Source organism: Ammodytes marinus (genome assembly GCF_949987685.1).
Source record: "Ammodytes marinus genome assembly, chromosome: 18".
NCBI lineage: Eukaryota > Metazoa > Chordata > Actinopteri > Uranoscopiformes > Ammodytidae > Ammodytes > Ammodytes marinus.
This window is the reverse complement of record NC_137222.1, coordinates 5,885,106-6,173,463: the sequence shown is the minus strand read 5'-3', so window position 1 is coordinate 6,173,463 and position 288,358 is coordinate 5,885,106. Positions and strand designations below refer to the sequence as shown.

The window sequence follows — 288,358 nt, the reverse complement described above, 5'->3', positions numbered from 1 at the left end:
AATGCAGCTGTTGTTGAGTAACAGTGACAGGGGGAGACCACTAGACAGTATTTAGATGTTTATCACCAGAGCTGCCTCATCAATCAGTGATGACCTTTAGGAAGATGTTTGTTCATATGTCAGTTCATATGTAGATGCCCTCTGTACAGAATATGAATTTGTTGGTGCTCACCAAGCAGTTTTGCGTGTGTGTGTGTGTGTGTGTGTGTGTGTGTGTGTGTGTGTGTGTGTGTGTGTGTGTGTGTGTGTGTGTGTGTGTGTGTGTGTGTGTGTGTGTGTGTGTGTGTGTGTGTGTGTGTGTGTGTGTGTGTGTGTGTGTGTGTGTGTGTGTGTGTGTTCGCAGGGTCTGTGGGTCACTGTCAAAATGCCCAATTTCCCAAGGAAATGTCACCCAAATTAAACCATCAGGCTATTGCAAAAGGCAAGAGTGTGTTATTGTGAAAGGAGCAGTCAAGACCAAACCCAGCCACCTGCAGATGCCACAGTTTCTTGTGAGAATTTAAATGAGAAACTTGCTTTTAAAACCACTCGCAAACAACATTTCGGCAAAATACAAAACGCAGATTTTTTTTTTTATATAGCCTATATAAAGCCTTTTCACCTGATCTCCACTATAACAATCTTACCGCTGTACTTCTACATTAAATGATGGTGCTGCCTCCTAACATTGTTTTTGCAAAATGGTTGGAGTAATAGCTGTTTCCCCAAGGGCTCAGAAACAAAGGTTCGAAAATGTATGCTTTAAGAAGCTCTGATGTGCTGCAGAGCGGTGGGATAAGGAAGCTACATCTGTAATGAGTATGGCATGCTACCTAGGTTTTTTTTCTTGGCTGTGTATATGGATATAATGGTAATGCAGAGTATGAGGGGCCTCTTTTCATAACACGATCATAGCAAAGAACATCCTCTAAGGCATAATGACTCATACAGTACAGCACATGCTAGCTGTCGATCTGTTTCTTCCCTTTTTTATTTGATGAAGACAGAAAACGGTAAGAATAAAGTTTTTTTTTTTTTTTTTACGTGATGCAGGACAAGACAGGTGAAAGACATAACATTAGGTGAGGTACATGACAATCTAAGTGTTCACATTTAAGACAGAACGGACGAGACAAAAACAAGCAGGAGGTCATTGCATATTTTTACATTGTTGTTGACAGGCTGTGTGTGTGTGTGTGTGTGTGTGTGTGTGTGTGTGTGTGTGTGTGTGTGTGTGTGTGTGTGTGTGTGTGTGTGTGTGTGTGTGTGTGTGTGTGTGTGTGTGTGTGTGTGTGTGTGTGTATATACATACATATAAACAACAAAATAATATTTTTTTATTTTTTTTATTTCTCTTTGTTTATTTTTATTTCTCTCTCTCCCAATTATCTAATTACCGTATGACAACATTCAAAAGTCTAAAATACCATAATGGAAACTAATACTATTTAAACAACCGAAAAAGGCATTCTTATCATTACATTCTTATTATGATGATTATTCATTTCTTAGTACTGATTTATCTTTTATTTTTAATTTTTTATTTATTATTTTGTTGTAAGAATAAAGTTAACGAGGGAAAGCAAAGCCGGTCACTGAGAAACTCTATGGTTATCCTTTTATAAATATAGCTACGGATAACAAGATACAGGGTGTTTTATTATGGACGCATGACGTGTATAAGATCACATATGTTGGCAGTAATGAAAGCTTGCGCTATATGGAGCTGCCCATTGTATCAGCAGCACAGAGTCAATACATGCCATAGTGTGATGGCATTTAAGCTTACAGTCACTTGTCAGCTGTTGGAGTCAGGAGATTCAAATGTCGGGAACAGCTTTGCATCCTGAGCAGAAATAACTACAGCTGAGTGTTACAGGCTCCGACAACGTCATGTCAATTAAAGTAAACGTCATTCGAAACAAATCCCTCCATTATAGCTAAACTATGAAACTTTTGTAGAATTGAATAAAACGTCTTTCTCTTATAAGATGTTCAAATAAAAATGTCATATCATAATAGCAATACCATGAACAATTACTCTATACAACCTACTCAGGTGTTTTGCCTTTACAGTTTACTTGGTCTGGTATGACCAATAGCCGATGGTGGCTGATGTTAGCAAATTAAAGGTAGATGCTTTGCAACTAACATTAGTCAGTACATATACTGACCTTTACATACAGTAGCATGTTACAAATAGGTGTAAACCTGATACCTTTCAAGTGTAATATCTTATTTTTGCCACAGTGGCCACTGGCAGCTCAGGTTTCATGGTCTGACTAAACGTTTAGTGGAAAACAACTTGCAAATCACCAAGAAACAAATGGAAATTGTGACTTTAAGCTACGGAGACATGAGCATTTCACATATGCTTTTTTGAGAGGTTGGGAGGTGGGGGGCTGAGTGTGTGTTGGAGGGAGGGGGGTGTATTTTCACTTAATTAGAGTCTATGCCATTAATGTCCTTCAGTGTCTATTTGGGGAACTAATAGGACGAGGAGAGGAGAAAAAGAGACTTTAGTACAGGTTGGTGTGGAATGGTTGTCAGATGAAAATTGGTCAGTATTTCTCCACTGCCATAATTTACACCCAAGAGACTGGCTCAATACAGAGGTAGCAGGGCTCACGGCACATGGGACATAAAAGAAAAAGAGCTGTCGTTACTAGGCTCTAAGACATGTCAAAAGAGACATGCACACACACACACAGACACACAGACACACACACACACACACACACACAGACACACACACACACACACACACACACACACACACACACACACACACCACACACCCAGCTTAACTAGATAGAAGGAACATATTCGACTACATAGAAAAAAAATACATATGATCAAAGAAGCACATGTCGACATATGTGAGTTCATGTGTCCGTACAGGCTCACCCCAGTGCAACACGCATACTAAAATATGCATCCACATAAGCCCCCTCTCTCAGATAGAGTTATCCTTTGGGCAATGTGGTCTACCTGTTTCCCCTGCAAAAAGGGAGATCCCGAATGCCATTTAAATACCCACTCGCGGCTTCGGGTAATGTGTTCTATTATTACTATTTTATTTGTTAAAAGGAAGGGACTAAAAATGACCTGGGCTGCATCAATAATGAATGAAGGTAGATATATCAGAGTGCAATGCGGGGCTGCATTATCAAATGGTGCTTTTATCAGACGCAGATGCAATCACTCTTGCGACTATTCAATTCAGCGAAGAACTGAAATGTAAATGTTTGAGATTGGAATGTACGATTGTGCGCATGTTGTATTACTCATTTAGTGGCTCGGAGTGCCTTTGGAGCATTTCAGAGTGTACACTATGGGCTTTTCAGTATCTCCATCTGACTCACGGGCTCTTCAATATTTCATCTTTGTTTGTTTATTGGTTTGGAAAAAAAATATCCATTTGTGTCTTATCTGTAAATGTTTTGTATGGCAGCAAAACTGTAAACTTTGGACCTATCTTACTTTTGTCCCAAACATGTTTTTGTTAGGATTCTGTGTACCAGACTGAAAGTTCAGTCAGATTTGTAATATCTTTTTTTAAACTTTTTTTGTTGATTTTCTTTCCTTTAAAAAGAACCAGACATCTATTTGTGCCCTCGTTGTCTGGCATTAAAAAAAGGGAAAGTTTATTACTGCGGGGCTGTGAGAACGCATTAGCCATCTACCCGTAGCATTATCACAGGGTTGTGTCAGTCACGTCCGCTGGGATATTAGAGCCATTAGCCGCGGCCGGGCACAGGTTATGTGAGTAAAGGTCACACAGCTGCGTGAGGTCTGCATCACGACCATTCAGTGCTTTTATATGTTTTCTCTGTTACACGCGCTGGAAGAAGAATAGGAATCCCACTAACATCGAAGCTGTAGGACCTACAGTATATCAGACTCTCTCTATATACACAGTATCTCTAAAAGCTTAAGCTGTCTGATTCGCTACATATACTGTACATGCAAAAGAAACGTGCAACTGTTAAAGGTCGGTCCGCACCTGTCCATACTGTGTGTGTGCTGAAGAAAAACTCTGCTGTTTTTACACAGCCTAGGCCCTATGGGTATGTAAACAAAGGACCCCACCGTAGTGAGCAACATTCCCATTTACAGAACCTAGGCTGTGTATACATCAGATTTAAATTTTTCCGCACACTCAAAGTAGGAAGTGGATCGTGGGGAGATATTCACTGAATTTGACAAAAAGTGATTTTGACAAAAAAAACATTCTCCAGATTTGCTGACTCTACCTTTAAGAAATCAGATTCTGTCATCTGCTTTAACAATTTACTTCTTTTTTTTTAAAGTATTGGTTTATAATTAACATCTATTTATTTGTTCCGCCATAGAAGCAGCATAGCTCTAGATATGGTAATGCCAGAAAGTTTGCCCTCCCCTTTGGTCCTAGCTGGACTATCTCTGCCACCATTGCATTGATTACCATTAAAGTGTGTACAGATATCCACTGTGCTCAGAGGATGAATCCTAATAAACGTGGTGACCCTGAAATTTCATCTAGCGCCATCATTGTGTCAAAATGACTTCAAATTACTTTGTGGTAAGTGCAAATGTTGGCTTGCTAACATAAAACTAAGAAGGTGAACATGATTAACAGTACACCTGCTAAGTATCAGCATGTTGGCATTGTCATTGTGAGCATAAGTACCCACATACCGAGGTACAGCCGCATAAAGCAGCTAGCACGGCTGTGGACTATTAAATTAAGTATTTAGTGGTTTACATAGTTTTTGGGGGGTTTCAAGTCATTATTTATGGCACAGCACTGTTTGATGCTGAGTCTAACCCCATGCACAGATATTAAAGAGCTGAGCAGACATGTACCTGTGTTAACCGGATTAATCTTGATTCCTTAACCTAATAAGGAAAACCAGGTTTCTTGTTTATTTGTATGGTGTTTCAATCGTTTTACTTAAGAACATGTACGCATGTAAGGCACACTGTGTGTGTGTGTGTGTGTGTGTGTGTGTGTGTGTGTGTGTGTGTGTGTGTGTGTGTGTGTGTGTGTGTGTGTGTGTGTGTGTGTGTGTGTGTGTGTGTGTGTGTGTGTGTGTGTGTGTGTGTGTGTGTGCGTGGGTGCGTGGGTGCGCGTGCGAGAGAGAGAGGAAGAAAGAGAGGGAGAGAAAGGGTGCCCTGTGGATGATTGTGTTTCTCCTTCTGTTCTCGTTTGCCACCGAGCGTGTTCAGAGCACATCTGTCTTTCTGATGGGATTATAAAACATTCACCAACAGATGTTTTCAGTCCCCCTTTGAAGATGGCAATTCTGCAGACTGCCGTGGATTTACGGCCGCGCCTTCATCAGACAGTGTTGAATTTGTCACCATATCATCAATATTCTTAACAGTGTAATGAAATTGTTAGCGGCCCTTCTGCCAGTCTGTTTTGATCCTTCTTAAATCTGTGAGAAGGAAGTGTGAGGCATCTTTTCTTGAGCTGATTCTTTCTTGTGTCAAAGTTCGCTTCATTTATTCATGTCGCCTGTATCTTTGCATTGTTTTTTACGAATGAATTATACGTCAGACGTTAGTCTTTATTTCAGTATATTAAATGTTTCCCTGTAAGTCTGTGATTCCCTAAGGTCTGACGTATAAATCACCCTCTGAAGATGTTACCAATTGTATTCGGTTGAGTCAGTACAGCGGCACCAAGTGACATCTGCTGCCAAATCACCGAACATATATAAACAGAGCGTGCGCACACTGTGTACATGCCAGGAGCTAACAAGCTATTGGCACATTTCCTACTTTCCACACAGTCACATGCCAGATTGTAAATCTTCCCCAAATCAGCTTTAGAAGTGCTTGTGTTGATTGTTCTCTTTGTCTTCTGGTCTGTCAGTCAGGGCCGTCCGTCTGTGCAGGCTGTGGGCTCCCCACTAGTTGACGGATATCCTACTGAAGAGCTTAAGGCCGATTGTTAAGTAGCCTTCTATCTAGTGCTAGAGATTACAGGGGAGCTCAATGTGATCATGCCAATACAATAGCCCTTTAGCTTAGTGTTGGGTGAGATGGTCATTAAGGATAGGAGATTGTCTCGTTAAAGGTGGAGTGAGCAATTCTGGAGAACGTTTGTTGTCAAAACACTTTTTTGCGAATATCTCCTCACGATCAATGTGTGCACTGAAAAAAAAATATCTGGTGTTGAGACACAGCGTTGGCTTTGGTAAACAAAGGGTATCTAAACAAAGGAGGCGCACCGTAGCTAGCAACATGCCTGTTTACCTAGGGTCTAGGTTGTGTAATAACACTGGATTGTTTTCAGTGCACACACACAGTACGTACGTTAGGTAGCAGATCTTAAGGAGAAATACATTGATTTTGACGAAACATGAAGCATTCTCCACAATAGCCGACTCTACCTTTAACAGTACATTTGACCAGCTTGAAATGTTTGGGATGATATGGTTTACCTATATAACCATTAACCCTTTTGCAGTGCGGTGAATGTGAGTTCTTTGATTTACATTTGACTTTATGTCATGGCGGTTTTTCCTGATTCTTGTCTGCGTTTAATTTTTCTTTCTTTGACAAGATGCAATGGGGTCGCAGTCCTGGAACACAAGCTTGACTTTGTTCTGAGGAACTGTCACAGAGTTCCCTCGGCTGGGAAAGGAAGAGTACAAGAGACTTTTAACTGTCAATGCTTAGTTTGTAGCGCCTTTGCTAAAGATGCTCTGACAAAACATGTTAAAACAAACACTCTGCCCCCTCAAAGGTGCTTCCCTTCATGTACCTGTCAGCATTTGTGCTGATATGTTACCATAATTGATTGGATTTCTATAGCGCTTTTCAAGGTACTCAAAGCGCTTTACAGGGTTCCAGGTTCAATTCGTTCACACACAGTCATACCGGTGGTGGTAAACTACGATAGTAGCCACAGTTGCCCTGGGGCAGACTGACAGAAGCGAGGCTGCCATTCCGCGCCATCGGCCCCTCCAACCACCACCTCAAACATACAGCAGTCATACACATTCACACGAGGCAAGGTGGGTGAAGTGTCTTGCCTAGGGACACAACGACCATGACACAAGTGGCCGGGCGGGGCCCTAAGATCGTTGGCCAACCAGCTAATGCATCAAAGAAGAAAAAGGCTGGAGTAGAATGTATGGTGGGGAAAAATTTAGCTATGTGATAGGCAGACTTTAGCTGTAAGCATTGGCAACTTTTAGATTCAAAGTGGGGAGAAAATTAAGTATGTCACCATTTTTATTTTATTATTTGTATGATTTGGTGCATCAATTTAACATCAGTCAGAAAACAAAAACAAGTTTATTATAGTTTACCCAGTAGGATGTTTTGCATATTCAAGCTATGATGTTTAGATAAATGGACTTCAATGAACAGGGAGATGAAAAGAAGGTGAGAATATAGGATATGTATTTAGTGGCTGCTTCTCATTGAATTGATTTCTTTACCAACTCATAAACTGATGAACACTTACAGCAACAATTAAAAGGGATGTTAATTGACCATCTACTTTATGGTGCATATCCTTGTAGAAAATATGTGCTGCAGGATACATGGTGCAAGTAGATGGGTTGTTTAGGTTTTGTGGAGCATGTTGAATACAAAAGCTGCAAGGAAAAGGATTAAAGTTTAAGGAAAAAAAACTAAAATATGTAAGAAAGACTGATGCAAAGTTGAAAGAAAAACTGTCCCAGATTTTACCGTACAGAGAGTGAACACAAAAACATATCAACAATAGAACCGACTAAAACCTTTTACAATATTGCAATTGTGTTCATATTGTGTCAGTAGAGGTGTGAAGGAGGGTCTTCTATGGGGATTGCATGTGGGATGACCCAATTTATTTTTGCCCAAATCCATCCTTATCTGAGTCCTTTAATATTGAGTACCTACTGAGTATTTTCCTACACTTCTGTTTACTTATACTATATATATATATATATATATATATATATATATATATATATATATATATATAGTATGTTATCAATATATATATATATATTGATAACATACTGTATATACTGTATGTATCTGATACAATGAAATAACAGCTGTAGTCTACTTCCTCTTAGACAGCTTATTTTTCACTAGCAACCTGATCAAAATACTGAAGGAACTATTTCAATACTATTATGTTTATAGGCTTAAATTATTGACATGATATGAATGACGTTTTAACAAGGGGGAATGCGACGTGACGCAAGCAATACTCTAGAGAGGAGAAGTGTCACACAATTAAATCGGTCTGAACCACAAATAACTTTTTACATCCACACATTTACATTTGGTGCAAAAATGCAGCATTGTAGATGCTGGCATTGGCAGCGTAGCTCTAACACATGTTAGGCTGTGGTGGCAAAACAGAAAAAGCACTGTAGGGATTGGATTTTGATCTGATCTGCTTTATTTGTAACTGATACCAACCCATTCCAATACGGTACCCTAGAATGGGCTCTTGTAATGTATTGATTGTAGCATATGAATAACTAATACATCATTGTTTTGATAATGAATCATTATTAAATGAATAGGGAATTGTAGTGCATTCGAAATGAAGGTCATATAAACACCCTAAATAATAAAAGAGTCCAACAATTTGTAACATTTAGAACCCGATATGTGTCACTGCACCTCGTTCCATCAGCTATAATGTATGATATTGTTTTGCTACTGGTACACAGATGGCTGAAGTCACTATTGATTTTTGTCGGCCCATTTTTTTGGATGGTTTTGCTCTTAATGTTGTGACAAGAGCTTGCCCAAGCCTTCAGCAAAATGGCTGCTGTGTGTCACAACAGCAGTCGTCAGTATGTGTACAGCTATAGGCCTGAACATCACCTGCCACACTCCCAAATACAACTTGTTTGCAGGCGTCTGACCTTGACCTTAAAGAAAAACAACAACTCTGATGTCAGCCTCTGCCCTCTAGACGGACACTGCATGGAGTTGTCAGTTGGGATTCTAGGCTGCGGTGAGGTGACATAGTAGCCCAAGTTCAATTCATTCATTCATTCATTTGAGCCACAGCAAAGTGCATTTTTTGCATATCGATATACTCAGCTGCCTTTCGTTTCCTTAAAGGTACAGTATGTGAAATGTATTGCCATTTTTCAGAAGACACTTGGCAGAAATGGAATGTAATATATCATATGTTTTAATAATTGAATTATCACCTTAGAATGAGCCGTGCATATAAATACAATAGCACATAACGGACAAACTTAACAGCCTTACGTGTTTTTACAGATAGTGGGTGTCCGCCGGAAATGCACATGTTGGAAGACGAAGAAGAACTAAAGATTAAATAACTACATCTTCACCTGATCACTTGATATTGGATGATGCCATCTATTAGTAACTAGCTTATTCTCCTTGAAGGCCACCATAACTTCTGTAAATGTTCCAAAAGGGAAGGAGCCTATATAATCAAACTCCTAAATACTCCGATGTTACACGCTGTACCCTTTTTAAATAAAATTGAAAAGCTGTTCATTTGTCTGAACAGTCTTTTTAACTGTTTTCCTTTCTGCCACTGTGCTAACCAGTGGTGGGAGCAGGTTATTTTGGAGGAACCTTAATGTATGAGTCAGTGCAGAAAGTACTGTCTGCTCATTTGCCTCTTAGCTGCATATATTTACATGTCCTTCACTAACATGCTATCCATGACAAAACAGGCCAGGAGCAACAGAATTGTATTTCAGTGGAGGCGCAAAGTTCGACATTAGCATTGCCACCCACACGCCTGTACAACCCAGCATGTACCGTACAAGCATACTTAAAAGTACAGTGCATGGAGTTAGAAATGCAAGCAAACAAACATGCAACCAAAAGGAAGTGTGCACACTGCACGCACAAAAATATTGTCACTTTAATAGCATTGGCACCTGCTTCCAAAGTCCCACGCTTTCCTTCACCTTGCAGTTTTTCACCATTGCCTTTCCCTCTTTGAACTATTTGAAAGAAAGTGATTGGTGTCTCTGTGAGTTCCATGTCTCCAGGGAACACACACGCACACACACACACACTGTCGTATGCAGACCTTCAGGGTCAACGTACAATTAAACCTCAGAGGGGCCCTTCAGTCGTATAAGAATGCTAGACATGGAAGGATGCAAGGAGGAGCAAGGCGAAAAGTATTACCCCTCAACTGAACCAAACTTCTCGCTGTTTAACCTGCAGCTGTAGAGTTAGCACTTCATGTGATGTGACCACTGGCTACTCACTCACTGCAGCAGTGATTCACAGTAGCGGTAGAGCCGTTTGCTGAGGCATTGGAGCTAGCGTCAAGGATTTCAGCGCCTGAAAAACTAAAACTCTATTCAAAGTTCACAAAAGACATTGGAACTCTATGTGGGCGCTCTTTGCATAAATGGGACAATGTATGACTGCATTCTGCTATTCATTCCTTATTCTTTCCATGTCCAGTCTATCCGACAGCTTTGTCAAAGGTCAAGAGGCTCTCTGTATGTATGCACTATGCAGCCTGGAATTTTTCCAGAGTTTTGATAATGGGAGCGAGCGATACATTGGTCTGAAAGGCACAGATGATTTGATATGATAAGGGGCCTAAGTATCACTGAGAAACGATATCTTTTTCACAAAGTCTGACACATCTCCTTGACTTTCTTTGGTGTTTATTTGTAAAAGAAAAATGTAAGTGGATTGGGATGACCCTTTGGCCCTTTTTGCAATTATCTCGCTGCTTAAACTGCTGCTGATGGAGAAAAACCAAATATTTAATATAGCTTTATCAATTAGCAGTCTTCTCTATTTCTGTTATAATTTAAATGTATTGGCAGGTGAGTGGTAATAGGCAGGAGTAGGGGTGAGATAAGGAGGCGGGAACGGTCATTACTTCTAGGAGAATTTAGTGAGGTGAATGTTGTCATTGTCATGTTGTTGCACAATCTGCAGTTTGCGCCAGTCGTGCTTTACTGCCGAGCCTTTAGCAGAACGAGTAGTTCTTTGTACAAATCTCTGATATAAATCTCAGCTGCGATCAGTAGACCAGCTGTGGGGGGGTCCCACACATTCCTTTGAGTAGCCCTGCTGACATATCAGTAACAGGATGATGACGGCGCATCGTTTGATTGTTTGTGTTGTCAAATGCAGCAGCAGCTTATCCCCCTGTGGTCTTTTGATTAGTTTAACCAGGACATAATCGCAGTAATAGCCTCATTAAGTCACCCGTGATATAAATGAATATCACTATGAAAGGATTTCATTGGGATAAACATGTTTAATGAATCTACATCTTTTTTTGTTTGTTTGTTTGTTAAAAGCTAGTGTTTCAACAGTGTGGTGAAAAGGTAAGCATCATTGTATACACAAAGGCGGAAAAAAAATCGATCTTTGAAAACATCAAGTGGTATGTTCCCTTGAGTATTGTTCATTTGGATTATCAAAGAGTTTTTGTATCATTGAATAAACTAAAGCATTGTCTATATGATTATGTTACCACCGACCAGATATACTAATGAACCAGTGTGCTATTGTGGTGCATTATTATAGGAAGTTGTATTCACTCCTAAACAAGTGTATTTTCTTAGAAATTGGAATCAAGACCATCCTGGCTCAGCTGTTGTACCCTGTGAATGAACCCACTTGCCATGTGTTATGTGTCATAAGTAGAAAACGACATTCCTGTCTCTGGCTCCACCCGGACACATAATAAACGATATGAGAACAGTCCTGTTTTATTAAATGAATTGCAGTGCAGGCGACTGCGCTCCATCTGTGCATTAAGCCGTTCTGTAGAGTCACACTTTGAATGTGCGAATGAGCTTCCCTCCAGCACTGCTTATGAATGATTGATAACATTACTAATATAACACTGTATATAGCAGACATTCATTTTGAAAATCCGGAGCAATAATAATATACTGATCCACCGGATGGATGCAGAAACTAGGACTGTGTGATGCAGTGTCAAATCTCAAACCTCATAAAGGGTTTCTCATTAGGCTACAGTTTCTTAATCAAATGTATTTAGTAGTGGAATAAATGATCACCCATCAGTCACAGTGTCATATTAATTAGTTTTACCTCAGGTGCTGATTTAATAAAAGGAGTCAAATTCTGTGGAAGTGTTGTATTACATTTTCATGTCAGCTTAAGGAAGTTAAAAAGTACAATCAGTGAAATAATTACAGATAACTGGGACATTAGTCTGAAGGTGTCGTTGAAATATAATGACAGAGTTACAGCACATCCACTGGGAATTCAAAGGCAAAATAAACAATTCTGAAATGTATGTTTCAATTGCACTAAAAAAAACAAAGTATGGTGATATTCTGTATTGTTCTTATTAACAGCACAACCCATGGAAAGACCAAAAACATCAACAAACCGATCCTACTAACCAGCAGTGTGTTGTTTGTGTAGCCAAAGCAGGATACATCATATCTTATTTCCCTGTGCCACTGACCTCCTTGCTGTCCAAAAGCGATTACAAAAATATCAGTGAGCCAATTGGCTGGCATGTCCCATCATTACCACAAGCAAGGCCAGTTTACGAGTGTGTGTGGCAGCAGGACTGTGTGGATGTGACATTGCGGCAAAATAAGCCAGTGCACCAAATACAAATGAATCCACAGCTGAAAGTAGTTCCCAACAGATGCAGCAATTATTCCGGTTCAAGCCATTTTCTTGCAAAATAAAAATAACAAAAACAAAAACTCAGTGCCCAGTTGTTATTCAGTTATACATCATTATATCAGTCCACATCAGTTTATTGCAGATATATTGGTGTATTGTATATTATGGAAAGTAAGTAACAAGACAATGCAGTGCAGTACAGAAATGTCAAGTTAGGTGTGGGGTTATTTAGAGATTGTCAATTAAATAGCTTGTTAACCAGCCAGCACCGACATTTGTGTAGTTTTACACTGCAAAATGTCCCACTCAATATGTAGCTTGGTCAGCATCGAAATACAAAATAACAAAGACAAATCCAAGGGAAGCACAACATTATTTGTTCATGGTGTGTGTCATACTATAGGAGACAATATACAGAAGAACAGCAGATGTATCATTGAGGAAGCTTTAGTTTCTATCTAGTCTTACGAGGATGTAGTGGCTGGTGACGGGATAAAGTGTGCGCAAGAGACCTGGAATGTTCGGAAACTTTGAAATGGGAAAACTACACAGGACCCACGTAAAGACCTGGATATAACAGAGAGTTGAAGTTATTGAAAAAGACTATAGTTAACTGATAGGAGGAAGGGGGTTCAAATCTCACAACACAAATGAGGTTTTGAAGATGATTGCATCTTTGGAACAAGGGAGGAAATCAATTTTGGAACTACGGCCGTAAGAATTCATAGAGCTGTGAAAAAGTCGGTCTTGCATCTTTGAGGTTAGGAATGAAAAGTGTGAATACTCCAGCATGCACACTAAATACAACCCTTAGATGGTGTTGATAAGCCAGGATGTTGATAAGCGAGGGTGATTTAGTAATGGTAATAAAGACGATCACACAGAAAGACAATTACGAGGATGTTAAATAATGAGGATGAGTATTTTTTTGCCATTGCTCTGCAGGATTGTGTTCCTTTTTGTCTGCTCGGATTGTTAAAAGCAAATATGGCTGTTGGTGCCATCTGGGGATTAGTGGTGCCGAACATAAACTGTCTCATGGAATTTCCTTTGTCATTTTACCACTAACACAGCGAGTCCTAGACTATTTTCCATCTGCCTTGCTTGTCCTTTTTCACGAGTACGCCTCTAATTTCCCTTAAAACCCTTTGCCTGACTAGTGTAATATCGTCTCTTTTATAAGATAGATTATTTCACGGGTTGATGCAGACATTACGCCCTCAAACACACACACGCAAACACAGCTGAGCTAAATTGTGAAAACATTTTCCATTTGCTAATATTTCTTTTGTTTCTCATACTGAAAGGATTGCATTTAAAAACCCAACTACATACTTTTCTTCCACACGCTACAGCTTTATAAAAATGCCATGATTCATGGAATGGAAAAAAAGGAGAGACATTTTCTCTCTCTCTCTCTCTCTCTCTCTCTCTCTCTCTCTCTCTCTCTCTCTCTCTCTCTCTCTCTCTCTCTCTCTCTCTCTCTCTCTCTCTCTCTCTCTCTCTCTCTCTCTCTCTTGTGTGTGTGTATTTAAGATTATGAATATCATCTCTTTTCTGGTACTTCAATTGAGGATTCCGATTCCATAGCGATTTGATTCAAAGTCAGTCAAGACTTTACTGGATTTCCCTTTATTAGGTTCCGACAAATTGCCTTCTTAGTGGGAGAAGAGTGTTTGCATTATTCATTTTGTGAAAGAGCAAGCATTTACGAGTTCATTTTCGTTTGAGCTTGACGACCGAGAGTGGGACTGGGAGTGACTCATCACAGAGTAGGATGAGACACTCACTTTGGTAAACTTGACTTGACTTGACTGTTTAATATGAATCACATCTGACCCCCTGACCTCTTGCCTTGCACTTATGAAAATAAATACATAATGAAAAGTGCTAATGTGTTAATTCCTCTGGACAAAAGTGGTAGTGTTTTTACTACGCCAGCTGTATACTGGGTGAGCGTTCCCGTGAGGAAGTTCAAAGTTCCTCGCAGCACCTTGAAATTCTGTCGAAGTATCAAACATTGCACACTGGTTGTGTTTAAATCTGGAGGTTAAATGGTAGAATGTGCTTGATTTATATGAACATATTGTTTTGTCTTGGCTTTCTAGGTGATCCAGCGCAGAGAGGATGGCACGGTCAGCTTCTTCAGAGCATGGGAGTCCTATCGCGAGGGATTTGGAAAGATCACTGGCGAACACTGGCTTGGTAAGTGTTTCAGGTTGTGTGACAGTGTGTGTGTGTGTGTGTGTGTGTGTGTGTGTGTGTGTGTGTGTGTGTGTGTGTGTGTGTGTGTGTGTGTGTGTGTGTGTGTGTGTGTGTGTGTGTGTGTGTGTGTTGGCAATGTATGACACATTCACATGTGCACTGTGGCCTGCAATAAACATGCCAAGACCCAAATCCGTGGAAAGCACATTTTTACACAGTATCGTCAACGTTTCGTTCAATCATGATAACGAGACGTTCTAAAACCATCAACAACATAATGGTAGACACTAAAGGCGAGTACAGCACTCAATTTCAAAGCAGAAAAGCAGAGCGCCTGAAATAGCCGGTTGTGTCGAGTGATGGAGCTAGATAAAGAGACCAGATTAAGGATTCAGTAATAGCCATCGTTCTGTGACAATGAAAAGCACTTCAGTGATAGTGACAGAGAACTTCACAGCAAATTAAAAAGGTGGACTTTAGGAGAGCTGTCCATTCGGCACAACAACATCACAACACAAGCCAGACAGACCAGCCACCATTCAATTACACTATTCACATGACACACACACAACTACAGTACAATTATTATTTTTTTTAACCCTACAGGTTTTCAATGGTCCCCTTGTTTACTCAAAATGTGTACTTCTCCGAGTCTGCTGCTTGCTTTCTTCTTGCTGTCAGCACAACACCCAAATCCACTCCTCCCTTCAAATGTGACAGGGGAAAAGAATGCTAACAAAGAGTGAATTCGACTGTGAAATGACCAGCTTTATCAGGAACCAAATCCCTGGTCTTCACACCACTTCTCATTAAATGTACCAAACTATTTTCGTCAGACTCATCAGGGTCAGTTTCTCGCGGCTCAAAGTTAGCTGCTTGCTCTGGCGAAATAAGCTCTCGTGAACAGAGTGGCGGTGATGGAAATATATTCTTCATTGGAATTAGACCTTGATTTCGTATTCTGAACTCATGTTCTCTTTACATTCATACTCAAGCGTGTAAAAAATCAAATAAAAAACTCCTGAAAGGCCCGAGAAGGTATAGAAATATGCAGCTAGTCCATTCTATCATAGGAGTGGCCTTGTAGTTTCTTTTTATATGACCTTACATTTGTTCATGTAGCAGATAAGCAGCGCCTCAAAGAAACATATGCAGCTGAGGCGGTTGATTCTTTGGTGACATCTAATCTCTGCTTTCACAGACATAATTGACATCTCTGTAGGATCTCAGTCTGTATTTGCTGCATAATCCTATCTATAATCCCTGAATACATCCCTGTATTCAGGGATGTATGCTGATTTCTGTTTAGCATTCAGTCCATAATGTTACCATATAGTTACCTATGTTCTACATATAGATGTGGATTACGCTGTTCCATAAACATGCAACCCAAATAAATAAATAAAAAACAAGCGATAATGTCAAAAAGGAGCCTTTGCAAATGTGAGACCTCCTTCGATCTTTAATTTGCTTGAAAATAAGATCTCTGGCTTGTACTTGGATGTAGCACTTGCATGCATAAAATTCACTCACCATTCGAGTGCTCACTCTTTTACATAGTCATGATTCCAGAACCTTCAGGGCTGCTGTGCTCCCACTGACATACTGTACGAACGATGACTACACTGTGATTTGTGGCTAACTGATTAGCCTTAACTCAAATTGTGAGGGTGACAACAACTCCTGCTATGGTTCCCAGTGATTAGATTACATCAAACAAAGTTGATGTGAAAACAACTTGGCTTTTAAAGTTGTGTGGGGCTTTGTAATTGTGTAGTATTATAACTGGGCCAGGATGGTTTTAAGGCTCTTCACCACCTTCATTACTATGTGTCCTGCTTGACATAGCAATGCTTATACAGTATACACTGTATGGCAGAGTATGGAGTTTGGAAAAAGTTTATTTGAATTAATGGAGATCTAGGTCTCTCAGCTGACCAGAGGCCATTACAGAGTGCAGCCCCATAATAAAAGACGTGGTTAGAGTGCCAGCTAGATCTCCCCATGGTACGCTATATGTGGAACACGGCGGGAATATGGAAAGCCCGGGCTTTGGCAGGCTGAATTTGAATGAGCCGGTGAGCTACTTTGAACCTTTCAGAGTACCCTTGCTCATTCAGGGTGTGCTGCTGTCTCGTCACCCCCATCATCGATTACCCTCAGGCCAAAAATGAAAAATGGATCCATGCTCGCCTGCAGCGTATTGAAAGTAATCCATCGCAGCTGCCTCCCCTACCAGACTAATACTGCTTACTAATGCCTCCTGCCGCCTCTGAAGATCTGTAGATTTCTCATTATCTGACTATGCAGCTAGATTCTGAATTCATTTTTGGATGTGTGCTATGTGTTTTGAACTTTTAACAGTATGATGGTATAGACAAAAATGGTCATCAGGAATGGAGTCATGGTGAGAATGAAGAAGCAACAAGGGATTCAAACTGAGTAAAGAAATTCTGCATGCTGTGGGTATTTGTGAAAGGGACCAACTTTACTGCATTTGATAGCTCTGTAGAGTAATGCTCGATGACACAATCACACAGTTGAGACAATTCTAGCTTTCTTGCACATTTGGTACCTCATGCATAAAGCAAATGAAGAAGCAGTCTATTCTTGGGAAATCAATAACGATATGCCACAGTTTGGCAGCTTGGATGTCAATTAGTTGAGATGCCTATGGATTTTAATAGGAGTGTCAGTCTGGTCGAAAGTAATTGCAAAAATCTTTTTCCCACTTGAAAAGGGATTTCATCTCTTTCTAGTTATGATAAAAGTGCCATAGAGGCGTATCATTTTGATATAAGACAGACTGAAGTTCTTGTTTAATGATGAAGGCGATGACGTTATTATAGTGAGTGCTGAATGATGATGAAGTCTGCGTCCTTCGTTTTTTGTCTCGCTTTGACGTAAAGCATGAGCCTTAGATTTGGGACCTATCTTTTCTTCCCTCATGAAATTGAAGGACACCATGCGTCACTCAACCGCAGTTCTGTCAAGCAAGCAGAATGCAAATATAATTCGGCACTTGTGGCTTAACAAAAAAAAATATATAATTTCTCCATGCTGTGAGTATGACTGTAAAAACATATTACTGAATAATCTCTCCCAGAGGGGCATGCACAAAGAGCATAAAACTGGGTCAAGGAAATGCCATTGTTGCCATTGAACCTATTAGACACCTGGTCTCCGAGGTTTATTTAGGCTTTTCTACCTGTAATAAAGGTCCTGAAACAGTTGAATGCCATCCCAAAGAGAGTAACCTAGTTTTTCCACTGTAGATGTCCCATTACAATAACATTGTTTGGTCTGAAGTGTTGAAAGGGGCACTTAAATCCAGCAGGGAAGGGGCACTTAACAAAATGTCTTTTTTGATATTCATGTCTTCTCTCGTGGCTATGTGTCCATAAACTGAAGCTATAATTCGAAACATACAGACTCTAAAGATGTAACTTTAGCCAGTGTATATTGTAGAATATTGGAATTTCAGTCTTAGTCGACACCACCAATTTCCAGTGACATTTAGTCTTTTTCTGAAAATCTATCATCAGGCAGTGACATTCAGAGGAAATGTTTTTTTTTCCAAAGTGCTATTTGTAATAGTCATTTCAGTTTACAGTCAGGTGTATGAAGGTATGGTTGTAGATGAAAAAAGCATGTTGCAATTTGCACTCAGATATTATTCCAGCACCTGTGTCCAACTAACTCATTTTAAATGAAAAGTTTTCATTTCAGTATTCTCTCATTGTATTTGTACTGAATCAACAATTCTGATTACCTTTTTCACATGATGGGAAACACTTAATATTCTTGAGCGGAACTCAATTTTATTAATCAGTGGAGCACTAACAACTTAATCAATGCCTCTTAATGGGATTCTACTTTTCCGGTAGCTCTGAGTGAGAGGAATTAATATTCATTTGTTGTCATAACCAACTGCTAGATTGGATTTCTGTCATCCGTTTATTTATTTACAGGAGGAAAAAAAGTTTTGCCTCTATCCAGTTTCATCCAGATTTTAATATCTTTTTCATAGTCATATTGCAATGGAAAACTTTTTTTTTCTGTAAGCATTACAAGTTTTGTGCCATATAAAGTCCCTATGAGTACAACAAGGGTTATGTGAATGTAACAAAGAAGCCTTAGCGCATAGAGAATTGCCTTTATCTCTATGGGGTTTTTTAAAGCATTTTGCAAAATGCGCTTTGAGAATAATAAGCATTAAGAATAAAGGATTAAGGAAAAAGTCGCAGCATGTTCAGTTTCCCGGGGTAAAAAGAAAAAAAACTTTGATCCCTTATTATAATTTGACGCTTCTTTGCTCTTTTCTCGTTCTGCTAAAACTGCAACTGAATGAATCTTTGCTCCAAGGACAAAAAACTACACAAAGGGGATACTCTTCAACACAACCAACAAGCCATTTGATTCACGTAAACTGGCGACATTGCATTATATCTGCATTATGTTCTACTCTAAGGAATGCACCATCTGCATGGAATCAGTGAAATTAGGAGAGTGAGAATCTACTTTTATATACTTGACGTTTGATGTATGCATGCTGATGGTTGCCTTTAACCTTCAAGCTCTTTGTATTTTTACAATAAGCCGTTTTATTCACCACAGGAGTGTTCCTCCTTTATTCGGGCCAGTGTTTACATCCCGCCTAAAGCCTGTGTGAGCGAGGCACTGCAGCGCTTGGCTAACCAGATAACCAGTATGGAGCAAGAACACCCAGACTCTCATTCGCATTATCCTTGGGGGATTTGAACAGCACAAATCTCAGCCATGAACTGTCCAAATACAGATAGTATATTACGAATCCCACAGGGGACAAGAACACATTGCCACACAGTATTAAAGGATGCTTGCTGTGTGCAAGCTTTTTTGGACCTTCTGATCAATCATCTTCTCCTAACTTACGGGCAAAAATTGAAATCCAGAAAGCCTTGTGGTAAGATGTGGGAAGACAATCTGATTGAGCTTGCCGATACTGTGACATTGTGTAGTGTCAGTCGGTGTAGATGGAGAACATGTGCTTCACCCAGACTCGGAATAGAAACAATTTTAGGGCGACTGTCAAGCAGCTTCTCCAGGCCGAGAATGGGGTCCACAGCTGTGGCAATGACATTGGAGAAGACAAAAGAACCCAGACAGAAAGAAAAAAAAGAAAGAAAAAAAAGCTCTCCCTTGCCCCTTCTTACTCACTACACAACCTCCGATTCCAAATGATTTACCTTCACCCACCACTCCTGCCAGTCAACCTGCGGGCTGCATCAGTGACAAGGATGCCTCGCGGCTCTTCCACACACAAAAGACAGGGAAAGCCCCAGGCCCAAATGGCTTCTCACACTTCTGTCTTAAGGCCTGTGGTGACCAACTGGCACTCTTCTCCTCACAGATCTTAAGCGTATATCACTCAATTTGTGTAAAGTTGCCCTCCTGCTACGAATGCTCCATAATCCAGTTCTCCATAATGATTGCATGGTAACAAGGACTACAGTTAGGTTTCCTTAACATCCCCGGTCACAAAATAATTTGAAAAACGAGTGTCGGCCCACCCAAAGCGCATCAATGGCCCCCTGCTGGATCCCCCGCAGCTAGTTTTTGTAATAGAGCTGTCATTAAAGGCACTGTGCTCTATCCTGCAACATATTAAATGGAGAGTGCAAGGGTCCATCTGCTTGTCTTGAAACTTGTCTGCTCAAAATGGAGCTACTCAACTCACACCATTGGATCACCAAACTACTCAAAAGACATGAAACAACAGGAGTTACCGGGGAAACAAGCTGTTCTGACATTCCCTGGGGATCTGTGTTCTCATCACTGCTATTCCCTCTCTTCCCTTTAGGGAATATCAGCCTATATAAATGACAGTATCTCCATATAGCCATTATCTGAGACTCAGCTCCTCCTTCACTGTATTCAACAGACTATTGCAAGACACCGGTCATGACAAAACAATGCAAGACACCAGTCATGACATAAGTAGTGTTTATTTTCCTTGGAGATGATGGTAATTATTGCTGAAGAAAATTGGGTGGTAATTATTGCAGAAAAGAATGCAGATGTCATGACGTCAGATGTCATGTAGCCTACAAGTGTACGCTGCTGGTTGAGTTACGCTGCTGGTTGAGTCAGAATATGCTGTTGTAAACAGGAATATTGCAGCAGTTGTTGTGCATGTCAACACCTTATTTAGAATAGTGTCTTAGCTGGGATATGGACCAAGCTTTGTGAAAAGTCCCTTAAGGAAGTGTGCTTATTGTGCCAGCAGAGGAAGTTGCAACAATCTGATGAAAATGTCATTGGAACCAACCTGCTTACCCTCCTGGACACGTCCTGATTAAGCAAACACGGTTGCAGACCTCTTTAACTCCTGGCCTCAAATTATGATACCGGAATGGACCTCGAATTTAATGTCTGTGGAACTGTAAAAACCTCATTTCATCTCCTCCGTTATGATTTGAAAATCCCTCTACCCCACCATGCAATGACAAAATAGAGACACGTGTAGCTCTCATGGATTAGTTTAATCTAAAACAAAAATGCTAATAGAGTTACTCAGCTGTTTAATAAGCCAGCTGTGGAAGACGTGAACTGAAAATAAGTCCTTTTAACGCCTTCAGAAAAAGAAAAACAGTTTCAGCCTGAGGCAGTGGGAACTCAAAGTGGATGGAAATGTTCAGGATCGTGTCCTTGTTTCTCCGACAGTTTATGTCATTTCCCACAGCAAGAACAGCAAACCAGACTTCTGCAATGTCAGACTTCAGAGCACTGGTATAGTGATTGGAATTGGATTAGGGATTGCGATTTTTCTCAAAATGGTACTAATATTTAAACACAACCAATGTATTAAACTGCACAACTGGTGTACAAAGAGAGACAACAAAGAAGAAACTGGACCGAAACTGTCACTTCATTCAGATCCATATTTGGAGGCTCTCGCATGTTTAATAAACGAGGCTCTCATCCTGTGATGATGATTACTGTTTAAATGGTTCTGCTTGTTTTCCTGTATTCCTTTCAACCTTCTGACTCAGATCACTGCACACAAAAACAAGCCCAAAACACAGAAACTATTTATTTCATTTGTCTTAACAATAATGAACAGACAAGTCAGGCACATGATGTCGCAAATCCATATTTTGTCAATAGCTGTGAAATCTACCCTGTAGATAACATTCAACTTGCCGTGCAGCTGTAAACCATTGTCATACACCTAAAGCTGCTCATGATACACAGCCCTGTCCCATTATTGATCACACATAATTCTTTATTTAGACCCCCTTTGTTGTCATACTTCCTGTACAGTCACCAGTGAGACTGCAACACTCTATTTCCAGTGCATTTGATCTGTATGTTTTACATGTTTAGCTGATTATTTGCCTGTTACTGTATAATAGCTAAAGATAGATGTGTTGATGCGTCTGTACATTTGTATTTTTACGTGTTAAGCTCCATACTTACTTTCCTCATTTTGCATCCGCGTGCGTCTGGAGAGTCGTCCGGTTTTGGCAGACAGGGAAAGCAGTTTCATTCATAATAACAGCAATAGTCTGCACTGTGGCAAGAGCATGTTGTGAGAAAAGTTCTACGGTGTCAGCAGGATGGAAGTCAATACAACACTGTAGCAACACACAAACATGGGAACCATCACCAGAATGTACGAGCAGAAAGTGCAGAAAATGTATCCCTGTATTAGCATACAACATTACTTTTTTTCTACAGTTCTGTTTTTGATTTATTCTCTGCGAATGCCACCAACCGGACCGGAGTGTGGTTTAACCGATTACATGCACGGTGTATTTTTATGTGAAAGCCGACCCTGGCGGAAATGGGGCTTTATGCAGATGACGACTCACTGACCACCTGAGTTCAATTTCGTTGATGCCTGAGCTTGCAGGCCTACTCGACCAACAAACTCAGTTCTGATTTCATTGAGGGAAAAGTGATAGCCCAGTAAAGGCAAAATCATGGAGTCATTTTCCTCTTCAAGTATTTATTGATTCATCTTTTCTCTGAGGAATAGCCTGTCATGTCATCATATCTTTGTGACGGCCACCAGCAGTGCACGTGTAATAGGACCCATGTGTCTCGATGGCTCTGTCTGGATGTGGCCCTCTATCTGACGAGGGCCTCGTTGAGATCTTACATTCCTCCGCTTCCACCGCCTCATTAAAGATACACTTATGGCTGCCACCGAGGAGGAAATGAAAAGCTAATCCACATCATCCCTCCTTCACAGACTTGTTTCCTGCCTGTCGTTCAAATTTCCCCAAAAAATTCTGCAGGAAATTGCAGCATGAAGCACTGAACATAAAGCTCACCTTTAACAAGCGGGGCATGTGTGAGTGCTATAATTGAGCTCTCAGCCCTCCCTGGGTATTGTAAGTGCATGTGATTATAGGGAGGTGAGCAACAAAGAATACTGCATTTTTTTTCGTGTTTGTGTGTCTTTATGGGAAAGGGAGGGTGCAAAGGGGATGACTATAATTTGAAGATGGGCGTTTGATAGGCGTGGCTGTCCGTGTCGGTCCATAGGCGAGCGAGGGCCACTCCAAGTTCAAAAGGGCGAAAAGACAGGGAGCAGAAAACAGTGATTATTGACAGCGTGAGTAACTTGACTGATGCTCACTAAGTTACAATGAGGGAACAGACACACCAACGGCCATCTCACACACAACTACCCATGGTAAACCACTATGGACACTGTGTAATTGCCAAAGACGTCAGTTGTCTTTCTTCTGCTCCTCTACCCCATTCATCTATTTCCTATCCTTAGAATCTTATCTTGTCTCTCTGACAGGAGTCCAACCCATATTTTCCCCAGATCAATGTGGAACAGCACCGCGTCTGTGGCAATTAACTCCCAGCCTGTGGAAGCCACTCCGATACTAGAGAAACAGAGAAGCCACACGCAGCAGGGGAGGCCTTTCATTTTCAGTTCTGGAGAGAGCAGACTGTCCGCTCACTTTACTAAAACACACACACACAATGAGAGTGAAATAATAGATGTGAGGAAAAAGGGCCAAAAATGCCAAAAAGAGCATTCACTCACTCTTTCCAAACAATGTTATCCGTGTGGATTTGAAATTCTATCCAACTCTGTTGATTGACATTTTATTTAGTTGATTACTTGCTGTCCTGAGAGAGACACGGCAGGGCGTTGAAGGGGTTACAGCCTAAGGATATTTAAACACAAGAACCACAGAAAGAAAGAAAAAAACGATCTTATTAATGCAGTGATTTAGCTTCTGTTGTCGGAAACTCTTTGATCCATACGTTTCAAGTCGGTTGATCTTTCTTTGACCTTGTTAAATTGTCCAACCTGCATGGTGCACAAACCAATGAAGGGGTGTTTAAGGGCGTACACCGCCTAAACAGAGCAAAGCATTAACATACATGCTGCTTCCCAGCAAGAGCCTAAAGACCATCTTCTAAATCACACGTTTATAAAAATGCACCGATGCAGCCATATTCTACAGAGTCCTGCCATATGTTTACCTTATGCAACACTATCTCTCCTTTTTTTCACCATTTCATTCATCTTAATCATTTTTCTTCCCCACGTAGCCATGCATGAACACCTCCCTCGACACGTCTATCCCCCACCGCTCGCCTCCACCACAATGCAGCGTCCTGAGGCTTGTATTTATATTCCTGTCACGCAGTGGAAATTCTAAAGAGGACTGAATCTACAAAAGAGAGCACAAATCACAGAACATCACAATTCCTGTGAGGATTACGGACCATTTTGTTGTTCTTTTGTGTGTATTTTTTCTTCTTCTTACTTTCCATCTGTGGACAGTTTTGTGCTATTGAAATAAGCCACAGATGGTCGTGGCGTGGCAAGAGAAAATAATAATGGCGAAAGGTTTAAAAAAAAAGATAACATTCGATCACAGTCGATGTCCAGTCCAGTCAATTTTATTTATGTACCCCACAACAAGCCCACCATCACACATGACAATTCACCTCAGGGGGCTTAACAATCTGTACAGCATTCAACCCTCTATGTCCTCAGTCCCTCGACGTAGATGAGGACAGACCGTTTAGTGGGGAGAGAACCTCAATAAGATGAAGGGATCCATCTACCCTCAAGAACAAAAACACAGGTTTAAATGACTTTGTAGGAAGAGGTTAAACAGTTTTAGGTGTCATCATAGGACCCAATATATAGTTAAAGGGAAGACCCACCCAGGACAATGATAGTCCCAATGAGTGAAAAGAGAGGAAAAGTAGTACAAAACTAAGAGAGAGAGAGAGAGAGAGAGAGAGAGAGAGAGAGAGAGAGAGAGAGAGAGAGAGAGAGAGAGAGAGATGTGATGTTGTTTCAACCTCAGTACAAACAGGGACTAGTCAGACTATAAGAACTCGGGGGAGGCCATTCACAAACCTCCCCTCATCTTCCCCGCCTTTTACTTTGCATAACCCCTCAAGGGTATTGCATCATAAACCTGCAGAATCAACCTGTGATAGACAGCCGCTGTGATTCCTCTGAAAGCGTAGCCTGTTCAGAGAGATGACTGACTAATAATGGAGCTGAGACAACGGAGACGTGCCTTGACCCTGTCAATGGTTCAGCTTTGAAAATCCGCCAAACACTCCAATCATGTGCTGCGGCGGCTCCTTCTCCCAGCTTGGCAGCGGTAGCACTGACAGCAGCAAGGTCAGGGTTCAGTGCATTTCAGCAATCACAGGTTAGTGAAGAGGAGGGGATGGAGTGCCTATCGATTATTCTAGCGGGAGATTTATTACTGCTGTCTTTAATAGATAGGTGATGCTCCTGCCTCATTTAAAGGCAAAAGCTTTCAGCTGCACAGCTTGACAATGTCCATGCCCATAGAGCCGGTTGATATGCATTATATATTAAGACATTAAGCGAGTTAGACAGAGAGGACAGGTGAACGGCTTGAGTTGAGATGAGTGCAGAACAAATTTGTTTAGGAAGAAGAAAACAGATTTTAGAGGCGATTTGTTAGCGATCAATCCGCTGCACACTGGAGTGAGAAAAGGAGTGGTCAAGGATGTTAAAAATAGGATTTAGGGAAGGGAGTGATGCATAAATGAAAGTGTGGAGCCTAAAAGGGGTCAACGCTTAGAAAAGAACTTCAAAAAAGGTAGATTTGTATTCATAACGAATTGATGAAACAAATAATGAATTACCTTAAATGTTTTATCAGTACATTATGAAGAGTGTTTAAGTGCATAATCCTGCCAGGAAAAATTTAGGGGGAAAATCCAACATGCATAATAGCAAAAATTCACCCGTGCTTTATTGCTTTATACATGCACAGCCTGGCGTGAATAAGAAGGTTGATTTGAGGCTGGTGTAGAGTCAATAAAGGCTGCTGCCTTGCAGGAAGGTCATGGCTTTGAGAGAGTCTCCACAAGGCCCTACACAGTCGCCCCCTGAACTCGCTCTGTTCACGTTAGAGGGAATAAATAGCCTCATTATTCCGCCAGGTGCTCACCATCCATCCCCGTGTGTCACTTCCATTGTTTCTTAAATAAACATGAAAAAGAAAAACTCTCTCTTTCACATTGCTGTCAAAACACTTTATTGTCCTCGGTTCTCAAAACAGCTCCCGTAACCATATTTTACAAATTATTGAACATTTGAAATTATTCTCAAGATTGGATTTGCGGTCTGTCGCTTGTACAATGTATTACTTGTCCTAATGATGCTTTGTTCTGTCTGACGATGCGAATATTACATTCAAAAGCCTGTGAGCTGTTTACAGCAGGTGACATTATATTAGAGAAAGAACTTGTACACACGTATCAGTCTGATTGATGGAATTGCTCTGGATGTATTGTACACAATATTGTTTTCACCTGAGGAGTCGTCTTCATCTCCTCAGCAGAAAACATGACATTATTTCACAAATGGTTTTACATTTGAAGTTACAGTTTGAATTTAAAATAAAAATTGTTGGAGAATGAAGAATTGAAGTCGTTGTAAATGTACAACGACTTCAAATCTTGACATAGAAATTGACCTATTAGAAGTGTTATGGTTCATTCTTTACAGTTTTTAGTTAAATAACCTCCACCTCCACAGTGACCACACTGGCAGAGCAACATGTTTGAGCAGCTTCATTCCTAATGGTCATAATGTATTCATTGTTTAGTTAACCTGCTAAGTCCACAATTATAATGTATTTATAATAGAGTGCATTTGACCTCATTCTTATTTTGTAGTAATATCATTCCATTTGTGTAGGACCTTTAAACTAAAACATTACAACATTTTGCAACTGTGCAAACCAATGCATGTGATTATGTGAGATGACCCTCCGGAATATCAGGAAAACAATTGTTTTTAGTGCCTTGTGCGGCTCTTTACAGTCAGACTCTGCCCACACACTATACCCATGTGGCTCATGCCGCCTGTATGCCTTTTTACCCTGCAGATTATCTCCCTCCAGCGGCACCCACTGATAATTATGACCCACAAAACCTTTTCATGGGCTAGTACAACCACAGCAGTTTTTTAACACTATGCTTAATTCCTCACTATGGAACAGTGTTCCATTTTTTTAAGAGCGTTTCAACCAGATTGTTCCACACAATTGCTGCCACGATATTTGGCTCCACGTGAAAAGGGTTTCGTGAATCAAATGTATTAAATCAATGGCTATTCACTTAGTGCTTGAAAGACACGCAAAAAATCCTTGGTAAAACGTAAAATGCTGTACACTTATCAAAGCATGTAGTGGGTTAACCCTTTGGTGCTCTTGGGGACGTTTTTGTCCTTTCGCACTTTTTTTACGCTCTTTTTTGTGTATAACTTTGGCTGTGCTTATGTTAGCTGAAATATTTTTGGCCAGGGATTTTTTTTTTTTAAATATTTTGTTTATTTCTACTCAGCAACTTTGTACCATCTATTATAAAGGCTGTACACTTTTTTGTTCCTCTCAGCTCCCTAAGGACGTTTTTGTCCCCTATTGACTCCCATTCAAAATGGCCTTTTTTCACCAATTTGATCCTGCTGTCATTACAGCATAAAATATTTTTTTCAATGATTTTATGCTTTCATCCTAGACACAAAGCATCAAAATTGATCATTTTCAACACCATCAAAATTTTTAGCCATTTCCCTATATTTGGCATAGGGTTGAATTACAAGCAATTTTCCAGGTTGTCGGTCCTGCCCCCCACAGTGCAATAGAAAAAAAAATTCAACCTAAATGGTGTGAGTGTGATGGTAGGGATGCTAGTGTGTGGTGCATATGTGTGTATTGAGAAAATATAGTGTGTGTGTTTGTGTACACACAGCCAAACTTTACAAACTCAAACGTGTATGGAAAAAATGGCCCAATTTAAACTTTATTTTTTCAAACCATAGCCATGATGACAAACACATGTAAATGTGATGATATTAGGCAATAATCCAACACTTAAGACACCAAAATTGCTTTTTTAGCCCTATCTAGCTCAATCATTTATTTTCTCCAGTTTTTTTTGAGGATCAAATATGCTCCCTAAAACCATTTTTGTACTTTTTTGTAATTTTTTAGAGTTGCAGGCCTAAACATAAGAAATATGAGAAATTAATGGAAAGTGTGGATCCATATGGATACCTTAGGGTTGTGTCTGTGTGTGTGTTGTGAAATTACTGTGTGTGTATGTGTGTGTGTCTTTGTGCGTATGCATATGTGTGCAGCTGTAATGTGCAATTTGTGGGTTTTCAGGTGGCTGCAGGTTTACTTTGTTACTTTGTTGACATCATCAAAGAAACTGGAATTAAAAGGTCAAAAGCAACTAACAATGAATTAATATTTGATATGTATGTAAAGAGGTCAAGTGGGATAAAAGGTTTTAAAAAAAAAAGTAGAAAAAAATATTACTGTATAATGTGTTTAGGGCAGTTTATAGGGAGGTCATGAGAGGGAGTATTTATTTGCATCTGTGACTGCACAAATACTAAACATGTATCAAAAGCAGTTTTATTGCAAATCATTAACATATCCTAGAGTCTAATTATCCCACTCAAAAAAATCCACTTTGCATCTATTATATGAGAAATTTTTCAATTATTGTGTTTTTTTTAAATAAAAATGGCTCACGTCATCACATAAGCTTGCATGTAAAGGGTTAAAAGCAATTACAAATGAATGAATATTTGATATGTATGTGAAGAGGTCAAGTGGGATAAAAGGTTTTAATAAAAAAAAGTAGAAAAAAATATTACTGTATACTGTTTCTATGGCAGTTTATAGGGAGAGGACGTTTTTGTCCTCTAAGGTCATGAGAGGGAGTATTTATTTGCATCTGTGACTGCACAAATACTAAACATATATCAAAAGCAGTTTTATTGCAAATCATTAACATATCCTAGAGTCTAATTATCCCACTCAAAAAAATCCACTTTGCATCTATTATAAGAGAAATTTTTCAATTATTGTGTTTTTTTAAAATAAAAATGGCTCACATCATCACATAAGCATGCATGTAAAGGGTTAAAAGCAATTACAAATGAATGAATATTTGATATGTATGTGAAGAGGTCAAGTGGGATAAAAGGTTTGTAAAAAAAAAAGTAGAAAAAAATATTAATGTATAATGTTTTTATGGCAGTTTATAGGGAGAGGACGTTTTTGTCCTCTAAGGTCATGAGAGGGAGTATTTATTTGCATCTGTGACTGCACAAATACTAAACATATATCAAAAGCAGTTTTATTGCAAATCATTAACATATCCTAGAGTCTAATTATCCCACTCAAAAAAATCCACTTTGCATCTATTATATGAGAAATTTTTCAATTATTGTGTTTTTTTTAAATAAAAATGGCTCACGTCGTCACATAAACTTGCATGTAAAGGGTTAAAAGCAATTACAAATGAATGAATATTTGATATATATGTGAAGAGGTCAAGTGAGATAAAAGGTTTGTAAAAAAAAAAGTAGAAAAAAATATTAATGTATAATGTTTTTATGGCAGTTTATAGGGAGAGGACGTTTTTGTCCTCTAAGGTAACCAAGGCGTAGTAAAAGTTAAGGATACCCAAGGGTTAATGATGACTCTGTGAGGTCACGGACGAGTGTGTCTCTTAATGTGGGTGTATGGGTTTTATGGATTGCCTTAGCCCTCTGTGTGCTCACTGAACTGCATTACAACAATATCTTTGAAACAAGATTACACGTTTCAGAATAATTTTTCTCTCTTAACATCAAAGCTTTTATCTTTGTTTATCACTTCCTTTCCCATGCATACTTACAAATCACTTATTACCCACGTACTGAAACACTGTCTTTTGCGTACCCTGATGCGGACAGATGCATATGGATATTTAATGTATTTTTTAAAAATATGTATGACTATGTTTTGCATGCAGTGTTGGGCACGCTACTTGGAAAGCCTAGTGATACAAGCTTCTAGTCACTGTACATTAAAGGAAGCTTCACTATGCTGAACCTATACCCCCATCTATCTATCTATCTATCTATCTATCTATCTATCTATCTATCTATCTATCTATCTATCTATCTATCTATCTATCTATCTATCTATCTATCTATCTATCTATCTATCTATCTATCTATCTATCTATCTATCTATCTATCTATCTATCTATCTATCTATCTATCTATCTATCTATCTAATCTGTTGATAAACTCACCCTCTGCCATCTTTCCACCAAGTCAACTCCAAGTCTGTATTGCCCTGCAGCACAGATGTCATAAGCATGAGCCTACGAAGCATAAGTGCTCCTGTCGGCTATGTGGTGGTGCCGTCACTTACTGATCCTTAGCAGTTTTTATGTCAGGCCGCAGCAGAGAGCTCCACTGTGCTTGAGCTCCCGAAATGCTTTGGGAAAGTCTAACGTGTGTAAACGCCATACTGCAAAACTTGATCAATTAAAGAGCTAAGCGGTTGAAAAACTATTTGATTCCAAAAACAGTGTCGCTTCCAACACACTCATGAGAAATGTGGTTAGACTAGTAGCGTCGCTGCTTGTAAAGACGCTTCTGCCCAACACAGGTTACATTTGAGTGTATGTCCCCTACTTCAACTGCATCTACAGAAACATCATTAGATACTAACCGCTACAGCGTATTGCCTGTGGAGTGTGACTACATGTGCATGTGTGCATTGCAAATCAAAACATACCAAGGGGGAACTGATTAAGATGGCGGTGTAACCCAGCTGTCCAAAAAATATCAGAATATGTTACACCATACTATATCTGGCATGACAAAGAATGGTATTAACTACAATATCCTCCCGGGACTTGGATTCCCTGCCATATATTATTTAGAGCGCATGTAAGTGTTTTCAGTTAAAGCTTCTTCAATACTGCATTCATATCCAATCAATTATTCAGGAGTGTGATTCCTCTTCAGTCAGTCCACACACACAAACACACACACACACACACACACACACACACACACACACATACACACACACACACAAACACACTGATGCCGCCTGCCCAGGGAGCCAGCTATAGCAAGGCTGAGGTTCTTGCCAATCAGCCCCGGTCGCTGACACAATGATGCCTCAGCCTGCAGCGGCGGCTCTGCTTCCTTCAGGAGTGTCTGTGCTGCTGTCTACTGATTGGTGTGGCTGTACTCTGGCACACACACTCACTCCATCTGCACTAGATTGCACGGCTGGAGTGGAGATAGCTGCAATTTGAAGCAATTCTGCCAGTAATTTCGATATGTATGAGGACCAGAGCCATTCATAGCCCTCTCCACACAAGGCCCCAGGTACTTTTTTTTCGAAGCCTCTCATCACCAGTTCTTTACAGGTATATTCCTCCATATCTTTGCTTATACTGGCACAAAGTCTGGTTTGGTTGCAATGAAGAAAATGCTTTTTTTTTAAAGGGTGAAGGAAATGTATTGTATAATTTTCCGTAGTTTTCTAAAGGGATTTTAATTAAAATATTCACCACCATTTGTCAGTACTTCTATGTAACCGTCAGACGTTTGACAACGCCTCAACGACTCCTTGGCCTCCTTGGCTCCTCTGAAGTTAAGGGAAACACGTTTCTGCTGAATGGCTTCCATGTTCCAAGTGCAGCGGCATTGAGAAGATGGTGTAAATAAGATGATGTGATGTGTATTGTAACTGTGAAAAACATGTTAATTGCCGCTGAGTGTTAGGGCACTAGCACCTTGAAAACTATCAATAGACATGTCCTCCTCATTCAGCTGTTTAACCCAGCCTTGGGTATATAGGACTTTTGTGTGCAAAACCATTATGGCATATATACAGTATGTTCTTCTTTTTAAATACTGCAATCTGGCGTGTAGCTCTACCTAATTTAATTTCGTCAGGGCATTAAACAGATCTTGTTGTTGACTGAATGGTCAAAAAAAGTATTTCTAATATTTTAAGAAGAATGTCATGACTTGATGAAAGGTCATAGAATTCCAATAATGGCTGCTGTTTACTTGAGCGCTGAACTCCTGGCAACCTCATTACAGACAAAGCCCACTGGAGGGTCTGAAGATGTGTGGCCCCTTCGGACACGCCCTCTCTCAAGCATCTTATTACATCATCATATAATCCAGAGGAGGGGTTTAGCAGGACCATAGCATTGCCCTTGCCAAGCTTTAACGGAACCATGTGGCAATTATCAAAGGCTTCTCGACATTTCAATTCTCATCATGCCCTCTCTCCCTGTATGTGTCTTTCCCTCTTATGCAAGATTTGCTGATCAGCAATTATTTTCAATTGTGTAAGAGGTATAACGTGCAAAAAAAAGTTTCACAGCTGTAATAAAACTATGCATCCTAAATATTTGACTATTGGGCGCTCAGCAGGAAGCGTTTACCATCATCTTAGTTTAGCATGTAAGCAGCATGCTAACATGTATTAGCACAAAGCATAATGAACGGCTGGGGCTGATGAGAAAGTGTATTATTTTGCATGTATTTGTTCAAAAAATTTTGGAAATAATGTTGGCATTAGATGACAAGTTAAAGGATTATCAAGCATGTTGTAATTCAGCCTCATGAGGTACATGGATTTTTGCACCAAATTTCATGGCATCCCATCCTATAGTTGTCAAGACATTTTACTTCCTAAATCCTACATGTGAGCCTTGTGGAGGAGAAGTCAGGGGATCACCATATTCAGTAGGATTCCTTCTCTGGGATCATTGATGTCTGTACAAACTGTTGTGACAGTCCATCCAGGGATATTTCAGTTCAAAGGACCAAAGCGGTGCCCTTACCTGCCAACCATCAAGCCAAGCTTCTATGATAGCTGGAAATGACACGGCTGCTTGTTAAATGATGGGACATAATGCTGCTGGCATTGTAGGTGTTCTCTCTCAATGTTTTGGTCTGTTTGGTTGCACTATATTTTGGATTATCACTAGGTCTATATATAATCTGTTCTGAATATTTTTGGGTTCCTTTCAGGTGGCATTTTTTTTTTATTTATGTATTTTGGTTTTGGGTAGGATATCCATTGGTCTGTTTCAAATCAAGTTAAAACATTTGTAACCATGAAGTGGAAATATATATACCTGTCTTGTTCTACATTATATGGCTTGTTATTTTTAAATTCATACCCACTTTTTTCCTTGTTTCTCCAACTGCTAAACCTTGTAGCTATGTGTCTGTGTGTCTGCTGCACACCGCGGGTTGGATCTTACTGCTCTGTGTGTCTGTTGCAGGTCTTTGCCGTCAAGCTGGGGCTGCCCTGCTCATTTTGTTTCACCTGAGAGCAGCGCTAAATATTAATGCGCTCTTCTCCCTGAATTACAGCCTCACAGGCCCGCTAACTCTCCTGGCATTTGTCTACCTGCCTCTCTCTTTCTCTCTGCTCTCCCCTCACTACTCTAGGCTCACTCTTCCTACCCCGAAGGTTCATTTCTGATGATATCTGATGTGATGGGTTGTTGGCACCCATTCGTCTCTCTCGTGATTGTATGACCCTAATCTTACTACTTGAGCAAAATCCCTCCTTCCTTTATTTTGCCTTGCGGATGGCGTTTGGAAGCATCTAGTTTCGCAAAAGGCAATAGGTTAAGAGCAAACCTTGAAATGTAATACTGACATCAATCAGAGCTCTATCTAGCGTCGGATAAATTAATCTCATTTGATGTGAGACAATATCGAGATCAGCTTCACTTTGATTTCAATTTGTGGTGTCAACCGTGTCCTACCTGCCCTTCTTATCGCTTACAAAGGAATCCAGTTAAGAGTGGCATAAACAAGCTATTTCCGGCTTGGACTCGAGGAGCAATTTTTTCGAGGATTTCTGGCTCTGAATCCTTTGGCATGTTGCAGCTTTTGAAGATCATATAGAGTGGACCAATATGATGACATCGAGCCCACTTACCCGCGCACGGTGTCATTGAAATACTCTCAAAGAGGCGCTAATGATGAGGAGCACTAGTAAAGTGGTATGAGAAATCAAAGCTAATGGAAGACGCTAAGACAACACAATGCACCGTAAGCTATACTTTTCAATCATTCTCCTTCCAAAATCAGCCAATTCTAACGCTATCATTCACAATGAGCCGACTACTGATTTGCAACTGACACATACCAAGAAACAAAAGCTTTAATATTGATTTCCCTTATCCATGTATACCCTCTTATTGTGCATGCATGCATTTGAAGGCATTCACTCTTTCCCACTTAAACCTTTGTCAAACAGCATACAGTATGCTACATTATTACCATCAGTAAACTCTGTCAAATACAGTACATAGTCAAATCAGACATTTTGAATTCCTCGTCTGTGCTCAACTATGTCTGAATCAATATTGTTTTAGAGCAAAGGCAAATGTTATTATGCATTATATATCGTATCAGGACCTGAATGCACACATAAATGCCATGTGGGTCTTACTGGTGAGGTGCTGAGATGATGAGATGGAAATAAACATGGAGGGATTTGGTGATGAAGAGAAAATGATTATTACACATATGTGCTTAAAGGATACATCTGTGGGTGTGTATAGGACAAACAATATATAACAGTGTGGGTGTTTTTGTTCTTGATATATTCTTAATTGCCATGGTTGCTTGGTGAAGCTGCAGCAGAAATAATACTTAGAGTGGTAAATGCATGATTAGTTTCTAATCAAGACTCTTTGCTACTATACATCATTGTAACCTGCCAATTAGTTTGTAACTGGGAACGTTCCACCGGCCTCCGCCTGTCCCCATCTATTAACATAATATACCCACTCATTAATAATAGTCTTGGTAGATTAATACAAGAGGGAGGGTAACAGAGGTTTTAAAAACAGATACATGTCTACATGAAAGGAGCTTCCAAATCAAGCTCGCTAGCAGTAGTTGAACCAGACAAATGTGTGATGAAATTGTTCAAGCTACAATATAGGCAACATGAGCAAACTTGTCGCCTCCTCGGTGTCTTACTGTGTGTGTGTCTTACCGACAGAAGCCTACAAGACACAAAGCGACCGGTGCTCATTCATTTGTAATGAGCAGTGGGATGTGTGGTGTGACAGAGAAGGGAGTGACAGCCGGTGGAGAGATTTCAGCGATCCGGGCGACAGGGGGGAAGTCGAACAGAGTTCAACTTTTAAATGAGTATAGACAGGGCATAGTCACACATTCACATTTACATATGTAAAGATCAAAGAAAATAACATTGACACAGGTATGGATTCTCAACTGTTTATGAGTAGCATGAATATGCTGTGGACTATGTACTTCTTGGCAATTAAAGACCCTGTAAACCTTAATCCACAAAATACCTCTTGCTATGCCATTTGGGGAGCTAGTTAGTATGTTAGGGAGCATGATAGTAAGCGCCTGAAAAGAGTAAGGCATATTTATCAATCCAAATCAAAGTTTGATAAACTTTACACAAATAGTAGGCTATGCTCTGGTTCTTAGTACACAATAAGTATTTTGAGCCAATCACAGCAGTTGTCTGCCCAAAAATGCTCCGCTTGATATGGCCACGCCCACAGTCCTGTCAAATGTCAAATTTTGGGCCGACTGTAGCTCAGTTGGTAGAGCGGGTTGGCCGATGATCAAAGGGTTGGAGGTTCGATCCTCGCTCTGCCACCTGTGTCATAGTTGTTGTGTCCTTGGGCAAGACACTTAACCCACCTTGCCTTGCGCGAATTTCGATAGTTAGCCTGCTATCGGTGTATGAATGTGTGTGTGAATGGTAACGTGGGAATGGGAACAGGTCTCCCTTGCAAAAGAGTTTTCGTCTCAATGGGATATACCTGTATAAATAAAGGTTAAAAAAAGTGGTCTAGACAGTAAAAATCACAGTTTTTTTTAACTAAAACTTTTTATATTTATGAACTTTTATTTTCAATCAGATTGTTGTAGAAACTTATTGAGGCACCCAACTTTGATATGATATATAGATTTTTACTATTTTAGATAGTAGTTTCCAGAGGCTTTAACAACCGAAGAAAATCTCTGCTGGTGTAAGTGCAATCTCAGTCCAATCCACAGGATCAAGGTTTACATTGAGCTGTAACTGACAGTCTCATCTGAAAGTGACTGACAGAGAATACTAACTAACTACGTATCTCCCAGGACTTGAAATATGTATTGAATGTTTCATAGCTGATAACTTTAGACATAAAGCTAAAGAAATAGCCTTTTAAAATTGCACCACAACAAATCCAGGCAACAATCTTAACATGAGCTGTTGCTATGTATACAAAACAAATCTTCATCTTTATTTTTGCTTTTAATCCCCCACTGTATCCCTCCATTTTGACACTGCTACACTTTTTTTTCTTTAAAAAACAATTGGTTCAAAACATGTATTTGAGGCACGGATGCAGTAGGCTGCTGCTCTTGTAGCAGTGGGTGGTGGTGGCCGTCAATTGCTGTTGGCAATCAAGGGTTATAAACTACATGTACAGTACATCAAAGAAACATACCTGACTAAATGGACCACAACCTACCATCATTAAAAGTTCTCTGTTCATCTCTCATTATACTTTTAAAACTGATATTGATCAAGCTCCTGCTCATTTATATTATTATATTAAGCAGGAAGCAATAATAGTGTGTAGGCTATACGTACATATATTTTTAAAAAAACACCAGAATACTTCCTGCCACTTAAACTAATTGTATTGCATTCATAGCTGATCCTGATAGAGAAAGATAATTCAAGAGCACAAAGTGCAGGCATTTTGTGTTGGATTAACATGTAATTGTACCTTACATTAGAACACCCCCGTAATAACTTTGCCTCTCTGACAGTCTCTCTCTCTCTCTCTCTCTCTCTCTTTCTGTCTCTCTCTCTATCTCTCTCTCTGTCACTTAATGGCTTCACTGTACAGATTTGCTTGTAGTTTCTGTCCGCCTTTGTGCTCCTGTACAGCTTGTTTGTACACACTGTCCACTTAAATGAGACCCTTGACCATGGAATAATAATGAGCGGTTGATTTACATCTGTCATACCGCTCGCTTGATTATAGCATTAACCTATCCGTGTTTAGTATGGATTGAAAAATAAAAGAGTCACGGATTAGTCTAATAATTCTTTATCCGCACTGTGAGCTTATCCATCAGATACACACACACACACACACACACACACACACACACATATTCAAACCTGCAGCCATGCTGAACCACCTCCATCTGTGCCACCGTGAGATAAGTCCATTAAAGATGTCGCCGGATTTAATTTAGTGGAAAAAAGGCTTCAAGTCGGAAATATGCGTTTCGGAAAAGCTTTATGTCGATTCAGAAACCCATAAGGATTCAAATGGGGAAACAATGTGTATTAATAATATATTGCCAAATGTATCTATCCTCAAAGATGAAGCAATTTAGAATCCCTGAGAGCCAGTAATGAGAGAGCGCTGTGGGGCAAAGTGAGCAAACACTCCCCAAGATCATTATTCCCAAGTTAGACTCAGCCTGGGGAACAGCACAGTGCGCCTTTCCTGCTGAACAAATAGTATACGGGCTGAAATGTACGTTCACCTCAAGGGGGTTTTCTGTACTTTTTTTTAATACGGTGGAATCCACCTCTTGTGCTTTTTCTATCGTCAAATGCAGTGGTGCTTGCGTGTGTGTGTGTGTGTGTGCGAGCAGCCCCCACACTCTTTTCTTTCTGTTCTTCTAGGAGAATAAAAGAAACGGGACCACGTTAGCGCCCATAGCAGACCATGTATCATTTGATCTAAAGCTTGGAACATTTACCATTTCAAGTCAAGAAACGAGTGGAGAGGAAGATAGGGGACTTCAAAGCATACGGCAGAAAAAAAACTTATTGAAACTAGTTGATCCCTTCCTATAACCGACATAAAAGACCAAAGTCCTTTACCGGGATTTCAAATAATAGTCCATACAGTATCTTCTCTTGTACAATATTTGACATGTTCCTATAAGACGTGGCTGTCGTGAATGGGTTTTTTGCAAAGAGGAAACTTTCCAAACAGGCATAGATATGTCAGAGTTGTGACATATAATCTTGAAATTCTTTTTTTTTTTTTTATATGTTTTTGTCCCAAAATGTCAACGTATAGGCTCCGAGGGAAGCAGCGGGCCAGAGAGTTCAGCACACACCTGTCTACTGTTTTCCTCCCCAGCGCTCCTTATCTTTTGATGACAAGAGATAACAAGGCCTTTCTCCTGTTTCCTATTAGAGCGCACGGCAGCCAGCCTTTCAGCAGACACATCTTCACCGGAAACCCCTCAAACAAACCTTTCCCCCCCACTCACTCACTCACTCTCCCCTCTCCCCCTTCCCCCCCCTCCCAGAATGGCAAAGGGCACCCGGAGCTGTCCTCGTCGCTATGAAAATAACCTACGTTTTACAAAGTTCTAAAAGTCAGTCGAGAAAAACTGTCCGACGAGAAGATTAAGCAAGAGGGAGGGATCAGGGAAAGAAATAAAGGAAAAAATAAAGACAAAAGGTTGGAGGAGTTGATGTGATTTTTTATCCTCAAGAATTGATATCACGATTCACTCGTACAATCTTGTTTTTTATCTTCAACAAAAGCATATACTGACACTTTACAGCTTTAGATTGCATAATACGAATAAATCAAAACTAACACCCCGTCCGTTTGGACAACCAACCACACTGAAGCTTCTTGGTTGAAAACGCAAGTCTGCAGTATGGACATTTTGGGCAATAATGAGGAATACTGGCAAGTTACAACATCTATTGAGTTGTTCGCGTGATTGATGCATTAATAGCTTGTTCTGTTTTACGTTTTGACGCTAATTTTCATTAATAAAGCAGCTGGAATTGTTCCCGAGCAAAGAGGTGAACATTCAGCGTGGCTTTAATGCACAGGGGGAATAAAATGAGTCATAATTTAGAAATGAGAATAGATATATAAATCAAGATCCTAATTTTTTTTACGATTAATTGTGCCGCCCTAGTGGGAGGGAAGAGAGGAGGAGTGCTAATTCTTTTTTCTATTTTTCAGCTGAAAAGAGTCTCAGGAAAAGCCCTCCGGATACACAGGGAGAAAAAGCATGATGAATAATTAACTTGGGGAAATGTCACAAGCGGCAGAGAGGAGTGTAATCATTTCTCTGTTGGGTTTTGAGATCTGTTTTTCTTCTTTTTTTTTTCTTCTCTATGCCCTGGAGTGCTGAGACTAGGCATGGGAGGCTTGCAACCCAGTCCCCTAAAAGCATTCCAATACATTCCCCCCCAACACACATTTCAAATAAAAGCAAATAAATCATTAATATTTGGGCCTTTTAGCGGGATCACGGAAGACATCTCACGGAGGTCTTCTTCTGCATTTTGAATACGGTCATTGATGTCAGTCTCATTAGCCGTGATATGAAAGAGCGGGGAAACCTAGTGGTAATAGTTAAATCAATGTCTCGAGCTTTGTTACCTTTTTAGTTGTGCAGAGAACACAACATGCCTTCACAGAATGAATAAAAGATAAAAAATGACAAATTACCGTATTCATCTTTCTAAACAAGGTACATTTGTCCCCTTCTCTGTAAACCCTCATAGTTTGGGGACAATGAGTAATGGAATACCATGACCTACTTTAATGAGGTAATTGCAGAGATACATCATTTTTATTATCAGTTTTAATAGATTTATGACCAAATGGACCGATAGTTGGCTCCCAAATGCATCAGTGTGTTCTATATTTAGAACCTGCCTGCTCTTTTCATGTGTTTGTGGACAGGATACTCTGTGTTTTTGCCATCTAGTAGACAGTGTTAATATTCAAAATAATGGAGCTGATGAAGATAATGTTAGCCTCTAAGGCCCCTTACTCCCACTCTTGTCTCTGCAGGACATCCACAGTCGTAAAAAGGAGACTAATGACATGGGTGATTTAGTGCCATAGAAAGCTTAAAGATTTTCCCCCCGTCGATTTTGTGTGTTAATCAGGGCACATTCTAAATGGGATTCCTTATCAGTAAACACATTGATTGTTCGAAATGAGATGCTGACTTTTGCCAGTATTTATTTCTCTTCTCTTAAGATGACATTGAGTAATCATGCCTATATATACTGCCGCTCGTTTCATGTTGACCTTTATCTGTAGAAAGACGTTCAAAGAATGCTTGCTCATCATTCACAATTGTTTTATTTTTTTGAAGTGTGTGTCTGAAGTAGCCCTCTAGGGGGGGGGGGGGGGGGGGGGGGGGCGCAGAGTCTCGGGAAATCAACCAGTATTCCTTCTCCCAGGTTTGCTGCATTTTAGTCAGCTTGTGATCATGTTTACACATTGCCAATTGGTTTAAGAAGATGTGAGACATTCAAAGGTATTATACCTCGATTTCAACACAGGGACACTCTATACAACCTTAAAAGGGAGATGAAAAATTGCAGAGGCCACCTGAGCCTTCACTATTTCTGTTGTATCAACACAGACAACCTTCGTTCCAGGGCCCCTGACAGTCTGCATTCCTGGTGCTGTAGCATGCTTTGTCTGATGCCTAAGACACCCTTGAATCAAGGAAAAGAAAAGCTATAAAAAATAGAAAGCAATTCTGGTCAAAGTATACTTTCCTTTTATCCCCATATTTCATGTGAAATGAATCCATTAAACATGGTTTTTGAAACAATAATTGGTTTTCCACGATACAACTCACTGACCTCACTGTTGTTCTGCGTACCAGATTGCATTTCAAATCGGTTGCTTTAGACAGATATTTTTCAAACAAGGAAAAACAACTTGTATTGTGAATGTAGCAAGGGATAGCTTGGGTTCTGGTGGTGACTTTTTTTTGGTGGGCATTATTAGTCACGCTAGCGGCACAGCTCCAGGGAACTTGTAAATCTGAAGCACATAATAGCAATGATAACAGCAATCATAATGAATATTAGAAATAATAATAACAGCTATAATCATCATTGCTTTTACTTTTATTATTGCGGAGTTTAAAGAAAAACACGGTCCACGGCATAATCAAAACAAACAGAAGTGGAAAAAGAAAAAAATTATATTATGGCCAAGATATAAAAACCAGCCAGGCCCAGGGGGAAAACGAAAAACAAACACTAATTGCCGATCTGAAGTTCATAAGAGTACAGAAGTTTTTTGACTCTCTGCTAAAGCTTCCCTTAAAATGGTGTATCATTGAGAAGGAGAACAACCGTATCTTCCCCCCATGGAGCAATCAGCATGTTAATACTGCAGCAAAACACCTCAAATTTTCTCCCCTTGTATTTGAAAAAAAGATTTTAGATAACCCAACACTAGCATTTAATTAACAGGGAAAGTTACACCTGAGCATTTAGATTTGTTAACCAAAGCAGCCTCTGTTGTTATTTCACTTGTCTTTTTCCTCCTTAATTATTCTGAATTAAGGTCTCGCTGAGATTCTCCGGGGCTTTAATTAGGGACCGAATTAAAGTTATGTAAATACAGTTGAAAGCCGTGGCAGCAGCGTCTTTAAATAGAGTTGTGTTGCATCTGGTATTTTCTTTTTTCTTTTCTTTTCCCCTTTTTATACTTCTTTTCTGAAAAGAGAAAACATCCCAAGTCTTTCTTTTGAAGTTTGTCAATTCACTGCAGGACACTTTTCCCTCATGGCGTGGATTGCGTGGATTGATACTCGTTCTCAAAGGGCTGTGGCACGGGAACTATTTCTGCGAATGAGAAATGTTTTCCGCCTCCCCGAATGCGTGTTACAAATGTGTTGCATTGTGTGTGTGTTTTTCCGCGCTTCAGTCTCCTTTCACACAAACTATAAAATATATACACCAACTATTAAAGTATTTATATTCTCGAATAAAGATCAACCTTTAGCTGACGTGCATGGAGATACCTGCCTATGAATGTATTAATGATCGGTTTCTCAGCCAGCAATTTGCCTTATCCGCTGTGAAAATGAAAAGTACGGGATCAACCCTCCCATTTGGCTAGATTAAATCAAAACTAAGTGGCCGGGCCCTGACTGCAAGCTTGTGTCTCTTGAATAATAATGGGGCCTCTTTTCAGCTCTGTGTTTGTCATCAAATTAGCCCTCTACTTCAGCTGAGGCACTCTCGGAACCACGGAATTCAAATTAGACTTTAGAGTTGGTTTGAAAGTATGTTAGCTTTCAAAAAATGGGACAATGAGTTTCATTTGTGAAGGTGACGATCGTGAAAAAAAAAGATAGCGTTCAAGTTCATAAAAACACCTTCATTTCCTGCAGGCGTAGCTGCTTTCATACTGATTCACGGAGTACATACTGAGGCATGGTACTGGAGTAGACTGTAGTAAAACAAACCTTAGACCAACCATTTCAGCCTTTTCTCTATGATCTACATCCACGCCTTTGAAGCTTCCCCATCGGTGCATGCTATCTAATTCCTTATTTTTCTAAGTCACCCAAATAAACACTGAAATTGCATAGAGCGCATTTGTAAGGATGGGGGAAGGCTTTTAACAGGGTCTAGAGGCTGACTTCACTTTTGTTCCACTTCCTGCCTTGGAATTTTGTTGCGTTCGAGGGACCCAGGACAGGTTCCCTTAGCTTCTCTCTGCCACACTTTTCTCCCCGTACCTTTGATCAACCCAGGAGAGGAACAGTTGCCCTGGAAAGCACCGTCAGTCAGACATAGGGGGGGGGCAAGGAAGAAGGGGATGGGAACCTCTTTTCCCTCCTGGCGCTCACTCTGTCTCAGACACTCTCTCTCTAAAGAAATGAGCATCAATTAAAAGATGGGTTCAGGGCATCCGATGAAGGGATGGCTGTTTGAATCTTTAATAGATGAGTAAGTCGGATGTGAAATGCAAGTGTGTCCTTCATTTATAAAGTCTTCAGAGGGAATGTTTTCATTAGGAATAAATAATAAGGGACATGTAAAAAATATTATTTGAGATGAAACGGGTCTCCTCCTCAAATAAACTGCGGATGCATAGGAAGGTGAATTATAGCTCCAAACACATAAACATGTATTTAAGATACAGTGCAAATGTTGAATGTACCTGGATATGCAAATATGTATTCATAAAGAGTGCTTCTGACTTTTAATCGTTACTTGAAAGCGGTGAACTGATGCTTTATCATTTGCACCAAATCCAAAGTTAAAAATAATTTATAGATGTGTCACTAAGCCCATTTCTTATTTTAAACCAAATTATTTTGAAACCAATACCAATTTTCGAGCTCAACCACACACATCCATCTATTCTTCCTGTAGAGTAATTGCGCTTGTGATGACTCTAACCACATATTACACTGTATCGCCTCCTGCAGCACTACAGTACATTGTGAAATTGGCCGGCTGAGCCTTTATCTAACCGTGAGCTGACCTGGAGGGAGCTGAAATAATCGTATTATTTCTGTAGTGAGAGCCTATGTTCTCTTCAACTTTAGTGTTTTGAATTAATCCATTTGAATACACATGGGTAATGGGAGCACAACCAACACTCACTTGAAAAATATGTACAGTATATCTTCAATATCAGGAGGCCACACATGATGTTGACATTGCACTAAGGTTTCAAATCTCCCCCTTAGATATTTGTTGGCGAGATAGACTGAATCAAACACCAGATTTCTTAGTGCAACTTCATGCCAATGTTTATAGGTTGGTGTCATTACATAATCTAAAATCAAACACATTGTTTCAGTGGATTTAGGTCTGTCCGTCGCATGGCCAGCAGTGTTGTGAGCAGCAGACATTTTGCACACTTTTCCAAAAGAAACTCTGCAATCTTTTTCTGGTAATATGACCTTACAAAGGCCGGGAGATATTCCTTAATGGGGAAAAAAAAACGTGTTACATCCTATTTCCAGACAATGCACAGAGCTGCTGAAAAAGCTTGAAGTTGTTTGCTGAGAACCAGGGTAGTACTATTGTAATGGACTGTTATGTTCTGTGTATTTTCTCCCTGCAGGGCTGAAGCAAATGCATGCCCTGTCCATCCAAGGCAACTATGAGCTGCGCATCGACCTGGAGGACTTTGAAAACAGCACCGCGTACGCCCATTACGGCACCTTTGGAGTAGGCCTCTTCTCTGTGGATGCAGATGATGATGGATACCCGCTGACTGTGGGAGACTATTCCGGCAATGCAGGTATGAACAAGTTTGATTTTTGGTGCTTGTGTTACAGAATACTGAAGTGCTAAAACCAGTTTGCTTTTTGGTTTTATTCAGTCAACAATTCTGAAGAATACTTACATTACAAAAACATTATTTGCTCAAGATCAGTGAATATCTCCTCACGATCCAATACATGTCCGTTCTGTGTGTGCGCTGAAAAAAAAATCCAGTGTTAATACACAGCCTAGGCTCTGTAAACAAGCATGTTGCTAAGGTCCCCTTTTCTTTTCTTTTTTTACATTCCCTTTGTTTACATACCCATTTACATGAGCTAGGCTGTGTATTAACACTGGCTTGTTTCACTGCACACACAGTACAATCAGGTAACGTGTTAATAAAGGTGATTTTGTCAAGAGGCATTCTCCAGTATGACGCTGACTCCAAGAAGTTACAGAAGTGATGCTACCTTCTTAGTAAGCTCTTTTGTACAGTGCATTGAGTGTGCCTACTTGTTAAACAGGGCAGACAGTTGCACAAAGAAAGGGGACTGCTAGCTCCCTGTGTCCCTGCTCCCCTATCATCAGATCCATGCCGGCTACCTGTCACCTTGATTAAATTACTGCCAATTAATTGCATTGCTTTGACCTGCAGCGTAAACAAAAGCCCACCGTTGAAATCAAGAAGCAATTTAAAGAACCTTTGGGGAGCACCGCTCCTAGAACACAACGGAGAGAATGGGGACAGATATGAGGGATGGAGGGAGTGAGAGAAGTAGAAAGGAAGAAAGACAGAAGGAAGGGAGGGGACGGGTACGAGAGAGGAGGGAGAGAGTAACAGGAGAGAGGACGGGATACATACAAATGAGAGAGAGGGTCAGATGAGGTAGTGAAGCAAGCAAAAAAAGCAATCCAGAGGGGAAGGAAATAAGACTGCCATACCAAACCGTACCCTTCAGTGGAAACAAGGCTTATGTGTTGTGTGTGTGAAGAACAGCTTCTTCCCCAGATATGTGTCTGTCATGAGCAGAGCCTGACCTTGAACTCCTCTGCCTTATGGACATATGAATATAGTCAAATGAAGTGTATAGTCAAGCTCCCTCTCAAGATGTTCAAGGTCTCACCTCAGCTTCCCTGCAGGCTGTGTTGCTGTTGTCATCATCTGTGCTAGTATTTTGCCGTGCTGTGGGCTGTTTTTCTGATCAGTTGACAGGTGCTCATTTGTGCTAGTATAGCAGCTGGATCTTAATGGCTATGAAAGGAGGCTGCCGGCCTCCAGCCACCAAGGTGACATCCAGCGCATTGTAAAATGAACCTTTAAGGGCTTCTCTGTTTTGTTTTCCGGTATTTTCTTTCCCTTATTTCCTATTCCCTTCACCTGCTGGACATCATCCCACTGTCAGCGCCTTTCAGCTGCGTCTTTTCTTCTCCCCACTGTCTTTTATTCCAATGTCAAGCAGCACGCTACATGAATGTCAGACATGCCTGTCAGATTTTATTTTTTTTTTACCACAGACTGGTTACCATGGTTATTCCAAATGGAGAAACAGAGCATAGGACAGAGTGAGGGATAAGGAGCTCTGCGGCCGCAACGCTAGGCAATTAAGAGCCGTTTGCTGCCCTGACGAGCTGTTAGCCATCACCTAAAGGCTGGTGTGCGGTCTCTCATTCTACTCTTAGCTCTATTCTCCCATCCAATTCTGGTCACAGTGTGAGGCCCCACTTTAGAACGAAAAGCAAAAGGACAGAGAATAAAAGACGGGTATGGGGAGTCCATTGAACGCCATTAGTGCTTTAAGCCAACACTTATTTGCTGGAAGCTTTCGAAAAGTAAAAGTTGCCTTTTTAAATGGTGGCTTGCAAAGCACTTATCGATGTAACTACTTAAGGGGAATCTTAATATTGTGTGAAACTTTCCGTTTGGTCATTTGCTTTGTTCAGATCAGGTTTGCCACGCAGACCAGGGTCAAGAGCACTTGGGTGAGGCAACTTGCTCGAGTCGCATCCCTGGCTGCAGTGGTCTTACATCATTGTCGTATTAACAAAAGAAGAATGACATTTACCTTTTTTTTGTTTCATTCAAATGTGATCTAATTGACTAATGTGCTTTTCAAGATGTCCTAACCAGTTACAAAAATACCCTGGGAGATGACCATTGATGCTAGAAATAAGAAAAAAATCCAAGAAATAAATAAATAGATCAGGTCCATTAAATAAGTATTTTCTCTCCTTTTTCACTGTCCAGTAAATGACTGACATCTTGATTCCATCAATGGGAGTGTGTTATTAAAAAAATGAAGATAAAAAGGTCACCACGAGACCTTTGATAAATTGACTACAAAGCCGTCCATCCTCCGGATTTAGATAATGAGAGGCAATACTCTGGAGAACGGAGGAGCTTTCTTTTTTTTATCATCTCTCTCTGTATATAGAAATGATTAATTGAAATGTCCTGTGCCATTTGGAAGTTCATCTCTTGTGGATTCGTCTAATTAGTTGTCTCTGTTATCAGTTCCAAGAATATGTTGTCGTCTTTAACCAAAAGATTCTTGGAAGACACAATAGGCGACGCAATAGCTGTTGCATAAAAAAAAAACATTATTCAATATTGTAGTTGATTCTCATTCATGAGAGCTTGTCTTTATTTCTCCAATGCACTAATCCCGTAACTTAAGTTGCCCCCATGAGGTATTCTGAGGAATTACAATTTTTGTTGGGCACCAGTGTCGGGGGGGAGACACCAGTTTATAAACGCTGCCATACTGAGAAATATGAGAGTATGTCGAGCTGCTAGGCTTAATCGAACTTTGTGTCAACTCATTTGGCAATGGATTGAATGCAACCGACATTCATGTTATACGAAAAAAGTTACACATTGTAGCTTTAAAAATGTCATACATCTTCTACACTACTTTTTGCATTATGTACTGATACATTGAAATCCCCCTTCCCATTTTTTTATTTTATTTTTTGTACCTATAGGCGACTCTCTGCTGAAGCACAACGGGATGAAGTTCACCACCAAGGACCGCGACAACGACCACTCGGAGAACAACTGCGCCTCGTTCTACCACGGCGCCTGGTGGTACCGCAACTGCCACACCTCCAACCTCAACGGCCAGTACCTGCGCGGCCAGCACACGTCCTACGCCGATGGCATCGAGTGGTCCTCCTGGACCGGCTGGCAGTACTCGCTCAAGTTCTCCGAGATGAAGATACGCCCTGCCCGCGACCAAGAGAACAAATGAGATGTATATAGACAAAAAGGGATAAAGAAGAAGAAGAAGAAGTAGAAGAAAAAATAAATAAATAAAGAGGACATTTCTTTTCTGGAAAACATTACAAATAATTTTTTTTTCGACAGCTATAGGGTGGAGTTACTCGTCTTGATATTGTTTACTCACTAAAAAAAAACATACTGTACCTCCCTTTGGGTTGAGTTGCCTCTGCTGTTTGCCTCCTCGTGTCTCTCTCCCATTTTGCTACTTTTCCACCAAGCCGAAGCTTCTACTGTAGGTGTCATGCTGGCTACCATTATCCTTCCCTTCTTTTGAAAATCATCCCTTTTATTTCTGATCATTCATGGCAAGGCAAGGCAAGTTTATTTATATTGCACAATTCGGACAGAAGGGAATCCAAAATTCTTTACAGGGGGCATAACAATTAAGACATAAGAAAATATAGCGATCATATTTAAGACACATTGTTAAAAAATAAAGATACATTGCTTTTAAAAAACAATCAAATAAACAGGTTGAAATGTTGAAACAAAACAGCATTGCAAGACCACCAAAGCCCACAGTCCACTCTGAAATGGTCCAACCATCACTTGCAGAAATCACACAGCTAGCCATTCCCTCTTAACGTGGACCTTTTACAGCGTCTGTACTGACATGGCACCTCAGTCTCACTGCCCATCGCTGTATAATATCTGATTGGAGAGGGTTGCTGCTCTAAATGTAACCACTAAAAAAAAATTTAAAAAAAACCTTCACAAAACATATATAGGAGATACAAGCCCTCCATATTTCCTCCTTGCAAAGAAGAGGTGAGCAGGAACAGTGTGGTGGTTCACATGATGTCCCATTGACATCCTTGATGTGTGTGAATGAGACCCAGCAGGGCAGTGCATGGTAAGAAGTGCAGGGGGCCCCCTTAGCTAATGAGAGGGAGACAGAGACAAATAGCACCAGGGAAACAATTTGAGGAGAGGTAAATTAGCCGTATAGGAAAAAGGGGTTGCGGAGAGAAATCAAAGGTGTGTGGGAGGAAGCGGATGACGGGGAAGTGCAAGAAATATGAAAGAGGATGAAATAGAGAGATGAGAAGAAGTACGAGACACCGGAGGATCTCATTCATCTGACTTGGGCCATTAGGGAGCATATTGGGCACTTTGTCTGATCTGCCTGCCAGCTGAGTACTGGCCAACTGATGCAGCCACTCACAGATGGTAACCCAGCACTTTTTGTGTGTGTACATGCGTGTGTGTGTGTTTGTCTATGAGAAAGAGAGAGAGAGTTCTCTAACACTATCAATTTCCTGTCATGAGTTCAGTGAGTTGAGTGTCTCAACTGACTACAGTGTTTAGCACAGACGGACCGAACATGATGCATGGTTGGCATTCGTTCACTCGCTCCATCGAAAGTAGTTAACACGAAATAACAAAGCTTGGAATGTGGGCACATGTAATGGTTGGGGAAAAGACATAGATAACTATTTGGAGAAGAGCAATGGGATCACAGAATGAAAGAGGAAGAAAAGAAAGAAAGGTGCCATCCGTTGAGGACATATACATTTGTTTTTGTTCACAACAAACCCCATGCCCACCTCTGTCATTTGCTTTGTTCCTTTGTTTTATTCTTTTACAGGTGATTATTATGGGATCTGTTTGCGTGATGCAGTTTCTCTTGTCATGCTAAACGGGAGAGAAACTGTTGCTGTATAATAACATTTGATGCTCCCGGAAAACAGCCGTCTCTTTCTTTTGAGTGGGAATTATATACAACGTGTCATGGCAAAAACAAAATTGCCTGGAGCAAAAGAGAAAAAAAAGTGACAGAAAAAAAACAATGTCACTGAGTCAAAAACAAAGGAAACCTGTGGGCAGACAATAACACAATTGTTCTGTCTCCTCGTTTTTTTTTTAAGTCATCAAATAAAAGTTTTTTTTTTTTTTTTTTTTTTTTAGTTTAATCGAATTTCTTTGGATGTACTTAAAGCTTTAAAAAAAATACCTGTAGATTTTATTGTACAGTGTGTATGACTTTTAGAGCATGTGAAGCTGTTTTCTTACTATGCTGAAACACAAAGATTACTCAAGCACATGGACTTAACAAAAATCCACCGGTTTAAAAAAAATAAAAATCTAAAAAATTCTAAGCGAGATGTATTTACAGAACGTTTTCCCCTCCCTCTACCTGAAACAATGCGGGAGTGGCCTGACGCTGCTTTGAAGGTTGAATATGAGTGAAGAAAAAGGAATTTGATAATCCCTCAAGCACAAGGACGTTCAAATCAGCAGCACAAATATAAAATGGAAGGCACAATACCAGAGAGAGATTTCAAAGCTCTTGGCACGTTAACTGCCTTGCTTGGACACAAGGGATCTTTCTCACAACTCAGCTTTTTGGAAGGTCCAATGGCACATGGGACCCAGTTTTGAATGTGTACTAAAAGGTGTTGCCCCCCCCCCCCCCAGCTGACAGTGAACTAACGTGTAGCCCCGAGCACAACGATGCCCTGCAAAAAACTTCTGACACCGGAACAGCCGTGACTTTTTTGTGTTGTCACCGGTGCTTTGAAAGGTTCTCCCATTGCTGCGTTGGCATTTCTTCAGCACCTCAGCTGTGTACGCGCAGCTAAATACATAATTGGTTTTGGGTGAACTACTGCCGCCTCTCTTCAACATCAAAGCACACACACGTGTTACAAATACTTGCTGATATTATCATGGCACAAAGAAGAATAACGGATAACATAAGAGAATATTGCAAACTTTAAAATGAGTTGGAAATGTATGGAATCGCTCCAGGAGAAGGAACTGGACTGTATGTGTGTGTGTGTTGTGTTTGTCTCTGTGCCAGACAGAGGGGGTGTGTGTGTGTGTGTGTGTGTGTGTGTGTGTGTGCGTGTGTGTGTGTGTGCGTGTGTGCACGTGTGCGTATGTCTGTGTGTGTCTACAGTGTCTCTGTGTGTACACATATATGCACATGCTTTGGTTTGTACATGCCCCTGTGCATGAGCCGGACGTCGACAGAGCGGGAGGCTGAGTGCGTCTCTCTGTGGAACATTTTGAAGTCATGTGATGCTTATGTGCAACTTGCCTCCCCCCTCCCCCTCCCCCTCCCCCTCCCCCCCTGCTATTTGTGTTGATAACAAGAGAGATTTACATAATTATAAATGAACTTATTACTTATTGTGATCGTGAAACCCATAAGAGTGGACACCAACCTCCTCTCCTGGTACCGTGTTGAACTGCGCTCGTACCCTTAAAACCCTGCGAAACCCCCCAGCCCCTCCCCCCCCCCCCCCCCCCCCCACTGCCCCAAAGTCTTTCTTCACCTCAACACCACGTCGTGCTCACTGTACATGTTAATGCTATGTTTCCTCCCTTGTTATTTAAATGTAAAGACAAGTATTATTTGCCACGCCCTGTAAGAGCCCAAAATGTGACAACGATACAAAATGTATTAGAAAACTGAAATAAAACACGAAATGTAATAACTGGTCGATAATTCTACACTCATTTATGGATGAAAGGGCTAATTGGTTCGATATAGAGTGTAGTGTCCATACAAGAACTCTTACGAAAGTTTTAATGTAATTCAAGACTCAAAGTGTATATTTTTCTCTATATTGAAGCAATTTGCCATTTAATCCATACATTATTGATTCACTCTATTATGTAATCATATTATTACACTATTAGGAGAAAAATATACTGCTCGCTCCATAACGAATGAGTGACCCAAAATGTAATAAGTTGTTACATTATGGGCAAAAAGTTATGAAGTTTTGGTCCTAGCATCGTTGTTACATTTCGGGCTCCTAAATGCTCCTTTTTCTTTATTCTGTGTGTTTTGTTGCGTGAAAGCCCTTATACTGTAGTTTCTTTCTTTTTCTATGGCAGCTTGCAGGAATAAATGATAAAAGAGTGAAATCAGAGGCTCTAAGCATTCCCGATTATCCCACTTATAGCGCATCAGCACCCTCCCGATCTCGATCGCCCAGCCCCCCCCCCCCCCAAAAAAAAAACCTTCTATCTTTCTTACTGTGTACCTCCTTAATTGCCTTAGCCTCTGCTGCCAATTCCCCCCTCACTCCACGGCTCCTAAATTCTCCTAAACCCAGACTCCCCTGCCTCTTTATTGCTCTGCTTTTCTGTCCCGCTCTCCCTCGTTCCTGCCATTCCGTCAGTCCCCCCAGCGCAGAACTAACTCTTGTTTTTCGTTTCTTTTTTTCCTTTCTGGTGAAGTACTATAGATTGTTTTGCTGAATCTTGATACTGTGTTTTAATGTTCTTGTCGACATTTAATAAACATTCACATTTTATAAATGGGGAACACCCTGAAGTGTGAGGGGGTTTTATTTCTTGTCTTTTGTGTTTGGTTTTAAAGGTGCAGCAATTCTTGAGAACACTCAAAATCTGTGAATATCTCCTCACAATCTACTACCAGGTTGTACTGTGTGTGTGTGTGTGTGTGTGTGTGTGTGTGTGTGTGTGTGTGCACTTAAAAACAGATCTGGTCTTAATACACAGCCTAGGCTCTGTAAACGGGCCCCCTTTGTTTACATACCAGTTTACAGAGCCTGGGCTGTGTATTTACACCAAACGGGTAATGGATCGTAAGGAGATATTCACTTATTTTGAAAAGTGATTTTGGAACATTGTCCTGAATTGCTGACTTCACCTTTAATCTGAAATTGCTGATTTAATCAGACCCAATAAAAGCAGGCAATGAACAATTACTATCCTTTTACACCTTGTCAAAGGGAAAGTATGTTTATGTTTAGGGACATCGACCACAATGAAGTATCAATACGGCATGCGGCTCGGTGTGAAAGGTAGCCTATAAGCAGACCCAGATTGTAAAAGTGCTATCGGAGCAATGCAGAGAGTTTGGGCTTTATTTACTAAGGTTTTTAAGATAGCATCTGAAAGTCCTCTGCTGCCAACCCAATGCAGTATAGAGGTGAATTGAATTGTGTTTGTGGAGCTGGAATTTTAAAAGAAATGAACCGGGCGGCAACATATCTTTCCATAAACCACATTCCACTATACTCTGGATATTCCACAGAACTTTGAAAAGTTTTCACTGATTTATGCCCAAATAAATTTAAAAGATATATTTATATTTGTGTATAAATGGAGTTCATGCATATTCATTGATTCGGGAAAGAGCAAATCTCAGGGGATACTTGTAAAATTGAGATCAGTGCTTGACTAGATGAAACACAGTATGATATGATAGCAGCAAATGAGCAAGTAATGCTTGTGAAAAGTGCACTTTTTTTGGCCTTTTAAGTAATTAATTATTGAACTGTCCAGGTGTCAGTAAAAAATGAATGGCTGGTTTAGTTCCATGATAATGATTGTGTGGCTTTCCATGTCTCAGCTGACTCACTTTTAACATGGTTTGATCACAGCAATAACCCTGCAGCACACAACCCCGGATATGAGTAACCTGTCCCAGAGCAGATCGATATCAGAGGATGAATTTAAAATGTGTACCTGTAAACACTGGCCTCGTAGACATATTATCACTGTATTGAGTAGATGTGACAGCGGACACAATTACACATACGTACAGCAGACACAGAGTTACATACAGTTCATGGCCAGTAAGTCCAGTATTCATTCTGCTTTAAAGGTGCACTCATAACTCACAACTGATAAACAAACGTTCCTCAAAGGTAAATTGGATCCCTGGAACACTGTTTGAAAAAACTACCTGGCCGTTGTTGTTTACCTCAATTTTGTTTTGATTTATGATGATTATAAATTATTCAATACTAAGAATTACATGTAGAGGAAATATGTTTTGTAAACTAACTGCAGGCTCTCCAAATGTAAAGAAATCCCCCATCCCCTGAAACTGCATAGTGCACCCTTTTTACCCTTACCTCATTGCTCGAGCCTTTGCTGTAAATTGCAGCTTGCTAGGTTTTTTAACAGCAGCGATACTGAAGCAACAACAGTAAAGTTGTGGGCCATAAATGCAAAACAATGAGGCGAAAGATGCTAAAACACTACGAGCAGAGACGCATGATAATTATCTGTGGGTTTCTCTTTACAACCGACCCCTCTCACGACACATACACGTAATCATTTCAGCATTGTTAATAAAAATAAAATGGGTTTAGTGCGGCTTTAATGTTGGATTATCCATGGCCAATAAACCTGTGTCAGAAGTATGTGGTTACACTGTCCATAACAAGCCTAAACCAAACAGCCAATAGGAATACAGCAAGAGCGATTTTTTAAGAGCGATGGAAGTTTTAAATATCTGCTCATTTTAGCTCAAAACAGAGTTCCTATACAAATAGCAGGTGGCCTGTTGAAGATATCAATAATGAATCAAATGTTGAATGAAATGAACTGTTGGATAGTAATTGGGCTGGATGTTCTTAAAGGATTCCCTGTAGGGATTGGTACGATGAAGACGATTGCATTTATACCCCATCACTGCAGCCCTATGGGGGACATGATGTCGACTCTTAAATGGTTCTATACACTCAATAAGTTGTCACATTTTGTGCATAATTAAACAGTATAGTACTGTGCTGCACAGCCAGGAACAGATAATAGTGATGACAATGAGTTCACAGTGATCTGTTCACACGTTTGTCACAGACACCTCTGTCAGATGTCGTTATCTTTCATGAAATCAGGCTTTGCTGCAATGATTCTTTGAGGTTTCAGGAACGTAAATTACGTAAATGTCACAATGTACAGCCACCGCTGACATTTATCAATCAGTTAATTGTATAAATGTCATGACATTTCTTTCTCACACCTTCATATATATAAAAAAAGTATTCAATTAAATTGTATTGACAATGCAGGCTATGACTGTGATACAGTACAGCTATTTAGCCTTCAAGTCTTGTTTGCTGATTGTATTGCCTTATTGCGTTTTTGATTACCGTTTGTGATAGGGTATAAACATAGCACTCCCACGGCTCCAACAACCAATATGAATTGGCAGTTTCATATTTCAGACAACGTATACTTCTCTCTCTTTATCCATTGAAAAATCCATCTCAGAGCATGCTGATCATTAGCTGTATGAGAGCTATCCAGGTTCACCAGTGTCAGGGCTACATACAGTTAACATACAGTATAAGGTTAACTCAAATAATTCTTATGGTTGAACATCTTCCCCAATATCCCATGGTCTTATGAAATCCTCACTACAATGCAGCCTGCCACTGAGCAGATTTTAAGTGTCAGTGCGTGGCCAAAAGCCAGGCCAAGCTGGTGCATCCACTAATTGCCTCGAAAGAAGGAGTGTGTGAGTCATCATAGGAAGGGGTGCACATTGAAGGAGAGATGGCAGCTGTGTGATCAAGCTCTTAAATGTATAGTTCAAACGACGATGTCAGTGACTGAGTGAGCCACTGGATGCACAAGGCATTCAAGTCTGGTCTTGACACTCTGTGTGTGCCATCCACTAAGTCCCTTCAAAGGGCACACTTGGCAGCAAACATGTTTTTTTTTGTTTTTTTGCGCATTTGTGGAGCAGTGTCAAGTTGTTATGAATGCCATTCCAGCTCCTCATACAGAGATCGTTGAGGAAGTTTGCTATTTTGTGTATTTTGATATACTGTGTGATTTTATTACTGCTGCTTTCTAGTTCATATCTGCTCCTTTTACTACTAAATTATAATATTATTAAGTCACTATTGGATTGTCCTCCCACATCTGTAGTCGTATTACCAACAAAGGGATGGTGTGTTTGCATCTACATGGGTAGTTTATTTTGCTATGAAGACTTGTGGTTTCTTACTAAACATCCGTCCTGGCCAGCTTTGCCACATACTAGGACATTAGCATTCCTCCCTGCATCTCTTTCCAGCATGCCAGCAGGCTAAGCATAAAGATTACTGTGGAGCCATGACAACAAACTCACCACATGTCTGAAGGAGAATATTGTATTAGTTCAGGCGGAGCACACATGTCATGCTTTGCTAATCTATCAATCACTACACCCACCAATCTCTATCCATTGAAAACTGTTTATTCAAATGACATTTCTGTGCTCTGATTGTTGTTGTTATAAACTTGTGCACCCCATTTTGCTCCAAGGTAAAGCTTAGCCCCTGGCTCACTTATCTGATACAATCTATCCAGTTGCTCCGACACGGATAACACAGTGCTGTTGTTGTCCTGGCTTCACTCTGTGAACACCCATTGGGGGATTTACATTACAGCCTGGTTACATCTTCAGCATGCTAGCTGGGTAGGCATCGGGGCAGCTTACTGCAGGGACATGAATGTCAAATACAACTGTGTTTCCATTTGTTGCTACACAAGGTCTTATCATTTGACTGGTGTGTTTTGGACTGAAAACAGATTTGTGTTTAGCCACAGTAGGTGAATTACCATTCTAGACGCACTATGGCTTATTTACCTTTTGCAGTCTGCAAACGCCACAGGCATTGGCATGCATGTTAAAAAGTAAAACAGACGTTTAACACGACCCCTTGTATTTGGTGTTTGTGTGTGAACAGAAAAGGGATATTCAAGTGGGTTTACAATTGTTCCACTAGAGCTACACACTTTTATAGTACATGAAAAATACGGGAAGTCTTTAAAAGTTGCCTTGTGTCATGCCATGCACATGAAGGCTTGGGTATCCAGTCCAAAAAGAATACTTGTCTGTTAAATGCTTGAAACTGACAAAATAGCAGTCTTTGGTTTTGATACACTGCAGTATTTTCCGGTTGGTGTGCCACACTTGTCAAGGGCTATACAAACACAAACACACACACACTAGTATTTATGAAATAGAGACGTAACATGACTGAGTGTACTTGTCTACATACTTGCAGATTTAGAGGCAGAATGGGGTGGTTATGACGCACTTATGCCTATATCATTAAAGCTGGGGTGGAGGATTTGGGGTGAAAATGGCAATTGGGAAAGATATTCGAATCCAAATACCTCAACCGCTCCACTTGTTTTCTTTGGTCCCTCCCCTATGGTCCCTCCCTGACACGCTCTACACCAACAATGTCGTGCCAAAGTGAATGGACAGTCCCAACAGCCGATAAGAACAGAGAATCGGAGCCCTCGCTCTGATTGGTCGAAGTGTACAGCTCATGTTAACTTTGACCAATCAGAAATCACATACCCCAGCTTTAAGATCAAGGCCTAAAATGGGCGGATTATTTTCTTTGAAAAGTATGATTATTTGAGGTTTAAGAATTAGAAAAGTGATCACTGTCACGCTTTGTGGTGAACTGATGTTCTTTGGTTGTTGTCAAAGTATGGTGCAATTATGGCTTTCAACACAATGCGCTAGATTGGATAATTATGCCACTTTCCCTCATTTTCATCAGGTGTGATCAGTAACTAGGTTTGCAACACAATGAATAATGACGCCTCAATGGCTGCCTCAGAGCTATTAGAAGACCTTGAGAAGAGAGAGTGCTGTTTTGTGACAAACGACAACGACAAATAGCTTAAGGAGCACTTCACATTTCCGAGAGAACTCTGTGTGTTTATAAGCCGAAAGCTTTCTGCTTTCCCTGCGGTCCAAGGCCATACGTTTGCAGTGCCCATCTTTAAAGTAGTGCAGTGCTCGTGTGGGACGTGCCTGTGCCACTGCTTGGACTTGATGTGCGGTCTGCTTGCTCTGTTACCGTAGCGGTAGCACAGTTTTCTACAGGACTGTTTATCCAAACTATGTCATACTCAGTAACAGCACTCCCTTTGGTCCTCAGCAATAAACTGCTTCTCCTTCTCAAGTCTCTGTTCTGCCGCCGCTTGAATTCTGATGCCCGTCTACTCGTGCTGTTACGGCAGTGACGCACTCTCGCACCAAGGCTTGGCTGGCTTGGCCGCGTTTCTCTCAGTTTTCTACAGTCCCAGTTCTAAATCACTTCACACGGTCACACTGCACTCCCTGGGCTCTTCAGCAATACAACCGCCAAGTGTGAAGTAGATACGATGAACGTTTGGCGAGGTATTTGAAGGACAGACGGACACACAGACCAACACACAAACAAATAAATAAATCCTTCCTTTATTATAAACTGTATGTACGGTATATATATATTATCAATTAACACAAATTAATACAAGTACACCAGTGATCTTTCAAGCCTCCATTGGACAACTTTCTCATACTACATAGATTCTGAGAGTATCACTGACTACATGTATGCATTACACCATGCTGTACTGTTAGCTGTATACTGCTGCTATAAATCCATCGTACAATGATAAAGGTGTTACCTGTGACTTCACCTCTGATAACACAAGCGCTGCAAATGTTCTGATTCCTAATCTGCCCTTTCTCTCTCCTCGGTGCATCGATCCATGCAAAAACCTTTTGTTCTTCCCGTCCTTCTACACACCTTCCTGCCCGTATGAGAAGTTTACCTCAGTTCTCAGAGAGCACCCAAGCACCACTACACAAGCTGAAAGTTGTATATTCATGTTTTAGAGTGGAAAACAGTTTCTAAAAGTGTCTACTACATCATGTCACCATATGCATTAACACCACATGCATTTATAAATGCATTTGAATCAATTGTGTCTTTCTTAATTTGAACATCTAGGACTATATTTCTGAAAACAAAGGTGCCCTGGCACTCACCAGTTGTTTTCTGAATGTGATGCTAATTCTGTGAATAAATATCTGGTTCCATTTAAAATGTGAATTGTTGTCCCCTACTTTTGGCTCTGCCTCCATATCACATCATTACAACTACCAGAATTAACTGATGGAAAATCTCTGAATCAAAATATCAAACAAGTAAAAAAAAAATAATAATTATTGCATACACAAAACAATGTGTTCTACTTTACTTAAACAGTGTGTCATAGTACTTTTGTATATATGCTGCATACGTATACATCAATACAGTTATTCGCTGTTCAAGCCACAGACACCTTTCTTTAATTTTCCTCAATGTAGGTGTCACTTTTGTTCCATTTCAAACGCAATGGGAAGAATGGGATCTTGGTCAGCAGCAGATACATTTCACCATGCCACAGTAGGTTCCTTTGAGCCTATTATCACACAAAGAGTTTCAGTGCCGGGGCATTAGAAAAAAAGACAAAAAGGACTCATGGTACTGATTAGCTTGAGAGCAGCCATCGCACCATGGCCTCTTCACACAGCCATGAGGCAAATGTGGCTTGTCATTGTCTCTGATGAGCTTTCAGGTGTTCAGGTTTGTAAATAGGTTTCGTTTTCTCCTTTTCAGAATCCACCTTGTATTTTGGCATGGCTTTTGTTTTCATAAATGTAGCTCTCGGTGGAAAAAATTACTCTTTTGATCTCAAATTCCACGAGTTGTCATATTTAACTAGAAATATCCCCCCCCCCCCCCACCGCCAACAGCATTTGATGACATCCTGTATATGTTCTGTGAATGACTGTTGCATCCTCTTGAAGTGTCAGCACTTTAATAAGAGTATGAATCCAAAGAGAAAACGTGTATAGGCAAAGAAATACTGTATAGGGTTTTTTCTCTCGGTCCCATACCTCCAGCCACACTTCCCATTTTCAAGGCCCCCCATTTCACTGCCATGCTCCCTCCGTCCACCAGATGGCCTCAGACGTTCCCCTCCTGTTCACACCACCTGACTGTCCCACCCATATCCACACCTGTTCCGAATCGCATACTTTCTACTATATAGTATGTAGAAAAAAAATGTAGGATGTCCCGATTCTTGTGGACAGATTTAGGATGGTTAGAAGTACCCGGATGTCCTACTTCATGCGGCCAAGATTGTTAGTGTTGAAAACTGCATCCTATTTGAGCGATTCTGACCCACAATCCAGTGCGCACGTGAAGTGACGTCACATCGACGAAGCCTCCATATGAAAACAAACGGGGATGCGACGGATATAAAAGCAAGAGGCAAGATCAAGGCACAATGTTATGATGAAATAAGAGAGTAAAGTATGTCCCAATAGTATGCCTACTGCATCCTAACTAGATTATTTTTATCGTCGGATGTAGTATGTAGAATAGAAAAAAGAAAGAGTATGCGATTCGGAACGCAACCCAACTCTGCTTCAAAGGCCCTGGTTCCTGTACCTACCTGTCAACCCTACCAGTAAGCCATCTTCTGAAATGTACCTGCTGCATGGACTGTCTGTGACAAATACTGAGGCCACAGTGAGCCAAATTATTTTACTGTTATGCCTTACCTGCTAACACCTACCTATTTTTTTCTGACAACTTTCAAGAAGTGCTCACATTTTGATTGTGGACCTTCAAAAAATGCTCAAAAAATGTGGACCTTCGAAAATGTGGACCTTCAAAAGATACAATAATGGTCCCTATACAATGTACAAGACAAGAAAATCCTTCTCTTTTCTTTTTGTTTTCGCTTGAATCGGACTTCTTCACAACTTTTTTGCACTACACAATTTGTGCTTTTTGCCAAACGTTTCCAATTGCTGTTTTCGTGTTTAGAAGGTTCAAGCCTTCTTAAATGCTATGATTAAAAGTAAGTCAATTTAGTACAATTCACCATGAAATACCAAATTATAGACAAACTCAGCAATCCCCATGTGCAAAAGAGAGAACATTAAAGACCATTTTCCCAGAGTTTTTTCTGCAAAGAAAACATTCCACTTGTGTCTATTGAATGGCCCTAGCTAACAAAGCCAGCCAACCCTGATCCATTTGCTGAAACATAACTGAACCTTCCGAACAAAAGCTTCTGAGACAGCCTGTCTCTTAACACTTGCTGTTTCCGGCAGACATCAGACATGGAACCACAATTGGTTAACCTTCTAGACCAGAGGGTCTGGCTTTGGCCACACAACACTCACACAAACAGTATTGACCTAGATAGACAAACTGAGATGTCTTCATCCATTACAAATTAGCCCTGAGACATGCAGAGTTTCACAAAAGACCATGGCAATACAGGAGATTGAGGAGAACAGAGTTCAACTTGAAGCATGTGAGAAGTATGTAGTGTAACGACAGTCAGATGGAGAGCAGAAATGGCCTGGTACAAAGCTTTTCATTTAAGTGGCCATATTAGTGTCAGTTCTGATGATGTAAATGTATATTATTTGAAATAATACATATTGATTGGCTTCTGTAATTGAAAAGAATAAGGAGTATTTGAACATATGACGGTACGGTACGAGAAATGTTCGAGCCAGGGTCCATGACCGTTAATGCTATCTCCAATCTCAAGCTGTAAGTTGCTTTAAATGAAAGTGTCCGCTAAATGACTTTACGGTTTAAATCCTGTGTGAAAATGACACACACAAAGAGAAACTGGCCTTAAAGAAATAACTGGTGTGAAATTACAAAATTCTTCTAGTCTTGGAAGAACATTTTGTCTTCATGTAGGACCTACTTAAAAGCCTTATGCTTAAATTGACTCGCAGAGAACAAGACGTGAAATTCATTGTATGTAACAGCAAAACAATGTCTTTATTTTTTCATTTATTAGTTTATGGATGTATATTTACAGCTTTAGCTTTTTTTGTCCACTTACTTTAAGGAACTTATCCCTTATGCTTGCATGTGTCCATCCATGCTCCAGTTTATATGCCCCACTGTTCAAGAATCACTAGCTACGCTCTTTTCGATTAGGCACGTGCAGCTATGGGACAATATCAAAAGGCCAGGTATAGTTGGGTCCCCAAGCTCGTACCCAGGAGGCCTTTCCTCTCCCCCCCAACATCTCCCTGTGGCGTGTGATGTGATTGGGCGTCAGGCTAATTGATGGTGCTGGCAGCTAGCTCCCACTGGGGGCCTTGTGTGGAAGCTGTGAATCCAATATTCTGCCTGACAGACACAGGTAGAGCTAACCTGGAACCTGCTTATTACTGGTGACACCTCATATATATGGAGCGGTGGCTAATAATAAGCAGTCTCCCATGAGAGCCATTTGATGGAGGGACGTTAGACGGTAGGAAAGTGGGGTTTCGGCTAACAGGCTTTTATTGAAATCACACAAAGAGGGTGTTATCGCTTAAGTTAAGGATTCAGGGGGAGGAAGACCTGAGTTGTTAAAAACCAACCTACCCTTCTCTGTTTGCATTGTGCCGGCAATGGACAAACAAGGGTCCATATTTTAATAGGAGTCGAATGAGTATCATGAGGGCATCCATGGGGATCTACAAGCTTGAAAGGGAGGCTGTTCCTTGACACAATACAAATGCTCGTGCTTTATTCAGCAGTGTCAGAACAGAGTAGATGTAGGTTTATTTCTGCAATGAAAATGGTGCCATGAAAGGCCGATTTACATATGTAATTATAAAATGTCTGTCGTTAATTTTCCATTTGAAATGTAAATCCTTTGAGAAATAGGTAAAGACATGTCAGATTACATTATCTGTATGTATATTTAGCCTTACAATAACAATGTGGGTCACTATAGAGTCAAGACTGAAATGTATCAGCTGTTTGACGAATGGCCCAGAAATTCAGTGTAGACTTTCAGTGGCTCCAGAGGTGAAAGCCTACTTTTGTTTTCGTCTGACTACGAGATTGATTTTTATTTTTGGGAAATAATAAAATAAGTCTCGACAACTATTAGATGGAATGCCATGACATTTTATACAGAACTCTACAGTGTTCAGAGGGTGAAGCTTGGTGATCGCCTGAAACTTCAACTAGCACAACCATCAAGTCAATGCTTTCACTTATATCTTGTGAAATATGAAGCTTTATTATACATCCTAACTTGTGCAGAAATAATTATGTGACATAAGTTTAATAAGGAAAATAATCTGTTCACACATTTTATAATTAATTCACTGCGGCACTTAGAGAGAATGTGTCAAAATACACGAAACAAACTGTCACATCGCTAAATGAGTCAAACCCTATACGCAATTGTTACTCTGAAACAGACCTTTTTTTCCAAGTGTGATCGAGTCTCACTGTCTTTGTATGCACAATTGTTTACTTGCATTCCAATAAGGAAGTAAGGATGCTAATTGTGGCATATGGCATGATGTTGGCCAGGGGAAGTACTGAAGTTGTCAAGCAGGTAAGGGACAGAGCTCTGCAGTCCTGTTGACCTCAATGACTCACCGGTTTTATATGATGCAGTCATCTGGGTCATAACAAAGCATACTTTGTATTTTTCCTCTAGAATTGTAAACTACAATTTATTTTGGTTCCAATAAATCCCACTAGTGACAATTAGAATGCCTCCTGCAGCGCAATCCACTTCTCTGCCATTCATCTATTCTACTGTTTGTGCTCATTGCATTTCCAACAGTCATATTTTCAACAAAAGATATGGCTAGATTCACATTAAGAGCATATGGTATAAAGAAGGCATGTCCAAGCTATATATAGGCCCCTTTGCCAACACATACATTTATATGACCTCTTTTCCCAATTAAAATGAGTTGATCAATCTGACCGAAAGGAAAAAGATGAGCTTGTGTTGCAAATACATGCACACACACACAGATACACACAGACGTTTTTTTGTAGACTTTTTTGAGGCAAATCAGTGACATCGATGCTCACTCTCTGCCTTCTGTGTTTAATTATCTCCAGTTTCCCAAATGCAAACGATTCTGTGTCAATTTTGTGGAACGTGTGACTGTGCTCTCAGAATTCAACTAGTGATTGCTTCCCGCGGACATTAACCTCCTCTCAACCCCTTTTTCCATTGATGTAAAAAGGGATTAGTGGAGGATGTTACAGCTGGAGCTAACATGCACTGTGGCAATACTCTCCAAAATGGCCACCAGCAGCTGTGATGTGCAACTACAGGGATGTACGAGTAGGGGGTTTGGAAAAGTCCAGTTTCCCTAAATGAGGTGCTATGGCAAAAGGATGTTCAATCAATTTAGCCCAACATAAACGCGAGCAAAAATAAATTCTCTTATAAAAACTGAGCAATAGTAGACCAAGCTGACCTGACAGCAAATTCTAGAACAATTTAGACTGCTCCTTGTTCACAGCTTGATGGTGGTGGTATACTGACTCACTGCTGTTGCTGAAAAGTATATCACAAGAAGAAGAAAAAACTGTGCCGGGGAAAATACCCTCCCACGCACAGCTCTGGGCAGCTTTACAAGCCCCACAAAAACATGCAGTCTGTACATCAGCACTTTGTAACCCTTGAGTCAATCTCAAGAGGTTTAATAGAAAAACAATGTCCTCACTCTTTCCTTATATACGGGAGATATGGCATGGCGGCTAGTTGTTAAAGTGGAAAGTTATGTGCATGCCATTCCACTGCACCAACTCTTATTTCCTCCTGTGCCCTCCAAGCTCATAATTTTTCTGCGTACCCTGGCCCTTTTGTCTACTTTTGGCTCACTTTGTGTCACTTTTTCACGGCCCTTTTTTCACACTCATAAACACACTGCGCTACCAACTAACTCAGAAACACTTGGCATTCAAGCTATAGGGGATTTTCGAGCCAAAAGTAACCAAGTTTGTATTTTTTTAGATTATTCTCTCGAGTGTGTCATGCACGCTATAAGCTCGCAGATTTCCGAGAAAAAAAGATGACGGGTGTTTAGCTACTAAGTGAACACACTTCCAAGGATGGGAATATTACCTTTTGTTCATTTAAAAGGCTGCTGGTGTTCTTGGTTTTTTTCTGAAGTGAAAAGACATCTTAACAGGTTGTCGCAAATGTGCAAGGCCATGTAATTATACTTGACCCGACTATTTATCTTTCTACCAAAGTGAAAACGCCGTAATTTCTGACATTTACCAAAGCTAATGACTGATTTACTTGTTCATTTGTGTTCCTCTTGTGGCTCCCTTTTTCGAGTATGACTTCCAAGTTGTTGTTTTTTTCCCAATGTGTGACTTTGGCAACCCCCCGAACACTTCAATTAAAAGGCTGTTTGGTAAGTAAAATGTCTTCTCTGCCAAGCGTGGCTGCTCTCACTTATGCTCACAACGTTAATAAGCTCAGTCCTTTACAAAATAATGAATTAGAGATTCTGCACTGCAGATTATACTCTCATGCCTAATTGATTATGAGTAACATTTTACTGTTTTACAGCTCGTAGCAAATGGGACTTTAATGCCATCTCCCTTTTTGTTGCGCTCTCGTTCTCTCTCTCTCTCTCTCTCTCTCTCTCTCTCTCTCTCTCTCTCTCTCTCTCTCTCTCTCTCTCTCATGCAACAAATATTTACCCCTGATCTTGTTGTGTTGATAGTGCATGCTTTTATCTACATTAGTACTTCTCTGTGTTAAATTCAATGTGCCTTATTATAATGACTTCTCAGTCTGCTTCACCCTTCAGGCATTGGAATTTACTACCTGATCCACAACCACAACTCTTACCTTTAGTCATAGGCTCTGGGGTTGTGACCAAAAATGATGAAAATTGCTGATACGAGCAGCTGAAAATTTGTTTCATTGCAGTGATAAGACCGAGGCGATCAGATCCTCCCGATACTCAACTCCTTACCTATATTCTTGCTACAGCTTCTTCGTCATGTTATAATGGAGTGTGCCGAGGTGGTGTTGGGGGGGCCCTATCTGATTAGGATGTCTCCCTGAAGCCTCCCCGTGGAGGTTATTCTGGGCACGTCTTGACTGAGAAGAAACTCAGAAGGACTTGGGGAGGAATTAGATATTCTAACTGGTTCTTGGAAAAGCATCAAGATTCCCTTAGAAGCAGCTAGGAGGACATGGCTTAAGAAAAAGGGGGAGACGCCTGAACCGATCGTATTAGTCTGCAGCCCACTGAAGACAGGACCCTGATTGAGGGAAGGGAGAGAAAAAATGGTTCGAATTTGTTTTTTAATGGTTTAGATGTTACAACACATGGCTCTGCTAAGGTTATACAATCCTTGAAATATGTTATTAACATAAAATATTAAGAAGGCTGGACCTGTCTCTATAATAATGCTTGATAATCATGCTAATTCTTGTTTAAAAAAACAACATCTAGTGAATAATAGCGTTGCATATCCTACGAAATTGTGAGCAGGCATTGCTGACGTCGCATTCATTCATGTCAAATGTCATCATAAATTGCAGATTGCTTCTCATGCAACCAGCTTGCTTGAGGGAAACACCTGAGACCAACGTTGTCAGCGGTTTTGTCACAAGCCATTATAGTATTACCTCATTTGTATTATGCAACAATTGCAGGAGAGGTGTAAGAGATGACAAGTGAGGGATTCATTCTGCAGCCATCATTTTCAAAAACATCTATTCTCTTTTTTGTATTGTTTTCGATATTAAAAAAAGTTTTTTTTTAAATGTATTTCACCAAATTCCATTTAAAGTTGCTCAGTGGTTTTTAAATGATCCTGCTAAAAGGCAAACGGACCAATGGGACCAAAAACAAGCTGCATGTCAGAGGGAATCATTGAGCATTTATTCCACTGAGAGCTAATATGGCTGTTCTCTGTACTCTCCGTGCCACTCGCAGGTCTGTGCTCATGTATTTCTAGTAATAAAAATTTGCATGAGGATAAAATTGGCAGTAGCCTTTTCTGAACATGAATCATGCAATATCAAATTTATATTTATTTTTGGTGGCAGGATTCCTCTTGTTAGTAGTTCCCTTGATCACAGTCCATCTGTCAGTGGAATTCTCTCCCTAGTACATTGTTTGAAAAATCCCTTCATTACAGAGCAGTTATCTGGGTATCCACGGTGCTGTCTATTTCCTGATTTAAATTTTTTTGCCATCTTTTGCTGCCATTTGAGAGCCATTTATAAAGGGCAGAAATGGGAGCAAAGTCATTCATACTCCTCCAGCAGGTCGTGTCTGAAAGCAGTGTTCTGCACAAGTGCATCTCTGTGCCATCTAGGTCCTGTCATATCCGATCAAAGGCCGTGCATAGTGATCTTCCCTTGTGAATACAGCAGCATGCATCGCCTGACTTTTCCACCAGACTCTTAAAAAAAAAATGGTTCAACTTCTCAGGAAAACTGAGTGTATAGACATGCTTGTGAAAAGAAACGCAAAAAAAATGCCAGGGAGGTAAATGTGTGTGTGCGTAAGAAGAACATTAGATTTGTTTTTTATTATTATAAGCTATTTTAGATCCTATTACCCACACATGCAATAGCTATGACTCACAAGCTATAGGATCATTTTCATGGATGAATTTCATTTCGTTTCACCACCACTATTGCTGTCTCCCTGCCTGAAATTACATATGAAGCGCAGAGTAAGTAGCTGGTATGAATGTAATGGGGCATTAAAACCACTTTAAACATCCAACATGTAACTGTGATCCATTGAATAAGTCTGGTGTCATTCAGAAAACAATATAATGCATTTTTGAACACCATCCAGTAATGTAAGCCTCAATTACATTTTGAATCAACCTATCTGATTCAATGTTAAGGGCTTTACTTACAGTATTTATCAGCCCTCTCATTTCATTTCACATTTGGAACTATTTTTCAATTCAGTCTATACACTCTATAGTGTATAGGGCAGCGTCAGCACAATCCAAACAATAGCCTGGTGACACCCAAATACTGTATATCTTTTTTTATACAGTATTATGCACTTTTAAAACATTTTGAAAAAATAACTAAAGGCTAAGAGTTTGTAAATCTTTTTAGCATTATCTTCTACCTTTTTATTATACTGTATGAACATTGTATTGTTGAAAAATAGCTTTTTCGAAGCTGCCACGGCAGAGTTCAGAGAAAATGTAACCGTCGCTGCTTCTCGTGTTGACTCCATGTGTGCTGTTTGATGATAGTGTACGGTACTGTTGTTGTCATCTTTGACTCGAGGGCAAAAGATGCTATAGGTTGTATTGCTCGCCTTCCATGAGTTCCTTTTTTTTATGATTACGCAGTATTCATAAAGATGGGGCTTGAACTTCATAAGGCAGACTGAATATATGCACACAAGCAGCAGTTACACAGGCCCAGCCGATTTGGAGCGTCTTTCATCAGAAAATCTCTTCCATCCTTTAGCTGATCTGCTGAGACAGATACAGTCTGAGCTGCTGTGAACTACATCCCCCTCGGCACTGCAGTTTTTACCGAGCTGTAAGCGGGGACATGCCAAATAACTATACACAAAAATATTTTTTATTTCATTAATTTTATCTGACAGTGCCAGTGCATATTAATGACATTAACAAAATGGAAATATGCCCAGAGTAAGCTGGAATAATAATTTGCAACTGTTGTCCCCAGGCAGGTGGAGCACAATCATAAATGCAAAACAATTGAAAATACTATCGACAAAAAAGGCAGGGGGAAAATATGCAGATATACAGAGACAAACACTACACAAAGACAAGAGAGACAAGGCGGCTGTGGCTAAGCTGGTTGGGGAGTCGACCACTGATCACATCCCCCGCCTCCTGTCACTATAGTTGAAGCGACCCTGGGCAAGACATTGAATCCATAATTGCTTCCGATGGATGCTGCCATTGGTGTATGAGTGTGTGCGTGTGTGTGTGTGTGTGTGTGTGTGTGTGTGTGTGTGTGTGTGTGTGTGTGTGTGTGTGTGTGTGTGTGTGTGTGTGTGTGTGTGTGTGTGTGTGTGTGTGTGTGTGTGTGTGTGTGTGTGTGTGTGTGTGTGTGAATGGGTTAATGAGAGGCAAAAAAGGTAGTTGGATCAAGGCCTCAGGATTTTTTGTATGAATAAGTGAATGTGACAGCAGTGTAAAGTGTCCTGAGTGTTCAAGTATGACTAGAAAAGTACTACATAAGTAGAGTCCTTCCACTTTTTACAAGAAAGACAACTCATTAAATTGACGACAATATGACAACCATCAAGAAAAAGCATGACAACACATTCAACAAATGACTGACAACACAATATTAGCACATTCACCAAATGGCATGACAACACTGATTGTTATTATTAGCTCTAGTTAAGTGTGGTTGCTTATTATGTACAGAGCTTACAATGAGCAGCTTTTGCACTAACCAAGCATAATTACACATAAGACTTTCTGATGGATCAGTCTTTCAATGTTGTGGTAATTTGTGATATGTGGCACAGAGCAGTATGTATTGCAGTAGATGCTCCCAAAACTATGTTGTCTTCTAGGAGTAAGAAAATCTCCTAATTGTTGCTTTAGTTTCCTTGTTGTTGGTTATTAATGTAAGAGGTGGAGGTGCATTATTGTGCAGTATCTTGAAAATGGAGCCGCCTACTATATTTAACCAGGTTCCCCAGCTTGTGAAACTGTGCTTTTTCAAAATATTGCAATGATTTTGTCCTTGGGGTTTCTTGTATAGAGTTCTTAATGTGTGTTTGTTTTCAAAGAGATTCTATTAGCTTCAGCTTGGTTTCATTACAGAAAATTAAAATCAAATAAATAAATGGTAAAAAAAAAATATATCAAGTCATCGCTTTTTAACAGGGAATTTTCACTTATTATAGTCATAACTTTTGATGAGATTGGTTCCCACTGCTACTCATCAGAGCATTCGTACATAATTCATTCGAAATATATTAGTTCCAACAAATTCAGAAACCCGCAATATCATGATTAATTCAATTTCTTGCCTTCAATTATCATTAGAGGTTTGTAAATCACTTCAAATAAGTCAATCGCTATCTGTTAAATTACTGTTAAAAACATGTACTGTACGATTAAAAGGGATGATAATAAAAAAATTAAATATTATCTCAGCCAGCGCCGTTGTTGGCAGGCAACAGTGAGGACCATACTGGCATCTAACTGGACCAAAGTGATATTTAGAGGTACATTTCTATGAGCTGATGCTGAGCGGTTCATTGTCTATCTACTGTAGAATACAAACTGATAGCAATCAACTTATCCACTGTGAATGTGTGTTTGTGTTTGAGCTGCAGGACCAGATGTGTGTCCAGTATGGGAGATAGATATGAAGTGGACTTTGGCAGCTTACCTTGGTTATGTTATGTGGTGTAGTGTGACTGTCTACTTTGCCCGGAGACGTGCAAAGGATGTCCAAGAGGAAGGGGCCCAAACTCATAAAAGGCCATTTTTTGAATGACTACCCGTAAACAGATATCACAATGTTTGTATGTGTTCTTCAACACGCTCGTGCCTCTGAAACAGGCAACTGGGAGGGAGGGAGGGAGGGAGGAGGGGAGGAGTGGAGGGATTTGGAGCACCAATTGTCTATTCGTGGGCATGCTGTGCTCAAATAGAAGAATGAAGAAAAGAGGGTATTTTCTGTCTAACAGACCAAACAGCGTGTGGCCAAGCCTCCTTTGAGGTACGTGCCTGGCTCTGCTTATGAACCCTAACCTGAATTAACCCTAACCCTATGATTGCACACTGACATTTTGTTTTAAGCGAGATTTGATTAGCTATATTCTCGACATCATTGAAAATGAGAGCCTGCTCTCAATGATCTATTGAGATTAAAAAACGTTTGAATTAATGAATATTGAAGAGCAAAGAATCCATCTACCTGGACGGGGATGGTATTCATATTATTACAAAGCTTGAGGGGGGCCATCATGAAACCAAAAAATATGAAATATGCATTTCTGCCTCTTGTTTCCAGGACTTGCTCTCATTGAAAAACATGGGGAAAGTGATATAGAGAGCAGACAAAAAAAGCTATTTCATTTTGGGGGGACTTTTACAATTAAATATTAAAAAGTGATGTGCATAGTAATGTGGCGCTTATGTGAGTGTCTGTGAGTTGGAGTCCAGAATAAGTGTGAACCATTTGAATTCAATTAAAAGCATATTTTGAGGAAATAGCATTGGAATGTAGCATTGGATGTGATCTTGATAATATAATTATTCTCTAAATACTCAGTTAACGATGGCCAATTCTACATTTCAGTTCATAAGACATGGCAGAATTAGACAATCCTTGAAAATAAAACGATGTCATTGCCTTCTACAAGTGATTGCATTATCATTTTAAATCACTTTCACATATTATAACTGAGACTGAACTGGTGTCACAGAGTTTGGACAGCCCTCTGTACTGTGCCCAGATTAAGGGCCAGCAGACATTTAAAAGTAGCAGAGATAATTAAATTACATCACTTAGTCCCTAACCCTTCCCATGAAGATAAGATTCTCCAGTCATTAAAGCTGCCGTTGCTCCAGAAATGCCATCCATGAATTCAGACTTTAGGGACGACGACATTTATTAATTTCTGAGGGGGAAAAAAACGTGTTAACTTTTTCTTGGGCTGATGGCAAATGCTCTGATTGCAGCTAAAAACTGTAGTTTTTCTTCTCTCTGACCTGGGTATGACTTCAATGTTTTCAGGCAAACACCTCTTAAATGTTCATCTGTTTTGAGGTACTTATCTCTATTTAATTTGCTACTCAGATATTTCATACCCCTCCTCATTCGTCCCCACACATTCTCTGCATATCATGCTATGGGGAGTTCACCCAGTTCTCCGATATATCTTTGCTGTGCTGTCGGAAAGGCTTGTTTTCGTGCTTATGTTTCAAGAAAAATGCAGATAACGAGACGCCCCCATAAGCCCTGTCCTAGTCCAAGCGCATGAGTCTGTTCAGGTACACATTTCACCATATGGACTTCGAATAGGAGCAGACACAATATACTGTAGGTGATTCCTCCATTGGAGAATTGCATATGGCAGCAAAAGCTGACAAATCGTGTATAGGTCCCACTAATGTGTCTGAGGCGGCATGGCAAAATCTTCATTCATGGATCAGCTCACACATGATATGAGAGTCTGCACAGCTCAGTGTATGAATTTGCATGAGGAAGATTAAAGTCTCCAGCACATATACTGAGCCATGTCACGGGTACATACTGTATGATTGATGAGTGGTATGGTATGTGTTAATAATTTCCCCATTTGTTTCCGGGCATCAAAAATCACCTACAAAGCCCTTCTCTCTCTCTCTCTCTCTCTCTCTCTCTCTCTCTCTCTCTCTCCCTGTCTGTCTGTGGCCAACCTACCGTTGAATGTCAGGAGTTCAAGCGTATATCATTTCCTCTGAACCATGTTTGCCTGAATGACTGTGGTGTTGAAGGTTATCCACGTTAAGACGTTTGAATACAGTATATGATGATTGTGCTCTATCCCTCCTTAAGTGTATTGTGCTTCTCTGAAGGGGACTATTTGCTGGTCAGATTTAGATGCAGCATTTTGAAATATTTGTCATTTCTATCTCAAACACCCATCTTTAATTATGGCACAAAGGTGTATCAGTGCTGTGGTTTTGGGGGGTTTATCATACTTATATTGATTGTGCCTGTCTGCAGATGGATTCCGTTTCATTAGGCATTCAAGGTTAGGCATTTAGAGAGGTAGAAAAATAGGGAAGGAGATAAGTGATTTTTGAAAGAAAATGCTCTTAGCCTTTTTCATATTGATTTTGTACTGCTTGCTTTAAATAAAAAAAAGGGAAAAAAAAGGAAAAAAATCAGGCTTAGTTTGCATAGCCCTTATCCAGCCTATAACTGAATAAAAAAAAAGGCTGACAGACGCTTCTCTAGCAAAACACCTCATCACTTATTAACCAAACTGGTACTGATGTGGTTGCTGATGCGGCTCCCTATTAAGATGAATCCCCCTGGTCTCTCAGGACCTGTGTGTGTCTTGAAATAGGATATATACCCACATGTATTAGTGAATTCAATATTTTCAATATTGACATGTTCGCCGTTTAAAGTGGTTTGACTTGAATGAACCTGGGCTGGATGGTATGAGGTTGCAGCCCGGGCGATATTAAAGCTGTGGCCTTTGATCAACATATCTGGGAGGTTTTCTCGAGGAGATTGGAGTAATGCGCTAACCCCCTTTTATACAGGAAAGTGACCTGAGGCGAGAGAGTTTGGCCGAGGCAATAAGGCGGAAAATCTAATATGGTGGCATGGGCTGTCCCACTGGGCTAAGCGCTCTCAAACATTGTGTGTGTGTGTGTGTGTGTGTGTGTGTGTGTGTGTGTGTGTGTGTGTGTGTGTGTGTGTGTGTGTGTGTGTGTGCGTGTGTGTGCGTGCGTGTGTGTGTGTGTGTGTGTGTGTGTGTGTGCGTGTGTGTGCGTGTGTGTGTGTGTCCACTATTTTTCCTTTTTCAAATTACGCTTTTCCTGTCCTTCATTTCTCTCCCTCTTTCTCTCTTCTTTTCCTTCACACCAGGCTTACACACTCACTAATGCATGCTCGCAGACACAAGCAGTTGCAAATACATAAAGTGATAAGCTGTGAGTCCTGTCTAGCAATGACCCTAACCTCATTGCAGAGTTTATTGGGCACCTTCACTGGAGAAGTAACCTCATTTTGCCTGAAGGAATAACAGAGTCAGCTATTTGTTCGGCTACTAAACCTCTCAGTCTTTTCTAACTGTCCAGCCCCACCTCTGAGTACACACACACACACACACACACACACACACACACACACACACACATACACACACACACACACACACCCCTGCAGATAGTTTAGTGACTTTCTGTGCACCGACTGATATGGTTCAATGGCTTTAGGCAGAAGACTAACATTGTCAACTTTGTGCTGAATTGCACACCACGTAACGTCCATACACAGCACAGCCGTCGCCCATTCATGGTGTAGAAATTGGCTGCACTCCTGAACAGGTAAAAGGCCAATTGCCGCAAAGCCTTTTGAAAATGACCATGGCTGAGCACAAGAGAGAGAGCGCAAAGCAGTAAACATAAAAGATAAATACAAAAGCTTTCATTTATTATTCTGTAATAGCAAAAGTCCTGAAAGAAATACCAAGGAACCTGGCGCCCGTGTCCACTTTAATTTTTATTTTATCCACTTGTCATTCATCACTTGTTCTTTTTTTTCCTTTTCTTTGTGGGTCAACTTTTCTTTCTCTCTCTCCCTCTCCCTCTCCCTCTCCCTCTCCCTCTCCCTCTCCCTCTCTCTCTCTCTCCCTCTCTCTCTCTCTCTCTGTCTCTCTCCCTACAAAGTGTCTGAGTGCAAGGACATGTCCCCATGACAGATTATTCATGTCCACTCATGAACAGACTTCCCTACAGATGTGAGAATTACAGGCGGATTTCCATACTTTGTGGACATCACTCCCACTCTCCCCACCAACTCCTCATCAAACCTGCACAGCTGACTGCACTGTGAACTCTCAGGGTCCTCTAGGGGCAAAGAGTCCACCACCTCAGCACTGCCCAATCTGGCCCCTGGATGCCCTGCACACTTTCTGCACAGTGCATTGCTACCATGGTTGATATGGGGTAAAGAAAAGGGGATTTTGATTACAACAGGGACCTTCTTGGTGATGTACAATCAAAGATAAGGAAGCCATTATACTCTCTCTACTCAAGCATTGCAGATCAGCTGTGAGTGATTGACTGCCCGTGATGGGAATATTTAGTTGGATTTCTTCTTCCTCCTTTCTCTGTCTGTGTTTTTGTCTGTCCATCAAAGCTGTACTCTTCCAATTCATCGCTTGTTCAAACATCTAAAATCCTGAAAGTTTTCTTGGCAAGAATTCTCCTGTCGCCATGCAAATAGTACGTCTCTGTCAAGTGATAACATAGTAGCCTGCCATCTGACTTTGGCGTCGGAAACCACAGTTGAAATTCTTTCCAAAAACCGAAAATTTGTAGTTGATCAAACCCAAACCAAACCTTAATCATGTTGCTGGTGAATCATGCAACACTTGTAAATCATTTCTGTACAAATCATAGCTCTGTGTGAGTTTTGGAAGGCACTGACAAGCAATCTGGTCTTGTCCACATGGGGGCACCATCAAAAAAACACACTTGACCATTTCAAGAGAAAATTGCCTTTGGAAGGCAGTGATGGGAGTGGGACAACCTACTCGATTTTTGGAGTATACTTGTTGCTCCATCAGTCACATCCTCTTTCTAATTTTTGTCTATTTTCCTTCCCATGGCCTTAACAGTGGCTGGAATAATGGGCATTCTATCAAAGGGAACCATCAATGCCGGTCTGAAAGAAGTGATTTTTTTTTGCCTGGCTCTCATTAGATTGAAAAAACAACAACTTCAACTTCACTTAATTACTGATTATATAACCATCTAGATTTCGGGGCGGATTTACGGGGTACGACAGTGACTTTGTGAAGTACCCATCGAGGCACACAATGGCCCCATCCATCTCCTCTGCTTTCCTTTCAGCTCTGATTAAATGAGTGTGATGGATCTAGACATCATTAGGGGAGACTGAGGGCTGCTGGATTGGAGCCGTCACAAATCAGCTTTATGTGGGATGAGCATGGAGTGGCAGTGACACTTTTACAGCTTCTGTGATATTAATGGAGAGCAGCGTTTTTACATTTCATGGCCCCTGCAGTCCCCTTCACATCAGATGTATGGTAACCGGGGGTTATTTTAGTTTATTTTTCCACTGGTGTTCTTCTGTACCTTAGTCAGCACATTATCGGTTGTCCTTAATGTTGGAGTCACTATTATTTACTGTAGTATTCTCTTACTGAATCCTCTATGTAAATTCTGACCTATAGTGCCTCAAGGTGTAAGTGAGGCCTAAAATTTATGTAAAAAAAAATAGTATGTGACTATGATTTGGATTTAAAAAAAACTATACCTATATGCTAGTAGATCAGGTTTCAATTAGAATATGGCTTACCTGTGGTCAGACATTGTGAGCTGTTGTTATAACTGAGTTAATTTATTTTCTGAATTCATCAAACAAGAGTGTCATCTCACCACAGATGGTGTTCCCTCCAAGGGTTTTCCTCTTTGCAATTCTGGACAGTTAATGAATGCTGTTTTTTTTATGATGCAAATGCAGAGATTCCCTTACGCATAACTCATAGTAGAAAACAACTCTGTTCTAGATGTGGAAAGAGGTCAGCTTACATTCTGAGAATCACAGCCCATCCAGGGCCATTTAAACAGAGCTTCAGTAATACCAAGGTCCAAAAAGTAAACACAGGGTCAGTTGATATTTATATGGAAATGTTTTACTGACCTCCGCTAGAATATTAAAATAAAAAGTATGGGGAGCCTCATTTTAACATGATTAACACAGCTTTACACAAACTGAAGTGAAAGAAAACAACTATTTAAACTTTAGTTGAAAGTTTTTGTAAAGGCAAGACCATGCACTGTCATCCCCCACACTTAAGCAAGGATGATGATCAGATGAGCAAGTTGGTGATCTTGCTGTTTCACAGTATCTTCGCCAAACAAAAGGAAATTATCTCCGAAGTTGTATTATAAATGTGTGTATATAAAAAAACATGACCAGTGATGGGCGTGATTCCATCTTATTCAAGATTTTATTCAAGCAAGACGTCAAAGTTGCTGTGACTATTATGATAAGTGGGTCTTCACTGGTATTTAAAATGTACGCCAATGTGAAACCCCATTTCCTATTTGATTAAGATGTTTTCTTAATTTGCTCGTGTTTTGTCTATTTGCATGTGTTGAGCACTGAAAACTGCAATATGTGGCTTGCGGGCATTTTGATATTAAAACTAAGCTTCATATAGGCACATTTATTTATTTTTAATTTTTTTATTTTGCCTTAAGCAATTTTTACATTATTTAAAATAATGAACCTTATGCATAATTCCACTATAACCACTCAATATTATACTCTTGATATGAACGGGAAGAGAGGATGTTAGATTAGTATTTGTTGCAAAAAATAAATAAGATGAATATGTTCATACACAAGTAACCCACATCAAATAAATAGCTATGTTTAGCCATCATTAACACACTTTAGCTTGAAGTATCCCTGTGATTGCAAAAAGCTGTCAATAAGCATGAATATAAACAGCAAACAATATTAGTAAAAATGGAGGAAGCTGAGAGACACTATGGCAGATTCACCACACCTGGAGTGGAGGTCACCTTTCCCAGGGAAAATTGTATTAGAGCTGCAGTAAATTCAGTAAGATTGTTCTCAAGTGAGCGAGCTGGGCGAGGGCTATATTAGAGCAGCAGAAAAACAAAAAAACTAAAGTAAGCCAATAAGAGACACAGTGGGATGTCTGGCTTTCGCTTTACAGAAATGAGTTATATCCAAACCGTGGGCATCCACTGAATACAGAATAGAAAGCACACAGAGCCCCATGCCTGCAGTATATGCAACTTCCAACCACGTGAAGTATTCCTTTTAAATCTGTGTTGATGTCCTTTGTGCGTATGTGTGTGTGTGCATTTCTTTGATGGATGTGTGAATCATAAAACAATGTCTCTGCGTGAATCCTCTTTGGCAGAATGTGCCCATTGTGAAAATCCATCCGCCCAACATGAGCTAACACTGTACTCATTAAAGTCTTGAGAGGTTTTGCATCAGAAATACCAAACGGCCTGCAGAGCGTGTGTTGTCTGTGAAGATGACAGCCTTTCGCAATGTTGTTTGTGTCTGTGTGCGCAGTTGTCTGTTTGTGTCTTTGGTTTTCCCATGTGTTTTTATTTATTTTTTATTCCTTTGTGTCTCATGACATCCACATCACACACACACACACACAGTTGAAGGACTGACGGTTATCTACACTCTGTTGTCACTGATTCATTCTGTTCAGTGGCAGCTATTCATGTATATTCAATAGTTTGTCACCAATGTCATAGTGATTAAAAGTAAAGTCCATGAAAAGGATGGTAATGTCATAGGACGTGATGTCCACTATAAACGGAGCAAAAACAAACCTTGGAAGCCATTCATGTACTAAATTCTGAGTTTAATCAACAGTACAAAGTCACACAGTCACACAATCGCAGCAGGACTGACAATATTCGGTTAAGTTAGAATAAAATACATTCAGTTTTTATATTTGTATAGCAATAGTTTGCTTACTTTTTTTGGTAGCAACTGCAGAAAGTGCTCATTGTTAAATATAGGAACCAGTTTGATAATACAACTAAGGCTGCATTTACACTGCAGGCCATGGCCACAGTCCTGGACTGACCCACATTAGCAATGGAACAAGAACAAAGACATTACATACACCACACTTTAGTACAGTGGTAAACCTGGAGGCAAATCAAGTCAGCTTTTAAAGTTTAAATTACAGGTTGAAACTGTCAAATCTGATGATCACAAGGAAGAGGATGAAGAATGAGAGCCACATATTTTAATGATGGTTTTTCTTGTGGAGCAATGGCTGCTACTTCTGTACAGAGTTGTGTGTGGATACTGAGTCGAAGCCAGGGCTGCTATGATCTTGACCCGAATGGCTTCACTGAAAGAGATTTCAGCCAAAGTTTCAAGATGTGAAGGACTACTTAACTCCATCTGCTTAACCTTAGCGCACCAGCAAGTGCAGAAGTGGGGAAAGTGTCGATCTAGAGTTTGTGCTGTATTGAGTAGTTGTAATTGAAGAGATAAGAATCCATGTGAGTCAAAAGTCAGATTTCAACCACTTGCCGTTTGAACATAGCATTTAAGTCAACAGACATGACTACTTCGCACTAAATTGTAATGTCAGCCTTGTTAACGTGCTCACATTGACAAATCTGATGACCAGCCAGGTACAATCTTTCCCTTGGTAACACTCCTAGTTGAGGGTAGCTACATGTGTGTTAACAGTTGCTTATTAGCACTGAAAAGCTGATGCAGATGGGGGTTATATTAGGTGTTTCTGCAACAAAGAAAAATAATTAAGAAATTACAATTTTGACAAACAGATGAAAAATGAAGGGTGGGCCAAAGTTATTAGAATTCCCCCTGAAGGGGACATAAATGTCTGTAAAAAGTTTAATTGCAATCCATCACACAGTGGTCGAGACAAAGTTTTTTAGTTGTTGATATATTTCAGTCTTGGACTTTGGTGGATCAACATTAGCATCCCTGGAGCCAAACCGATGGCACGCTCTGTCAGACATAACTGCTGCTTTAATATTCAACTCAGAAATTGCAATCACAGTAGGAAAAAGGAAATGAATATATTGTTCTATTTAATACAGGGTATTTTCCCTAAGGCTTCTCTCAGTAGCTGCAACCAACACTGTGGCATTGACGTACATTAAGTTAAATGGACCTAAACTTAATAACAATAGTCAAATACAGTATGATGATACATTGACATACACAATCCTCCTGCAGACACTGGCATGTAACACTGGCATGTTCCTTTCTGGCATGTATCATTTTGTATTAGAAGATATTGTATGATTCAATGCAAGCTGTTATTCTTCATTATGCGGCCATTTCATTTGATGCATTTTCAGCCAATGGTGTGTTACACTGACTATAGGCACCACAACACAACAGGTCACCTGGGACACGTTTGGCACATCAAACCAATCCACCCACTAAACAGAAGGTGGGAGACGGCACAGGCAACACATGCAGTTCCTAACACCTCAGCTCTGTGTGTCTCCAGCACAATAAATCTCCCACGCCTACGGGTCTCCTCTGAGTTCTAAACTTGAACCTGGAGAGGGACATGAGCACAACACCAGACAGTCGGAAATAAATGTCCACTCCCCACCCATTCTCACCTAAATAGCAGAAATGTGAGAGGATAGTGAGCCAACAAAGTCAGGTCTAGTCAATGTTGCACATATGTCCACCTCATGTTCCACTGATCTAGCCCGTTGATGCCAACAGGGATGGTCTTTGCCTGCCAACATGTAAGCTTGATATGCCATAAAAAAGACAGCAGAAAGATCTATGTTTAGACTGATGGCTTAGCATGTGTAAGCACCCTGTTATCCTCCCCTCCACTCTTATGTTGATAAAGCTAGACATGGGGCCTGTTTATTAGAAAGTGGTCAAGCTGGTACTATAATTGCTTTTAACAGTGTTTCATTTAATCTTTCCTTTCAGGAAATTTGCAAAAGGAAACAAGCAGTGTTGGCGAGTAGTGAACTACATGTAATTTAAATAGTATTTTAACTAAATAGTAGTTTTTTCTAAGTAGCTTTAGTCAAGCCAACTAGATCCCGCCCACTGTGAAGTCATAGTTTGCCAAGCTATGCTTTCAAAATAGCTTCCCCAATCCCCAACACCGGAAATGAGTGTTGATAGAAAATAGCTTTGTATCCAAACCAACAAACAGTTTTGACAGCCTCTTTCAAGGGAAGATTGGTAGTTGAGATCAGCCAAGAAGCATTGCTCTATCTTCTTGAAAATAGGCCATTGGGTAGCATTTGTGTTGACCTCCAGACAGGAGTAGTTAGACTGGTGGCTCTTAAGGTGCGAACACACTGCAATCACCGCCGGCGGAGGTTGCCGCGAGAAACGCGAATGCTGCACAACTACGCGCCGCGTGAAGCGCTCAATGCCTGCCGCTTGACACTGATTTGTGCTGCGACGTGCTTGTACATTGACTTTGAGTGCAATGTGTTCGCACCTTTAATGTACACAATGGCAGAGAGGAGACACTTGGTGGACCTGCCGCCACATGGATCCTCACTGTCATGACAGCTCAGCACATCACATGAGATTGCTGAATGTAATCCCACCGCTGCTGGCATTCAGCCACCGCCAAACGGCTGGTGTTGTTGATGATGAGTAAGAGGAAACATTTCCAGTGTGGGTCAATCTTGATGAACCAAGCCAGGGCATGAAGACCACCAGATTATCCTGATTGGCTCAGTCAGTGTGGAAATGGAAAGTTATCAGCTCACAGATATGCCTCAAAGGTCGGCTAAACCTAGAGAGCCACAAAGCCAATCCACCAATTTTCCGCTACTTACTCTTTCTGGATGACATTGGAGGCAGAGAACTCCCGTCGTCCTTCAGCTCACCTACATCTTCCTGCTTTTCCTGGGAAAATCCTGAGATGTTCCAATGATAGAGAGGGTTTAATTTATTTTTATCGCTCCATCAGTCAGATTCTTGAAAACCCTGTATTTCCGTATTCGTGGGGAGAGGGAAACCAGAAATTGAGAAACACTGGCGGCTTCCCTCAATCTGCCCTCGCCAATTGTTGTTTGCATCTACTAGGCATGCACCAAACTCCCTCAAGAAGACGGTGAACTTGCATGGTCACAATGTTCTTCTATGGTATTTGACATGACACATAATCGCCACCTACTGGCCTGGAATGATTACGTCAGCGTTTTCAATTGTTTATGTGTTGTTTTGCGTGAACGAAGAGATGTTCTGAAACGCCTTCATCTGTACAAGATGTGTGTTTTGTTTTTTTAAATACCCGTGCACGTGTGGACATGGCTTAGTTTCCTCTGGGTATCTGCTCTACTCACACTGCTATGTTGAATTTTCCCTCATAGATACAGATTTACAGCAAAACTGCCTCCGCTACTGAATTAAAAAAATCATTCAAGAGCTGCTGCTGCTGCTGCTGCTGCTGCTGCTTCGATGTGACTGTTACCTCCTATACAACCCTCTTGCATGTTGTTTCAGCTTTGATTCTTTCTTTGGCATTTTCTTTGTTCACCCCCAATGGAAACTCAATAAATTGAGTTTTTCGAACAAACTTGCAGTGCCACTAGAATAGGACAAACCCTCGGTATTTCTGCTGCAGTGCAGTGGATTTTCAAGTGAAGATGGAGGCTGTCACCACTAAGGGTATTAGCCAGAATGTGTATTGGTATTTTTTTCTGCTTCATGTGGCCCCCTGCGCTGTTATCTGGCAGTGGAACAGAGGACTTCTGGCTGTCATTTTGCATGGCAGCACAGGCACTGAGCAGATAGTGTCAGCGTTGAGAGATCACAGGTAGAAAGGGGTCTTTTCCTCTGAGATGGCTAAGATGGTAATAAGACAGCATCACAGAGGCAAGGAAAAATACAGGCCGACAACGAGAACTTATCTGCACTGTCACTATAGCTCACTAAGTATAGAGTATATAACATGAAAGGAGGGAGAGATGAACCACATTTCTGTTGCTAAAAACATAGAGCCTACAGTATAGCGCTGAATAGATTTTAAACTCCTATCCATCCTCTGCACCCGTCCTTTGCAAATGTTACACTTTGTCATTGGCTTTTGTCAAACTATTCTGTTTTCTGTGGACTTGCATAATATGCTGGCCTTGGAGTGCATCCACAATTCGAGACTATAATTAAAGAATAAAAAGATGCACATAACATTTAAATGGAAAAGATTGTGAATGGGGTGAAGTAGAAAACATACAGGATCAGATCAGAAATGCGAGATAAGAAATGACGAAATTGGAAAAGTTAAAGGGTATACACGAGAAAATGGAGATGTAAGGAGTATTGGAGTTGCCCATGTGCTTACTGCATGTGTAGCATGTTTCTTCATGTATTTGCTCAGTCAGCAATCTTATAACATAATTGGCCTTAACCACTTGAACAATTGTATAGTATACAGTTAAGAGCATTATTTTTGCTTAGTTTTATTTTGTCAGGTTTCCCTGCATTCTGATTTGTTGCTCTTGACACATTGGACCTTGTTTGTTTGTCTGCAGAAATGTCAGATTGAAAACAGCCAAATGTCACTGTATCTAGCAATCTATCTGTTTCTCTCTCTCCCTCACACACACACACACACACACACACACACACACACACACACACACACACACACACACACACACACACACACACACACACACACACACACACACACACACACACACACACACACGCACACACTTCACATTCATACTGAAGTCATCCCAAGACCGCTCTCTTGAGAAAGGAAAACATGATTCTTAATCCACCTGCAGAGGAGGAATCAATAGTGTTTTGCTCACCCACACCGAAAAAGATTGTGAACACTGTCTCATCTGTCCAGTTTACACAATTAAATTGTCCCATGGTATTAAGCCAAATATCAGGTTTGATGCTGACAGGAACGGTGGGGTTTGTGGAGCATTTTGGAGCTTAACAAAGTTTGGATTTGTTGCAAAGTTCTCTAGCTTTTTAGTTAACCGTGTAAAATATTGTTTTAAAGGAGCGCTCCAATAATTTTGCATGCAAAAATTTGATAACTAGAAATGAGGGGTACTACTCAAAAAGGGGAAACCTTTCAATAATGACATCTATGGCTCTTTTAAATTGAAGAAAATGACCCACATGATGTAATAGTGATTCTATCAGCTGGAGCTAAGAGATTTACTCTAGAAAGCTTGCCTTACAAACTGGTGGTGGCGAGCTTTAAGGACATGTTTGTCGATAAGGCGGAAAGGGTCTATGCAATACAGTATGTCATCAAGTTGCATTTTGGGAAACCAACAATAACTGCTTTTTGGCCACTGGCAGTGCAAACAAGTTGTAAACAAGTTGTAAACACATCATTGGCATTTCATCCACTTTTTTTGGAGTTGTGATTCTGGCCTGGTGCTTGGTGTCTTGAGGGAAATATCTTATCTCTCACTCTTTGGTGCTGAGCAGGTAGAGTGCATGATGGGATTTTTAGAGCTTTCTGAAATTGGCATTATGAGACGGGTGAGAGTGAACCAAACGACTCCATGTGTGGGTCGGACAACCAAACAATGAGCTGAAAGTCGTTATAAAGCTCCAAAAATAGCCAAGGAGAGCCGAAGCTTCAGGCGATAATTCTCTATAGGTTTACCACAAAGTCTGGATATTTTGGCCTATTTTGTTTGCCTTTTATTTATCATAGTTGACATTGAAACAAGGGATTGGTGAAACAATCTTTTAAAGTTTGAAATTGACCCAAAACAATTAATCTCTATTATCTTTTTGTATTTGTGTTTAAAAAAAAATAAGAAAAAAAGCTATAATTGAATATCACAGTTGAGAGCACACAATGCATCTGCAAGTGGATCTTTGTATTGGTGTCAGCAGCCTGTGCATACTAATAATATTTGTACCTGCTATTATAATCCCAACAGCAATTTGACCCAGCATAGCCTTAAATCTATAAGATAAAACTCACTGCAGTTTTAATGTTTACATCTTAGAAGACATCTGATATGTGACTATGAATAAAAGGGGTCAATATGTTTGATTTTGCACTTCATGCTTCTACAGTATGTGTTGCTGAGACTCCCATTGAAGCATTTCTGTTTATTTTTGTCTTTTCTGAAGCTACTTGTCTGCTCTGAAATTCAAATGCTCAAAGGTAACGCTTTATTGGTTTCCCTTGTATCTGCCCATGCCCCCCCACCTCTCTCTCTCCCTCTCTTTTCCTATGTGTCATGTTGGCGGTAGACAGCCAGGTAAATTAAGAGGTATGAGCCCGGGATGATGCTTTGATGCTGGTGATTCATTTTCATGAGGACATGTCATCCCATCACAGTCACTGACTGAGGGACTTACCATGTGTGTTTCCCCATAAATAACCGGATGGGCAAGTCGTTGAACCTTGTTGAGTGGGTGAACCCAGATGTGTAATTTTTTCTTACTGCTTCCTATTTGAACATAAAGTGTGTAGATATTGAACTACAGAAATATGCCCGTATTTTTCATAGACTGATACCTGTTCAAAACTCAATAGGCAACTTATGAACATGTGCTGTTTGTATCATTTTTCAGTTACTCATTTTTCAGTCACTTTTCCTTACTCTTCCTTCCCTTTTCCCCATATAAACTAACTGTCATGGCACACAGACTTAAAAAAGTACTTTTTTTCCTTTTTCTTTTTTTTTGACGCAACACCATTTAAATGAGAAGTAGTGTTCATTTCCAGCAGCGCTCATTTTGGCACTACTCAAAATCCCCACAGTGTCAAAACAGAGTTGGGACTTTGGCAGTTGATGCTTTGCTTTCTTCATCAGTAACAAACACACAAAGCCTCCCCGGGATTAATAGTCATAATTGCATAACTTTGGTCCAACAACAACAACAGCTATAGCCAATGCAGGAAGTAGCCTACTGTGATGTTGCTTTTGGATGAACACAGGTTAGTCCTAATTTAGCACTGATGAACTAAAATGTATCAGAGAAAAGTGTGTTGTATTTGAAGTCACTAGAATTTGAAGATTTCTGGCTTTGGCTCTAACCATTAGAACTATCATACACGACAATGTGGCAGGCAGCCGTGTTTTCAGCTACATCCACAAGAAGCAGGTAAAAATGAATATTACCAAGAAGCACATAGAATTCTGTTTGAAAGGTACATTTTGACCTTCCCATATGCAACAAGATAGTCCACTGTATTGAATACTGAGTTTAAATCCACTAGAAATGAACAAGCATATTCACACTTTCTTAAGGCAAGGCATTAATGGCCATAACAAGGGCACTGTGGAAGCCTAAGGAAACTTTTCAAATATGAATAGACCTGAGTCTTGACAAGCCTTCACAATCATGTAAGCAGTTATTCTAAATGTTGGAGTCACTACCTGCCTTTTTAAATGAAGGTGGACTAAGGCAAGTTTAAAGTGGAATAGACAGACCCTTTGGTTTAAGAGCTATTCATTATAGCTGGACTCTGAGGAGAATTAATCAAAAGGTATTGTTAAATCTGCCTCATTCATTTACTTTTACCTATTCAGGGAAATGGAATAAACTGTAAACCCAACAGTGACATTATCACCTCGTTAAGTTGTCAAGGCCAATGTGTTTTTTTAGCAGCTTTAAGAGAAATGTAATTAAAACTTATTACGTGATTGGTTAAAGAATGGCATAGAGGAGATATAAGGGGGGTGGGGGGGTCACATATCACTAGATGTAACAAAATTCATTCTTTCAACTTCCCTGGACTTCGTCTTGTTAATTTAAGTGTGGATAAGAATGAGGGTTAAACATATTAGCTATTAGCTTTAATTAGAAAAACAAATTCAAATCAAATGAGCTTTTTCTTTTAAACTGCGAACCATGTCATCAGTTGAACTTTGTCACTGCTCAAGAAAACTGAGCTGAAGATGTTCCAACGTCTAAAAATTAAATAAAATAATCTGCTGGCACAGACAAAGAACTGGATCTCAGATTGACATTGAAGTTAGTTGCAGGAGGAGGAAGTGAGGCTTTGCAATATCCCTGGTTTTGTGAGACATCAATTGTTTGAACTTCATGTGTGAACCCCCTGCAGTGTCTAGGGCCCCTGAAAAAAAAAGAACGTTATAACCAAAGCAAGAAAAAAATCAATCATGAGCAAAGTGGAGGAAAAAAAACAATACTATCCCTTTTTTTCAGTTCGGTGACTGCAAACAATTTCCAAAAGCGGCAGAGAATATCTCCGTACGACAGCTGTGAAACTTTAAATGCAAGGAAATACAGATTCATTTCGGAGTTAGAGTTTTACAAATTGAAAAACAAAACAAAAAAACAATATAATTTTGGGGACGGCCATGGGAAACTAACAAAGCTCATATTTTCCCGAGTCTAAATTGGCATACTGGAAAGACACACATATTGTTTTTTAACTGATTTCTTTTTTCTCATTTCACTGCTGCTCATCCTGCTCGTGTAACACTCTTGAATCTTGATCATCTGATGTGCTGGTGTTATTCGCTAAATGGTAATTGAAGATTATCAGTGTCTGTCTCGAGTTTTCGTCCATATTTCATTTGCCTAGACATGTATAAGAAATGTGTGAGTATATGCGGGCACACTTCCAGCATTTGGTCACGCATCTGACTCCACTATACCGTGCCTCACTCGGTTTTGCGACGAAGCTTCCCCCTGGGAACTCGTACGAACTCACTCCTTCTGCATTTGCTTTATGCAGCCTGCTTGTCTCTCTTGATCTATACACAGCAACTCGCCTCAGTGATCTGCACCATCTCTCCACGGGAATGCTGGGTAATCTGAGTGACTACTGCTTGCGTTTAGAGTAGAGCGGTTAAAATGAACTCTCATCTCTTCGGCTAACTGCTTGATTCACACACAACAACATATAAGTGGCGATAGGACAAGAAGTGCTCTGCCTGGGAGCAAAAGCTGAACCAAGAAACTGTCATTTTCTCAGGGATGTCAATAAATGGGAGTAGAACTGCTTCATGATCAACAGTGAACACTGTTGCTTTGCTTATAGGGGCTCAGTAACTTCACCATAGTTTCGTCTGGGCCAAGGGGGTTCATACCCTTTTTTACAATGAGATATGTTCTTGACCATACAAACATGGATGTCTTTCCTCGTAATACTAGTTGTCTCAATTTCAAAAAACACTGTCAAATTAACCCTAAACACTAAAGTCTCTTGTTTGGTTCTTTTTACATGTTGACAAACCGTGTAACACAATGTGCTAGAATTGACCATCCTCATCGCATTTGTTCACACCTATTTTTTTCTGCTTTGGGTAAAAAAGGCTATTTATATGTAAGTCTCTCGCTTAATTGTCTACTTGCCTGTGCTACATATTGTTCTTGTTTATAATGATGACTGACAGTTGACAGTGAGTGCCACCCTCCCTGTTGTATTTTAAAACATAAGTGCATGATTGACACTAACGCTGGCAAAGTACAAATTAGGCAGGGAGGTGATGAAAGCTAGGAGCATATTGACGTGTTTTCACCTCATGTTTGTGTGATATCCTCAAAAAAACAGTATGTGCTTAGAAAACCTTTTGTGTTAAAGCACCAGCTGAATCACTGAATACACTGGCTTTATTTGTTAAATAATGAAGTTCTATGCTACTGAAAGTTCTACAGTAGCATAGAACGGACAAACTCAACAGCCTTACGCGTTTTAGTGGGTGGAAGATGAAGAATAAGTACTATGCAATAAATAACTAGATACATCTTCACCCCATCACTTGATATTGTGTAAAGACTTGAGGCAGTGGTGGATGACGCCATCTTTAGTAACTATAGCTTCTTGTCCTTGAAGGCCACCGGACACGGAGCGTTGCAATCTAACTTTCACCACTACATGACCCCAAAATACTACATTACACACTGTACCTTTAATACTGACAGAATGCAGGGACTTCCTGCTTTGAAATTCTCTAAGATCTGTTTGTGAAAATAGAACTGTTGCCTACTAAGCTTGACAGTTGTTTTCCCCTATTTGTCTTCTCCCCCACTGGCTGTTCTTGCTCTACCTGTTCTACTGTCTTCACCTGATGCAACTGACTTCTTCAGGCAACACATCACAAGCCTCCATCAGCTCTTCATGCCACACAGGTTTTCAGGGCTGGAGATTGTTCAACTTCAGACTTTGGAATGCCTTGTGTAAACTTTGGGAAATTTGTGGAAACCCCCCATGGGGTTGTGCTCACTGTCAGAATTGGAATCGGTTGGTATTTATGTATAATTTAAAGAATATATCTCAGGCGTAAAAAGTAAAGCACCATATAGACTGAGAACCCATAACCCAGTATACATTTTGGTTTACAAAAACCTAAGTACTGACTTCTGGGAGTAAATGTAACCCCAACCATGATTTGCCAACTTGTGCCATTCACAGAGTGTTTTACTAGTCTTTGCCTCTTTTCCAGCTCTACCCACTTTCAATCTGCCAGCCCCTCCAAATGTCAGAGAACGCGCGCCTGCTGCATGGCGCTGCCTCCTGGGTAGCGCTTGTGTTTTTCATCTAAAACTAATAATAACGAGACCAGGCCCTCAGAGGCTCTTTGTAATTTTTCCTCACGTTTTTTCCCTCTTTCACAGATCACTACGTTTCTTTTTATACCGCTGCACATAAAACCCCTATTATAGGCCAGTCAGGGAGCGCTGCCATCTTTAATTTTCACTTGAAATAGTGATTTCTTTCCTTGAGTTTTGTGTCATGATAGTTGCTACAAAGATTTTCTGTTCAAAAGCCCGTGAAACCTCACCTGCTGCTTTGCCGCGACAGGCAAGTCGAAAATCTCCAACAATCTCCTGTTAAATAAATTATGTTTTTTGGATACGTCTTCATACATATTTTGAACAATTTTCATAACCTGAAAACTCACACTGAAACTTTCTAGGTTTTTTCTTCAAAGTAAAACAATCGAATATCAGTCTTGCCTTTCAATTTGCAGAATGATGTCTCATTGCCCTTCAGTAAACAGTGGTGAGTGGTCAAACTCATCCAGGTGTCATACGAGGCACTGATAAGTTTTGTCAGTTGATTTGTTCAGCTCTATACAGAATGCACCTCCCGCAGTAGCAATAGGCTTTCATTATTATAGACATTGATTTTCAATACGCGTGGTTGAGCCGTTGATGGGGCGGGGTGGCAAGAAATGCTCAGGTCCACTTGATATTATTAACTGTATCCCCCCACTGTGGTTATTACCTATACCTGTGCAGTCAGCAAAATGATTTGACAAGTGATGAGAAGGAGTGGGTGGCGGAATTGAGCGACTGATGGACAGACATGGCGGAACTAAGAGAGTGGAAAAATGAACCGCTGTTGATACATCCCCCGTTTACACTGTGTCCTCACCAAGCGAGGCTTTCTGGATTATTTTAAAGGCTTTGAGTGAAAATCAATGGAACTCATTGTATATCAGGAGTTCATATATCTAAAAGAGAGTGAAATTGGAAAAGCAATATTCTCGCTATGTTGCAAAAGCCTCCTGTGTGATGCAGTTAGCAATGACAACAAAACTAATGGTCCTCTGAAGTCAATTCCAATGAGTTTTGGAGTAGGCCAAACACATGAATCAAACGCTATACTTGGTGCCCGGCTATTTCCTCCTGAGTGTGAAGTACATCCTCACTTCATTACTCAAAGCCAATGACTTACATTCATTCATTATGTAGCCTATATTACAGGTTGATTATCTAAGGCATTAATAACACATGGAGCTCGATACAAGCTAACTATGATTGATCAGGCAAGTACCCCGCGTATTACAAAGACATATCTTCGTAATTTGGCTTTTTAAGATTCATAAAAGGAGATGGACTACCAAATGACGCCATACTTAAACTCATAATGGATGCCAATTATGTGCATAACTGGATCTTGTCCCTTTTTTCCCCTGATGGTGGCATGTATTTTATATTTCTTCAAATCCCAGTGTCCACAGTTTTGCATGGTTGTATAAGATTGAACCAACACATTTTAAATGTAGTCCACGTAGGTTGTTGCAAGTCGGAAAAAAATAATCTTTAGAGAGAAAAACACAATAGAACACAGATAGAACATCTCAAAGCAGCTCGTCTGTCTTCATTGTGGCAATCGGGAGAAGCAGGCCACCGGCCCAAAAACACACAGACACACAACAGGGGTCTTGTAGAGAGGTCTGGAAAATTACAAAAAAAAATCCATTTACACAGTCTGGGTTTTAAATACAGCGGACTGCCGTCTTTTTGGTTCCTGCTGTTATTGTGAATCTCTCCTGCCAGATTGCTCAGACAAATATAAGCCCACTGATGCAATAGGAAAACCTTTTAAAGGGTTTTTCTTTCCCCTCTTAGCCTCCCATGCAGTTACGTACTAATGGATCTATTTTCCAGCTAAGAGCATGTCTTACCAAATGTCCTATAAAGGCTTAATAAACAATGTATGACTATCTGTCTTCAAAAAGACTGATAGGCAGGATGAGAGTTCTGAAATGTTTTTTCTTTCTTTTTTTTTCAAATGAAACAATAAAGGTCTATCAATGTATATGAGGTGCTCACTTAAAAAACAAACAAAAAAAGACATGCCTATAATACTTACAATGAGTTTACGATTTTGTGTCATTATTCAACTAGAGTCCTATTTGTTTGTATGTATATATATATATATATATATATATATACAAATATTAACTTTGCAAATAATTTCTATTCAAATATAACTCATCTGAAATTGGATGTGAAATTCCTCCAGAGATTGAAGAACTTGTTGTGCAGGAAGTTGCAGTTAATGCAATACCCTGTCGTTTGAAAGCCAACGGGGCATAGCACTGTAGGACTGGAGGTTTTTGAAGGTTTGAAGATATCTGTGAAATAACCATATTTTTAAAATATTTCTATACTGTATATTAATATGTCTCTGGAGACCTGGAGATAACAGAGATCGGACAGGGAAATCTTGAGAAGAGAGCAAACAGATTACATCTCCGCTGGCAATGCCCCGCGCAACTTTTTACACACAAGCGGCTGACTGGCTTGTTGCCAAGACACAGCAACAACAACAAAAAATAGCAGAATTGGAGAGCGTTGAAACATTCTGTGCATGGCGTAGTGGACTGTTGTCTGTCTCTAGGTGTGTATGGACGCAATGACTGCGATCCACACATTCCTGCAGGAGTATATTGTTGTGTTTTTGCGACTCCCTCTTTCCCTGGCCATCTGTTGGTCTATTATTCCCTCTCTCATCTATATGGATAACAAGACATGCATTAGAATAACTAATACAACAGGGCTCATATGCTGTATGTGCACTAACAAGCTGATACAGATTGTGTTAAGAGTCTACAGGTTGTGTCCTGCTGTAGGTTATGGCCATGTGAGAATAGCATCAAGAAGCAGTGTTTTGTTATACAGTTTTGAGGGAGGTAATACACAACATGCTCTTGCTTTAAAGCCATAATGTGTAACTTCTGTTGCTGCCATGAGTGATTATAAGTAAAAACTACAACACTGTTGGCACATCTACATGAGGTCAGTTTTCAGTGATCGCTAATCGAATTTATACTTGTTGCTGTAGGCCACGTCCAGGTTTTTTCTTAGCAGTAGAATCAACAACTGAAACATTTTGTGGGCACTTTGGTATTTTTTTTTGGTAGTTCCTGCGCCAGTGTCGGGGGATGAGACCACTTTGTAAAACGCTGCCACACTAAGAAATAGAAATAGTGTTGTGAAGCTGATAGGCTCAACCAACTTTGTGTCAACTCATTTGGCAATGGCTTGAACGTAACCAAAATTCATGCATATGAAAAAGTTACGCACTGTAGCTTTTAGATCTTTATTGTCACCTGTGCATTGATCATGTTTGACTTGTTTTTCTTCTGTAACTAAATGTATGAACTTTTTAAACCGGTACAATGTCAGGTTGGATATTTTTCTTACTGTCATTGTCTGCTGGTTGTAGCATTGGAGAGTCCAACCCATGGGAGTAGGTTATATGGTACCACATGTCCAACAAAAGGCAGAGACAGATGGAGACATAAAGAGATAGAGCTGAGTATAACTGTTGAAGGAGAGATTCCTCGGTGGAGCCTCCAGCGGTAAAATAAAATGCGTAGCCAGGGCCTGGGCTGGGAGAAGCAGCCATCCCTTAGGACGGACTATATGCTAAAATTGAGAGATCACAAGTGTTCTTGTCCTGAGGGAAAGACTGTCCACATCCAGATGTTGAGTGCAAAGTTGATGATTGATGCCTGGAGGGAGTGTAGTGTATTTTGAATGCACACACACACACGCACACGCTCACGCTCACACTCACGCTCACACTCACGCTCACACTCACACTCACACTCACACTCACACACTCACACACACACACACACACACACTTTCTCTCTCTTAATATGTGTGTATATGTTAGTCAGAGGGATTTCTCACTAAATATTTCAAAGGGCCGAGAGAGAAAACAAAGGGAAAGTGGATATCAGAATCTGGAGCAGTGGTCCCAGAAGAGACACCGGCGGAGCCCCCTTCTTCTCAGTTACAACAGAAATAAAATCGTTTGATCTCTTCCGCTCTCTTCCTGCTTCTATTGTTCTCTGCTCGTATCAAACCTCCGCCCTTCCCCGACTTTACTCATCGCAGAACTGTGAAAGCCGCGGAGTCCAACCAATGCGCAGACAGAGCAAATATGTTTAATCAAGCAACCTGCGAGATGCTCCCTGCCATCCGGGGACCTGTTGCTAATTTGTAGCATTTTCATACACCTTCCCACTTTGAATTAGCACGTTTTGGCGAACATCCCCCTCTCCCAACCAACACTACCACCACTTTGTCGCACACCTGACTTTGCCTGGTTTATTCTCGGAGCATTTTGTAATTACCAACAATAGCAACTTCATTCTCTTCAACGGGATCCTTGTTTAGCCAAGCAAATCTTCCATTAGGTAAATAAATGCGCTGTGATTTCATTATGGCCTGACGACGGCCAACAGGAGGCGTGTGTGTGTGTGTGTGTGTGTGTGTGTGTGTGTGTGTGTGTGTGTGTGTGTGTGTGTGTGTGTGTGTGTGTGTGTGTGTGTGTGTGTGTGTGTGTGTGTGTGTGTGTGTGTGTGTGTGTGTGTGTGTGTGTGTGCGTGTGTGTGTGTTCGGTGCATTTTGAATGCTGTTCACAAGGGAGCTGCAGCTGCTGGATGGATATCCACATTTGGTCACACATGACAAAACATAATTAACAGTTTTGGAGAAGTAGAGCAGACTGATTTAGAAAGAAAGAAAAAAACATAAAACATCCAACAATGCTTCTTATTTGTTCAACCATATAATCAATCCATATTGGCTGCCACTCACTGAGACTGACTCTGCAATGAGAATGGAAGTTATGGAACAAAAAAATATTAGAACATTTGCTTATTCCAGTTTTGGCTGTGTGTTTGGTCCGGCTAGTGTATTTTTAGCACTGCCCATGTTCCAGTACACTTGCTGCTATACACTCCAGTTCAAATAGGCTCTCAGTCTCCACAGGAGGAATCTATCAATGGATGGAGAGATGATGTTTTGACGGAGCTTGTTTTGATAAGAGAACATCTTAACACTTTGTCCGTATCGATCATCTGAAGTGAAGGAAAAAAAAACCACAGTGAGTCGCTTGATCGATAGACAACACCCCAAGACATTGACCAGGTCTTTAGTTTATTCTACTTCCTAATGGGTCACGGCACCTGTGTTTTTTCTGTACCTTGCAGATTGGGTTGTCCATCCTTGATAAACCAACCAAGCAATTCTTATCAGTATTGTGGTCGAACATGTGCACACTCAGCAGCATCCACTCCAAGCTGGTCATTTTCTTATCGCTGCACTGCATGAACCAAACCCATTCATTAGCATTGATTTCCCTTTGAATGGCCATAAAGAAAGGCTCCTCTGGTCCATCCTTCCTCTTGCCATCCCCTACTATCTCTTATTCTCGTTTTCCTCTTCTTTGTGCTGTCCATAACCTTTCCCTGTGCTCTGTCTCTCCTCTGGCTCTAAAAGGCAGGCCTCCTTCTGGACACTACAGTGGGTGAACTCTTGTTAATTGCTCACAGCAGTTGGAGGTTATCAGCTGGCTGGCAGTGACGGTTCCTGAATAATAATAAGCTGAGCGTAGCAAGGAGGCCCAGGTGGAAAAACAATTAACGCAGGAGGACAGGAGAAGTGCTGCATCCGTAGCAGAGGAGATGAGAAGTGAGAAAAATGTGCCAACACTGCCAAGTAAAAAAAAAAAAAAAAAGTACAAGTTTGAACGGATTGACCCCAAATAGTCAAGGACTCAATCGAAGAAGCCCTATTCGACTGTCAATCTCACAGTCGAATAGTCGCAAGATGTGCTTATGAAACATACAGTATATTCTATTCTGGCTGTATGCGGCTGCTGAATTTTGTCTGATTTTTCATGAAATAGCTTTGTTTTTTTAGAAAAATTCATGATACATCACCTATTGTGGTATATATACGTATATCAGCCTATTAATACTGTTTCTAAAAATCTGAACATGACTCATGAGTTTTAAATGAATCTCCTTTGTGCGCGTGAATAAATAACCATTGTAGTTCTGCAAATGCAGGGAAAAAACGACATGATTGGACGGTCAGTTGAATAGGCAAGACTTGACCAATCGGACTATGTGAATTCTTATTAACGTTTACTCAAGGTCAAAATCAGGCAGGAAGATGGGAGATGAGGCAAGCGTATCCAATAGAGGATCAGATTTGAGAGCAGGAGTCGGATAAGCAGAGAGGGGCTTATAACAGGCAGAGAAAAGGCAAAAGCACAATAGACGATCCAATGGGGAATGAATGGAAGTTGGCCGGTATTTATGCTTCCGGGCTGCAAAAGGCAGCGAGAACGTTTGCAGGTGGTTAGGGAAATAAACGGTGAATGAACAGGTACAGGGTTTGAATAGACAGAAGAGTTAGTACATTTTAGGGGGTGTGGGTTTCGAAAGCAGACAATGAAAATGTTCGATCAGGAATTGTCTGACATTGACACTTGAAAAGTGAGGAGTTGACTCGAATAGGGTGCACAGGATGGAAGGTATATGGTTGGCTGATTGGCTGCTATACATATGCTTTTGCCCCGAGCGTGCCCCTGGCTGCTCTTTTTTAATGGTGATTCCTGCATTTCCATAACGCCCCTGTCTGATGGCTGAGCGTCTGAGGTTTTACATACAGTTTGATCCGAGTCCGACAGCGCTTTCTTTCTTTCTGTCTTTTTTCCGGTGGCATGTTTTTCTCTAAATGACCTTGCCTTTTGTGGATGGAATCTGTGCAGAGTGGAACCTTTTAACTTTTGTATTGCTTCCATATATGTTTTGTCTGAAAAAATAAATAGATTTCTGTGGATGTCTATGCATTCAGTGTTCATATGCATTCATCCATGCATACTGTATAACCATGACTCCAACCCAACCATGACCCCTCACTTGAATGGATCATTTTTTCATCATTCGGAAATCCTCACCACAATTGCGTGTTCATTTACGTTCAATATTTAAATGTAAGGGTTGTCAATCACATAGCATACCCTGTGGAACATATTTAGAATAAATGCTTTTCGAGAGCATTTGTAGAATTTCAGTGGAAAAAATAGTAGTCAAGAGTGCTGTTCCACTTCTCCGATGGCAATCCCCCCCTTCATACACACACATAGGTACTACTCTTCTAACATCAGTTCTCGACTGTTCATCCTTCACTTTATACCCCGCAGGCACTCTAACTTGAAGTCTGAATTTATTATGCCTCTCTCTTCTCTGAAATTTTCGGTGCACTCAACTTGTGAATTGAGAAGGGGAATGAGCTCATTCTACCTGCGTCAGCACCTGGAATGACTATGCCGCACACGGTTTGCTATAGGGAAAATGTAATGAGGAAGCGCAGGGTTTTTTTTTTTCGAGGTGTATAGGTCGCCCACCCACGCATTGGGATTGGCTTCTCCCTCTCAACCAATCAAGCGGAACGTGATTTAAGCCCTACCAGGTGAACTCCATGAGAACTGATTTATGCAAAAAAATTTAACTTCCCCCCAACCCCCCCTGTCAGATCGCTCCGGGGCTCTCTGTCCTTCTCTCAAACCCAATCAACCCAAAAAAAAAACGTTCAATATTTCACCCTTTTAGTCTTTCCTTTTATCATCCCTTCTCTCTCACTTATAGTCAGTTACCCGGTCTGTCCTGTGTATCTCCATTTTGCACGCCATCAAACCTCTGACCTCGCCTTCCAAAGAACTACGCTGGAAAATGGGGCGCTGACAAATCTTTCGTCTCAGCGTCTCAGATGGATGGCTGCAGGGATTTTTGTTCTCATTGATGATGACTGATTTATTTCACGCTGTGTTTTCGAAGGAAGGTATAATGCTCTCTTCCCTTTATACTCTGCTATCCCCCCTTGGCGGCAAAGCATTGAGCCTAAATGCTTACCCATGGTTCTGGGTATATGAACACCTTGCCTATGGTACTAAACAAACATAAATACTCTTTATACGTTTTTCGCAAAAGCACAAAGGAAAATAAACAACATGACAGACCATTCAGTTTTGTGATAAATGGCTCTCTCTGTGGGGGTGTGTGCTCCACTAGTTCTGACATAGAGGGCAAAAAAGAAGAAGAAGAAGAAGAAGATATTGGGAGGAGAATGGAAGGGAAGATGACAAGATATGGTGTTTGTCTGATCCTTGAGAGGAGAAGAGGTTTCATTACCTGAGGGACTTCGGCAGGAGGATGTCTCTACGGTGGCATATTTTCACCTCACTTGCTTGTCACAGTTGTGGCACTATGCTGCTGCCACACACACTATACTGTGTTGTTTGGTCACTCAGGGATTTCAGTGGCACCATGCACACACAGGAGCCAGCAGACAGCCCCAGGAATGAGCGGTGATGGATGGCTGTGTCTGGTCCTAGAGGGTGTGAGGGGGTCACCGGAGTTCACAGTGGTGATGTAGACACTTCCCTGCTAGGGCCGCCATGACTTTTTTAATTAACCTCTTTGGGAGAACCAGTCCTCTTCTTTTAAAGGTAATCACAGCCTCTATAGTTCTTTGGTTTGGACTGATCTGACCTCCCAGGGTTCGGCAGTGTACACAGTCTATTTCCTCTACACATCCTGGACATCCAATTCAGTGCAGCAGTAATGGCGCTGCCACACAGAGGTGTAATGTAACTAAGTATATTTACTCCAACTACTGCAAGTTTGAGGCACTTGTTTGGCCACAAGGAGAGGGAGACAACAAGAATACTTAGACATTCAAATGTACTTGAGAGTTTTCCTTAGCTGCAGTGAAACCTCCTATTCCCCTGTTCACACGCCCAGCTCTTTGTTTTCTGCCTAATCTATTCATCTCTGTTATATTCTCCCTGCTACAATGTGCTTTATTTCACAGCGCAGGCAACTTCATTGATCCACACCGAGAGACAATGGCAGTTTAATAGCGAATTAGGGCTGGGCGCCTCTTGCCGTATGCGTTTGTATACCTTATGCCTTCCTCTCATCTCTCTCTCTCTCTCTCTCTCTCTCTCTCTCTCTCTCTCTCTTTTTTCCTTCTTACTTGCAGACCTTGTGGCTTCACTATGTACAAACAGACACCACGCACATGCAAGAAGACAGCAAACAAAAAATTATCGGTCTATTTTTCACATTTGGACTTCTAAGGGACAAACAAACCTCAGTGCTCCCTTATGGGAAACGATGCCCCTCTGAGCGATGCCCCAGAACAACTAGATCAAACGCCTCTCCTCTTCTTGGCTCCTTTGCCGTTTCTCCCTATCTCTATTTTGGTTCTTCCCTTCTTTCATGTACCGAAGGAATAGTGGCTTAAGTGGCTGTAATGGAGTTCCTCTGATGGCCTCTCAAATGAAGCCTAGTGTGAACTTGGGAAAAAAAATTAATTGGTTTGTTCTGAGGCTGTGACTGCCCGTGGCGCCCCCTGCTGTTTGCCGTTTGATCTGTGTTGTATCCGATGAGGAGGAAGAGAGAGGGGGGGGAAGGAAGAGGTCAAGAGAGGAAAACTGGATGGATGAGCAATGCCGCTTGCTTTGTTTGAGCATTTACATTTCATTTTCAGTGGATGAGAGTTTTATTCATGCTAAGTGAACACTCTGCGGTTAAATGTGTTCACACTGTGGAAACGAGGGGAATGAAGAGAGAGAGAGAGGGAGTCACGGATGGACCCACAACTCCCCCATGTGGACGTCCTGGCACACAACAACTTTGGTAACCAAAGCTTGAAGGCACTGTCTTTCTATGAACTGAATTCTGTCACATTCCACCCCATTGACACCAAACTATTCTAACTTATGATCATGCAACCAGCAAATAAATCTTCAATACTGACATTTTATCTTTACTTATCTGTTCTCCATATCAGAAGAATAAGAAAAATCCCCGGGGGGGATTCAGTTTGTTACAATTTCTCCAATTTAGAATATAAACATATGTAGAAAAGAAATAAGTGTAAAGAATATGTGCTTAATGCCACAAGGTATAACCTAACAATAAAAATCTAACAATAGTCAAATAAGAAGAAGAAATAAGTAAGTATGAACATCATACTACAATATGTACACAATGTAAGTACTGGAAACTACTAGGCTATGAGATAGGCTATGTAATATGTAGAAATAATGTCTAGTTTCCCACCATACCACTATAGCATGTCATTGAGATACCAAGCAGAATGTACCAGTTGTTTTGTTCTTGCACAAAAGAAATCCACATCTGAATGATTCATGTTTCTTTAAGGTTCCAGTTTTGTCTATCTCCTTCATGCACACACATATCCAAGAGCGTCTCTGGCTTTTCTCTGTTAAGATTATCTGAACAGATGACACTGGGTGTGTGTGATGTGTGATGTGTGCACCCACAGCCACAGATCTGTTTGTTTGCACTTGATGGGTCTCAGTCGCTAAAAACAGGATTGAACAAAGCCGTCTGTATTTTTGAATGCGTTTGTGTCTGGGCTATTTATCTGCTCACTTTGTTCAACTTGTTAAAGAGTAATCAACGTTTTCAGTGTGAACACAAACACCCTACTGTTAAGAAACTTATCTAGTCCGGGGAACAGAAGTGTTAATTATTACACGCCACTAAAAAGCTCATACTTCCCTCTTCCTCTTCTCACCAAGTGTCCTTTAAACTTTAATATCTTTCTGCGTAAATGCTGTCTTTGATTTTTTTTTTACCATCCAAGCGCTGGCTTTAAGTCTTTTAAGTATATTACTTGCTGCTGTGACTAAAGAGCTTATAATAATTGAGTTGCTGTAATTTCAAACACTGTTAGAGATAGTGTAATGTTGTTGTTTTTCCCACTTCCATTCTTTCCACATCCCTATCATATTGATTTAAGCTGTTCCAAAAGCCTATTATTCATCCTGCAAAACATGGCCGCACCAGAAAACCGTAAAAGTCCCAGTAGGAATTGTGGTGGGTGAGTTAAAATATTAAAATATTTCAATATGTAGAGCAGTATTGAAGGTTTATTCCCATTCCAAAAAACCTTCCTTGCACATTTGATGAAGGTGACATGATATAAAGTTAACACCAAAGCAATATCATGTCAAATATATATATTTATTTTATTTGAGCTATATGTACACTGACGCATACACATTATTTAGTTTGCCAAAAAGACAGACTAATAAATATACATTATGTTATCGCACACAAGCGTGTCCCTGTTGCCTTTGAGAGAGGTAGTGCTGCATAATAACTACTGTCAACACCAATCATAGATGAAAATCCATTTAACTTCGTCTTGCAGCTGGGATCTGAGACACCAAACTGAGGCAATGTATCATTTTCTGTAGAAGACTTCTGAAAAATTGTGTTTTCAGTTTAAAATTACGTTTACAAGCAATTTTCATCAAACTATGGAAATACTACGGACACTAAGTATAAAACAATATAAAGTAGGCTATGTTTTATTTTTTTGAGCTGTAAAAGAGCACATAGCCTAGTATGACTCTAGCCTTACCATGCTAGAGAAATACATTATATGCAGCATTTTATTGTTGCAGAAAGTTGAAATGGAGCCGTTTTCAACAACTTTATAGCCTTCTCGTATTGTGAAATATGTTTTGGATGTAGGACTTGTTTGTATCACAACAGTGACGCCTGAGGGACATCTTTTTCAAGCAATGTTACACCACTTTGATATGATGCCATCACACGCACATCTCTACAGATAAACGTGTTTATAGGATAAATAAGCCCAAAGCCGATTATGAGCCGGGCATGGGGGCAGGGCGGGCCGCAGAGGTCAGCCGGTGAATTTGATTGGCCGCTGGCTTGTCAGGAAGTTTGAAGTGACCAATCGAACGCTCGCGCAGATTTATCACCGCCTTCACTGACCAGCCGACCCACACTACCTGTCAACCCCACCATGCACTTCTTCTATGGAGGTAATGAGTTTTTGTTTTGTTTTTTTATGTTCCTCTGTCAAGTCGCAGCTGTTTAACCGAGGGGGCTGTGGGAAAGAAAAAAGCGATAAAAATGACGGAAGACTAATTACCCTTGGAGAAAGTCACGCGCTTTTTTTATGTACGAAGTTAAGCGCAGTCTGTCGCTCTTATTATTATTATTACATGCACCAGCCGGACTGTGGGAATGACATTTGTGGCCAATAACAGGATGGAGTGGCTGTTCCAGCGATGCCATAAAGAGACTGTCTGCCACTCTGTCTCTCGCTCACTGCTGCTCGCTTCATGTTTGGTAAGAAGAGCTGTTGTCATTGTCATTCATATAGCCTAATCATGTCTTATTTGAAAACTTTGAGAGAAAGTATTGAAAAGAAGGAGGCTTTGATGTGGGGAATGCTAAATGTAGTTATTACGTAGTTGGGTCGTACAGTGTGTGTGTGTGTGTGTGTGTGTGTGTGTGTGTGTGTGTGTGTGTGTGTGTGTGTGTGTGTGTGTGTGTGTGTGTGTGTGTGTGTGTGTGTGTGTGTGTGTGTGTGTGTGTGTGTGTGTGTGTGTGTGTGTGTGTGTGTGTGTGTGTCAGTGTGTGTGGCAGAGATTTTGTGCTGTGCTGTGTGCAAAGTAGGACAGATTATAAATTGGTCTCCGAGTCCAAGCCAAGGCCCATACTCATTTATCTGTGACAGACAGCTCCAAATAATAAGAGGATAAATACTGCGCTCCAATCCAATTCAAACATGGCAATCCTCTCAGAGAGGCAGCAGATAATTAAATTGAGTTATAACTTTGCCTCATCCAAACATAAAAACAACAGTAAAACGCCAAATGTCCAATTCATTTATGACAATAATACAAACACGGCCGAAGGGAGGCCTCGAACAAGTCCTTTAAAGGTGTTGTCAACATCAATGAATATCTCCTCATGATCAGCTGTCCGTGCTGAGTGTGTGCTAAAAAAAATCTGGTGTTGATACGCAGCCAATGGTATGTAAACAGGCATGTTTTTAGCTACGGTGGGCCCTCTTTGTTTACATACCCATTTACAGAGCCTAGGCTGTGACTTTTTTTCAGTGTGTACACAGTATGGACAGTTAGCATATCATGAAGAGATATCACTGATATTGACAAGAAGAGGGTTTGACAACAAGACTTCCCCAGAATCACTGACTCCACCTTTAAGTGACTGTCATTTTAACACTTTCAGATGTTCTTGTCCCCTTTATTGCACCACCACCACCACTGACAGCCCTCTCTCTCTCTCTAGATCTTGGTCCTGACCGTGGCCCTGTACCCTGTGTTGTGGTCCATTGGGGTCCAGCTTCATTCAGCCCTCACTGGGAGCTACGTAGCGGGCCACCACTCTGTCCTTCTCCTCAACAGCCCCAACGAACAGACGGCCAAGGACATCAGCAGGTACGCATTTCATTCTGCATGGCACTGCTGGAGAGCTCTGAAAATAAAGCAGGAGGAACATTTGGGTGACACATGGTTTTGTTTGTATTCTTAAACGATTCAGCTGAAGTATGTCAATGGATTTGTCAAAGAAAGAAGTGGCAGGAGTCGTTAAGACCAAAAAATGGCATAAATAATCCAGATCCAGCCACTAAAGATTGGTTTAAAAAAATATATGTATAAAAATAAATAGTGTCTTGAAAAAGTCATGAGGCATTTTTTGGTCATAACTCTTCCTACCTACATCAAAATATTTTAGGACACATTTTAGGAAATGTGCATACATATATTTGTGAATTGTCCCCCCCTGCATAGATCAATAAATAGTTATCTTATTTGCTTTTTTTTGTCGAGAGTAAAATCAGCGGATTGATACCGCTCTCATTCACAGTGAGTTAGAGCCAGTCACGCGATAGCTAAGCTAAGCTAAGCGTAAAGACTTGAAACAGTAGTAATGGACTAGCCTGTCCTCGTAAAAAGTAAAGAAATCCCGCCTTATAGTACATCTGTTTAATCATAAACAAGCCATCACGGTCATACAGTTTATCTAGAAAAAAAACAAAGTTCAAAAAAAAGAAGAAGTTGGAGTTTAACTGGAAACTTCCCCCAGTGAGGGCAGCATACCAGGAAGTCCCACCCAAAAAAACCACAAGTTTTAACATGTTTTCGTACGTATTAACCAAACAAGAAGATGACATACAAACAGAAATACTTTAGTGTTGTGGTGATAAGAGACACTTCGGTCTTTGTTGCTTAGAAAAAGCTGCTGACTCTAGCTTCATGTTTACCAAACACACATAATAGTGGTATCCATTTTCTCATCTAACTCTCATCCAAAAAGCAAATGAGTATATTCCCCTCCCTAAATACCAACACAAAATCAAGCCATTACTTTAATTTGGATGCCTATTGAATTTTGTTTTCCCCTGGCATTGATTCGGAACTTAGTTAAAGTGATATACTCCATTTTAAGTCAGTCAGCCCATTAGTTTGATTTTCCTGTCCAGGGCAGAGATACTATCTTGCCAAAGCCCACGACTGATAGGGCGCTGTGTTTGCACTCTCATCGCTTTTGTTAGCATTTTAGCTGCATGAAAATGAGCTGTATTTACCACCTGTCAAGAAGGAGTGGGGACACCAAAGTTCCGGTGCCAGATATATAAATCCCCTTCTTCAGAGACACTGGTTAGAGTAACAACATCAGCCGAGCAGCAAAAATGCAAAGTTTACCATCTTATTTCTAAATTTAGTGCAATAAAGGTTGAGTCAATGATTCTGGAGAACACTTGTTAATACAATCCCTTTTTGACAACATCAGTGAATATTTACTCAAGATCTGCTACCTGTCAGTACTGTGTGTGCCCTGAAATAAGAAAATACATTATAACTTGATAATACAGAGCCCAGGCTCTGTAAACTGGTATGTAAACAAAGTGGCCCCCCATAGCTGGCAACTTGCCAATCTTTTTTCAGTGCACACAAAGAATGCACAGGTAGCAGATCGAGAGGAGATGTATTCACTGATTTTGGCAACAAGCATTCAACAGAATTGCTGACTCAACCTTTAAAAGATTCCTTTCCTGCGGCCTGGTTGAAGAGCACCGCAATGAAAGGCTTTGGTGTTCTAGCTGTAATTGATAAACAGCTGGTGGCTATGTGTTTCATATTTTTCTTTCCTTTCTTTCCATGTCTAACCCTTCCGTTTCCCTCCACGCTCCCTACCTTTCTGTCTCTTTGTTGTTTTTCCAGAGGAATCATGGAAAGGCGGCTGGCAGCCAGTGTTAACATTCTCTCCAGGACCTCCACAATGTAAATCATAATTTTTCCCCCTGACCTTGACACACACCTTTTTCTACACAAACACACACAAAGACTGGCGTAGATACAGATATATTATCCCTTGCGCACAAATGGACTCATTAAACACATGACTGCTATAATTCCCATCTGTACTACATTGTTTGTTGCCTGGGAAATCACAAGTTAAAGGCGGAGTCAGTTATTCTGCAGAGCGCTTGCTGACAAAATCACTTTTTGTCAAAATCTGTGAATATCTCCTCACGATCTACTATCTGTCCGTACTGTGTGTGCACTGAAAAAAACCTGGTGTTAATACACAGCCCAAGCTCTGCACACAGGTATGTAAACATGTATGTAAACAATAGTAAACCATAGCTACAGAGACAGTTAACAGGGCCTAGGCTGTGTATTAAAATGTTGTCAGCACACAGTTTAGGAAGAGATATTCACTGATTTTAACTAAAAAGTTATTTTGACAACAAGCATTCTGCAGAATCGCTGACACCACCTTTATATGGGTTGCAGCTAAAAGCTTGTATCGACTCTCCCATCACAGGAAAACTTAGCGACATTTAGCATTCAAAGCAGGCCTACCTTTTTGTATGCGTGGTTAAGCTTCCCTGTTAATGCATAACCACAAAAGGAACAAAAGAGGGGAAACAGGGTGTAGAGGACGGATGAGAACTGAATGGAAGAGGAGGCCTTAAACCTGTTAACAAAACAGAGGTTTCACCTAAAAATAGAGGATGTGGTTGGATTACTTTAGGGCCGTGTGTGTGTGTGTGTGTGTGTGTGTGTGTGTGTGTGTGTGTGTGTGTGTGTGTGTGTGTGTGTGTGTGTGTGTGTGTGTGTGTGTGTGTGTGTGTGTATTCAGGTTTATTAAGTCATCAACTTTTATTTTGACAGTTACTCACATGGATTTTGCTTAAGTATGGGTTTTTAGTTTGTGTTTTGCTGTCTTTCCCAATCCACGAAAAATAATGATTAAAGCAAAGAGGCAGCTTTGCACTTGGCTTGACACTATAAAAGCCTGTCAGGAGCAGTTTGACAGTATCTCTGTGGTCATAATAAATGCTTGGGCAAGTTCCAATTACTGTGTTCTTTTAAAAAAATACACTTTTTAGCAACAATATTTTGTTCTGAATTGAAAAGGCTCCTTACCATGCTGCAGTACTTTTATGTCCCTTGTATCTAGTTTACTTTTTGTTTTAGTTGAGTTTAGTTTGACTGTATCAACACATCATCATATCAATAAGAAAGAATGTCATGTACGCTTTTTTGGTAATGTCATGCGAGTGGAATGGAAACTCCATCAAAATCTTTTCGGATGGGGCCTGATAAAATGTAATTTGTAGACAGACAATCAATAGACACTTAAACCCAATTCACAATAGACACATTACAAACAGATACCACAGCTTAAGGCAATCCCGGCGCAATGGTAAAGGTTAAAATGAACAATCAATAAGCATATGTTAATTAGTTTTTTTTGGTTCTTTAGGTACTATTGGAAAGGAGAAATCCAGGATGCGAGCGAAATTCTTTTGGTAAGGTCAACCGCGAGGGTGGTTCTGTGATCAACAGGCACGTTTGCATTGAAAGCTGAACTGTGAGATAAAGATGTCCCCTGTTGTTGTTGCAGCTGGTGAAAACAAAGACCTGCAAGATCCAGCGAGTGGTGGATTATGTGAGGTGAGAGGTTGCTTTACATGTCATGGTTATTTCAGACTGTACATCGAATGACTGTTGCTGTTCCAAACTAACTTCTAAACTGTGCATGCCACTCTAGATGTGCATTGAAGGTGGAGTCAGTGATTGTGGAGAATGCTAGTTGTCAAATTCACTTTTTGACAAAAACAGTGAATATCTCCTCACGATCCGCTACCTGTCCATACTGTGTGCTCCAGAATTGCTGACTCCACCTTTGAAGCTTCTTTGTGTTTATTTTCCACTCGGGCCCTTATTTTGAAGTTAAAATAGCCCCCACTTGACTGTAGAGCGTAACAAGTAGGCCCTCTGCTGTAACACTTCACTGTTCAACAGAGCAGTCACTGTAATCAAACAATAACAACATTTTATTCATAAAAGGCATATTTCATCATTTACTGGTGTTGCTAACACACTTCCTAATGAACTGTTAAAGTAACGGTTCATTATGGAGTGTGTGAACAACACCAGTCTAAGAGTAATTCAATTAATTAGTTGCTTCATCTTGAAAATATTTTTTAGATGCCCACAATCAAAGCAGATATGAAGGTAATGCAGTTTGAATATTAATACAGTAGAATTTCAGAGGTTGGTCATTGAACTGGTACGTCCGTACTTTCATATTGACTATTGGGACACAGATGAAAGTTTCCACATATACACTACTTGAAATAACCACTGCACTACAACGTCATCAGATAACCATTAGGAATGAATCGAAGGAAGCTTATCACAAGAGATGACTAAACCTGTAAGTCTAGCTGAGGGATAAAGTCCTGACAAATAGCTAATACATCATTAATCATTAATCATATTATTCTACATGTGAGGGCCATTTATGATTGCAGGGATAGGACAGAAATGCTAAAGCAGGAATGCATTGAACTATCCAAATGTCTGGCCAAACTAGAAGCAAAGGGATCAGCTGTTTTGATAGCTTCAATCAGGTTGCTGTAGGCTATAGCAGTTTTTAACAAGAAATTAAGACCAGAAAAGTAGTATAATAGGAGATATTTAAGAAACTATCAAGGGACCATCCCATGAATGATGTAACCTTAGAGGAACCTTCAAAAAAATGTTTAAACAGCATTGCATTACATGCTCTTCAAATACTCAATACATCTCTACTCTCACATTCCCCCATTCCCTGAAAACTGAAGGTTTTAATCCACTTTTAAACAAGAACAATGTAGACAACTCACTATTGAGCGATGATATGCCCATATCAAACCTCCTGTTTAGTGAAAATCATTGTAAAAGCTATTTTCAGACAGCCTATCATCTTCCTTCCCCTAAACAATTGTGCTAATGTTTTTTTTCAGTCAGGATTCCGACCATACCACAACACCAACACTGCCATTGTTAAGGTCTCAAATTAAATCCATTTAAACACAGACGATGAAATAGTTTCAGTCTTAGTAATATTACATTTGAGAATTGCATGTGGCACCGTCAACCGCACAACTGTACCAAGCACTATACAATGATGTGTTTTTAGAGCATGTATGTAGCATTCAGTTTCCATGCAACACGTCTCTAGAACAAACTCCCAGAAAAAAACAGACTTTTATGCTCTAGTCAGTGCTCTAAACTTTTCACTTTGCCACAACATTTCATTAAATTAAATTTGTGACAATTTGATTATATCTTGCACTTTCCTGTGGCTGCACTATAATTTCTTACTACTTAATTTTCTTTTTCACTTTGTCTTAATCCTTCTAAGTTCTATTCATGTGTGTCTCTTTATATTGCTTACGAAATACTTTTTAATTGCTTTTCTTGTTGTTGAAATGTGCTTCACAAATAAATCTGCCTTGTATTGCCTAGCTTCTGCTGTAATGTTCATGTGCAGTATATAAAAACATTATCCGTCTCATCTGACTGGTTTGTGTCTGTGTGTGTGTGTGTGTCCCTTTTAAGGTCCATCCATCCCTATGGAAACCCAGAAATCCTCAGCTTCCCGGTGGGGGACGGCAGCCCGGCTTACATGAAGTGGATGGATGAAGCCATTCCAGATGATTGAATGACATCATTCAAACTTAAGCCAATCAATGCACGGACTAGTTGAAACAAGGAAGCTGAATTAACGTGCACAGGCTTCATCTGACAGACTTGGATCAAATGGAGGTCAACTCTTGTCAAAACAAAGTTCAATACATCACCTTCTAGCTATTTTGTTGCTCTGACCTTTTCCATGTTAATTTCCACTTCCATGAACTTTGAATATTAGATTTTATTACTTTCAGGAGCGTTATACCACAGCCTTAGAAGACTAGTTATGATTATGTTATGATGACACCTGGTTATGATTGGCTCGCAGGTGTCTGTTGACATCTAAAGACAGGGCGCCTCAAACAAATAGCATCAATCCACCGGTCAGTTTTAATTCAATGTACAAAGTATGTCAAGCTATAATTAAGCATATTATTGCTTCTTCAGATGGATGTGTGATATGATATTCTGGTAAAACTGACCTAACGTGGCTCAAAATGACCAAAAATAAAGATAAACTTTACTTTTAAAGTAGATGACAAATTGAGCAGCCTGTGTGAAATCACCATGGTTAAAGTAAGATGCAGTGGAAGATGTCCAAGATGATGGATTCAGTAGTACAGGATTCACCACTCAACTCTTCCCCTAGGTATCTATTGCATAGAGTATTTGGTGTAGCCATGTACCTCCTGTTATCAAAGGAGGTAGATGACCATCACCCGTGCTAACATGACCTTACCTAATACTATATTTATTGTTAAGAATTTAAAAGTCAAAAGTTTTTTAAAGCTTCTCAAAAACACTATGGCCTTCCAAACAGAGAGAACCTGATTAGTAATACTCGTAGTGATCTACAGGTAAATATGTGTACTACCACCTTGTATTACGTCAAAGCTAAACAGAAATACTGAGGAAAATGTAACCAGCAGGTATGACTGACAGCGCTTTACTATCATGATCTTTATCTTGTCTGTACATGTATTTCTAATGACTAATTACAAAAATTGTTTTTGTATGTATCAAGAAGAACAGGTGGTGATCTGAGCAGGTCTCCCTTGGATAACACATGCTTGATCTCCACTGCAGTACTCTTGCCAAATAAAACCTTAATTAAATCACCAGAACAAACTCGTTTTAATCAACTCCCGACTGCACATTGCGCTTACGGGCGGCTGTGGCGAAGCAGGTAGGGTGGTAGTCCACTGGAGTGCAGGGTCGGTGGTTCGATCCCCCACCTCCCCGCCACATGTTAAAGTGTCCTTAGGCAAGACACTGAACCCCGAATTGCTCCCGATAGTTAGCTTGCACCCTGCGTGGTAGCTGCTGCTATCGATGCATGAATGTGTACAAAACAATGTATAAAGTGCTTTAAGTCTGTGAAAAACCGTTATATAAGTGGAGTCCATTAACCATATTGAGAGCCTTGCAGGTCAAAGTGCTTTTCTCTTGTGTTCTTGCTTTGTTTGTGCATTGTTGATCTGTAACATGACTACAGAGGTGCTCATAGGCTGTGTGGAATTTTCATTTGTGACCGGAAACATTCTGTTAATATCATTTCAAAAATAACTTTTATATTGTAAAATACAACTTGTATACCATGCTGTTGTGCCATGCAGGTCAGCCGTGCACACGTCCCTCATCACACAAAAATACACACTCAGCCTCAGTCTGCAGAAAAAGCTGTTCCGGCATGAGGCCCCAACAAAGGAACTGCGGACATGGTTTAGTCGGGTGTTGTGTCCGTGGAGCCAAAATAATCCTCTCAACCAGGTCAGGAGATCAGGCCATTCGGTGGCAATGTGTGTGCATCTGTGGGTGTGTGGTTAGGTGTGTTAATTCAATGCTGCGTAGGTATCCATTCACGGTGTGACATTGTGGATTTGTTATGCCAAACATAGCTTTTACACACATTCAATATGTAAACATTAAGCAGTATTTTATGTGTGTAAAATGTGTGAATGTGCCATTATGCATACAGGTTCTTATTGTAATTCATTATTGCAGAAAATGAAAAGGTATCCTGCCATTTGAATAAATGTCCACTAGATGGTGCTGTTTCATCAAACATAACAACAACCGTGCAATCATGACTAGCTATTTATAAAGGATGTTTTAAATTGGAATGATTTTACAAATTGAAAACACTTTTCGCTCATCTCAAAACCCAATATATATCTACCATGTGACTATTCCTTTTCACTACCACTCCTCTGCTTACAAGAAGTAATTTAAAAGAGGGGGCAGCTTTTATTCTTTACCTCAAATGAGATCAGGTCCAACTTACAGTAATACAGTGAGCTAGTCCCGAGATAAATGAGAAAAGACAAAGTGGATAATATGTCTTTCCTATGTATTGCTATAATTTTTCCACCCTCTATTCACACCGGATACTGCTAATCTGAACCATATTTCTTTTCACTCAATTAAATAATTGGGCACCTAGTGTACAGAGCCTCTCTCGCTATTAATTATGAATCTCTCTGCTCTTCTGTAAAGACCTTCTACATTCAAAGCATAATTGGTTCAGGCAACTAAAGAAATGCCATACACTTCAACATTCTTATTATCCAAGTTATGTAAACACAGAGACATATGGCGGGCTCTCTTTTTTTTTCTCCTGTGCGTCATACATTCTCCATGGGATTCTGAGATAGGGACAGGATAATTAAGAATAAGCTGTAAGAGACAGACACTGATAATATGCTCCTGCTGAGATTCAATAAACACACACACACAGAATTGGCCATGATCTTTAGCTCATATGAATGTCTAGATGGTGAGAGTTGCAATTTAGTCACTGCAAATTTCCCTATCTTGTATTTTTACGTATGAATGCTGTGCACAACTCCAAACTGCAAGATGTAGAAGTACTGTTGAATTTTCATTTTGATTTATGTAGAACACAATGCTGTGACCACTCAGGTCAACATGAACGAGGAAGGGTTAGCAAGGAGTCAAAGCATTTCAAAAGACTATTCGGGTTTGCATCTCTGAAAAAAATGTACTCAGCTTGAGAAAATATCAACAACTCTTGCCAATCCACATAGACGTACATTTGCTTTCTCACTTTTATACAATATAATATTTAGTAGGGTTGCAAAGGGGTGGAAAGTTTCCGGTAAATTACCGGAAAGTTTCCAGAAACTTTCCACGGGAACTTTCGCTCGGGAATTTTGGGAATATTCAAAATTGGAAATTATAGGAATTAACAAAATGGCGGTAATTTAAATTATTTTTTTCATAACCAACCATAAATCTAAACTTTTAAACACTATGTTTGGTCATAGGCAGACATCCATGCAAAATAATACAATCAAAAAACATTACATTTGAACAGATTTATTTGTAAGAAGAACTTTATCAAGTTGATTATTTTATGAACAATCTATAATTTCACTGAACAACAAAAAGATGAATGTTGAGTAAATTATTACTCATCTGTCTGACCCCACCCATTCAATAAATAAAGTCAAATGTCCCCCCACCATGTGATGGAGGAATGCACAGAGCATAGGGGACGTGGCCTCAGTACCCCTGCAGTAGGATGTGTGCTATGTGCAATTTGCCAAGTGTACTTGCATAAAATCTGGTTGTTTTAGTCAAGATTATGCTAAAATGTATTTTCCCCAACTATATTTAAAATCACAGTTTAAGCCTCTGTAAACCTGGTCTAGTAAAAATCAATGTATGATATCAAGTTGGGTATCTCAATAAACTTGAAAAACCGGAATTTTGCAACCCTAATATTTAGTAATCAAATGTACACTTAATCATTTCAATATTCATTTTTGTTGTCCTTTTTTCTCATGTAGACTTCCAGTGATCCCAAACCTTGTGAACAACACAACGTGGTGTGCAACCCGTGACTGAATCTTTAATAGGAAGCTGCTCAGCAAAACAAAAGAAAATCAAGGTACATCAGTCACGGGTGGTTGTTCTATTAACTAATTACTTTACTAAGGTTAAATCAGTTCATGTCCTTCTAAGGCCATACGTTATGTTAAGATGACAGTGGGCACTGACACCATTTACGTATTACATACAGCCCATTCTGCTCCAATTGTGTTTAGCACAGATGCCTGGATCCAGCAAAGAACTATGCCACACAGTTTTTTCTTTTTAAGGGTACACTTGATAAATGACCAGGATTTGCAAATGAATAGCATGGGGATAAAGGAGCCTTCTTCTGACAATAAATCAAACAGGATGAATCATGTGCTGCAACAGCTACAGCCTCCAAGATTCATGTCTTTTGTTCCTTCATTGTAGAGATTTCTGGGTGGCAATGCACAGTAGATTACTGCACCTGCAGACACCTGATCTGGGTTACGTTGTTCAGAGAACAAATTTGTTAAAGTGAGTATTATAGTATACTGTATATTTTTATGGGACCAGGGTGCCCCTAGAAACAGTTTTTAATTAACATAAAACAATAAGGAAATAATAATTAAACTAACAACATTGGTTGCCATATTCACCATACAAATACTGATGAAAAACTGAAAAAACAATTAAGCCGAGATACGGGACAGTGACAGGTAATAGAGCCCAAATCCTGCACAGGGCCCCACAACCCTAGGGTCGGCCCTGATACTATGTCAGTGGATATAGGAAAAGACAAGCACACAGGATGCAAGCATGATCGTGGCTACAGTTGCAGCTGACCAGAGGTGCACGTGCAATCCTGGTGCAGAGTAGCACAATCTTGAATAATGGGGCTGGAGCAGGGTGAATACGTTGCTGCTGTCGGTAGGAGGAATATTTTAGCGGCAGATAGTTTACTAATGGAAGGGGAGGTGGGACATCATTATACAACATCCCAGATCTATTTCCAAGGGGAAGATGATCTACTTTTTTAATCAGAATGCATAATTTAGAATAAAATTATATATTTTTTTTCTACTTTCTTAAAAGTTTTTCTTATTGAATAGTTTTGTAATATTCCCCCACAGAAGACCAAGATGGAATATCTAAATAGGTTCAGAATGAGCTTTTATATTTGATAATTTTAGGTGGAATATTCAAATACTGTCTAGGTTCAGAATGAGCTTTATTACTGTGTTTGCACTGGCTGAAGCTTTCTGCTGTCCCTTCATGCTACATGATAGAGCACTCACAAACAACAGCTCACATGAAAGATGAATGTTGTGCCCTGATGAGCAGTGAGAACAGGACTGTGAGAAAAACAAGGACATGTGAGAAACAAATGAGGAGAATATGTGTTACCTCCAGCAAACAGCTCTGAAAGTCCACCTAGGCCTTGGACTTTGAAGTGATGCTAGAAAACCAAATTAATCAACTACATGATTAATTGTCATGAGTGAGTCCAAGAAGTGGCTGCCGACGTCACCTTTTAGCATCGGCTCAGCTCGCTTGGAACCTAGAGCGAGGCGATACCAAAAAAGCAGCCGCTACGTGGTACCAGGTACCATGAAATTGCGGTGGAAAAGCCAAAAATGCGAGTTGAGTCGAGTCGAGTCGAGCTGATACCATGCGGTGGAAAAGCGCCATTAGTTGTTTTTGAGGATGAGTATGGACCTTTTCTATGAAATTCATTGGAAGCAGTCATTGCTAAAGCCAAGTTAACCCGCTGTGCATAATGCATAATTACAGTTTTAAACCAGTTATGAACTGCAGATCAAACAAATGCACCCATTGACATATAATGGCTACAGTCCTTTTTTCAATCTGTTGAGGACCACTTTATTGCTGACATATCTAACCAAGTTCATTTCCACTGAAAGGGGAATGTTGGAACACCTACAGTTGGATTTTGGAAAGGTCTATGCTCATCATCTAACGACACAGAGGATGATGTACACTGGTTGCACTTTCTGCACATTCCAGTGAGCCTTCCAAGTTTTCAGTACCCTACAGTAGAGTGTGTGAGATGTCTATGTCTGTTTCGCATGTGAACACCATGGCAATTTTCCATTTAGGACACTCACTGGCTGCAAACCCAGTAAAAAGATTAGATCTCACACGGCCGAACAGATGCTGCGGTGCATGTGTGAGCCTTTTGAATTGGCTTAGCGCTCTGCCATGCAAGGTTACTGGGAAGGGGAGGGAGGAAGAGTAATGCCTCAGTCTGTTCCTCGCTTGAGTAAGGGCTCCATCCACTAAAAGGTGATTGCTTTCTTGCTTCTCTATATGGGCACCTCCTCCTTTTCAAACCTTCTACTACGCTACGTTTTCCCCCTCCCCTCTCTCGTCACGCTCCTCCCATGTCTCTGCCTCTGTGCGTCCTCGTAAATCTCACTACACACTACTACTGTGTTGGGCAAGGGGGCGTGCACATCAGCACTGCACTCACATAAAATACAAATGAGAGAACAGCAATGAGAGAAATTGGGGACACTGGGCGAGGTAATAAAGAAGCATATTTTATTTTCCCCCCATGCATTCCTCTGGTTGTGTTTCTCTCTCTCTCTCTCTCTCTCTCTCTCTCTCTCTCTCTCTCTCTCTCTCTCTCTCTCTCTCTCTCTCTCTCTCTCTCTCTCTCTCTGCTTGCTCCCTCAGCTGCTGTAAACACGGACTCAGTCATCAAAACACACAGTGAGGCGTGCTGGCTTGCTCACACACTGTAGCTCGTGGACACACTCACACATACACACTCTCTCACACACAAACACACACACATACACACACACACACACTCTCACGGTCTCACACTGGAGCCAACAGCATTCAAGATGCAGCAGCAGCAGAAGAGCATGGCTTCTGATACCCTCTCAGGTAAATGCAAAATAAGACTTGAACTGTATACCTGTCATCACTCCCTATCCCTGCATCATTTTCCATTTTGTTTACCCTTCCTTTCTTTCCACCGTTAAATCACACATTTCCTCTCCCTCCTTGTTTCCCTGGTTTCTCTCTCGCTCCATCTCTCCATCTCTCTATCCATCTGTCCATTCTCCTTTCTTGTGTGTGTTTCTCTTCCCTCCCTGTGAGCACTTGTGTGGCACTGTAAGTGGTTATAACCACAATGATTGCTATTGTAGGAGGTGCACCTTTTTTTCTCTCCATATGGCAGTGCTTGAAAGACTACATTAAAGGTGGAGTAGCTTGTGCCACTACGACCGCCTCAGCTTCACAGCACAGCTTGGGAAAGTAAATATGGACTAGTACTGGAGAATATTGCATTCTTCTGACCTAGATACAATGACAACGCTTGTGCTGCTTTAGCCCGGGATGGCCTGGTTTTCCTTTTAACGTGTGCTACATTTGACTGTCATTAACCATTTGCATGCTGCGGTAAATGCCATGGAAACTCAGTTCATGTGCATAATTGGAAAAAGTGCAAAGGAGATCTGAGCAAGTGGTTCGTTAAAGATATGGAAGAGTGTGTTTTGAAATGTGCTGTTTGGTCTTTGGTGGATGACAGTTGTCCTTGTTTGAGGAGGAAGATCCTGTTGGGTGTCGAGCCAGGAACTGTAGACTGTGCACAAATATTTAATAACTTGTGTCATTGGTAAGTGACAACGTTATACCTGAGGCTTAAAAATGAATTGTTCGATGGGGTTTCACTTTGATATACCTAAACTGAACGCTACATTGTACCGTGGGGTATGATGCTATTTTTAACCAGATCAGGAGAGTTAAAAACAACAACAACTTGATTTGTTTTTTTTTCTTCCCTCATTGCACTGCACAGCATCTAACTCATTAAGGCTGCTGAATGGGAGCCTGAGAACGAGAAAAACCTTCTGGCGGCAAATAATGAGACTTTGTACGGTGAAGGGGACATTTTAATTTGGAATCCAATTTCAACTCTGAATGACCCTGGGGATTAAAAAGCTAAATTGATGTTCTTCTCACGCACATTTATACTGTATTTATAAGAAAACAACTACATGATATGCTGCAGAAGTGACCGTGAATTTTTTCTCACATAGTTATTTGCCGGGGGCGATTATATCCCAGCATGCTTTGGGCAAAAGACAGGGGGATCAGTTCATTACAACCCGAATATATGTATTTTCATGCTCGGGTGGCTTGAAATTGTGAGAGGAAACTCTGGCAAGCATGACAACATCACAATATTTGCACAAGATATAGTGATAGGAATGAAAGGGTGACATTTTGTGAGTAGAACTAGAAACCATTAATTGCCAACTAGTTCACACAGATGAATTCATTATAAAGATGTTTTTTTAAATATGCTCTTTTATTTTGGTGATTTGGTGCAAATGATTTGTTGTGAGACCATTTCATTGTGAGCCTTCTGCTGGTCAACCACAAGATAAGCATAAAAGCAAGTGCGAAGTAATCAACCAAAATAAATATTTTGATGTTGAGAGGTGACCCACAACTGGGATGTAAGGTGCACAAAGCTTCTTTCCTCTTTTTTTTGTCGTGAATCAAATCATTTATACAAATGAATAGATGGTATTGATGGAAAAACAAACAGACATTACCTCTTCTCTCTCTCTCTCTCTCTCTCTCTCTCTCTCTCTCTCTCTCTCTCTCTCTCTCTCTCTCTCTCTCTCTTAGCATGACACACCTTAGTAGGTTGCAGTTGAGATGGCACTGATTATCTTCTAAAAACAGAAAACCTATTCCCTGAGTTCTGCAGTTAGAATTTAAATGAGTTCCAAATATACTCACTATTAAAGTCATCCCACGCTGCTCTAAACAAACATATCGGAACCCCTGATGCATTTTTCCGGCTGCCACGTTGTGTCGTTCCTGATTTACTGACACATCAAACAGTGACAGGTTTGACCCTGTCTACTGTCACCTGTCATAAGTGTCATACGAGCGGCCAGGTAAAAAAATCATTACCAGTAAATTCTCCAGCTCAAGCTGATTTATGTCACCTCTGCCTATTCTGTGAGCAAGCCAACAACAGAACAATGCAGCAGCACTGCTATAAGTTACTTGTGGTACAGATGCACTCTTTAGGCTACATTATGGGCTCCTTTAGACAGATGGGCGTTATTAGTAATGCAATCTCAGCATGAGCAAGAAAAAGCATAAATTATCTTAAAGTGGGTTGTATATCGGCCTACGGGCAGTGACAATAGCAGGTGGCAAAGCAGTGTTACGTAATGGGTTTGAGAGCGCGAGGGAGAAAATGTGAAGGTGCACAAGAAGTCAAAGCAAGAAAAAAGTGTCAACTGCCAATTAAATGACTTGCTTAAAAAACTTGAAACGCAGAGGTGAGCAGCATGCACTCCCAGCCTCGTTATGCATTCCTGTCGCATGCTATACTCTCACTTCCTCATTAGTGGCGATGCGTTTTTCTGATTGCCTTGGCACAGTTTCTACAACAAGTTTGAATGTGCAAATCTATTGATCAAAGAGCCAAACTGCACTGGATATAACTAGCAAACAATTGTTATAATAGTACTGTATAGTTTGAGCAGCAAACAAGACAAACCTATCACATATTGAAACAATCTACTCTATCTACTATAACATAAGCGAGTTTGATGGAACACATGAAAAACATGTTCAAGAGATTGTTTGTGATAGGAATGAGTTGTAGAGAAACATCCAGATACGGTGTCACCACATTTTATGCTCATAACTGTACGGCTCTAACTGTTCATGCTATAGACTTCAGCAAGAATTTGAAACATTTGCAAAAGAAATGTGCAAAAAGGCTGACACAATTTATTATTTTCAAATGTGGGAATGGTAGAGAAGAAGAAAATCTATCTATCTATGGACACTATCCATATTTGTTCTTTGTCAAATTGCTGACACACTTAGTAATACATGCTGATAAGGCAAGGATGAGCCAGCAAAAAATCATCATATGAAAAATACCGTATGTGGGTCAATCAGCGCAGTAAAATACAATTCAGACTTGTTGCATGGTCATTACAGCATTTATTTCAGTGAGGGGGGCGACTACATACAGTACACATGTTAAATCTAAATGACAGTGACACTAGGGGAATCAATAGAGAAAATTGATTGTACCAACAAGTCTGATAGCAAAAACCAAAAGGCATTGGATGCTTTGAAATGGTACACATCGCACTCAAAGTGACAATGCTCAAAGAACTAACAGATAAGTTTAAAAAAAAAAAACGTGGATCCCTCTAAGGGCACAACATCCTTTAAAATAACAGAAGCTTGTCGGAGAGAAGCAGTGAAGGATCTGGGTGAAGTGGGCTAAATAAAACAAAACACATCTACAGTAGGAGGGCGAGACTGCAGCAAGCTACCCTGGGAGTACAGAGTAGATATAAATCCTTAACAAAACACAGGTCGCTCCAACACAACTTGTTTTTCTTCCCCGCTAAAATCCCATTGCTCGTAAGCCTTTGCAAATGGCTCCTAACCCACAAGCAATAGCGAGAGAATGGATTATAATCAGAAAGACATTAGTGCGGTATCGGAGAGGATAGGTTGCACCATTAAGAACACCTGACCAAAAGTCTCTAACGCAATCAGATATTATGAAAGTCAATTTGTGCACTATTTGTTTGATGTCAAAGTCCACAAATTGTGAAATGGATTCTGTAATAGCCACAATCTAAACATAATTTGCATGATTGTCTTCAAAAATTCATATACAGTATGATAAGTATAGGTAGTAGGGACCTGGCTTCTGAAATATGTACGGCGCACTTATACACTATGTTGTTTTTATGCATGGCTGTTTTCACTCAAGATATCATTAATTAAGTAATGTTGCAGTATCTTGTTTCTTCTCAGTTTACTATCAGTTTAAACCTCTTTTTAAAAGTAAGCAAAGATGTGCAACACTGATCTAATTGTTTTACCTCCTCTTTGGATGTATTTAGCTAATTTGGTGTTTAGTTAGATTCACCTTAGGAGTACATTCACTATTCTCTGGGCCATTCATTAAATCAGCAAGCAAAGATCTTTAATACAGCTTGATAATTTACTGATATTTTAGACCATGAGTATCATTACTCAGCCCAAACCTCAAATCAAAGCTGCCTGCTGAATGAAGACTGACTTTCAACTTGACCTTCTGTTCATTTATTCTTCCAGCGTATCAGCTAGGTAATAAATCTCAGTGTGCTGTGATAGGGAATAAGAACATCTGCTTTGCTGACAAGAGGGACCAGGACAGGGATGTTCAACTGAGTAGCTACTGAGAGAGTTCAAAGTCTGTGTCAGTTTTGTGAGCAACAGAAAAACATTCACCAGTCCTTGGAGTCAAGTGATAGCACTGCCTTCACAACTTCCCCACAGAGAGATGACTCAGAATATATATCTCTTCTATTGACCTGCTTGACTCTATTGATTTTTGTATTGGTATTCCAGTAGCATGCTTTGGCTCTTGACTTATAGCTTTTGTTTTGTTTAATTTTTTTGCTCTGCTTTTAGGATTCTGTTTCAAGTGTGCTTTAATGGGCTCTGGCAGTACAAAAACAAAGGGACACAATGTTTCTCGCCGAAAGTCTTTGTTTCACATTTAGTTTTTTGTCACAGTCTAGCAGTGTTCGTCAGAGAACTTAACAAAGTAATTGTTGCCATCTTGGTCCAAGTTGTTCTGCCAAAACATTATATAACAAAACCGAGGAGTAAAATACATTTTGGAAAATGGAGAGAATGGCAGCTTGCTTGCTGTATGCTGTCCTATTCTCTATCATTGTGTGTGTGTGTGTGTGTGTGTGTGTGTGTGTGTGTGTGTGTGTGTGTGTGTGTGTGTGTGTGTGTGTGTGTGTGTGTGTGTGTGTGTGTGTGTGTGTGTGTGTTATAGAGACAATAAGTGGGGATACAAGCCAGACAACCAGACTGCCAACAGGTATGCCAACTGCCACAATAGGAGAATTATGTTGGCCCTCTACTACACACAAATTCAGTTGTATATTTAAATATTTTTCAGCCCCTCCAATTCCATGACCAAGCATTATTTCACAGAATCCTGTTTGATGTCAGGCATTGTATTTTGTGTCATCTTAGATTCATGATGTATGGTACCAAGAAACTAGTTTAAGTTGTAGATGGCAGTGGAATTCACATCTGACAATGCTGCAACCACAGGCTTTTCTTCAGGCATATGCCCAAAGTCCTATTTCAGTCCCCAAACATTAATATCCAGAGTAAAACATGCAAACCACATCAAGCAAATCCTGGCTCGATAGAAAACCCAAGAGCCTGTAAGGCCATGTGTGAAGTTACATACTGATTTGACCTTTTCGAATAATTACCTTGCCATATTCAGTATCCCTCAAGTGGTGTTTTGCAATCATGATTTGTATGTATGAAACCTTGTATCGACCCTTTTCAATACAACCATCAGTGCAGTGGTGACTCACTGCGTTTCTGTCTGCAGCAATGTTGTTTACCATGCTTTGTGTAAATGCAAACACATCTCGTAGGCAGGGGGGAGGAAGGTCGGCGGCAGGGGGGAGGAAGGTCGGCACATGTCCTTGTGTTGTCATTGTAACATGTTTACTTTGAGAACAAGTTGTCAGTTGCCTGGCTTGTCTCTGTGAGCAGCTTCACACTGTGCTCGGCCAAGTAGAGTGACAGTGATTCATAAGAACATGTTCATTTGTAGAAGACTTATCTTGGATCATTTCCTCAACTGCAAACTGTAGATTACATTTTAATTGATGACCAGAAGCTACGAAACAGCTCGGGCTTCATATTAATGATGTGGGTGTCAAAAGCAGCATTAGCGGCGACTAGATGCTTTTTCTTCTTCCTTCAAGCTTGCTCCATTGTGCTGTTGACTGATTGACATAGCACTTCTGGTGTCTCACTGGTGGTATCTTTATGCTCCTAGAGTGCGTTAAATACCGCTGTCACTTTGAGCATATTTCTTACAGCTACGGTTCAGTGACACGCTTGAGCCCACATCAGTGTAAGTGGTGGCATCATCCTCTGCAGCTATTAATGCTGCTTGTGGAATTTCATCTCAACCCTTGTTGGATAAGCCCTCCGAACTCGTGTTTATTTGTGCAGGTATCCGCTACCTGCCAGAAACGAATGTGACAGCAACCAAACTAAAAGATGCTAGGCAAGCTCATGGCATTTATACGCTTGCATGACATTTCCGGAAAAAGCTCTGAGAAGAGTTTTCAATCACAGGCTCTGCGTGTGGGCTTACTTTGGCCTTTGTATGAGCAGATAAACTAGTTGTAGCTTCAACAGAGGGGCTGTAAGTCTCTCAAAGCTGCATCAGAGCATGCTAGTGTATCCAGTAGACGTATACAGGATTTATAACTTGCTAATTATGGATGCATCTATCCCTAAGTGCTTTTCAAGTGGGTTGTGATGAATGCACGAGTGCTCTCTTGCCAAATACCAGTTCACTTTCTATCTCTGGAAGTTGAAGTTCTTTTTTTGCAATATTTAACGGCATGAAGCAGATGCGGACAATTACAGAAATGGGATTTGTCATGGTTATTTAGTCAACCATGACAGCTGTTAGCTTTATTCAAAGTAATTTACACTTGAGATTTCAGGAAGACAGTGTGAAAACAGCAGCAAGTCATTTGTAGGAGAAAAGCAGGCTTTGAACTATATATCATATCATCTGTTTGGCCTAAGACGGTATATTTGCTGTCCACCCTGCTAAGAAAAAGCAAAGCTATAATTAATAAAATAAATCATGGCTGCACTCCTATTTCCAGTGTCAGAAGCCGTTCCAATTAGCCAGCATCTGCCATAGCGGGGTTCGGGAAAGTGGCACACCTGGATGTAACGCTGCCAAAATGAATGTGATAAGTCACACTTGAGTTTGGCAGCTCATTTATGCCTGTGAAAGGTGAAGGTAAATAAAAAAGGAATGCACAGCACCCCTTAGAAGACAGGCTGAAATATGTCATTGTTAAAACCCTGCTTCTGTAATTTAATATTATTTTTTCAAGCAGGAGTCATATCATATGCACACACTATTCTTTGGAAATTGAAATAGGTAAATTAAATCAGGATGAATATTTTGGTGAGAAAAGTGTACACCTTGAATTGAATCTCAACAGGATATTCCAAACCACTATATCTGACTTAAAAAGAGTCTGATTTAGGCGAGCTGGGATGCTGGAATCCATACTTTGTGGGAGTCGTAGGTGCAGAGACTGTTATATGATGTCAAGTCCATATTTACCTCTATATTTGTATTTCATTTCATGCCCATGGACAAATGCTATTATATCCTGAAATAAAGATACATGTACTGCATAACCTTGCCAACTTCAGTTTTCTATAGATTACAAACACAGTCGGTACAACAACACGGCAGCCTACATATAGTACTCCAATATTCAGTGTTTGTGCTTCACTCCAAATCACCCTCCTCTTGGGTCACATTTATTCTGCATTTTTTTAAAGCAGAAAAAGTAGGCTAATACAAACGAGGGCATCTTCTCCAAACTAAAAGTATTGATCGAATAAAATTAGGTCATCCATCCGGCAGCTGGTGAAAGGGGAGTGTTACTGTTGTACTGCGGGGCAAAGCTATTGATGCAGTGGGGAATACACATGCTCACACTGTACAGCTATTCAGCAATTTACATGTTAAAACACAGGAAGGAGCAATACGTATATGCTTACACAGTGTGGCTTGTAATCCAAGTTAGATTGGAGCATCAAGCTACTATCTGATGGGAATGAGTCTTATCTTTAACACGCAGAGTGAAACCAGCTCACCCATGACCGTGTGCTTTTCATGGACACAAACATCAGTGAACACAAACAAGATCCCAATGATTGCTTGATCCATCGTCTCGTTCTCCTGCTTGTCAAATGAGCTTTAGTGAAATGTGCTTGATTACATAACTGACCTACAATTTGGGGCACTATTACAAAAACGGCATACTAATTGTTGTGACTAATTGGCCTAAAACCAAGAGCTATGGTGGTGTTTTGATCACAAACAGTTCTTGACGCACGTGCTTTAAATGATTTCTGTTCATTTCTTCAATCCTGCTACTTCTGATGTCGATTTTTGTAAAATAAATCACCACTTTGAGATTAAATTAGCATTTTTCTATTTTCGTTTTCGAGCTATTGTTTTTCCAAACACACCAATAATACACACCTATGACACACCTGGATCATGGGGATCTAACGTTGCATTCAAGTGCTAATCGGAAGCCCCCGAGATGTGAAGTCTTCAGTGTGTTCAAGTGCTTTAAGCCATATTGTAGAAACAACGTGTAGGCTACGCTACGTAGAAGATGTGTTGTATTTTATTGCTCAGAGCATTGATAGCTGTTACCAAACGGAATCACTAAAACCACTAAGATTTTGCTTTACACGTTGGTATCAAGGTTACTGCTAAAAAAAAACGTTTAATTATCTATATCTTTGGTCTATTTCGACATAACATGAATGCATCATTAGGACTTTAGTAGGCTATCATTTATTATATTAATATAAGCCTGTTATTGTAGCCTAGTATTAGGCCTAATATTAATTAAATATTCTATTCCACCAACTGATGGATAAGTAGGTCTATAGCTAGGCATTTGGATTTGCAGGACATTCTGATAGCCTTACTCAATGTGACAAAATAGACCTTCAAATATTCAACTTCATTAAGTGTGGATATGATTATAATTATTGTACGGGTTGGGTTACATTATTAGTTACCCAATTATTATGCAATGCTTTACTGTTTAACAGTTTAGCACACCTGGTCGCAGTCCTGTTGCGATCTCATTTATCGCCAGTAGATGGCAGCAGCCACTGTTTGGTAAATGCTTCGCTCACTGGCGCTTAGGAAAGTTCTAGTAAAAACGTTGAAGTAGCGTCGTCATGAAGAGCTGAGAGCTGCTTCGACAGTATTTATATTTTGTCTCTGTTTTTAGGTAAGAACATGTAGACAAAGTCCAACAATTGTGTTAATGTGTTATTCAGCGGTTCCATATTTTATACTCAAACGAAAATTTGGAAAACAAGGTAGCTAAGTTAAGCTAACTTGCTAAGCTATTTTTTTTCCGCTGGGGCAGGCTACGTTGTTTTTTTCATATTTTTTTGCCTGCTGAAAGATAATAATTTTATGGCAAAAGTTTTGGTTTCATTGTTTTGAATACAATTCCTTTCGCTTGCTGTGCAGCGAGAGCATTGCTTCAGTTTGTCCCTATATGCTTTGACATTTTCTGGTTGTTTAAAAATAGGCTACACGGTCTTTCAAAAAATGTATGAGATTCTTAGGATGTAATGGACATCATTAACCCGCAAAAACTGACAAATTACGTCATGTATATTATTACCACAGGCGAACAAAATTTGCATTCTCCTCTTTATTATGTTATAATAAGGAAACAGTATAACAAACAGTTGGTTGTTGTGTCAACAGCTAGAAAAATTAAAATGGCTGTGCTATGGGGAGGAAAATTACATTTTTTGTACACTTTCACCTTGTCCACTGCCTCAGACAGCAATGCCTGAAAAATATCGACTGAGAACAGAATATGTACTGGTCATGTCATAAGCCTAATCGATCAATCATGACGGCCATGAAAAAAAAATCCATATAATTTTTTATCACATCAGCAAATGTCCTTGGCCAGTGATTTGTGTCTTTTCCCCCTTATTTTCAAGCGTTGAAGATGCTGAACAGCTATGTTGGTTAGGAGATTTACACCATGACAGTAAAAGACTCAGAGCTCATCTACTTCACGGATAAATCTCACCCCTTTAACTTTATTGAAGCATATGTAGTTTGACAAAAGTGCATCAGTCAAAATGTCCTCCAATTTGGTCTTCATTTCTCTGCTTTCTCTTGGCTATACTTATTCATGTAATTCAAATGCTTGTTTAGGAGATTAATGCGTTGCATAATTTAATCAACATTAGGTTAAAACAACCTGTCTTTTCAAAGAGCTCTGCTAAATGGAAAACCGTTTGCAAGTTGACCTGCTCCTATTAACAGCGGGACTGTAAGCTGATCTGTGGCGTGTGTGTGTGTGTGTCTGTGCATTAATGTGTCTGTGCACAGGGTTTAATGAGGCGTTGATGAGGCTACCTGGGACGTGATTAACTATGTGTATTATGATTTACATAAATTATCAAAGACACAGATTTGTGACAGCTCTAACCTTAATGCCTGTATTACGTAATATGTACATTTAGCACATTTATATCCAGCGTCCACTTGCTTTGATTCCACAACATCATGATTCATAAATGAGATTGTTAAAAGATAGAAGATGCAAATTCTCAGTGCAATGAATGAATAATATACATCTCATTACATTGAATTTTCGCAGTGAAACTCTGCTGCACAACTGAAGAGTTTTTGAAAGCGTACTTTTATATTCCCTTTCCAATTTTTCTGTTTCTGAGTAAGAACAAAGATGAACTACTCAAGTTTCAAAGTTGTTACCAGAAGCAGAAAAACACTTTGGAGCATACTGGATGAAATAAATGTATTACTACATACTGTATATAAATAATGATAATTTGTCTCTATGCCTCCTTTATTTAAAGTCTAATCTGTCTGTACGTCAATGTACTTTACCATCAAAATAGATCAGATACATACTCACACTCCACTCTTTAGCCTGTAGCTAGAACTACAGGCAAACAACACAGCTGGCAACATGATGTAATGGATGTTGAAGTGTTTGAGTTTAGCTGTCAGAAATCTAGATTCTAACTGTATCCGTAAAGAATACCTGAGAAAGCTATTAAGTATTCATTTCACAACCCAGATCCATAATGAGACTGTTGGATTCTGTTCTGATTTGATCGATGTGTCATCACATATACAGTGTCTTCGTAACGGTAAATGTGTGAGAATTGATGGATTGCATTTCCTGTGTGTGGGGCGGAAAAAAGCATATGTATTGCTTTTTGTCTAAGATTTATGTCAAGTCATCATTGGAGATGCAGGAGAATCCAATTTATACCTGTCTCAGTTGTTTTATATTCATCCTTTTTTCCCCTGACGTCCACAGAATAATTGAAAGTGAAAATGGTGAATTGCGTTACTTCGCCAGCAGCATTTCAAATTAAGAGTTTTTTTATCGTTGAACAAAACCGTACTAGAAACTCATTCTCTTAATATAGATGAAGAGTCAGCTATTGGAACTATAACCCTTCATCTCACTTCATTTTGAAATGAACAATCGACATAGTTGACTTTTTACAGGCCCCATTTTGTTATTCTACCTGCATATAACTGACATCCTTCTATTTTTGACCCAATTTCTAGATGTGCGGTGTCCGTCCAGACATTGGATGTCGCGAGGCCACTCCTATGAAGAGCAACCCGTGTGGAACCCAAACACAAAGTACTGTGTGGTTACCGACTGTCAGATGCTGCTACTGGATCAGGAGGAGCTGGTGAGAGCAGACAGCCCAATCTCTCCTCTGTCATGTCCCTCTGTGTCACCATTGTCTCTCTTGTCTGTTTGTCTTTTTCATTTTCTGTGTCCTTGTCAATTTCGCCTCTTTTTTTTTACCATCCACCGGTTTCGCCACAAAATCTTTATGTTTGATAGAAACAAATCTGTATTTCATGTAAATAGTATTATTTTTTGTCACATTTTATTCTGATAGTCACTTCTCATAGAGGTATTAATGTTCGCTTGCCACTTGATTCGATTAACTTACAATTACCTTCTTAACGATTCGTTTGCAAAACGATTCTCGATGCGTCTGCAATGTGCTGCATCCTTCATTTTTAATTACTGCACAGTGCACATGACTGCTTTTCAACAGTCAGATAAACTGAACTTCTTTTTTCATAGTTATTATTTGATATATAATAATTGACCTTACAGGGCAGAGAATAAGGGATTTGCAGTATACTGCCCAAAAATTTACTTTGGTTTTCTTGTGGAACTGGATCGCACCATTGCAGACACAGCCTTCATTCTGTGTAAAGCCACAACACGTGTATTTAAACAATCCCCCACTTTTCCATCCACAAATGGTAATAAAACACTGTGGCAGACAGTATCGCACACCAGTTGTGCAGCATGACTTGCTATGTTTTATTTATTTTTTAATAACAGGTGGGAGTGGAAATACTGAAATGAAATCAAGGCTGTATTCTGTGGGATTTGAGGTGTCTGAGAGTTTTTTTACACACATTTTTAACCCATTTCTGCCGTGGGTGTCAGTTATTGTCTGGCTTAGCTTAGGCAACTATATGCACACACAAATGGCATACAAATAATATGTTACATTCAGTATGTAAGGAATGTAAGGAAAAGAGAATCACATGACATGCTGTTTACAACTAATGCCACTATCTGAGAACCATCAGCAACAAATTCAATTATAGCTACCTTGGGGAATTTTTCAGGCCCGCTTCTTTAATTTGTGACCTTTGTCTCAGCACAGTACACTGGAATCTTGTGCCAAAACACTTAAGATGAGCGAACGGTTGACCAAAATCCGGACATAGGCATAGTTATTGGATTTGCCCCAAACCTTTTTCCTGCTGGAACCCGGGAGAGAAGTGTGGCTTCAATTTTTTCTTCTGTCTGTCAATACTAAGTAGAAAAAGAGCCATTATAGCAGGGAGGAATTGTTTGAATCGACCCATTATCCACCTATGGACTTTAGTGCTTTTTGTTTCCGAGCAGCTTAGAACAACAGCTTTTAAAGGCATCCGTCTCGAGAACCAGACTCTGAAAGGTCATCCATAACACGGCTGGATTTCTGTGCTGTCAGCAGACTGTGAGTCAAATAGATGATACAGCCTTATAATATCTTTCTCCAGGTTGAAGGTGTGATGACATGGTTTTGACAGATTAACACTTTTCAGCAGAACGGGTCAGAGCATCGGCTGCTGTTGCAAGTCCAGGTCAAACATTTACGTGCACTTCTAAGGAAAAGGTTTGTCAAAGCAGTATTAGCTTTATGTTGTTAAGGGATTCAAGATGTAGCAGTACACCTTAAGTTGTAAAGAAAATGGTGGAAAGTGCGGCATTATCAATAATCCTGTGAAGAATATCCTTTTGTTCTTGTGGTGAATGTGAAGCAATGAATCTCCAAACATATTATATACATAATACAACATGTATTGCATTATGCATTGAATGTATACAATACATAATGCAACATGTCTATGGTTGTTGTGCCTTCTTGAAATCACTCCAATAAATCAGTTTTTGCCACAAATTAAAAACAAGAATAGTTCATTTGTGTTTGAAGCTGAAACACTTATTTCATTTTATCCTGAACTTTTTGTGGTATTAAATAATTTAATGTATTAGCAGGAATATTCATAATACATGCTGCATATTTAAATCTTCATGCAATAGCCATTTTAATCGACTTAGTTCAGTCCTTATTTTCTGTCTGGCCTGTTATATTCCTCCAATATAAACCAATGTGAAAAAAAAAGTTAGGTTCAAAAGGGAGAGGAAAGGAAAATCCCTTGTGTTCAGCCAGACTTGAAGAGTCCCTGCACAAAGTTTTGATTGATGGCTGGCCGTGAAGGAGTTTCTGCTTTAGGGGTTTTGGTAAGCAGTCCCTTTTTTCTTTAGTTCTCTGGTTTCTGCCTTTTGGTTTGATGCCTTTTTCATCTTATTCTGTTGTTTTGGCTTTATTTTGTATTGGATTTTTTATACTCTCTCCTTCCTCAACCATGCCTGTCTCGGTCTCTCTTCTTCAAACCATTGGTTCCCTAACTCTTGAGAAATTGTGAAAAAGACAGAATTGAAGAACAATGTGTGAACAACAGTTGATGCCATCTTTTTGTAACAGTTGAGTTAATAAATGTCAATGATTGTAGCCTTGTTTGCCAAAGGTAATTAGGCCCTCAGCCATGTCTACGGATAGCAAGACATTTTCCTATAACATAAGTCATATGACGCCTCCACAAACATACAGACAGCCAAAAAGGAGGAATTTATAGAGTAATGGAAAAGTGAGCGAGAAGTCATAACAATCTCAACACTCAGCAAGTGTTGCAGATTTCTTGAGGACAGCAATATGAGGCAAATACATCTGAGAGAAAGTTGTTATTCAAAATGACTTTCTAGAGTTTTGACTTTTGTTATTTTCACCTTCAGTTGCTTTTGAGGCATAAAACACACTCAAGTTTAGCTCATTACTCTCATCTCACTTTCTAAAGCCACACATCACTGTCAGTAGAGAGTACTCATGATTAAAGAACAATTAGTTTGTGCCATTGTCAACAGTTAAAACGTTCAGAAGAATTTATTATTTATGGTTTTTAATCGGATCTACATTAGCAGCACAGCAGAGTGAGCGCTAATCTGCCTGGGGTTTGGGAAACCCCTCAAGGATACTTGATGCCTTCTGCTGTTTAAATTTAGCCCTGATTTCAAATGGGCTTTTCCGTTTGCCTTACTGTTGTAATGGAATCAGTGCTTGGAATGAGTTACACAAGTTTCTTATCACATTGGAACGATTGTATTTTAAGTATGAAACTTATTAAAACTTATTTGACCTTTTAAGTTTGTTACTTGGGGTGACTTTGGCTCAGGAGGTTAAGCGGGTTGTCCAACGATCCAAGGGTTGGCGGTTCGATCCCTGCCCGGCCACCTGTGTCATGGTTGTTGTGTCCTCGGGCAAGACACTTCACCCACCTTGCCTTGTGTGAATGTGTATGTTTGAGGTGGTGGTCGGAGGGGCTGTTGGTGCTGAATGGCAGCCACGCTTCCGTCAGTCTGCCCCAGGGCAGCTGTGGCTACTATCGTAGTTTACCACCACCGGTATGACTGTGTGTGAACGAATTGAACCTAGAAACCTGTAAAGCCCTTTGATTCACAGAGAAATAAAGCGCTATATAAATCCAATCTATTATTATTACTTATGGAGGTAATGCTTACGCTTCACTTAAATGATCACGTAGTCACTGACTTGAACAAATGAGTAATTGGCTGAGTAGGTGAATGAATGGATGATGAATGATTTATTATTATAATCAAGCCATAAATCACATTCCAATTCCTGGTCAAGACCATTATTCCTGGAATCCACATACCCTGACCCTTACAGTAGTAGACTGTTATATCCCAGACAGAATTGTTGAAGTGGATAATTGGACTCATATTACAGCTCACATTGCCTAGTCATTACGACTTGGACCACCGGACATTGTGTTAACTTCAGAGAAGCTCAGTAAGATCTTTCTAAAAGCCCCTCTAAACGATCATTAACAAAATCTTTCTTACTATGTCATTTGGGGAGTTAGTTGCATGATAGTAATCATCTGAAAAAAGTAATACTATTTATCAATTCAAATGAAAGATATGGTCATTTAGGTTTGATAAACTTCAGAAATTTGGTTTCGATGAGGTTTTGTTTATTTCACAATAAGTATTTTGAACCGATCACAGCAGTTCTCTGCCCAAACGTTCTATAAAAACAATGACTGTTGCCATGGAGACTGTTTGATACGGCCACGCTTGCACACTGCACAGTCCTGTACAACTGTCTTAACAGTAAAAATATAAAATATTTTTACTAAATATGTCTATTCAATTAGATTTTTGAAAAAGCTTTTTGTGACACCCAACTTTTGATACATTATTCATACTTTTAGTATGTTAGACCAGGTTTCCAGGGGCTTTTAAGTCCCTTGAGGCAATGGGAAGAGTTGACTTGCTGAGACGAATCAGAGAGACACACAGATAAACAGGCAGGCTGGCTGAGAAAACAAGACAGACAGGGCGCTGCATTGAGTTGAGAGGTGTGAGGATGTTCGATAAGCCATTATCACTCCTCCTCCTTAGAGGACATCAAGCCCTTTCATCAGTCACCACTTTCTCTCCACGGCCTTTGTTTGTCTAATCTTTTGGAGCCAAACATTTGGTATGCAGCCTATAGGAAGATACGGGCTGACACAGACTGATGCGCTCGCTGCTATTGCTCCTCTTTATGCCAAGACTCCTCGTTTATCAGACAATCTAACGCTATTGTACGCTATTGGCCCCAACAGCATTAAACATAGTGACCAGAATAGCCACAACAACATAGATAAGGTGCCTCTGTGACTGTTGTAGGTGCATTTCTTACATTTTTAGTAGCCACGGTTCAAATTCAAATTATTTAGTTTAATAAGGGACAATTTACTAAATGAATTAACATTCTTTAGAGATTTTTTTTTAAATACACCTGAGTTAGCTTGAAAGCTGGTTTTCATCGGCAGTCCCTTCACCTGTTGTAAATAGGCATCCTAAAGTGAAAACAACGCAACAATACAAATACATGTACATCAGATAAAAGCACATTATAGTCTTATGTCAATCAGATACAAGCACTGTAAATCAAATTATAGAAAACAGGAATCTATACCTATATAAAATAGACATAAGTAATATAAAAGGAATATAAGATGGATCAGTTTTGGCATCTTTGGATGTTGACTAGCCATTTTTTCTTTTGCATTAAACTTAAATTCTTCTTCACTTTTATTCTTCTTCTGTTATTGCTATCTACTTTGCGTGTGTCTTTTGTTGATAGATTCAGCCTTTTATCTGTCTTCTTGCCTTTCTTGCTCTGTGTCCTTCTCTCTCTCTCTCTCTCTCTCTCTCTCTCTCTCTCTCTCTCTGTGTTACATATTTCAACAGGTCTGTCCCTTGTCTTTGCAGGAGAGGCACGCTGCTGCGTCATACAAGGTTCACCTTCTGCGACGCACCATCAGCGTTCCCGTGGAGACGCAGTTCCCAGAGTTCCACAGCCAGATGTCCACTGAGAGCGGTGAGTAGCCCGAGGACATACCTCTGCTGTGATTATGATGACACACACACACACACACACACACACACACACACACACACACACACACACACACACACACACACACACACACACACATTTCCAGACACTTTAAATCCTTAATTGCTTTCTTGAAAACCCAGTTAATTAAATTAGAATGATTAATAACCCAGATATAAAATATTTAACGCTTGTTCTACATGGTTATGGACACATAAAATATGATTTATTATTAAGACTCTGGAGACTCAAGTGAAGTTGTTGCTTTTTTTATGGCTTGACTGTGGTGTATGCCTTTTCCACCTTAAGTCCTCTCTCTCTCCAAGGCTGAGAAATATCAGTTTAAAGTCAAACTCAGACACTCAAATGCAGATACTTGTTCTATACAAAGGTTAAACTGCCAATGTAACCCAAGACAAGCACTTCTGTCTGCTCCTCACTGTCATAACCACTCAAACACTTACACGTGCAAGTGAGCCTTGCATTGCTCACATGCCTCTTTTAGCCTTTTAAAATTCCTGTTACCCGTTCCTTTTGCCTCATATCCACTAGAGGGAGAGCTTGCTGCACTTTTAATTCTACATTCCAACCCCTTAAGACAGCCACTCTTACATGATTTGATCCCTTTCAAATAGAAAGTGTTAGGTTTAATTTACCCTGCTCCCTTTTATGACAATGTGTTGCTATTATATAACACTCACCATTACATTCAGGAGATGCCACTTTATGCAATAGGTCTGATGGAGCTTAGTGAAAACTGGTGAGGTCTGTGGATGTGTCTGTTAAAACTAGAACACACACACAGACTCAGTCAAATGAGACACTAGGTGGCACTGAGGTTTGATATTCAAACATTTGTATTCCACAGTTACAGTTGCTGGGTTTTCAGCTGGCATGCAACCTTATACGACCCATTACATTATAATTCAATGTAGTACAGAACATAAAGGTAAGGTTACGTTTAGTGTTTTCCTGAGATGTTATTGCCCTTATCCACTGAGACAGTGTTATGGTATCATGTCTGGGTTGGCTTCTTGGTTCTGTGTTACCTCAGGGATTTTATTGATGCTTTGTGCAATCGGTCCGAATCATGCTTTCTGTAGACAGGAGTCGTTTGTTAATTGTTTGCAACCCTTGACCATTAGAGGGAGCCATTTAGTTCAGTGTTAATGATTTAACTAGAACTTTGGGACACTTTAAAATGTATATTAGCATATGTATTCATCACTTATTGGAAATGACAAACTTATTTAAAGGAATAAAGGTTTCTTGGGTAACAGGGTATTTCAGGTATATCATCCAGTCATTTTATTTGTATCAACTTATAGTGTCTCATCCAAATATTTATTTAGTGTGCAGCTCACGTGCTTTGAATGCCTCCACTTTTGTCTCTCCCTTTTTAATACCCAATGTCTCCCAAGTGAGGTCACATTCTTGTTGAGAGTATGATGATGGCTACTTGATGAGGGGAGCAGAGATGTCCTTCAGTCTCCTCAGAGTCATGTCTGTTACCCAGCATTCTCTGCATAGCACATATTTGCCTTTTAAAATAGCGACCTTTTTGGCAAGACTTGTTCAGTGCTAGTCTAGACCACACACAAATCAAAAGGCAAAGGAGCGTTCCATATAATCTATGTTTACCGATGCAAGTGATGACATGATGATGATTTGATTGTACTAGATCTATGATTAAGTTGATTTTGTTTCCCTGAGAAGAGACATAAGATAAACGAGTGTACACACAGTGCCAGCTAGTTTACTAAGTACAGGGTAACTTTGCAACGCTGCCAATGATGCTCTGAAACTGTTCCATGATTATGATGTAGGATCATCTCTGAATTGCTGAAACCAGTTTCCATAGTGAAGAAACACTTTTCTCCATGTTAGCTAGAGCTAGAATACATTACAATATATGAATATATTACTGTTGTTGTTATTATGTCAGCCATTTGAAAATCATTCCATACTTAAAGCAGTTCTATCACCATTTGACAAAGGCTGAACCATTTGTGAAAACAATTTCTCATTAGGATTTTTTCTGATGCTTTGTCTTTAGTGAGATCCATTTCATACGGACTAATAGACTAATGATTCTTAAATAGTAGTTTATTATCCACACTGGGCTAGAGCATCACTGCCTTTACTGTCATAAACTGTAGCTGCCTATGCTGCTGATATAACTATGGTGTTGCCTCGTGATGTGGTGACTGTTCCACCACAGGCCTTACACAATACTTTCTTTTGTTGCACATTTGCGTCATATCAAACCCCAAATACTGCCTCAAATGTCCAACAAAGGCTATTTTCTCACACTACAAATGTAACGTGTTTTACTCACGTTTCACTGTTAGTTGTTAGTTGGCGTATACACAGTTGCCTCGGGCCACTTCAGATTGGTGAGCATGACTGTGCAAGATGCGGATGGCATGCATTTTTAAAACCATTGACAAGACAATTTAAACTCAAGGTTAGACAGAATGCTTTTATGTACATCCTAGCAGCCTTTCCATCGCTTTAAGTTGTTTCGTATAACAATTTCAGCCCTACTTTTAAGGTAATTTGCCAAATTCATATTCATGACACATTTAATTTTTCACCTGACTTAATAGTTGCAATTTGATTTGAATTCAGTGGTCACCAGCAATGACAATATCATATAGGAGCATTTACAGATCAGAAGCAGCATTGACTGACCACATTGAACAGCTACTGTTACCGAAGTGCCAGTGGCAAATATAGTCTGATGTGTTACTTGTTAATATGGTAGGAATGCCAAGGACTTTAAATGCATATTTGAAATGTGTTTGTGATTCCCACCTTTTGATTAAAACAATACAAATCCCAGCTATCCCTTTAAATGGAGCAGTGACTACCAAAGAGAAGTATTAAAGCAATAATAATATGTCCATGAAATATCCGGCATATATGCACATCACTGGTAGCCTCAGTGCTGGATTGAGATACTGCTAAAGCCATGTAAATGACCTTTAACAAGTTGGCAAAATAGTATTACACATATTAACAAAAAACATGTGTTTGCCTCATTGAAAACCGTATTGATAACAAGGGTTGTTGTTAAATTGTCCCTGAAAAACCAAACAGGAATACATGTTCAAGTCCCCTCTTGTCCAGTGTATAACCTTTAAAGTTGTGTGTGTGTGTGTGTTGTGTATGGGCACCTGTATGGTTTTTAAATCCTTTTCCACATCACAACACTACAAACACTCACATTTACTAAATTATTCATCAGCAAAGGCCCCACCTGCCCTTGTCCTTGTGTGACACGGGCTCCAAATAAGCAGCGCGATGAATAAAATCTACACTGCCATGAATAGGAATCCACAGCGAATCAGTGAAGGCTCTCATCTCGTTTCATCCTCTGATCTCAATAGTGAGCGGCTGCCTCTTCTGTTCTTTTGAACTCGTTGAGTTTTTTTTTCTGCAAAAACATGCCAGAGATGGAGAGCGCTGCTACGCTCCCACCAGAACAACTAGGCTTAATTTTACTGAGGTGAAAGTTTCATTTTTTTCTGGATGCTGCTTTAGAGAAGTTCTCAACTCTCTCGCTTCTTAAAAGCTGCCGGGGCATATGCTGCCCTATTTTTACAGTTTTTACTTTTCCCCTAAATAATTTTACTGAGGCTGATACACTTTAGATAGGATTAAATAGGACTGGATAACTGACCAAAGGCTGTTGAAAGACTTGTACATGCCTTGTAGCCCAAATACTGCCTCACATGGCAGTTGTAATTTAAGTATCTTTAAATTCCCTGTGAAGTTTTAATTTGACACGGACGTGATTGCCTCCGTCTCTGTCCTCAATTCATAATTGCAATTAGCTTTCATTGTTTGGTATGTGCGATTGATTCAAGTTAATCCTCATAGTCTTGTTTGCAGTTTTGATAAAGATTAAGTCAAAACATCTCAACTATTTGGAGCTATGACTCCTCAAGAACATCGGATAGTTCAGATAAAAATGTTTTCAAGGAACATTTACCTTGAAAGTATTTTCATTCAGGACAGGAGGGTCCAGAATGGCATGTGACTGCACATAGCGATGTGGAATCAACTACTGATCAAATGCTGTGGTAACTCTTCTTAGTGAAGATGAGTGGGAACATTTATAATTCACATGTTAAACTACTGTCTGTTTACAACCAATCCAACTACTATTGCTGCCAAACTTTAATTTCCCTAGACAGCTTGTAAATGTTGGCGGTATACTGCTTTTAGTTAATTAATAAATTAGTAAATAGGCAGAAAATTAATTGGCAACTAATTTGATAATTGGGGAATCCTTCCAGCTATCCTCCAGGCAAAAATCCCAAACATTCTCTTTTTCCATCATCTGAAATGTTTCCTTTTTATAACATTGTTGATTGAATATCTTTGGGTTTGTAAAACAAATCGGGCTACGCGAAGCTTTCGGTTTTGCTTAATTCTAGCGGCCCCTTTGGACAAAAAACTTAGTTTATTTAAGATACAATGGTCTTCCTGCTGTAAATCGTTTTGTCTAAAATCGGACCCGAACAAAGGTATTAATAATAACTGTATAAAAAAAGTGTTTTTTGCTGATGGTTTTGTTTGCTGTTACAGGTATTTTACAATCAGATGAAAAATGTGACTTTTTAAAGATTTTGAAAGTTCCTCGTAGGAGGTCTAAGGATGTCACATTTCAATTACTAAATAATTAAATTTTAATACAAAAGAAAACCCAGGTTGCAACAATAATACTTTACAACACAAGCTGTCAATTCAGGGAAATGAAAGTAGAAACCAACCCGGTCAGCCTGGAGTCTGCCCATTGTTAATCGAGGCTTCAGTACTGTGTTAGTGTCTCCACTCCCCTGCCCTGTGAATGTTTTCCAAACTGATATTGCTAAGTTGTCCTTATGATGCAAAAAAATATGCTGAGAGTGTAAAATTGATCAAAGTGGAAACATTCAGCTCCGCCACAACCCTCTCTCTCCACCCATATTCCTCTCTCTCTCTCTCTCTCTCTTTCTCTCTCCACCACCACAATGTGGAAACTGCTCTTCTCTCTATTTCTCTCTCTCTCCTCCCATTCTGTACTCCGTTATACTGTCTCTCTCGCTCTCTCGGGACTCAGTCAGACAGATGTAACGCGGCGGTGGAAGCCTGAGCTTATAGCTGGCAGGCTGCAGGGGCCGGACCAGAGCCAGCGGGTCTCACTGGAGAGAAACAGAAAAGAAGAGAAACAAAACAGTAGTTGTAGTGACAGTTTGAGTAGTTGCAGTCCAGTTCCAGAGCTGACTTTTGCCCCGGGATATGGGTATGTTGAACCCAGCGCTTGTTGTCATCACCCTGTGAATTTAACATGGATCCTGACACCAGCACCCATCCAGAGGCAAAGCATGGTGAGTGAGATTTTGAAGCTCCAGGGTGGGGAGGAAAAGATGAGACAAGAGTGATACTGTGGAAAAAGTTGAAGAGCGTGTCTGTGAACAAGGGAGTCTGGTCACATGGTGTTCCATCCGTTAGCATAGCGTGCTTCCATGACCAGGCTCTTAAGCTGTTGACTATTGCCACTGTGGTCAGATAAAAAGGACCTCAGTCTGTTCTGCTAGGGGAAGGGGTCAAGAGGTGAAGGGGTGTTACATGTCAATGAGATGACATTTTGCCACACAGTTTTTGGATTGTATGATGTTGCATGTTCGTCTCTTTCTGGAATTTGCCTTGTGCTCTTCCCGTCTTCCATCTGGCTGCTTTGTAAGCTCCCCTCTTGTTCTGTGAATGGAATAATTAACTGTGGCAGATGTGAGGGCCGTGGGTGTACCATTTCTGTTTCCAAAAGCAGCAAAATCATTTGAGTGTTATGTGAACCTTTATATGTGTACGCTATGTAACCGTTGCAGCTTGTGGGTGTTTTGTGGAGCGGTGCGAAAGAATAAAAGTGGGAGAGGGACAGAGAGAGGGAGAAAGAAAAGAGTTATGTACACAAATAAATCCAGGGGGATCTAGCCTGCACTGTAGGCCAGTCAGTTGAGAGTGCTAACTATTTCTCTTCCCCCTCATTTTCCGCTGCCTCTTTTTCTCTCTCTCTCTCCACTGCTCCAAATGTGAGAGATAAAACTAGATAGTTAAAAGGCAGAAAAAATTGTGTGTTATTAACTGGGGCAGAAAATACATTGTTTCGTCTTCGTGGCCGATGGGAAGGACACCGCTGCGCTGCTGATGAAGAATGTGGTTAACAGAATGAGTCAACGGAGAACAACATTTCCAAGGGGACCATAGTTTCTCTTCGCCAGCTTCTAAGCCACATTGCTTTATGCGCCGGGCTGCGTGCCATGACGCAGAAGCAGAGACAAAAGAAAAGGGAAAGAAAACTTCTAAAGACGAAACTTGGCCATCTCTATCCATCTCTTGAGGCGCGAAAAAAACTTGTGTTCTAGCACTCTGAACAAAATAATTGAGAACATTCTCACCATCACAGTAAGGTTTAACAACATAAAATAATTGTTAACTTCATACTAAGTTTGGGCGGTATCCAATTTTTTATACCTTTTAAACCTTCTCCAATAATACTCCAGATACATTACAGTGAAACCAATCACGATGAAGTTACATTCGCCAATACTCTTTTTATATATATATATATATATATTTTTTTTTGCATTTTCAAGCTTTATTAGATAGTGCAGAGTTTAAATGGGGAGACAGAGAGAGAGGGGGGATGACCTGCAGCAAAGGTCCACGGGTCGGATTTGAACCCACGACCACTGCAACGAAGGCCGGAGTCAATATGGTACGCGCTCCATCCACTATGCCACCGGAGCGCCCCGCCAATACTAATTTTTACTGAACAGCGCTTGAACACATCACAATATAAAACAACACACAACCTACATTCCAAAGTAAGGAAGCAAGCAAAATCAAAATATAGTTACATGTATATTTAAGATGCCTTAAATGTAAAAGCAGTTTTTTTGGGTGGACCAACTTTTGCGTTCACCATCTTTTTTTCTATTTATCCCTTTTGAGAAGAGACTGTCATGTGACGGCAGGTATGGGCGAGTCTAAATACCTTCGTTCTATATTGACAGGTTCTGTATTAAACAAATTAGGCCTACATCATATACAGGAGTTCTGTCATCACTGTTATATCATCTTCAAAGAAAGGCATTGGGGACAGGGACACACTCAAAAGGAATTTATTATGAACATGAATACTTGAGATACGGTATTACTGTATTACCGCCCAACCCTACTTCATACAGAGATTGACTACTGTCTCAATCAGTCTGCCAGCCTCTCCCAAAGCGTACAGCCCTCAGAAGATCCCTTCTGAAGGTACTTTATAAATTGAAAAGTGAGAGTAGAAAGGGCAATAATCTGATACCATCCGATTACATTCTCACCTCAGGCTTGCGAGCCTCTGGAAGAGATCACGCTTCCAAAGACTTGTAGGCATCAATTTTCACTCTCTCTCATGAACACATGCTGCATACACACATACATCACTGCTGTTGACTGTAAAACATATATATATCTGAGCGCAGAGCCTTGCTGTACATTTGTATGCATGTTTTTTTTCCACATTTGTTTTCATGCGTATCTTGCAAATAAAGTAGATGTTGATATGAGGTCGGCATCTAGCTGAATATTATAGCAGGCACTGTTACTGCATCTACCTATTTCCTGTTTCTTTCCAATGATTGATGATGCTGGACATCCTCCCCTACTGTATAGTGCTTTACATAATAACCGGAGTGGTATTGCTACTGGACAAGCTGAAATAAAAGTGCTCACTTGAATAACCGTGGTCATAACAGCAGTCCCTAGTTGTATAACACAGGTCTTGAGTTGTGGCACACCAGTTCTCTAAGCAATACGCTCAGAATCCCAGTACAGCAATTTGAACACACAGCGATGAGAGGATGTTTGATTGAGGAAAGTAAAAAGGGAGAAGCCGAGAAAAGTCCTTATCCTTGGACCGGCCTTCATTGACATGTAAATAGGTCTGCATGTTTTTGTCCTATGGTTGAGAAAGGTTGAATGCCTGCTCATGTACTGGAGTAGAAAAACACAAGGACACTTCTTTGTCAGAGTATGTGTGTTTGTTCAGGACGTTTCTGAGACAGGGGGATTAAACTGGTGGAGATGTTCTTCTCCTTTGAAATAAATCTTTTTTTTTGTTAAAAACAAGGGGATTTTTCTCTCATTTTCCACTTTGAGATCAGATTTGTATTTCTGACTACTACTTCTAAAATTCCTGGATGAAAGTGTGGTCTTGTGGGTGAAAGTGCTGTGGGGCTTTGTCTTGAAGAATGCTCAGCTTTTGGTAAAAGATTTATTCTTGCTGGTGTTCATGTGCTAAAATCTAGCTAGATTTTGGAGCTGAATCGTACAGGGTTAGTAAATTTAGGAACTTGGCTGTCGGCTTCTAAGTTTTAATCTAGTTTCAAGAGAGGGAACACTAGCTTGTGTCAGGCTCCATATTTAAGTCATGTTTATTCTGTTGACAAGACACTTCCTTTACTCCATTCGGGCTGCAGCCTTGAAAGATGAGTTTTTTTCTCAAGGGTTTAGAGACTGCTAGAAAACAAAATACATGATGTTTAGTCTTTCTTGTTTCCGTCTATAAACAATGTTTGCGTGTGTAGGCCTGTTTTTTTGTGTGTTTCTTTACTTGCCTTTTTTATGGAAGCCCATGCATTTTAAACCTCATCTTGCTTCTTTAAAGGGCTGGTGCAGGGCTTCATGGACTTTGTTTGAGGTTAGGAATTAGACTCGCCACAGATACAATGGCTTGCATTTTTCGGTTGGCTGACCCCCCCATACCCTCCCCCCCCACCATCCTTTTTCATTTGATTGAATTTAGATATTAAAAATATGGACTTTCAGATTATTCAGGCCACTTGGGGGCAGTGGCAAAATAAATGTAAACATAACTGTTCAGCTGTTAAAGAGAAACATTATAAATAATTTGGAGTTTTGTATGTAAGTTAGTTATTCACTCTTTTAAATCTTGTTTGTTCTCTGAATCCTACCAATGTTGGTCTCATTGCTGCTAAATCCTCCACCACTGCATGACTACTTAGTCACAGTAACTTTTGTCTGCTACTTGGTGCTGCGCGGGTAGTATGACGTGGGATTTTAGAGCTTTTTTGGTAAAAAAAACATCTGCCTTCTCTGGCCGAAAACAAGTCAGTAAGAGCGGTGAGAGTGAGCCAAAACAGTAAAGTTGTGGTCCCGACAGCCAAATTGTCACTATAAAGCTGAGGGGAGCTGCAGAGTCGGGTGATAACTCTGTGGGTTCATTACTCAGAGCTACTGCTTTCCTGTTTTCACGTTGTCATACGATACATTTGTATCATGAAAATAATAATTTTAGCTGCTTCTACCACTGAAAGTGAATTGAAGTTCCTCGATCTGCAGTTAAGTAACATGAGAAATGATTTTCTCATGCACCTTTGTTTTATTACGTTATAATATGAATACATATTATCAATTGAAGTCACACAGACATGCTGCAATTGAGTTACAGAATATAGAATTTGTCATTTGTAGAAGTTTCTTTTTACTCTGTTCTGTCTGTTTTAGTCTTGCCAACACTTTCCCCTCCAATAAGCCAGTAAGAACAAAGCATTTTGGTCAGATTGTGCATTGATTGTCTACTAATTCCAATTAAGATATTTGAATATTAATACTATTTGTATAGTCAGCCTGTGCAGTGCAGTTTCAAGCTAATGTTCCACTTTTTTCTTCTAGGCGTTGTGTTGCGTTTATACTTTTATTCAGCGTGATTTTGCCTTATATTTGACATCATCTGTTGGGGATATTGAGGATTACAATCTCCATAGACACAGACAGATACAAAAAATGACACACCTTTGCCTTTGCTCAGCCATGCAGCCAGTGAAGGGGATTGCTTTGGCTAATTTGCATAATGTAGAGTAGACAGACAGACAGACAGACAGACAGACAGATAACCTATTTTGTCTATGTTTCCAAGCTTTGTTGAGCTATATATATATTTACTACAAAGTTGACTAGGTGGTCCCTCAAGGAGGTCAAGGACGCATCTGTTTGACACTGCTAATTTTTGCAAAAATGTTTCACTGACCTGACCGTGTCCAAATGTGACCGAAAGAATGAGCTCCTGATGAGTCCTCAGTGCATTTTTGGAGTTGCTTTTAACTTCTGTATTTGGGACGTCTGCTGCGATCGGCATATTTGTACTGCTACTTTAAAAGGCTTGCTACTAGTAGTTGTCCCAGGAGAATTAGTATGATGGAAGTTTTCAGGAAGCATTTGTACCTCTTAAACAGTTTGCCTTAAAGGTAAATAAAAAAAAACATATTTTCCCCAATTTTTTTTTTTTTTTTAAGATTTTTTTGGGCATTTTTATACTTTATTGACAGTGTAGAGACAGAGTTGAAATGGGGCAGAGAGGGGAGTGACATGCAGAGAACGACCGTGGGCTGGAATCGAACCCGGGTCCGCTGCTGGCCGAGGCCCATGGGGGGGACGCCCTACCAACTGAGCTATGGGCGCCCGGGCGCCCCCTATTTTCCCCACATTTTTATTTGGTTTTCAGTTAAGCCTGTCTTCGAACAAAATCAAACCAATGAAAGATTACAAGAGTCTGCTCGATTTCAGACTTAATTTATTTGTGTGGAGAAAAAACAAAGAAAGCATCGATGAATTTGATTGATTCATTCATTGTATTGATGTTTTTTAGTTTACGATTGTGGAATTTGTGATGGAGTTAGACATTCAGAGGATGGCACACCAATACGAGTGTTCCTTTGTCTGTGGTAGTACGTACTTTGTCCTTTTATGGACCTTAGCCACAGTGAAGCAATTGGCAAGATACAACAACCAGTTATTGCTTTTGTTTGACCAATCATTCAGTTTGTGTTGTGCAATACAATACCTTGGGAGGTAGGTACTACTATTACCTTTGAAACAGCATTCTAGCTTGGAAGCAGACACTATATCGTGAGCAAGTCCTCTGATTAAAACAGAGGTGAATTTACTGAGATCTTAAAAAGATTCCTGTGGTTTAGAAAAGGCCATGACTCACTCTAGTACTCTCAAACAAAGTTCCTAAACAACTCTATTTTGGATTTACACAGTAGCAAAAAAAAAGTAGTAAAAGTAGTATAACCTAAAAGTGCCAGAAAATCTCATCTTTTTTTCTGACCCACTTTGCCCTTTTTTATTTACAACATTTGAAGTCCTTTCAAGATAATTCTTACCATCCAGAAAAATAGTGTTGTATTTTTGCTCTCACAGATATAAGAGACCATAGCCAATTGCTAGCCAAAAGATCCACAGCTGTGAGGTACACGCGGGAGATGACACATGAAAAGTTCATCAAACATTTTCAACTAGTCTGGTGATGGTGGATATAAATAACACTGTAAGAGCAGAGCTAAGCAATAACCTCAGAGAGCTGACTTGCGGCCAGCAGCAACAGTGGCACGACTCCATTTGGCCCCATTTGTCAGAAAGCCTCCCTGATGAGAGACTGTCAGTCAACGCAGTGCAGCCGAGGAGGGGGAGGGAGGGACAAGAAACAGTATATGCAGAGAATATAATAGCCCTTTTCTATCAACCTGGTTCTAGTTCTGGCATGGTGCTAGTGCCGGTTCACAGTTGGTTAAACTTGCAAACTTCTAAGAAGCATTTTACTTTCACACAGGCTAGAGAGATACATCACTGTATACATCTGTGTGTGACTCCGCTAACGCTTAACTTCAAGCACAACAACTTATGACTACATCGCATTGTTACTTCTGACTGGTGGTTGTGGTCAAGCAAGTAGTCCAAGTGAAAGGGGTCGTGAGTGAATGAAAGCCAGAATTGATTTTCCAGCAAATCTGCACCTGCAATTTCCCCCATCAAAACCTAGCAATATTTCCAGGAATATGCCAGGAAGGCTGTGCTGTGAATCTAAGCCAGAACATTAACGTGAAGGGCACGTAGTAATGTCCTTACATTACGGCGAACGGCAGCAGCCCCTTAATACTACATCAGAAAACAACGTCTTTTGATTGTTAAGCTCTATTCATTGATAATGACAATTGGACAAACGTAAAACAAGATGGCTCCTCTGTGTCCTCCAACCTGAAGTGACTTCATCTTGCAGAAAAAACTGCGTCAAACCCAGGGATGAGCTTGTTACATGCTCACAACACAGATTATGTTGGGAATGTGCTTTTCATGTCTCGGTAAATTTTATGTAAATGTGCTCGTCCCACACTGAACACTGAGTGCCAGAGAGGGCGAGAGTGGTAAGGGAAGGAGCCCACGAGAGAGAGAGAGAGAGAGTTGGACAATATTGACTATGTGAAAGGAAAATGGTAAAGTCAGACAGAGCATGAATATCAGCCAACATAAGCCTTTCCGTGGGAGATGCTGGGCACAGTGGGATGCTAGAATCGCAAGATAAACTGATCTTAATCAGTGTTTTGTTTATCCTTCCTCTTTGTTCATGTGGTTTACCTAGTTACGGATCTGTGATGATCCACCAGAGTGTTTGTTCCAGCACCAACGCTGGTGGGAAAATGCTGTAATGTGAGCCTGAAAGAAGAGCTTTGGAGAAGTAGCAGGATACAACACATTGGAATTGAAGTCTTCACTATTCTATCCGTTTTGTTATTTATCAACACAACTAAATAAATCTATAATCTGATGAAGCTGCTGTGTTGGCAATATGTTTTTAATCACAAACTAAGCTTTTTGACCCTATATGTATGTTTTCTATTAAGTTTCAGTTGGAGACACTTTGATCAAACAATTGACTGTTTATTATACTGAAAGGTAACGTTTTGGAAAAGGATCTCCTCTATGTTGGAGCGCCACAAGAATCCATGCAATTGGATTCAAGTGATTCTGCTAGAAGAACTAATCTACAACACTGAAAATTACATACGTGATTAGATTTATTATTATGAGGGGAGCTACAGTGCAGCGGCATCAACATTTGCATGGTAGAATCAGTGGTGATAGTTACAACTTCAGTGCTCTACATAAACTGGCACTTTTTCTTTTCATGACAAGGCATTCAGAGTTCAGTAGATTGCTCGACAAAAGCAGATTGGGGGAATTTTGCCTTTTATTAGATAGTTGACGATAAGGAGAAAACCATATGGAGGAAGAGGCGTGAATGATATGTGATGAAGCTCCTATTGAAACCGGGATCTTGACAGCGCTGTGGTATGTTGGACTGTTGGACTGCTGTGCCCCAGGACGCCCCAGTTCAGCCCCCTTTTATAAGTTGGATTCCCTTTGGAATCCTTCCACAAAAAGCACTTGCTGGCATGCTAGCAGCCTGACCCCACGTGCCGCACACAAGTGCCTTTGTTCCAAAATGGCAGTTGTTGGCATTCCTGACTGTCCCATGGCCAAGTTTTCCTACAACTTAAATACACATTCCTTAATTCTCTGCCTTTGCTGGCAAGAGGAATCAAGCAATCGTAAGCCAGACCTTCCGATTTGATGTAGTTGGACCGTTTTATGTGTTAATTCTTCCCTGACTCAGCTTTTGGAGGAGCGCACTGTCATTTTGTTATGCATTGAGTTGTGCCTCAGAACAAACACTTTGGAATTTGTTTAGCACTCAACCATGAACGACATAATTACTTACACATTAGACTGACTGTTTGTTTCCTGTATTTCTCCCTGGTGGTTCGGCTCTTTTGTCACACTGACACTTTCCATTCGTTGCCTTCTGCTTGCCGCTGGTGTACCTTTCTCTCTCTTTTCATAATCTCTCTTGTTTATCCTGCCTTCTCTCAATTTTTTGCTGTCATGCTCTGTTTTTCGGCAATAGCATTACTGCTGTTTCTCAAGGGAAGATCCATTTGAAAAACTGTCATGGGTTTTACTCCAAAGAACTCTATTTCAACATGCCTGTACGCAAAAAAAACGTTGCACCATCTAAACAAACACAAGGTTAAATAAACATAGTCTTCACTATTCATCTTCTTAATTTTTCACACGTCGTTTGACACAAACACAAACAGAGCGTCAGGGGCTGAGGGATTAGTGAGACGGAGAAGGAGACAAACAACAGAGGAAGATAAAAGGAGAGGCGTGTCAAACTTGTCTATGGAGTGGACTACTTTTTGTCCCTGTGAAACTCTATAGCCCACATACCAAGTACTCACTCACTACGTCACTTCAGCTTCTCTTTCTTTCCCTTTTTTACTAGCCTTACCCGCGTTCTCAATGCTTTTCCTCGTAATTGTTTATTGAAGGTGGAATAAGATATTCGCTAGACCTTGGCCTAAGCAAGCATTGTAGTCTTAATGGTTTAACCTCAATCTGCTCTAAAACCACCACGCCACCACATGCTAATGTAAACAGTATGTGGTGCTACTAAGTACAGTGTGTAGGAAGGGGGGGGGGGGTTCGGCTCAGCTAGTGGACTGGCATGAAAGTTACGTATGTATTCGGCCCCTTGATATTTAAGTAGTTTTACAGTTTAGCCCTACTGCACTTGATGCAGGTTTGGAATGCTTACTTACTTGGTACTTCAAAGCCTCTGTATCCTGTGGGCAAGGTCTCATCTGGAAGCTCTGCCAAAGTCTTTGAATTTTCCTTTGAGAGTCAGTAATCTCCTCTAAAATCTATGTCTTTCTAAAGGGACACAGAATTATGATTAGATCAAAATACGTTTACAATGCATTACGCTAATACTTTACTAAAACATCTCTGGCCATAGAAGCAGTTTGACTGCAGTTGATCTAATGCTCCAATTCTCAAAATGTTGTTGTAAAACAGACCACTTTAATTCTGTCTCCCATTTAATTAGAATTTCATGAATACCCTTAAGGAAACTAAAATAATTTGTTCCAGAGAGTCTATTTTTTATAAAGAAGAAGCCATGAAAGGGTTTTTCAATGATGCACCTTTACAATAGCATCAACTTCTTGCCAACAGTAAAACTATCAGTGGACTTCACTTGCCAAAAAACTACTAAAAATACAAGTTGTGAAACAAACAATTGTGTCCTTATTTAACCAAATGCATTGTCATAACTCAGAAGATAATTACTTCTCTGCAGGGTTTGCCTCTGTTTTGACAGTTTTTTTGCGTTCAAGCCTTGCTATGTTTCATGGGCTGTTTTGGAAATTTGAAAGTCATCAAGTCAGTATGCAAAAACAAAGTAGTAATCACATTCCAGACGTGTCAGATAACTCCCAGTCACCAAGCTTAAGTGCACAACAAACAGACAAACTCACAAAATAAAAGTTTAACTGCAGTTGTACATTTGTGCTGGATGCGTCAGAAGCAAGAAACATAAGAAAGCAATAGATCAACATATTTCTCTCGTCCTCAACAATGTCACAGGCTGCCTCTATACCAGAAAAATCTGTATCATTTTACATTAACTGAATGTGTGTGGAAAAAGCTCTGTTTTTCATTTGGGGTTTTGGAAGCCTGGATTGCTAAATGTGGAGCGAAGGAAACATGGCGCTGTCTGTCATCGATTGGTTCTGTTTCTAACCTGTTTGCTTTCTTAATGCTCTGCTGCTTACCTAATTATATCTGGAAAATAAGTTAAATTAAGGAAACATCTTGTCACCACAAAATCTGTCAGATCAATTAGTGGAAATCTGTTTACCTTTGACATATACTTGCTCATTACTTGTTCATTATAAAACGAAATGGTCTTATAAAAGCCAAAGAAATATAAATACACCAAGTGTAGTATATAAGTGTACTCCCACCACTATGTTTTAATGGTGCTAGTAGTAGTAACCGCAGACATGATTTTGAAAACAGTTTTTCCTTTTCCAGATTTTTTCCAACATTTTAGCAGTGCTCTTTTTTATAGCCACATTGGCTCTAAGGATTTTTTTTTTGGTCAAGACTGAAATATGTGGGAGCCTTTAGCTCAGTTGGTAAGGCGTCCCCCTCCCGGGCCGGGCCCAGCAGCAGACCCGGGTTCGATTCCCACCCGCGGTCGTTCTCTGCATGTCACTCCCCTCTCTGCCCCATTTCACCTCTGTCTCTCTGCACTATCAAATAAAGCATAAAAATGCCCAAAAAATATCTTAAAAAAAAAAAAAGACTGAAATATGTAAACAGCTGCTGCATTGATTGCCATGACATTTGGTACAGCCATTCATGATTCCCAGGTAATCAACTCTAACGATGACTTTGGTGATTCCTTGTCATATTCCAACAAATGCAACACATTCATGTCCATCCCTTCACTCATAATCTAGCAACATTCGGTCAAAATTCCCATACTTTCATTCATTACAAAGCCTTAGGTCTGATTGACCATATACATGCTGGAGTACCTTGACTCCCAATCACATTATCTGGGCGCGTTAGCTTGAGTCTCTGGAATTAAATTTTGTTTCAGTTGGAGTGAACAAACACAATAAATGGATTTTCTCTAACATGATTTCTACATACTGACTGTTAAACATCAGTTAGCATTTGATTCAAATGACTGCTGTGGCAAAGAATGGACTTATTTAGTTCTTAGCCTGTCCGAAGACTTATTAGTCTTGACTCTTGAAACAATACCATCTTGATTTAGGTATTTTTTTAAACACAACAAATTGCATCTTACAACTTCACACATCAAGCAGTTTAATAAAAACAGAGAACATCATATGACACTTTTTATTTATTTATTGCCCATCCTCGAGGTTTCTGTGAGACTAGATAAGGTGAGAAGAGAAGGAAAGGGAAGAGTCGAAGTGAGTGACTGAACTGGTGTGAACAGCAGGAGGAGGAGGGGAAGATCTGCTGTCACTCCTGTGGACAAATGCCTCGCTTGACAAATGTCTGGCCAAGGACAGCAGCCGAAACATGAGAGTTCTGTTCTTTGGCAGGAGGGGTGGGGAGGGGCGGGGGGACGTGGGAAAATGACAAGGAAACATCACATTACCCTTGAAGTTTTGTCATTGTCTTGTGAGGCGACTCTGGTCTCCTGCTTGAAAACAGTTTGGAAACATGCTGGGATCTATTTAGGACATTAAATAGTTTGTGTCTTAGAGACAGGTAAAAACAAGTCAGACTTAGATGCCATTGTGATAAATATAGATTATTTATTTAAATTGCTTAATTGAATGAGTAATGTTGAAATATTAGGCGTGTAAAAATGCCATCGTATACAAAAACAAGTCTTTTCCCAAGATAAAAGCTGTAATGACCATCCACGGCACTGCTGCAGAATGTAAGTGCACAACAAACTTTGGGCTAATGCTTTAAAGCTGGAGTGGTGTAGTGAGGCCCGGCCTGGCCCCGCGGATTTTGGTCGACCGCAACAAGGCCTCCGATTGGCTGGTTGTGAGGTAGGAATTCAGCTCTCTAGGTCTGAACTCCGCCTCCTTCTCCTCCTGGCACCGGGCGCTGAAGCGCGACACACACACACACACACACACACACACACACACACACACACACACTCCGACACACACACACACACATACACACACAGTCTCTCTCATTCCTTCTCTCATATGAAGGGAGCTGTAGACCAGGGAGTTACAGACATTTGAAGACACAGGGAAGTGAGAGAAAGCAACAAAAGACAAAGAGAGTTCTCTCCTGTTTGTGTGTGTGGGTGAGCTTGTTCTCTCTCTCTCTCTCTCTCTCTATCGGTGTGATCCTGAGAAGGGGGAGGACCTGAACCCTGCTAGGAGTCAATACCCCTGCAGGAGTCCACAGGACCATACACACACACACTCACACCCTCACACAGACACACACACATACCAACTCAAACCCTCACACACACACACACACACACACACACACACACACACACACACACACACACACACACACACACTTTTACACCACACGCATACTCGCCTAGTCCACTGCGGCTACTGCAGCCTGAATGAGTGCAAAGCAGAGGGAGACACAGAGCAAGGAAGCAGGAGTGCGAGAGAGGGGTGGAGGAATCTCTGTTGGAGTTACTACTTGTTGCTCTTGGCTTTCTGTGCCGATTGAGGATGATATTCTTTCTCTTTTCCCCGGGGCAGTGGGACCTTGTCTGAGGTGAGCACTTGCATTCCTCTTCTCTCTTTTTTTTAATCCCTTTCACCAGCCATTAATTCCGCGAGAGGAAAAAACGGGGGGTTACACATTTTTGCGAGCTTCTTCTCTGTGTGATTGCTCTCTCCTCTGGTTGGAATGGCGGAGGGGGGGTTGTTGGAAGGGAACAGGAGGAGGAGGTGTGGAGGGAGGCTTTTCACGTGCCTGGGACTCAACGTTATCACGCTGATGATCCGTCAGAGAGAGCGACAAAGTAAGGGGCCAGAGAGACGCTAAAGCTTCTTCTGTTATGGAAGATTTGCATGAGGAGGAGAAAGAGAAAGGGGGTTGTTGGAGAAATGTCAGAGCTGTAACATGGTTCAGAGCTCGGCTTCTGCAAGTGGGACAGCAGAAGATGAGAAAAGAAAACTCAGTCTCTCCAGACTTTTCTATTTTTTGTATTTATGCGTCCCTCTCTTCTCTGATGTTTGAGTGTTCAGCTTGGGGCTGCCGCTTTGCTGACGGAACCATGCGACATAAAAGTGACATTTATTAATATCCCATTTGGTGTGTGTGTGTGTGTGTGTGTGTGTGTTGGTGGAGTTGTCCCATTTCAACCCACTGTGGCAAAGGCACAAGGGTAGTGTTTAACTACTTTAGGAGTGTATAGCCTTCATTTATCAGCTCTCGCATGATTACAGTCCTTCCTTTGACTACTTTACCACAGATAGCAGCTCACTTGAGTGTGCAGCCTCCTCCTCATTCCTTGAACAACATGTGTTTACATGCTGTAATCTGTAACCCACACACAGCAGTGACTAAACAATTAAGGAAGTTCCTCTTTTCGGAGTTGGACGTCACTAATTGAGTGACATTCAACATTTATGTTAATTCATAGTTTTATGACCTTTTTGTTTCAAGTTATGTGTTATTGTAAATTTGGGTGGGAACCCTTTAAAAATGTTTCATATCACCCTACAAAGTAAGAGTTTTAAGATTGTTAAGGGTTTTTTCTCACTCTTCCTACTTTTTTCTCTCGTAGTATTTCAGTGTGTCCGGGCGTGGGGCGGGCATTGTTGTCCTATTATTAGAGCAAGCTGGGCTGGCCAGCAGCTGTGGGGAAGGAAGTGAGACTCGGAACAGCCGGAGAAGAGGGATTACTGGGAACACTGAGCGGGAATTATGGACTGACTGGAATGGCATTCCTAAGGTGGCAGTCGTCACTGGAGGAGAAGATGAGTTAGCCAGAGCACCAGGCAGGGATGAGTCTGGATCATAAGAATAGACGTTGACGTTGGGGGTTCAAAGGTGATCTGAACTGTTATAGCAGATTACAGCTGCTGCAAATCTGCACAACTCTGATGTTGATTTGTGTGGATTTTGTTTAGGGCTCCAAGTCATTCTTTTTTCGTCAAATTTGTCTTTTGGATGCTTTTTTGATAAATCTAATGTAGAAAATGCCAGTCACTGTTTTTCAAATCCTAAGGTCAAATCAAAATCAAATCAGTTTTATTTGTATAGCCGAAAATCACAAATAAACATTTGTCTCAGTGTGCTTCACATTTCATACAATATGATACAATATGACACCCTGCCCTTACACCCAGTAAAACTCCCAGTAAAAAACCCTTTACCGGGATTAAAAAAAAATTGAAGAAATCTCAGGGAGAGTCGACAAAGTAAGGGATCCCTCTACCAGGACGGACATACTGCAATAGATGTCATAAGTAGAGAAAATCACCAAGGAATTTGATCATTGACCAGATGTTTACATGGTAATACTAGGTGATGCCTAGGTCAAGTTACTAGTTTTCCCTTCAACAATGGAGAAGCTTAAACCAATGAAGGTTTGGCATTATCCTTGATCAATGACTGATTTAATTGTTTAGCAATCATCCAAATAGTTGATTCATTGTTTGTCGATCAAGTCTTTTGGGGCTAGAATTGCTATATTGTATTACTATAAACGCTGATAAATAAACTAAAACTTAATATAATCTGTCATTGGGTCAGCTCACACACTCTTTGTAACTCTGTCTTTATCTCTGACAGGCCAGGCAGTGGAAGCTCATAAAGTGTTTTTAGGCAGCGAAAGTGGAAGGAGTTCTTTACAGATAGCGATTACCCTTGTGATTGACTGCTGTGATAAACTGCTGTCACACTGGCTAAAGTGATAATAGCGTCCAAGTATTCCTCCCATATCTCTCTTATCTCTTCCTCTCTCTCCCCCATGCAAATCTCCGGTGTGTATTCCAGTGAACCACGCCTGATTATTGCTGGTGAAACAAGGGATTTGCTATACATATGAAACCTTCAACATTTTATTCGAAATTATTTTTTATCATTGTACATTTATGGTCTCGTATTTTTTCCTATTCTAAGTGGATGTGATGTCTAAATGAAGAGTGAAAAAAACAGCCAACATTGCTATTGTGAAACTTTGAAAAACTTTCAACCCTAACATACATTGACTTGAACATACTTGTTTGGATATTTTTGAGTGATTGTGAAATCAAAGATTACACCCAAGCTGCATTTTATCTCCCGGCGAACTGATAGAGAAATGATTAGATAAGGAGTAAACCCTAATTTTAGTAATACACTCTCCTGAATTCTGTATAATTGTATCATGTTACACTGCAGAAGTGGGCAAGAGAAAAGACACCTTTTCAAACTAACTGGTCAACTTAGTGCTTGCTAGGCGACATAGTTCCCTGTGCTCTCATATAGAATTAAAAGTGTTTTTCTTCACCATACTGTCCATAGAGTGTCTTCTTCACAACCACCTGATTGTGGCTTTTAGACTTTTAAAGGCCCGGACACACGATAATCGCCGTCGGGAGAGTCTGGAAGGGGCGGGGACACGAATCTGTTTGGTGTGTGCCGTGACGTCGGTCGTCGTAGATGTCGTCGGGCTTCTTTTGAGCCGATTGAACATGTTCATGCGGGCAGTCTTTCAGTTGGAGCAATTTGATTGATGGAGGGCTAGCAAATCAGTGAAGCCCGGAAGTGAGGCGGGTAGCACAAACAGCTAACAACAGTTAGCCATTGTTTTAATGTGTTTGTTTGTTTCGTTTTGAGAGTACTCACATGCATCAACCCTTGTTGACTGCTAGACACCATGCTCGACACTCTCTGCTAAAAATGGTGCTCTTTATGGTCCATAAATATAAATATGTATTTCTATTAGAGCTGTCAAGCGATTAAAACAATTAATCTAATTAATTACAGGCTCTGTGATTAATTAATCTAAATTAATCGCATACTTTTATAACACTTTTATACCTGTTTATAAACAGCTGTATAGCCTACTACAGTTTGTCTCTCTCTCTCTGTCTCTCTCTCTCTCTCTCTGTCTCTCTCTCTCTCTCTGTCTCTCTGTCTCTCTCTCTCTCGCGCGCGCGCGCGCGCTCGCTCTCTGTCTCTCGTAACTTCTGTCTCCTCCCCTCAGCCAGCTTTATACATGAACTAGCGCCGAATTTTCTCAAAAAAACAAGCAGACAAAATTACGACTTTCCATCTCCCACAACAGACAGCGCTGCACTGCCACCATTTCGTAGCCTACTCATAGGCAAAAATATTGACACACACACACACACACACACACACGGGGCGGGTGCTAGACAGCTAGCAAACAAAATTGGAGGAAGATTGAGAGATATGGCCTACTACTGTTTTGAACCTAGCCTACATTGTTGCACCCACTAAATAAATAATGCACGGACACTGCGGAGAATTAAGTATGATGTCTTCCTACCTTCATGCATCCCATAAACCGTCCATAGAGCCCTCAAGTCGGCCCCTCTCCCCTGCTTCTCTCTTTACCTTTCTCCCTTTAACCCACGCGCCCGGCCCGGCGAGCTGCAGGTGCAGTTCCGCACCACTTTTGCACCGGGTCAAAAGGCATTATAGAAGTGCGATTAATCTGCGTTCATTTTTTTAATTGCGTTAATTCTTCTGTGATTAATTAATCGAAATTAACGCGTTAATTTGACAGCCCTAATTTCTATCTATGTTTATGGTCTAGAGCAGTGGTTTTCAAACTGTGGGGCGCTGGGTTATGGCAGGGGGGCGCGGATGAATATGTGAAATAAAAAATAAATAAATGTAGTTTGTGTTTTTATATTAAGATCACTGCATAGCTGGACAAGAGTTCTTCTGCTTCGTTCCTCTCACTGCATTTAAATGCATTCATTATATTAGAGAGAAATAGGTCTCGTTAAAGAAAAAGAGCACCAAGCCCAACCCAGAGGGCTTTTTATTTTAAATTAATATCTTTATGGAAAATCCATGTGTCTTTCTTCAATAGCTTCTAATTCATCAGACCCAGTGTCTCCAAATTATTTGTTCACACAACATTTCTCAGATTTAGCCTCTTAATTTTCCTCTCAAAGTGCATCAGATTCATGCATTTCACTTTAAAAAGGTGAAAAAAAATCTCCCGGGGGGGCATACCCCCGGATCCCCCTAGGAGTTTCTGGTTCTCCGCTGGCTACTATTTTCCTCCAGCAGGACATCGGAGGCACTAGCGAAAAACACTGGGTGTGTGAGTGACATTTAACTAGTCAATAATTTGGGCAAGTCTGTCTGCCTATCTTTCTCACTCCGCTGCACACTCAGTCACTACTATCCATGCTTAAAGGAAGCAGGATTAAAACACTGGATTAAGATGTTAAAATGTATTAAAAAATGTATTTAAAAACGCACAACATTTTTTAGAATGTTTCAAAAATATGTTTAAATTTGTTCTCTGAGGGGGGGCTCACTCTCTCACACTTTGAAAACCCCTGGTCCAGAGAGCTGTCCCATCATTTACGGCTTCCGTATTTTTGTTGGGCCACAATACAGATTAGCGCCACCTGCTGTTATGGAGACATTACGTCCCGCGCAAGCGCAGAGCGTACGGAAAGTCAGTAGTCGGCTCGGTGTGTTCTTGGCACTTTTTTGGCCGCGACTGGAGCTGCCCCATTTTCGGGTAGTCGGACCAGTGTGTCCTGGCCTTTAGTAGCACAGGACCTGCCCTCATTTCCCCCACTCCCTTTCCAGATTTCCTTACAGCCCCCCTCCCATCCCCCCCACCCCAGCTCTCTGAAGAACAGCCGTGTAATTAGTTAGAGGCATAAATCATAGACAACGGAAGGGATTTCAATAGTGTTTTTTTATCTGCGATATACTGGGGCAGTTTCACTGTGTGTTTGTGTGTGTGTGTGTGTGTGTGTACGAGTGTGTACATGTGTGTGGATATATTTGGCTTTATAAGTAAAGGATGTTTGTTGGCATACAGTACAATTATGTACCAGTGTTTTTGCAGTGTATAGTCTGTGCATCTATACGCACACGTGCTCTGTGAACTGTGATCATGTGTTGAGATAAATGATCTTGTTTAGTGTGTCTCAATTTCGTTTAGATTGCATGTTCGGGCACGGGGCTGCAGCTGTAGCCTTTGTGTCTGCACAGCGGCACTCGTTGCTTATAAGATCAAAATCAATTAGGCGTTTCATTGTTTTCTGTCCCGTGGACACTAATGGCGGCTGTAGAAAATTATTCATAGTGTCTTTGTTGTAGCAATTAGGTGCTTAACATCTGAATTTAGAGGCCACGGAAAATAGGGTCTTAATTCCTTGTTTTTGCTTCCCCAAAATACTTTGTAACCACCACATTGCAACCTACGCTCACTACCGAGGGAACATGCACTCACACATAGAGATGTATAACACATATGGAGGTCTATATTTACATTGTACAGTGAATACATTGAATTACTACTTAAATTACATATTATTTTAAATAAGTATTTTTTTTATTTTTAGGAGTGAAAATTTGAAAAAAATAATTCTCTCACAACATCCATTAGTTTGTCTAACACACTGTGATGAAAATAACTTAACTTGTGTGGAATCTACTGTGCACATTTGCGTTCCCAAAGGTGAAAACAAACCTGTTCATTTTGGCCCGGCCCTAGTGCACTATTATGTATATTTTGATCTGTTTGTTATCACAGTGCACAATGCACATATTTGACTTGTTCGTATTTAGTTGTGTACACGAGTGGAGGAAGAGAACTACAAGGCTTCAAGGTTGTAGACTTTTCACAATAAGAGAACATAGAGAAACAAGAGAAATAAGATCATAATAATATGTTGATCTATTGACACTAATTATGAATCCAGCTGGAGTCCACATGCACTTGTTAATAATTGAATTGTTTAACCCCTCCCAGCAGATGTGGCCCTTTACACAGGCTTTTACCGGGACTTCGCTTTTTTTTTGACACGCACACCCTTTATGAAGCCGCCAGATGAACGGATGTATGGGCTCACTGTGTGTCGGCTTGTATTCATGTAGGCTTAGAAATTTGACTAGACACATTGCAGTGTCAGCATGTACGCCGTATGCCACACCACGCTGCATGCAGATGTAGCTGCAGTAGATGCCTCTCCGTTCTCAATACATTTATTTAAGTGGTGAAGACTGCAAACATAGAAAACTGTGCACTGTTGCTTACTGCAACAACTTAGAGTTTGTATTTAAAATGTAATGATCCACTTTTGATCATCAGATAATCTTTGTTTGACATACTTAGTTTTATGTAAAATGTAACACTTGAAGCTGTGAATCAGAAAGTGCTCTAGTATCCCATACAATTACCAATTATTCACCGTCCGCACAGCAGCTCAAACATTACTTCTCTGTCTGTCACTCTTTTAAATGTTGTCAGCAGACTAATGATGGTATGGATATATGTTCAAATCTTTAAAAAATATGAAACTGTGAAAAAAAATTAACTGCTAGGGTGATCTACTTTCACAGTATGTGGGCTTAAAAGTGCTACCTATTGCTTTGCCAGCAGTATTGAAAAGACAATTGTGGGATGCAAATGTTTCACACAGAGCTGCTGTTCTGTGAGATTGCGTGCATTTATTTGCATACGAGATGAGAGTGTTTGTGTAGTGTATATGTAAAGGTGGGCCATTGTTTGTGCGTGGGGTCTGTCCTGACAAAGCCTTTTTGTGTTGATACACAAGGAGCTGGACCACCCATTGAGTTTTCAATGAGCCAAGAGATAACAGAGACAATATTTCAGGTCTCCAGCAGTGGTTCAATGGCTTGTTAAGTAGTGCATACTCTGTGTATGTGACTTATTGTCATAACACAATTTCTCCCTTTTCAACTATTGAAGTTGGAAGGGACGATTTATTCCAGGTTCAACTATGTGGATGTTTTTGTGTGTGTATGTTTGCTTTCACACATTCCTGTCACCTCCAAAAGAATGGCGCAAGAAGAGTGTGTGTGTGTGTGTGTGTATTCCTATGACCTGATCCTGAAGGACATCAGTCACAGCTTGGTGCACACCAACACTGTAGTGCATACTATACTCACATCGAGCAAACAACACGGGAGTCATGCTTTTTCCATCTATAATTCAGTAGGAGAAAGAATACAAATATTTGATATAATTAATAACACAGCTTTTTACCCTGTACAACATTTATAAAGGATAATTCTGGTCATCTACTAAAATACTTTTGCCGAGATCTGGGAAAACCTGTACATACAGCAACAAAGTGTTACAAGTCAAGAGACATAAGCGATCAGTTTATATAAAACCCTTTATTTGGAGGTACAACAGGAAGTGAGCACATTTGAAATGTTGCTAATGATCTCTTATTTTATAGGGCAACATAGTGTTAAAGTTTGGGTAATAATTTTATGACATATTTGTGATATTCAGCCTGTTTTGTCTGACTTTCTTGAGTTATTAAATGAGTTAAATGTTATTATTATCCAAAAGAGTAATGGCCAAAAATCAACAAAATAAGCTTGGATTAAACCTCAGTTACTTTTCAATGCTAAACTAAACTTGCAATATTCTGTTGGAAAAAATCCCACAGCGCTATACAAATGAGGAATCTTTACTGTTGGATTCCCTTTGCTCTTTTATATTTTTCAAATCTGCCTTGACACTGATGTACAGAGGAAGAGGCTTTCATCACAGGACTTCAGAACAGACTGCTAACTAATACAATCTGTGGAGACAAAAGCAGAGTCACTGAACCAGGGCCTCTGTGCTGTCAAACAAAATGAGACTGTCTGCATGCAGTAGTCCTTGCACTTTAGGGCCTAAGAATATGCAGGCGGAGCCCTGACAAACCCACAGTGGCCTCTATAAATCTGAAGAAATGGCATGACAAAATTGTTCTACAATGCTACACTTGTGCCCATGGTCCATCGCTTCTGAAGTTCATCTTTGACTGTTTTCAAAATTACGAGGCAACATGGATAAACAGCTCTTTGAGCTTGAGATTAAAGTCTTGCTTACTTGTCTCATGTCACTGAGATTTCAAATATGCCCCCAAACAACTGTCAAACTTGTAAATATTGAACAAAGCAATCTATTATTAAAGAAAATGTATATTTTTATTACAAACTTGAGAGGAAGTTGAGAGACTAACTAGGGGGGGAAATCCCTCATGGCGTTTCACTTTTCTTCTTCTCCCGTAAACTCTCTCATGCACACATTAAAAAGTGCAAGATGGCCACCTGTTCAACCACATTAAAGCCAGGTTCTGTTAGTCTTTGAACTACATTTAATCCTTTTCTCAGAGGCTACGCATTACAGGGCTTGTATTGTTTCTATGACAACCAGCACAGGGAATCAGTAGATGTTCCACCGGGTCATTTTACAAATCAATGCAATGACTCAGGAAATCATTTTCATATTCCTTATTATAGTATACAAAAGTTTAATTTGTCCATAACAACAAGGATGATTTAGGGAGTCCTATGGAAATGTTATATTATAAGATGTATTGGTGACACTTTTTGAACACACCTTACATGATGGATTGTTGTACCTACGAGGCGAAAACACTGAAGTTCCCTGTTTATCAGTTCCCTGTCTCAGTTTATATTACAGTTTCTCTCAGTTTATCACACACACACACACACACACACACACACACACACACACACACACACACACACACACACACACACTCTGTGGGAATGAAAGAAATCATGATGTCAGTCAGTGGCCAAACGTGCTGAGACAAAACAAAAAACAGGAAAGAGGGGAAAATGAACTCCACTCCCAAACGTACATCACTTCCTGTCACATAACTCCACACCTCCTAGTTTGACCCCTTCTCACACACACACACACACACACACACACACACACACACACACACACACACACACACACACACACACACACACCCACTCCCACTTATCATTCAACAATTTTGTGTTGTAGTTTGTTGCCAAGTATGTAGATATGATATTGTTTAAAAGTAGATTTAGCTGAGGTTAGAATACCCTGACTTTAAGTGGAACATTGTGCTTCATCTGAGTTCCTTGTCAGTTTCATTGTAAAATGAACTGTAGGAGACTGCACTGTCCCAGATAGTTGTACTCCTTAGTAGTTGTCCTGCCCTTGATTTCTCTTAATACCTTTTGCACCTACACCATCTCTGCAGGGACAGAAGTTGTACCTTTTTTCATTGGGGGCTGTACGACTTTGGGGGGGGGGGGGGGGGGGTTGCAATGCATAAACTTAAAATTTCAATTGCAAATACCAAGCTTGCTCTTTTTTCCCTCCGGCCTCACTGACAACAACCATGTGATCTGCTTATAGAAAGGACATAGACATGCACACACACACGCCCACTATGTGTCTGTGCATGTGTGTTGGTGATAAACTGTGAGGTGGCTGTTTATAGCTCCGTGTAGATTCCCACGCCAGATAAAGAGTTGATGATCACAGCGATGAGTTCTTACAGGCCGCGTTCGGTAGCAAATAGGATTCCCTTTTAAGTGCCTGTTTTGATGTTTATCGTTGCTTCGTGTTGAAGTATGTGTGTGTGTGTGTGTACATGAGCATGTGCCTGTATGTGCAGACTTTTTAGCAGATTTGCATTTACCGAGTTACCTTATGAAGTGTCAGTTGTTGCAACTCTGTTTCCACATAACATGAAACTGAAGAGGTGTTGCTCCCTTTAATCAGCTGTTAAAGCCAAAGTTTAAATCAGCGCCTCTTTGTTTTTTTCAGTTCTTAGAATCGTGCTTTTACTCCTACTTTATGTGACAGATATAAAGGAGCCATGCTGTTTTCTCAACTGGTCTTTCAGAGTGATACAAAAGAAGCATCTAAAAATAGGTCCATACCTACTTATATGGTGCAAGGAATGAATTAAGTCTGAGTGATCACGAAGTCAACCCTCCCTACTTCTCCTTCACAGTAAATACTTCTTGCAGTCCAGGGAATGTCATCCAATTATTTTTTTGTCCACATTGGTCTTTACTGTATTATTGAGGAACTACAGTACTACAAAAAAAACTGAACGTTACACACTTTTTAATTTGTGTCTTCAGTTTTTGATTTAGCATGTTGCTCTTGCTGCTCAGCCCAGGAAGTCCCTGCTGTGAATTTGTATCGAACGCTGATCAACACAATAAATGTAGGCAGGCACCGATCCACTATTTTTCAGTCCGATCCAATATCTGGGTTTTGGATTTCGGCCGATACCTATACAGTCCGATATTATTATAATTATTATACATTTCTTTGTTAGTGGTGGTTTTATGTGTAAGGTTAGGAAGGCTTAAGCAACATAGTAATTATAATTTAAAAGAGCAACAAATATACACAAATGCATATTGGTTTATTTTAACAGCTGTGTTTGAATGCAGAACATCAGAACTCAACTTTTGGATGGCTAATTCTAATATAAATGTGTGCTATATCACATAGCTATGGTCTTAAAATTTAAATGTCTTTAATATATGTTTTTTAAATCAGAGTTGTCAATCCGATATCCCATACGTAGATTGCAGCCGGATCGGCCCCATCCCTAAATAAAAGACTGTATGTTAGGCTCTTACATCTAATCAGGGGTTAGAAACAACTGAAGCCCTACCAGAAGACACAGTTTATTGTACACATCTTATAAGTTACAATATGTATGTTATATATTTGAGTTATTTTATAATTGGATAATTGGGTCTTTACAGGGCTATTTAGATGTAAACTTTTTTATCTGACCATTAAGTCTGTCTCTGAAAATAACACCAATATAACAGAGATGAAACAAATATAGTTTGAAATGACATTTAGAAAAAATTCAGCAGCAGCACTCTCTCCACAATTCGTCATTTTCATTGTATGGCAAAACACGAGTGTATGATTCGAGAGCACCACCCCTATAAAATCCCAGGCTCTGTGTGTTTGTTCATTTGTGCGTTCATGCATAGTAATAGTCTTTGCAGCACATTGACTCACTTTATCCCCTGCAGTTAGAGAGATGGAAGCTGGTGCCTTTGTGCCACACTGTACATGCAGGTGAAACCTCAATAAACAGTCGGCACATTCCACACATAACAAAGGTAATTCGTTATTGTATAGGGATGTTTGAAAGTATCATGTATTGCCAGCCTCAGTCTATTATTGCTATTATTGCTATTATCATTGTCTAGTATTGCTGCCAAAATCCCAGTCTCCCTTTCTCGGCCTCGCTCTGTGGGCCACTTTAATTTCACATGGCCATTTAACAAATTATGCCCATTGTTCATGTGACAATGGAGTCTCTGTAAGCTGAATGGGAAATAGAGACCCTCAGCGCCGGCTCTGACCGGATTCCATGAATTCCAACATAAGGAACATGAAGCCTATAGCTAAATATAGGAGAAAACAAGATCAGATATGCGATATATAAGATATGAGATATGTTGGAATTTACCCACTCCATTTAAAGGTGGAGCGATTCTGGAGAATGTTTGTTGTCAAAATCACCTCTGACAAAATCAATGGATATCTCCTATTGATCCACTACCTGTCCCAACTTTGTTTGCACGGAAAGAAATTCTGTGTTAATACACATCCTGGGCTCTGTAAGCGGGCATGTTGCTAACTACGTTGGGCCCCCTTTGTTTACAGAGCCTAGGATGCGTATTAACAACACTAGATTTTTTTTCAGCGCTCACACAGTACAGACAGGTAGCGGATTGTCAGGAGATATTCACTGATTTTGATAAAAAGCGATTTTGACAAGAAGCATTCTGCAGAATCACTGACTCCACCTTCAATGCCACGTCAACATCAACACAGACCTGGTTAGTTCAGCTTTGTTTCGGTAGAGTTCTGAATACTGTTAAAGTGTTAATAGGAGCTTGAGTGAGCAGTGAAGAGAAAGTGAGACGCTTAAAGAAAGAACGAGAAATTCCTCCTCACACGTATACACTGTTATAAAGAGCAGCCATAAAAAGCTCAGGAATGAACTAGGAGGAGTATAATTGAAGCACTACTGTTCCACTTCTGTAATGACACGTTTCGTTACCTATAAAACTGGCATCCTGGCTTCTCGCTGTCCTCTAATTTTTTCTTTTTCATTTCAACAGCCAGAGTCAGAGCAAAGACTATTAGAGATGCCTTGCAACTTTGAATTTGGATTAATGAAGGGCACACAATTTCAGTATTTTAAACTGTGTATAAAGTAGTCATTTTAAAGTAGCAAATCTAGGGAACCCTGAGCTCACAGTGGGACCATGTTTTCTAGTACATCATGTTCAGAAGTCCATTCAAATGACTGGACTGTGAGACATAACAGATGTGAGTTTTGTTTTGTTTTTGTTCTCAGTCTTGTAACAGCAGACTGTTCGAAGGGACTTGGCGTATAGAAACATTTCTGAAAAGCCTCGTCACACTGCAGTCCAATGCTCATTCCTGCTTTTATTGTCCCGTTCCTCTCCCATCGTGTGTAGTTTGACCTGGGATTTAAAAGGGGAGCTTCTATGTTAGATTGAATAAGAACGGGATTACCAGAAGGAGATGTACATTCAAAACCTGTGGAGAGAGAGCTTACATTGTGTGTGTGTGTGTGTGTGTGTGTGTGTGTGTGTGTGTGTGTGTGTGTGTGTGTGTGTGTGTGTGTGTGTGTGTGTGTGTGTGTGTGTGTGTCTGTCTGTCTGTCTGTCTGTTTGCAAATGAACAAATGCATACACAATCATCATGACCCCCAATGGGATCAATAAAGTCCCAATCTATCTCTATCTCAGGTGGGGATGAGTATACGCTGATGGGAGTTTTGCGTGCAGCTGCTGTGTTGTGTTTCTAGCCACGCAGTCTCTGATCCTGTGTGTTGTTCTGTTGCTCCCAGTGCGGTTCACCAGCTCATGGAAGCTCATCCATTTGATCTATAGAGGATTGATTGGAACAGATTTCCCTCGTGTAAGCATTCGCTTTAACATCAACAACAGCTATTCACAAATCCTAATCCTGACATTGTCTATTCGATAAGGATTGCACATGGCCCGACTCAGTGTGTGTGTGTGTGTGTATTTGTTGGTGGGTACTGTGACACTCGGTGTGTGGGTCGATGTGAGAGAGAGGTAGAATGAATGGCGAAATAAGAAGTCAATCTTGGAGTAATTCATCACTTAAACTCTCGTGCTTATCAAGTCATTTATCAAGCAATCTTTTTTCAAACTTTCTTTGGTTCCAGCTTTCAAATGTGACTTTGGATTCTGCTGATCACACAAAAGAATACATTTGAAGATGTTACTCTAGCCTCTGGGGAATTGTGATCCCAAAATGATCAATTCATTAATCATAAAAATATTGACAGGCCAATTAAGAATCCCAATAATTGTCAGTTGCAACCTTAGTTATGTTTTCATCTAGTTTTGAGGGTAATATTAACGTTGTTACATCTCTATCACTATTAACACTGTGCCATGCAAATACTGAATGGGAGTTTTTTTCCAACAAAGTTTAATTACACTGAATTTATAACTAAATTGAGTGGTGAATTGAAGAACGCGCGCGCGCACACACACACACACACACTCTCTCTCTCTCTCTCTCTCTCTCTCTCTCTCTCTCTCTCTCTCAATATAAGCTCTGATCAACAATTTCAGGCTGCGTGTTTTTTTTTTTTTTTTTAGTGCTATATAATATGAGCACATATTTTGTAAACAGAAATGGTGTTGGCAGACCTCAAGCTCATATTATTCTCTCTGGTGTGAGTTTCACTATTATGAATTGGGGCTCTATGGGGGCCTATATGATCTGAAGGCCACCCATGGCGGAGGGAGATAAGACAAAGAGGTACAAAGCCCCAGGAGAGACCACTAGCTAAGCTTAAATTGGCAATGTACACAGCCAGACTGATAACAAGCATGGTATGAAATTACAATATAGCAACTATGCGCTTGACAATGATATTTACCTGGAGGTGTTTACCAGGCTGGTTTCATATTGTGAAGTTGAGCTTTTTCAATTAATCAGAACCAGTCATGCTTGTGCAATATGTTTTGTTGTGCTTCTTGGACTTGATTGCAAATATACGTGGTTTAATCAGTGGTCGTGTTGCGCTTACCTGAAGCAGAGGTTGTGAAGTGAGAAGGCCATGATTACACATAACTTAACTGTGTTAAGGATTTTCTTTTTCTTTTTACATTAAATAACATGCCAAAATCTGATTACAAATAATAATATAAAGCTTCATTTATCTTTAGAAAGAATAAGTATTTTTAGAGAGAGATGGTTGAGCTTTGATGGAGAAGAGTTGCTTACAATAGCAGACATAATTCATGAACTCCAATGTTAGCTCTGTTAGTGTGTGTAAGACTGTGTTGATGCCTTTGTTGCACATTTCATAATAACTCAGTGTAAAACAACATTGCCAGAGGTCTTTCTATGTCTCAAGTGGTCGCTTGATTAGCAAGACCTCTCTCATCTCTCCCTCCCCTTCTCACTCCTCATATTTTGCTCTTTAGTCTTTTAATCATCTCAACAAAAAGAAAAAGAGAGTCCAGCCCCTCTCCTCCTCCGCCTCCTCCTCCTCCATCTTGCCTATCTGTTTGTCCCAGGCCAACAGTGTCACACAGCCTCCTCTGTTCTCTGTCTGTCTCTAGTCTTGTATAATGAGGTTCTGCTCGGGACGGGACTTTTCGGCAATCTAGTCTTTACTCTAGGGCCGAGGAAGGGATTGGGAGGCATGAATGAAAGGAATGAGAAAGGGCAGAATGGATAGAGGGCACCAGACTGTCTCTATAGCAGCACGAGTATTTGTCAGTGCGCTCAAACTTTGGATGTCGTCAGACAGGAATGAATGGCCATCTCAACATTGGTGTTTGGGCGGTTTGAAAAAGTAATACACACTGCACAAAGAACATGTTTAGAAATCAATATCTCACACCTTACGAATCAACTGAAAAAAATGTCATCGTAGCATTGCAGACATTCAGTGGTTTGAAGGAAAAAAATTGAGTTTAAGATGAAGTGTGCCATCTTGGTCTCCTTCCTTCTTCTTAACAGTGAGACACTAGAGTAGACCATGTGACAGAATGAGGATATGTTATCGTGTGTCCATTTATTGGCAATTTATTTATTTATTTTTATTTGGAGAAGGCAAACATGTATGTTTTCTTGGTTTCAGTGTTAGTAAGTTTTTTACTTTCTTACTTGCTATGTTGCTATTATAAACACAAGAAGAATACTGAATGTGAGTGCATATTATTGTGCAGTGTACTGTTGTTCTAGTCATTTGGTTTTAAAGGGAGTCTTACATCCCCACATGAGCATGTGCATTTAATGTGTCTGCATCTGCTAGAGCCATCAACCGCAGCACAGTTTCGGTTGTACATTACCATGTTCTCCAGAAGGGGTCAGTATTGATACAGCTTTGTTCTGCCAGATGGCTCAATACACAGGAGAGATTACATGTAACTTCAGATGTCTCTTCCGCATGTTCAAAATATGTTCCTATATCTTAAGATAATAACTCAGGTAGATTATGAATGTCTTGCACAAACATGTGCATGTATACATAAACTGAATCAGTCGACCAACAAAAAAAAAGATTAGCAAATATTTTAATGATCTATAAATACTTACATTTTATGCAACATTTGCAAACCATCTCCAGTTCCAGCTTGTCATGAATGAGGATATGCTGCATTTCTTTGTCTTACTTGATATTAAATTGATCTTGTCTCTTTTCGCCCAGTGTACCCCCATGTACCACATACACTCAATTGCCAGTTTGTAAGTACACTTCAGGTACCTTTATCAAGGATATGATGTTCATTTTTGTTGAAAACCTGTCGAAAGAAAGGTTTGATTTGACTCTGTGATCATCCTGGACGCTGCCGTTTTTGGTGCGCCAGAATTGTTCTATGATAAACCGAAAAGTTTAAATTTGAGAAAGGCAGCTGGTCACTCTTCTCTCCGTCTGACATCTACAAGAGCTGTTTGATGTTTGCACCAAAGTAGTGGTGACTTTATTATTCCTAATAAAGTCAAGTTGTCTTTTGGACAAGCAAAACTATTATCTGCCCGAGGAAATTCAGGCAGCAGTAGCCATCAATTTTGGCTCATGCACTACTCGGAATCCATACTAATATGTTTAGTCATTTCAAGTTTTGCCCAGACTGTCTATCCTTGGAATCTTATGATTTCTTATCAGATGCTGGCCCGCTCTGTTGTATATTTCAGAGCAGTCTATTCCCGGTGACTCACTCTGAGGTGTATTTGCTCTAAAATGGCTGGCTATATCTCAGGTGTAATAGTCAGAATGTGCCGCTTTCTATGCGGGACACACTATCCACGTAGAGGCAAAAGAATGAGCTGTGTTAAGAATCGATACCTCTTTGTCTTTTTTGTTTGCTTTGAAAGTGGAATAGGTTCCATTTTCTCCTCAGCTGCCTACCTCACCGCCATTTCAAAGCAAAGTTTGAGAGCTTAAAAAGTTCTGTGTCTTTTTTTAGTCCTGGGACATTTTCATTTACAGAAATATAATATAGTTCTTGCAGGGCTTCCTCTTTTTGTCTTGTTTTATTTTGTGTGTGAGATGATTTAATAGACATACTGTATGTACTGTAATAGGCGCTTATGTCATTTCCCTTCAGTTAAAACCCTTTAAAACTTCCTCAAAATGTGCAAAAATACAGTAGATGGAAAATGTCATTGTTCTAAACTACCATCCATAAAGATCTATTGTTGGTTTAGGTTTATTATGCATTGCTAAAGCTGTGCACATTGGACTGTTTCAAGTTCCTTTGTTCCTTAGTCACGGTTGGACTCGTGCTTCTGAGAATGAGAAATGAATAAAATTTGAAAGGAACACAATTAATTTTTTGTCTCCAACAGTTGGTCTAACTTGCACTTTTCATTTCTTCTCTTCTCATTTTCCGCCATGTGGATCCGACTCTTCTCTCCATTGCTCTCGTCTATAGGTAAGACATTTTGACTTTTCACCTGTGACTTTTGATGGGACAAGTTGTTCTAGTCATATATTCCATCTCCCTGACAGCAGCATACATACTACTCTGTCCACTTTCTAAAATATATAACTACGTCTGAGAAACATTGGATAATTTAGCCCAATGTGTGCTGCAGTTAACCTTCACACATAGCCTTTGCTGTTGAGTTCTGGGTGTTTTTAACAGAGGAACAGGAAGTAATACTGCATATATTTAATTCCAAACACAACACTCAATGTTTAGCTCATGTTTGAGTATTCTGTTCTCACTTAGCACACTCTAATAGCTTGTGCTTATCACATCAAAAAAACTAAATGCATTCATCTTGATATCCTTAAATTCAAGTCATTAGCGGCCCTGTCTGCAAGACTTTGTATTCCTGGTGGAAAATGTCTACTTTTAAAGAACTGTCATCAAAGTGTTTAACGAAACCTTCAAACCACTATTTTCTCTCTAGTATTAAGTTTATTACACCCCTTTCAAATATCAAAGTAGCATTGAAGTAAGCATACACACCAACATATGAGACAAAATGGATAAGGATAAGACTAATTTGTAAGTCGGATTCAGTACTGTCTGCGACACTCTTCAACCACAGATGTGTAGGTATTTTACACAAGTCCTAAAACATTTGGGCACTTTAGTTTTAAGCAAAGGTTTAACCTGAAACAAAAGACTATTTACAGCGGTGGATTAATACACATTTGTCGTCGATAAATGGCTGCTGGAAAGGGTGTTTTGGGAATTACTCCAAATAAACTACAGTACAATGGCCATGCTCATGGTAATAAAGGAGCTGTTAGAGGTGTTCCAGTGCAACAGTAGACATCAATAAAGGTCAATAGAGACAAAGAGGAATAATCTATATCAGGCTTTGGCAGCAAAGAAAATGTGTTACCTTTTCCCATTTAACTAGTTAGATAAAAATATGTCTTATGTTTGCCCTGATCTCTGACTTAAGCATTTATACATTTTAAACATTATGGTCAACATCAACATAGGACCAATTACAATACATAGTTTGTTCTACTTTTGATCGTTTTACTTTTACTTTTTTCTTGACCCTTTACTGTTCACTGGTGTCTTTGTGGTCGACCCAGAGGAGGCAATCACCAGCACACGGACTCTGCATGACCCTCAATCTTAGCAATAACTCATTGAAGGTGGCTATTCCCTCAGTGACTATTATGCAGGCAAGACAAATCACTCTGCTTTTATGATTTAAAAACAGTAGTCAGGCCTCACACGAATCAATTAGACTCACTGTTACAATAAGGGGCTCAGTTGTGGGCCTAATTTGTTGTATTTGTTAACATTACATGCTAGGTCTTACAACCTTAACCCACTGGTTTCACTGGTTTCTCCATGAGAGTGAGAGAACATATTAACAGTGTCTTCGGGGGCGTTTCATGAGCCCTTAGGCACCAGTGTTAAGCCTGCAGGCCTTTACATTCCCTGTGCTACCTGGCCCGCTCTGGAGTGATGGATACCTTCTAATGGTCCAGCTAAATACCCTCTGTGGGACCAGGGGAACAGTTTGAGCTTATGTGGGAGACACACAGACACTGCATTCTGTGGTTGTGAGTTTATGAGCTGAGGTGTAATGACAAAAACTCCACATTTCGTGTAGCGTTATGGTCCCCACTGCTCCCACTATCAACAAGTGGTGTCACAATGAACAATTGAGCAGCCATAGGAGGGGTAATGTAGAAAGAGCAGGAGAGGAATACTTTACACGTACAAGCAACTGATAGACTTATTTATTTTGCGACTTTAGCAAATCATGTTGATCACAAAGTGGTTGACAATGCACATTTTTATGCTGTCTGCATTGACTTCTTTAGTTCAAGTTTAGTTTATTTACATGTCATCATCATATCGTTGAGAAATAATTTCATTATAGACTTTAGGGGGCAGGAAATATAAGAGAGGGGGCAGGAAATATAAGATATTCTTCACCCTGCCTCCTTTTCGTCATGGTTTTATGGATTGTACATGTGAGAATGTTGAAATGAGTTTTGTTGGAAGACATCCATGGACAAAATAAATATAAATCAATCAATTTATGGCAATGAAGAACAAATGAAATGGGGAACCCCAAAGAGCTACTAAAAGCTTTTCGCAGGGGGCCATTAAAAAGTTTTATTTCTGTACAAAAATCCCTAGTCAATTGCAGTATGCTTACTTCTGTTCCTATTTTGCCTTATCTTGTGCTGGTATATTTTGAATTTATCTCACTTCCGCTGTTTTCAACCATTGTGGCTGGTTCACAATCACACTGTGAAAATGCTGACATCACTCGGCCCTAATGTGCACGATTATGTGAATCCTTGCAAATTGTGCACTTGTGCCATTATGTCTGGCTGTGGACTATGGTCCATCTGCCTGACCCTTTCCTTGGGAGCACACCGTGATTGGCTCTTTGCCATTCTTAACAGCCTATTTACATCTGCTTCTGATAGGCTGTCACTCCTCCCCTGCCATGCCTTTCTTGCCTATGGAGGCAAATTAAAGCGGGCTAGGCTGTAAAACCAGGAGCGTGACTTACACTCTGACTGGATCAGGAGTCATTAACATTAGGGGTTTGTTTACTTTTGTTATTCTGAATCAGAGTTGTTTACTGCACCAGATGCTGTCTTATCTGTGAGTCTGTAACAGATCAGTTTGGTTGATGGAGCGAAGTAAACACGCTGTGAACTGATAGCTGTCTTGTTAACTCCATTCCACTGAGGCTCTTATCTATGCCTGTTTTCAATACAGCCCAAACTTTTCCTCCTGTTGTTCTGAAGAGCACAGCATTATCTGTCTCTATGTGTGTGTGTGCCTGTTACACACACAAACTCACCCACTCACACAGAGTGACATGAGTTGAAGATAGTAGTTTTTGGACGTGTTAAATTCTGTTACAAGAGACTCTCTTGCTGCTTTATCAAACAGAGGGACTGGGCTTTGTGACTTGTCTATAAAATTCCTGTAGTGCACTCTGGGAAGCAGGGAATGGGAACAGCTTTTCCTGTCAGTCAGGATACACACACTCACAGTGTTCCGGACATCACGCCTGTGTGATCTCGCTGTGGGAAACTGAGGGGGGAGTGTTCAAAGGTGGAGCAGAAGTCTGAGCTTGTGAGACAGGACACAAGCAGTGAGCAGACGTGGTGGATGTGTGATGGTTCAATCTTCTCCTTCTCCAATGGGAAACGGTTAAATACAATGGACTGGATTTGATCACGACAAAATCCACAAGGACTTAAGTAGCAGTGAGTGTCTGCAAGAGGGCTCTTCAGTGAAAGCTTGCGATAAACAAGAGTTGCACTCCATGAAAACTTTCTCCCTGGAGTTTATCTTCACTTGATACCAGACTGAAGAGGATTTGTTTTCTCGTGCTGAGGAGATATCTTGTTGTGGTGGTGGTGGGCTGTGGAGTTGAAACTTGGAACCATGGCTGGGGTCACTAGGAAGGCATCTGGGAGACCCTCGTACTACTACAGATTCCTGGGCAAGTCACGACTGCAGCGTCAGCGGAGCCGGTCCCGCAGCCGCACCAGACCGTCTACAAGCAAGGGTAATAAAAAACTACTACCACTGCTAAAAAAAAGTTCACCAAGCAGTAGCTTTAGCCTTGTATACACCAGAGGACTCATGTCTAATAACTTCTACAACATATTGTAGCTGAAGATAATAGACCTCAGAAGTGAGTAATCATTTTGATAAGGTCTGTGTTTTTGATTCCAATAAGCAAATGCATTGTTGTGCCAGAAATTGTGTTGTATTATTTATCTGTTATGCCCACGTAGGCTACATGCTGTGCAAGCAACAAAAGTAGAGATAGTTACCCTGTTAAAAGAAATTGCTGTTACATTTATCCAGTGTTGGGAACGTTACTTTAAACAAGCAATTAGTTATAGTTACGTTACTCACTACTTGTTCCAAAAAGTAACTGAGTAAGTAACTGAATTACTTTATAATAGAAGTAACTATTTAACAGGCAAAGTAACTATTCGTGTTAGCCTACTGTAAAAAAAAGTTGCTATATACGTATATGTCAAAGAATTTGGATTGTTCTGAGCAGTTTTTACAAGTCAGTTGAAATGAGTATAACAGACAGGTAGGCTACTTGTAGGCTACATAACCTTCAATATGTAGGCTTTTGCACATCAACAGACAGCAAGTGGTTTATCCTGCACTTCAAGTATTTTGTTCTCAACAAAAGTAAACATTCTTTGACCTCAATGAATTTGAAGTAGGGTAGTGCTTATATCTCCACCTTTGTAGTAGAGTAGCCTACTCACTGGATTCACTTCAGAGGTGTCGGCCAAAAACGTCAGACTATGAAGCATGAGACAATGAGTAAGGATTTATCCTATGATTATTTCTTCTTTAACATGCACAGCAGCATACAGATCTTGGGAAAAGAACAATATATAATAGCAATACTCCGCTCGTGATGACACGATAAACAGCTGTTGCGACCCGCGAATCGCGTCCGTTTAATAACTTGCATAAATTATAGCTTATTACAGCGACTGGGAAACTCCATGCACTTAACTCACAAGGGCGATGCAAACAAACTCAGGGAAAGCGCGTTTCAACCGTGGAATGATACTACGGCAACTTGCACGCTCACACAACAGAGAGAGAAAGAACAGGCGCTCCGGCTGACTGACGTCATCCACACTGAATAAAACACATCTTAAAACACAATAAGAAATAACAAACACTGTAACCTATAAAAACAAAACCCACCCGATCTCCTCACTAGCAGTTTGTGTATGGAGCCAGGGGTGCGTTCGGATTACACAATGTATTCACTCAATTCATAGTAACGCACCACATTTAACGTTCAGTAACGATAACGGCGTTGTAACGACGGAAACAGTAATTAGTTAGATTACCCTGTTACTGAAAAAATAACGGCATTACCTAACGCCATTATTTTAAACAACGTTATTCCCAACACTGCGTTTATCCCATGAGATCTACTTTAACACTATTATTTGTGGAACTTATGCCGACACTTTACTAGTGCAGATGTGGTTTTTGCACTTGTGTGCGTGTTTCCATTAAAACAAGAGTGAGATGACTGTTTGCCGTCACTATTCACAAGGTGATGCAACTTTCAAATTGCAGCACCAACACTTGACAGCTCGCAGCGCAGTGTCAAACTTGCCGAGTTTCCCCTACGTTCAGGCACTTTGCCTGCAAATATCTTTGTTCTTCGCAACCTTCTAAAAAACGACCTACTTCAAACCTACTTCAAGTCCGTTAGTTAATTTGCTGCTCTGCATAAATACTTATTTCTTTATTAGCCTATGTCCTCAAGCTCTCTGTTTCTTCATTTTGCTGTTTGTTTGCCTCTCAGTACTTTCTGCTGGAGGCAGTCTTTGAACTGCAAGGTTATAGTGATAAGTCTGCCCCCAAGGCTTAGCTCAAGTAACTTGAATAGAAAGAAAAGACGTATCTTTGAAATCTTCAGCTTATTGATTTATTTCAAAGTCAACTTCTATAACTTGCCATCCATGATATTAAATAGAATGCTGTTGCATATCTGTTGTTATCTTGCATTGAAACCTTTTTAAGACAAATAGCTTAGACAGTAAAACATCAGGCTCAATTTCTCTCACTTTTGCTGAAATTTAAACTTTCTTGCATTATGAATAAATGTAGTTAGTCTCCCAGAGGTGGACAAGCCTCACAAAGTCATGGGAACGAGACGAAACAGTATGTAGGTTCCGTCTTCACTTTGCTTCTCCAGCTGATGAAAGAGGTGCTTTGAAGTCCCCCCTCTGTATCATTTCAATTCTTAAAAGAGCACGCACACACTCGTTTGAGCCTATGTACAAAGAGACACATAGGCAAACACACTCTGCCTTGATCTTTGTGGCTAAGTGCAAGCTCCACCTCACCAAAAACTTTTTTACACACTTCACATGAACGCAGTGACATACAGATAGGGTGAGGAGAGGTTGTTTCCAGATGTATTCTACAGTGCAATACACACTTTGATTTGTGCAGCTGTAGTAATGAAATAGTTAAAAGAAGTTGTGGTTGTGCTTTGTACCACTCTAAACCGGTAGCTGTGTGTCATTTTACATCAATGCAGTCTGGAGACTATAATGTGGGTTCATTGCCAGAATTCATTAGATCTCATCTCATTAATCTAGCTGTAACCAATATATTTATATTAACAGTGAATCACATGACTACTTGTATGTGAAAGGGAACTGCACTCTGCTATGTAGTTCCCATCAGCTCTACAGAACTTTAAAAGGATCTTTCATTGTTTTGGTTTTACAGCTTGCAACTTTACTGTTCTTGTTCACTCTCACCACTCTAATCTGTCTTTGTCCCGAAGCCGCAGGCAGCTATTGACAAGTTAGTGATTTCAGTGGAGCATCTGGCAGTTAAGAGAATTGTCTTAAAACAGCTCAAAGAAGAGAGCTACATTTTCTCGCTGGACTGAAACAGGGCTCCAAATCAATCTCAATGTTGCTACAATTCTGCTGGGTGTGCGAATAGGCAACATGTTGGCAAACACGCCCCCCAACTTCATAAAGTGATAATGTTATTTTAGTGTTCACAGCTTTATGTGTATGCTGCCCTGAAGTGGCAAAAAAAATATATTTATGTAATGCACATATTCAAATATAATGAGAACACTGGTGACACATGTGCCTTCTTCTGGGGAAATCAGGATTCTCAATCCCCTTCCAGGATAATGTGAAACTAATTTATTTTTCATATGACACTGATTATTACATCTGGTTACTCCAAAAAGCGGATGGTAGCCTGGTTACTATAGGGCGTTTTAATGCACTGAATGATGAAAATCTGGCTCAGACTGCTTCATGGTATTAGCAATCGGTACAAGATTTTTGAATCAGTATGAAGTACTTTAGTGAATTTGCGAAAAACATTAATTCACTCGTGTTATCTCCAACTTTGAGAAATGTACTGAACCACTATGTGCATAAGTATTGCAATATTGAATTACACAAACAGTGATATAAGATTTTATGCATATTGCTCAACCTCAATGTGTATGTGTGTGTTTCTCTAACTAAAAAACTGTAGAAGTGCTTACTCGAGTGAACAGTTCTTTGTTCACACCACAGCCGAGCAGCTTTATCTTGAGGAAGTTACTGTTGCCCCTCTTGATGTATACACTGTCACTGGAACAGATCAGGTGGCAATGGCATGAGCTCATGTGTTATTGTTTTCTCAGTGTGTGTGCACGCGTGTGCGTCATTATCTCTGAATGGAAAATCTTTATATCAGTTTGGTTCACACTCACATCACTCTGGATCTGTTTCCCCCTTCTTTTGGCCGGGGGTTGGAGACATTTACATGCAAAATGACGGCTTATCTCAAAGAGAGAATGGCAAGCTAGTCTGGCAGAGCAAGAGAGAGCGGTATTGTCTGATCTGACTTGTTATGCTGGCGTGTTTTGAAACTCTTGGTGCAATCAACAGTCTTTGTCCTGAGTTGTCCATTGAATGGAATACAATCACTTTTCTGAACGGACATCATCAAATACTCTCTAGTTGTATGCGTTGGCAGAGCCTTTGTGTAAACAGCTTTACCTTGTAAATAACTTTCTATAGAGAAGTTTTGAGAAGTGTGGTGAGGAAATTAGGTTTCTGAAATGTGGAAGTGTTTCAAAGTTAAGGTTTTGACTCCTATGTTTTGCCTTGTATTGGATGTTTTCCATAGCAAACTGTCTCCTTGCTCCAGCTTCATAATCAAAGGACAGGAGGTGTCGTTCATACACAACACAGCACGCAGTAACACAAGCTAAGTATCAACGGTGGGAAACTGTGAAATATCACAGCCGTAGAGAAAGAGTTACTGCCAGCGGCTTGCAAGAAAAGTGTTTGAACTACTCAATAACAACTCAATAATGCATTACCACTGACAATTATTACACATCATCATATCTTCAATGGGTCATTACCAAGAAACACTTTTGATCTGTTCTCCCGCGTCACGCTTAGTTTTCGTCAGGCTGTTTAGGATGTAACCATATTTTCTGTGTGTGTGTGTGTGTGTGTGTGTGTGTGTGTGTGTGTGTGCGCGCTGATGGGAAGTGAGGAGAGAGAATAGGCTGATAGATGGGAAACGTGGCCATACACTGCAGACAATAAGAATGACTCAGTTTCCGATTCCTAAATCACATTAACAGGAAAAGGGCTGGAAACAAGTCTGTAACAATAATCTGTGATGCAAAATGTTAATCTACTTCACTTATAAACATGACAGTTGAAAAAGGGATTATGAGTTAAATTGGGCCACATTTAGACCTTCACTTCACAGCCAACACAATATGATTTATTTTTAGAACAGATAAGCTCTTTGCTCTGTTTTTGCTCTTTTTGCCTGAGATGAGATTAAGGTTGTGTTTAAGTACAACAAGGAATCACTAATAGACAATAATTATTATTATTATATATATATTTTTTTATTGCAACTGTCTGTGCAGCTTTAGATTCCAAGACACATTTCCCAAAGGGGACAATAAGCTCCTGTATTGTATAGTAACACAGGCAGCTTCGTTTTTAGACTTATACACAATCAGGCCAAGGTCTGGGAGAAACAAAGTTAACAAAGGTGAAGAAATTAACAAATGTAATACACAATATGAATTTCCCATCTAGTTTGTCGGATCTGTATTACAGAATGAGCAGTGAAATTATAATGAATTTATCTCAAGAATCATTTAACAGGAAGCACATGAGAGAGAAGGCAAGGGCAGTTAATAAAGCAATCAAGCGGCAAAGTGAAACCTCCAGAAGTCTCCACATCATCCAAGGATCACTTTCTGATCATAGTCTCAGCTCTGGCGTCCTGTGTACACATCTAACCTCTTTCGCCCTCAAGCCTGGTGAATCATGGAGATGGGACAGATGATGCAGTGCATCTCAACACATCAGAAGCGTTCCAATAACAGGGAGGGACAGGTGCAGGCTAATCCACCTTTAATCCATAGATAATAACTCTGATTACAAGCCAGAGCCAGTGAGTGGTTTAGGAGAAATAGCTGTGGAAGTATAGAAGGATCATTGCCATGACTCTCTGAAAACAGCTTCTTAACAAACAGCACACACAGTGTGCATGTAATAAGTATAGCCATCTTCACATGCATACATATATGCAATTGTAAGTAAACTGTTTCTCTTACATACCCTTGTCGTTCCCAGATCTTTACAAAAATATTTGAAAGCCGTCCAGCTCATATATAAGTCATAACTCCATAGTGTGGATATAATGAAACCATAATATGCAATAAAACTAGAGAAATTAGAACAAATAATGCATGAACAGATCAGAATCCATTTTGTCAGAAAACAATTTGAGTGATACGCTTTAAGTGGCTACAAGGAACTTTCAGTTTTTGTTGATTGTAGCGGCCCCTTTGGACAAAATTGGTAGTGTTGTTAAAGTACAACTTTGACAAGAACGTGAGCTTGTCATTCTAGGTCAACTTTGTGCAATCTGTATTACATTTTTTTTTTGGGGGGGGACATTTCAAAGAGTTGTCATCTGTCACCTGCTTAAATTTTCAACTGACACCAAGCCTGCACAGTTCACAGGGTGTTTGCCTCGTATCTGTGTGTGTGCAATGGAGGTTATTGAAGTCAGTAGGATCTCAGTCGGCTGTCGCAGGAATGTTGCTGCTGTGTCGCCCTCTGCACAAACACAAACTTCCTCCTTCTGCGCCCCACTCTTCTCCTTCTCCTCCTCCTCTGCCTTCCCATGACACACTGCAGACAAAGGCATGCATGTGCCAAACTAGACATGAAACCGAGAAGCACTCTCTTTATCAGGATATCGCTTGAACATGGTCGAATAAAGAAATTGTGTGAATGAATCCAGCTTTAGTCAGCTGTTGGGTGTTGTGCTGCTTAATGCACCCAGTATCTGTGCTTCTCCACTGTTTATTGGGTGACTGTGTTTCACAAACCTAGAAGATTGGTAAATGGTCATATTCTACTCAGAGGGGTTAACACAGTAGTATGGTATAAATTCAGACTGATCTTTGTAATATCAGCCCACATTCTACCCTCAATGTTAGCAAAAGGTTAAGTGACTCTTGACTCGTGGGTCGAAATGATTCTCTTTTACTCCTTTGTGTCCATAGACGCTCAGAGGAAATGCAGCAGCACCTCTTTATCGCCCCATCATCCCAGCACTGAGTAAATACGGCATCTTGGAGGTCAAAAGTCCAGCGCTGTCTTCACAGTTCCCACATTACAGTCTCTGTGTTCTCTTATACGAGGATACACACTCTCTCTCTCCCCTCTTAGTCTGTCTCTCGCTCACAATAACAGGCGTTTTAAGACTGAGCCATAAAGCTTGACAATTTACAGCTGTGCCTGTAATATGGTATATGCCTCGGTGGGCCTCCACTGTGACCTCCATTACATGGTTCACTGTCCAGTTGCGAGTCAGATATGCCGCTAATGAGACTCTGCCTTTTGACAATAACACACACACACACAAAGAATTCTTACCGGCAGATGACTCTTTGATTGACACAGTTTATATTCCAAAGACAGGCACCATTATCAGCCGGTCAAGACAAGTTCTATTTGTCTCCTACTTGAGGAGGGAAAACAGAAAAGAGATGTATTTGTGAAGAAGGGAGGAGGTGGAGAGGCATGATGGACCAAGAGAACATCCTCCAGGTGTACAGAACACAGCAAACACAGCTTGACAGCCTGTGATTTTTGCTGCACATTTCACCATCTATGTGTGTCTCAATTCCATTTTGCTTTTCCCTCCTGTCATAACACAAAAACTCTGAATTCTCTTTGGAGGCTATTTCTCAGCCCTGAGGGTGTAGGCTTGTTGAAATGCAGACACACACTGCTGTTGTTGTTACTCATACTTTGTCCATTTGCTGGATGTGCACAGGTTGGATAACTTTGCTGCCCTGTTCCAAAACACTTTAAATCAGCTGTAATAAATGTTGCCAATTAACTTAGCATGGTGATGGCCTAAAATTAATCTGGTATGTGATAAGTCTGTAAGTCTACCGTATCAATATATTCAATGTAAGCCTATCAACTTAATATAATAACATATGTGTCTACACAGCATCAGCTAGAAGTTTTTTTAACCACTCGTGTGTGGTTTTGATGAGCAAGCCCCCATTTTTATCTTTATCTTCCACACATGCACAAACAGGATTCTCATTCCTGCTGACAATGTCATTCTATTCCGTTGATTCACAGTTTGTGGTGATTATATGGCAAGAAACCTAGCATCGCATCCAGAAAGGAAAGTAAGAAGAGGACTTCCAGCTTACAAACACGGACATATTATATTCAACAAATCCCCCATGCAAATGTTTTATGAGGAAGCAAATGCAGCTAAGATGTTGAGGCAATATATACAAACTGTGAACTTTGAATATCAGCTGCAACAATACTCCATGTTAATGCAAATATACATTCAATAGATAACATATTTTCAGTGGCCTAGATGGACTTTTGAGTTTGCAATGGGAATTGTAAGCCAAAACAAAAAATAAATAAAATAAACTCAGTCGGCAGTGTGTGTGTGTGTGTACAGAATGTAGATACATAATGTTCTCTTCAAGCCACTATCATTTGTTAGCAGATTAAATAGTATCTGCAACAACCACTTTTTTGAATCCCCTCTGTCATCACAGCAACACTTCGCACAGCCAGCTCCTCGAGCAATTAAATATCTTAAATCTCTTCAATCCAAACAGAAGAACAATGAGTTTTCAATGTTGTTTACCGTTATGTTACTGTTTAATATAAGCACAGAACTTTAGCACAGCCACACCCAAAATAATAAGTTGTTATGCAAAATGTTCACCGCTATTCCTGTTTTGTCCCTCAGATGATTTACCACATGCTATATTAGTTCCTAGTCTGTCTTCTTAACAGTTTCGGTGGCACGTTACCACCTGCCTGCACAGCGTGCTGGTTCTCGGCACACTTCTCACATGAATCATTCATACTATATTCATCCTGTTGCCTCATATTGGGCAAATTTTTTTTCTTTTACTTTTTAACAGTCAGGCTAGCTGTTCCTCATGTTTCCAGCCAATATGCCATGCTTGGCTAACCTGTATCTAGCTTCATTTTTAGCTTTGGTATCAATCTTGTATGAATATGTTCCTAAAAAAGTTGAACTATTCCTTCAAGAGTCAGTCATTCCTGTTGCTTTATGTTTTTGTTCACAATGAGATACAGTCGCTCCCAGGCTACATTCTCCCTATCTCTGTTGTGCCAGACCGGGACACAAATTCACTCCTGTGCACCCACAAAAATGCAAGGGACTATCATCTAGTCCAGTGGTTTTCAAACTGGGGTTATGGCAGGGGAGGCCATAACCCCAGTTATTTTTTTTTATATTACGTTCACGGCATAGCTGGACAAGAGTTCTTCTGCTTCGTTCCTCTCACTGCATTTAAATGCATTCATTATATTACAGAGAAATAGGTCTCGTTAAAGAAAAAGAGCACCAAGCCCAACCCAGAGGACCCTGCATAATTTATTTTATTTTAAATTAATATTTTTATGGAAAATCCACGTGTCCTTCTTCAATAGCTTCTAATTCATCAGACCCAGTGTCTCCAAATTATTTGTTCACACAAAATTCCTCATATTTAGCCTCTTAATTTTTCTCTCAAAGTGCACCAGATTCATAGCCTGGAAATCCAGACCCTGATATCTTGAACGATAGAGGGTCTGGCCACGATCAATAGTAATTTCCAACTCAAGGGGTGGCTCCTACTCGTGCATTTCAAATGCCACTGCACACAGTTGGATAGCACTACAACCAATCAGAGCGATGCACAAGGTGACGTAAGCCCCTTTCGTTTAGCGAACAGCTGTTAAACTGTTAAATTAAACGTTTGCTGTTGTCGGTCGGCAAAACAGAACATTCCACTTACTTGCTAATGAAAGATTTGAGTGCCGTCTTCCAAATCGTTAAGGGTCGAGGCCAAAGCAGTCTCAAACTCACACAACATATCCGCAGCCATCTTTGATGTTTACTATCACGGCTTCGACGTTACATGCACGTCACTGTCGTCATCCGGTTACGTCCTCCCCAGAGTACCATATAAGGGGCTCTGGCGCACCCATATTAGATAGAACCAATTGAAACCATAGCCAGATTTCTGGTTTTCTTGATAAAGCTTCAACGGAGCGTGTCCAGACCAACACACGCAGCAAATTTAATTTGCCAGCGCCTAGTGGCAGGTCTGGGAATGCCAGGCTACCAGATTCATGCATTTCACTATAAAAAGGTGCAAAAAAAATCTACCGGGGGGGGCATACCACCGGACCCCCCTAGGAGGGTCTGGTTCTCCACTGGCTAATATTATCCTCCAGCAGGACATTGGAGGCACTAGCGAAAAAACACTGGGTGTGTGAATGACATTTAACTAGTCAATAATTTGGGAAAGTCTGTCTGCCTATCTTTCTCACTCCGCTGCACACTCAGTCACTACTATCCATGCTTAAAGAAAGCAGGATTAAACCACTGGATTAAGATGTTAAAATGTATTAAAACAATTGTTAAAAAACACACACATTTTTTTAGAATTTTTAAAAAATATGTTTAAATTTGTAAAATAATTAAAAGATCTTTCAAAACACACAGGGATTTAGATTTTATTTATTTTTTGAGGGGGGGAGGTTTCCGCTGAAATGTGTTCTCTGAGGGGGGGCTCACTCTCTCACACTTTGAAAACCCCTGATCTAGTCTATGCAGCTGTAGGCCCCACAGGGCTTGGGTCCCATTAACCGACTGCAAGAGGGCCTGGAGGTGGATGGAATCAACACAGTGAGATGCCTCTTTTTGCAGGTAGATGACAGGGGATGGAAACGTGGTGTTAAGAATTGATGGGGAGATTGTGAGCCGATAGAGAATTCAAGAAAGAAAAGGTGAAATGAGGATGTACTAACATTAGAATTTTATTTGACTTTTAAGCTACGTGCATGGAATAGATTGGAAATCATTTGATAGAATAGAAAGCCCTAAGGCCTGCAGACTTAGTGGTAAAAATATACCTCACCTTTTGAAACAACAGCTGTTGTCTGTATCCCTCTCTGACCCTCTGCTTGACCTTACAAATGGAGCCATGCATATTATATGCTCCAAAACACACCTGCAGATAGCAAAATATCTTAATAAACAACTGTTATACAGTCCCATCTAAACGGGAAGTGTGAACGGTCTGAAATCAGCCACCAAATGCCGTACAGAACAGCTCTTCAACAATTTACCTCAGGTTGGAATTTGTGTTTTAATTGAAGTTTTATTGAGCGTCTGTTTTCTGTTGGTTTGGGGGTTAGAGCGAAATGTTCCATGCATTTGTAGATACATTACACAGGCAGATTTGGAAAACATGTGGAAGCACACAGTGCAAAATAAACCCCCGCAATTAGTTCACAACTTAAGTGATGTGTGTTTGTGTGTGTGAGCTTTTCCTCTGGGCGCTAGTAGCAACCAGCTGTGTACAAGTGGAAAGAGAAATTAAGACGACTAGAGGGGTAAATTCAGTGAATTTGAGCGCAGAGATCATTTGTGACTAGAGCTTCCTCTTGACACAAATTACTTTAAAAAACATTATGGTGCTGACTCAATTCCAATGTTCATGATTTACTTTTTTATTCATGATTTACCCTTTTTGCCCTTGAATGAATTTCAGATTGAAAAGGATTAAATGTCCTTTAATATTTGTTGCCAAGACTTGTTGTCATGACAACAGATAGTTCAGTGTTTGGTACAATGAAAAGGTGATATGAGAAGTGATTTTTATTTTAGAAATGTTCTTTTAGTAAACCAATGTTTTTTTTAAATGTTCTATGGTAATGGATTGAGCAGGTTTTAATGTGCCCACTTATTCAGAGCTGCCACTCAATGAGACATATGTTACACAGCTGAAGAGTATGAAGTTGGAAAGAACCGCACTAGACAAGGAAAGTTTTGGCAAGCCCAGACAAAACCAGTATCACAAGACACTCGTTTTTCATTGTAATTCATGAAACAGCCAGGACATGACGACAGGACATGGCCTTTGGGACTTGGAAACACATCTGTAGACCTCACTTGGACTTGAGGCAGTCTTAAGTCTCATAAATAAAGAGTTGACACATGACTTGAAACCAACTGTGAGATTTAAACTATCTGAATCTTGACACCATAAAAACAATATGAAATGTAAAATTATTTGAGCGTTAGGTTTTGAATGGTTAGAGTTAGCATGACTACACATAATATATTTCATTTTTCGGCCTCTGCAATAAAGTGAGTTAACACAACTTAAAAATGCCATGTCATATGAGGCCTAATAACTTGACATGGACTTGTCTTTAAGGAGTTGCCAGAATGACAGCTGGACCACCTCAGAGTAGGGGTGTGAACGTTTACAACATTTTTGTGACATACAGCTTTCTTTTAAGCTTAGGTCACGTGAACTCGGGTAGTGTTTATCTTCAGGTTATCTCTCACGGCATCACTCTGCTGTGTGTGTGTGTGTGTGCGCTGTGTGTGCAGTGCTGAGACACACACATACACACAGAAATACAGACAGATTCTTGAAACTAGGTTTTGTATCTCAAAATAGTTTGTGATTTCATAATTTTGGATGATGAATGAATGCGTGTCTCCAAAACACTTTGAAATTATTTTCAAAACTTTATTCAAAACAAAAGAAAGAAAATTATGGTTTTTGGTCACTGATTTTACTTAAACATTCATAGTTTACAAACCATGTGTAAACCCCTACCTCAGAGTCTCCTTCTGTGTACTGTTATAGTGTCGATAAATCTCCTCTGTAATAAAAAATACAAAAACCAAGATGGGCTTATATGTCTCCATGACACAGAGACTAAGCTAGTTTAAAATGGGATCCTCCTTTCTGTCACGGAGCAGAGGATCACTGCTAAGAGGATCTAGCCGGTTCCGGTTTTTCAATTATAGAGAATTTGATTTAGCAACAGAGGACGTGTGCTCTGCTCTATGTCGGTGCATGTAATGTTTGTCTGCTGTTTGTTGTTGTGGACTATTATGTTTATTGGAACGTTAAGCTCAGAGCTATGTGGGCTGGGATTCAAGCCAGTGTTTTGCACAGCGGGAGGTGCTATTCCTCCATTCGTTTCTCAATTACAGGGTGCGCTAATTCAGTCAAACAGCCTGTTAAACAGCAGACAGCTAATTTAGCACTGCTCAGCTTTACAAAGTAATGGAAAGGATGGTGCTGACTAAACAGCATTTTCCAGGTGTTTGTTATTGTGTGTCTGAGGCTCATTAGAGATGCTCTATATGCAAATATCATTTTAGGCACAAATCATTTGGCACAATTTGATCCATCTGAGCTTTGTTAATAGCATTGCAGTATTTGATAATTACAGTCCTCATAAGCCAAAACGAGATTTTTTACCAAATTGTGCAAATTAATTCCTCTGCCTGTGTTAAGATGCGTATTTTAAAAGTTAAAATTGACAATTGATACAAAAATCAACGGTCATTCTACAGAGCTTTAAGTATTAAACTAGGAAGACCGTTAGATATGGGTAAGTAAGTATAACATCCCAAAAATACTGACATTTGGGAATGCTGAGGCGTAATGAAGAATTAAAACCACTCATGTCAAGCTTTTGAAAAGAGTTCATAGGTTACAAATCATTAAATGTTTTAGTCCGTAAGGTACAATGTTAACCTCTAAGGCTTATCCACAAAGTTTAATTAACAAATATGGAGATGATTGGATCAGAAGTCAATGGAAATATCCCAGTATACGTACATTTCAAGGTGTGGCAAAGAGACAGAGAGGATGGTAAAAGTTTGCTTTGGAGTTCAGTTTCATCCTAATCAGAGTCACACTGCGATCCATGCTTACCACTAATTTCATTAGTTTCCTATGATGCAGTCGAAGAAGTGATTAAATCATCTACGCTCTAACATCGTCTATGTGAAGTAGTGACCCCATGTTTTAGGCTTGCTTTATAATATGCTTTTTAGCGTACAGTATATATTTACACTTGACCTATTTACCTGGGACCTGGCATAAACAACTTTCCATTCATCATTGGTGGTCACAGTATGTGAGCTAACAGATAACAGAAAATGGCTGAAATCTGCAGAGACATGCACACTCTCCGTCACTCGCATTCCTCTTGGACGTGTCCAGATCCGTTGCTTCCACACACACAGACATGCGCAGTCTTCTTGACTCCAGAACTCTTTCACTCTCTTTCATACTGATCTGATAATATAGTGTTCGTCCAGGTTACAAGGAAGAATTTCATACACACACGCAAGATACAAAGATAACAAACAATGTACAGATAAGCTAAGCTCGGTAAACACGGAAAGGATGCAGGAAAATCAGGGATGGAAAGCAGCAGCCTTTTACTCCCTAACAAGTTCATTGATACATTCACGCAGGAATGGATACTATATCCTTCACAGTCCAGTCCTGTGTTAACACTTTGCACCCATAAACACTTTTTTCTCATTCAACATTTGCCTTTGATCTGCAGTGCAGAAACACCAGTTGGCTTTTTCATGTTTAAACATCTTTCGCCCATTTCAAACGGTTCACTTTCACTTTCAGCAGGAAACATCTTGAGTTTGGAATCAAACCCAGGTCACTGAGGTCTGAGTCCAATCCCATTTGGCATTTGGCACATCAAACTCGGTTACCTTCATTTCATGCATACTGTCAGTGTCGGAGCTTTACATTTGGTTCAGCGTTGTAGCGCAGTTCAAAGCTCCTTTTAAAGTCGTTTCTGTTTTGAGTTTAAATGTTCTTGTGGGAATTTTCCTTTTCCTTTTGGTGCTCTTTGATTCTTCAAAAAAAGTGTAGAAGCCGCTGGGTCAAGTGAACTGGGAATTTGAAAGTAATACTGAGAACGAAACACTCAGGACGTGCCTATGCGCATATCTTTAAATAGTTTGAATGAATTACTTTGGGATAATTTGGAGAGACTAAATTTTTCTTGCTGAAATTTGCATAAGAAGATCAATACTATTCTCAAACCTGTATGCTAAATTGAAATGCTAAATTAGCTGTTTTCTGCTTGCTTTCGGTCTTTACACTACTAAGCTAAGCTAATCATCTCAAGGCTTTAGCTCCATTGTTAATGGACAGCAATGGGAGTGGCATCCTACTTCTCATTTAACAACCCAGAAGAAATTGATCAATTGTTTAGTTCACAATTCAAAGAGCTATTTCCTGTTTTAAAAAGCTCTCTCTCTCTCTCTCTCTCTCTCTCTCTCTCTCTCTCTCTCTCTCTCTCTCTCTCTCTCTCTCTCTCTCTCTCTCTCTCTCTCTCTGTTTCCAGAGTCTCCTCCAGAGAGGACAGGCCGCCGACGCAGCATGCCAGGCAGCTCCTCAGACAAGACCACACCCAACATGGAGGCTACATCTACCGCCGCCACGCCTTTCAGAGTCACCGTGAGTACTGTGAGTGTGTTTTTTATGTATCGTCTCCGTCTTCTCTATTTGTTTCTCTCTATAAGGCCATGCCCACTCCACAGGTACACAGGTATTTTGGCAACCGTATCTCGCAAATGTCACATAACCGGACAGTTAAATCAGCGCATTTTTAAAAAACTCCTGCCTAAGATTTAGAAAAAAATCTCTATTTCTGTATTGATGGGGACATAAATTGTTGTTTACATATACAGAGCATGCGGCAACCTCACTCAGACACTCATGCACATTGCGTTGTCGTGTGAATGGATAGATATTCTAAAACACTGTTATGTGTACAGACTTTTTTCTGCAATTAGACGTTGGGGCTGGTTAGTTTTTTAAAATAGCTGTGTACGTGTGGACATGGCCTGACTTTACCTCTGTCTCCGCTTCGTCCTGCCTCAGAAAGCTCTTAGCTGCAGATCAAGGCCTCCTGAAGAACGGTCTGGTGTCCAGATGGACCCTTGCCAATCTAAAAGTAATTTACATCAAATGTTGGAAATGGCCCTTTGATGTTTGCCATCTACACATCCAGGGTTTACATTCAGTAGCACACCATCCTTGAGTGGCTTTTTAAACATCCTGTGTGATGTTTTCATCGCATTTCACTCAACCATTTTCGGCCGACACGCACGCCCCCACACACGTGCACGGAGAACACAGCCACTCACTCACTTATCAGCAAACTGTCCCCCCTCCTCTGTGTCAAAATAAAATTCAAATGCTCTGTGCCATGTTTAATTCAATAGATAAACAGACGGTTAATGAAGCAAAAAATTCCGCTATGAGTCATCAATTTGAAGCTAATTAGCAATTAGCAGTGCATATTTCCATTAATAAATAATGAGCTGGGAGATGACAACCTGGAGGTGAACTGTAAACAGTAGATGTGTAGACAGTGGGGGAGAGCAGGGCCACAAGCACTCAGTCTCTCATAAACAATCTTCACACTTCACAAGAACTTCAAGCTTTTGTAAAGGCGCATTGGGCATGCTAATTACTCAGAGTTAAGGGCTTAAAGACATTATATTGTTTTCAGTTTCATCAAAAGGTAATCACTACATAAACACAAATGTTGTATTCTCTAATGTTTTATAAAACCCACATAAAATAAAGGAACAAATAGACCAGATGGTGTTGGACTTCCTCTGAAGCTAGAATAAAGTCTTTCATGAAAGAGTGTTTTAACAGTTTACTGTATAAAAGTACCACGACTTGACAAGCCAGAGATTTCCAAACTCTCATCTGTTCATATAAAAGAGTGGAGATTGTGTTTTCTATAATTATGGAGTGTTACTTGCTGTGTGTTTGTGAGTATGTGAATGTACATTTTTTTCTCCCTATTTGAAACTCTTTTTGTTTTTTGATTTAAAATAATAATATTAAATAAATAATGCAAATTGAGTAATTGAATAGCTCTATTGCCATAGGACAAGGAATCAATGACTGGATATAGAGAGATATAGAAGAAAAAAGAAGATTACAAAGAAAAAAACCTGCAGGAGACAGAAGGGGTGAGACAAAGGGGCTAACTATTGATTAAGTGTCTCTTAAGCAGCTCCTGGTAGTCTCCAGGGAAGAGGAGAGGAGCACTGCAGCAAAGTCATCCTGTCTCAATCACATGACCACTACAGATGCTTCTGTGGGTTTATTGCTAAGCAGCAGCAACTAATTGTTCAAATAAAGCTTCCCTGGACAATGTTGGAACCATTTCCTTCATGTTTTTCTGATACTGCCCTCTTTTGGCTATTGATGGTGGCACAGCCAAGTCAGTTCCCCACAAACTGTTCCATCAATTCTCATATTTTGCCGATAGACTGTCCATCAAATTGATACAAATACAGCAGTGAAAGACAGAGGGGATCCATTATGTATGTAGATGAATGGATGGATGGATGGATGGATGGATGGATGGATGGGTTGCAGGCGTGGTGGCACAAACAAATGTTTGGGCTCAAACAAGAAGGAGCCATGCAGGCAGGCGGTCGTATTCTATTCCTTCTCTCCTGCGTCTCCCACTTTTAGCAATGACAAAAACCGCCCCTCATTTTTCTCCCTCTAGTCAAAAGCATTGTGGTGACATCTAAAGTACCCCTCCTAGGCCTTGAGCTAAATCTGTCAAAATGTTTTTCTCTCATGTTCTCTGCAGAGACTTGGTTTCTATGTCTGCGCACAAATGAACGACACACACACACACACACACACACACACACACACACACACACACACACAAGCACATCCTCCAGTGCTTTCAAAAAAACTGTTTCTCACCAGGAGGCATTGAAGAAAGCTAAAATCTCTCCAAAAGCCTAATCTTCCACGGCAGATTCAACAAAAGGAGAAGATTGCATACCTAAAATATAAAAGTAACAACTTGGTAGTGTCTCTTATTCGGTGCTTGTTTAAAGAGCACACAAACAAACCTTATCTAAGTGTGTCACGTCCCACATCCCGCTGATTGCACTAGGTGGCTGGATTGATTTTCTCAATTGTGACTTCTTATCCGATCTCTCCCTGACTCCATTCTCTCTCCCTATACCTCAGCTCTTCTCTCAGATAATAGCAGGGGGTCTAATTGGAACAGGTATGTCTCTTGTTTTCATCAGGTTGTGCTGGAGTAAGACAAGAAAGGTTGAAGTGGAAGAAGGGAACACCCTGCTGATTGTCCAGGCACTGATTCTATCAGCCCCCCATTAGCAAAGCCTGAAATTGTCGAGCCAAGGGAATATAATTAACTTGTTGTAAGCCATTTGCTTAAATTTCATCAAAAAGAAACAAGCTAAAAAAAGCACAGCAATGAAATTGAGCTGTCCTCTTAGTGCTGATTTAATGGGCTTCGACAGGCTTAGATAACAATCAGGTATGCGAGACTGTTATGCACTCTCACTCCGATAAACAGGCATGCACAGATCTAAGCTAACACACATTTGCACTGTCAACAACATGGTAAATATGGACAAACATGTTCTCTCCACAATCATCAAATTACCTTTGGAAATATAGTACAATAGGCCAGAGCTAACAGCTTGGTGAAAGCGAGCCTCTCCTCACCTTTGTGTGTGCATGCTGAATCAGATTATTCCATCCCCTCCTCCCGCTAATTAACTGTCAGCTGTAGAAATGTAAATAATTACGGAGCTCGTTGAAATTCACGCTAACACGTGTGACACTGTAAAGCACCCTGCCAGGTCGCACTGGCTGTTATAGCCTTATCATGTTAGCATGTATAAGAGCCAACCGTCACAGCAGAAAATAGCATTTACTGTATGAAAAACCATCAAAATATAATTAATTGAGGGCTTTCAACAATATTAATGTCATGTCAATCATATGTTTTGTTCATGCATTGGTATTAATAAAAAGGTATCATTCAACCAAACTCTCAGGGTGGTTGTATTCCCACGAGTCAGTTTATGCATTTCTTCACCAGACAACAGAACAATGACATGATGGATGAAATCTCATAGGTGTCAGTTTTCATTGTGTATGCTGGGAGTCACTGGCCAATTTGCTTTAAAGAACTGATAACAAACAGCAATAGGGGCAGAGGTAAAGATTTTTTTACATTGTGATTTTCAGTTGTCAGGGAATGGCAGCCATCAGTTCCTTGACACCTTGTAGCAGCCAATAATTTACTATCTTAAAAAGTGATTACATGCAATAATTTACTATCTTAAAAAGTGATTACATGCAATAATTTACTATCTTAAAAAGTGATTACATGCAATAATTTACTATCTTAAAAAGTGATTACGTTATTGGCCGAGGTTTTAAAAAATCCTTTAAAAATGTAATGACTGGGTCTGATTATGTCATAATTATGTATTGGCTATAAGTGTCACAGTTCCATGACACTTAACCTTACTCTAACAACCGGCCAACAATGTAATAATATATTACATAATGGTCAAAAAGTTATTGTGATTGGTTCAGAAATTGCATTAATGGCTGGTGTGTTATGAAACATATGCTAAGGCAAGGAGGATCATAATATAAACCACAGGGAGGAAGGGACTTAACTCTTTTGTTTCAGCTCCTGCTTGGTTCCCTCTGCAGCTAGTGCCGTGCTCTGCTGAGCCCTGATCCTTTGGGTGACCTTGTCACTCATTTGCTGTACTTTTCTCCTCACTTTCCTCCTCATTTAGTTTCATTCTATTGCTTCTTTCCATCAACTTTCGCTCTACCACCTCCACATTGTGCTCCACTTTCTCCATTTTGCCGCTCCTCTAGCTCATCCTCTCTCTGGCTGGCACTCATTGTCATTTTCTCACATGTTTGACCAGTTTCATCTGTCTTCTATCTCTTTTTTTACACCCTATGTCTCTGACTGTCTGTCACTCCCTGCATATTTTTTGTTCTCTCATGCCAGTCATCTCGTAGACCATGAGCAGGTGCTGATGGCGAATTACATGCTAACATTTTGGCAGCTTGTGTCTCTTGCCCACCGTGATATTTAATTTAGTATTAATATAGGCAATGTTATCCTCACTGATTGATTCTAAGTGTGTGAAAATAGGCTGTTCATATATCTGCTGACCTGTAACCTAGACAATATCTCTGCAAGGCTGACTCAATTAGAGAAAGAGATGTGTTAATGTCACATTGCTGTCCACGTGCACTGGAGAAGGCGAAAAGGGAGTGAATACAAACTATTCTGATAAATTAAAGGTTTGTATAGCTTCCTGGCCTCTCTCTCTTTCCCCCTCCATTCTGTTTCTCTTCCTCCCTCTGTTCTTAAAAGTCCATCCATCAAGGGAACGAGAGAAGTAAAAACAGAACACTCCACCTTGCCCACAGGGACAGGTTTTATTCTCTGACTTATTTCAGATGCAGACTGGGTGGAAAATTGAGGCATTTTAATTTGCAAGCGGTGAATATGTCAATAGCAGCAGGCACACACACACTCTCTATGGACTACAGGGAAGAGGCATGGTATTACTATGAATTTGAAATGGATTTTATGATTGTGTGAATGGTCGAAATGAGGAAAGGTGTGTTTGCGCCTGTGTGTGGGTGTTAACGATTTTCTCCTGCACTGCCATCTTTGCCTTGTCATGTTGTCGAAGGAGCTGATGCGAGAGTGATGCCAAAAACTATTTTCCTGCTGCACACAGACTGAGTCACATTTGTCATTGTTTAGAATGGTAAATGACTGTGCTTATCTAACCACATGCCCCGACATTCACATACACATGGAGTGAATGGTGTATTTATCCGGCTAATACTTTAGTGAAGGAAAGAGTTTGATTCAGAAAGCAAACCTGTCAGCATCCACAGGTGCTACGCTCACCAACAGTAGTTACTCAGCCATTTTAATTTGTTCAGTGTGGCAATAGTAAGACATTTGTTGACTACCTTTTTGATGGACTAAATATAAGCCATGGGAGGATCTGAAAATAACTTTTTTATGATTCAGGATAGTATCTCTGTAATCATCAAATTATTCTTAAAACTCTCAAAATGGCTTTAAAACATAAAGGAATCACTTTACCTAATATGTTATAATGAAACAAATGTTTTAATCAAAACAAACATCTTTGAAATTCACTAAGTTGTGTAGGATACATTAGGCAAGCCAAGCCTTTAATCATGGTATGACTGGGAAGATGCAGCGCACCCTGGAGGCAATTCAAAATTAATCAGGAAACCAAATCACTAAAGGTTTGGACGCCAAGAGGACATTCACTATTATTCATGAACATCCTAATAATGAAATTATCCAGGATCCAGATTCACAATGAAAGATTGTGGTTAGGTCAATGTCCAAATTAAAAAATGAAGAGTTACAGACAAACACAAAATGTCTGAACATTATTTAGTATTCACACAATAGCTATTGTTGTTGATGATAAATGATAAACCATTGATTTATTTTGTTATGGGTAAAGTGAATTAATTGCATAATGTCTTCCCACAACCCTAAAAATCATATTAGCAGAGAAATGTTCTAACTCAAAACTCTGTATCAATGGGAAATTATGTATTACTTGCACCCACAGATGTTAATCGAAGTGCAACCTTGGTTTGCCCCTTGCCAATTTAAATTCATGGACAGAAGGCGAAATGTGTTCTCAAAAAGTTAAAGGGCTCTCTTTTAATATTGGACGGAAGCTAGCAAGACCTTTTGTAGCACTGTATGTAATATGGCCACAGCTATTGTATTTAGTCACGTACGCACACACTCATCAAACAGGCATCACCTTCAGTACACTGACATTAGCAAGTCGTTGTTCTTATTTCAGAGTGTTTTGCTGATGACAGATGTTTGTTCATTACTGCTTAAAGTCATGCTATGGCTCTGTGATCAGCTGGCAGGCTGTCTAGAAGTCACTCACTAATTATTCCTATTGCACTGTTGCCCGGGGCGACCCATTCACACGCTAGGAGGTAATTATACAGGTGTGTTAATGGCCTGGCTGGGACAGAGCGAGGTCTTCTCACTTTGTGTCGCCTGTCACTGTCCTGTGAAATGTCTGCATGTATGAGAATTATATAAGGTCACGGCACCGTGGGTATGTCTCCGAGTTAGGTAATGAGACTCTTCAACCACAATGTGACTCCTGGAAATGTCTATTATTAAGGCCACGCATCGGCTGCTGTGTTGCTTGATAAAAAGCTACACCTGAGTAACTGTGCATACTAGCTTCCTTCTTAAAGGTGGAGTCAGTTATTCTGGTAAACACTTGTTGTCAAAATGACTTTTTATCAAAATATGTGAATATCTCCTCACGATCCGCTACCTGTCTGCACTGTTTTTGTAAACAAAGGGGCTCTGTAAACTGGCATATACACAGGGTGTGCAAACAAAGGGGGTCCACCATATCCAGCAACATACCGGTTTAAAGAGTCTAGGCTGTGTATTAACATTGGATTTTATTTCAGCGGACACAGTACGGACAGGGAGTGGAACGTGAGGAGATATTTACAGATTTTGACAAAAAAAAATGGCAGAATGGCTGTCTCCTCCTTTAAGTTGGCCTATCAGCTCTCCTATATACCGTCCTTCTTTGTTCATCCCCCTCTGCTCCCTCTCCTTCTTGATTTAGTTCCCTGAAGTCAAATATAAAAACGCATAAATAATCTTTTTTTTTTGTCTTGTAAAAACATTTCTGCACCACATCTCATTTGTTCATATTCTCTCGCCCCTTAATGCCAGCCAACTGTTGCCATGGAGACGGCACGGTGCTTGGGGGAGTGTGATTGCAGATGTTCAGAGAAGTAAACACCCAGACAGACAAAGAGAATGAAATGAATGAGAAAACTAATAAAGGGGTGTACCCATGATTGAATTAGCAAGTGAGGGGAATGATTACGAAACACACAATCTTTGTGCATCGAACGATTTGTCGCAAACACTGACACAATTGCTGCTGTGGGAAATCTACAATTTTGGCATACATTTTGCCTACCAGCTTAGTATGTAGAATCTTCTTATGCCAAGGTTCTGTCTGTGAATGTCTGTCTTGGTAGCTTTATGGCTCTGTGTATTCCAGAAATAATTTGTGCTTGACCTTGCTGTCACCTTTACTCGCTGTGAACATCACTCTCACTCTAATATGAAGATCTATACTCATTTATTACTCTTTAACTATTCATGACATTCTGAGTCTCAGGATTTAAGATGTGGTGGAGCCCAGATGTCTGTTTTAATGTGTTCTGTCGCACATCCAAGTTAAGCTTAATGATTGACATCCCAGAGACTTCCCTTTACTAACAAGCGCCGACACTGCTTCATCTGCTATTTCTTGTCTCTCTCCGTTAGGGCTTTCTGAGTCGAAGACTGAAGGGCTCCATAAAACGCACCAAGAGTCAACCCAAACTTGACCGCAACTCCAGCTTCAGACACATTCTCCCTGGCTTCAGGAGCGTTGACAATGACAGGTAGGTTGTTTGTTTTGTTGTCGTGGTGTTGTGTGTATGTGTGCGTGCGTGCGTGCATGCTTGCTGGATACGTCCCTACCTCTGTTCTGTTGTGGTCGCTGATGGCTGTTTATTCAGGTCACCGTTGACATTTTTTGTGTTGTATATTCAGTGTTAAAGTGAAAACAAGTGCATTTGTAGTCTCCGATCTGTCACTTCTAATACTGATAGCTTTGTTTCGCTGTAATACATGGTATATTTCTCCTATCCTCTGCTGTGTCATGCCATTGCGTGCTTGTTTGTTAGAGTTGTTGCCGTCAACTCTTGCCTTTGCGAAAAAGGTTGCACTTGAAGTATGATTTGTCTTGCTTTGTCTCCATACTATGGCTTGGCAATAAAAATCACCAAATATGATTTTTTCAAATTAGGAATTTAAAAAAATCAAAAACTTTAACACAGTTGAAGCTTCGTAGATTAGATTGACAATGTTATAACATATATTTCATTTTGCTAAATTTGTTATGTATATATATTTTTTAGATAGATTTACTGTTCGTATCTTAGACAAATATCAGTAATTTTTGCGGTTATGAATCTACTGCAAGAGAATTTTAAGAACATTCTTTGAAGTCAGAAATAGGGACTTGGTTAATAGCATGATATAAATTGATGTCAACTTACATTTAGCTGCCCTACATATCATTTCTACCAACCTGCCATCCATGCCCGTCTAAAACTCTACAGCTCTAAGTCCACAGTGCTACCCATGTGATAGTGTATCGCCTCTGGGCCATGATAATGGCCATGTTTCTGATAACTTTTAATTTCCTTTGGAGTTCAGCCACTTGGCAAACATTTGCACTCGCCTAATGACATCAATTAAGATTCCAGACCAGTCCATGTTGAACCGCAATCGCTCTTGCCTGCTCACTCTGGATTTTTGATGGTCTTTCCAATGTGCATGTGTGAGTAACGGCTCTATTTCCTCAGCACCTATCTTCGCTGCGTCTGGCAAAACGCCAAGGTGTCCATCTGTGGCGTTTAATTAATGTGGGTGCTGCTTTTGAAGAGATGTTCTTTGGCTTTCAGGGTTTCAAAAACTTGGAAGCGAATCGCTGCCACTCGTCGTACTTTTAATGAGGCATTAACGTCACTGTCAAATTATCACAAGGGAAACTACAACCAATTGTTCGGTGCAGAACACGGTGAACCCGTTTCCTCTGGTGCGGTCGGACAAAATGAGCTCACCCTACCTCTTCTTTTGTCCTGCTGTCTTTTCTCATTTTCTTTCCCCACTTCTAACCATTTTCCAAAGCGGCTATATTTCTAACCCTCGCTCCCTTCTATCCATTTCAAACTCATCACTCTCCAATTTCATCCCAGTCGCCCACCCTCCTATCCTCCATGTTTCAAACTGCGGTGACGTTCCCCTAAACCTATCAGCATTTATAATATGTTTCTCTCCGATAAAGCGCCCAGCAAAGAAGGCAAATATGGGACAGGAAATTGGAATGTCCAGGTGGTTGTCTCCTTATCTCACTTGGGTTAAACACAGAAAAACACACAGCACATACACCTCAGTAGCAAGTGCACACATTGCCTCCGAAATAATTACAGGCCTCCATACACCTATTATCCTCGTGTAGTAGAAGGAGAGAGAATGCCCACTTATATAGACCTTATATGGGCAAGGCATGTATATAATGGCACATATGTGTGTGTGTGTTTTCTGAAAAGTTGAGAGCATAATGTGCTGTGAGAGTCAGTGACACTCCCTGTCAGCCTAAGAGCAGCTTCCCCACAGGGCAGGAAAAAAAACTGCAGAAGAAGAAGAAGACAGGCCCAGGAACTGGCAGAGGGAAACGAGATGATGAAATGAGGCAGAGATGGAGGGGGGAGGGAGGGAGGATATACTATAGCCCCACAACTCCCTGGTGCGCAGATGTATAGGCTAGCTAGGGAGACGCAGTGTATTCTCAGATCATTAACTGAATACTTCACCCATATGGAACCAGCGTTCTATCATTATACAATCGCTATTATAATATAATGATTGAGGTTTTCCTTCCCTCAGTCTACCCTTTGCCCAGCTGTCCTGTTAATCCTAACCCTACATTTGACCATGTGTGATGTCACACATGGGAAAAAGTAGGGTTAGACAGTAGAACCATAAAACACTCTTTCTGCCATTCTAAATATTCGAATGTCATGGAAAAGTGTATATATTCTGTATTTGATTCACAAAGTGAAATAGTTCAAGCCTTTTCTTTTAGAAAGGCTGTGAAGCTATATATATATATATTTGTTTTTCAAATGGCTATTAACCACTGAATTTCCAGTTACGTCTATCATGATTAAGCACATTTCTTATTGCATGGTGAAAATTCTAACATTTTGCATTTCACATCCGTTTATAAATAAGCAATGTTATGAGTGTATCATGATTGGGAATCAAATGAATGCAAAAAGTTTTCAAAATCCTGTTTTTTTATAATCTTATTTAATATTCTAATATATTGATATACTTGGGTTTTGATTTTCATGATCATCAAAATTAAAACAAAAAGAGGCTTGAAATAGTTCACGTTATAAGTTTTTGTTCAATCATTTTTAGGAGGTTACTTTACTTGCAGTAATCATATTTTCGTTCTTATTCTTTGTGAAAGCTGACGAACAGCATCTTACAAACACATTTCCAGTTTGTGTGTGTCTGTGTGTTTGTGTGTGTGTGTGTTTGCGGTGATGATATAGTTAAGCCTTGTAGCCAGAGGCGGTCTCAGGAGAGAGACCTGCAGATGAGGAGCAGCTGGACTTCTGAAATGAAATATTCATCCGTGTTAATCAGAGGCTGGACACTCACTGAACACTCCTATCTTTAGCCGAGCAGAAACACAGAGACGTGAGGGCGCACACAAACAACTTATGTATTCATCTATATGTTTCCTCACACTTCACTTATCTTTGAAATATATATAGCCAGGATACTTGTTCAGGGTTCAAGAGGTTTTGTATCATCTAGATATTAAGAATGCTTGAACAACTTCCCTCATAGCTTTCACCTTGGCAGTCAAAGTAATTAGTGGAGCGTTGGAATGGAAAACCTCCTTCATTTACGGTATCTGAAATGATTTTTGGGGCTTCTCTCTTCATGAGTTACAGGCACAGAAGGTAACTCAGAATAGAGGAAGTCATTCCAAAAATATTTAGGAAGCATTTTAGTATTTTTTTATGTGTGGTTTGTGGTGTGAGTACTAACCTTAACTTAATTGGTGTATTCACCATTGAATCATTGGTTCTCCATGCGACGACCTTCTATTGTTTTGTTGGGATGACCTTGTCATACACCTGTTTATTGCGTGTTGGTCTCTGGTGCTCTGGTCTACTTTGCACATTTTACATATATTGGATTGTTTGACCCTTACAAGCTTCTGCTCTCTCATTTCATCTCCACGTATTTTGCCTGGACTCTGTGGAAACATTTATGAATATCATAGTGGTCACATCATGTCGGCATTTAGATGTGTTAGCGAAAGCAGGGTGCCTTGTTTTGACAGTGCAGTTGATTTTTTTGATGATGATTGGCAAACATTATTTTTTGAAATAAATGTAGCAAGGTAGTACTTGCCTTTGCCATTGTCATATACATATGTATATATTTGTGTATAGGACAGTGTATTTCTGAGGCTTTCTTAAAAAAAATCAACACTTTAAAATGAGCTGCAGTAGGTAGCTCTTGGTTCCCTTTTTTGGTCCACATCGTTCTCATGCACAATTATGCTATTCCACTGTTTGACAGTTGGTGGTGTTGTTAACGCACAAAGCAGCGTAGCATTCTGCCAATAAAAGCAGTGAAGACGCTTTTAAACAAGAAATTTAACAATGCCTGATACAATATTTTAAAAATCACTGTAAAATGTATGAGGGAGGAAAAGCATTCAACGCCTTTGTTAGACCTTAAAGATGACTGCAATTTGTCATGTTGAGAAATACTGAATGTTAACATAGGCATTGTGCGTTCGTATGTTTACAAGAACACTTAACACGCAACCTTTAATTATCATCCACTCATATCTAGTAGGGGCAAAGATACTATCCAGGTCAGTCATGTCCCTGTCTGCGGCTCCTCTCTCTGCTGCAGCTTTCCCCCAGTTGCATCATGCCAGATGTTGCCTATACCTTTGTAACTCAGGGTCATTTGTGTGTACAGTTTTGTTTGTCTCATTAGGCACACACACAGGAAGCATTTCATTGTGTGTTGCTGGATCTTCACTGAGATTGACAGTGCTGTGTTCCTACCGGGCTCACAATAACATTCTGCCTTCCCACAGAATCTCGCCCATGACATGCTCAAACAAACACACATTTTTGCACTGTAGTGTCTCTCCACAGCTTCCCCAGATGAACCCAAATCATCTATGACATCACTGCTGTGGACAGCATAGCCACCCTCCCCTCTCGTCCTGGGTATCCAGCTGTTTACTATGTATTTGGGAATACTTCTCTTGTGTGGATTTCGTGGTCACAGCAGTGGTTGTTTAGGAACCAAGTGATTCTGATTAAGTGTTTGTGATTCTGGGCACTGTTGGCACCAATGACTCATGCATTTTTATGGAAAGACTGATTCTGTTACACAGCGGGAAAGCTTATCCTGCCGTCACTCACAGACTTGAGCTCTGAATATTAGCAGATGGATTTTTATTACATCCGTATTTCTCTCCCTGTTTCTGTCCCCTGTCTCGCTTGTATCATACAATCTGCCCGGCATATGGTTTAATTATGTTTGCATTGCCTAGAATACATAATGTATGCCATCGGATAGCTGGGAGAGGCTGCTGGACGAACTTGTGCGATTGCAATATAATATTGCGATTGCTATAGAATAGATCAATGGTATTATGAGTATACTGGCTTGGCTTTTCAAGGATAAAACAAGAGATCATTTATCTTTTTAGAATATGTACCTCTCAATTTAAAACATAAAAGCATTAAGTACAATTGAAAATGTAAAAAAAAACAAAGGCTACAGTGTCAGAATAATTTAACAGTTTAAAAATAATATACATTTTAATTTTTTTTTTTTGGCTGGCCATTCTGACTGAAAATATGTTGGTATCTAAACACATTATAAGGGTTAGTATTGCATGTCTATTCCTCACTCAATGTATCTTGCGTTGGAATCAACAGGCCTAATGTAACAACTTCAGTGACCATATAAGGTACTCAAGCAGTGGTATCAGCAGTGTGTGTTGAAAGTGGCTTTAGTCTGTAACTCTTAATGGCTGGCTGTGACAAGATTCAAGAGCCCTTGATACAAACCCCCTGTAATGTTTCATAAAGCCGCACCAATGGGTACCATGGTAATTGTCACAGGTGGGAGGGTGGGGGATACGTGTGTGTGTGTGTGTGTGTGTGTGTGTGTGTGTGTGTGTGTGTGTGTGTGTGTGTGTGTGTGTGTGTGTGTGTGTGTGTGTGTGTGTGTGTGTGTGAGAGAAAGATGATAAGAGCGCAGGGAGTGAGAGACATCCATCCATAGATCCAATAAAGTGATGCCATTTAGAGTTATTAAATTCTGTAAACATTTCCCAGGTGGGTATGGACCGTAATATCAAACCTATTCTATTGCTCCCACCCCTCCGTTCCTCCTCTTGACACCTCCATCCACATTTCACACGCTTTACTTACTGCCATTTTCTCCGATGTTAATTTCTTGTCTCTCTGCTTTGCCATTAATTGCCACTTTTTGTCCTCCCTTATCTGCTCGATCCATTCTTAATTGTTATGTTTGGAGCTGCAGTCCACTGGTGGATTCCTGCTACATTAAACCTAATCCGGAGCTCACACACTTCATTTCCCCAGATCCTCTTCTGTCCTCTCTTTGCCCTCTCTTCTGCTTCATTTCGTGCCACTGCAGCAACAGCCTCCACCTCCTCGCCTGTCTTTTTTTTTGTCATCATTTTCCTAATTTGCTTGCACCACCTGTTGCCTCTCCCAATTTTATTGGGAAAATATCTTCTTTACAAACTCTTTATTTTCCTTTATTTATTTATTTTCTCACTTCCCGGATGGTGAAGGCCACATGCTTGTTGATCACACGTGCACTTAAAGGTGGAGATCGCTTGTTTCTGTTGTTACTTTATGTGCTCTGGGAAAAAAAGCTGGTGTTAATACACAACCTAGGTTCTGCAAACTGGTATGTAGACAAAGTGTATGTAAAACATGGGGCCCACCGTAGCTAGCAACATGCCTGTTTACAGAGCCTAGGCTGAGTTTCAATATTTAATTTATTTTCAGCGCACTCACAGTACAGACAGGTAGCGGCTCCTGAGGAGAAATTCACTGATTTTGATAAATAGTGATTTTGACAACAAGGGTTCTCCAGGATCACTGACTCCACCTTAACCCCTCAGAAACTTGTATTCATGAACACACATACTGTGTACAAACACTATTTTCTTTTAAATTCTTAAAATCTATTCATTCCGGCAACTTCTTATTCTTTCATTCACCACATGATCCCCTCAAATGTTGATTCAGTCGTTATCTGTGATTATAACTTGCACAGTGCGTACACACACACACACACACACACACACACACACACACACACACACACACACACACACACACACACACACACACACACACACACACACAGTAAGGATATGGGACCTGGAAAGTGTCCAGAGAGGTAATGCACTTGGTAGTGAAAACAATCAAATGTGCGGTTACAGATTTTTTTGCCAATCTTGAGTGAAAGAAACAACAACAGCAGTGCTTTCATTATGTTCATTGCAGCGGTATAATTAGGCGGAGGAATAGTGCATCTTCCCTCCCTCTCCTCCTCATCTTGGCAACCTTCCCTTCTCGCCATCTCATTTGCAATGCATCAGCATGAAGTGGTGTAGTTGAAACAGGGCTCTCTGGGTAATAATGTGTTGTATATGGAGCAGTTTCCATCCACCACTGTGCGTTATTAAGCTCTATCCCCAATGGACTGGGACGGTCTCAATGGACCCATCAATAGCGTCACAACACCCTAATGCCTCTAATTTGGCGATGATTATAAGGACTTCATGGCCTTATCTCATTCTGTTGGAGATTATAATTAGGATTTTATTAATTCAAGAGAAACACAGTGTTGTGTAGGTGCTTAGGAAGAAGTGGTGGGTGTTTTTGAAAAGGTAGATTTGTCCTCCTTTTACAAACAGAGTGCTCTTCATTTCCTTCAAGGGCATAGATGGCTATTCAATTTTCAAGTTCTATCACCCAGGATAAGTGTGTGTGTGTGTGTGTGTGTGTGTGTGTGTGTGTGTGTGTGTGTGTGTGTGTGTGTGTGTGTGTGTGTGTGTGTGTGTGTGTGTGTGTGTGTGTGTGTGTGTGTGTGTGTGTGTGTGTGTGTGTGTGTGTGTGTGTGTGTGTGTGAGTGTGTTTGTGTTTGTTTGTGTTTCTATTTCTATTTCAATGTTCTGCCATATTCAAACGGAACAAATTCACAACTGATGTCCAAGGTTAGTCTTTCTGGTACACAGAGTTCCTAAGGTTGCTAAAGATAAACTCTGCGTCTTCTGAATGCAGACTGCTTTGGGCTATTGCGTGTGTTATTGGTAGGAACAAACAAGTGCACCAATTACTAAAAATGTTCCTCTATACACGATTATCCCGATAATGGAAATTTCCCATGATACACATTGTGTTTTCAAGTGCGATTCGCCATAAAATAATAAAACCATACTGTAGCAGACAACTACCACAGTCTAGAGGGCAGGAGGTCATACTCTGGCAGCCTATTAATGTAAATATGTATTTACACTTTGTAAACTCAACAAATTAAGTTATTAAACAACAAATTGAACCCTAAGCTGTATCTTTTTTTTCAGATTCAGCTAACAGCTCTAAGCACAGTCGCTCAAACAAATTCAAGAAAGCTTTTTCCAATCGAAGGTTCCATTATAATATGCTAATGTACAATTACATTTTCTCTGGCCTTGGTTTCCGCTTCCCAGCTGAACTCAGGAAAACCTTTTTGCTAGTTATTTACTTCCTCTAAGGGAAGTATGTATCCGTGCTCCCTCTATAGTTAAGGGACAGAATGTGTGAGGTGTACATTATTGCACCAAATTAGTTTAGTCCTCAGGTTCAATGTATTCTAGGGAGCTTCTCTGATCACTTCACCATCCGCATAATTTGTAGCAGAATCCTCTCTCGGAGCCAATCCTATTGGTATTGACACCTGCCCGGCTGGTAGGTTTTTGGTGGCTGGGTTGAAGTTTAACCCTGCTGGGCCTTCTGTGAGCCCGGGCGAGCGTGGTCAAGGGTCTCCACTCTCTCATTCTCTCCCCGGGTAATGAGCTGTAATGGATAGAGCCTTTGGCCGTGACTGGAATAGCGAGGGCCCCATCAAAGCAGCGCCCAGCGCATCCCCTTTAAAGGGCTGCTCCGTACGCATGCAAACACCCATTGACTCATTCATTCCTCCCTCTAATCTCCTCCAGTCACAGGCCTTTTCAGTTATTTATTAGGCGCTGATATTTCATATATTGGAAGTTTTATAATTTCATGTTTTTTTTCAAAGAATCATTGCCAGTGTCTAAATGTAAAGCTATAGTCCGCAACTTTTTTTCATATATGAACATAGGGTCAGCAGAAGGTTTGTACCATAGCTTTTAGGGAATACATGTTTTGACCGTGGCTCAGGTGGTTAAGCGGGTTGGCCAATGATCCAAGGGTTGGCGGTTCAATCCCCATCTGCCACCTGTGTCATGGTTGTTGTGTCCTTGGGCAAGACACTTCACCCACCTTGCCTCGTGTGAATGTGTATGACTGCTGTATGTTTGAGGTGGTGGTCGGAGGGGCCGTAGGCGCTGAATGGCAGCCACGCTTCCGTCAGTCTGCCCCAGGGCAGCTGTGTCTACTATGATAGTTTACCACCACCGGTATGACTGTGTCTGAATGAATGGAACCTGGAACCCTGTAAAGCGTCTTTGAGTGCCTTGAAAAGCGCTATATAAATCCAATCCATTATTATTATTAACTGAAATCTAGTGGTATGGAACATAGTGAAGAGTCCAACATATATGTTTTTAACAACATTTATTTGGTTGGTTGATTCCTAAAGGTGGTCGCATCATGCGCTGATGGGAAGTATTGAATAAAATAAAATGGCTACATTTAACATCTAGTGTGTATGGCACATTAGATCCTTCAACGTGCACTTGGTACCTTGTTATCCATGCACAAATTGAGAAATGTAAAGAAGTTCAAATTGTCCATCCAAAGAAAAAGCTGTTCTAACACACACATAATACACACGCAATCATAAAAGAGTTCAGTGGCACTGACTCTCACAGATCCCCTAAATTACCATGGTGATAATGCTAGGTGTTTTTTCACCACTTTCACTTCACTAACAGGCCTCTCTGCCACTTTACTGCTCACCCACCATTTCAGCCATTTTTTCTGTGTGTATGTGTGTGTGCATGTGTAATCTTTGTGACGAGACTCCCCCAGGGCTTTCATTCTGCTATGAACTAATAAAAGCCTGTATATTGCACAATTCTGGCCCCGCTACCTTTATGCGTCTGACATACTGAAATATGAATTTCACTGCACTTCATCCAAACTGAATTAGTGATAAAAGCTTCCGTTTTACCATTTTGATCGCCACATTTACAATGAACTGATGGAAATTATGAGCCACTGCCGTGAAACGATTCACGGGGGGGGGGGGGGGAATTAAGTTCCAGGAAATGTGAACAAAGATTATAATTTTGTGAAGTCATTGAGAGGTGCAATGTTGCCCTACTGCAGTGCTTCTCAAATGGTGGGGCGTGCCCCCCTGGGGGGGCGCCGTGAGTTGTCAGGGGGAGCGCGGGCTGCCTTGATTTCCAACTGACCAAAAAAAATAAAAAATGTGCAATGTGTGCTTGTGTATGGTCATATCCGCGCGAAAGGCCGCGATTTGCAGTAAATAAATGTCCACATGTCTCCAAGTGTCTCTGTAGGCTATTTAAAAAGAAATCAAGCAAGTAGACTAATAATAACATTAATGAATTATTGGTTATCGCATCACTATAATAAAAAAAGACACCACCTTAACTATGTTTACATTTTAAATTTTTTTTGAATGAAACGCAAACCTCAGTGAATCATTTGCTCTTGTTTCTCTGTCCTGAGATTCACACAGACTGAGCAGTCTTGTTTAAATGTTACAAATTGAGCTAATAAACTGAACTTTGAATTTTTTTGCTGCAGAAGTTATTTCAGCTAATTTTTGTTATCTAATTTGATAATAAGGTGATTGTATGCAGAATGCTCGTGCCAGAAACTCCTACAGTGGTTTTGTACAGATAAATAAATAATATTAGCATGTTCTCAATAGTATTTCAATTTGGGGGGGGGGCGCGAAAAAAATTCTGTCACCTAGGGGGGGCATGACAGAAAATAATTGAGAACCACTGCCCTACTATAACTTTGTCTCTATCTATACATTTGGTGCATTATGGGATTGTTAGCAAAAAGTCCCATTATAGAAATGAAGCAATGTTTTTATATAAACATACAAGCCTTTAAATGCTCTGAATGATTAGTCAAATGTGTGAGCATTGGATTTGTGAAAGATTAAGGCATCATCTGACTACCTGTCAAACTTTTTCACCTCATACAAGCCAGTCCACAATCGTTATTCACAAGACTCTTGTTACTTATGTCTCACTAAACTTCACCAAAATCTTTCAATCCTTTTGAATGGCCTTCCTCTGCGTAAGTAATGCTGCATCCCTGGAAACCTTCACGGCATAAAACCCATGTCTCCCCACTGTAATCAGCCTTCTAACATTGATGTGTACTTTTATTTATAAAGTTATGTTGTGAAGTGTGTTCAGAGACCTTGGTGCGATTCAGCGCTGATGAAGCTTAATGAGCTCCTTCCGTGCTTCACAATCCACTCACTCCCTCACTGAGCCTATACTATTCCAGAGCTGCCTCATCAAGGTCGGGCTGTCTAGAGGTACAGGTGTGTCTGTCACAAAGACCCATGGCATTTATGGAACGAAAGTACAAGCAGAGATAAAAATCCACTATATTCAGAGATCGTATTGCTATTTTATGTTCTCTGTTATTTTTCTTTAAAAAAAAAGTATATGTTTATATATATATATATATATATATATATATATATGTGTGTGTGTATATATATATATACATATATAGCTATATATATATAAAAAATAATGTTTTTTGTTTGTTTTATTTTTATTTTGTAACAGTAATCTGTGTATCTGAATCCGAATTTGATGAAAATGGGGGCGGGACCTGATAAGCCTTTGGCTTCTTCCGTCTCCCTTCGGACAACACAAAGTATGATGTATGAATATTTGCAAGAGAAAATTGTGTATTGTGTGGAATTGTCCGAAAGAATAATAAATAAATAAATAAATAAATATGTCAGCTATGTTTTATTGATTTATTGTATATTTCTTAATGGATGTTTCAGCCTTCAACATCTTCTATCCAAATCAATACAAACATCATGCATCTACTCAGACTCAACTAACATCTCTCTGTCACATTTTATTTATAATTATTTTTGATAAATACCCATTTTTGTGCTGTGTTAATATAAAAACTGATTGTACTATTTATCTCATCAAGCTCGAACCAACTTAAACTTAGTGAAATAGAAAAGACAGAGACTGGCATCTGTGGCGCAACAGCAGCACAGCTCCGCTGGCGCAGTCTGACCTAGTTAGAAACATTTAAGTACCAAGGTGCCGAGCTGCTTGTTTACCTCTCTGCTTGCTCACAGCTCCTCCTTCCAGCACAAGGACGGCCGACCACCGAAAGTCAAAGGTAGAATTACATTCCCCAATATGCTCTAATGTCACTCCTGTTCACGCCCACAAGACCATTGCAAAATAGCATTTTTCTTATTTTACCACCAGCTGGAATCAGTCACAATCTATGACTGATTCTTGGAGTCTGATTCCCACTGTTGCATCCTCTACTGATGGCTGTCATTGCATTGCATTGAATTGCTCACTGCAAGGCAAATTGTAAATACGGGGACAAACAGTGAAGTAAAGCAGAGACGACATGGCGCCAGACAAATCTAGGTATTTTAAAGGCTATGCTCTCTGAGTGCTGTCAGTGTTATGTCTGGGTCAGACGTTCAGCTTTTCATTGTGCATTTACAAACCCTCTCGAATAGCTCCATGCACTCAGACAGCACTCTCGTCCTCTTTATCAGAAAACACTGCATATTATTCATGTGATGCATTAACAGAGTGTGTGGCTTGTCATCATTTACAAAGGTGTTGCATTACAACATATTTTAAGTTTTATGAGATGAGCTTTAAAAGTTTCTTAGTCACACTACCTTTGAGGCTGTTTCTTCTCTTTTTTTTAATAATGATGTTTGATGATTAGAGGGTTTCAACATTTTCATGATTAGGCTACAGTGTTTACTGTATATTGATTTGAGGGCAGCAGCTTGGATACGTGCACCCAGCACTTAATGTTGATTCATGTCTAGACAAGAGAGTGTGCTGCAAGTATGGAACACTTGTGTTTTGTTTTTGTCTTAGTTTTCGCTGCAATCTAGGCCGATACAAATTCCTTTTTTTGGCAAATGTTTTAGCCTGCTGTCTTTTGCATGACAGGTTTGAATGTCATGAGCACTAACAAATTATATATTTAACAAATTAGTTGAACATTTGTGTTTGTTTCTGGAGTACACTAATCAGGGAAAGACTGTATACTAATAAGATTTAATTGAAAATCCACAGCAAATATCTTCCTCCAATTGCACCATAGACGCTAATCACCCTCCTCTTTACATTGCAAAGCAATCGCACAGGATTTCACCTGACATTTTCTCTCACTTTAAGAATAAGTTATTAAATTATAACCGATAACTGGCCATGCTGAGATTAGATCAGAATCTGCTTTATGATTCAGTACAAATGCGGTTGCATTTAGGTATTGTTAGATGTCAGTTAGATGCCTTATGAAACAGGTGTTACCAAAACTGAAATAAATGTTTGTATTTAGCTACTGTATAAAGTTGTATAAATATTTACTTTGAGCGTATATTCTGCCATCTTAAAACAACTCAGTAGTTAAAATTGAAGTGTTACCTTACATATTTTTAACTAAAATAGAGTGAAAGAATATAGTCGTCACTGGAAATGTTTAAGGCGGGACTATTAGTCATTTTCAGGAGGAAACAGGTGGCCAGCAGTGAGCCACTGAGATACTCTTCATGATGAACAATGTGCCTGTTTACAATGGGCGTGAACTCAGGGCCGAGTATGTGTCATTTTGGTTTCCACGTGCACTGGTGTGTGTGTGTGTATGTGTGTGTGTCTCATGTGTCCGGGATGAAAAAGGGTTCGGGTGATGTCATGTGTGATGACATCATTGCAGACGTGCATGGACTGCAGATTAGTGGCCATGGCTCTCCTTTCTGAACCATCTCGCCACAGCTGTGTTGCCTTATCACTGTGTCCTGGCCCCAGTCCCTTTTATCCCCCCGTGGGCAGCTTTTGCCTGTGTTAGCTCGGTGAAAATGGCCTCAACCTCAACCCTTATCTCCACTGCCAGTGCACCAATCCCAGCTCAAATTGAGCATGGCAAAACCCCTCCCACCCCTACATTCCCGTCACTACTACAACCAGCAATCCCTTTGGCTGGACTCTTTAGCCAAGTTGCTGTGCCAAAAGCCTGAGCTCCGGCCTCACATGTGCTGTGTCCTTTCTGTCTGTCTCTGTCCCAGTGTGAGCCCTGAACCAAATCCAGGCCCAGGGCAGGTTGGTGGCACAAGCAAAAAGCCCTGCCCCCCCAAAAAAAACAGACACACACACAAACAAACAAACACAAACAATCCAAGCAACAGTGGTGGCAGCAGCAGTGGTTGACAAGGAAAGCAGCAGCACCTCGCACCAGAGTTGACAGGACAAAGAGCAAACATACTCCCACTGGAAGGGAGGGGGGGGGGCAGGGCCAAGCTAGGCTGCACCACACACATACACACACACACACATGCACGTGCCCCCCATCCCCTCCCACCACCACTACCATATATGCAGGCTCCTCCCTGCGCAAGGAGACAGAAATGGGAGGTGCACTCAATCACTGACAGTGCAAAGAGAGAGGGTTTAGCTGGAGTTAGAAAGAGAGGGAGGGAATGGGAAGCAGAATCGTCATCCTTCCAAAATCAGAGGCAAGTGTCGGGGGTTATCCTAAAATTCATTCATGCGGACACAAGCGAACGAAAACAAACAAGAGGAGAGAAAAAGAGTGTGTGTGTCCCATTTCAAGAGACAACACAGGAAGTAGGGCATGCTCTGTACAGGGTGAGTGAGGGAGGGAGGGAGAAAGGGAGCAGTGAGAGAGAGGGAGAGCATTGTAGCGCTCACTCTCCACCCCTGGTCTTAAAGCAGCAGCAGGAGGATACGGAGAAGGAGTCAGGCAGGGAGAGAAAGAGGAAGAGAACCACAAGTGAGCAAGCTAATGAATTGGCGATAGCGGTATATAGTCTGCATCGGCAGCAGTGGAGTGGAGGGAAAAATATGGAGATTTGAAATCGCCACTGCCCTCATCCATCCCGCTTTTCTTTTCTCTCTATCTCTCTCTCTCTCTCCTCCCCTCTCGTTCCGGCTCAGCCTCGGTTTCTCCCTCCGCCTGCCTTTGATTGTTCTGTGGAATTCTGACAATGCCTGGTGAGTGTTCTGCTGCTGCTTGTTTCACATGTCACTCGCCGTCCTTTGTGTGTTTTGAATTGCTCGGGTTCCTGCAATAGTAGGAGATATTTTTTTTATTTTCTATGTATATATGTGGCCACTGTTAGAAACGTGGACTTTGTGTTTTATAGAGGATGCTTCATTGACACTGTGTAGCTCCCCTGCCTCTGTCTGTGTGCTGTGTATACTCCAGCTGTGCTGTCTTCCTCATTCTTTGCTTCCCTCTCTATCACTGACAATGCCAAGGGAGGCTGCTGCTCTCCTGTGCACACACACACTCTCTCCACTACGTCCTGCGTACATTCAGGATAGTCACTCATAATTATATAATTGCTTTTAACTTCCAGAGGGCTTTAGTGCATTCATAATGTGTGGGATGATATTGCAGAGATTACAGTGCAGATGTGGTGTAGATGTGATTGTGAGCGGTGACCGTATCCTAAATGTAGCAGCATCACACAAAGCTGGCCTGTGTGTGACGAAGGGGCAGCCAGCTAACACAAATCAGATGACTGGGCCACGCTGTGAGGTCAGCCACTGATTTTGGCTGGCATTCTCAGCACTAGTCATATGTTGGAGGCAAATTAGCAGCTAAAAAGAGGGTTGTGTGTCCCATGGATTTGATTTCAGTCTCCAAGAGCAACAGCTCATTTCATAGAAACATTGTAATGTCTGCACAAGAGAGGAGGAGATGCTCACATGTGGGGAGGCTTCTCTTATTAGATTCCTACGACATGATATTAAGCCGATCAGTTCAAATTATCACGGCAGTTATCCCTGATGTATTTACATTCTATAGATAGATTATTTTAATTTATTCTCGAAGATGATTCGATTTTAGTCCATTAATAGTCAGCTCCATACACAGATTTACATTTGCAACAGAACTCACATGGGCGTAAAAAATTTGCACGCTATTAACATGCATGAAATTAGTCAGCAATCACACATCAAGTATACAGTAATTAAGTTATTCCAGTGTGGTGAAATATTCAATATTAATTTGTCTTAATTAAAATGACAGATAAAATACCAAGGCCGTCGGTGACGGTTCAACTTCCCTGCCACAGTACAGGGAGTGTGGTTGAGCGGTTTCTGCTGGAGAACAGCATTCAGCCAAACATGTATTTTCCTCAGACATGTCTTCATGAGGGGAAAAGCCAATCTTTGGTTTGGTAAACACATTAAATGATAGTTTGATGGCTCTGCAGCTTGTTTACTGCAGTATATGAGATATGTTTGGGTGTGAGAACTCAGCTGGTGGTCCCCTTGATTACAGCATGCTGTTGAGCCCTCCAGAAACCAAGCTGAGCTTGAATCCTGCATATTATTGCTACGAGCGTTTGTGTCAGTCTGTGTTTGTATTCAGTAACAGTGTGAGTCCTGTCCTCACAGCCTGGGGTGACTGTATCTGATTGCATGCATCAACAGATATTGCTGCACACATTTAATGTATGTGCACATGCTGTATGCCCATATGCATATGTTTTGAGCATGTGTGGTTTAGTAATGTTCCAGCATTTGCTATTTTCGGTTTGAGCTTGGTAACCTAGCCAAGGGATTGCAGCGCGAGATTAGGGCTGTTAGTCATTTTCAATGCCTTTTAAAAAATGCAGTTGAAGCAAGAGGGAGGGATGGTAGGAGGGAATGTGAGAGGAACAGTGTAATAAAGGGGAAGCAATAAAGGTGACTGAAACGAATACAAAGCAGAAGAGAGCCGACCGTCTGCTATTGTTTGTGTTCCAATACGTTGTGTAATAATGCTAGTTTAATCTATAACCTTTTACGCAATCTGCATTCCCCTTCCCTGGATGTTGGCCTTAATTCCTGCTCTCAAACTGACCTTATGCAACGTACAAAATCCATATCATTCAGGAAATTAAACTGTGATGTAATCACTTCCTGGATATATCTGTGTTGCAGGGAATGGTTGGCATAAACGCAGAGTTTAGCTTAGTGCAGAGTCTTCTCAGCTACTCCTTCCCAAGTCTGTGGCGTCATTCTGGTCTCGTTCCATCTCTGTGTAATTACTCTGTCATATATCATCCCTGTGATGTCCATTGATTTACTGTGAGCTGATGAAGTGGAGCAGAGCATTTGATCTGGAGGGGGGGAGTGGGTCAGTGCTGAACCCGGCCGGGGGCTTCTGCTCTAGAGGTCAAGAGGTCTCAAAACCTCTAGTGGTTTAAAGAGATGGGGGAGGGAGAAGCAGCCAACACTCAATCATGTTCACACCAAGACATCCAAGCAAGCACAGGTGTTTTTTACACAGATGAATTGTGTGTGTGTGTGTGTGTGTGTGTGTGTGTGTGTGTTCGTGTTCCATTATGGACTGAGAAAATTGTCAGATGTCTTTTTTTTTTTTTAAGTCTTTATTGAACATGGTTAAAAACATTATAATAATACAAACAAATAAAACGATTGAGCAGTAAAACAAGGAAATAAATAAATTAAAAACAAACAGATGGGATCCTCAGGATCCTAAGCAACAAATACATAACTCAAATAACATAGTTCATGTTCAAAAGGGATAGGAAGAAGTTAAGAAAAACTTTTCTGGTCCTACCCCCTCTTATGTTTTATAATTGTTTACAAAAAAATAAATGTTCAGTTTGAATCAGTCAGTCATGTCTACAACATTTAAGTTGCAAAAGCTGTTTTCAGTGAAAATGATGCATTTAAGAGATGCCTGTTTTTCACTGGACAATATTTGGATGTGCAATTCATTAAGGGGGCTTTATTTGCATGGGAAACAAGAGTTAACATTGCAAAAGCAATTGAGCAATGCAAAAAAACAATGATGTTTATAATTTGAAACAGCACTAGTTCACAATTTGTAGCTCATCTTCTTGTGCTAGAAGTGCCCCTACTTCCTGTTCTTTGATTCATTTACTTTGTGAGCAGAAGGTTAGCTTAATTTATTTTTTAAGTACACAGGATTCAAGCATTTGGCGCACACAAATACACAGATAGCATTGAGTCTTGTTATAGTCAAAATGATCAATCTGGAAAGGAATGAAGAGCTTTGGAGGAAGACAGAATGACTTGCCGTTCACCAAAAGGCAAGGCTCGTATTTATTGAGTTAAATGCTTTGAAATTTGGAGGTAAAAAAATTGTCTTCGATCCAGCCTGCCATTGTGAATGAACGACCATAGAAGTAGGCCACATCTAAGACTCTCAATAACATTATTCTAGAGCTCCTGGTCCCTGCCTGGGAGAGGATGAAAGAGAAGCATATGCTCATGATGGGTCAGCTTTGCGTGTTCTTAATAATTGAATCACTCGTTCCCTCTCTCTCCTGCCTCGAAGGCCTTAGTGCAGAGTCAATAGCAACCATGCGAAAGGACTCGGGGCTCTCAAGCATCCGTCCTGAACAGTGCAGGTCTCTTCCTCTCTGTCCATCCACTCTTGTACACTTTAGATTTTTTTGCCCAATCAGAGTCACAGGAGAGCAATGTCTGTCCGTGACCCATCTGTGTGGCCGTTCTCTCTACAATAAGCTGCTTTACTAAACTGAAATGGAGGGCAGGCTAAGGATGGAGGGGATGGATCGCTAATGCCTCTACTGCTTACAAACCAACCTCCCCTTCTTTCTGTACAGACAACAAAGGATAAAACAGAGAAGGCGGCTGTGTTTGGATTAAGATGATCTTTTAACAATGCTTTGCTACATTGCCAACAATGGCCCTAATACAACCAGTCATATTAAAGGGATGGCTACTACCTCGGTTAGAGATGGGACTACACAAGATTTTATAGCCAATAAAATACACTTACTTGACTGTGGTACATTTCCATCATCAAGATAATGCTGAATATCTTAACATGAGGCACTTGAAAAGTTCTATAGCAATGCCCTGATTTATTTGAATTTGCCTGAAGGGGGCGTTGTATCGTTCCAGTTTTTGAAAATCCTGCACTAGTTAGAAATGGATGAAGGCTCAGCTTTCCCGTTGATCCCACACTAAAAAGGGATTTTTTTAAAGATGTGTTTGATTGTTTTTCCCCGCAAACTGAGGTAAAGGGATTCAAATAAATTTGAGAGCCATTTAAAGAGTTTCAGGAATATTTTTGATTATTATCAGAGTAAAATTTTTAACTACTATTATTTTGTCCAGAATAATTATTACATGAAATGTTCAAGCCTAACCGCAGTACTAAATGGTAAAGCAAGTTGACGGTGTACAAACTTATCATATATTATGCTAATATTTCCCAAATTCATCGATGGGAGAGATTACCTTTCATATTCGACAACAGAAGTGCCTAACTAAACTCATCACTTGCTGCCCAGACACAGTGCTGTGTCAGTACGGTTATTCTCGATCCTACAGTCCTCCTCCTTATTGCATTCATTTGTTACTTTTTCTCTACTTGAGTCATTCTATAAGTGATCTGAGTTCAGTTTTCTCTTTTTCTCCCTTTCCCTCCCTCTTCCCTGCCCTCTATCAACACATTCTTGTCCAACATGTCTCACCATCTCTCCGTCCACCACCCCCCTCTCTGGGACGCAGACTTGTGGAGGCATGCCCAGAACGCACTGTGTATCCACCGATTATGTTTCCGTCCCCTCCCGTCCTCTGTTTACCTCTGTGCAGGAAGGTGCTGCTCTACTAAACAGGTTAGCGGTAGACATGCCAGGGGAATATATTCTCAGAGTCTAGGCAACTCCGCGGGCTGCCTACAGACAAGACAGCTAGCCGAGAGGGCCCTGTCTCTCCCACCTTCTCTCATGACCCCATCCTGTTGCTGTCTACTTCTGTACACTTGGCCCATGACTTAGTGCATATCCACCTACACACGCCTTGGCAAGATTTGACAAGGATTTTTTTCTCACAAAATTCGCATGGAATAGAAATATACTCACATAAACCTTATCTTCACAGACTAATGTATGTGAATTCAAGTTGTGCAACCACATCATACACTGAGTACAGAAGACTATTGTAATAGTTTTTTTCCTATGAATAATGAAGATCTTAAGATAGAGAGTTTTCTGCATTCCTCTCCTGCAACAGTGATTACAAATAAACTCCCATAGATAGAATAGCCCTGCTCTGTCCCACATTATATTTGGAAGCAGTCACACTCTAAACAACCCTACTAAGGCTACGATATTATCATGGCCCAGAACGGAGGAATGAGGAAATCCCCCTGGGTGTTTAGTCTCCAGGCTTTCGCCTTGGCTTTGTAGTTAACCTTTACCCAGCCATTCTCCTAAAAACAGCAAGGCATGCAGGTCTGTTTACTTGTGATAAGAGCACGCAATTCTAATCCACTGCATCGGGAGGAACACATACATTCAATCTCCCAGGGTTTTACCTCCCAAAATGATACTTAAAATTGTTTTGGAGCTGGAGAACTGGTCCACCTATAATTGGGTACAATGACCTTTCCGCACAAGGAATTCCATTGTTGAGGCAGACATCTGCTACCGACGGCTCCTGTAGGGTTCCACTTAAGACGTCTCTATAACTTCTGCAAAGTGTTGAATGATTGAGCTGAACTATTCTCCTGTCGTTCAGAAAACATTTTAAGAATACCATTCTGAAACTGCTCAGTGCCAGACTGGACCTGTTTCCATGTCATTACTTCAAAGGAGTTGACTGGCATTTCAGTTGTTTCTCGTAGCATCTCTTTGACAGCATGTCTAAGCTGTGACATCGACAGCTATGTGAAAAACCACCATACAAATACATCTGGCAGTGCGTCTCCTCCCTAGAACCTGACCGGCCTAGTTTTCTGCTTCTCTTGCTTGCACACCCGTTGCCTTTTTTGTGCCTTCCTCTACATTTTTTTCTCCCTTTTCCTGGAGTCCCTCTCTCTCTCTCCGGCCAAGAACCCAGCGTTTTCCCACAGAGTGTGGTGCTGAAGGCTAGGCCATTGTTTCCTGCTACAGGGAAACGGCGAGGGAGGGAGAAGCCAGGCAGTGCTCACTTCCTGGCTGACAATTCAGGGTCTATGTCAGTGTGAGAAAAATGTAGGGGAGACAGATTTGATGTGAACTGTGTATCCTAAGAACTGACTTCAACTTGAACAAATATAGATTCTCCCCCTTTTTGGTATAAATGGTTGTTCCTGTATTAAGAACAGAGACGAGTAAGCACTGCCCTGCTACCTTAGATGCTCAGTAATCCCTATTTTGGGAAATATATATCAGTATGCTAGTACCACAGCATTAGCATAAACTGGATATTAAAGCCTGATGAAAAAGTACATTGATGTAAAAAAAACTACCAAAATGTTCAACAAAATTTCTAAAAATGCACATTTTAGCACTAATTCAATTCAGGTTGTATTCTGTAAGATAATTTATCAATTTAACGTCATAGTATTCTTTGAAAATGATAAATAGTATGGTCAAATCGTATCTTTATTTAATTTTCCACCACCATACCAACCCCCCGCCCTCAACTCTTACCTTTGTGGGTCCTTGCCTTGAGCATAGGGGTTCAGGCATTACTTCATCACAATATAATGTTACACTGGACTGTGTAGGGGAGGCTTTTCCTGAATAACAGCGCTGTCTTTTTAAATGGGATGTGGAGAGGGGTGGGTGTGTTAGTAGCAACAGACATCCTTTGGGAGCGGTGCGGTGTAACTCAGAGGGCAGAGCCTACAGCCACGTTCCCAGAGACTCTAAAATAGTCGGGAAAAACATTGAGACCAGCCGCTAGTGAGGAATGCGACCCAAACTCAAGTCAGGCATTTTGGGGATCCAGCTTGGAGGGATACTGCTGGACAATGTTTCACATATTCAGTCGATCGTAAGTGTTGTTTTTTGCTGTAATACTTTATTCTTGGGCGTGCTGCTTGTTGCTGCGGATGGTTGAAGAACAGCTGCACGCTGTGGTTTTTGGAAACCTCTGTCTCTGCATCCACCCACGCTTTACTCAGGACTGAACATTTTGGCTTCAGCAAACTCTTTGTTGCTACATAAAGTACATTCTGTGTTAAATTATGAATGTAAAGAGAGGTCGGGATAGCTCATTAAAAAACAGTAAAAGTGTAGTACATGTGAACAGTTGTAGAGGAACACTGCTGAAAGAAAAACGAGGACATGTGGAGACAGGAAAACTATTTAGTGCCATAGGCAAGTCTTGCCTTTAGAACGCAAAAAGGATCTCTGTATTGACAACGTGCTTTCCAATTTAGAGCCAATTATGTGCTAATGCTACTTCACTTATCCAAACAAATGAGGAAAAGTTGTGTTCGCAGAGAGCATAGGCAAGATCTTGTTTCAAAGTGTTGCCATCTTACGTGGGAAGAAAGTCTCTGCCCTCTTTTTTTCTTCTTGTGAACTTTGCGTGTTTGCTGGTTTTTAGTCCAATACCACCGGGCTGTTTGAATATTCAGGTCAAGAAGTGAAAAACGCACTTCCTCATCTTCTCGACTCCTTTGCACATGGTTTCATCAGTTTCCCAAGCACTTTACCGTTATGCAAGAGTTGAAGAGACAAAAGCTTTTGGACCTTTTACTCATTTATATTTTTCCTCTGTTTGTGCTAAAAATGTGAATGTTTAAAAAAAGGAAATTGTATGCAGTTTAGTCCGTCATTTCCTTTTGGAAAACAAACAAATAGAGGTGTGTCATGTTAGTCCATACACTGAGCAAAGATGCACACATCATTACGATGACCTTGGCTTGCTCAGCCTCATGGTCAAGGCTGAGTCATACCCACTGATATGTGACTGTCTTGCCACTAATAGTCTATTATTGTGTGTGTGTGTGTGTGTGTGTGTGTGTGTGTGTGTGTGTGTGTGTGTGTGTGTGTGTGTGTGTGTGTGTGTGTGTGTGTTCCTGTGCGTGTGTGTGTGTTCCTGTGCGTGTGTGTGTGTTCCTGTGCGTGTGTGTATTCTTGTAAATCGAGCTTTGTGAGGACCAAGAATTTTTGACCTAAGGAGTGAGGACATTTTTAGAAAGTGAGGACATTTTGGCTGCTCCTTATTTTTGGATAGGCCTTCAAATAGCTGTTTGAGGGTCCAGACTTAGTCTTAAAGTTCAGGGTAGAATAATGTTTTGGTTAGGGTTAGTTTAAGGGCTGGAGTGAGGCATTCAGTTGTGATGTTAGAGTTAGAAGCTATAGGCTATGATTTATATTAATGAAGGTCCTCACAAAGATAGAAGAATTAGCGTGTGTATGCGTGTTATGGCAGTAGGTTAGTCATATGACATGTACAGTTATCACCAATTATAGCATTTAATACTGTAATACTTCACTGATTCATGTCAGGAAATGCTCTCTTCTGCTCTTCTCTTGTAAAGTCATGTCTTAATGTTGAGAGACAGTCTCTCAAAACTACTCACTGACACCTCGCCGCCCTTCAGGGTTTAACAGTAAGGAATCGCTGGATGGCCTGAAGCCAGATGATAAGTCATTTAATCGGGCGGACATTGTTCCAATTAGGCCAGCGTTTTCACTCTCTCCCTGTCTCACCATGATGATAACTGTATTATATCTGCCTCCATCTTCTTCCACTTCTACAGTATACTGTTCTATCTGCTGTGGCTTTTTAGTGCTGAATTAATGTGTGTTGACTGAGCAGAAATTACGTTCATAGGTACCTCCAATTACAAAGCGGGATTTAAAATTATGTTTTTTTTTTGTTGTGAACGCTGTTTGCTTAGAATTGAAAAAAATAATCAGCCCTGCCCTGTCAAGGTTATTAGTTGGTAATTTGGTGGGTTGGTATGTTTTTAGAAGCACTTATAATTATCGCAAACACATATCCAAATGGGACCGGCTATCATCTTGCACGCATGTGGGCAAAGTTTAGATGGGTGTGGAGATCTTCTGCAGTGATGCTTATTCATGAAGAAATGGTTTTAACGGTTAGCAGTACAAAAGCTTAGTGAAACACACTTTTATTTACAGTCAATTATTTACATTTTCCAAATTTGTTCAGCATTCATTTTGACCCCTAGGCATTGTGAAATGCATTTTGTATCACATATTTTAATAATCGATAATACAGAATATATAAGGTAGTATGTCAAAATCAGTAGAGTAATACATTATATTGATTATGACTCATTTAACAAGATGCTTTTGCTCACAAAATAATACTTCTTTGAGCAATCTTGTTAATCCTCTGTACATATAGGGGAAGGTGGGGTGATTTGTGCATTTTGGAAGTTGCAAAACCCCTTGTTTCTAGAAAACCGTGGAAGAAATTGGAAATGTGACTACATATTTAAGAAGAGCCATCCATTTGACTCATCCTGTAAAGAAGGGAGACACAAGGAATAAGATATAAGCACATTTAAGCTCAAAAAACTGTGTTTTGCCTTTCAAAGTAAAATTTCCATGATCAAGGTTTTTTGATTATTGTGTCTGAACAATTATAGACACGTTTGAAAACATTTGACACATGTTTTAGTGCTTTGGTATGCTACACTTTGAGTCTATATAGTTAGCACAATGTCAACCCTAAATTGCTGCATCATGCCTATTATCCAAAATTCTGGGGATGGGGTGATTTGTGCGCAAGGGCCTGGGTGAGTTATAAGTAAGTAAGTAAGTAAAATGTATTTATAAAAGCACATTTATGACAGTTTGCACTGTCCAAAGTGCTGTACATAGTGCATTCAGTAGGTAAACAATGAAGGTAAAATAACAATAACCAAAATAAAAGACGTAAAGCCCATACATCCACATAAACACAGATAGTAGTGCAGAGGTAAGTAAGTAGTGCAGAGGTTAATGGGGAGGAAACACCAGGGTGTACATATGGGTTTTGAGCCTTGATTTAAAGGCAGAAATGTAGGGGGAATCACATTTGTCAGGTGGCAGTTGGTTCCACAAGCACGGAGCAACTAGTGCAAAGTACATTTCTGAGAGTTGTGCCAGTGGCATGGCTGTATACGCTGGTCACCAAAAGAAAGTGATTGTCTACAGTAGCTCAGAAGAGAGTGACATCTCAATTCCACTTAACGACACCACTGATGAGAGTTCAGATGGCCAGAAAGATGATGATGGTGACTTTGTCATTGTGACACAATGACGCACAAATCACCCCACATAGTGGGGTGATTTGTGCGACAAGACAACTTTTTTTCCGAAAGCTATATTTCTTAAACAGTTTATTCCAGATCCAAAGTTTTTATTGCCAGGGATGCACAACATCCTGAAATATATGTACATATTTGAGTTGGAGACATAACTGTCAAGGCCTCACTTTAAAATCACTTTGAGTAAAAAGTTGCACAAATCACCCCACCTTCCCCTATGATATAGACCGCTGACCTACTGGTCCAACTGAAATAACCCAATGGACCATTATTAATGCATTTATGTACAGTAAAACACAGGGGAAAAAAATAGTTATCGACTTCTTGTCTGTCCTCTTGTTCAGTTTAAGAAAAGTTGAATGGGATAGAAAACTAGAATGTAGTTCATAATATAATATCTAAAAAAAAATGTGTATGACATGAGTGCTCCTATATTTGCTAAGAAAATGTTGTTCAGTACATTTCAGTGCAATTCATGATTAATCCCTCACATTAGACACTATTGTATGACATTTCATAAAGCTAAAGGCATTGTAAAGAAGGCATAATTACACTGTTGGATTGGTCACAATCATTAACTCTTATTGTTCTCCTATTTCTGGCAGCGTTTTTATTTGCACATGAGTGTTGCTACTGATCAGGGGATGTAACGGTGTCTGGCTGTGTGTGGCTGACTGGTCACACTAGGCCTGGCACATGATGTCATGAGACTTTTATTTTCCCCGAGGCTGTATGTGACAAAAACAGATTGTATGCGTTTTAGTAAGGACATATTTAATCGTGAGGTTTTATTCCTTACCTGTCCCATGAAGTGCATTATTTAAATCAATGTACCTATCATATCGTATTGGTTTGCTCCCAGAAAGCCATTAGTCATTACTATGACATTTGTCCTTTGCCCTCTGATGGTAGCTGCCAATTAAGGAGAGACGCATTAGTGCAACCTTTGACCTCATTATAAATGCTCTGTCTTTGGTAGGTTTTCAGCTGTCCTCATTCGGCCCCTCATAAGCACACACACACACACACACACACACACACACACACACTCACACACAAAGTCCATTGTACTGTACTAGCTACATACAATGCTCCAATGACCCTTTCTTTCCCTCTTGGCTCTTAAAAACTCGCCTGGGAAGAGAAATAAGATGAGTAAGCAACATGTAGAACGTGTGTCACATCCTGCAGAGCTTGGCTGAGATCAATACTCTCATGATATCACCACTAATGTTAAAAAAACTGACTAAGACAGTCCTCTCAGATCATCACAGATAATTGGCATGCTGTGTTGTGCAGCTGCTTGTGTGTCCAGTGTTTGCATTTTAGCGGCCAGCTGTTCTGGTCTCTTTCACTCAGCACATGACCTCAGAGCCAAAGCCCACTCCGGACCAGCTCTCCACTACTCCGTATTGAGTCTCCTGCAGTGAGTGTCCATAGCAGATGTTACACTGAATTACCATCGCAGCCCTAGCAGGGAGGCTACGCTCTCACTGTAATCAAGCTGTGCATTCTTGTGTGTATGTATGCGTATGTGTCTTACCAGACAGCCACCTGATTTCACCTCCCAGCCAACCCATTTCTACAATATAGTGTCTCTGCCAATGCTCTAAGTCAGGCACCGCCACAGTTTCTCCTGCAGGAGTCGATCATTTAGATATTAAATGCTAAAGCTAGCTCCCTCCCTTCCTGTGTGTGTACGAAAGGGTGTGTGTGTGTGTGTGTGTGTGTGTGTGCGAGTTGGAGTGGGAGGGTGCGTGTGTTTGCATGAGCCTCATTCTTGCTTTTAAAAGCTTCCTTCCTGCCTGTAAATGAAAGGCCCTCTTTGTGCAGAGCAACTCCCTCTATACTTTTAGATAATGTGTGCTCCCATGTATAGCTTGCATACTATTTTTTCCTACACAAAAGTGGTCACACTATAGCTTCAGTTTGAGCTTGGGGCAGTGTCTCTCTTTTCTCCTCATCCCGGCGTAATCTCTCTTTTGTCTTGGGCGCATTGGAACGCTGGCAGCCTCAAAAGAGCCGACGATGCTGTCAACTAGCACAGGTGCTGCAAAAGCGCTAATGCATTGGATAAGGACCAGCACACACTTGAATGTGCCCACTCATCTTTGTCACCCATCTATTTTCAATGTACATTTTCGTATTTTCCCTTCCGGTGTCATTGTAACGCTCAAAGCCATACAACACAGCCAATAAGGATCCAAAGAAGTCACGGATGGATGAGGAGCAATGGTGCTTTTGATTGAAAGGTCTGAAAGATACATTTCGTAGAATTGATTGGCATTTTTTAAGAACAGACTTGGTAGACATGTAAAAAAGTATGCTCTAATAAGTATATAATCTCTTGAAAATAAAAGCTGTTACTTATTACACAATGCACTGTGTGAACATTTTCCCCTACGGTTTATTGGCAGTCGAAATAATATTGGTGCTGTCACATTAGCTGCATCCACCAACTCACTTTTCACACTCGCATCCCTCAGCTTCTTTTCCTTGGTGTCCGTCTCCAGAGATCAGTCTCTCTCTGCAGTCAGTCTGACTTCTCCGACAGAGAATGAGGTTTGCTCTGCTGTTCTGTTGACTGGAGCTTGTAGCCGCCCTGATTGGTGTTTGGGCTCCAGTGCCTGTAGCCACATGTCAGCGGTTTTCGGGCTCACACATCCACCGTTCTGCACCAGCAGTATCTGACAGGACCCCCCCTCCTTCTCTCTCTCTCTCTCTGTCTCTCTCTCTCTCTCTCTCTCTTCTTTCTCTTGACTACTCTTTCCTTCTGCCTCTTGCTATGGGCCAGACGTTTGTAATGTTTATATTCTCCTGCTACCCATCACCAAACTGTTCACTCCAGTGCAGATGACAATCGACAGATGGCATGGCAGGTTGATGCACAAAAAACTGTCAATTATTTTGCCCAAAACACAAATGCCTTTGTATTGCTAAATAACAAGCAAAACACAGACATGAATCAGCAAAAAAAAAATACCCAGACACTGACTGTGCTAAGAGTTTAACTTCCTCTTTGAACTGATGTTGCTTCATTATCCCCTGCCAGGCCCCTGAGAAAAGACTGACCACATCTGCTCACATCAAATGAGCGATCAGGCCCGTGACAGAGTGCTCTGCAATGTGACAGACACGTAATTGTTTCATCGCAGCCTGTGGTCCTTTCCACTGACTCAGCTCCAAAGCAAGTGGGAATAATGGACACTCTATAGTGTGAGGGCTTGATGCAGTTATAATGGCCTATTTGTCCCGTTGCCTGTCTCTGCAGTGCATGTGTTACATAATGAGGCTAGTCAGTTTGTCCTTCCTCACGATCCATTACCTGTCTGCACTGAAAAATCTGGTGTTAATACACAGCCTAGGCTCTGTAAACTGGTGATGAGATAAGGGGGCCCACCGTAGCTTGCAACATGCCCGTTTACAGAGCAAAGGCTATGTATTAACATAGTGTTTGGTTATGCTGGCTTGCTGGAGCTTTTTGGTTTTGAGTCCCATCTTGATTTTAATGATATGATAATGTTGTGTATTGCGATCCTACCTTAGTGCACTATGACAAATCGCTTGTCTAACTATTTCCTTTCTGCAAGCACTGGAGTCAAGTTGCCCTCCCATAACAGTGCGTGGAATATACGAAAAAAGAGAAACACTATTTGTAACCAGCTCTGAGTCTGGTATCCCATGACTTTGTTGATGCTTTGCTCTGCCACAAGGATGTACTTGTAATACATGAGAGGCACAAATTGGGCCAATGATTCACATTATTTTCATACTCAAACTATTCACTGAGCCCTCGTGGAGGCACCTGCATTTTTTTTTTTTTTTTTTTTTTACTTATTTAGGTAGGTTTGTCTTCTTATTTTACATTACATAAGATTTATTCAGATGACACTTGTCCAAAACGACTTACAATAAGTTAATCTTCACTCCACACAGGAACAAGAGCTATGTGTCATCAAAACCCTAGACTGTATGTCTTTTTCTGGTTCTTCTTGTTGCTATGCATGCCCACTGGCACAATGGTCTCATGTGTTTGTCCGTTTGGAGACTCGAGCATTACTAACAAGTAAATGCTGTGTCAGTCTGCAAGTGGAAAACGTATTGATTGTTGTAAACACTGGTCTGACAGCAAGGCACAATGCTGCGTAAACAACACTGTGAAGGAGGGTAACCAAGGACAACACTGTTTGAAAAGAATCCTACGCTAGAATTAACCGGAAGCCTCTCTCTTGAGAAAAGAATGTGTTGTTTAAGGTTATGTCAGAAGCATTAGCTTTGGTCATTTAGGTCATTTTGCACATGGGTAATTGCAGTCACAACAACATAACAAGGGTATTATTTCTTACGAGAAGATTAACACCACTTTACATGATCAGTAACTTACTGTTGTAGTAGCACATGTAATTGTATTGAAACAACACATACTGTAGATTATCCAACGTGCTGTTATTTGGAGTTGCAGTAGTACATTAGTTCAGCCTATCTTGAGCTAACGGTATAAACACAGTCCCTGGTGGTACAGCCAGCTAGCCAGTGTGTGAGACGGCTAAGTGCTCTGACGCCTATATTAGCCCGAGGTTTTCAGACTTCATCAGATCCCAGACAGGCTATCAGATGAACTTCTTTTTTACCGGATGCAGTGGGTGCAGCAGCCCAGACACACTCACAATCCATTACTCTGCTACTCGGCTCTCTCCTGAACTTACTCCTAACTGAGTTTCTATTGAACCTCAGCAGAGCACAGTCTGTATGGATCCCAGACTACTGCACTAATAGGATTTGGTCTGATGCAGTGGCCTACTGTATATTCCTTAAAATGGAATGTACATTGCCTTACTACTAGGTGTTTGGATCAAATCTAACAAGTAACATACTTACTTGTAACGACACTTACTATAGTCAAGGGTACTCGGAGTAAAAACTCCATTGTTTTGCCATTCTAAGTAAACTATGGGTTATTAAACACATACTTACCATCTTTTTTCGAAAAGCTACGTCAATGGTTTGAGTCGAGATGGGGAATAGTGACCATCACAATGCACCTTTTAAAAACACCACGGACCAGCCTAAGAAACAAAACAAATTCCTTTTAAGTGGGGAGCTGCAATGAATTGCCATGATGTGTAAAGCTACTGGTGCTTGAGACGTTATGTAATCTCGTCACGTCGCATGCACTGCTTCACATTTGATTTTGCCGAAAAATCGTTTCTTCGCAATAGAGACATACATATTTGTATAGAGAAATACGTATCTGTGTGTCTCTTCTGGTGTATATACACTCTCCTTATGTATCTATAATACATAAGGTACAGTATGAACAATACTCTTTGCATCATCTCTTGCAATTCTGACAAGGTCTTCGCAAAGGCTGTTTCTGTATGGCCTGACCTTTTCAATTATGTATTTTACTACAGGGCTTCATACAGCTCTGTCTGCGTGTGTGGGGAGCCACTGGAAGTTTCTGTACTATACTATCATCAGCAGCATTGCGTATCTGCTGCATAGTATCTAAAATATTTAGGTGGCCCCGAACGAAGCCCAGAACGACCAGGAGGGCTAGATGACTGGTGGCCAAGCAGGGAGGATAAACACAATGAAAAAGAACAGGGGAAGACTAAGAAAGGGGGATGGAAGAATCCTCAAAACATAAACTGCACCATGCCAACTTAGGTAAACTCTGAATGCAAGAAAGACAGGGTAGAGAAGAAATGGAGAACATGTCAAGGACTTGAAGCTCTATGCAGTCTTTTCGTCTATCTTTTTAACCTTTTTTCTGTTAGTATGGTGTCCTATTTATTTACTGTCTTGCTGTCTGACATATTTTTAACCTTTTTTTAAACTTAATTCCTTGTTTTTTAATGAGCTGTATGTCAAGTCAAATTCCTGTGCACCCCTGTACAATGGGCTTTGAATAAAGCGATTCTGATCCTGACAACAAAACAAGGACATTTGCTGAGAATAAACTGTGATGGGGGAAGGGCAGCAAAGAGCAGAAAGATGAGGGAAAAAAGGACAGCAGGCACGGCTTTCTAATACCAGTCGTTATTTGCAGAGAGAGTGACATAGGCAGTGTGTCAGACTGGTTTAAGGGCCGATTTCATACGCAGTCTTTCACTGTCAGTGTTATAAAGTGGCCTACAATAGGGCTGTAAATTACACGTTACAGAACAATTTAATACAGCGCCGTGCAGATGACTGGCAGCATTATTATTCATCGATTCACACTCTCACAGCCTCTCGCCATTTCCACTGACACTAATGTTCTAATATGATATGCGGAGGAAGAAAAAAAGATATGAATTTTATTCCTTTTTGAAGATACATACATTTTCTCACGAGTAATTTCTCTTCATAACATACACAATATTACCCCAGAAGACGAAGCTTTTGGCAAGCTACCCTTGCTGCACATTCCAGTGCATTTTCACACAAAAAAGAACCTTTTTTGCTTCCTATTAGTTGTTGCTAAGTGAGACTTATAGACATCATTGTGCAGGTTATGGAACTGTATTTGGACTATAGATTCAGAGGTTAAAATCCCCATCTCTATCGGCCTCTAAAAAAAGGCACATCCCACTAGAAAAATCCCCTGTTTCCCCTCCTCTCCGCTTACTTGACTCGCTCTCTCTTCTGCCCGGCACCCCAGTCAGCCAATCACAAAGCAGCGCACGGTGCAAGCACACTACCCCTGCATCTGTGTGCTTTGGAAAAGGCTAGAAGCTCCTGAAATACTGGATTCTCGTATGCAATCCTCTAGGATTTTTTTATTTTATTTTATTTCAGGGGGTGAAATTCTATGTGTGTGTCAAAGAATAAGAAAGGAGAGAGGGGACAACATCATCATGATCCACTTTACATGGGACATGGGATTTAACAACAAAAGCTGGCTGGCTGTATAAAGAGCTGCATGCGGTTCTTAATCTGTCATTACAGCTGCTGCATTTTTCCTGGAATGCTCTTTTTTTTAAGACCACAGGGGAGATGTGCTGTACACACACACACACACACACACACACACACAGGCATACTCACAGACATAGGATTAGTGTGTAAGCCGTCCATAGAAGGCATTATTAAAAGAATGTTCTTACTCATTACAACAGCAATTGACCCTCTGTCTGGCTCGTCCTGCCAGTGCGTGAGAGTCAGGGGCTAATGGTCGCCTGTCACCTCTTATATCACTGGCTTGCGTGTTTAGCTTTTCATCCTCTTATCACTTTAGGCTTGGAACTGGAACATGGTGTTTCATAGAAACGTATCGAGGGCTGGGGTGGGTTTGAATCGCATAATCTAACAATTGCCTTTACTTCAAAGTGGGTCAATTTTGCTTATGTAGGCCAATGTCACAAATAACAAATGTTTACTGATGGGCGTTTAGTTGACGACATAAGGGGCATAACATTGTCAGTAGATATAGTAGCAAGCTCAATAATGTGGATAGTATAGGTGAAAGTTATAGATGGGAGGATATCACAAGAAAAAAAATGTTTATAGGGCTTCAGGGTTGTCTTGGTCAGAAAGTTAATAAAGAGTGTATTCTTGGCTCCTGTCGTGGTGCAGTGAAGAAGAGGTGACAGGATTATAAATTCCATAAAACAGACAGCAAGTTGTATCACTGTGAAGCATTATCATATCATGGAAACATTTCGAAGCTTGACCATTTATGATTATATTACAGGAATTTCAGGGCTTTTTTCATTCATTAATTGCTGTTTCACATAGCATCTGTTAGGAAGTGAGGCCTAAAAGTGAGTGCATGGACATGTGTTGATATAATGTGCAAGCCCTGTCATGCAGAGAACACAATGCCTATGAGGCAAGTGGAGTGTCCTCTCCTTGTCATCGTGGCACTGTCTTCATTCACACTCACCATGATTGTCGCTAATGCTCGCGGTACATATGCTAGCTCTCTCTCTCACCTCCTCTACTCAATACGGGTGACTCAGTCCTCTCCCTTTTCTCTCCCGCTCTGTAGATCTCATCTGATGCCAAGGCTGAAGGAGTCTCGCTCCCATGAGTCATTGCTCAGCCCCAGTAGCGCTGTGGAAGCCCTGGACCTAAGTATGGAGGACGAGGTTATCATCAAGCCTGTTCACAGCAGCATCCTCGGGCAGGACTACTGCTTTGAGGTGAGAGGGGAACACTACACACATACTCACATACAGTGCATAAATAGTGCATGTTTTTTTTTCCTTCACACTTCACAAAAAACATACCTCATTAAAGTATTCATGCACTGCCATACGTCTGGTGTTGCTATAGTTATATGTTGCAAAGTAGGAATACATTTACAATGGGTCAAATGACTCATAGCAGTTCCCTTCATCAATAGAGAGAAATTCAGCATCTTCTTAGATGTTTTGGTTCTCTCTCATCGCACTCATCAACACAGTTTCTGGATGCAGTGGGCAGCTGTTTTCATTATTTTTTGTCACCCAATTGTAACATATAGCCAACTATTTTGCAATAAGAACAATTCCGATTTCCATATTTAACTAGCTTTTTGTCCAAAGCAATTAACAATTTTTTTAATAGATTATTTAATCTTAAAAAAAATAGTGAAACATTTTTCATTATAAATTTTAAAGGGAAAAAAAATTGTGAATAACAGCAGGAGACAATACTTTTCCATAAATACTATTGCAACTCCAGTTATTTTATTAGTTGCCGATGGACGATTACAGCCAAAGCCCAAAGGTTCTGATACAAACGGTTCTCTGCATTTAAATAAACACAGAAGCAAGTTTGGGTGATCGCTGGACTGGAGTCATTTCCAACAAATTATAAAAAGGAATGGCCTCTAGTTACTGTGAAATTCTCGTGTGCATTACATGTGTGCACAAACACATGTTTCCAGCTGTAGCGTTAGCTTTGGGAGCCCCAGGGTTAAAGCAATTAATGAAAAACTTTCTGTTCTACAGTGTATACTGTTGAGACCAGGAATCTCCACTAATCTGATTTATCATGCTCATTACATAGTTTTGCTTCTTTCTTTCTTTCCTGTTCTCTCTCTGTCCCATGGTGCATTGCATTTTTTAATCATCCAGTTATGAGCCAGCCTGCCAAGCCAGTCGTCAGTCTCCTCTGTCCATTCACACCATTCAGTCATTCCTCAACACTGCCAAGTCATGTTTAGTCCCCTCGTATCCACTATTGTGTTTGCGTGGTGTATTGTTGATAAGCTTCTTTGCCGAGAGAGACAAAGTGGTATTTATGAACCAAGTTTAAGCAACAACAAAAAAATCAGTTCCACTTCCTCCCTGTTATTGTTATGCATTTTGTGTCATCAAATTATTCATTTTCCCTCCCCACTTTGTAGGTCACCACCTCCACAGGAAGCAAATGTTTTTCCTGCCGCTCATCAGCCGAGAGAGACAAATGGATGGAGAATTTGAGGAGAGCGGTGCAACCCAACAAGGTAAGCATGTAAATGAGCACTAATAAGTTCATGAACAAGTGTCCCAATTCCAAGCCACGCTTTGCAACGTTGATAAGCGTTAAGAGGGCGAGCTGTATGGTGATGACATCGATATTAAAGGTGGAGTCAGTGATTCTGGAGAATGCTTGTAATGTTGACAAAATCACTTTTTGCCCAAATTAGTCAGAGTCTCCTCACAATCCGCTACCTGTTTTTGGGCTAGAAAAAGCCAGTGCTTGTACACAGGCTCTGTAAACAGGTATGTAGACGAAGGGGCCCACAGTAGCTGGCAACATGCCAGGCTATGTATTAACACAGTATTTATGTTCAACGCACAACCAGTACGGACAGGTAGGAGATTTTGAGTAGGTATTCACTGATTTTGACAACAAATGAAAAAAATTGACAACAAGCCATCTCGGGAATCGCTGACTCCCCCTTTAACTCATACAACAATGCAATCTGATACGTTTAAGTGCAGCTGTGCACTTCCTGCTCTGTCTATACTTCAAGAGCAGAACACACAAAGGTTGCACAGAGGATTCACAACAAGACTCTCAACGTGTTCTCCCGAGCAATGATACCATCTGCAATCTTTACAAACACAGCTGTAGCAGAGGGAGAATGGCAAACATATCAAGCCAAGAAAATAGTCTTAATCTCACAGCGTCTTTCTTCTTCATCTGTCATAATTTAGTAAATTATTCTCTAATTAGAACTTTGGGGAGAATAATACATTCTTTAATAGCATTGAAGTCCTTTTCCTCAACTAGCTCTTTTGGTAGGAATGTGTTATCTCTGTCTCTCTCTAGCTCTGCTTTTGCGTGTTTTAATTATTGAAGGAATTTGAGAGATTAGATGCAGCCATTTTTTTCCCCTTTTTTTTGACAAACATTGAAACTGATACTGAAGTTCTTTGAAATATGATGAGGAAGTCTCTGGAGCTGGATTAAGTAGATTAAACAGATTTCACACTTCTACTGCAATAAATAGAAGTGCTTCTCACAGACTACAACGGACCAAACATGTGGTGATTAAGGTAACACATCACTGTTAGCTAAATGTAGGAACACATGTTCATACCAAGAACATTTCTTCAGCATGTGAAGGACAAACAAAGGCATTAAGACAAATTAAAGTAAAGGAAAAGTTTAGCAAGTCTTTCATTTTTAATACGGAGGGAACATTTTCTCTGAAGGACTTTTAAATTCAAACTTTTAAATTTAAATCCTAATCCAAAATGATCTACAATGCCAGAGGACATATTTGTCACGGGGGAAACAATTTGGCATTATGCAGGACACATGCGAGACTCAACCTGTTTGACTATGTGAGGTTTCAGGTCCATATTTGTTAACATGACCTCGCCCTGAAATCGCTTTTCTTTTGCTGGGGTTTGGTAGGAGGAAGAAAATGCTGCAAAGTAAAAATATGGAAAAACAAAGAAGTAAAAGAAATACATTTGCAATGCTTATTTGGCAGGGATAAAATCAATGTAAATGAAACAACTGGGTCTAAGTGCTAAGCCGGCACAATCAAGCTTCTCTGTGAGAGAGGATAATTATGGCTAATTATGGTAATTGGCAATTTCACAGAGGTATCATCCCTGCGGGCAAGTACATTTCGGTGTGCGCAGAAAGTTACACACAACATAAAGTTTGCTTGTAATTGGCGGTATAGAACAACTTTATTTACAGCAGGGAGTAACACCACGACTGAAATGTAGCTGCCAATCATCAGTAATAATACTGCAAAGACTCAAGGTATATAGAAGTTACATAAACTGTATTCAGTCTGTGAAAAGAAAGGAGGAAAGGGAGACATTCTTTCCACTTTTCTTTAAGAGGATGATAGCGAAACATTATCTCCTCCCGTTTGACAGATTAGCTCCCACCTAATTAAGATGCACCCTGAATGAACCACTGATACATTATAGATAAGACTGAATATTCATCACAGTTCAGAAACAACTAAATTGGGATATCCATAGAAACGTATGAAATGAAATAGATCAATTCAATATTCTTGCACTGAATAGTGTTTTTGTCCAACGTATGAAAAGCATCCAGATACTTAGCTACCACTACCTCCATTATCCAGTGGCGTCATTGTGATAGTGAGAGGGCTCTAGCATTTCTTCTTAATAATGTAATTAGTAGCTCCTCGTATTCCTCTTTTTGTCTTTAGATTTAGTTTTCAAGGCCATATGAGTAATAAGCCAAATATATACCCCGTTCTTGGCTAAATCAATTGATGACATAAGAATGGGTTAGTGTTCTGTGAAATAATGTAGGAGTACGATTTCTTTAAAGAAACCAAACGCAGGAGAGAAAGCACTTTAAATGGCCACTATGAAAGGATTGAGTTGAGGCAAGATTATCACTTGAATTGTATCAGTATACTGCCATTGTCATTTGATTTGTTCAGTTATTTGTTAATTTGTTCACTAGATTTGTTCTAAGGTTTGTTTGTGGTGGATTTGACAACAAAAAAACTAATCTAAAATGACCTTGTTTTTTTGCCTCCAGGACAACAGTCGTCGAGTGGAGAACCTGCTGAAGTTGTGGATCATCGAGGCCAAGGATCTGCCCGCCAAGAAGAAATACTTCTGCGAGCTCTGTCTGGACGACTCGCTGTACGCCCGCACCACCTGCAAACTCAAGACTGACAATGTCTTCTGGGGAGAGCACTTTGAGTTCAATAACCTGCCCGCTGTCAAGAGCATCACGGCCCACCTCTACAAAGACTCTGACAAGAAGAAAAAGAAAGATAAAAACAATTACATTGGACTGGTCAATATCCCCATCGCGGCCGTCACCGGGCGACAGTTCATGGAGAAGTGGTATCCGGTCAGCACTCCCAACCCTCCGAAAGGCAAGACGTCTGGGCCTATGATTAGAATCAAAGCGCGCTATCAGAGTATGAACATCCTTCCCATGGAGATGTACAAGGAGTTTGCAGAGTACACCACCAACAATTACATGCTGCTGTGCTCGGTGCTGGAGCCCGGGATTAGTGTCAAGAACAAGGAGGAGATGGCCTGTGCACTGGTCCACATTCTGCAGAGCACTGGCAAGGCCAAGGTTAGTACCAACGATATGGTGTTTTACTCTCCACGGAAAAATAATGGCTTAGGCTTACAAATACCAGAGTATCAGACCATTATCCTCCAAACTGGTTAGCTATTCTTCCGCTGCATGCTCATCCTCTGAACTATTGACCCCCAGCACCCCCTTCACAGCTGTATAACACAGCAGACATAGACCAGGCACACAGGTGATTTCCTCTCAAAGCACCAGCCCGTATTACATTTCTAACTCGAGCTTAATCCCTCACATGTATCCCCCGCAGTGCTTCACGGCATACCGATGCAGGACAGATGCGCAATATATCCACTGCTGTCTGTAGCGCTGAAAGCACAGGGGGGAGATTAGTCTACCACAGTAAGAACTAAGTCTTCCATGACCAGCAAGGCCTTTCTGGACTCCAGAAAATCCCCCAATCCTTCCCAAAAAAATAGCTGGATTTTTACTTTACTTTTTTCAGTGCAGTGAGATAAAGAGAAGATGTAAAGAAGCTTGGACCTGAATTAATTAGTTGAGTAATTAAAAATGTCCACTCACTAAAATGTAGAGATTAGCTGCTTTTCTCTGTATTATAATCGTGCTTTGACTATCTTTTGGTTTTGGTCAATTGGTCACACAAAATAAGAAATTTAAAGACGCCAAACTGTATTCTAGGGAGCTATTTTGGGCACTTTTAGTTATGCAATAGACCAAATGATTAACTGATTGAGACAATTGTCTGCAGTTTAATCAGCGTTGAAAGTAATCATTATTTGCACCCTTAAATAATTTAATAATACTGATTTATTGAATTCAGTTCCAAAGCATTTCTAATAAATCAAGGGCTTATTGAGTCTAGACATAAGCATCTTATTGTCCTTGAAATGAAAAGTCAATTTTTAGTGGAATATTTCTTCAGGGACGCTTTTATCACTGCAGCCTCAACTACCTTGTCTCGTCTGCCTCGTCACATTTTCCAGACACAGCTTTTGCCTTCATTTAGTTTTTCTCGACAGTATCTCAATCGGCGGAGCTTTTAAACTTTCTTTGACGTTATCTCATGGCTCAGTGTAATGATGAACGATCGGTGCTTAAGAAGTGATGTCTATCCACACTGTACCGCCAGTCTGCCGGTTTAGGTCCGGGGACTGATAGCTTGCTGATTGATGGGGATAGAAGGCCTCCGCTGGTCCCCGGAGAGACGGTCCCATCCTTAATTACTCTCAATTAATCCTCACCTTCCAAGCAAAGCACTAAAACTTTTTTACTACTTTTAGCTGGCTCTCTGCTAGCTGTACAATGGCACTAGAGGTCTGACAGAGACCCTCACTACATCTGTGCTAGAGAAAAGAAAAAAAGTATTTTTCCTTTTAGAAAAATAGGCAAGCAGATGCTTTTGAGCTGACGCAAGCAGCAGCAGGACGACTGAATGAAAGCTGCTTTTGAAATGTCGAGTGTCTGTGCTGTTAGCTTGCAGCTTCCCTTTTTGAAAAGACTTACATCATTCTAGATGTTGTGATGTGGTCTGACATATTTAGACAGTACACACACAATCACAAGTACATGTTGTTCCTTTAGCCTCGACGGAAAGAGCTGTGGTGTGGAGCCAAACCCAGCACACTGCGATACCATTACAACTTAAAATATTCCCGAGGCCTAATTAGGATATCCTCTACTACTGCTGCATAGCTGCTCCATAGTCACATACCGTATCTTGACTATGTTGCCTGGTTTGTTCATTTACAATTCAACGTTGAAGCTATTTTTTTCACGTACAGCCAACTTTGGGTGCGGTCTTTTGCTAAACATTGGTGAGTTATATTTAGCAATCAATTTACTAAGCAAAGATAAGCTCTGGAAAATCCCCTAAGCCATGGCTTTATTGTTTCCTGCAAATGTTTAATAGAGCCTTTGGTGATTTACCCCCCTCCTGCGCTGTGTTGTGTAGTCTGCCAACTATCCAGACTAAAGTCAAAATCCATGAGTCAGTAGCTGTGAGCACCACAGTGGAGTTCTACATATGAGACAGAGAGAAGTGTAGATTTTTGCTTTTTTGTTTTCACATAGGATTTGAATGCACCGTCAATTACACCCAGCAGAGGTGAACGGGAGGTGAATGTCTCTTCATGGAGATGCAGCGGTATCTATTTGTAGTTTTGAAAATCTGTGGAGCTGCATCGTGTTTACTCAGCTGTGTACAGGTTGGAAACGAGACAATACGGTACGGTGCGGTACAATACGATACAACTTCATTTTAGGAGTAAGTCTGAAGTGTATCTTGCATCGCAGCAGCTCCATTTACAACATTACAAAAAAGACAAGAATCAAGACAGAACTCAAAAATACATATGTTCAACAACAGAAGCCAACATTTAAAGAGCTTCTAATTACAGCATGCTATTGTTCAGAGATGCAGATTCGCGAGTAGAAACAGCTATTAGTATGCAACACCTCCAGACATCTTGTTTTCTTCCGGTGTCATTTTATCACCCATCAGTGCATAATTACACATACCAAAATATTCCGCTCGGCTGCACCCTCGCTCCTTCTCCCTTGTTCTCTCCCTACTTTGCGTCTTTGTCTCCCTTCATCTCTCTTTCATGCTCCGTTGCGTCTTGAGGCCAAAGATCAACGGGAAGATGTCATTACTGATGCTGAATTGATGTCTGGATGCATCGGCAGCATGACGGCCACGCCCTGCGTCGCTACACAGATGCTAACTTTGTACACACCTTTTGGATAATCACAAGACATTCAATGTTATGCATGAGCAGCCCGCAGTTGTTTCAAGATGTATGTGGCCTTAGCTAGCACAAGAATAGGTTAGAGGATTTTATTATGGGTTGAAGTTTAACACTAAAGTATGGTCTACTTTTTATTTCAACTGACCTTGGGATGGATAGATGGATGGATGGATGGATGGATGGATGGATGGATGGATAGATAGCGGTACAGCACGTATTCTCTACAACTGAGTTGGCTTACTATTCACAAATCATAAAAGATTGTCATTGTATGCATACAACAATGTAAAACAACACAATGTTTTAAACAACACAATAGTGTTCATACGGCCCGTCTTAGAGGATTTAAAGTGTAATAGTGCTTACAGTTTGTATTCTTAGTGCAATAGTGAGCACATTATCACAAAATCACACCGTAGAAAAATCAAAAAGTGCATCAAGGCCAGTATTGATTTTATTTTGAAGGCTGAAGTCCAGCTGCAATCAGAATTAGAAATCCAAATCCATAACGCTGATCTCCTGTGCTGTAAGGTCAGGACACCAGTTCATCTCCTCCCATGTGGGACGCGCTGTGTTGCCTCCATCCACCCAAACAGCAGCGCTAGAAGCTCCACAGTAACAATAACAAGCCCCCCCCTCTCTGCTGGGTTTGGAAAATGCCTGAAGAGAAGTTCACCTTTCTTTGATCCGAGAATATCCTGGCACCAATCCTCTTTTGTTATCGATCTCGCATTGTCGACGCCCCGGCCCTTGGGAAGATTACCTTCTAATTCCGTTGCTTCTCCTCTCAGCCCGCACCGACTGTAGAAAAGTGACGATAAGGAGGATTTATTCTCATGATAACGGACTAGAAGGAGTGTGATCTCCTGGTTATTATGCCATTGTGTTTATATGATACAGCTCCTCAAGGTAAACTAGCATCCCTGCTTAAGAGGACAAAATATAATGTGAGTATGAACTCTCTGCAAATAGTAAAATAGTTGTCGGCCGGCAGCACAGCTCCAGTTAAGTTAAGCACCATCTTTAATAATGCATTCAGTGCTTTTGTCAGTGGCCAGTGATCGCGGCAGCTGTAGCACACAAGCACAGTTTGTAGTACGAGCATAATGTGTTGTGACAAATGATTCCCTAACATGACATGAAGGGCTCTTGTTTTTCTGTATTGCTGTGGGCTTATTCTTATTTATATTGTGGCTTTGAATCAATCAGCTGTCCCGTGAGAAGCTGACCTTCCACATTAACTAGGGAAGTTGTGAAATGTATCTTTAATTCTTACAATAACCTGTCAAATGTTTATATGTAGTTACTTCTCCTACATATGCTGTCACTTCTCTTTCTGTCCTTCCACATTTGGCCATGCTATGTGCTGGTGCTGACTCTTTAATAGCAGTCATCCTATCATAAACCGCATAGATCAGTAAAAGCTCAAACTAAAATAGGAAATACATACAAAATGCATCAATTGGTCTGGTCTATTCACGTGAGACAGACTGTTTAATAATTCCATCATGGTTCTTCTTGCCTATATATCCCCTGACAGTGTAGAGTAATGGAGGAGAGGTGAAGAGAAAGGTGGCGGCACAGACACATGAGGAGAGAGGAAGAAGTTACAAAGAGCATTTTAAAGAAATCTAGCTACTCCATTTCTGGCTGTGGAGCCAAACAGAAGCAGGCTGCAGGCAAAGAAAAACACTCAGTTCTACAGTGATGCTTCTTCACACATCGATCTGGAGGCCTCTTGATGTCTCTGTTGGCACTAGGATTGCATAGATTCTATTTCTCTCCCTCCATTTCTCTGCATACTAACAGTTGTCTTTTGACTTCCATTTTCACAAACTTAATTTGCATTTATTCAGTTTTGCATATCAAATATAGAAGTTCACAGCACGGCGTAAACAATGAAGGGCTGAAACAGTAAAAGGAAAAAATCTATACACCCTTCACATGAGTAAAAAAACAACAGTTTGTTGTTAACAGCCGGTGATCGTCCCTTACTCAATAGAAAACAATAGGGTTCCCTCCTCTGTTCCATATCCTAGGCAACACGCTGAGCCTCACCCCAAGTTAAGTTCATGTTGGCAAGTTTTCCATCAGAGTTTTGTACCTGCTGACTTTTGATTGTTTCCTGTTGCCTGGAGGAGTCCTACCCAAGCAAAACCTTTGGGATGCAATCTGATTTTAATTGGTACACTTGCCATATGCAGCATTTAAGAGCTGATGATCACAGTTTTCACAAGTTTGAAAATCTACCTGCATGCTTCTACGGATGGCAACATCACTTGGGTCAGTCCAGCACTTTGGTCCAGAATGAAATATCTTTAATATCGAATGGATTTATATTAAATAACAAACACAGATAAATAACAAACACAGACTTGTTATCCAGAGGATGAATCCTGCTGACTTTATTGATCCATTGACATTTCCTCTGGTGAGGTTGACATTTTTGTTTTCTAGTAAAATGTTTCAACAACTATTGAATGTATTCCCATGAAATTTGGTACAGACAGTACATTCATCAACTGTGTCTGCAAAATCAATGAAGTGTCTGCCTGCCTCAGCTCTGCTGTAAATACTGCATGCTACTATGCTTAACTGAAAAGGTGAACATGTTAAACATTGTTAGCATTGTCATCATGTAAGCATACTATCTTTGCTTTGCCGGCCGCACAGAAATCTAGTTTGACTTTGAACATTTCTTTGGGACATAATTATCAGTTCATTTTCATCTAACTGTATTCTACCTCATTCACCATGTTCACACGTACAGAAAACCGTTAAAACTGGAATAGAAACAAGTTGAAATATATTTTAATAACCAACTGGCAGGTTTTTTTTTCCCCAAATACGATTTTAGACTCAGTATTAGTCAAAATGCCATGTAGAAGTGGGCCAAATCTCTACTTAACAATCAAATATGCATTACACGGCTTCTCTTGACACTTAGCAGACACTCATGAAGAAGTAATACATGCAGGGAATATGCACAGTAAGTCAGCAAAAGATGATGTTTTGGAAGCTGATGACACTTGTTGTAAGACCCCCTCCAGTCAAAGTCATCTTTATAATAATCACGTGCGTTTAGCAGCCAAATCAGGAGAGCTGCAGCCTTTCCTGTTTTTGTGTTTGAAAGATAAGCCTCTGTGCCGACGGGGAGAAACAAACCGCTTCCATTTCCATTCGGGGGCCTCCGGTCCTCTCTGTCAACCCAATGTGACCCTCACAGGAAGCGCTGCAGGCTAGAGCGCTGTAATACAAGCCACCAGTCTCCAGGGAGAAACACCAGCGGGGGGTGGGCTGGGATGGAGAGAGAGAGATAGAGAGAGAGAGATGAAAACACTAGGAGAGCGATGGATGAAGTGTCTGGAATGGTTTCTGTTTACTCCATCCCTCGAGTCTTGCCTTGCCTTTGCCCTTGACCCAGGCTGGGAAAGCAGGTTCATTGATCAGTCAAATTGTTAATGCTAAAGGGTTTCTATTTTTCCTTTCACATTCAATTCTTATATCCTATCTATCGCTTGCAATCTTAGGCGTAGATTTCGGGTGGGATGCAGGAGATATGTCCCCACTCAATATTTAGTAGAGGTAAATTGATTTAGACTGTCATGGCTTTTAATGTATATTTAAACGTTGGAGCCTAAGGCTACTTATTCTCTAATATATTTGTTGTTGAGGTGATTCCTAAATAACCATCCCAAAACACATGTGATATGTTTTGAATGTGCAGAAAGTTTTGAACAATAGGAGAATGAATATTCTAATGCCTTGGAGCCTTACTGCATTATATTCCATTGTATTTGTGTCACCGTGGACCTTTAAGAAATTAAAAACATTTCCAACATAAAATGGTGCAGAAAGGCACAAATTGGTTTATAAAAATTCACCAGTATTTGACACTCAAAATGTAATATGTTGCCCCCCAATGTTGAAACAAAACTTATGTCCATGCTTGCAATACTCCAATTATTGAGCCTGGACGTTGTCATTTCAAAAAATCTAATTTATATTATTATATTCACACCGTCACCTTAATATCAGCACTGCAAGTACCAGAATATATTTTCTATTTTCTTTCTTTCTTTCTTTCTTTCTTTCTTTCTTTCTTTCTTTCTTTCTTTCTTTCTTTCTTAATGAATTCCACTAGCTCCACAGTGCATGACTTCTCCAGTGATGGTATTTTTTTGCCATTCACACAGACAGACAAAAACAATCTCAGAATAAAGTATATGCATTTATGCCAAAATGAAAATCTTTATTCATGCTCTCTTGGACCTCGTTTGAATATAATACAAACATAAAATAATCATAAAATGCAATTCTGGTTAAACAGCAGGACACCCTGAAAAAAGGTAAGCGCTGGTATGAATACACATTTTATTTTAAGTCAGACGGACTGTCCTCATTTAGCCATCGTATCAGCTTCCTGATGTTTTACAATCAACATAGTGCATTGATTCCCGTGCACATTATATATTGCAGAACCCAGTATAGGGTAAAGTGATCTATCAATGATATTTGAACCCATTCGAGACATTCAGACACTCTCCAGGTACACAGTCTTAAAGAGCTGCATTTAGAATAAATTGTTCTGTTACTTTATATTACACCCCCTTTTCTATCTTGCTTTTTCTTGCTCCACTTTAGTCCTTTTTAAGGCATTTTATTGTTCTCACTCTTGTATTTCTCTGTTTTGAATTACCATAGAAACACACATAGAAAAACCATTCTGAAAGGGTATGAGGCATAAACAAGACCCTTTTTTCCCCTGTACTTATAATTTTCTTTCCCTGACTCACTCTGTGCCTTAGCTTTTAGTGCTACTACAGCAATTGGAAAGCATTTAAAAGACCACTCTCCTGCACCATGTTCAAGTTTTTCTGACAGTGTGTCAGAAACTCATAATGTGTCCTGATAACGATCTTCCAGATTATGTTGTCACGTAGGAGTTATGTCTAAATTACATTCCAGCTCCAACACTTGTGGCCTCAAACTGCAGTGGAGTATTGCCGAATATAGATTTAAGGACTGCACACACAGGGCTGTTCCTTGTGCTGATAAGATTATTGTGTGTAGTGCAGTGGAAGAGGCTTTATGACTTTTTCCTGGAAAGTAACCCCACCTACAGGGAGCTTCCCCTCTCGACTCCCTACTATATATTAGATCTGATCAGCTGCGCTCAACCATCTACCCTCCGCTGAGACCCTATCTCCATATCACTCTCCCTTCTCTGTGTACTGAGTGTTAGGGGCTTTGGGATTTATTATATATTTTAGTTTGAGGCATGGTTTGGCTGATGAGATGTGGCAGCGATACAGAGAGCGTTCTACTTCTCCTTATTAGCACTGAAGCGTAGGGAAGTGTGTGTGTGTGTGTGTGTGTGTGTGTGGAGGGGATGGGAGGGGGGGCAGGATTGAGGGCGTTATAGAAAAGGCTATTGGATGACAGTAGTGAAAATAAAACAAAGTCCAGTCTCATTTTAGGACTTGCTTGCTTTGACTTTTATAACACTGGTGGTTCTCCATGATTTAATCTATGGTAAATACTGTATCTTTAAAACATTTCTATTGATTTCCTACTTTCCAGGCAGTCATTGGTATCCACAAAGGTATAAATACCACTTGAAGAGACTTGAAGGTTATTGGAAGGAGGTAATCCATTACAGTATTTTGACAGCTGTGCTATGATAAGGCATTTTGCCAGCTACGTAGTTTTTTAAGATACTCTAGCGCTAGTCTTTCAGTAGGTTTACCACCAGGTTTACACTAAAATGTGACAGATAGATGTTACAATTTTTAAAGAAATTAATGGTCCTTAGCGGATGAATCCAGATGTGGTAATTCCACAATCTTTCCACTACCCTATTATGAGACTACATCTTCATTTATTCTGTACAGCTGTACGTTTAGTTTATTTGATTTGGTTTATTTGTAACACAAAGTGTTGGAAGATGTTCATTGGTTGCCTGTTGACAGTAGCATTTAAGTCAAAAACTAAGCAATCACATAGCCTAGCATAGCCCTACACAGCTGCTAGTGTGGTTGGATTCTTGGTTTTCTTAGGACAATAAACATATTCACATCTTCCTGGTTCCAGTTTTGGACACAGAAGCTTTTTAATGCAGCCGACCATAAAATGAGTGACGTTGACTTGTCTGTGAACACAAGAGTTGCAAAAATAGTCCCGCCTGCGACTGCATAATAATATATTGAAAAAAGTTTGAATCAATTGCCAGGTTGCAACGACTGTATTTTAGTAGCATACTGAATGGAGAAACTGAGCAGTTGCCACCTGGAAGGTAGAGAAATAAATCTCGAGAACATATGGTATCCACTTAAAAATGGTCCACGTGACGAATGCAGTTTTTAATTTGGGCAAAGATAAAATACAGTGTGTGCAGAACCACCGTTATGGTCCCTCTAATTTTCTTACAACCATGTGCTGTAATTAAGTCCCAGGCTTATACTTCCATGAACACAAACCGAAATTTCGGCGCGTACCTTGTCAGAGGGGGTTGGATCAAATTGTTCTTTTTTTGGGGCACCAGCAGAAATGATTCAGTGTATTTTGCCTAGGTCTCTCTTTTGATGTCTCTCTTTCGCTCTCCCTCTCCTCCTCCATTTCATCCGACCGTCCTCTCTAATCAGGCCTGGATTTGCCTCGCCTCGCTGGCCACATAAAGAGTGCAGAGCAGGGAGGGAGGGGGCCAGAGATGGAGGGGTAGAAGTAAGAGAAGAGATCATAATTGGGATGACATTTTCTTCCCAAAAAAAACCTGGTCTAATGATGGGATGGGTATATCTATACACACCAAAAGGTCAGGGTTCTCTCAGTCGCTATGTATTGTGTGTGCTTAGCCTCTGCTGTATGACCTATCTATAATTATGAACTGCTTACTGACCAGTGAGTTATGACAAAGTATGACTGCACAATGACAAATACATTTGAAAAGTCCCATACAATTCATTTGATAGTTTTGTATCATTAACAACAAAGAATTACTGACATTGTAATGCTGTCTGCATAAATGAGATTTATAGAATAAAAAAGTATCGTGTGTGTGTACATGAATGATTAACATGAAAGTCCATGTGTTGTCTCACAACATTGAAGTTAAGTATACTGTATGTAAGGCTTTTTTGACACTGACTAACAGAAAAAATACCCTTTAATATTGAAGTGAAAACAGATCTCTACTATTAGCTAAATACATTTGAAATATATGATGAATATCCACCCCCTTTAATTCATTATTGAGTGGATCCACCTTTGGAAACAATTACAACCATGAGTCAGTCCAGGACAAACATTGTATCTAAGCCAGCTTTGGCTTTTGTGCTACATCAATTCTGCCAAATCGCAGGCTGAGGCTACTTGCAGACAACATCGATTCTCTCCAGGATTTCTCTGTATGTTCCTGCTTATATTTCAACCCTCTAATCTCAGAAGTCTTTTGGGGCCTGCTGCAAAGACCTATCCCCAAACCATGCTACTGACACCACCATGCCTCGCGGTGGGGATGCTATGTTCATGATGATGTGCTGTGCAGTGTATCATGGCGTTCAGCCTAAAGCTACATTTTGGTCTCAGAACATAGAAACTCCTTCCCTTTAGGTTGAGTCTCCCGCGTGACCTTTGCTAAATGTAGCTTTCTTCTTGAAGTAAAACTGTGACTGGTGAAGCATCCATCTGAGTGCACAATCCTTCCAATCTCAACTGGAAACTCCTTCAGACAGTCTCTCGGTGGCCAGTGTCCTCATCTCACCTTGTGATACACTTTCAGTTTCTTAATGATTCATTTAACTCTTCTCCAAGGGATTTTAAGCGACTTGAAAATGTCCTTCTATTCATTCCTCAGGCGTATGCTCTACTGCCCGTGACATTTACTTTTTGGCAGAGTTGCTCAGCTTTTCCCACACTCACCAAACCACAGACCTGATTTATGCTAAAAACAAATATGTCAAATAAGCCAGTTCAAATCCGCTCTCATTAAATTTGTTGTAACCAATCCTAAATTATAAAACATGGATATTTTTATAAGAGCTATATCATTATTGTCATTACCGGTCCGTCTAACAGCAAACCAGTTACACACTCGTGTCACAGTCTGGGTTTAATATAACTGCTTATTGAGACTGAGTTATACTCTGGTTTTTTTTGTGTGTGTGTGTGTACATGCTGCTTGTGCATAGGGAATGTGCAAATGCGTCAAATCCAAAAAGGCTCCTTTTCGCTGCACTTCAGTGGGTGGTTGCCTCCCCGCGGTGTATCTTTGATTAGCCGGATAACAGGCTTCATGCAGCAGCTATAGAAACCGTCTGAGAGGCTCCGTCGCTTTCTTTCCGCCTCCTCCTCTGTTCTTTAAAGACCACTGCTCTGTCTTTTCCTCCTCTCTTTCTACACTTCTCTGCGTACATCTGTCGCTTGCCTCTCTCGCTGCTATACGCCGGTTCCCCTAGTTTAACAAGCTGCCAGGGGACTTGGTTGAGCTGCACACCCAGAAATGTGTTGAAGGGATCCAAACAAGGGATGATTCATCCCCAGATGGCTTCATTTCTATTTCTCGCTTTCAAACTTTGGGATTTTGGGAGCTTCAACGCCTGTCTCCACCTGTTATTTTTTTATTCACCAGATAATTACTACATAGTCCTTATGGAGATCACTTTTAAACAAGACAAATGATGAGAGAAATTAATAAGAGAGTCAATTTAAACTGCCAATCAAAACAAAGCTCTTCCTTTATAAGGGACATTTTGGTAGAAACTTGTGTTGCAAAGATTCCTGGCTATATTGTCCATACATAATTTGTCAGCTGCTGTTATAATTTCCTGCTCTCCATTTCTATAGGTGAGACACAAACAAGCATTTGTCAAACTCCCTCTTTGAGCATTTGAATGAAAGTGACTCAAATGTTTGCTGCCATGCCATTATATGAAAATAAGACTCCTGTCACTATTTTTTGTCTCTTCAGTGGTTGACATGTTGTTCTTTTCCGTATACTGAGTTTCAGCTTTGGGATCTGTCAAATTTGGTGGACAATAATAGAATATGTCTGCTTTGTTTCCCTTCATATCTTGCAATGACGGACTTTGTTCATATTTACCGGTCATAACACATGAAAATATGTCGCACAGTATAGTGGATTAAGAGATACCATTTTAAGTGCACAGGTTCCATTGCTAAAGTTGTTTAGTGGATGAGTGGCCACCTATGTTTATGTCGGGTGGAGCTTAGTTACTTATGCGCACGTGCATAATCCACCGGCTCAGGCAAGTAAACGTCACAGTTGTTACAAAATGGCAGACAAAATTATCAAACTAAAGTAAACGGTTGACACTGAAACAGGTAGACAAGACTGAAGAAAGGGCAACTAAAGACAATCTGAGAAAATGGTTTGATTGTGGCAGGTGGACAGGCGGAACAACAGTGTCTGAAATTATACAAGATGTTTATAATGTAAAATATCACAGGTGAACAGAGGAAAAGGATGAAACATTGATGAATGCTGGTATTCCATTATAATCAGCTCATTTATTTTTTACTTGTTTACTTGCCATGACCAAATCTCTCCCAAGGATAAAATGGTGATTCAAAGGAATTCTTCTTGTCATCGGTTTCAGTTAACAACATATTAACAAATCCTTTTGTAATAACCTTAATTAATAATAGTGCTTAGAGTTATAATGGAAAGTGTAGTTGATGTAAGTGCTTAAGAAGTTGTTCAGAGTATTGGAAGAAAAACTAATGATGAGATAATGTTAAGGATGGTTCTATAGGAGAAATACACAGACGCAGACAAGGTTTAGTAAAATAAACACCTAAATGGACATTCAACCTTTTATTGATACTAGTATGAAAGAAGACATGTTAAGGAAGCAAAATAGCCAAAAATCGAAAAGATGTACCAGTGTGCTTTAAAAAACTATGTTTGTGCCTGCAATGTCTCGCCTTATGTGTTGATAATCATATAGGATTGTAAGACTTCCAGTTATTTAACCCCGCAATTGCCTTTGTGTTTTCCTGCAGGACTTCCTCACAGACTTGATGATGTCAGAGGTGGATCGCTGCGGGGAGAACGAGCACCTCATCTTCAGAGAGAACACGCTAGCGACAAAGGCCATCGAGGAATACCTTAAGCTGGTGGGGCAGAAGTACCTGCAGGACGCCCTGGGTGAGCACAGCAAAGTTTTTACTTTCTTTGCTGTCTCTCTCTCTCTCTCTCTCGCTCTTGTCCTCACATTCACATCTAAACTAATTAATTCACTCAGTGATGGAAAATGCAGAGTCACTAGATGAATAAATGTAGTGGCTTCGGTAAAATTAGACAAACTCCAATGGTGCATTCGAGAGATCTAGTGCATTAGTCCTCTCGTCAAAAGAATCACTTTGACAGCGGGACGACTGAAGCAGCTCATGCGTTCATCACAAATTTTTGTGTTTGTTGTTCCCTGTGGACAACGCAATTCAGACTGTGACAGAAAATCAGTTTTTTTGTCTGTCTTTGACGGGCGTTATTGACTTTCTAAAGCACTTCCAGTATCAGCTTTGCAGAAAAACTTTATTTTTTTATTTTTTTCCACATCTACAATGTTAGTCCAAGGTTAGACGAAGTGTGTGTTTGTCGGTCCGCCGTCCTAGCAATAAGCACTCTGTATGCACTGTGTACTTTTCTGTGTCCATGATTCAGAAATGTACACGGCGGCAGTTTAATCTCCAAACAGCACACATCCTTCCTGGCACCCATCACACCTTTCTCTGTACCCTGTTTATATTAATAATCTACATGTGTGTTTATGTGGTCCTGACTGTCTCATACCGCCTGTTTGCTTGCGTGTCAGTGTTGATTGAGAGAAATATTGCGAGCTGGTAAATTATGCATCACCGTTTCAGTCTGAGTTTTTTTATTGTTTAACAAACTGGTAAAATGAGTGAAAGTGCGACTGGGACAACACAAGGACAGCCACGGGGCTCCCTTTTACAGGCAGTTGAATCATTGAGGTCGTAATAGTAATGGCGTGTCTTTTAACCGAACAAAGGCAACAAAAAAGGACATTATTACTGCCACCATTTTTTTGTCAGTGTAACCTTGTATGGCTTACCCAAATGTTCCAGGTCTGTCCAATTTTGGGATTCTTTTTTTGTTTTTACAGGTCAAACTACAGAGTGATCTGTCTTGAATTTTTATTTATTTATTATTATATAAAAAATATATAGTCCTGTCCACTATAAACTCAAGGACAGTATCAAACTGTTCCCTGTAGCGTTGGCAACGTATTCTTCCAATGTCCTAGCTCAGCTCAGCAGGACTATGCAACCGTCTCAAATTAGAAACAAACAAAAACGAGCACCGCCACAGTTCCCCTTGTCCCCTGCTGTGTTTGTGTCACAGATTAACTGGGAAATGAATCTACAAAAATACTGCATGTTTCTTAATTTCTTACTCATTGGTATTTTGTTTTGTTTTTTCCTCAGGTGAGTTCATCAAGGCTCTGTACGAGTCAGATGAGAACTGTGAGGTGGATCCGTCCAGGTGTTCGTCAGGTGACCTGCAGGAACACCAGAGTAACCTGAAGATGTGCTGCGAGCTGGCCTTCTGCAAAATCATCAACTCATACTGGTGAATACTGCAATACAGCTTTTATTCTACATCCAGAATTTGCCATACTTAACGTCTATTCTGGTTTTATTACATATGATATAATACAAACTAGAAAGCAGTATTTAGAGAACCAGAATCTTTTCCTGTGTCCTGGAAACAGACTTTCATTCCTAAAGATTTTAATCAACGATACTATTAAAGGGGCTCTTCATTACAGGTAAGCTGTATGCTAGTTAGCAGCAGTTGACATTTGTAAAATGCATCTGCTGCTCACTTTTTTAAAGCAACTTAAGAATACACTAAAGAGCTAACATTTATAGAGTCAACATTTATCAAGAAACTCACTCCTACCTACAGCAAAGTGTGGGAGTGAGGTTTAAGAGCAGCTCTCGGGGGTAAAAGGATTAAAACCGTTTAGTGTGTAGAATCTTCAGTATTTTCAATTGCCATTAACATTTGACATCTGTTTAAAATGTAGAGATAGGGGGAAAACATTGCTCGAATGGAAAACAAAAGTAACTGCAGTTGCAAAAGAAATTCTGAATAATATAAATGTAGATCCACATTGATATTTAGTAAAGACAATAAAAATGTATCGGAAGCGATTGCACTCATATCAGTGCCAGTATTATTCTTGTTGTTAGCAGCCCTGACAAGTGCAGGAAGAACTGGTGTAACATTGTATGAAATGTTTAAATCAAATGCAAATAATATGCTAAAACGACCCTGTTCTGAATTATACATAATGCTACCGCTAACGTTATGATTCATCCTGGACAGTTTTTCATCTCAGAGGAGATGTGCTTGCCTCTTTTTTTTCTGTGTAGCAGTCTTCTAGATATACTCTTAGCCAACTTAAAAGGCTCCTGACACTCAGTTAACCATATGGGCATTTTAAAACGTGTCAAATTTGCTCAATATCTTTTTGTACTCCATTTTCAGAGGAGGAGTAAAGCGAGAAAATCTTTCACTCTAAGCCCAGAGCGCCTGAGTGATCAAATCATCTGGGGACGTGGGACAAAAATTGACAACTACTGTGACCCACTTTTGCATACTTACTGTAAATGCCCATGTCTATTCGTCTCTATTCTCTCACACAAAAATAACTTCTGTCATGTCTCTCTTATTCTCTACAGTGTCTTTCCACGAGAACTGAAGGAAGTCTTTGCGTCATGGCGACAGGAATGCAGTAACCGGGGTCGACCGGACATCAGCGAGCGTTTGATTAGCGCGTCCTTGTTCCTGCGCTTTCTCTGTCCGGCCATCATGTCCCCGTCGCTTTTCAACCTGATGCAGGAGTATCCCGACGACCGCACGGCACGCACGCTCACGCTCATCGCTAAAGTCACACAGAACCTGGCAAACTTCACCAAGTAAGTGTGTGTTTGGGTCAAAAGAACATGTAACCTTAACCAACTACTTGGCAGAGAACTGTGGAACTTTTATACTTTATTTCTAGATTTTCAGTGTACATACAGATACATGTACGTAACACAACTACAAAAGGATAACAGAAATTAAATTAAAAAAAAAAGGGAAACACAGAAAGACATTGAAAACCTTCTCTTATGGGGCATAAGCCAACATTTATACAAATACAACAAAAGAAGGCCATTATTGATAGGTAAGACAAAAAAGGTTGCCAAATCTAATTGTGGAACTTTCTGAAGTGACATTTTGAATGACTCCTTGTCCCCCATTTTCCCTTTCCTTTCTCCTTTTCTTTCAGATTTGGTAACAAAGAAGAGTACATGTCCTTCATGAATGGGTTCCTGGAGCACGAGTGGACCAACATGCAGCGTTTCCTGCTGGAAATCTCGAACCCGGAGACGATCTCTAACACGGCAGGCTTCGAGGGCTACATCGACCTGGGCAGGGAACTCTCCACCCTGCACTCCCTCCTCTCTGAGGTGGTGTCCCAGATGGATCAGGTACTGGAGATAGCACAGTGTGTTAGCTTTCATCTGGAGTTTTACTTACTGTCTCATTTAGCTTATAGTCATCTAGTTTCACTACCTCATGCCCTAAAGTGTACAAAAACATTTAAATGTAGCCCCCCTTTCTTCCGATTATTCACGTTTTTGCAGACGTGAAGTGGAAATTTTGTTTATTTTCTACATCTACAAACTTGCCCTTAAAAACCTTCTCCACCATATGGATTTGATGGAGACCAGTTTTTCCAATTAAACCATATTGCTTCTTCATTCCTAAAAAAGCCATTTGGAATCAGATATACGTAGCAGTTGTTGATCCTTCACAAATTTATACAAATAATTGTAATGCATTAGTTTCTACCAAGAGTATATAGAGATAGAGATACAGATTTATATTCATAGATAGATATTTTGCTGCATTAAGGATAGGATGGTTACAGAAGAACCAAAAGTCTTTAGTGTATCATCACAACCTTCTGGATTTGAATCATGCTTAGACTACTTTAGGATGTTTATCATACATCAATCAATAATTTATTATTGCATTACATAAACAGTGCGCCAGGGGAGAATGCCGGGAAGCCTCAGAGGCCGGGTGAGGCATATTAATGGATTTACAAGGACACTTACATTAGCCCTGCTAGCAGATGGGAAGCTGGTAATAATTAGATAAATGCCAGAATCATGGTGTTTTTTTTTTTTGGCTTTCAATAATTAATAAATCACAGAGGATCTAGTTGAGACTTCAGTCCATCAGATTTTCCTGCCTATTACATTATTTAGTATGTTTTTCAGAATAAAAAAGTTGATTGCATGGCACACAGAAGATAACAAAAATATATAATAAAATATGCAAATATATTCAACACAAAAGCACGTAAATTAAATCTCAATTATTGTCCTAACTGAAGTGGTTCCTGAGTAATAATTAATTTGGCTTAAAAACTTAATTGTGTCTCCCAGACGGCAGCCTCCAAGCTGGGTCCTCTGCCCAGGATCCTGAGGGAGGTGAACAGCGCTCTGTCCAACCCATCCAGTTTCGTGATGACACACGGACAGTCTACGGAGCACATGGGCTCTCCTCCCGCTGAGGCCAGCTGCAGCATCTCCACCGGCCTGCAGAAGATGGTCATAGACAATGACCTTTCAGGGTAAGAAAAAATATTTAAGATTTCATCTTGTACGCGCTCACACAAGTATATTCATGTATGCAGATGAAAGTGTTTTGTATTTCAATGTTGAATCATTGTAGTCTGACAGTAAACAGGCAGCTAATGTTTATACTTGTGCTAAAGCTGCTGGCCTGGATATCAGCTCCGATGGCTATATTTGTGCATACTATAAATATATGGTAAATAATACATTTAATCTCTGTGGTTCTGCTGCTCCTTCTGTATATTTAAAAAGCCTCTCTTAAGTCTTTGAAGTGAAGTAAATATAAATGACTCCACATCCAAAATATCAGTCCTCATCATCATACTATAAAGGAAGACTGTGTGTGTGTGTGTGTGTGTGTGTGTGTCTGTCTGTCTGTCTGTCTGTCTGTCTGTCTGTCTGTCTGTCTGTCTGTCTGTCTGTCTGTCTGTCTGTCTGTCTGTCTGTCTGTCTGTCTGTCTGTCTGTCTGTCTGTCTGTCTTTGTCTGTGTCTGTGTCCGTGTGTCTGTCTGTCCTTAGAACATCTTTCCAACCATCAATCCTATCGCCTTCACACTTGATGGGTGTCTTGCTGAGGACCCAAGGGTGTTGAGTGCTGAGTGTGAAGTTGTTTAGGATCAGCGGTTCTCTAGAAAACTGCGAAAACCCACTACCGTAGCTTGAATAGAAAAACCTGTCAAAAAGGGATATCATGCTCCAGTCCACTCTGATATGAACTTGGCACTTTTGAAAAAGTTCACCAGTTTGTTGAAGTTACTATAAATCCCATTGCCGATTGAAAAAATTGTGGTCACGTTTGTCTTCTGCAATTTGCACACAAATGTGTTTTTGTCAAGAACTTATTCCTAGGTCATTGTGCCTTCATAAAGTGCCTTTGAGCTCAGAGCTATTGCCTCATGTTTTACCTACGGGAGCAGCCAGCTTTCAATATATTTGATTACAGGTCGGGTCTGGAAGTCATTTAGGGATGGGCGGCTAATTACGGTACAGGTCAATTTGGTGGTAACACATTCAGCTCAAAAGCGGCAAAAAATCCCTCTCCAGCTCCTAGATTGTAAGGCCAACACTAAAACCATACATTCGGCTAGAGTGTGTCCTCACATGACCAGTTGGGCTAAGTGATAATGTTTGTCAGCTGAGGTGAGACACAGCGAGAGTGTCACCTCTGCGTGTTTACATCAGCCCGATGAAACCTCATTTTCTCTCTCACGGATGAATACACACTCGGACGGCAACCTTATCTGGCTTATCTGCTGTCCTCTCTCTAACTCCCTGGCAGAACAGTAGCAAGGTGACACTTAGAAAGATTAACAGGAGGCCACAGGGACCAAGATGAGGAGAGATATATGATTAATGGAGACAAACTGTCCCTCATAAATAGCAGTAAACACAAGAGCATAAACAGAGGCCGTCAGATGAGATCATATTGTCCTGTAAGATGAGACAACAGGAGAAGTCAAAGACAGCTGTTATCGCTATGCTAATCAGGGATCAAGTGGAGTTAGTGATTTTGGAGAATGCTTATTGACAAAATCACTTTTGTTTAAATCAATGAATGTCGTCTCACGATCAGATACCTGGACGTACTGTGTGTGAGCTGAAAAAAATCCAATGTTAATACTCTCCTAGGCTCTGTAAACGGGCATGTTGCTAGCTACGCTGAGCCCCTGTTGTTTACATACCCATTTACAGAGCCTAGGCTGTGTATTAACACTGCATTTGTTCTAGCACAAACACAGTTCAGGCGGGTAGCGGATCCTGAGGAGATATTCACTCATTTTGAGAAAAAGTGATAACAAGCGTTCTCCAGAATCGCAGACTGCACCTTCAAGGGATGGCCCTATACGACCCTATGTCAGAGCCCACCCTCTTTACTTTATCAAACTAAATGTTTGCTCATACATTGATTTATTCTTGTGTATGTGTGTGTGGTGCATTCTTATGAGCAAGCTGTGAGTCTGCAACAGTGTTCGGATGAGTTCTCAATTCTCACCTAATTGCTTCTCATCCACAAAACCAATGACTTGAAAAGTAGAAGAAAGAAAAAAGACAGTGCCAAGCCTGAGGAAGGGATGAAATTGAGCGGAATGGAGAGAAGAGAAAGAAATTTAGTGGCGAAGGGTAATGGAACAGAGGGAGAAGGACACAGAAAAGAGGGAGGAGATGAGCGTGATGTGAATGATGGAGATTATTGGAAGATAAATCACGTCTGTCAAGGTAATCGTCTTTTGGCAATAACGCCTCTCTGGATGCAGGCAGGGAGAGAGGGAAGGTGAGGGGACGAGGGACCAAACAGATGAGCGCAGAGGCCACACACATATCGACAAAATGTATCCATGACTGTGTTTAGTAGTTTTTTATTTCCAAATCTAAAAATTGTTTTTTGTCCCTGTTTGACAGAAGAACATTTAAATGGAAAGTGAAATTCACATACAATAAAATAGGTTTTGCTGCTGATCGGATGACCACTACGTTATAGTGGCTGATGTTAACTGATGCAAGCTGCATTAGGAAAGTTACTGATTCAGTTTGTTCTCTTAATTAGCTAAGCATTTTAATTAAAAGCTTAATTAGTGTTTTGCTAAATAGTTGGAGGTGTTGCTGCTTCAGCCTTATTTCTGGCTAATGCTAGGAAAGGCTACACAATTTCAACAAATGCAGTTGATAGAACACTGATGCAAATACTACTGTTACAATAGCTAAGCTTAGCATTTTGAGCTCAATGTTAAAATAACTGCAGTATAGCCTAAGAGGAGTATAGCATTTAGAAGTGGCTGTTGTTGATCAAAGGTTAGTTAGGCTTTAGGTTTCACTAAGGTTCCACTTCAGGTTGTTTCTATGGTGAGAAGGTTAATATGCCTCTTATTGGTAATTATATAAATAATTATTAATTTGTTATATTTTGATCCAGTGACATGTTTAGTGTCATATGTTGGTACAAGTTGTTATGGCTGCCTATTTGGGGATCCCATCTCAATGAGCCTTTCCTGGTTGAATAAACAAAAGTACTGTGGGCCCATTGCTCAAGGTAATCATTTAATTTGTGACTGATCTTAAAAGTTTTAAAAATGTTCCAATATTTACTTTAGATAATTTCTGTCTCTTTCAGATTGGTTGACTTCACCAGGTTACCCTCTCCAACCCCGGAAAACAAGGACCTATTCTTTGTGACGAGGAGCTCAGGGATCCAGCCTTCTCCAGCGCGCAGCTCTAGCTACTCTGAGACCAACGAGCCTGACCTGGGCATGTCCAACGGCAGCAAGAGCCTGTCCATGGTGGATCTGCAGGACCCCCGCAGTATGGAGGGCGCTGGCCTGGGTCAGGGCTCCACAGACGGCCTGAGTGAAGTCTCCACCCCTGGGGTTGGCTGGTCATCTCGAGTCCCACAGGGCAACAGCATCCCTGGAGGTCCCACCCTGAGGAGGCCAGGCCAGACCCCCACCAGCATGGGCACAGAAACCCCCCCAGGCCGACCTGCCCAGCTTCTAGCCCCGCTGTCCTTTCAGAACCCAGTTTACCAGATGGCCGCATGTCTGCCCGTGTCCCCTCGCGGTATGAACGACTCGGGCTCAGAATGCCACAGCTCTGTCAGTTCCCATAGCAACAACGAGGACGGTCCGGCAGGAGGTAAACACAGCAGCTTTTTGAACCACGGAGGAGGAGGAGGAGGAGGAGGAGGAGGGGGAGGGGGAGGGGGGAGCAGCGGGGACGAGTACACCAGGCGTTCAGGGGAGTATAACCGCCGGCAACTGTCGCTCACGGAAACACCGCACCAGCCCACCGTCCCCAGACAGAACAGCGCCGGCCCACAGCGGAGGATAGACCAACCTCCACCGCCTCAAAGCGTCACACGGGGACGCACGCCCCCGAACCTCCTCAGCAGTGGACCTTACCCCCGCCCCTCCTCTGGTAACATGATGACATCATCCCCCGACTGGCCCGGCAACGGCGCCCGGTTACGGCAGCAGTCCTCGTCGTCCAAAGGCGACAGTCCAGAGACCAAGCACAGGGCTCAGCACAAACAGGTACGAGACTTAATATAGTGATACTATACAAGATTTTTAATTTTAGTTTTTTACCTCACTCTCCGGCTCAAGAAAAGGTGACAGAAACCGTTCCTTAACTGTGCGTGAATTCTTGATAAAGAAATGGGCAAAAGTCTCCTCTGCTGACAGTCAAAAGACAAACTTTACTTGAGTGAGGTAAAAAGCTAAACAGTAAAATTGGAACTCATCCTTTAACTTGTAGTAACTTTGGATGACATTCATTAAGGCATTACACAAGGCAGACCCACTATAGCTGTCTATGTAATCATCTGAAATTAGCTATAGAAAATGTTCCCATTACAAAACGCCCATTCATCTGATAGCCGGTTGAAAAAGGGCCGCGTGGGTGGACTCTGCAGCACAGACCCTCTGCACATTGTGCCCGAATGAATGTGTAATAATAGTAATTTGCATATATCAGCTCATCACTTCACTACTGTTTTACTGGTCAAGTTTAATGGGGCTGAGAATGAGGGTGGCGAAGGCATGATTAGCATCTCATTACTTTGCGATATATGGGCTCACCAGGCAACAGAAATGGATACAAACGGATATAGTGTATCGCTGGGTCAATGCATTGATACGGAAAGTGTGTCGGTGCGTGGTAACAGTGGGAGCTTTCCATTTAAAAATCGGTACTTTGGGTGTGTCAGACATCGCTGGTATGTCTGTGTTCATTATTGGCAGGATTATAGACTGTAATTAAAACCACTAATCAATAGGTTGCCCTTGGTTACTGGCTGAAGGGGGAGGGGCATCTGCATATTATGTACCATGATGCCTTGCTCTTCTCTCAATGGAGTAGTCGACAGGAATGCGGTTAGATTGACTGACTCACTGAGAGAACCGAACCCTAATTTAATATGTATGTCAGGGGATTTAAGCACACACATTTATTCTTAGTAGTTGAAGCAGCAAAGCTTCAAAAGTCCAGGATTCCCTAAGCCACTATGTGTAATATTTTATGACATATTTATAATTCAAATTATGATTTTTTTTCTGTATATATTTATTTTTGCAATGCTGGTCAGCCGCTCCACCACCTTGGTCCAGGTTGTAATATCACCAGGAGGTTAAAGTCTTAAACTTTCCGGGGAAATGTCTTGACAACTGCATGATGGATGCCATGAAGTTTTGCACAAACATATCCCTCAGGATGGGCTGTTCTAGTGCCATCATCGGGTCAAAATTGCAGTTTGTCAATTTTTTTTTTGTGTTTTTGACCAAATAACTGCAAACCTACAGAAGTTCACATCAACCTGAGATTTTCTTTGTGTTTACTGCTAATTCATTTCGGCCAATATTAATATTACACATGATGGTTCAGGAAAGCCAGGAGGGAAGGTTGTCTTTTGTTTTTACTAAAACTGAGGGATGCTAAAGTCACACGTTTCAATTCTACATTGCTGCCAATAATGTAATAATTTTTCAATTTTCAATCTAATAAAAGCCAATAACGTAGTAACTTGCCAAGAATGTAATAAAATTTTTGAACCATAACGTAATACAATGAATTAACCGAAAGAGATATTATGTCAATGTTATTGGTTCAGAAATGTATTATGTTATTGGCAAGTTAATACATTATCGGCTTTTACGACATTAAAAATGTGAATTTATTACAGTATTGGTGCTTATAACGTTATTGGCTGCTACATACATAGTGGCTTTAATTTGAGTTTCCTTGCCAGTGTACCGTAGTTGAATTTTTTGGGTGATACACTATATTGCCAAAAGTATTGGTTCACCTTACTTGACTCGCATATGAACTTAAGTGACATATGAACTTAAGTGTGTTTATGGGACTTTTTGACCATTCTTCAAGAAATGCACTTCTTGAAGAATGGTCAGAAATTCCCATAAACACACTCCTAAACCTTGTGGCCTTCCCAGAAGAGTTGAAGCTGTTATGGCTGTAAAGGGTGGACCCTATGGATTAAGAATGGGATGTCACTTAAATTCATATGCGAGTCAAGGCAGGTGAGCCAATACTTTTGGCAATATAGTGTATACACAAGATAAAATCATTTGTTTTCTATTAAAACAGCTCTATCTTGATTATACATTCATGTAGCTTTTAATATAAATCAAATGATATATATATTTTTATAATTGGCAGATATTCAGATACAGATATTTGAGCCTTTTCAAAATGCCCTCAATGATAATGGAGTGTGATGGACTATAAAAACATCCTGCATTTCCCCTCATCCTGCATAACAGCCCAAGGCCATTTTCTACTTATCTGTCCATCACATGACTGACATGGGAACACACACACATACACACATACACACACACACACACACACACACACACACACACACACACACACACACACACACACACACACACACACACACCATAACTGCTTTGATGCATAATCTGCCTGGAGGCTGATTTGTATTTCACTCATTTAATTTTCCAGTATTTACACACCGTGCTGTTGGTACGACACTGTAGACGTACACACACGCACACATGTTTAACTCGGTGCTTTGAGGTGTGTGCTCTGGTGGCGGTGTGTGCGTGAGCCTGAAAAACAGGAGTATGTATCCATTCCACCTGCTGCTTTGAATCCAGATGAGTTGGTGCATTTCAAGCTTATTTCTGTTGTTTCTGTGCTGTTATTGCAACCTTCCCTCCCTCCTCCCCCTTTCCCCGCCCTCCCCCTCTCCCCAACCCTGTCACTTGCACTTAGCTCATGTGTGTGCGTGTGTGTGTGTGTGTTGTGTGTTGGTTTTCACTAGGCCCCCTCCCCAGTGAACCCCAGTGCGCTGGACCGCACAGCAGCCTGGCTAATGCATATGAATGTGCAGTTTTTAGACCATGAGGGAATGGACCCCGAGTCACTGAGAAACAGAGAGGATCTGACTCTAGTGGAGAAGGTAACCTTGCCCCCTCATCCGACCTTTGACCTTTACCAACCCCACCCAACGCCACACCCCGCACGCCCCTCTCTCACAAACCACCTCAACCTTCAGCCCTGACACTCCCACTTAACCCTCCTTCCTTTCTATACCTCACTCTCATTAGTTCCCACATTCACCTCCCTTCTTTAAAGCACCCCTTCTACACTAAATAACCTGCTGTATTTATTACAGACAAATGCCCTTTCCTTTCCTAAGCCTGAGGTCCTTTTGACATTCCCAAATGTCCACTTAAAGATGGAGTCAGCCAGTCTGGAGAATGCCTGTTGTAAAAAAAACTTTTTTTCAAAATCAGTGAATAACTCCTCATAATCATGCCCGGGTTGTGTGTGCGTCTACGCTAGAAAAAGAAATCTGGTGGTAATACAAAGCCTAGACTCTGTAAACGGGTATATAAACAAAGGAGGCCACTGTAGATAGCAACATGCCTGTTTACAGAGCCTAGGCATATTGCCACTTAAAGTCATCATATGCGCATTTATAACATAAAACGTAGATAAATAGGATAAATGTTGCATCAGTCTAGCTTTGCATGTGAGCCCATAATGCCTCAACCTCTCAATTTCTTTCTTAAATTGGCTTGGCAGTGACGTTCAAGCTGCTTTTCTGGGATGTTAGCAGTGAGCTCAGCTGTGACTCAACTGCAAGAAAGTCTTGGCAATAGCCAGAACGAAGTGATAACGTCAAAATAAATGTGAGGGTAAATATAGCAGGAAAAAATATCTGTTATATGTTGTAACAAATATTGAATATCAGGACATTGCTTTCAGATGACTTGGCTAACGATACACTTCCTGTCTCAAGAAATAATGTCTTTATTGTATTGTAAAAACCAAAGAAGTTGACGTGAATCAAGTCAAAAACTCGCAAAGAAAATGAGTTATAGTTTCTGGACATTGAGTGTGCAGTAAGACTTGGACTCCAACAATGTAGGATTATAGTCATTTTAACCTTCTTGTCCCTCCACCTGGAAAAACTCCTCATAACCTCGCAACCTTCCTCCCTTTTTCTAACCATCCTTGGAATGAAGTTAACAGCCCAGAACAGGTGTGTGTGTGTATATGTGTGAGCGTGTGTGTGTGTGCGTATGTATGCACATGCCGTACATCCACACAGACACGTTGGAGCTTGTGTGTGGCGCTTTGCATTTCAGTGAGAAATAAAGACACAAAAACACCTTTTTCTTTTTCTCTGTTTCCTCTGCCTGTGTTGCTGCTTCTCTTCTACAACCGTTCAACCTCGCTTCGCTTCCGTGCTTTGATTGGCTGCCACAATTCTCTCCCACTTTTTTTTCTTTTTTTTCTCTTCCATAATGAATACAAACCTGTCATCCTAACATAGCTCACACTTTATGGAAGCCAGCAGCCCAGGCGCGGAGAGCAACCAAAGAAGGCAATGACTTCAGTCTTAACAAAGCAGCCACAGCCACCTTAAAAATAGCAGAGCAGGATCGGAAAACAGTACATCTTCCACACTAGCTTTGACACAGGCTGCAGCAAATGGTCCATACACTTTTAACAATACAGCAGCCCCTACTGTTGCAACGTTAAGCTTTCACACTCTGCATGTACTGTGTATATTCAGTGATCTATGGAGAATTAGGGCATGCATTCATCGTGTTAGGAGGACGTAAAATAGAGATTCCAAAAAATCAAGTAGCTAATTTGGATGAGTTAGTTCCATAAAAATAAGTTAATATTTGCAAGTTTAATTTAGAAAACAAATGCTATTTGCTAATTTTCCAGATGACTACCTCAGAATATGCAAGAGGCAGTATTTCATCGCATAGACTATGGGTTACTAAGTAAGGTAGAAAGTTTTTGCTGGGCAATTTTGCTCTTTATGTCTAATTCTGCAAGAAGCAGAAGATGAATGTTACTGTTATATCTGTGAGGGATGTATTTGATACTTTATTGCAAGATAATAAATATTTCCAGTTGCTTAAAGTGCTTAATTGTGTTTTGAAAATAGGAAAATAAAACCCTATTGAAAAACTGTCATATACATAATTAAATATAATTAGATGAAATCAATCAATCAATCAATCAATCAATCAACCTTTATTTAGTTCTCGGAGGTACAATTGAGGGTAAGCCTTCATTTTCAATGAGATATTAAAAGGAAATAAATAAATAACTTGTCTAATGCCATTACCAAAAAAAAGACAAACATCCTTAATTTTATACTTCAGCTGTGTTACAGTAATTTCAATTAATAAAAATAATCACCAAGAAATCATCATATTATGTAATTCCTATATGTGTCAGACAAGCAATGTTTTACTTATTAATCGTGGACCTCATAATCAAAATAATTTGCTTCATCAGCTGCAATATGTTTGTATCCATAAAAAATTGGATTGAAAGAGAATTCTTTATAAACATTGGTCCATTTCTAAAGTTGTTTTAGGCCAAAAGTTACACATTTGGGATTAACTGCTTGCTTAATTTTGAAATACATGCAGATCAAGTACATAACTAGAAAACGTTATAATCCCAGTAGGCTTTTGTTATTGGAAATGTCGTATTTAGAGGGGATAAATACGCTTGTATAAAATAAGGATGCAAACTCTCTCCAATATTTTGAATTTGATGTTTTATGGATTGGGTAATCATACATTTTTAAATTCAAAACTTCTCATTTTCCAGTCCTTCGGGGTCTGAGTTTCATTTTGACTTTAATTATGTTAAAGATATGAGTTCCTTGTCGGTTAGGTTGTAAATATCGTCTGTCATCGGATGTAACATGAGGTCAGCCGATGCAGAGGTACATCCGTTCATCTTTATCAAATGTATTCTTAGGTGGTTGATTTTGAAACGTATAATTATCAAAGAACAGTAACAAAGGAAAAAGTTGAAATGTTAGCTCTCTTTTATGTCCACAATCGTCAGACCGTTATGATCACAGATGATTTTTAATACTCACATCTCTTTTCTGTCAGCGACAAATATACACAAATACTCATATTATACACAAACATATTTGTATATTTTACATATTTTATATATTGTCAAAATGAACGATTCAACATCACAGGTTCAATGCAGCTGTCAAATAAAGAGGGAAAATAGGACATCTGATCAATTATGAGTTTTTATTATTATGGGTTTTTTTCAGACAATGGATGAGAGAAAAGATTTTCAATAGTTTGATTTCCTTTTTAAACTGACCTCTGTCCTGTGTTTCAGACAGATAGATGATGACAGATAGATGTAGAGGATGAAGGTCAGAGGAGAGAGTGTAGGGCAGGTCAGCAGTTAGGTTAAATCCATTTTAAACCAGTTTAAGTCAACATTGTAAACTTTCAACAAATGTAGTTTGTTCATTTATTTTACTTCATTTGAAAATACAAAATATATTCTCAAGCATGTATGAGGCCATATTTTTTCTGAGGTTTCAAATTAACCTTGTGGTAACAATGTTATCTACAGCATTTTGTTTTGTTTGTTAAGTAAGTTTTACTGTTAACTTTAAAAAGAAAAACGTTTCTCCAGGGGCCAAATATTCAGAAGACCGGCTTTTTACCTACCACTGGTGAGGTAGAAGACATCAGGGGTACAAAGTGAAAATACTATTGACTGGCAGGACAAAGGCAGATACAGATACAGCACATGTCAGTCATTCTCAAGGGAACCAGTGACAAGGGCTGACGGATATTAAAGATGGAGAGAACAGTGGAGAAAAAGGCTAGAGGAGCAGATAAGATCAATCTGTTGGAGGTCACTGGTCCTCCTGGGAAGAGGGAGGGATGTCCCAGTGATAGGCAGGAGAGTGACGTGTGGAAATCAGTAGAAGGTGACCGGACAGATCATCCATGTGTTATGGCAAAATTCCTGCTAAACTAATGATATTCCCACGTTAAAAATCAAAACCTGCTTAACGTAAGCATGTTAGCTTACCTTAGCATTTAGCTCAAAGCACAGCTGTATCCCTCACAGTTTTTCATTGTGTTGTCTTATATCCCATAGAGAATTGATTCCTCTACCCTCCCCCCTCTCCTTCGCCTGAAGAAAACTCTTTCAAAGCCGCTAAGGGCCAGAGAGAGGTCAGGGACAGATTTTAGGGCTTATTACACACGTTGCACTTCAGTCCACTTCACTAGCTGCATCCATCCATCCATCCCTCTTCACCTCATCTTTGTCTTTACCAATCTTCCTTTTCTTTTCTGTTTCTCTGTTGTTGCTGTTAGTTTATTTTTGGTTTCAGAGACAAACCAGTCTGACAGCGCAAACAGCCTCATGCTTGTATTGAATTGATGAGAGATTCTCTGTGTTAGTATGAGTGTTTGAAAAGAAAAAGGATCATTTTATTTCAAACAAAAAAAAGGCAAAGGATTTGATAGTTTTTTTATGGCAACTATATGGGTCTAGTTTTAAAGGTGCAGTGTGTACAGGGAATTGCTGTTTTTCAGAACAGACTTGTTAGAAATGGATTAGAATAATTTACGCTGCCATGTTGCACCAACATGTTTCTAAAGTAGCACAGAACTGACCAACTTAACAGCCTTACACGTTTTATTATATACTGGGTGTTCGCCAGAAATGCCTCTTTTGGAAGAAGAAGTACTATAGAATAAAATACATCTTCACTTCATCACTTGATATTGTGGGAAGACTTGTGACAGGGGTGGATGATGATGATGTTACTAGCTTATTGTCCTTGAAGGCCACCGTAGCTTTTACACACTGTACCTTTAAAGTGCACTAATGAAAATGGCTTGTTAATGAAGCATGTGATTCCCTGAAAGAGGGCGGTTTATCTTTCCTAGATACAAATTATACACCGAGGAACAACAGGACATAAACTCAGGCCTAATTAAGATATGTCTTATTTTCTCCTCATAATTTATGCTAATGAAGTAGAGACACCTTGCTGATAGGGTCACGGGTGACGACGGCAAAGATAACGGTGAGGATAATGAAAAGTGTCCTCATGTCCTGTGCTTGTTTGCTCAGTACCAGCAGGAGATCTCAGTGCTGCAGGAGAAGCTGCGTGCGTCAGTACAGAAGCTCGAGGAGTACGAGGCTCGTCTGAAGGGCCAGGACGAACAAGCCCAGAAGGTTCTGATGGAATACCAGGCCAGGCTAGAGGAGTCAGAGGAACGACTCAGGAGACAGCAAGACGACAAGGATCTACAGATGAAGGGCATCATCAGCAGGTAGGAGCTTTGGTGCATCTGTCCTGTGTCTTAAAGCCATTAGAAACCTGGGTTACAACATTATAGTAACTACTACATAGGTATGCATTACCTACTGCATAGGTTTTTTTTTTCTTTTTCTAACTACTATAGTTATGCATTATCTACTATAATATATATTGTTTTAAGTTAGTTTCTACTACATAGTTTTTTTTTTTAGAGTCCAAACTACTTACTATTGTGCAACTAACTACTTCTGTGAATTTGGGTTTACAAGGACTTTAACATCTTTGTCCTGTTGTTGTTACTGTTTCCAGGTTAATGTCGGTAGAAGAGGAGTTGAAGAAGGATCACTCGGACATGCAGGCGGTGGTGGACTCTAAACAGAAGATCATTGATGCACAGGTCAGTTTACAACACACCAGTCATAGAACTTATCCAGCGCCCACTTTGCATTTTGCATATGATGTTGTTGATACTTCTCGTTTGCGTGTTTCAAAGTTTGTATGTGCCGCCACTTGCGTCCTCTGCTTGAGGAAACAGAGGGTCCCTGAAATACAAAGATACAGTATCTCACAAAAGTGAGTACACCCCTAACATTTCTTCAAATATTTCATTATATCTTTCCATGGGACAACACTGAATAAATGACACTTTGATACAATGTAAAGTAGTCAGTGTACAGCTTGTATAACAGTGTAAATTTACTGTCCCCTCAAAATAACTCGACACACAGCCATTAATGTCTAAACTGCTGGCAACAAAAGTGAGTACACCCCTTAGAAAAAATGTACAAATTGAGCCCAAAGTGTAAATATTTTGTTTTGCCACCATTATTTTCCAGCACTACTTTAACCCTCTTGGGCATGTAGTTCACTAGAGCTTCACAGGTTGCAACTGGAACCCTCTTCTACCCATTCATGACGACATCAAGGAGCTGGTGGATATTAGAGTCCTTGCGCTCCTCCATCTCCCGTTTTAGGATGGCCCAAAGATGCTCAATAGGGTTTAAGTCTGGAGACATGCTTGGCCAGGCCATAACCTTTACCCTCAGCTTTTTTAGCAAGCCACTGGTCATCTTGGAGGTGTGTTTGGGGTCGTTATCATGTTGCAATACCACTCTGCGGCCCAGTTTACGAAGGTTGAGTGCACATAGTCAGCGTCGTACACAGAGGTTGGCTTTGGAAAATAGACGTATGAGTGCTGCCAGCATTGCTGAAGGGCTTGAAGGGGTGGGGGGGTCAACCTGTCAGTGCTCAGACCATACGCCGCACTCTGCATCATACTGGTCTGCATGGCTGTCATCCCAGAAGGAAGCCTATTCTAAAGATGATGCACAAGAAACCCCACAAAAAGTTTGCTGACAACAAACAGACTACGGACATGGATTACTGCAACCATGTCCTGTGGTCTGATGAGACCAAAATACATTTATTTGGTTCAGATGGTGTTAAGAGTGTGGAGCGGCAACCAGGTGAGGAGTACAAAGACAAGTGTGTCTTGCCTAGAGTCAAGCATGGTGGTTGGAGTGTCATGGTCTGGGGCTGCATGAGTGCTGCCAGCACTGGGGATCTACAGTTCATTGAATTCTAACATGTACTGTGACATACTGAAGCAGAGCATGATCCCCTCCCTTCATAAACTGGGCCGCAGGGCAGTACTGCATCATGATAACGACCCCAAACACCCCTCCGAACGACCACTGGCTTGCTAAAGAAGCTGAGGGTAAAGGTTATGGACTGGCCAAGCATGTCTCCAGTCTTAAACCCTATTGAGCATCTTTGGGGCATCCTCAAACGAGAGATGGAGGAGCGCAAGGTCTCTAATATCCACTAGCTCCTTGATGTCGTCATGAATGGGTAGAAAAGGGTTCCAGTTGCAACCTGTGAAGCTCTAGTGAACTACATGCCCAAGAGGGTTAAGGCAGTGCTAGAAAATAATGGTGGCAAAACAAAATATTGACACTTTGGGCCCAATTTGGACATTTTTTCTTAGGGGTGTACTCACTTTTGTTGCCAGCAGTTTAGACATTAATGGCTGTGTGTCGAGTTATTTTGAGGGGACAGTAAATTTACACTGTTATACAAGCTGTACACTGACTACTTGACATTGTATCAAAGTGTAATTTATTCAGTGTTGTCGCATGGAAAGATATAATGAAATAATTGAAGAAATGTTAGGGGTGTACTCACTTTTGTGAGATACTGTATGTTTAATTCATAGCCTCCTCATCTCTAAGCCTGGCTGAGCCCAATTCCTCCGCTTACTCCCACTCGCCCTCCCTCGATTTTAAAACATACATTTACAAATTTCTCATCTAGTTTCCAGACAACATTTAGCTCATACAAAACTGTGTCCAGAATCCTTCTAAGCAAATGAAAAAAGTTAATTTCTACTGATATGTTATTGACATATATGTTATACATCTAGTCAATTCATCATTCGTCTTGGGGAAAATAAAGGGGGGAAATACGTTTTAAAAAGTGTTGCTTCAAAGCCCTTAAATGTGAGAAATGGGTATTTTAATTGTTGGCAATATAATTAGAAAATAAGCAGAGAACCATTTTTTTCGGCATAACTGTTGTCATAAATGATAAACACAGCTGGAGAGTTTGTTACAGTCACCATTTCTTCCATACCCTGGGGAAAAAAGTGTAAAGGATATGCAAGCTAACACACAAACACACATTCAATATGATATGCATCTTGTGAGATTTAAGTCAACTTCAACTTTGGTGCAACATGACATTCACATACCAGTCACGGACATGCAAAGATGAGTAATGTTCTCCTCGCCTAAATTAATGAGACATTGCATCTGCAAACAAACAAGCACTCAGGAAGGTAGTAAGTGCTTTCCTTCAGTTAAAGAGGCAGAGAGAATGGAAATAAAAATACATCATTATGAAGAGAGGGAGGGGAGCTTGCCTCTGTGGGTCAGCCCAGCCTACATTTTACATTTTACAGTGTGCCTCAGGGCATAGGAGGAGAATTTTAGGCAGCACATCATTTTGTGGAATTCAACAATTTTCTCCAATTTATATATTTCTTAGTTACAAACAGGAAATGTGCGAGCGGCATATGAGTCATGTGTAGATGTCTCGGAAACACTTCAAACGCTGCTTTCATCCCAATTCATAAGGAGTTTTGATGTTAAAAATTGAAGAAAAAAGACTCAAGGCAAAATGATTAGTCTGCTCATCATATCAGTGTGTTGTGTATTACTGACAGTTTACTGAGGGATTCTACAACTTTTTACCCTACATTTTACCATTAGTATTTTGGAGTGAAAATGTTCTCAATTCTCAAACCCCAGCAGCCTCAGGTTCACCTGACAATGCAGCATCACACGCTGCACTATAAATATCTCATGCATCCACTCAACCAGCGCACATCTAAGTAATGTACGTTTTTTCTTTAGCTAGGAGTTTAAATTCATGTCAAATTATTTCCTCTTCTTTCTGTCACGGCACCGCTGTGACACAGCTAGAACTCCTTACTTTTGAGCTCCCTCCAAACTGACACAGCTATATTTCCAGCAAAGGGACTAACATTATTATTTGTACTGTTTGGTAACATTTCTGTGGATAAAGCAACTGGAGTGGAACATGTAGCCTCATATAGCATTTTTGGGGGGTGTTTATAATGTTAATAAGGTAATGCACTCCACCTTATGAAGGTGAGGAGTTGAAATAAGAAATATTGGTGTATCCAAAAAAAAAAGGATGATAACAAACAAGGTTTTGTAGTCAGTATAAGAATACGAAAGTGTCGGATTACCATGGTAGCCAAGTAGTTACCGCACATACCATAGAATTGCATTATTGCTGGTTTGATTCCAGCCTTGGACCTTTGATTCATGTCCCTCCTCCTTCTCCAAGTGTTTCCTTTGAAAGTCAAAATACCCAGAAAAGTTATCTTTAAAAAAAAATTAATACGCAAGTGTTCTTGCCTGAGGCTCACATCATCTCGACCTGTCTGTAAATACAAAAGCAGGTTTGTTCTGTGTTTTGCAGTACCTGTCTCTAACTGTATTCATGTTTGTGTGTTGCAGGAGAAGCGCATAGCGTCGCTGGATGCGGCCAACGCGCGTCTGATGAGCGCTCTGACCCAGCTGAAGGAGCGCTACAGCCTGCAGACCCGTAACGGCATCTCCCCCACCAACCCCACCAAACTGCAGATCACTGAGAACGGAGAGTTCAGAAACAGCAGCAACTGCTAGACGCTCTGGCATGTGGCCCTGAACGCCCGCCTGTGTGTGTACAGATATTCCAGGAGAGGACGTCGTCTTCATGCATGCATGGATGCAATGGATGCATGCCTGTTCTGAAAGACTCATAAGGGTGTGCGTGTGTTTTTAAAGAAGCGTACATTTTGGAAGGCATTTTTGCTTTTGTTTTTGGACACCAGTCCAAAGGGCCAGGAGAGGCGGGACTTCAGCACCAGCTGGCCAGAGCCTGAACTGTACATATGAAACTCTACAGCTGTCCATCAGTCAAACAGTTTGCCAGTGGATGTACGCAGTCGCTGGGACCTTTCAAGACCCTGCCGACGCCTGGGACAAACCACTATATAACCACAACCCTTCAACTCCTCCTCTTTCTCTCTCTCTCTATCTTTATCCTTCTTTCTCGCGATGATCAAGTGGACCCACTTAAAACCCCAATACATGCATTGAGGATTATCACTTTAGTTGTCTAGAGAGGATTTACTTTCTAGTGCTTTATTTGAGAGTCATTGTTTATAAAGAACCAAATAGGAGCTTGAAAAGAGATATTTTTTGGTCCAAAAACAATCTTCTTAAAGTCCCTTTTCAGTCCTCGGGTGTGTTTCCCCCTTTCCTCTTCATCCCTATATATGGCACTTTGTGAAAAAGCTATTGGTACATGAAACGCCTTAACAAAGGAACACACCTCCACTCAATCCCCTCCCTCCTATTTCTGCAACAAAAAAAGAAAGAAAGAAAGGCACAAACTTATACTGTGGATTTGTAAAGAATACATAATTAAATAGTACACACATAAATGTATTATGAACACTAAAGTAAATGAATTCTATGTGATACTATATTAAGGAAATTTTAATATAGATATATATATATAGATATATGCATTTCTTTTCTTTTTCTTCTATAAAGTATACACACATATCTATATCTATATTTGATAATCTCAAATATATAAAAGCAGCCCTTTATTTAGGAGTTTTCTTCTCCTTACGATGATGAAAGACTGTAGAGTGTAGCTTGGCTTTAGAGACCACATTGAGCAGTGATCAGCACCGTCGCCTCGGTTACCATTTGAACTATTACTGTATCCACTATACACAAGGACTGTCTTCTTCTGGTGCTCTTAAAGATGCAGACCAGGAAAAAAATAACTGATTTTGGTTTGATATCCGAGTCACGTGTGTGTGTGTGTGTGTTTTTGTGTGTGGTCTTCTCACTCTAATAGCACAAGAGCTATCAAGAGACATGTGTTCCGTCACGCTCACTCATACTAAACATTACACTGGACCGGCGAGGCCATTGCAATAATGGCCTCCTTCGTTACGACAATTTCTCTCTCAACTGCTTTGTTTTGTCCGTGGTAATGAAGTATGCTGCACCCAAACTGTGACTCTAGTAAATCTTAGTGGCATCATCTCTCTCTCCTCCTTTTTCTCCTCTCCCGTCATCCCCCTGTTCTTCTGAATGTGAAGAGGCGTTAACACAAGAGTTCAGTCCTTCCGATCTCTCCTGGCATTGCTCTCATCGCGCCATCTACTCCACCTCAACATCCGTATTTTGTATATTTTTGTATTCATTTTTTTACCCCTGTATACAGTACGTCAAGGCTCTGCATGCTTTCATCCTTGCTCTAGAGCCAATGGTCGCGTTCGTATCACCATTTGTTTTCTTCTGTTGCCAATTGGAAGTTGATGATGTTGATGTTGATGATGAATGGCTTGCTGCAGACATATACAGTGAATATATATATATATATATGATAACTGAGTGTATCAGGAGGCTGGACAGCCTGGGAAAGTGTAAATAAAATGCTCACACTATTTTTACCTAATGTTAACAGAGCTTTTTGTAAATGTATCTTGTGCTCAAACTCTGCTGTATCATTATTGATATTTGTAAATACATAAAATAGCTCCAGTCGGTCATCTTGTCCTCATCAGGTAGAACTGTGTACAATTAAATTAACTTGTAAGTGTTCTCCCTGTTAAAAGCTATATGTTTTTTTGTATTTAGAGAGTGTGTTGTTGCTAGCCAGAAAACTGATCAAGTAGGAGTTTGACTCTTGGGCAGTCATTGGACAATGCCGCCTTGGTTTTTCTGGCCAAGTTGAGTCCAGTCTGGATGAGATTGACAAGCACAATCCTGTATCTCTCATCAGTCTAGCTCTATGCACGTTCAATGGTTGGTGTTTTATAATTATATAATTAGCTTTTCCTTCCTTTTGTTTAGCACCTTGTTTAAGGTGTGCAAAAAGGTGGCCAATTTCAAAACTTGTTGAAAGGGATGTTTAATGAAGCTAATTCACAAACCATTAGGCCTACATCAGATAAAACTGAAATATTTAGAATGTTTCCTATTTGACTGAAACAGATAATACTTTTCCTCCTCATCTTACCATTTTGTCCTAAAAGAATGTTCTACAACTGCACATATTAAAGCGAGACTGTTACTTAAACTACAAGAAAAATACATTTTCCCCGTATAAAAGTTTAATATATAAGCAATTAAACCCACAATTGTTCAATTCAATACTCTCAGAAGCTGCTAGCTAACAGCCTCAATGCTACTTGGTTTATTTTTTACTGTTGCTGGTTGCTAAAATATCAGTTTACATTGGCAAATTTCCAGTAGCCTACATGTTGCTGCATAAGGCACATTGAATATACAGTTCAGTAACATTGTGAATCTTCTCTTCTTGTGCTAGTGTTACAGTAGCTTAGCATTTTAGCCACATGGTGAATTACTGTTAAGCTAAATGTTAAACAAATGTTTGGAAATAAGCTCAAAAGTCAAAAATGTTGATGCTAATGTTACAGCCCCAAAAGAGTAGCTATTGGTTAGCCAATGTTAGCAACTTTTATATCACAGTATACACAGCACATTATTGATTCAGTTAACTGACTTTGTGACTCCTTTCCACAGGGGCTATTGGTAAAATAGCTTAGCATATTTGCTAATTGACCGACTACTGTTTTGCTAAACCGGTTTTACTCAGTCTGGTATGACGAGTAGCTTGTTGTGGTAAAGGTTTGCTAAATGTAACCAAATAACGAATTTGGTTCAGTGGCTATATGTTGCTCCCTTGTATGACATTTTAGACAAATACTAAACGGTTGTTGCTAAATTGTGAACCACTGTTTATAATTTAGCTAAAACAATAGTTTTGAATATCAGTAGAAGCCTTTAGCAGTGCCAGTTGTGGTGTCAGCCAAAAGTTACATAATCTCGCTTTAATCTGTACTGCACACATTAACAAAACTTTTAAAGCTGTAACGTATGCTGCTTCAGTAGGCTTCATATTTAAAAAAAATAGTTACACACTCTGTTTGGTTTGTAGTTTGACTTTTCAGTAATCAGTTGTTTTTTTTCCGTCATGTTTCTCCCTCAAGCCCCTCCACACAGTTCAGCCAGTCCGACAAAAAGATCGATCAAAATAAATATAAAGCTATAAATAAAGTAAAAGATGTTGTATGTTTTCTATTATCTTGTAGAAAATACTTTTGTAAGTATGTTAAAAGTATAAAGTATTTGCTGGATTCTGCTTCCTTTGACGACAGTGACAAAACAATAATGTACAGAGGAAATTGTTGAGTGTTGACAAAATGTGGCTGTGCAATTTATGTACATTTGCAACTAGACCTATTAAAGTTTTATTTAGCTATTTTAAAATCTCACCCCTGCTTGCTTGTGTCTGTCTGTCTCACTGTTCTGTTCTCTGCCGAGCTGTTGTTATGATGAAATGTAAATTAAGCTTAATTTGAGTGCATGCCAGATGAATCACTTGTTCATTAAATACTCAAGCAAGGCCTAGATAGATGACAAGTATCCACAGAGAACATATGCTCACACACTTGAGGTCCAAAAGGCAGAGTGGAGGGTGTGATGGAGGGCTGTGACAGACTGGTTTGAGCAGTGTCTACTTCTCAGGCAGCCTGACCTACATACTGCACGATTGTTATTCCCCACAGTGGCCAGGAGAGAGCTTGAAATGGCCTGAACAAAAATGGAGGGAGATTTTGCTGTAAACTGTCGCTCTTAAATTTTCTGATTGTTACACAAAAACACCTCACATTTTACAGTTCAAAGGCAGGAGAAATGCAGCACTCAAGTCTTTAATATTATCATTGTGTAATTATTATTTTACATTATATGACTGAATGGGGTTAGTGGACCTCATTAACAGCAGATCCTCGTGTGTATTTTAAAGATAAGATCCAGTGGTGTTAATTGATCCCTGTGAGCCACACTTCTTTCTTTGGCCAAGTGCAAACAGGCATCACCACCCAAGGGAGACAAGGGGCATGCATTCAGGACATCAGGGTTATCAAACAAGCTACTTATCTCGAAATAATGACTCAAAGGCTAGAAGACATAGCCACTTGTTGATTGCGAGATCATGTATTGCTAAATTGCAGAGTAACAGTCAAGGGCAAGGAACTACAGTTCTTCTCTAAAACATCTCCTAATAGAAAGGCCACAGAAATCAATGTTGTGTGCTATTTTACAAGCCTAACCATACGTTTGAAACAGGGCCAAAAAGATTATTAGAAAACATTTGGAGTTGTTTAATATAACCATATAAATTAATTGTCACAGTAAGGTTGAGGCATTGCCAGATTAACAGTCAAGCTCTGCCCAACAGTAGCCTATAAAGTGATAATAATAAGCTTCTAGTGTGACTTTTCAGTAATGAGTTGGTTTTTATCCCTCAATGTTTCCTCCTCAGTTCAGCCAGTCCGACAAAAGATCGATCAAAATAAATGGTAACACTTTACAATAAGGTACACAAAATTGTAGTAACTATACTACATAGATAATTATGCATTACCTACATAGTTTTTTTAATAACTACTACATAGATATGCATTACCTGTCCTACAACATAGTACAATCATGTTTTTTTTTACGTAGTAGTTACTAAAAAAAAACTATGTAGCAGCAGGTAATGGATATCTATGTAGTAGTTACTACAATTGTGTAAATGTGAACCTTATTGTAAAGTATTACCAAATAAATATAAAGCTATAAATAAAGTAAAAGATGTTGTATGTTTTCTATAATCTTGTAGAAAATACTTTTGTTCAGGAGAAATGCAGCTCTCAAGTCTTCAATATTATTATTGTGTTATTATTATTCTTATAGGCTACATTATATGATTGAATGGGGTAGTGGACCTCATTAACAGCAGATCCTCATGTGTATTTTACAGATTAGATCCCGTGGTGTTAATTGATCCCTGTGAGCCACACTTGTTTCTTTAGCCAAGTGCAAACAGGCATCCCCACCAGACAAGGGGCATGCATTCATGACATCAGGGTTATCAAGCAAGCTACAAGTCTTGAAATCATAGGCGTAGATTTAGGGGGGACGCAGGGTACGTCCCCCCCCCAATAATAAGAAGAGATATATTTGTCCCCCTCAAAAAGTAAGGAAGACAACCCTGTTCTCCCCAAAATAGGCAAAAAATACAGTTCAGGATGTTGAAACACTTGTATATCCCTCCTAATTGTTAATACATATTTCCCAAGTTTGGCTCTCCTCTGCCTCTAGTTGCAAACGGCTAGTCAGCCTCATGCAGTGCAGAGAGTGTAACTGGCCGAATGTAAGTTGTTAAGCCCGATCCATTTTGAAAAGCACCCCCTCTCAAAATAGATTTTTCTTAATTCGAGAATCAAATCCTTTGGTGGGTATATTTGCACGACATATGTTAATAAGTGGAGAAAGTTTCATGAGCGTCAGACTTTCCATGTGGGAGATAGCAACCCTAGCCCAACCCTAATCCTAGAGAAAATGAATCGAATTTAATATAAATAGCCCAAAAATGGACTGGCTTGCTGTGAAAAGTTCACGTCTCAAAATTGACATCTCTTCATCCGAGAATCAAATCCTTTGGTGGGTATATTTGCATGACTGATGTTAATAAGAGGAGTAAGTTTCATGAGCGTCAGACTTTCCTTGTGGGAGATAGCAAACCTAGCCCAACCCTAACCCTACAGAAAATGAATGGAATTCAATGTAAATCGCAAAATCAATTTTGAGAGGGATTGCTTTTCACGGCAAGCCAGTCCATTTTGGGGCGATTTACATTGAATTCCATTCATTCTATATAGGGTTAGGGTTGGACTAGGGTTGCTATCTCCCACAAGGAAAGTCTGACGCTCATGAAACTTACTCCACTTATTAACATCAGGCATGCAAATATAGGATTATTGCCCTTTATTACCAAAGGATTTGATTCTCGGATGAAGAGAAATCAATTTTGAGAGGGGATGCTTTTCACGGCAAGCCAGTCCATTTTTGGGCTATTTACATTGAATTCCATTCATTTTCTGTGGCGTTAGGGTTGGGCTAGGGTAGCTATCTCCCACAAGGAAAGTCTGACGCTCATGAAAATGACTCCACTTATTAACATCCGTCATGCAAATATATATACTCTCCTTATGCGAGATAGCAACCCTAGCCCAACCCTAACCCTACAGAAAATGATTAATGAACAATACAGTAGAGTAAACATTTGAAAGCAATACAGAATGCCTGAGAGCCTTACTGCTTTATATTCCATTATATTTCACTGGTAGCATGTTGTCTTTTAAGGCCCGGACACAACGGCCCGATAATTGCCGTCGGAGAGTCTGGAGGGGGCGGGGACACGAATCTGTATGGTGTGTGTGTGAAATCGGTCGTCGTAGATGTCGTCGGGCTTCTTTTGAGGCAGTCTTTCAGTTGGAGCGATTTGATTGGTGGAGGGCTAGCGAATCAGTGAAGCCCAGAAGTGAGGCGGGTAGCACAAACAGCTAACAACAGCTAGCCATTGCTTTAATGTGTTTGTTTGTTTCGTTCAGCGAGTGCTCACATGCATCAACCCTTGTTGACTGCTCGACACCATGCTCGACACTCTCTGCTAAAAATGGTGCTCTTTATGGTCCATAAATATAAATACGTATTTGTATCTATGTTTATGGTCCAGAGAGCTTTAATTCCCATAATTTCCGGCTTCCGTATTTTTTTGGGTCGCAATACAGAGTAGCGCCGCCTGCTGTTATGGAGACATTAAGTCCCGCGCAAGCGCAGAGCTTACGGAAAGTCAGCAGTCGGCTCGGTGTGTTCTTGGCACTTTTTTGGCCGCAACGGGAAGACTGGAGCTGCCTGAATCGGCAGTCTCCATTTTCGGGTTGTCGGACCGGTGTGTCCTGGCCTTACAGAAGTTAAGACATGTCCACCATAAATAAATAAATATCCTCTCTAAAACATCTCCTAATAGAAAGGCCACAGAAATCAGTGTTGTGTGCTATTTGACAAGCCTAATATAGACTTAAGTAAGATTTTACGACTGTAGTATTGAAACAGGGCCAAAACAATGGCATAATAATGCAGTGGCAGTGATAATTAATTATTGATAAAAGAAAATATGCCAATTCTTAGAAAACATTTGGAGTTGTTTATTATATAACTATAAATGAATTGTGACAGTAAACTTGAGGCATTGCCAGAGTAGTCAAAATTTGCCTGCAGGATTTTTCCTTGTAATGCTTCAGTATTTACCCTTTGTGGCATTACTACTTTTAAGAAACAATGTGACTTATAGTTTTTTCACCGGTGTTCCATCAGGGTCACAGCTGAATGAATTTAGTGCTGACACTCGTTTCACTCTTTTATATCTTGTATTTACAGCCTGTACTTTCATTACCAGCACCGCCCAAAGTCAAGGACGGGACAAGTGTTTTATGGGCATCTGACATGTGGAAACTAGCACAACATTTCAGTGGAAGCTAATGGGTAAAAATATAGAGTTTTTTTTTTTTTTACTGTTGAAGGACACCTCAGCTGTCCAACCACTGGGCCGCAACAACAGGAAACAATGGAGACTAAAGACACAAGAGCTACAGCATTAAAGGAGGAGTCAGTCATTCTGGAGAATATGCGGTGTAAAAATCACTTTTTTGTCCATCAACATCAGTGAATATATCCTGACATTCCGCTACCTGTCCGTTCTGTGCATGAGCTGAAAGAAATCCAGTGTGGATACACAGCCGTGGCTCTGTAAACGGGCATGTTGTTAGCTACGATTGGTCCCGTTTGTTTACGTACCAGTTTACAGAGCCTAGGCTGTGTATTTACACCAGATTTATTTGCAGTGCACACACACAGTGCATACAGGTGTGCAGTGATTTTGTCATCAAGAATCGCTGACTCCACCTTAAACTGCCAGACTCAGTGACAGAAGGTCAAAGAAACATTGGCAGATGGTTGCACTGTGAAACATATCTAAAGGCCCAAAATAAACAGAAAAAAATAAGAAAAAAGCTATCTCAGGCATATCTATCGCCTCGTTTAAGACATAGATGCAAATAGAACAAACTGGCAACAGTGCTGCCATTTTATGACATATCATCCCCTAATGATGTGACAAATGGTGCCCTTTAATGAGCCCATATGGGGAATCTCGCCGAGGTAGGACAATAGCGCTGTACATATGCACCACATAGAATATTTGCAGAGACAGTAATCCAGCCTTTGCATGATTTGCTAGAACATAGTTGCATTTTTAGTGAATAGACACATAAAAATATATAAAACAAAACACAGTTCAGTTTATGGAACAGCAGTAGTAGCCACATCAACACACACATCTTTATTTCAAAGGGCAATTTTTATTTTTATTTTATTTTGCAGTGCAATCAATTCATGTCATTTGTATCAAGGATTAGTGTAAATAACCTCATAAAGCTATTCTTGTTATCAGATACATTACTGCAGTAAATACGTTAGTCCAACAGTACGTGTAGTAATAGTAAACATGCTTAGTTCAGTGTCTGTGTTACACAGCTGCCCACGGTGTAAGCTTTTGATTCTTTTGTGCAACACATCACACTTAATTATTGGTCTGCATGTGATCAAACATTTTAATAATCTTATTTAAGCAACACTGTTCAGTGAGTGACTGTAGTGGAAATCACTGCATTCTGTCTATAACCAAGAGCCACATTGCACATAGGATAAGGTTGTATTACAAAAGCCATCTGAATTTAATTTGAGAAACAAGTGCATCTGTTTTGAATTGTACAATTTTTAACCGTGCAATTACTTGTGAAATAATTAATTCCGATTGGTAGTTGGCTTACAAAGATATCATCCTAAAAATCATGTTGTCTGGAGGTCTGACACAGCCTGACTGTGAATAGCTGCTGAGCTGAAAGAGGATAAGTGGTGTTGTGGCCTTTTCCTTTTGAATATTTACTCACTTAACTCATCACTAATGGGCTCACAGAGCTCGGGCACACAGCTGAGCCACTGGTTGTAAATAGGCTTTCACCGTTGAGCCGTACACAAATAAATACAGTACAGTTACATACACACTCAAACATACACGGTAGACCTCACATCCATCTCTGTGCAAATGTAAGAGTTCAAAGAGGTTGCTGTGCAAATTCAACAATAGAATACACATTACTAAGGACACTCCCTTACACCCTTTTGTTAATGTGTGATGTGTGTGAAACGCGTTGAATGTGAATGCTGGAGCTTTTAATGTTATCCCTGAAAAGAAAGTTGTGTTCGTGTTGCAAGACAAAAGATGAAGGGGAGCAAAAATAGCTGCCCTGTAGAATCAGTAAGTCAAATAAAAGCAGCCAGATCCTCCCTTCTGATTGGACGACACCGTTCACCCCTCACTCTATTTCCAATCCAACCCCCCCTATGGGCATATCTTCCTACTGTGGACAAAAAGCAATCAGGCTGAGAACAGTGAGCCAGCAGGGCAGGGCTAGTCCTTCTCTGAGCTCCCATCATATTCCCCTTATGAGAGCTGCAGAGGAGCGCTAGTGGATTGCTCATTTTCCACACCAAAAGGCATTCTTTCAGGAGCATGATGCCTAACCTGAAGCCCCTCAGTTCTCCAGGTTGGCCCTGAGCGTGCGTGGTTTGAGTCTGGGATGTGTCCTGTAGTCCTGGCTGGCTGCTCTCCTCATGGGGGCCGGAGAGCCCAGCAGAGGGTTGGCCAGCCCCAGTGTCTGGGTCTTGATGCTCCTCGGTAGCGCCCGGCTGCAGCTGACGGAGCGCCGCTCCTCCACGCCCGCAGACTGGGACTCCAGCTGAGCCTCACACAGGTCCAGCAGCGCCGCCACCTGCTCCCTCTGAGCCAGGGATTTGAACCTGCGACCCGCCAGGTAGAAGAAGGCTTCCACAAAGGCCTGAAGTCCCATACCTGGAAACAAAGAAAAAGTTAATTCAGCTGGCCTTTTTACAGCGGAGACTGCAAAAAAGTTACTGGTTGCAGCCAAGAAATATTACATTTGTAATCGATCAAACGTCATATGACATGTATATAAGTGACATATACTAGATAGATTGTGTACAAAGCCAGACTAACTGCTTCCCCCTGTTTACAGTGTAAGCTAAGCTAACCCGCGGCTGGCTGTCGACTTATACTTAAAGGACAAATATAATTGTGGTACCACCAGTCTTCTTATCTATGTCCCTGTCACAAAGGGAACATTCATATTTCTCAAAATGACAAACAATTTCTTCAATGGTAAAAGGATATACCTATGTTACCCTGTGTTGATCAGTAAAGGTCAGCAGGTCCAGATTTTGACATTATGTTGACATTTTTATACAGTAAGTATCGGCAAATGTTAGGAGTGCCAGGATGCTGAAGAGGTGCGTGCTTGGGAAGAAAACGAAAAACTAAATAAATGTCAAACTCTGGAGGCAAACGCATCCTCCTTGTTGACAGATTTACTCCTGTTGACGTCGGCTAAACAGAGCTTGCAACACTCAAAGCTTGATGGTGGAGGCACACACTCACTGTTAACAGGTATTTTTCCAGTTTAATACCTTTAGCCATTAGCAGCAGGAATGGTGCATTGCATTCTGCAGTCTTTTGACTTTCCCAGTGCATCACCTTACCTTCTCAATACTCTGTGCTAATTTTTTAATATTATTTTGAATTCTATTTAAAATAATGGATTGGTATGAAGAAACAATATACAACTGGTAAAGGTTCCCGAGTGGTCTGTACCAAAATAACTTGACAATTTCACTCATTTCTGCCGCAATAATAACTGTTGAAACTGTTCATGTCATGTCCTTATTTTTTTCAGTATCAATAAAGAAAATGTATATGTATTGGTAACAATAAGCAAATACAATATTACCGATACCCATCCCTTTAGTTTATATCAGTGGTTCTCAACCGGTGGGGCGCGCCCCCCCGGGGGGGCGCGGACACTCTACCGGGGGGGCGCGAGGGGGATGGAAAAAAAATAAAAAATCTTTATTTTTTTATGTAATTTCAATTTTTTTCCTGATATGTAGCCTAGTTCAGAGATGATATGTATTTTTTTTCTTTCTTAACTTTTTTTGTAGGTAGTTGCCAAGTTCATCACACAAACACTCCAATCCACTGATATGAGATCAGTTTGCAATTTTCAAGTACTGAATTAATGGTAGGACTGTGGCCACTAGAACTGGTCTTTGGTCAGCAAAGGTCTTGAAAACAGCATAAGTGTGCTTGTGACATGCGTGCCACCCATGCACGTGTATGGGCACGTGTCCCAGCAGATTTTTGAAATCTGAATAAAAAAATTAAAGTTTGTAGTTAGCGAGTGTAACATGTTCTTAGGGCAGAATTTCATAAATAAAGGTTTATTGTTTTAGCAAGATATTTGGTCAAAAGCTAGTGGTCATCCGTCCCTCTGTCCAGTTGTTATGCATCTGGCTGCTAGCAAGTTATGTTGTCTTGCTAATTTTACTATTCATCTGAACTGAAATGAATATTGACTTTTTCCTTTATTATCTTTGCCAGAATGCACCAGAATGCTTAGATCACATGTTTAAAACACAAAAAAATCTTCTGGGGGGGATGCCCCCAGACCCCCCTTCAGGGGTTTAGTTTTCTGACAAACATTACAATGGATACTAACATGATTTGGGCATTTGGGATTATAAATCATCTTTGAATTGGTTGTACAGCATATCACATGCTATTCATTCAGGGGTGCGATGGCCACCCCACTCTAGCTCTGTGGCCCACCTTGGCCGTCCCCCAGTCAAAATTTCCTGGAATCGCCACTGAGACACACACAACTCCGCGTTCAGGCTGCACAGCACATTAATCACAGGTAGCATTTTGAGCTAAATCTGGCCACTTTCCAAAACCAAGACTCAATAGTTGAAACATTCTCTGAACTGGCAGTGTTTCCCATTGATCATAGACTTTGTTTTGTGAAGCTTTTTCATAACAGGTATACATACCTATTGTAGAATTTATTCTGTGTATGTTGTATTTAGGCTTCTATTTTCTTCTCTTCTAAGGAGATTTAAAAAAAAAAACATTTCCTCAGTGTCTCATTGATACAATCTCATAATTAGCTTTTAAAGTGCACCAGAATTTAACGTTAAAATATAAGAAATTTCCGGACCCCAACCCTAAACCCAATGTTCAACTCAAAGGTGCGCCACTGGCCTAGCCCTTGTGATAATAACAATAATAGATTATCTATCTATCTATCTATCTATCTATCTATCTATCTATCTATCTATCTATCTATCTATCTATCTGTGTAGGGTGGTGTGTGTGTGTGTGTGTGTGGGTGGGGGGGGGGGGTTGTCAGGGTCGGTGGGGGGGCCCAACTGCAATGACCCAGCTTTGGGGGGACCCAGCTTGCAGAAGGTTGAGAACCCCTGGTTTATATAATAGGTCAATGTCAGAGCAACTGAATGTTAAAGAAAGAATGGGAAAACAATAATCTGCTAAAAAAAACAAGAGCAGGAGCTGGATTTTCACCTAATTGCCTCCCTAGTATTCCCTGCTACAGGCTCTGTTATTCTTAGCCTAGAAGAAAAAGACTTGTGTGCAGAAAAACAAGAATTCCATGGAGTTAAAAATGAAATGCCAGTCACCATCGGACAACACAGGGAGAACTGGTACTATAGATCATCTGCTAGGTAATAATTAAAATTGTTAAAGATCACAACATTTACATAAATCCTTCCTAAGGACTTATGTAAATGTTCTTCTAAGGATGTAATTATGTAAAGTCTTCTAAGGACTCCTTAGAAGACTTTGCTGCATATCCCAAACAACTTTCAGACTTCAGTCATCATTTGTAAATACCACACAAATCCCCCCCCAATGCACACACACAGAAATAACAGACTCTGACTCCAGTCTCTCTGAATACACATGAGCTCATTCTAAATTCAGCCCCACAATCTCCTCGGTACAGGCCCCCTTCCATCCTGGTCCATGTGATCTCCATCCATCCGATTCGCCTCGCAAACATTTCCTCGCAAGGTGCAGCGTCTGAATAATTCATGTGGGATACTCTCTCTCTTCGCTGTCACATTTTGATCTGCAGCTCATTTCAATTACGGTAGCGCGGTGTCGGAGGGAATCTGACAGAGTGACACGCAATTATCTCCTGGCGCAATATTTGGTCTGAGGCTTAAGGATACGGCTCTGTGTCCTCTAAATGTGGTATATTTTGTGAGTTTGTGCTTTTGCGTTCGTACATGATCGGCTGCTACAGTGTGTGTGTGTGTGTGTGTGTGTGTGTGTGTGTGTGTGTGTGTGTGTGTGTGTGTGTGTGTGTGTGAGTGAGTGAGTGAGTTTGTTGTCTGTGTTACCTGCTTCTTTGGAATCGGGCGTCGCTCCTGACCATCGGCGTGTGATGTCTATGTAGAGGATGTCCACTGAAGCCATGGTGAAATTACTGTTGCTCAGTTTACAGGTCCTAAAAAACAGTCAGAATATATGGTCAGTCTACATGGTTAAAGTCAAACTTAAATATAAATCGCATCTAGTCGTCCCTTTTTGCAGTCAAAAACAGTGTCAACACGTTACCAATAGCCAACAGTAGTTATAATAGCCGGGAAAAAAACCTCAAAGGAGTTAACTGAAAACCCCAAAATACATGGCCGCAAAACCTGACCATAAAATATCAAATTGGAGGAGACAATTTTTTGGCAAAATAGCTAACATTAGTAGCTCTGCTGTTGACATTAGAAACAGTAATACAGACAAACTAGCATCGTTTGCTGTATATGAAATACCATAACATAATAAAACATCTGTGCATTTTATACTTGTATATTGGCTGCACCAATAGGGCTCACCACACTTTTAGATGGGGAAAAAAACATATTAAAAGTGTCTATCATAAACAGGATTTCATGGTAACTAAAGTTTGTACCTGAAGAAGGTCCTGAAGGCCGTGGGGCCCAGGCGCATGTTGCCCTTGACCCCTAGGAAGCGTATGAAGAGAGAGGCGATGCGCTCCACCAGCCTCAGGTGGTTGAACTGTTTGGTGTACTTTGGGTAAACCTGTTTCAGACACAGCGAGGGCAGAGCTCCTTCATCAGGGCTCCTCTCCTGCGTGTCCGCCTCCATGGGGATCTCATCTCCCTGTTCAAAGCCTCCAGCCTTCAGTTGAGCTCTTTGGCCAGGAAATGATGGGACACACACCAAAACAACACATTAGACATTTTACTGCATCGTATTTCATTGACAGACGTTTTTTTTTTCTAATATATTGCCAAGTTGACCTAACATTTAACCAGACGGACTATGAAGATTTGAAGACAAAAGAAGTCTACATTTACTGCTGTATGTGCTGACCGGCAGGAGGGCTAAGTAATGGCCTTCACGCCCTGCAGCACGGTAGCATAAGGCCAGGAGAGAGAGAGAGCGTCTGTCCAATGAGTTACAGATAGCCAACCACCTGAGCTAGATAAACGCACCCAGGCTTTTTAGCTTGAGTCTGCACTTCCAGCGCGGCTAGGCAGGGGATACAGGAAGAGTAATGTTGTATGAAGGGTAAATAACTCTTTTCATGTATCACAGCCTTTTAACTGTCCGTCATCATTACATTATATTCATTTAGCTGACGCTTTTTTTTTTTTTTTAATCCAAAGTGACTTTCAATAATACCATGTGGGTACAACTCAAACACTACTTAAGCATATGTGTTCAACATGGTTGGTAGGCTACACACAACAAGTTTTAAGTGCTTTTTTTGTTTTTGTTACAATTCATATTCCACAGGGTAGCACTAAAGAACAACCACGTTAAGCCCCCAGGAGAAGTGCTGGGCTGGGAAGAGAGTGTTGGCGGAGTAGCTACAGACAGAACTTCAAGTTGTGTGATGCCTACAGCACTGACTACAGTTTTTTCTTTTTCATACATTTGAGTGTCATGAACATTGAACAGAATTGTAGAAATATCAAGGTGTAATACATTAGATCTTTAAAAATACAAAATTTTAAAAATGAAAAAAGGTCAAATAAATGTATGCTCTCGTTGATAGAACCCATCTTTGCTAGCTTACAGTATTATTGTCCACTGCATTTCTATGGCAAATTGTTGTTTCTTGGCACGCTGCCACCACCTGTTGATGAATGGAATAGTATAAAACATTGGCAGGTATGTGTTATGGTCCCCAGCATGGTCAAACAAAACATTCATCAAAACATTGCTCCGTAGCTGTACCAGTGCTATAAAAAAAACTGTTAAGAAGTCTCACAGAGCAAAATCTAAACTGCTGAAGCTATTTCTGCCGTTACATTTAAAGCTCCCATATTATACACTTTTCGGTACTATTATACACCATATTATATGGTCTTAGTGGTCCCTAATAAGTTTTTCTTTAATTGTTTGCTGAAAAAAACTTTCAGATAATTTATTGTACTATGCTGATGTTCAGCTAATCTCACAATGGCCTATTTTTTTAAAAAGAGCTGCAGCTCCCCTCGTAAATATACAATCTTTGAGCTGCCCCCGCCCCCTGTCCGGAAGCGAAGCCAGATACGCCTCGCCCTCTGTCTGTCAGGGCCGTGGACCAATAAGAAATAGGGGGTGTGGGCTGCACAGTGGAAGCTTCTGGCTTTCCAGTTTGTGAGGTCAGAAAAGGGGAAAATTCTGACTGGAGTATATTGGGGGGGAGGGGTGGGGGTTTCAGAAAGGGGGAGAGTGAGAACAGGAGAGATTGTTATTTTTTTAAATATTTTGGCCCTCTCTAGGCACACCGTGGACCCATGGATATGTTAGAACACATTTAAAAATTGCATTTAGCATAATATGTGACCTTTAATACAATGAATTTATGATGGATTTTACGCGTGATTGGTTTCCACCCCACTACTACACTCCTCTTCTTTACGTTTATTTAAAATGTTACCCTTTGCACTACCTGCCTGTTTCTCACCACTATTCTACTGTGCTTTTCTCAAAGGGTTTGCAGCTACTAATGGAAACTGAATGAGCTGGGCATTTTACCCTCAGCATTGTGTAGACACTGGTACACCTGTTACTGTAGGGCAGCACCAATTACACATTTGTCATTCCTATTAATTGATGTAGTCCATCTTTAAATAATTCCCCCCATAGCGACCTCATCAGCCAGAACAAGGGAAAACACCTGTATGGGTGTGCAGGGCCTTAAAGGACAAAATCCTATGGTCTACACACAAGCAAAAAAGAGAGATACACAAAAGCTACATTCAAGTCAAGAGGAAGAAGTCGCCCATTGCTTTCTTTTTTATTTCCTTCTCATGAATTAGTAAGCAGTGTGAATGGCACTGAGAGAGCACTGCTGAATGTTTAATAGAATCAATCATCCCTCGGCAGCCACACACACACACACACACACGCACACACACACACACGCACACACACGCGCGCACACACACACACACACACACACACACACACACACACAGAGGACAGGCTCGGCAATGGACACATCTTGAACGGAGGCTGTCAGCCAGTCAGACAGTGATGACAATGTCTCCAAACATTCCAGGCAGAGTTGGATTTTGCGGGAAGAAAATGATGGAGATGAGAAGCGAGAGAGGGTAAAAGGTTAAGAATGGCAGGTAATTAAAAAGACATACAGAGGCTTGGTGCCAAATGTTAGTAGAGTGTACGTGAGGAGGAGTAGGCCCCTTAATTCAGATGTCGTTATCCAGCATAAATGCCCTGTCTGGCTTCTCCTGAGTTAACCTGTCAAAAGTCCTAAAAAAAAGGTGCCAGATGTGTCAATTAAAAGAAGTAAAAAAGTGTCTGCTATCTTATCTTCATGATAGAAATCTCAATGTATTGCCTGATCTCTTCCTGGAGCATGAGTTATCATCATATCAAAACACACAGAGCAAAAAATGAAGTAATAAACCAATTTGGTGTTTAAGTTATGTAAAACCATAATGTCCACACTTTTTTATAGCCACACAACCACAAGCATCAGGGGAAAAAAACTGCCGTAATCAATAGTATTAAAATAACAAGGTCACAAATGACAATGTTAAAAGAAAAACTTAAATGGAGTCGCTCATAGTTATTTAAATTTAATTTGACTGTTTTGTTTCACTGTCACCGCTCTCATAGCGATATTATTGGGAAGCAGCAGGTCTTTTTCAACACAAAAGCTAACAAAACCCACTTTTTACTACCTGCCTAGCACCAAACAGCAGAAACAGTTAGCTGTTAAACAGTAGAAAGCGATGTCCGTGAATTAAATATATATATATATATATATATTACTCGCTCCAGCAGTGACACAGAGCTAAATGACAGTGAATAATGGACTAACATTCACCAGGTGGCCAGAAACACGACTGCAATAAATGATAATGTTGTAAGCGCATAGTTTAATACCTCAACTTTAAAAACACTGGACTGCATTCGATCCACCACAGCGTGAGTCATTTCTTTATATGCAGATGACGCTTTTGTAATTGTCTTCTCTGCAACCTATTTTAAGGCGTCTGTGCCTATGAATTTCAGCGTTTTGTTCTCACACTCACACACCTCTCATAATGGCTCATAAATCACCCACAGAGACATCACACATAGGATTAATGAGCGCCTTGCTGGAAGTACATGTCTGAGAGTCACAGATACCATCGCACCCTCTCCCTCATAATTTCCCACTTATCTCTTCCTCCTTCTCTTCCCCTTCGTTCTGCCGTTTTATATTAACGTATCTCTCCTATAAGCTCACAGTCTGTCTGCTTTATAGCAGCGCCAGGTTGTAACTCAGCTGAACCTTTGTGCCTGGTCAGTTCTCACTTCTCTTTCACTTCATCTTTAGAAAAGTTAGATTCATACGTGGGTGACTTTGGTCTAAACTTTGCCCTCTGAATAACTGAATCCCATCCATCTAACAGCAGAACAGATGTCAGCGGCCACAGTATATAAGAATATATATTTGTGCTGCCGGTAGACCATCTGTGCAGTAAATCAATTAACCTCCTCTAAAGATGGTAGGAACATTCTCTTATAAATGCAAAAGAATGCTAGTTTATTATTCTGAAATTCATATATTATATTGGAAAACTAGTTGAGTTCTATCATCTACGTCAGTAAAAATACATTGTACACACTAATGCATCTGTATTAACAATCCAATAATGTCACATATAATAATAATTTCCGGTAGAATGAGTCACTTTGCCCGTTTAACTGCTTTCACTTAGGAAGGTCTAGTAATGGGGGATTTTAACACTGTGGTATCGGAACGTCTACTTAATTAAAAAGGACCTTGGTACTTATTCCACCACTTGCTATTGCATTTAAAATAGATACAATTCTAAATAGTGTTTTTCCATCTGACGAACTAGAATTTACAAAACATTAACCTTTGTACATGTAAACACACAGAGAAGGAACTGTGGAATTGAATGATTAACGAGTTCCTGTTTTTGCAGCCTCGTCGTTCAGCTGCAGTGATGATTACAATTTTCGGAGCACATCCAATCTAACGGCTAATTTAATTATAATTTAAGTATTAGCACTAGCTAGTTGGGACATAATGAGCATTACTTCCTCCTACACCAGAACAAAATCAGTCACTATCTGCTAATCTGACAGCACACATCCCTGCAATCACAAATCTTTGTGTTTTTATGCCGAAGCACAACAGAATTATGAGAGTAATTGGATTTTATGATAAATAAATTACATATTGAGATGTTTTGGACAGGTTTTTCAGTATTACAGTTCTAATTTGTGCTAAGATATGAACTCCAACAGAGAGAACCATTCACTAGTAGTTCAATTTTATTTCCTGCATAAGCTGATTGCAATGATTGGTCACATTCTTATTACTGCTAATCGATGATTTGTATTGTTTAATAGCTGACTACAGACCGTTATCATCACTATCCCAGATGTCTAACCACACCAGATAAGTATTACCTGAAAGACTACTGATACTTGCTTTTTGGAACTTTATTAAATCTTTCACCCAGTTTATGTCATGGAAAAATGATTTAAAAGGTTAACTTATTACAGAAATGTAAGCTTCAATCATTTTATGTCTATCCACTTATCAAGTTATTAGAATCAAATTATTCAAACTCAAAAATGATGCGATGTAAAGTTAAAGATATGAACTCAGACCCTTAGGTTTAAGTCAACATAAAAATGTTAGGAACATTAGATTAAAGAATCAGGGGTCTTTAGAAGTACAAAACTGGGGATTAGTTGTGAGGCAAAGAATTCTAAATGTGTATGCCACATTTTACTGTAGTGTCATTCAAAGATGTGACTCCGCTGCTTCTAGCAGGATGAAAACATAGTAACGCAGAGAGAATAAGGATTAAACATATCTTAGCCGCAAGATGATTGGTCATGAATATAATAGCTGAGTAGGCATTATCCCTGAGAAGACATCAGTGTCACTTGCGGAACAAAACAGATCATATATCTGATACAGAAGTAGGCAAGAAGGGAATAAGGGAAGGAGAGGAAAAATGTGGAGAAAGGCAAGAAATAAAAATGGTGGTGGAATAAAAATAGTAAATCTTCTTGTCATAGAAGAAAAACAGTTGGGAGTGAAGGGAAAAAGCCCAAACCCTAATGGTAGAGGAGATTTAGTGCCAGGCACCACACAGGGCCAGTCAGCCAGAGCGACTGCGCCACCAGACTTGTACAGTCAGTGTGTGAATTTCCACTACGGCTCAGCAGAATTAACTTTTTTTCACCACTTAACAGGCTTATGTGGAGCTGTTGAGTGGTGCGAAGCCCGGCTCTGATGAGGGACGCGCAGGATAAGATATCATGTCCTTAAAAAGTGGACTCTTAAGAGCAGCGGACAAAGAAAGGATGTGAGAACTCAAACTTCAGAGCTGAGAGTTGAGTGTGAGTGTGAGTATGTGAGTGTGTGAGTGTGTGCGTGCATGTGCAAGAGTGTGTATTTACATTGGTTTCTTGTGGCAGGGGTCCATAAGGCGCAGAGTGTCCCTGATCACACCCACTTTGACCTCTTCATCCACTGGACTGGGAACATATTCAAAAACTCCTGGCGCCATCTGAATCAACACAACACACAAATATTCATTTCAGCAAAGGTGAATATAAAATAATTGTAACGCGAATCGATGTCGACATTCATTCTTGCCTCCTGTTCGTGTTCTATTCTCATACTGGGGTTGGAGTTGACCTCTAGTAAAACTGGCTTCAGGTTCTTCATCAGCAGGATATCAAATCCTAATATCTGAGACACAAACACAGTGTGGTACAAAAATAAATGCATTTGTTTATGTCACAAGTGATATCTGTCTGCATCTGTTTTCATACCAGAAGTGGTTAGAAATGATATATTTGTTTGAACCCCTACTATATATTCCACAGTGTTACCCGCAACCCACCTGGAAACAAGTTGGTCCCGGTTTGCCAGGCGGTATATCGGCCTGATAGTAGACTTTGAGCTCAGGCACCACGGCAATGACGGTCTTGATGACGAGAGCGATGATGTCAGACCAAACCTTCTTGATGTCCACGCCTTTAGCTGCCAGCCTGTAAAGCACGCTGGACAGAGTGCGCTTGCTGCCCGTGTTCTGGCTGTCAGAGTGGATGAAGTTACCGCTGTGGACGTTGAGGGAGTAGTTTGTCAGATGCATGAAGACATGGCCCAGATTCTTCTGGCATGGTTCCTATAGAAAACAGAACAAAAGTGACTTTAAAAAGGTCCTATATTATACACATTTTCAGGTTCAAAATTGTAGTTTGGGATTCTACTATAACAGTTTTCATAGAGTTGTGTCCTAAAATACTTAATATTTCCCAAAGTTTCATAGCTAAATTTCCTCTTTTCAACCTCTTATGGCGTCATAAGGGGAGAGAATTCTCTCTTTTTTTTTTTTTTTTTTTAGATATTTTTTGGGCATTTTTATGCTTTATTTGATAGTGCAGAGAGACAGAGGTGAAATGGGGCAGAGAGGGGAGTGACATGCAGAGAACGACCGCGGGTGGGAATCGAACCCGGGTCTGCTGCTGGGCCCGGCCCGGGAGGGGGACGCCTTACCAACTGAGCTAAATGCGCCCCCAGGGGAGAGAATTCTGACTAGGTTTTCTGAACAAAGGTGGAGGTGGAGAAAAAGAGAGGGTTGTTTTTTCTCATACTTTGGGACTCTCTGGAGAGACAGGGGACCCATATTAATATTGGTAAAAAAAATGAACAAGTGCATTTTGCATAATAGGCGACCTTTAACTGCCCTGCTATAAAAGTTTAAGTACATCAGTTGTTGCATCAAAGGAAAATAACTGCATCAAATTAGCATCATTAGCAAGTGTCAAGACTACCTGGTAGGGCTCGGTGCAAAAACGCGTCAGGCCTTCCTTGGCAATGTAGATCTCCAACGGCTCCATGGACTTTATCAGCACGTAGAGGCGGATATCAAACTTGAGCTTGTCGATGAGTAGCGGCCTGTGGATGTACTCCTGGACCACGCCCTGTTTGGCCTGTGCACCCCCCATCAGCTTCAGGTCACTGGGGTCACGGATGAGGTAGATGCCGTCCCCCTGAGAGCCCCCGTCTGGCTTCACTATGAAGGTGGGATTCACCGTGGGATCGTTCTCCTTCACCATGCGAACCTACAGCAGAAGTGAGAGGGACAAAGGATACGGTTAACAAAAACGAGATCCCTGAGATTGAATTGCGATAGGTCCCGTATATTATATATTTTATTATACATATCAAGGCAAAGCAAGGTATTTTACTGTCAAATGTCGACAGGATTGTAGTATAACCTCCCCAGAGGGAAGCGGCTCTGTCTGCTGTAAACTAAACTGGAATGAAAATTGTGATATGCTGGTGCCCCCTGTTGGACATCATCTATTATTGCTCCATATGATTTCTCAAAAAATCTAAAGCAGCCACCAATTGACATTAAAACCTAAGCCCACTGTCTGACATTACAACTGATAACAGGGAGTGAAATTTTGGTTAAACTGTTTGCTGTGGTGAAGGAAATCATCAAATATTGCAATATTCTCGAAAATATAAGCGTTCTTAAGTTCTACATTATGATTACCAATTTGAATATAGCACAATAAGAACATACATTATGTATTTATTTATTTTCATTTATGTCCTTGTCTCATAAACATTCCTCCTAAACCGATGAACATAACACACAAAGCTGGAGAAATGCTTTCATTGCAATTATTTAAGTTATTCAGTTGGTGAATGGCATCCCAAGTGATAGTGGTTGTGACATGATGACTGTAGTGAAACCAAGCAACATACTGTACAGTCCATTCTATTTTCAACACTGCATATCCTTTACAATATGACCTTACTAGATTCAACCATGCGTTAAGGATTGCCACATGACCATAAAAGGTTATATTAAGAAATGTGGTCCAGGCTCTCTTTTTCCCCTCAAGGAAATTGGGCAATGAAGCGAGCACATGACACACAGGCCATGTTATCAAGATTGCTGCTGTTGCAATGAAGCATGGTGAGCTGTGTTAACGCTGAACAGAGCTAGTGGTGTGCAGACACCAGTAGACTACAAAACTCCAATGCATTTGTTGTTATTGCCAAAATATGACACATTTTGACAAATTGAGAGTTAGCGAGGCAGCAAAAAAAGAAACATTGATATTTTTTTCCAGCTGTCTTGGCCATCTCCGCCGATGAGTCACCGGTATATTTTTATTTATGAAGCCTTTCAGAGAATCCATCTTGCAGTCTTTATCTCAGATCACATGATATAACCTGCAGCCTGTCGTAAATACATCGGGAAGAACTAGAGGGCACTAGATTCTGCTAAAGGAAAAGGACAGTTATTAACAACACCAATGCTTATTGCTGCTTTGTCAAGAAAAATGCCTATATAAGGAGATTGATGTTTGCTGGCTGACACTGTCAGAAATACTATGTTTATTGTGTCTGTTTAAGCCTATTTTATCCTTCTAATTTTTCAAATTCTTATTTTTATTGGCAAGATTATTTTTGTTGTTGCAAAAATGGTTTTAGACTTACATTGACAGTAGAATACTGTAAAGGTCAAATAGAAAACACTTTGATACAATCACTCACCTCTAAACTTTTGTCATTTCATTTACTGCAAAATGATCTGAAACATGTCTTGACTTCTTGATATATAATCAGACAACATATAAATAATATCTATGTTTTCACCACATGGGAATACAGATGTGCAAATATTGCTTTACGGCGATCCAAAGACAATTCTCCACATATCCTGTATCCAGTGCCATGACTCTTTTGCTATGAAGTTATGCAACTATACCTGTGTGGAAAACTGCGGGTACTCCTCAGGCAGGATCCAGGAACGGGGATAGAAGTCGTACTCTTCTGGGAACAGCTCCTGCATAGTCCGCATCGCCCGACTCAGGTTGATCTTCCTCAGCATTTCCATCATTCCTGAAAACACACAAAGCACCGTTTAAGAGAAACATGTAACATATTAATAAAACACTCTCAGAAAGCAGTATTCTAAGAAACTGAGTAGTATGCTAGTATGCTCTAGGAAGACACATATAATACAATCTAATGTTAAAGGTGGAAGTCAGTGATTCTAGAGAAAGCTTGTTGTGAAAATCACTTTGTCAAAATCAGTGAACATTTCCTCAAGATCTGCTATCCGTACGTACTGGGTGTGCTCTGAATAAATATCCAGTCTAGGCTCTGTAAACAGGCATGTTACTAGCTATGGTAGGCCCCCTTCGATTACATACTCTTTGTTTACTTACTAGTTAGAGCCTAGGCTGTGCATTAACACTGGATTTTTTTTCAACGCACACACACAGTACGGACAGGTGGCGGATAGTGATGTGAAATTCACTCATTTTGACATAATTAGATTCTGACAATAAGCGTTCTCCCAAATTGCTGACTCGACCTTTAACTTGTAAGGAAACTCAACTTATAAGAAACAATTATCATATAGCCTGAGACAAATGCAAGAGAGGAGACTCCAGTGATGCACATTTCTTCCTTATACAATAATCTCTCAAGAGGCTCTCTGGTGTAATGATTATTGCCAAGGCATGCAAAGGTTATAATGGGAGCAATGAGGATCAGTGCGGCTTTAAGTAAATCCCTCATGATGTGATTACAGAATACTGAGCACACATGATCAGGCACCGAGAGCTGCAATAAAGTCATCTCTACTAACTAACACTAACAGTTCAACAAGCATCCGTGTGGGGTGAGAGAGAGGCAGAAGCAGTGAATTACCTGGGAACTTGTTCACTTGCCCCGAGACGATATTTTCATTGTCGTGGAAGGAAACGCCGTGCCAGTAGATATCACAGGCCGCTCGTCTTCCCACAGGAAACTAGAGAAAGGGGCGAGAGAGGAGTGAAAAAAATGGCGATAACACAATCACTTAAGGTGCATTATGCAATTTCAAGGGAGGAGGATTTGATTGAATTTGCAGGGCCTGCAGTTGGTTCACAAAACACATTTTCGTTAAATGTAATTCATAGTCTTGAATAATTCTATCATCATAAATAAAAATTTAAATATTTTGTGGCACTTGGAACCTAAAGAACGTAATTTGTTTGTTAACAAAACTTTGGGTCCTGACATGTGCTGTAAACAACAATAGCGAAACAGTAACTTTTCAGGTAGCTTTCTAACTTCCAACAGTGTTTCAGACATCCAATTTTCCTGTGAGGAAACTCTTTTTATTCAGTTATTAGAATATACCTGAGTCACTTCTCTGAAGCAACAAAAGTTGCATTGTACACCTTTTAAACAAAGAATGATGATTTATTTCTTCTGTGAATGGTAAGAAAGGGTTAATCTGTTAGAATGACTCAGGGTAATGGTAAGACCTTTGCTCTTCTGCTGACCCCATGCGTGCCAAGATTATCTTGACTCTAGATAGTTAGGCCGTGTGTGCCCTCTGTTGTGATGAGCTGGGAAAGAAGAGATGAAGTGATACTATATAAAGAGATTTAGAGAGAAATCCTACTTAGACAAGGAAAAGCCTTTCTTTTACAGCCCACATTTACACACTCAGAAACACAGTTTATGCACCAAACTGTTCTTGAAAAAATAAATAATGCGATAAAACTATACATTGCACATTCATCCTTTCGATATCAATTTAACCCGTTCTGATTTGATCCATTTCATTACACTTCATTGATCCATTTCAATGGACATAACTTTTCCAGGATGCTTTAGTGTAGAAGAATTTGAGAGGTTGAGGTAAATTAAATTAGATATTCCAACATTACGCTAAACAACAAGTCTTACTGCTGTGTCATAAAGCCAATAGAATTAATATAGAAAAATAATAGGAATGAAAAATAAGACTCCGGACTGCTGACCTTCATACGGTACATACAGTGTATTGCAAGTTGACACGGCTCACATCTGAGTTTCAAACCATCAACACTGAGCTGGGAAGAGTTTTGGCATAGAGTCTATCTTTAGCTTTATTACATCAGGACTCCTGTCACGTGACCCAACCAACTTTCCAGCTACAGGACAGATGTCTGACAGAGCTGCA

General features: G+C 40.4%; 4 protein-coding genes across 11 annotated transcripts in view; 3 read left to right on the top strand and 1 right to left on the bottom strand.

Moving 5' to 3' along the window:
• Positions 1–47,428, top strand: part of fibcd1b (fibrinogen C domain containing 1b) — a gene marked incomplete at both ends in the record, with an annotated part of 105,252 nt that extends 57,824 nt beyond the window's left edge. Inside the window, 3 exons of the mRNA XM_080046374.1 lie at positions 14,679–14,775; positions 44,038–44,217; positions 47,163–47,428. Coding sequence (XP_079902500.1) covers positions 14,679–14,775; positions 44,038–44,217; positions 47,163–47,428 — 543 coding nt within the window. The remainder of the gene's footprint in view (positions 1–14,678; positions 14,776–44,037; positions 44,218–47,162) is intronic.
• Positions 47,429–99,539: 52,111 nt separating this feature from the next.
• Positions 99,540–106,697, top strand: LOC307264918 (protein CutA homolog). The gene is made up of 6 exons (XM_080046463.1): positions 99,540–99,767; positions 100,737–100,885; positions 102,674–102,733; positions 104,226–104,271; positions 104,367–104,416; positions 106,352–106,697. Exons 1-6 carry the CDS (start codon positions 99,663–99,665, stop codon positions 106,452–106,454), a joined length of 513 nt encoding a protein of 170 aa, XP_079902589.1. The 5' UTR covers positions 99,540–99,662; the 3' UTR covers positions 106,455–106,697.
• A 28,452-nt stretch (positions 106,698–135,149) lies between these two features.
• On the top strand, positions 135,150–266,256 carry dab2ipb (DAB2 interacting protein b). 8 transcript variants are annotated; one of them, XM_080046734.1, is made up of 16 exons: positions 135,150–135,390; positions 183,586–183,707; positions 191,482–191,600; positions 224,305–224,458; positions 225,649–225,747; positions 228,276–228,830; positions 241,580–241,724; positions 243,026–243,170; positions 244,289–244,525; positions 244,882–245,083; positions 246,050–246,237; positions 249,351–250,266; positions 253,038–253,175; positions 258,173–258,375; positions 258,672–258,759; positions 262,409–266,256. In XM_080046734.1, the coding sequence occupies exons 1-16, from the start codon at positions 135,351–135,353 to the stop codon at positions 262,574–262,576; spliced, it is 3,519 nt and encodes a 1,172-aa protein (XP_079902860.1). In that variant the 5' UTR covers positions 135,150–135,350; the 3' UTR covers positions 262,577–266,256. The 8 variants fall into 8 exon arrangements, with proteins under 8 accessions (XP_079902860.1, XP_079902863.1, XP_079902859.1 ...); XM_080046737.1 differs by lacking the exon at positions 135,150–135,390 and adding an exon at positions 147,717–148,015; XM_080046733.1 differs by lacking the exon at positions 135,150–135,390 and adding an exon at positions 168,409–168,815 and having other exon boundaries at positions 183,586–183,698; positions 258,182–258,375.
• A 5,073-nt stretch (positions 266,257–271,329) lies between these two features.
• ttll11 (tubulin tyrosine ligase-like family, member 11) overlaps positions 271,330–288,358 on the bottom strand; it is a 22,042-nt gene continuing 5,013 nt past the window's right edge. Inside the window, exons 2-10 of the mRNA XM_080046348.1 lie at positions 287,074–287,173; positions 286,124–286,257; positions 284,166–284,456; positions 283,232–283,516; positions 282,982–283,077; positions 282,783–282,892; positions 276,778–277,020; positions 276,212–276,318; positions 271,330–272,786 (exon numbers count right to left, since the gene is read on the bottom strand). Coding sequence (XP_079902474.1) covers positions 272,470–272,786; positions 276,212–276,318; positions 276,778–277,020; positions 282,783–282,892; positions 282,982–283,077; positions 283,232–283,516; positions 284,166–284,456; positions 286,124–286,257; positions 287,074–287,173 — 1,683 coding nt within the window. The 3' untranslated portion in view covers positions 271,330–272,469. The remainder of the gene's footprint in view (positions 272,787–276,211; positions 276,319–276,777; positions 277,021–282,782; positions 282,893–282,981; positions 283,078–283,231; positions 283,517–284,165; positions 284,457–286,123; positions 286,258–287,073; positions 287,174–288,358) is intronic.

Coding starts and splice junctions, on each gene's coding strand:
- dab2ipb (XM_080046731.1), top strand. CDS start 168,692: ATGGCTGGGGTCACTAGGAAGGCATCTGGGAGACCCTCGTACTACTAC. Junction 191,601..224,304: donor AGGAGCGTTGACAATGACAG/GTAGGTTGTTTG, acceptor CCCGCTCTGTAG/ATCTCATCTGATGCCAAGGC. Junction 241,725..243,025: donor GTACCTGCAGGACGCCCTGG/GTGAGCACAGCA, acceptor TTTTTTCCTCAG/GTGAGTTCATCAAGGCTCTG.
- LOC307264918 (XM_080046463.1), top strand. CDS start 99,663: ATGACATTTGTGGCCAATAACAGGATGGAGTGGCTGTTCCAGCGATGC. Junction 100,886..102,673: donor ACGGCCAAGGACATCAGCAG/GTACGCATTTCA, acceptor TTGTTTTTCCAG/AGGAATCATGGAAAGGCGGC. Junction 104,417..106,351: donor CGAGTGGTGGATTATGTGAG/GTGAGAGGTTGC, acceptor GTCCCTTTTAAG/GTCCATCCATCCCTATGGAA.